The sequence below is a fragment of the Mesoplodon densirostris genome, chromosome 3, assembly GCF_025265405.1.
Source record: "Mesoplodon densirostris isolate mMesDen1 chromosome 3, mMesDen1 primary haplotype, whole genome shotgun sequence".
NCBI lineage: Eukaryota > Metazoa > Chordata > Mammalia > Artiodactyla > Ziphiidae > Mesoplodon > Mesoplodon densirostris.
In genome coordinates this window covers 115,905,396-116,193,753 of record NC_082663.1, presented here as the reverse complement: position 1 = coordinate 116,193,753, position 288,358 = coordinate 115,905,396, and the positions used below count along the sequence as shown (strand labels likewise).

Genomic DNA, 288,358 nt, shown 5'->3' with positions numbered 1-288,358 from the left:
TGATCCCTTGATCATTACGTAGTGTCCTTCCTTGTCTCTTGTAACATTCTTTATTTTAAAGTATTTTATCTGATATGAGTATTGCTACTCCAGGTTTCTTTTGATTTCCATTTGCATGGAGTAACTCTTTCCATCCCCTCACTTTCAGTCTGTATGTGTCCCGGGGTCTGAAGTGGATCTCTTGTAGACAGCATATATATGGGTCTTGTTTTTGTATCCATTCAGCAAGCCTGTGTCTTTTTATTGGAGCATTTAATCCATTCACGTTTAAGGTAATTATTGATATGTTTGTTCCTATTATCATTTTCTTAAGTGTTTTGGGTTTGTTTTTGTAGGTCCTTTTCATCTCTTGTGTTTCCCACTTAGAGAAGTTCCTTTAGCATTTGTTGTAGAGCTGGTCTGGTGGTGCTGAATTCTCTTAGCTTGTGCTTATCTGTAAAGCTTTTGATTTCTCCATCGAATCTGAATGAGATCCTTGCTGGGTAGAGTAATCTTGGTTGTAGGTTCTTCCTGTTCATCACTTTAAGTATATCATGACACTCCCTTCTGGCTTGTAGAGTTTCTGCTGAGAAATCAGCTGTTGACCTTATGGGAGTTCCCTTCTATGTTATTTGTCATTTTTCCCTTGCTGCTTTCAATAATTTTTCTTTGTCTTTAATTTTTGCCAATTTGATTACTATGTGTCTCGGCATGTTTCTCCTTGGGTTTATCTTGTATGGGACTCGCGGAGCTTCCTGTACATGGGAGGCTATTTCCTTTACCATGTTAGGGAAGTTTTCGCCTATAATCTCCTCAAATATTTTCTCGGGTCCTTTCTCTCTCTCTTCTCCTTCTGGGACCCCTATAATGCGAATGTTGTTGCGTTTAATGTTGTCCCAGAGGTCTCTTAGGCTGTCTTCATTTCTTTTCATTCTTTTTTCTTTATTCTGTTCAGCAGCAGTGAATTCCACCATTCTGTCATTCAAGTCACTTATCCGTTCTTCTGCCTCAGTTATTCTGCTATTGATTCCTTCTAGTGTAGTTTTCATTTCACTTATTGTTTGTTCATCTCTGTTTGTTTGTTCTTTAATTCTTCTAGGTCTTTGTTAAACATTTCTTGCATCTTCTCGATCTTTGCCTCCACTGTTTTTCCGAGGTCCTGGATCATCTTCACTATCATTATTCTGAATTCTTTTTCTGGGAGGTCCTGGATCATCTTCACTATCATTATTCTGAATTCTTTTCTGGAAGGTTGCCTATCTCCACTTCATTTAGTTGTTTTTCTGGGGTTTTATCTTTTTCCTTCATCTGGTACATAGCCCTCTGCCTTTTCATCTTGTCTATCTTTCTGTGCATGTGGTTCTTGTTCCACAGGCTGCAGGACTGTAGTTCTTCTTGCTTCTGCTCTCTGTCCTCTGGTGGATGAGGCTATCTAAGAGGCCTGTGCAGGTTTCCTGATGGGAGGGACTGGTGGTGGGTAGAGCTGGGTGTTGCTCTGGTGGGCAGAGCTCAGTAACACTTTAATCCACTTGACTGCTGATGGGTGGGGCTGGGTTCCCTCCCTGTTGGTTGTTTGGCCTGAGGCGACCCAACACTGGAGCCTACCTGGGCTCTTTGCTGGGGCTTATGGCAGAGTCTGGGAGGGCTCACACCAAGGAGTGCTTTCCAGAACTTCTGCTGCCAGTGTCCTTGTCCTCACGGTGAGCCACAGCTACCCCCCCCGCCTCTGCAGGAGACCCTCCAACACTAGCAGGTAGGTCTGGTTCAGTCTCATATGGGGTCACTGCTCCTTCCCCTGGGTCCTGATGCGCACACTACTTTGTGTGTGCTCTCCAAGAGTGGAGTCTCTGTTTCCCCCAATCCTGTCAAATTCCCGCAATCAAATCCTGCTAGCCTTCAAAGTCTGATTCTCTAGGAATTCCTCCTCCCGTTGCCGGACTCCCAGGTTGGGAAGCCTGACGTGGGGCTCAGAACCTTCACTCCAGTGGGTAGACTTCTGTGGTATAAGTGTTCTCCAGTCTGTTAATCACCCACCCAGCAGTATGGGATTTGATTTTGCTGTGATTGCTTCCCTCCTACCGTCTCATTGTGGTTTCTCCTTTGTCTTTGGATGTGGGGTATCTTTTTTGGTGAGTTCCAGTGTCTTCCTGTCGATGACTGTCCAGCATCTAGTTGTGATTCTGGTGTTCTCACAAGAGGGAGTGAGAGCACGTCCTTCTACTCCACCATCTTGGTTCAGGGAATTTCATAATTTTTGACATATCTATACATCTGCGAAACCATCACCACTATCAAGGTAATGAACACATATTCACCCTCAAATGTTGCCTTATACATCTCTGTAATCCCTCTCTCTTCCCCCTTCCCATTCTACCCCCACCTATGAATTCAGGCAACCAACCATTGGTTTTATTTCTATCATTCTACATTAGGTTGAATTTCCTAGAATTTTAGATAAATGCAATCATACAGTATGTACTCTATTTTTGTGTGACTTTTTTCACTTAGCATAACTATTTTGAGAGTCATAATAGTGTGAATCTGTAGTTCATTATTTTTATTACTGAGTAGTATTCCATTGGATGGATATAGCATAGTATGTTTATCCTTTTGTTTGTTGACAGATATGTGGGTTGTTTTCATTTTTAGACTATTCCAAATAAAGTTGTGTGGAACATTTGTATACAGGTCTTTGTATGGACATATGCTTTCATTCCTCTCAGGTAAATTCCACTCCTAAGAGCTGAATGGTTGGGTCATACATTATAGGTAATGTTTAACTTTTGAAGAAACTAAAAAACTGTTTTCCATTTTACATTCCTACAAGCAGTGTATGAGAATTCCAGTTCCTCCACATCCTCACCAACGTTTGATATGGTCAGTCTAATATTAGCCATTATAATCAGTGTGTAGAAGTACTTTATTGTGATCCTCACTTGCATTTCCCTAACGACTAGTTATGTTGTTCAGTTTTTCAAGTGCTTATTTGCCATCAATGCATCTTCTTCATTGGGGTGTATGATTAAATCTTCTGCCCATGTTTTTATTGGGTTGTTTTCTTATTTTTGCATTTTCAGAGTCCTTCACCTATTCTTCATAGAAAACTTTTATCTGATATCGGTTTTGCAAACAGTTTCTTAGACTCTAGCTTGTGCTCTCAGTCTCCTCCAGTGCTATTCAAAGAGCAGAAGTTTCAATTTTGATAAAGTCCAATTTCTCAATTTTTTTCTATTATGGATCATCTTTTTTTTTTTTTTTTTTTTTTTTGCGGTACGCGGGCTTCTCGCTGTTGTGGCCTCTCCCGTTGTGGAGCACAGGCTCCAGACGCGCAGGCTCAGCGGCCATGGCTCACAGGCCCAGCCGCTCCGCAGCATGTGGGATCTTCCCGGACCGGGGCATGAACCCGTGTCCCCTGCATTGGCAGGCGGACTCTCAACCACTGCGCCACCAGGGAAGCCCTGGATCATCTTTTTGGGGTCATATCTAAGACATCTTTGCTTACTTCAAGGTTACAAAGGTTTTCTTCTATATTTTCTCCTAGAAGTTTTATAGATTTAGGTTTTACATTTAGATCTATGATCTATTTTGAATTAATTTTTCATATGATGTGAGGCAGGATCAAAGTCCTTTTTTTGTTTGTTTAGTTTTATTTTGCATATGGATGCCCAATTGTTCCAGCACCATTTGTTGAAAAGACTACTGTTTCTCCACTGAATTGCCTTTGCACTTTTATTAAAAATCAGTTCCTCATATATGTGTGAGTATATTTTTGGATTCTCTACTCTGTTCCATTTTTCTCTTTGTCTATCTTTGCAGTGATACCATAATATATTAATTACAGTAGCTTTATAATAAGTCTGAGTTCACCACTTTTGTTCTTCTTTTCAAACTTGTTTTGCCTATTTAGGTCCTTTGAAATTCCTTTAACATTTTAGAATCAGTTTGTCAACATCTACGATATAAAACAAAACAAAAAAAAGCCTGCTAGGATTTTTATTGGGGATTAAGTCTATGAAATAATTTGGCAGAATAGTTATTTAACAACAGCTGATGACCAATGGTATTATATTAACAATGGTATTATATTTAGTTGCCTAACCCATAAATACAGTACACCTCTCAACATTCTTAAGATTCCTTTAGCTTTTCCTGATGTACCAATTTTTCACCTCTTTTGTCAGACTTCTCCCTAAGTATTTTCCATTTTCTGATGCTATTGCAAACAAAAATTTTTACTTCAATTGCCAATTGGTTTCTGCTAATATAGAAAAAGAATTGACTTTTGCATATTGATTTTGTATTTGTAACCTTGCTAAGCTTACTTGCTAGTTCTAGAAGCTTTTTGTATGTTCCACTGCATTTTCTACAAAGACAAAAATGTTATCTGTGAATAAAGACAGCTTTACATTTCAATACGGATGCCTTTTTTTTTCTTGCCTGTTTGCACTGGCTAGAACATCTTGTACAATGCTGAGAAGACACGATAAGAGCAAACATCCTTGTCTTGTTTCTGTTGTTAAGGGGAAAGCTTTCAGCCTTTCATCATTAAGTATTTGTCTTTTGTAGGTATTTTTGTATATATATTTTCAGTTGAAGAAGTTGTATTCCATTTCTACTTTGATAAAAGTTTTTATCAGGAATAGATTTGGGATTCTGTCAAATGCTTTTTCTCGTATATTGAGTTGATCATATGGCTTTTCAGTTTTAAGATATTAATACGATGAATTCAATTGATTTTTTTTTTTTTTTTTTTTTTTTTTTTTTTTTTTTTTGCGGTACGCGGGCCTCTCACTGTCATGGCCTCTCCCGTTGCGGAGCACAGGCTCCGGATGCGCAGGCCCAGCGGCCACGGCCCATGGGCCCAGCCGCTCCGCAGCATGTGGGATCCTCCTGGACTGGGGCATGAACCCGTGTCCCCTGCAATGGCAGGCGGACTCTCAACCACTGCGCCAATTTTTATACAGTGAACCAACTTTGAATTCCTAGGATAAAGCCAACTTGGTCTCTTTTTATATATTGTTGAATACAATTTGCTAAAATTTTGTTTAAAATGCTCTTATAAGGGATATTGGTCTGTAGTTTTCTTTTCTTGTAATGACTTTCTCTAACAAGAGAACTTGTTTTGCTAACAAGTTAAGGCTAGCCTCAAAGAAGTAGTTGGGAAGTGTTTCCTCCTCATCAATTTTCTGAAAGAGTTCATATAATATTAGTACAACTTTTTCCTTGAATGTTTAGTAGAATTCACCAGAAAGCCATCTGAACACTAATTTTTCTTTATGGGTAAGTTTTTAAGTAAAAATTCAGTATTTTAAGTAGGGTTATTCAAGTTTATTTGCTTCTTATTAAGTGAATGTTGGTATTTTGAGTCTTTCAAGAAATTTGTCCATTTCAACTATGTTGTCAGGTTTATAGGCATAAAGCTGTTAATAACATTTCCATATTATCCTTTTTTTAATTTATTTTATTTTATTTATTTTTGGCTGCACTGGGTCTTCGTTGCTATGCGTGGCTTTCTCTAGTTGCGGGGAGTGGGGGCTACTCTTCGTTGCAGGGCATGGGCTTCTCATCATGGTAGCTTCTCTTGTTGCAGAGCACGGGCTCTAGGTGCACAGGCTTCAGTAGTTTTGGCAAGCGGGCTCTACAGCACAGGCTCAGTAGTTGTGGTGCACGGGCTTAGTTGCTCCGCGGGATGCGGGATCTTCCCAGACCAGGGCTCAAACCAGTGTCCCCTGCATTGGCAGGCGGATTCTTAACCACTGCGCCACCAGGGAAGCCCCCATATTATCTTTTTAATAGCTGTAGAATCTATAGTGATGTAATTTCTCTCATTCTTGATAATGGTTAACACATGTCTTCTTTTCCTCTGATTAGTCTGGTTACAGGCTTAATTTTATTGATATTCTCAAATACATGTAGTATTATATTTTATTTTTCTTTTTCTTTTTTTTGTTTTCTTTCACTGATTTCTGCTTTAAACTTTATTATTTCCTTTCTTCTCCTGACTTTAGTTTAACTTGCTCTTCTTTTTCTGCTTTTGTTTTTAAGGTGGATATCACTGATTTGTGAGATCATTGATTTGTGTTTTTTTCCTAATATAGATGTTTAGTGTTATAAATAGCACTAAATAAAATACTGTTTAGCAGCATCCCACAAATTCTCACATAGCGTTTTTTTTTTCACTTTATTTCAAAATACTTTCAAATTTCTCTTTTAATTCCTTCCTTGATCCATACGTTATTTAGAAGTATGTTATTCAGTTTTCAAACATTTGGGGATTTTCCACAGATCTTTCTGTTACTGATTTATAATTTAATTCTATTATGATCAGATATCATATTGTAATGCTTCTAAATTTATTGAGACTTATTTTATGGCCCGGTAGTCTATCTTGGTAAATGTTCTGTGTGAATTTGAAAATAATGTGTATTCTATTGATATTGAGAGAGCCATATAAATACCAATCAAGTTAGGTTGGCTGATAATGCAGTTCAAGACTACTATGTCCTTGAGGAATTTTTGCCTGTGTGTTTGTGTGGGGGTATTAAAATCTCTGACAATAATTGTGCTTTTGTTTATTCTTCCTGAAGTTTTATCAGTTTTTGCCATGTGTTCTGAAGCTATGTTGTTAGGCATGTAAACATTTAGGACTGTTATATCCTCTTGATGTATTGACCTACTTATCATTATGAAATTACCTTCTTTGTCTTCTATCCCTGGTAATAGTCTTCACTCTGAAATATACTGTGTCTGATATTAATATTGCCATTCCAGCTTCCTTTTGACTACTGTTCCAAGATATACATTTTCCCATTCTTTTACTTTTAACCTATTTGTGCCTTTACATTTCTTGTAAAGAGCATATTACTGGGTCTTGCTTTTTTATCCAATATCATAACCTCTGCTTTACTGAAGTTACATTTAATATGAACTATTAGGTTTAAGTTTTTCATCTTGCTTTTTGATTTCTATTTGTCCCCTTTGTCCTTTGTTTGCTTTTCTTCTTTTTCTGCATCTTTTTGGATTGAGTTTTTTTTTTTTTTTTTTTTTGCGGTACACGGGCCTCTCACTGTTGTGGCCTCTCCCGTTGCAGAGCACAGACTCCGGACACGCAGGCTCAACGGCCATGGCTCATGGGCCCAGCTGCTCCGCGGCACATGGGATCCTCCCAGACTGGGGCACGAACCCATGTCCCCTGCATTGGCAGGTGGACTCTCAACCACTGCGCCACCAGGGAAGCCCCCTGGATTGAGTATTTTTTTTGTAATGTAGTTTTATCTCCTTTGTTGGCTGATTAGCTGTTACTCTTGCTTTGCTGTTTTAGTGGTTTCTTTGGAGTTTATAGTACGTATCTTTAACTTATCATATTTTATCTTCAAGTGATATTATACCCCTTCATACAGAGTATAAGAACTTAACAAAAGCACACTTTCATTTCTCACCGCTAGGTTTTTATGCTATTTTTGTCATATATTTGCATATGTGTGTATGTATTATAAACTCCCCAATTCATTATTGTTTTTGCTTATGTCATCAATTATCTTTTAAAGAGATTTAAATAATAAAAATCATATATATTTACCTATGTAATTACCATTTGTTGTGGGCTTTTTCCCTGTATATACATTCTATCTGGTATCATTGTCCTTCTGTCTGAAGGACTTCTTTTAATATCTCTTGTATTGGAGGTCTGCTCATGGTGAATTCTTTCAGCTTCTGTATGCCTGAAAACATCTTTATTTTGCCTTCATTTTTTTCCTTAAATATCAATATTCTCCATGGGATTTATTTATTTATTCATGTCTTTTTTTTTTTTTCTGGCCATGCCACACAGCATGTGGGATCTTAGTTCACCAACCAGGGATCGAACCTGCGCCCCTTGCAGTGGAAGCATGGTGTCCTAACCACTGCACCGCCAGGGAAGTCCCTATTTTGTCTTCATTTTTGAAAGATACTTTTACTGGGTATAGAATTCTAGGTTGACAGTATTTTTCTTTCAGTTCTTTAAAGATGCTTTTCCACTTTTTCCTCACTTTCATCGTTCCTGATGAGAAATTTTCCGGTGTCTTTATTTCTCTGTACACAAGGTCTCATTTTCCTCTGACTGCTTTTAACTTTTTATTAATGATTCTGAGAAAACTGATTATGTGTTGTGCGGTAATTTTATTTATATTTCTTGTGCTTGCAGCTCATTTATTTTCTTGGATTTGTGATATCAGATGAGGAACATCTAATCTGGAGTTTAAAATGAAGTAGTAGTTTGCATGACCCAAAAGGTCTTAAAGATAAGGCAACTTTTAATATACCAACAGCTAATCTGAAAATTTTTCTTTTTTATCTGTCCTGGATCAAAGGCTAGAATCAGGGATGGTATCTGACAAATAGACTTTGTGGAGAAAGTGTCTCAAACCTCTTTTTCTGGGGTCATTCAAGTATCATAAGGCTTTCTATTAATGGGAGATACTCCAGGCAGATTCTTGTGCTTTATGAAAAGGAAAGAGTGGAGAAAAAAATAGAGACTGGGTATAAGGAAATGAGGGAGTTTCAGCATTTGACACACCAAATTTGGAATGGAATTTCAAATGGAAACAAATATATCAAAGATGTCTCAAAAATGCTTCCCCACAATGACTAAATTTACATAATTCTCAGGTGGATGTGTTCTGTGGTCTATACTTTTCTAAGAGTTTTAGATTTTAGAGTGCACTAAAAAATCTTAATGCAAAAAGAAGAGGAGAAGGAGGTGAAAGAGGAGTATAAAGGGAAGGGGAGGGGAGGGCAAATGTTCAAACTTATAACTGCATTCTAAAATCTTGGTTTGCAGATGTAATTTAAGAATACCTCTGCTGTCATTCCTGGTCTCCTTTCACAACTCTACATTCAGCCCTCTAGAAGAGCTGAAAATAATTCTTCACATTCACCAAGATACCTGATATAAGAAAAGCCTTTTGAAAATGGCTTTATCGTCGTAAGTCATCATACAGGCTGGTGTGGAAGTAACAGAGCTAGGTCTAAAAGAGAGGGGAAACAATTATATTTCTAAACTGTAAACTTTGTACGTCTTTTTGAGTAAGAGGAACAAACTTATAAATAGAAGAGATCTCTAAAAGGATTTCATGAAGAACACATTCCTGTCTGCTGGCAGACTGAACAGCCCAACCTGGGCAAAGCAACATAATTTTATAGCAAAGCACTGAATCCTAGAATAGGCAAAGTCAATACAGATGGGTGGCAGTGGCTTCCTGTGACACTGTTGATGCAGAAAAGCCTCCTTCTTCTATAAAATCATAGAAATGCTTGATAAAACATTCTTCATAAAATGTAGAATTCAAAATGTAAAATTCTTTCACAAAGACCAATGTCAAAGACACAAAAGGGGCTCCCCTGGTGGCGCAGTGGTTGGGAGTCCACCTGCTGATGCGGGGGACGTGGGTTTGTGCCCCGGTCTGGGAGGATCCTGCATGCCGCGGAGCGGCTGGGCCCGTGGGCCGTGGCCACTGGGCCTGCGTGTCCGGAGCCTGTGCTCCGCGACAGGAGAGACTGCAGCGGTGAGAGGCCCGTGTACCGCAAAAAAAAAAAAGACACAAAAAGAAATCCCCAAGGGTCAGAAATGAATAAGCAAAGCAGTAAGGGGAAGGAACTGTCATGGTGGATTAAGGGAGTGTAGGACCATACATAGGTTTTAGGGACTGGGAGTTGCGGTTTTAAGATCCCCTCAGGAACCCAGGGTTCCTGAGGGGGACACAGCCCCATATTATAGGGATACAGTATTCCATGGAACAGAGCTGTCACAGGGATATAAAATCCCTGCTACCTAGTATTCCATTGTATAATTACACCAAAATTTATTTGTTCATTCTCAATTGATAGACATTTGGGTTATTTCTGGTCTTTATGAATACAGACATTGCTGCTCTGAAAAGACTTATACAAGTCTCGTGGTGCACAAAAACAAGCATTTTTTAGGGTATATATACATATGCCTAGGAGTGGAATTGCTGGGTCATAAGGTATTGTAAGTTGTTTACAAAATGTGATGTTTTCAGATGTTTTAATTTTTACTAACTGATGGATATAAAATGGTATTCACTGTGGTATTAATTTGCAGTTGTATGATTATTAATAAGGCTGATCATCATTTCATATGCTTATTGGCCACTTAAGGTTCCTCTGCTGTGATATATCAGTTTATCTTTTGTCCATTTTTCTACTGAGTTTATGAGCAGTTATTTATATATTCTAGACATTAATTCTTTGTCAAGTACTGTATTGCAAATATCCTAATTTTGTTTATAGCAGGTTTTGATGAACAAAAATTTGTAAGTTATTGTAGTCAAATGTAACAATCTTTCCTTTTTAGTTTGGAATTTTTGCCACCATTTTAAGAAGTCATTTCCTACCCCAAAGTCTTAATATATTCTCCAATATTGTCTCCTAAAGTTATACGGTTTGAACTTTCATCTTCACTTATTGTCATATTTTAGGAAGGAAATCAATATGTAAATGAGCCCAGTACCATTTATTGAAAAACGTATCCTTTCCCCCACTGATCTGCAATTCCAGTCTGTCTGAAAACAAAGTCTATTTCTGGATTTTCTATTCAGATTCATTGGCCTATTTTTCTATCCATATACTAATAACTCACTAAATTACTTTTTATTACTTTAAAATAAATCTTGATATCTGCTAGGCCAATCCCCTCCTTTGGGATGTTTTAGCTATTGTTGCCTTTTTGCTGCTCTGCATAAATTTCAGAATTAACTTAATTCCCAAAACCAAGCAAAGCACCCCACCACACACACACACACACACACACACACACACACACACACAGACCTGTTTTTATAATATTTTTTAAAGTTTGGTAAAGAAAGATAAAGCAAGAAAATATTAACAGAAACATGATATAATAATACTGCTATCAAATTATACTAAGGCAAAATGCATCTTTCGGGATAAAACAAGATCTTACTTAATGATGAAATTTAAAATTCATCAGGAAGATATGACAATCCTGATCCAGTATAAATGAACCACACAGTCACTTATTTTTTATAAGAAAAATAAGTAGACTCATGATGAGAAATTGATCAAAGAATCACCATGGGATATTTTACCTCATCTCTCTTGGAAACTGATAGATCAAGCAGGCAAAAATAAATAAATAAGGTGATAAAAGATTTGAACAGCAAAATAAATCATATTGATCCGGCAGACATACCTACAAATAAAGTAGATGCATTATTTTCAAGTACATATGGATAATTCATAAAAATTGACCATGTTCTGGACCACAAAAGAAGTTTCTACCAGGCTATCAATACAGAACAGTGAATTCTCTAATTACAAGGCAATAACATTAAAAATCAATAGCAAAAGGACAACTTTTCTAAGTCCATATGTACAGCTCTCACAGGTTTTTCACAGCTTGCCAAGCTCTTGGAAAGACAGCCAGTGAATGGCCTCTCCCATGACAGTAAAGAAAAGTCACCTAACAATGTAGACTATGGACTCAACCAGACCCTAACGGGGATTCTAACTCATTATACCAGCCTGTGACCTCGAGCAAGTCAAACAGTCTTTCTGTGCTCCTATTTCCTCATAGTTAGAAGGGAAAGTGCCTTTCTCATAGGGCTGTATGAGGATTAAATAAGATAATACACAGTACTATGCATAAAGACTACAAAGAAATATCTAATGTTTGGGGTGTTTTAAGGTTTTATTTAATTTTGTTTAGTTATTACCGTTGGTATTATTAATTTAGGAACATTTGCTTCTCAGCATCACAAAGTGAATTTCTCTTATGCTTTCTGTCCTGGCATAGGCACCCTTTTTCAAATCTGAGCCACTGATTAAAGTTCAAACACAGCATTACAGTAGAACAGGCCAACCAAAGTAATAGCTTCTAGTTTCTCCCACTTGGTTTCTCTGGCAATTCATGGCTCCCAAGGAAACTCTCTCTCCAATTTCCCTATTTAAAACAGCTAAAGAGGGCCTCCCTGGTGGCGCAGTGGTTGAGAGTCCGCCTGCCGATGCAGGGGATACGGGTTCGTGCCCCGGTCTGGGAGGATCCCATATGCCGCGGAGCGGCTGGGCCCGTGAGCCATGGCCGCTGGGCCTGCGCGTCCGGAGCCTGTGCTCCGCAACGGGAGAGGCTACAACAGTGAGAGGCCCGCATACCGCAAAAAGAAAAAACAAACAAACAAACAAAAAAAAACAGCTAAAGAGATCATTCAGATTTGACTACCTTTCACCAAACATATGGACAAATTATTTCTTTTATTGTATTTTACACTGCATATCTTATCTTGTAAAAGGTACTATTTTTACATGTTATGTTCAAAATGTGAAAATTGGCAGTTTGACACACAGATTGTATAAATCATTCGATGTCTGTATTAGAAATTACCAAAGTAACATCTGCAAAGTTTTGTGATATTTTGTCACCACATTAGGAAAGCCTATCATTATAGCTTGTAATCACTGATGGAGCGAAAACACCATCTTAGAATCAGTCTGATTCAAAGGATTTAGAATTGAAAATAGATATATTTCCACATACTACACAAGGAAGGAGATCTTAAAGGCCCAGGGACAAAGACTCATTTCTTACACCCCAGGAAATGGTCATTTTTTACTGAATTGTCCTAGTAACCGAGAGATATCAAGCCTGATCTATGCAGCTCTGATGAAACTCATTACCTGATATATCTGACAAGGTTCTATTAGAGAAGCAAAACCACTATGACAGATCAGATACATTAAAAGATGAATCAGGGATTTGACTTTACACAATTGGTGGAGCACGTTAAAGAGTCTATGTGAAACTATTCTACCTTCTTCTGGTAAATCTTCAGACAATACCATCAGAAAGAGAAGACAGATGGAAAATGGGGGAAGCAAGGAAAAGCTGGAGCCTATGAGGATGAGCAGAAAGGACTGGTACCCACTGCAGTCTCTCACTGCCTCCAAGCTCCTACTCTGATGATGGAGGTATCCTGCAGGGGAAGCTGGCACCCTTCATCAAAGAACTAATCACATGTCTGGGTCCAGGAGTTAGAGAAGCATGAAGGCAGAAATGCAGTAGGAGCTGGAGGTGAACCAGGAGAAAAGCTACAGCATGTGAGAAGATGCAGCGGGCTATACCAGTACCATGTCCTGCACTGACCTTCTAGGCATAAAGAACATGGCTGCTGCTTCACTTCCACCCACCACACCTCCTGTGAAATGCCTCACACGACCCAAATGATTTAGAATTATACAGGGAAAGGAATTCTGGAACTTTAGTTTTAGCTAAATTGACACAATACAAAACTACCACACTTACTTTTGAGGGCAGATCTAGCACAAGAAGGGAGTGATCAGATATTTCACCTGAGAAAATGTCACCTTCGATCTTCTCAACACAGTTATTAGCATTCTGTAGGGAAAGACTTATTTTTTCTTTTCAAAGAAACAGTGATAAGTTAGTAAATATCAATACTTGACACTGTGGATTTATATCCATTACCTTAGTTAACTCTTATGGTTAATATTATATATATTAGTCCTATTTTGGAAACAAATGCAATGAGGCTCAGAGAAATTATCAAGCTTACTCAAAGCTACACAGTATGTTGCAAATTCCATAACTCCTGCCCATCACCAATTCACTCTGCTACTCCTGTGGCATAAGCTGGAGAAGATCTTTTCAATCACTGCCTTTTATGAACATCTGAGAAGAGCTAGACTCTTTATTGCATTGGTATAGCCCTACTTCCTTTTTCCTGAGTGGACCCTGAGAGAGAGTCAGAGACCCATAGAGACTTAGAACTGGAAGGGAGCCAAGAGATGGCCTACCCACAGAAAGAATGAAGGGGAAGAGGAAAGAAGAGGATTAAAAGTTCAGGAAGAAAGTAAGAGAAGACAATCCTGGGCTTGTAAATGGAATATCCTCAGGCAGAACTAAGGTGGGAAGAAGATGTATGAGCAGAGGAAGAGAAGTACTTCTGCATTTTCAAAAGGAAAAGAAGGATTTGTGTGGAGTCATGAGCAGACCAAGGGAAAGTTGGGAATTTGAGTGAGGGCTGGGGTGAGAACACAAGTTGCACAGCTCTCAGTCAGACCCCTGTAAATCTGCATTGTCATGACCAAAATGGCCTTATAATTCCTCCAGCTTAACTAAACTTCAGACAGGCTTCTCTTTTCCTAGAGCATTTACTTTTGAAAACTTATAATTGCAAACCCTTTCTCTGCTTCTTTGAGATGTAAATCTTTTAAAAAGCTTCTTAACAAATTTTACAAGCCTGTACTATCTTTCTCAAGGACCTGGGAGCCATCCCTTTGAAATATAAACATCAGGGGAGACAGCTCCCTTATCTCCTAGTTTCTAGGATGGAGTCTAATTTCCCATGGACACCCTGTTCCAAGTTGTAGAACTACTTTCTGCCATGAAGATACAGAAAGTTTACCTTTCCTTTGGGTAAGGTCAATTAGCAAACATGGATGGCCTACGACCCTCCCCACCCACCATCCCAGCTCTTAAAAACTTTCCAGCCCTTTGTTTCAGTGGAGAAGAACTCATTGGGTTCTAGTCTCTATTTCTTACTGCAGTAACCTTGAATAAAGTCTCTCTTACCTGTTTAATTTTTGCTCTGACAGTCATAAGCCCGATATGGAATGGGCAGAAGTTTAACTTTAGTCTACCTAATGGGGAAAACATTTATTATGCAAAGGAAGATAACAGTATCAACCAAAAAAATGAGGAATTCAAGCACTTGGGATGTCAAAGTGAGAGAAAGATGGGGTAGAGGTTTAGAGCTCAGGCTTTGGAGTTCATCAGACTCAAATCTGAGCCCCTGATCCTCCTCTAACTGCTCTTACTACTCTTGCAATGCTGGAAACATTCTTTAACCTTATTTTTCTCTATGGCACAGCAAAACAGTGATGATAACAATAGTACTGGTCATGCTGAGAACTAAATCAATGTACCTGACGCTTTTATGAGTAGGGTCTAACTAGGAATAATGAAAATTACCCTAATTATTTACACAGAGGGAGGTTTTTTCCCCCAACTTTTCATTCTGAAATATTTCAAACCTAAGGAAAAGTTAAAGAATGGTACAATAAATAACCACATTCTCTTTACCTAGATTCACCAATGTTTATACTTGGCATCTCTCTCTCTCTCTCTCTCTCTCTCTTTGCCATTTGAAAATAAGCTGCAGACATCATGCCTAAATACTTCACCCCTAAATACTTCAGCATCCATCTCCAGAGAATAAGGATATTCTCTTATAACTATAACTGAAATGCATTATCATACCTAAAAAGATTCAATAACATCATCTGTTATTCACTCCATATTTAAGTTTCTTCAACTGTTCCCAAAATGTCTTTCATTGTTTTTTTACTTTCTGATCCAGGATCCACTCAAGGTTCATACGTTACTCTACACTTTCATTGTTTTTCTACTTTCTGATCCAGGATCCACTTAAAGTTCATATACTTTACTGTTTTGGCTCTTTAGTCTTTTTAAATCTAGACAAGTCTGAATGCTTTTGTGTATTAACTGTTTTTTTTTACACCATTAACTTTTGAAAAGACTCCAGACCAGTTAGTCTGTAGAATAAACCAGATTCTAAATATGCCTATTATTTTCCTCATTTTAGATTTAAGTTTCTCAACAGCTGCAGAATACACATTCTTTTCAAGTACACATGGAACATTTGCCAAGGTAAGTCATATGTGGGGGCCATAAAACAACTCTCGAGAATGTCAAAGGATTGAAATCTTACCCAGGATGTCCTCTGACCACACTGGTATTAAATTAGAAATTAATATCAAAAAGATATTTTAAAATTTCTCAAATATTTGACAATTAAGCAATACACCTAAACAATCCATAGGTCAAAGACAAAATTCTAAGATAAAATAGAAAATAAACTGAATAACATTGAAAACACATCTTAAAATTTGTGGGATACAGCTAAGCACTGCTTAAAGGGAAATTTATAACTTTGAATAGTTATGTTAGAAAATAAGAAAGGTCTTAGGTCAGTAACCTAAGGTAAAGTCAAACCCAAAGTAACCAGAAAGGATGAAATAATAAATATGCATAGAAACTGATAAAACTGAAAGAGAGAAAATTAATAGTTAAAAATTACTTGAAAAAAATTAAAATTGATAAACATTTACTAAGACTGATCAAGAAAAAAAGAGAACACAAATTACCAATATTATTAATAAGAAGTGTTATATATCACTGAAAAATCTACCGATGTTAAAAGGATGAGAATATTATAACTTTATGACAATAAATTTGACCACTTAGATGAAATGGACAAATCTCTCAAAAAATGCAACTTACCAAAACTGACCTAAGATTTAGATTAAATATTTTTAGCAAATATACTACCTAGATGCTGTTTTATACATCTCAGTTTATTACTTCAGGAGGCACATAATGTTAGCTTATTTCATTTTTAGAGATGCCAGGTTTGATTACTTGGTTAAGGTGTGAAACATCAGATATGTGTCCATTATAAAAGTATATTTTTCCTTTTACCCCAAATAACCTCTGGGATGTACTTTTAGACCACATAAATATCCTATCCTTCAACAATCTCTAACCCAATAGTTTCAGCATTCACTGATCATCCTAGTTTGAATAACTAATAATTAATTGATAACTAATAATTTATTACACTGGAGTGAAAACACTTATTTCCTAATAGTGTTATCCCACCTACATTTATTAGCTAGCATTCTTTTATAAAAAGAGCTTTTCTTCTCTCTCAGTCTCTCTTTATATCTCTCTCTTTCTCTCTTCTCAACATGAGGAACTCATGAATTCAGTTTACTCAACATGTTACAATCAATTATCATCATTCTTTTTGATGTGTTACTTGTCTCAAGCCAGCTTTTGTACTTTTCTTTGTAATGAACCTATTAGTCTTTGTGCACTTACTTGCTTTTTGAAATGAGACTTTTCAGTTTTACCTTGTAAATTCCCTGCTCTGGGCCTGGAAATACCCATTTCTCTAGGAAACACTTCAGTGGTGACTGGTATTTAGAAATCCAGATCTAGGTGCCAGCTGTACACACTGCTACTGAAGCAGATTCACTTAAATTCCTTTCAGCAAACAGAACTAGGAAGTGTACACATTTGTCCGTTATCTATCAAAATATATACTATATTATACTATACTATACTATACTATAATACAATACATTTTGTTGGCCAAAAAGTTCATTCATTTCTAAGATGTTACTGAAAAACCTGAATGAACTTTTTGGCCAACCCAAAAATGTAAATAATGAGCTCATATTGATATCTCTTATTGAAATCCAACACTATATTATTTGTCCTCACTTATGAAAGTAAAAACTCTGTTTCCCCAAAACATCAATACATTTACTCAATTGCTTTATCCTATTATACACACAAAATAATTTCAGAATTACACCACCAAATACTACCATCAAGAACAAAGCTGCTAAGCAAATGTCAACAGTTCTTTGTATCGATAGTTCTTTTTTTTTTTTTTTTTTTTTTTTTGTGGTACGCGGGCCTCTCACTGTTGTGGCCTCCCCCGTTGCAGAGCACAGGTTCCGGAAGCGCAGGCTCAGCGGCCATGGCTCACGGGCCCAGCTGCTCTGCGGCATGTGGGATCTTCCCAGACCGGGGCACGAACCCGTGTCCCCTGCATCGGCAGGCGGACTCTCAACCACTGCGCCACCAGGGAAGCCCCGATAGTTCTTTTTTACTTTACAATACATTCTGTTTAGGGTATACAGTCAAAGTCTTGTGTTCAGGTTACTTAATTCTTTTCTCTGTGTGACTGTTATCAATTTGACAAAGTAGGTTATTTCTCACTTATTCAAATCTAATGTCTGCCTTTTCATGTTTTGTTAGATTTTTTAATATTTACAATATTCACAAGTTCAAAATTAAAACCACATAAAAATGGTCTACCAGGAGAAATCTCACATTCAGCCCTATACTCTCTCCACACCATCCCAACATACCCTGTAAGTAAATATTTTCATTGATATCTGGTTGATATACCCTGTTTCATTTTGGAAGAATGAAAAATTTCCCCTTCTTTCTTACATGACAGGTAGCCTATGATATGCACTCCATTATATCCTGGATTCATAGACAGCTTCCTTATTCTTCCTCTTTGGCTATATCGTATACCATTGTCTGGAGCACTGTATTTAATTCGATTACTTTCCTTTGAGTGGTCATTTAGATTAACTGGAATGTTTTGCTATTACAACTCATTCCTGAATGCAAACCTTACACATATACTGTTTCATATTTGTGGAGGTGTTTCTTCAGGACAAATTTCCAGAGCTGGGATTTCTAGTTCAAAAGGTAAATGCATATATAATTTTGTTAAATATCATCAAACCCCCTCTAGAGGGGTTGTTTTCATTTTGCATTCCCACAAGAAATGTATCAAAGTATCTGAATTTCCACAGCCTTGACAAATGTGTTATCTAGATTTTGAAATGTTCTACCATTCTGATAGATGAGAAATGGTCCCTCAATAAAGTTCTAATTTGCATTTTATTATGAGTAATGTTGAATATCTTTTCTTGTATTTAAGGGCCATTTTATATTTTTTGTAAACTGTTTGGGGGTTTTTGTCCACTTTGTATCATATTTTGTGATTTTTTATTGATTTTTAAGAATTCTTTATTATTAGAGAAATCAGCCCTTTGACCATAAAACTTTTGATTTTTTATTTGTCTTTTGACTTTGCATGTGGTATTTTGCCATGTAAAAATTTATTATTTATTTATTATTTATTAATTAATGGATATTATCAATCTTTTCTTTTATTGTTTCTAGATTTGGGATTATAGTTTGAAAGTTTCTTCATGCCCAGTTCAAGAGATAAATCACCCTTGTTTTCTTCTATTATTATATGGATTCATATTTTACATTTAGATCTCTGATCCATTTGGAATTTGTTTTGGCAATTGGTATGAGATATAGGCTATTTTTTTTTCCAAATGACAATTCAGTTGTCCCCAAACCATTTATTTTAGAAGTCCATATTTTCCAAAACAGAGGGAATTTGAGAATTAGTTTTATGAGTGATGGATGAGCTGAGAAGTCAAACAGGGGGCAATGAAACAGCTCAGAGATTGGTAACCACAGGAAACCATCATCAGCTCTGGGTTAAAGTATCAAAGGGAAAAGAAAAGGTTCCTGAAACCCAGGGTTTAGGGCCACCAAGCAAACACAGAAACCATAGCAGTCTGTCCAATGAGACCTGAAGCCTTCCAAGAGCTGCACTTGCTGCCTAAGCATAGAGACAAGCATAGAAATGTCCCTTTACTCCTGCCCTCAAATCTCCCACCAATGATTCTGATTGGCCACACCCAGATGGAAGCCAGCTAATGGGAGCCTAAGAAATGCATCCTGCAGAGATTAAATCCCTTGCAAAATAAAACGGAGATGGAAAAGGGGGAAGAACTGCTCTGAGGACAAAGTGCCAGCATAATACTCAGTGAAAAATATAAGAATTCTTTATCTTTTCATTAAAATAAATTCCCAGAAGATATTATGTAATTTATTAACATTCCAGCAATATGTAAAGTAAATAAATGTAAAGGCATACGTGGGTTTGAAGACAGACTGTAATACAATCTTCTTAGTTCAAACCATCGCTCCTGAAATTAATCTGAATCAGTGAGATTTTTATTATGTATAATTGGCCCTCCATATCCTCGGGTACCACAATCGCAGATTCAACCAACCAAGGATAGAAAATACTCAACAGAAAAATTCCAGAAAGATCCAAAAAGCAAAACATGAATTTGTTGCATGCAGGTAACTATTTACAAGGATTTATATTGTACTTACAACTATTAACCTAGCATTTACATTGTATTAGGTATTATAAGTAATCTGGAGATGATGTAAAGTACATGGGAAGATTTACGTAAATTATATGCAAATACTATGCCATTTCATATGAGGGACTTGAGCATATGTGGATTTTGGTAACCCTGGGAGTTCTAGAACAAATCCCCTATGGATACCAAGGGACAACTGTATATGTTTTGGATAAAGAAGGATTGGGAAAATCAAGAGTGTAGGGATGGAACTAGAAAGATTTAAAAAATAGAATTAGCTCTGCAGAAATCAGAAGCATCCAAGAAACTGAAGATAAGATAAAAAAGTAATAACCGGAAACAACTGAATAAAAAAAGATTTACTTTTCATTTTAAAAGAATTAAAACTGAATTTAAAAAAGAAAAATTATAAGCCATATACAATGAATGCAGGAGTTTAGATACTCACGAGGCAAGAACTTCTTTTTAATCATTTAAAATTTCTCTAGGTGCTGCATTTTAATGTAATGTTTTTAGAAATATGAACTTTAATAAATCTAATGATCTATTTTATACCTCAAGAAACCCATTACACTATTTATACACCTAATCTAGCAAAATCCAAATATAACCCCAGTTTTGAAGGTTTGTTAGTTGCCATAAAAGAAATACTTTGGTTTTTTTGAAGGAATGATTTATTCTCAGAATTAGTCCAATGAGATAAGATCACTTTCTTGTAAGGAAACCAGCAATGTATCTCTGTTCAATAGAAAATCAAGGGCTCAAAATCAAACGCTTTGCTGACTTGTGATTCAGGTACTCAAGAAAGAATCCTCCAGCTGTAGGATTCTCTGGGCCTCTCAATGTTCCACTTGTTTCTTCTCCTTTTTCTCCTCTTCTTTCCTCCCTTCTCCTACTTGCCTGTGTCCTCCTCTGCACTGAGTAGCATCACCATTTGGGGGAAGGAGAATCAAAAGGGTAAATAAGTCATCTCAAGCAAAAACATTCTGGTGCATAGGAGGATGAAATAAATAATAGTACATGAGGCACCATTAGTCATCGTGGTTCTGCACACTCTATCTCCAATAAAACCATCTTAATCAAACACCCTTGGATAATTGGTCCCAATGACTAATACATGCCCACTGATCCAGAGCCTGAGGAGCGTGAGTGACAAACAATAAACCTGCTTAGGATAATGTGATTGATTGTAATTCCATTTAAGATAAATGTAACAAATGGTGATGCGCCACCTAGTTAACCATGCAGCACAACTGTAATTGTTAAGGTTGTTCATTTCATTACGCTGTGTCCTTTCTCAAGAAAACAAAAAACAAAAAAAACTTTCTACTCTTAGGATGAGGAATTGTTGCCCTTCATCTGATTGCATGGTTTCCCCTGGCTACTTGGCTTTTTATTTCACTCTGGCTTCTAGAAGACCTGGAGCCTGTCTATAGCCTGTGAATAGGACTTAGAGAGATATCTGCATGTTAGCTTAAATCAAGCAGTTTATGTCCTATCCTTATTATGCCCTATTGTTTCTCGACTATCTCTAATTTTGATTCGTGATTTATTTATCCCTGTAAATCATCTGTTGCAGGCTCTCTAGAAACAGATCAGAGATAGCGTTTGGGGTCCAAGATGTTTATTTGTAATAAGTACTTGTGATGAGATGAAGGAGGAAGTAGCACTGGGCAGAGGGAAAATGCAGGCCTGATCAAACCTTTGCCAGCCTAGCAGGGCTCTGTGAAGTGGTGAAGTGGGTACAGTCCTGTGCCAACCCATAATGGCTGGTATACTCCCCCCCAGTCAGTCACCAGAAATAGGTCCCCTCCGCCCCCCACAAGGACAGGAGCTCAGGCAAGGTGGGCCTCTAGAGCTGAGGGAGACTCTGATGGAGCTGAAATGTGGAGACTGCTGATTCTAACATCCTCAGCCGGCAGCAAGTCCTTCCTTGGGGAAGCTGCCATCCTCACCTTTTTCTACTCCAATCCCCTACTGCACACAGGATGGAAGAGAAGCTTCTCCAGGGGTCTGGGGTGCCTCTCCTCCTAAAAGAATCTTAGAAGAGAGATATTGATGCGATAACTACAGTGCCTGAAGTAGAAGTGGGTCTCAGAGTCCCAAGAGATACTCATTATTTTCTCCTTCCACTATCCTTTTTAGATTCTATTAACCATCAACCACCACCTCTGCTCACCTATTAATGTGCTTCAGACCTTCAGCCATAAAGACCTGAACCTACGGTCACCATGCCCTTTGGCTGGGGTCACTGTACCAGCTCACTTACAGCCACACTAGGCAAGGGAGTACTAATATAGGTTCAAGTGGACCAGTTCAGTTCCACCCATACTCCTCCCTTCCTCCTTTGTGTAATACCAGCCCTATCTCCTCCAAATTATCAGTCAATTACCCCACCAAGATCGGGACTCCTCTTCTTGCTTTTGGTCCCTAAACAGAAGGAAGTCAAAGTGTCCAGGTGAAAACTAAAGCTTATAATTCAATGGGGTTCTTTCTGTGTGCCCTTGAGAAAGTGTGCTCCCTTTGGGAAGCAGGAGCTCTAACCCAGCAGAACCCAGAATTGTGGGGAAAAGAAACACAATGACCCTCAGTAGCTCACTGAGAGTGATGGTAAATGGGGTCACTACTGTTTCCACCCCTTGATTCCTGTGTTCATGTATTCTTCCTACTGGACACAACACCATATAAAGGTCATTAATTCAAAGCATTCTAAAAGATGGCATCTCACTCCTGTAGAGCATTGCCTCTGAGCTTCCAATGATCTATCAGGCTAGCAGTTTATGAGTGGAGTAGAATGTGATATGGCCAGTGAATCTCACAGTCAGACCCATTCATGAACCTCCTTTGCTAAAAAGGGGGGTCCTTTGGTCTGAGGCTATGTTACACAGGATCCCATGCCAATGAATCAAACTCCCTATAAGCCCTTGGACAGTAGTGCTGGGTGAGACCATACGGACAGGAAAGGCAAACTCATACCCAAAATACATGTCCATTCCTGTGAGACGTGAAAATAAACAACGAATCCTTCCAGAATAAAATGAGTTCAACATAGTCTACCTGCCAGCTACAGGATCATTGGTCTTGTTGATTAATGGTGTCATTTTAATATTATTCCCTGTTGTTAGCATACTGGATATTAAGCAGTAGCCATAGATAGACAAGCCTTGGTAAATGGGAGTCCAGGCTGTTGAGGCCTTGCATATCCTTTGTTACCATCATTTATGTGTCCATTGTGTCAGCACTGAGATGGCTGATGACAGAGGCTGGCTGCTATCAGCTGGACAGGTCATTTTATTTACTTGGTTGTTTAGTATCACTGCCATGGTAAATACTATCTGGTGGACATCAACATGTGGTACGATGATCTTCACAATTCATACTCACTCTCATACATCCATTCATACCCCTCTAACCCAGACTTTCTTGTCATCAATCTTCCATTCTTTCTCCTTCCAGGCCCCTGATCAGCTGGCCAAGCCACTCCTTACTGTCCATGAGTTTGCATACATTTAACCTCAGGTTAGTTCTCTTTCTGCGCAAAAGGGGTAACCAGGTCCACCAATCCTCTGTGCACTGAGAGGACTTCCCTTATCTTTCAAGGCCATCTTTGAATGAGATTCTGGTGTAGCTACCATTTTTGACTTATACCCATATACGAAGCCAACTCATCTGTATACTGAATTCAGGTTTTCTCCTCTTCTTTCAACGGGTATATTAAATTATAGCCATTGGTATAAGCTGAGGAAGGATCACTTGTGCCACACTGGTGGATGCCATGGGGATCTACTGCTCATGCTCATGTATTTTGCTTGTGTCTTCTGGTCCTGATATTACTCAGTCCTAGATAGACCACTTTCATTTTTCAATGAATTGTTCCTGGGTCCATCTGACCTTATGATTTGTGGATCTGATAGGACACAGTTCATGATGGACAGTTCTGGACATAAAGTCAATTAGTTTGGCCATGATCCAAATGACACATCACTGCCAGGACCCAGTAGCATGCCAGAAGTTGTTTTTCAAATGGTATAAAATTTTCCACTGAATGGCAAGGCCATGCTCCAGAACCCGAAAGGTTTACATTATGATTCTCTCACTGGGGCTTAACACAAACTATATATGACATATTTTCCCATCAATGATAACACCTAATAATATTTGGTCTGCCAGAGTGTGTGGCCCAAGGGTGGGGCTACTTGCACTACAACCTGGTCCTACTGTAGACTTTTCCTGCTCTGGGATGCACACAAAGCTGGAAATGTTTCATGCATCCTGGAATATACTGGGTTAGCAAAAAAGTCCCTTCAGGTTTTAAGTAAAAATAAAAGACACATTTTTCATTTTCACCAAGAACTTTATTGAATGATGTATTCATCCTTTTGTTCCACTACCTTCTGACATTTTCCAGGCAACTTCATAATTCCATCTTCCTAAAACTTTTTATCTTTTAGAGCAGAGGACTATTCCAGGTGCCTTTTACAGTCTTCCAGGGAATTGAAATTTTTTCCATTAGTAGAATTTCGAAAAGACCTAAATATATGGAAATCTGAAGGTGCAATGTCTGGTGAATATGGTGGATGAATCACAACTTCCCAGCCAAGCTATAACAGTTTTTGCCTGGTCATCAAAGAAACATGCAGTCTTGCGTAATCCTGATGGAAGATTATGTGTTTTCTATTGACTAATTCTGGACACTGTTCATCGAGTGCTGCTTTCAGGTGATCGAATTGGAGGCAGTACTTGTTGGAATTAATTGTCAGGTTTTCTGGAAGGAGGACTCCCTTCCAATCCCACCACATACACAACATCATCCTACAAGCAACTCTATGCCAATAAAATGGACAAGCAGGAAGAAATGGACAAATTCTTAGAAATGCACAACCTGTGAGACTGAACCAGGAAGAAATAGAAAATATGAACAGACCAATCACAAGCACTGAAATTGAAACTGTGATTAAAAATCTTCCAACAAACAAAAGCCCAGGACCAGATGGCTTCACAGGGGAATTCTATCAAACATTTAGAGAAGAGCTAACACCTATCCTTCTCAAACTCTTCCAAAATATAGCAGAGGGAGGAACACTCCCAAACTCATTCTATGAGGCCACCATCACCCTGATACCAAAACCAGACAAAGATGTCACAAAGAAAGAAAACTACAGGCCAATATCACTGATGAACATAGATGCAAAAATGCTCAAGAAAATACTAGCAAACAGTATCCAACAGCACATTAAAAGGATCATACAACATGATCAAGTGGGGTTTATTCCAGGAATGCAAGGATTCTTCAATATATGCAAATCAATCAACGTGATACACCATATTAACAAATTGAAGGAGAAAAACCATATGATCATCTCAATAGATGCAGAGAAAGCTTTTGACAAAATTCAACACCCATTTATGATAAAAAAAAAAAAAACCTTCAGAAAGCAGGCATAGAGGGAACTTTCCTCAACATAATAAGGGCCATATATGACAAACTCACAGCCAACATTGTCCTCAATGGTGAAAAACTGAAACCATTTCCACTAAGATCAGGAACAAGACAAGGTTGCCCACTCTCACCACTCTTATTCAACATAGTTTTGGAAGTTTTAGCCACAGCGATCAGAGAAGAAAAAGAAATGAAAGGAATCCAAATCAGAAAAGAAGAAGTAAAGCTGTCACTGTTTGCAGATGACATGATACTATACATAGAGAATCCTAAAGATGCTACCAGAAAACTACTAGAGCTCATCAATGAATTTGGTAAAGTTGCAGGATACAAAATTAATGCACAGAAATCTCTGGCATTCCTATACACTAATGATGAAAAATCTGAAGATGAAATTAAGAAAACTCCCATTACCATTTACCATTTACACTCCCATTACTCCATTTACCACTGCAACAAAAAGAATAAAATATCTAGGAATAAACCTACCTAAGGAGACAAAAGACCTGTATGCAGAAAATTATAAGACACTGATGAAAGAAATTAAAGATGATACAAATAGATGGAGAGATATACCATGTTCTTGGATTGGAAGAATCAACATTGTGAAAATGACTATACTACCCAAAGCAATCAGCAGATTCAATGCAATCCCTATCAAACTACCAATGGCATTTTTCACAGAACTAGAACCAAAAATTTCACAATTTTTATGGAAACACAAAAGACTCCAAATAGCCAAAGCAATCTTGAGAATGAAAAATGGAGCTGGAGGAATCAGGCTCCCTGACTTCAGACTATACTACAAAGCTACAGTAACAAAGACAGTATGGTCCTGGCACAAAAGCAGAAATATAGATCAATGGACCAGGACAGAAAGCCCAGAGATAAACCCACACACATATGGTCACCTTATCTTTCATAAAGGAGGTAAGAATACACAGTGGATAAAAGACAGCCTCTTCAATAAGTGGTGCTGGGAAAACTGGACAGGTACATGTAAAAGTATGAAATTAGAACACTCCTTAACACCATACACAAAAATAAACTAAAAATGGATTAAAGACCTAAATGTAAGGCCAGACACTATCAAACTCTTAGAGGAAAACATAGGCAGAACACTCTATGACATAAATCACAGCAAGATCCTTTTTGACTCACCTCCTAGAGAAATGGAAATAAAAACAAAAATAAACAAATGGGACCTAATGAAACTTAAAAGCTTTTGAACAGCAAAGGAAACCATAAACAAGACCAAAAGACAACCCTCAGAATGGGAGAAAATATTTGCAAATGAAGCAACTGACAAAGGATTAATCTCCAAAATACACAAGCAGCTCATGCAGATCAATATCAAAAAAACAAACAACCCAATCCAAAAATGGGCAGAAGACCTAAACAGACATTTCTCCAAAGAAGATATACACATTGCCAACAAACACATGAAAGAATGCTCAACATCGTTAATCATTAGAGAAATGCAAATCAAAACTACAATGAGATATCATCTCACACTGGTCAGAATGGCCATCATCAAAAAATCTAGAAATGATAAATGCTGGAGAAGGTGTGAAGAAAAGGGAGCCCTCTTGCACTGTTGGTGGGAATGTAAATTGATACAGCCACTATGGAGAACAGTATGGAGGTTCCTTAAAAAGCTACAAATAGAACTACCATATGACCCAGCTATCCCACTACTGGGCATACACCCTGAGAAAACCATAATTCAAAGAGTCATGTACCAAAATGTTCATTGCAGCTCTATTTACAACACTCAGGAGATGGAAGCAACCTAACTGTCCATCATCGGATGAATGGATAAAGAAGATGTGGCATATATATACAATGGAATATTACTCAGCCATAAAAAGAAACGAAATTGAGTTATTTGTAATGAGGTGGATAGACCTAGAGTCTGTCATACAGAGTGAAGTAAGTCAGAAAGAGAAAAACAAATACCGTATGCTAACACATATATATGGAATCTAAGAAAAAAAATGTCATGAAGAACCTAGGGGCAAGATGGGAATAAAGACACAGACCTACTAGAGAATGGACTTGAGGAAATGGGGAGGGGGAGGGTAAGCTGGGACAAAGTGAGAGAGTGGCATGGATATATATACACTACCAAACGTAAAATAGATAGCTAGTGGGAAGCAGCCACATAGCACAGGGAGATCAGGTAGGTGGTTTGTGACCACCTAGAGGGGTGGGATAGGGAGGGTGGGAGGGCGTCGCAAGAGGGAAGAGATATGGGAACATATGTATATGTATAACTGATTCACCCTGTTATAAAGCAGAAACTAAAAACGTTATAGCAGAATCCTCAGATGTGGAATTGCTGCCTCCAGAACCCAAAGTGGCTTACCCATCAATGTGCTTCTTTCTTTGGATAGAAGATGGCAAGACACAGTAATTTGTTTTTACTTGAGAAGGAATGTACCAGCATGCTCCTGATTCTGGGACCCCTAAATATGTTATATACATGGAAACCCATAAATCTTCACAGTTTTCATCTTCTACCTTCTGGAGTACATGTGTCTTACCAGGACCTCCAGCATGCTGACCACCTGTGGCTCATCTGAACCAGTAAACATAATATCTCCAATCCAATAAATCAATATGATGTTATGCAGTATGCTTAGGGAGTCCAGATTATTTTGTTCTATGTTATGACAGAGAGCAGGAAAGTTAATATAAGTCCTCAAGCAAAACTATAAATATATACTGCTGTCTCTTCTATGTGAATATCTGATCCTCTTTCATGATTTGGGATAGAAAATAATGTATTTTCCAAAACAATGGCAACATATCTGAGGCCTATTAATCTACCCCAATAAAGATACCACATCTAGTTCAGAGGCTGTGATTGGGACTACTACTTGCTTGAACTCACAGTAGCCTACAGTTGTCACCCTGGGACCATGGGCTTCTTCAGGTGCTAGACTGACCAATTAAATGGAGGTACCTTGAGGGCTAACACCTCTGTTTTTTAAATCCTAAGGTGTGCTATTAATCCTCACTATTTTTCTTCTCCAGGATGCCCTATTGTTTTTTACTTTACTATCTGTGTAAGAGGTATGGGGGATAGCTTCAAGAGCCTTCCACTTGATTTTCTCTGCTGTGATAGTTCTTACCCCACATGACTACAGCCTAATGTGGAGGTTACATCTGCCAAGTATGCCAAACTCACTTAATATCCTGGGACCAGGGAAATGGCCATCAGGTGGGTTCATAGACCCAGTGGATCTCCTGCAAGCTCAGTGTTGGTCAGTATTCCATTTATCGCCTGGTCATTATATACCACCTCTCTAACAAGGGGGCCATGATGAGGCTTTGGGTCCCTGGGTGTCAATGTCAACTCAGACACTGCATCCAACAGATCTCAAAATGCCTGGGCATTCATTCCCATTTCTCTTTTCCCTAGTGCAAAGCTGTTCAGGTAAATGACCATAGGACCCTTTCAGGAAGGACTAGAGGAATCATTACCATGTAAAGATCCTAGGTGTTCTTTCTCATCTCTTTAATCAGTGGGTTCCAGGCCTGAAAACTGGATCAGATCCAGAAACTGGGTAAGGAATCTTGACCTTGTTCTTTTAAAAATTATATTTTCTAAAGCAGTTTTAGGTTCACAGCAAAACTGAGCAGAAAGTACCGTGTTCTTGTATATGCTCTGCCCCCCCACACATGTACTGCCTCCCCAACCATCACCATGCCCCACTAGAGTGGTATATTTGCTACCACTGATGAACCTACACTGGCACATCATTATCACCCAAAGTCTACAGCTTACGTTAGGGTTCACTCTTGGTGTCATATATTCTATGCGTTTTGACAAATGTATAAAGACAAGTATCCACCATTACAGTATCATGAAGAATAGTTTTACTGCCCTAAAAATCGTCTGTGCTTTGGCTATTCATCCCTCCCTCCCTGCTAACCCCTGGAAATCACCGATCCTTTTACTGTCTATATAGCTTCGTGTTTTAAAGAAGATCATATTGTTAGAATCATATAGTACGTAGCCTTCTCAGACTGGCTCCTTTCACTAAGTAATACACATTTAGGATCATGACTTTTTATTAAAGTAACACTCTCAGTCTACCAGTTATCCTTTCTTGATTGTTCTACAGGCACAAACTGAATAGTATCTTAGTCAGCTACCCATCTATTTTGTCCTTACAGGTACTGTTTTCTATTAACAATTTCTATAACTCTATAGGTTATACTCGACTGACCCTCCAGTCTTGCTGGTTATTACAATATTGCAACAGCCTGGCTTGGGATGTTTAAGTACACCTGACTCCATTGTTTCAGGGTTCTATTAAGCCCACTGCTATCAGCGAGCCAAGTTCTGTAACTATCCTACTACCAGCCTTGGTCTACAGAAAAGAACCACACTGAAAATTTTAGTGATACTGGTGCCTTTCTAACAAATGCATTTCTTATGCCCTTAGTAAAAGATGTGCCCTCTAGGTCCCATGAACATAATCATATCATGGGCTTTCTATCCAAACAATAGTTAAGGCATCCCCACATCTACAAGCTTCTTATTCCCTTCCTCCAACCTCTGACATGGAAATTCTGTCATTTCAACTTTGTGTATTGTGAGCCATTGCTTTTTTCATGTTTCCAGGGACCAGCCTAGTAGTAACTTCATGCCATCTCCTGGGATCCTTGCCAGAATGTTAAATCCTGTAATTCAAGAGTCAATAAACTCTTTACTATCCAATTTTTATTTCAGGCCCCCTTGATCAAGCACCCTCAGAATGCAGTCCCACACGTACTCCCCTGACCCCTTCCAGTATATGTTGGCTAGTTCTTGTACCTCCTTTGGAGCATCATCCCTTTCCTGCCTTATCTATCTCAGAACATCCTCTGCTAGATTATGGGTCTCTACAATTAATGTCAACTCAGATCCTGTGTATAACTTAACCCTAGTTATAGGCCTTGTGAGCAATAGGGAAGGTGGTGTGAGTCCTGAGGCAGGCATATGGTACCCTCAGGGGTGAGGCCTATATATGCCTTCCAGTGTGAGATGGTGGGTACTTGCTCTTAACAGGGATGAGTGGGCCATGTCTGTAGTCTCAGAGGGTTCAGAGGTGTATGAGAAGTCACAATCTTCAAAGAAATCTATGCAGACATCTTTATCCCATCAGAGTCCTGGATTTTCCCAACCAAGGTGCTAACCTCAGCATGACAGACCTAATTTGGTTGGGCATTTAATCATCTCTCAAACTCAGTCCTCTAAGTATTAACTGCTAGGCTCAGACCTTGACTTTCTCTACCCTCCCACTAGACTTGATAAGAGCTTCTTTGTATGCAACCAAGAGGTCCTCTGGCTTTTACACCTGGATTTCAATTGCCTATTATACACCCTCATCCACTCATTATCTTTTTGCTGGGCATCAGTGGCATTTATTAACAGCCATCCAATACCACTGCGCTTGTCATTATTATTTCTCCTGTAAGTTTCAAATACATTATACATCACACCTGTTAATGTATTCTCTTCTACCAGTACAACCTCCCAATTCAGCACAAGTGAAGTTTAGGACCATTACCTTGTTCCAGGAGTTGTATGTGCTTCACGTGTGACCCATGATGGGGTCCACAATGCCATCTGGATAGTGGTGATACAGCTTCAAAATCCATTTTATCACCTACTTTCTTAAACCACAGTTGGTACCAATTAGTGCAGGTTGTATTCTCTGGACACTGAGATAGAATTTGAGGTAAAAGATACTTATTAGAGATCAACACTTATGAAAGGAAGAGAGAGGAAGAATGACTGGGCAGAGGGAGAAATCAAACTATGATAATTTGGCCAATATACCAGTGAGCTATGGAATAAGTATTGCTCAGAAGAGTGTCCCTAAAATGGCCTGTATACTCCCACCTCACTCAGTCACCGGATAAAGGCTGCTGAAGAAAATGTGGCCTCAAATAAGATGGCTCTTTGCAGCTGAGGCAGACCCTGAAGGAACTGACAGCTGGACTCTATCAGCTGACTGCTATCTCCACGCAAGTCCTTCCTTAAAAGAGTATTCCCATGTGTTAATAATCATTTCATACTAGTTTCTGTTTGGTTTTTAAAGAAAACTTTCATAGGCTACTGGTCGATTATTGCTGATATAAATCCTGTAAAGGTACAACCACTGAAATCAAAAAGTTACAGCTCAATCTGGAAGGTCAGTAACTTTCCATAAAATGCATAAATGAATAGGGTTAGATCAGCATTATTCTTATCATCACTTTGAGATATTGTGTCATTTCTAGTCACTTCCCACCTGTTTGCAAATAAAGACACAATTTTCATGACTTGAGAACAGTCTAGAGCATAGGATTTTGACTAGATCTTGTGCTCACTCTACAGAAGTTTTGTAGTGATACTGCCATCAACCAAAACAAGAAAGAGATCCCCTGTTCTTTTTGAATATGAGCTTAACATAGTGACTTCTGGAATTTCAACCAGAATTTTTTTCTATGAGACTGATTTGCATCACTTTCTTAAATCAAAAGTATAAGAAGAAGTATGCTTATATTATATAACAGTATATTGCTGTTCCTATCAAGGATAAATAGCCAGGTCTGTCCAGCAACCAAACAAAGTAGCATGCACTATTAAGGAACATTCTGAAAGGGGGAAAAAAGAGACAATGTGTGTCTCAAAGAATTCAATCATTTGAAATAGACTTTCATATTCATGGCTGTGGTTTCTGAAACAGCTTAGTCTTCCAACAGACAAGAGCAGTGTTTCCTCAAAGTATGATTTATGAATCACCTGCATCAGAATCACCAGAGGATCTTGGGGAAAAATGCAAATTCTCTGGGGAAGGAGCACCAGACATTTGTATCTTTATATTTTTAACAGGCTGGAGCACACAAAGTCTGACAACCACAGATCAACAGTACATTCACTGCTCAGTTATAGACTGAGCTGTTAAGCAACAATGAAAGCTGACAGGAGGGGTCCAAGATGGAGCTGTAGGAAGACCCTGAGTTCACCTCCTCCCACAGACACACCAAATCTACACCTACATATAGAGCAATTCTTCCTGAAGAACTGAGGGCTGACTGAACAGCTACTGCACACAGAAGAACCACATAGAAATGGGTAGGAAAGATGGAGGCATGGTGTCCAAAGGAACCCCATCCCTAAAGGAGGCAACCTGCAGTAGGGAGGAATATTGCTGAGGGGCCTGAGCGCAGACTCACTCACCCTGGAACACAGGAAAAAAGAATAGCGGTTTAAAAGGCACCTAGACTTCCTGGAAGGTAATCCATTCACTAACCCCAGAGCTTCTGCCAAACAGGCAGGGAACTGCTAAAACCCTCTCCAGGGCCAGAGGCACCAGTAAGCACCATTGTTTGAGTGCCCCTGCGACTCCCCCCAGCCTGTGCCCACTCCAGCTCCATCCATCCCATCAAGGTGGTCTTAGGTGCAGCACTCCCCAGCAACTGCCCCTGGCCCTGGCCCCTAAAATACTCTATCCAGTAAGATTATCATTCAGAATTGAAGGAGAGATAAGGACTTTCCCAGACAAGCAAAACCTAAAGGAGTTTATCACCACTAAACCAGCATTACAAGAAATGTTAAAGGGTCTTCTTGGAGTGGAAAAGGCCATAGCTAGAAATTAGAATATATATAAGAAAAAAATCTCACTGGTAAAGGCAAATATATAGTAAAGGCAGTGGATCCACCACTTAAAAAGCTACATTGAAGGTAAAAAGGCAAAAATAGAACAATCAACTCTAACTACAATAAGTAAAGGATTGACAAAATAAAAAGGTATACAATATTACATCAAAAACAAAGGGAAGGGAGTAAAAATGTAGTGCTTTTAGAATGCCTTCAAACTTAAGTGACTACCAGCTTAAAATAGATAGCTACCTATACAGGTCTATACGTATGAAACAAACCAAAAACCTGTAATGGGTACAGAAAAAATAAAGAGAAAGGCATCCAAACACAACATTAAAGGAATCCATCAGACAACAAAGGAAGAAACCAAGAAGACAGGAACAAAGAAGAATGACAAAGACAACCAGAAAACAGTTAACAAAATGGCTATAAGTAGATACCTGTCGATAATAACTCTAAATGTAAATGAACTAACTCCTCCAATCGAAAGACAGAGAGTAGCTGAAGGAACAAAAAAAAAATAAGACCCATCTATATGCTACCTACAAGAGACACCTCAGCTCTAAAAACACAGACTAAAAGTGAAGGAATGAAAAAGATACTCTATACAAATGCAAAAGAAAAGAAAGCTAGCAATACTCATATCAGACAAAATAGACTCTAAAACAAAGACTGTAACAAAAGACAAAGAAGGGCATTATATTATGATAAAGAGGTCAATCCAACAAGAGGATATAACATTTGTAAACATTTACGAGCCCAGAGGAGAAACATCTAAAAATATAAAGCAGGGCCTCCCTGGTGGCGCAGTGGTTAAGAGTCCGCCTGCCAATGCAGGGGATACGGGTTCGTGCCCCGGTCTGGGAGGATCCCATATGCCGCGGAGCGGCTGGGCCCGTGAGCCATGGCCGCTGGGCCTGCGCATCCGGAGCCTGTGCTCCGCAACGGGAGAGGCCACAACAGTGAGAGGCCCGCATACCGCCAAAAAAATAAATAAATAAATAAAAATTTAAAAAAATAAAAAAATAAAAAAATAAAAATATAAAGCAAATATTAACAGAAATACAGGGAGAAAGAGAAAGCAATACAATAATTGTAGGGAACTTTAATACCCCTCTTACATCATTGAACAGATCATTCAGACAGAAAATCAACAAGGAAACATTGGCTTTAAATGACACATTAGATCAGATGGACTTAACAGATATATATATAGAACATTCCATCCTAAAGCAGCAGGGTATACATTTTTTTCAAGTGCACATGGAAGTTTCACCAGGATCTTTCACATGTTAAGCCAAAAAATGAGTCTTGATAAATTTAAGAAGACTGAGATCACATGAAGCATATTTTCTGACCATAGCAGTATGAAACTAGAAATCAAATATAAGAAGAAAACTGGAAAAAACACAAACATGTGAAGACTAAACAACATGCTATTAAACAATCAATGGATCAAGGAAGAAATCAAAGAGGAAATCAAAAAAAACCTTGAGACAAATAAAAATGAAAACACAACTTTCCAAAATCTATGGGATGCAGGAAAAGCAGTTCTAGGAGGGAAGTTCACAGTACTAAAGGCCTACCTCAAGAAATAAGAAAAAACTCAAATAAACAACCGAACTGTACGTTTAAAGAAACTAGAAAAAGAACAAGCAAACATTAAAACTAGTAGAAAGAAAGAAATAATAAAGATCAGAGCAGAAATAAATGACATAGAGACAAAAAACCAATAGCAAAGATCAATGAAAGTAAGAGTTGATTCTTTGAAAAGATAAACAAAATTGACAAACCATTAGCCAGGCTTATCAAGAATTAAGAGAGAACCTAAATAAATAATATCAGAAATGAAAGAGGAATTACAACTGACACTACAAAAATACAAAAAAAAATCACAAGAGAATACTATAAACAATTATATGCCAACAAATTATACAACCTAGAAGAAAAATATAAATTCCTAGAAATATATAATTTTCTAAGACTGAATCATGAAGAAATAGAAATTTGAATAGATGAATTACTAGCAACAAAATTGAATCAGTAATCAAAAACTCCCAAAAAATCCAGGTCCAGATGGCTTCACAGGTGAATATACCAAACATTTATAGAGGAGTTTATACCTCCCCTCAAATTATTCCCCAAAAAAAACTGAAGAGGGAGGAAGACCTCCAAGGCCAGCATTACCCTGATAACAAAACCAGACAAAGACACCACAAAAAAAGAAAATTACAGGCCAATATCCCTGATGAAAATAAATGCAAAAATTGTCAAAAAAGTATTAGCAAACCAAACTCAAGAGTACATTAAAATAATCATAAACCATGATCAAGTGGAATTCATTCCAGGGTTATAAGGATAGTTTAACACCCATAAATCAATCAGTGTAACATACCACATTAACAAAGGATAAAAATCATATGATCATCTCAATAGATGCAGAAAAAGCACCTGACAAAATTCAACACTTCTGTTTGATAAAAACTCTCAACAATGTGGGTATAGAGGGAAATACCTTAACATAATAAAGGCAATAAACGGCAAACCCATAGCTAACATCATACTCAATGGTGAAAAGCTGAAAGTTTTTTCCCCAAGATCAGGAACAAGACAAGGATGTCCACTCTCACTACTTTTATTCAACAAATTATTGGAAGTCCTAGCCACAGCAGTTAGGCAAAAAAAAAAAAAAAAAAAAAAAAAGAAAAGAAAAAGAAAGAAAGAAATAGGCATCAAATTGGAAAGGAAGAAGTAAAACTGTCATTTGCAGATAACACGATACTGTATATAGAAAACTCCAAAGACTCCACCAAAAAACTATTAGAACTAATAAATGAATTCAGTAAAGTTGCAGGATACAAAATTAATACACAGAAATCTGTTGCATTTCTATATACTAATAATGAAATATTACAAAGAGAAATGAAGAAAACAATCCCATTTATAACTGCATCAGAAAGAATAAAATACCTAGGAATAAATTCAACCAAGGAGGTGAAAGACCTTTACTCTGAAAACTATAAGACACTAAGGAAGGAAATTGATGATACAATTAAATTGAAAAATGTGCCATATTCATGGATTGGAAGAATCAATATCATTAAAATGCCCATACCACCCAAAGCAATCTACAGATACAATACAATCTCTATCAAAACACCAATGGCATTTTTCACAGAACTAGAACAAATAATCCTAAAATGTGTATGGAACCACAAGAGACCCCAAATAGCCAAAGCAATCTTGAGAAAGAAGAACAAGGGTGGAAGTATCATGCCCCCAGACTTGAAATTATACTACAAAGCTACAGTAACCAAAACAGTATGGTACTCACAAAAACAAAGATCAATGGAGTAAAATAAAGACCCCAGAAATAAACCCATGCTCATATGGTCAATTAATCTACAACAATGGAGGCAAGAATATACAATGGGGAAAAGACAGTATCTTCAATAAATGGTGCTGGAAAACTGGACAGCAACTTCCAAATGAATGAAACTAGACCACTTTCTTACATCATATACAAAAGTGAACTCAAAATGGATTAAAAGCTTAAAAATAAGGCCTGAAACCATAAAACTGCTAGAACAAAACATAGGCAGTAACCTCTCTGACATTAGTCCTAGCAATATTTTTTGGATATGTCTCCTCAGACAAGGGCAACAAAAGTAAAAATAAACAAATAGAAGTACATCAAACTAAAAAGTATTTACACAGTGAAAGAAACCACCAACAAAATGAAAAGGCAACCTACTGAACTGAAAAAGATATTTGCAAATTACATGTCTGCTAAGGGGCTGAATTCCAAAATATATAAAGAACTCATAAAACTCAACTATCATAAAAGTAAACAACCTGATTAAAAAATGGGCAGAAAACCTGAACAGACATTTTTCCAAAGGAGACATACAAATAGACAACAGGCACATGATAAGGTGCTCAACATCACTTATCACCAGAGAAATGCAAATCAAAACCACCTCATACCTGCTAGAATGGCTATTATCAAATTGACAAGAAACAGCAGGTTTTAGTGAGGATGTCATGCACTGTTGGTCAGAATGTAAACTGGTGCAGCCACTATGGAAAACAGTATAGAGTTTACTAAAAAAAACTAAAAATAAACTACCATATGGTGCAGTGAGTCCATTTCTGGGTATTTATCCAAAGAAAAGAAAAACACTACTTTGAAAAGATATATGTACCCCTATGTTCACTGCAGCACTGTATACAATATCCAAGATATGGAAGTAATCTAAGTGTCCATCGATAAATAAATGGATAAAGAAGATGTGGTGTGCATATACACACACACGCACACACACACAACTGAATATTACTCAGTCATAAAAAATGAAAACTTGACATTTGCAACAACATGGAGAAACCTACAGTGTATTATGTAGGTGAAATAAGTCAGAAAGAGAAAGAGAAATACCATATGATTTCACTTATGTGGAATCTAAAAAACAAAATAAACAAACAAAACAGAAACAGACTCATAGATGCAGAGAACTGGTGGTTGTCAGAGAGGATGGGATAGAGGAATGGGTGAAATAAGTGAAGAGAACTAAGAGTTATAAAAAAATAAGTCACAGGGATGTACAGCATAGGGAAAATAGTCAAGAACAGTGTATCAACTTTGTATGGCAATGAATGGTCACCAAACTTACCGTGGTGAGGATTTATATAAAAATATCGAATCACTATGTTGTACAATGAAACTACTCTAATATTGTATGTTAATTATAACTCAAAAAAATTTTGTTTTAAAAAAAGAATGAAAGCTGACACATGCTGAGCTCTGACTTTGTGCCAGGCACTGCTATAAGCACTTTATGTGAGTTCTCTCATTTTTATCTTCATTGTAACTCTACAAGTGAGGGACTGTTATTACCTTCATTTTATAGGTGATAAAACTAAGTGATACATTGGGGAATGGAATATTTGGAATTAAAACACAAGAAGTTTGACTAGAAGTGCTATGTACTCTGCTATGAGCCTAGGAAAAAAACAAAGCTCAAGACCTTACACAGGAACCTTAGACATCTATCATCTTCTGAACTTTCACTGTTGATAGTAAGAACCTAATTACTTCTGCATTTTACATATTGAAAATATTTTGATATGTACATAACTTTCTTCAGATTACAAGTTTTTATCCATTGAACCAAATGTTGTGTATAATATCCTCCAGAAGTGATAAAGCTCTCTAATAATGTGTACACTGCAGGTTGGATTCTTCATAAAACATCATCTTATCCCATCATTTTTGAAGAGATGATTCTGACCTATCTTCAATTATATATCTATAAAATAATTAGTTCATTTCCTCCATATATATGACTGTTGTACTGTCATTAGTGCACTTTTTAAAATATGGGGTTTTTTTTATGAGCTCATCATAAGTGGAAACAAGTACATAGTTCATGTCACAATTTATCTTGGTTATGTATTCAAAACAAATATAATAAGAATTCATCTCCATCATTATCAACTAAAAGCCACAACCTAGTAGTCTTCAGAAAGTATTTTATAATTAAGAGTATCTTATTCTGTATTGCTTCACTGATCATGATGATGAGCATCCCAATCAAAGGAGTATTATCAGTGTCATAGCTAATCTTCTAACTCTGGGATTGTGTAAGACACTTTTGTTGGCTTCACTTTTTTTCCTACAAAAAAATGTAATACTAAATAGCTCTTAATTTATTAACATTTTATTCAAAATGAGTTAAATGTATTTGTTGATGATTCTAATTAAAAATAACATTCCCTTGTCCTCAAGACTGCAAAATTTTTAAAGAAAAAGTCTTCATGTTAAGGAAATTTCTTTTTAAAATAGTATTTTGTCCAATAAACCACAATCATTAACATTGGAGAGCTTGTGTAGAGGCTTATAGGAACCAAATTAGTTTGTTGTCAAGCTTTTTAGAGTTTTCACTAGATAATTAACTTCTCTTGAACAAGGAGGGGAGGAAGAACAGTCAAACTTATTATGCATCTCTTAAATGCACGCATTTGGAAAAAAACGTTGTTACCCATTTTCACCCAGCATTTACATACAAGAAGACTGAGATTCAGTAAGGTTATTATGCTCAAGGTGACACAGTTAATAAGTGAATCAAAATTCCGGGGTCTTTCCCCACATACCATGTTATATGCAGAGAAAATGCTAGTAGCATGTTAATGAACCAATGTAATCTGATTTGCATATAAACCTAGAATGACATTGTGCAAGATATATTGAAGCCAACTCTTTAATCCTAAGTATACAGACTGTCAGTTGTTAACCATGAGTTGGTTTCAAAGAATAAGCCTTCTGATTTATTGTTCAGTGACCCAGATAGATCCTGGGAGTAATCCTGGTTTCTCTCACACAGGTAATATTTCAATTAAGGAGGTTTCTCTCCAATGAGGCCATCAAAATACCTTGGTTTTAAAAATCATAGATCATTTGTTAACAAAGCAACTGGTGAGAGGGGGGAATGTGGGGAAATGGGTTTTTGCATTAGGAATTTCCTTTCAAAAAGTGGAAAGTTACAAATGAAAGCTAACCCTTTTAAAGTCTTTTTACTAGTATCAGACTTGCTCTACATCACTAACCTCTTCCTGACCCTAGACAATGCTAAAAGATCATGAAACGAAAGGTTACATTTAGAAAATGCATCACTCACAGAAGACAAAGTGGGGTGTGGCCTTAAAGCTTATTAAAGTAAACTACTTCTGTTATTTTTAAGGTTCCTCTGGTTTTAGTTTTCTTCTCAACTCCTTCCCTCTGTAAACACACACAGATACAACAGGTAGAAAACCAGTTCATTCCTCAGTTTTCATTTAACAGATGAGTATTCTGCTTCGGGAGCCAGAACCTGCTACCTTATATAATTGAGGTGTGTGTGTGTGTGTGCGCGCGTGCGTGTGTGTGTGTGTGTGTGTGTGTGTTATGCGCCGTTCTGGGGCTTGAGTGGGGGCCGGCAGAAATCCTTAGGAGCTGTGGTAGGAAGGCAGAGTTGCTACCTCCCTTTCAAAGCTACTGGAGAGGGGGTGGGGACTATAAGAACCCATCACCACACCGCGTGCCAGTCTCACACACGGATCCCTCTCCGTCATGTTCCCTGGGAAATCTCCCCCAGATTAGGAAAAGAACAGTAAAGCGGGTCTGCCACAGAAGGCGAGTTTTTACTATTACAACACAAAGGACACTGGAGTGCGCTTTCACATCCTCGCAACTCCACTCACTCGACCGGCTTCATACTTCAGCACCACGGAGAGTGGCATCTATTCGGCTACCACCCATGGGGAGCCAGATTCCCACGACTCAACACCGGATTCCGGTCATCTAGAGAAGGACAAGCCTGCGTATCTCACCCTCAGTGTAAGCCGCTATGATGATTCTTTCATAATGATTTTTCCAGTACAGCTTGTTTTCTCGCTGAAACATGGAATTAAACTTTAATTAGCCCTCTCCCTCTTGTGCATTGCTTAGATTTTTAGATGTAAATCTGGATCTAAAGTCTCTTAGTTGCTGGGTTGGTAGAGAATTTTTTTGTTTACTTTTTCATTGAAAGTCTAAGTTTACGAAGCCTTTTAGAAATAGGCAACTCATCCTGGTAGCCCAGCTGTTTTGTGCTAGAGTGTAGTTTTATTCCTATAAGAGAGTATGCGTGTTGTCTCTTCTCCTACTTCACTACTGAGAGCTTTTTAAATTGATTTTTTTGTGGTTGTATTTATCTTAATATAAATACAGGGGTAGGAGGAGGAAAAAGCTATATCCTAATAAGTTGCCACCACTAAAGAACTACAGGTGGGAAGGAGACTATTACCTTTTGTTCCTTTTTGTTGTTGAAAGCATGTCCTTTAGACAACCATTTCAGCATAACAAATATGCTTTTAATAAAAGAGATGTAATCTGTCAGGGCTTTGACACAAGCTTTGAAACTCTGGAACACAGAACCTCCCTCTTTAACCTTGAAGTTGTAAACTCACTTAAGTATAATTGGGTAGACATAACCAAGATGCTACTGCCATTAATTGCAACTTAAAGCCTTAATGGATTTAGGGTAGATTTGAAAGAGGCAATAATGAATGACCCTGTCTGGTGGCACTCAGTGAATTTTTGCCTCAGAATGCCACCTGCTGGTGGGTCCTATTTCTGAAGCACTGGGCACACATCAGATTTATGAATGAATTCACATTAAATCCAGAATATTCATTATGGATATGATTCAAACTCACTCTCTAAGATCTTTTAAACAATGACATTGGCTCAATTATTTAACAATTTACTAAAGTTCTATGTCACAATTATAAGTTCAAAACAATTATTTCTAAAAACACTTGAGCTAACTCCTTTAGGCAGTAATTAACCCAGAAAAAAATCAAAACTATGTGAAGCCTCATTGAGGCTAATTACACATGCATGTGGTAGCCTGGATGAGAGGATCTCTTGCTTAGGAAAAGCAATCAACACTGCCCGCCACCCCCAGATAAATATTCAGCATGTTAGTTTTCTCGGTATTGCATTTCATGATTTAAGAGCCTCTCTTACTTTTTTGGTACTAGATGTTTATTTCAGACTCTTTTGTCACAGAGGTCAATAAACAATCAAAAGGTTATACATATCTACTGTATTCCAAGACAAATCTTTGGAGGAAAAAAAAATGTAGCTATCAGAACTTACTGTTTCAGCTCTACCTGGAGCTATACACAATGAGATATAGATATTCAGTTTCACAACTCCCTAGTTCGAAATAGACCACTGAGGATTTTAAAAGAAAAATGAAATAAAAGAAGCACACACAAAGCACTAGTTATACTTGCATGGCTAATACATAGGGTAGTTTGAAAATACTGAGAATAACCTCTTCTCTAAATGATGTTATTTGGTGAAAGATAAATGGATGATAAAATCATTTATTAACATTCAGGAACACTAGATAATGTTTTTCAATCCAAGATGCAATGGCAAAAAAAAAAAATCCCACATTAGCAGAAGTGTTTGGAAAGCATGTCTCAATATAATGCATTGTAATGAATAGCAGAAGGATACTTTGCTTCTTTCCTGTAGGACCTGACCGGCAAGGAATATGAACTCATGTATATTCATGGAGTAAATAAGTGAATATCTTTTTTACTCAAAGTATATGTGTTGCGCAAGCAAATTATTTTCACTAGCTTAGGTGGGAACTTGAATGTTTTGAATCCACAGTTATTATAAATGTATTAAACTAAAATAGCTAATATTATCTAATTATTACTAGAGCACTTACTAAACACTGTAATTTATATGTACTATCTCACCTCAGCTTTGACAAAATAAGGAAGACGATACTTTAGAAATAAGTTGGATGCCTTTAGAAATACATTAAAAAACATTTAGGAGTATTCTGAAGCAGTGGGAACGCCTGCTTCAGTCATCTGCCCAAGTCACCCACAAGACTTAATATACCCTCTGATATTAGCAGTCTCACCTAGCAACTTATGGGCCATTATTTATAGTGGAGCTAACTGGAAACTAATTTTCCTTTGCAACTCATACCTTATTTTAAAAGTTGTCACTTACAAGTAGGAAACAGTATTTACAGGATTACATGGCTCCTGTATTTGTAAGAAAGAGGACACTAGTAAACATGAATACCTCTGTTTTATTGGCCTTCTTTAATAACCAACCCAAATTCAAGTATTTAAGAATTAAGTTATTTGACCACGCACCGTATGCCAAGCATGGGGTGCCAGGTACATATACCATATAAACAAGTAATTCTCCTGCCCTCAAGGATCCTGCACTCTAGAGGGAAAATTTACAGTCTAAGGAAACTTAGAAAAGATGCATGAGGAAGATGGATGGCAGTGGCATACCAGCTAAAAGCACAGCCTTTGAAATCAGACAGATTAGACTCTTAACAGTAGGTCTACCACTCACAAATTATTCAGCCTCACAAGTTGTATAGGCAAAAGTGGTTAATTTACCTGAGCTTCACTTTATCACCTGTTAAATGGGAATGACAATAGCAAATATATCATATAGTTTTGAGGATTTAAAGTGATAATGCATGTAAAGTACTCAGCATGGTGCCTGCAATGCGGTTAATGTGTAATAAGTGTTAATCGTTATGATTAGTCATTAAGGACAATAGCCAAGCTTATCATACGATTTGTGTGAATTTAAAACAATTCATATAAAGCAGTTAGCACAGTATCTGGCACATGGCAAATGTGTAATATATGTTACCTCTAGCTATTATTTAGAAAAATAGCTAAGCTTTATATATCAGTGTAGAGTAAAATGTAAGCCAATTTATAATCATTTACTTAAATGTACTGATATGTAAGGTGTTCATCATTATTGTCACGGACATTTGTATAAGGCTTTACAGTATACAGGGCATTTGATACACATTATTTCATCTTGACTGTAGTCTTGAAGCCCACGAAGGGTGGATTTTAACACTTCCTTTCTACTGGCAAGGGAACTGAGGTTTAGGAGAAAACTCAAAATCACTTGACTATTTCATCACTGTTGCTCTGAACTAAAACTCACAATATGTACACTTGAAAGAGGATGTACAGACCAGAGCTAGGTTTTCCTGGATGACTGACCTGACTCCTGGATTTTAAATGGTTCTAAGTTTAGCTGTGGAATGTTACAGACTAAATTGGTTTCAGTCTTGGATAATTTCTACAAAGACCTATGGTGCATGTAGCAATTTTATAAAAACTACAACAAATATCACTAAAAAGACATTGTGATTAAGTGTGGCCTTTGCTTCATCAGTAATTAACTACAGTCCCTGTCTCCAAAAGGCGCTGTGGTCATGCGCTTTTGCAGCGGGACTTAGGGTGTAGAATTCATACTTTTTATGGATCACTGACATCTGGCTTCCTTCAGACTGGATGATGCATCTGTAAGAGCAGCTTGATAAAAATAGCAACCAAGGGATCAAGAGGGAGTTTAATAATCAGTCCTCCTCTCAAATATGGTTTTGTTTCCACTGAAACCCTTCTTCTCAATGACATCAAATGTCAATGTATGCATTTATGGAAAATGGAAAAGACACACAGTATCTTAATTGAGGTGTTTGATGAGTTTGATCACTTGTTATCTCAATAATGTATGCAAATAAAAAGGCATTTGCATTCAAAGTTCATTTTTAAGAAAAAAATTAAAGAAGGGGCAATTAAATGCTAACTGCATTTTAGGGAGAATCATTTTGCTCAGTATTGGCAGTAAAACTGACAGGATCCCCAGAGTCCAACAGAGAAACACATCTGATTCATGAGTGTGAGCTTTGTCCACCAGCTATTGTGGACCAAATGACTATCTTTCTGACATATCATCTTTTGTGGAGTCTTTCTAACCCATATGAAAAGTATGGCTAAAGCCTGATTATCTATTATGTCAAAATTAAATGGCAAGGATATGGTGGCTAATTTTCATAGGCAGATAAATGTTTAAATGGGGGAAATAGGGAGAGGTTGGTAAAAGGGTGCAAACTTTCAGCTATAAGATGAATAAGGTCTGAAGATCTAATGTAAAACATGGTAACTATAGTTGATAACACTGTATTATATAATTGAAATCTGCTAAGAGAGTAGAACTTAAATGTTCTAACCAAAACATATAAATATATATCAAGTCACCACAATGTGTACTTTAAATATTTTATAATTTTGTCAATTACACCTTAACAAAGCTGAAAAAATAAAACAAATGTTTTGAAAGTATCATTAGAATAGGAATCAGAGCTAATAAGACTCCCAGTGAGGTTAAAAGGCCTCCATCAATATCTGAATCAATTCACGTAGCTCCAGGGTTTGCTGTGAAACCCCTTATGTTAAGAGTAATCTCATGGATTAGAAATGTCCCAGTATACTCTTGTATGCATACATGATTTGAAGGCCCATAACGTTTCATCAACACCAGATTCTGTAAGGAAAGGAGCTGAACTGACAATTCTGTGAGCATCCAAATGTAAGTCAAAGCTGAGGTATTTAAGGATGGGAAAGAAAGGCTTGTTTATTTCTTACTATATCTGAGTGTCTGCTTTCAAGGTCATTCAGGAAAACGCATGGGAAGTAATAAAGACATTTTAACTTCTGACAAATACTAGCCACACACATTTTTTTCTTTGACAAAACATGATTATTACAGAAACATCAAGATTTATATGATGTGCAACTCTTGCACAGAAATTATCTGCCCTGAGGCTTAGTCATTTTGCTTCATCTACCTCAGTTTCTCCACCTGAAAATAAGAATGTTAATACCTTGTTTTTTATGTTTGTTTGTTTATTTAATGAAGGGAATTAACAAACGATGCTTTAACATCCTTTAAGTTTGTAGGCTAAAGCATCTATGACATCCATATGGACTCTGAATTTAGATTGGGTACTTATGTGTTCCTTGAGAAATTTTTCTCTGCTCTGACTTGGTTCAGTAGTTATTATATTTCCTTTGAATTAATCTCTCCATGGCTCACTGCTGTGTAATAGTTGTGTACTCTTGACCTTGGCACCTGACCTATTCTCCCTCCTGAGCAGACCTCCAGTGGAAAAGTGATGTGGAATCAAGCTCAAGCTCCGGCTCCTGCTAGGACAGTTACTGTTAAATCTCTGACACACTCACTGCTCAGGTGCTCTTGAGTCTTTTCTCAGGTTGAGTTGTGACAGCAAGTCCAGAGAGGTGCTCCTGAGAAGGGAGAAGCCTCATCATAGGACATGCTGAGAAATTCCATGAGAAAGAGTTTTAGTCTTTTGTGGGCTTAATTCCCACCTTGAGTGTGTGTCCCCAGATAACAGACCTTGAAACTGAGTTCACATCCTCTTCTGAAACAAGGCCCTTTGGGGACACAAATGAGGTGACTGCTTAGCTTTCAACTCAGTTACCTCCTCTCCTTCTAAAAGAACTTATAATAATAAACACTGTGCCCAATTTGTGAGTCTTTCCCTCTCCTGTAAAGATCTCTTTTGGAATCCCAATCTATGGTTTGCGTTGGCATCAATGAGCACCCTCCCTCCCTGGAATGATGGTATTGTTGAGAGAAATGGGCTCAGGAGGGGCTCATAAACTTGAATTCTGGGAATCTTCCCTAGCAATTTTTTATCAACATACACTTTAGAAAAGTGGATGGCGGTTCAGAAGCTCTTCCTAAAGAAGAAAGGAGCACTCTATCAGGATTTATCACCCACAGTTGCCTTTTGAAGGAGTTGCCCATCATTATTCCTTTTACTTTTTTACAGATGAAGAAGCTGTTCCACTGAATAGTTTAGCAGCTTCTCCCAAGAAGTGTGACTCAGGCCTAAGCAGGATCAGAGTACAAAGCCTGACCTCCAAATCTCTGCTTTTTACCAGATTGGAGCCCCAAAAGGAGCTAACACCAGAAGGGTTTGAGCACGTCAGAAGGTAAAGTGAGCAGAAAACTAAATAGAGCCCAAATTTTTAAAAATCACAAGACTGAACAACAATACTTTTTTTTTTAATCTCAAAATACTAGGTATAATTTAAAAGCCTTCCTCTGTGATTACTTTTGTTTATCTTTTACAAATGACTTCAGTGAAGTACTCAATGCATGGAGACATGACCAATAACAAAAAGGCAACTGGGAAGATGGAAAAATAGTTCAAAACCAACCCCCAAGTGCTTACTCTTTAGAACAGATACTTTCTTATTGAAATGTATGCCATTCTAATATTATCTGAATAATATGAGTGTGGGTAGACTAGAAAAAGAGGCTAGAAAATGTGGGTAGGGCCATTGGAGAATAAAGAAGTTTGAGAGGTTCAAGTTTGTAGAGACTTAGGGACCTGGTCCAGACTCTCTATTTTACAGTTAAAGCATCTTGAACTTGGAACCTGCTCAAGAGTCCAGATGAGCTAGACATGGGATATCCAGCTCAAGCTCAAATTACACGACAGCTATTATTATCTCCAGTCTGCCATTTTAAAACCCAGACAAACTAAAAGGTTCAGTAACTTTTCCAGAGTCACAAGGCTGGCAAAAGGTGGAGCCAGGATTCCAACTCTAGACCTTTTAACTTGAAAGCCTGTCTCTCAGCCCCACTTGTCTCAAGATCTTCATCTGAGATTGCTGTGAGCAGGAGCAGGCAACACGGAAGCTCAGAGCGCGGTCGGAGCCCAGACCTGCCGGAGCGGGGCGTGGGGTGGCAGCCTTGGGTCTCCCAGAACCTTGGTGAAGTTGGGAAACAATTTCGCGGAGAAGGGCACCAAGCAGCCACTGCTGGAGGATGGCTTCAACACCATCCCCCTGATGATGCCCCTTGATGTCAATCAGCTGCAGTTCCCGCCCCCGGATAAGGTGGTCATGAAAACTAAGACTGAAAATGAACCTGACCAAAAGAAAGGCAAAGCACGTCCTCCCAAGATAGCCGAGTTCACTGTCAGCATCACTGAGGGTGTTACCGAGAAGTTCAAGGTGTCTGTGCTGGTCTTGTTTGTCCTGGTCTTCCTCACCTGTGTCATCTTCCTGGTCGTCTACAAGGTGTACAACTATGACTGTGCCTGTCCCGATGGCTTCACCCTCAAGAACACCCAGTGCACCCCAGGAGGCTTGGAGAGCTACTATGCGGAGCAAGACTCCAACGCCCGGGAGAAATTTTACACCGTCATCAACCACTACAACCTGGCCAAGCAAAGCATCACCCACTCGGTGTCGCTGTGGATGTCAGTTCTGTCGGAAGAGAAGCTCTCAGAGCAGGAGACTGAGGCTGCTGAGAAATCTGCTTAGTGAGGTGGGCAGGTTCCTTACAGTGTCACTGGAAGGTAACAAAGGGACTCTGAGGGACATTTCATTAAATATAATTACTGATAATTTAGAGGTTACTCATGTATGGTGCAACTGCTTCTGTTTGCTAATGCTGCTTTGCAAATACAGCTTGCTGCAGACCACCATGGGCATAAAATCAAGTGCATATCAGCATTGCTTAAAGAGCTCTGACACCCCTTTCCATGTTAAAGAATCTTAATTTAGCGACTTAACTGGGATTTATTGGATGCTGTCAAAAAATAAATTTACACTGGATATGCAAGGGATTCGACTTCAGATAAATATGCATTTTGTGGGATTGATTTTTTTAAACCACCTTGCTGTTTGCAAACCTTACTCCATAGCCATATCTAGAGTGATCCCTTGCTTTGCTATTAGCAAGATGTACTGCACGTTTCTTCCCACCTCCAGCCAATGGCAATACTGCAAATGGTCAAGACGCAGCATAGTGAGCGGCAGAGGGAAGGAAGGAAAGATGCCATCAGGTCACAGTTGTGCCCTCGCCTACCCCGTGCTCACTGCTGAGTGCGCAGGCGCTGCAGCAGGTCGGCTCGGGCCGGGGTCACTGCTGCGGGCAGAAGGTTGCCTCTCAGTACACAGGGCGCCCACTGGGCAGGGGAGCCATGTTTCCCTCAATGCATGTGGACTGGGTCAGAGCATGTGAGGTGGGGACTCTGGGAAGAGGGGACCCGGGGCCACAGGCTGCAGAACCCATTTCCCTGTAGCTAGTCCATCTGCTCTGCGATGGGCTGAGTAGGAATGAAATCTACTGGCCCGTTTGTTCACATCTATTATGAATAAGTTTGCACCAACAGCTGTATTAGCTACTTAGTTTTAAAACAATTAGCTGGGTGAGGAAAGTGAAAGTGTAATTGCTGGTAAGCCAAGGCTACTTTAATTTTTATTTTGTGGGACAGATGTAACTCCTTTGATGTAAGAAACAGGCAGGAAGAGGGGGAAGATGGCGGAAGAGTAAGACGCGGAGATCACCTTCCTCCCCACAGATACATCAGAAATACATCTACACATGGAGCAACTCCTACAGAACACCCACTGAACACTGGCAGAAGACCTCAGACCTCCCAAAAGGCAAGAAGCTCCCCATGTACATGGATAGGGCAAAAGAAAAAAGAATAAACAGAGACAAAAGGATAGGGACAGGACCTGCACCAGTGGGAGGGAGCCGTGAAGGAGGAAAGGTTTCCACACACTAGGAAGGCCCTTCGCGGGCGGAGACTGCAGGTGGCAGAGGGGGAAGCTTCAGAGACACAGAGGAGAGCGCAGCAACAGGGGTGCGCAGGGCAAAGAGGAGAGATTCCCGCACAGAGGATCGGTGCCGACTGGCACTCACCAGCCCGAGAGTCCGCTCACACGCCGGGGTGGGCGGGGGCTGGGAGCTGAGGCTCGGGATTCGGAGGTTGGATCCCAGGGAGAGGACTGGGGTCCAGGAAAAAGTCTGGAGCTGCCAAAGAGACAGAGACTTTTTCTTCCCTCTTTGTTTACTGGTGCGCGAGGAGAGGGGATTAAGTGCACTGCTTAAAGTAGCTCCAGAGATGGGCGCGAGCCGCAGCTAACAGCGCGGACCCCAGAGACGGGCATGGGACGCTAAGGCTGCTGCTGCGCCACCAAGAAGCCTGTGTGTGAGCACAGGTCACTATCCACACCCCCCTTCCGGGGAGCCTGTGCAGCCCGCCACTGCCAGGGTCCCGGGATCCAGGGACAACTTCCCTGGGAGAACACACGGCGCAATTCAGGCTGGTGCAACGTCCCACCGGCCTCTGCCGCCGCAGGCTTGCCCTGTATCTGTACCCCTCCCTCACACAGGCCTGAGGGAGCCAGAGCCCCCGAATCAGCGGCTCCTTTAACCCCGTCCTGTCTGAGTGAAGAACAGACACCCTCAGGTGACCTACATGCAGCGGCAGGGCCAAATCCAAAGCGGAACCCCGGGAGCTGTGCAAACAAAGAAGAGAAAGGGAAATTTCGCCCAGCAGCCTCAGGAGCAGCGGATTAAATCTCCACAGACAAGTGGATGCACCCTGCGTCTGCGGAATACCTGAATAGACAACGAATCATCCCAAATTGAGGAGGTAGACTTTGGGAACAACAATGTATTATTTTTTCCCCTTTTCCTCTTTTTGTGAGTGTGTATGTGTATGCTTCTGTGTGAGATTCTGTCTGTATAGCTTTGCTTTCACCATTTGTCCTAGGGTTCTGTCACTCCGTTTTTTCTTAATAATTATTTTTTATTTTAATAACTTTATTCTATTTTATTTTATTTTATCCTCTTTCTTTCTTTCTACTTTTTCTCCCTTTTATTCTGAGCCGTGTGGATGAGAGGTTCTTGGTGCTACACCCAGGAGTCAGTGCTGTGCCTCTGAGGTGGGAAAGCCAACTTCAGGACACTGGTCCACAAGAGACCTCCCAGCTCCACGTAATTTCAAACGGCGAAACTCTCCCAGAGATGTCCATCTCAAAACCAACACCCAGCTTCACTCATCGACCAGCAAGCTACAGGGCTGGACACCCTATGCCAAGCAACTAGCAAGACAGGAACACAACACCACCCATTAGCAGAGAGGCTGCCTAAAATCATAATAAGGCCACAGACACCCCAAAACACACCACCAGATGTGGACCTGCCAACCAGAAAGACAAGATCCAGCCTCATCCACCAGAAAACAGGCACTAGTCCCCTCCACCAGGAATCCTACACATCCCACTGAACCAACCTTAGCCACTGGGGACAGACACCAAAAACAACGGGAACTACGAACCTGCAGCCTGCAAAAGGAGACCGCAAACACAGTAAGATAAGCAAAATGAGAAGACAAAAAAACACACAGCAGGTGAAGGAGCAAGATAAAAACCCACCAGACTTAACAAATGAAGAGGAAATAGGCAGTCTACCTGAAAAAGAATTCAGAACAATGATAGTAAAGATGATCCAAAATCTTGGAAATAGGATAGAGAAAATGCAAGAAACATTTAACAAGGACCTAGAAGAACTAAAGAGGAAACAAGCAACAATGAACAACACAATAAATGAAATTAAAAATACTCTACAAGGGATCAATAGCAGAATAACTGAGGCAGAGAACTGGATAAGTGACCTGGAAGATAAAATAGTGGAAATAATTACTGCAGAGCAGAATAAAGAAAAAAGAATGAAAAGAACTGAGGACAGTCTCAGAGATGTCTGGGACAAGAGTAAATGCACCAACATTCAAATTATAGGGGTCCCAGAACAAGAAGAGAAAAAGAAAGGGACTGAGAAAATAATTGAAGAGATTAGAGTTGAAAACTTCCCTAATACGGGAAAGGAAATAGTTAATCAAGTCCAGGAAGCACAGAGAGTCCCATACAGAATAAATCCAAGGAGAAACAAGCCAAGACACATATTAATCAACTGTCAAAAATTAAACACAAAGAAAACATATTAAAAGCAGCAAGGGAAAAACAACAAATAACACACAAGGGAATCCCCATAAGGTTAACAGCTGATCATTCAGCCGAAACTCTGCAAGCCAGAAGGCACTGGCAGGACATATTAAAAGTGATGAAGGAGAAAAACCTACAACCAAGATTACTCTACCCAGCAAGGATCTCATTCAGATTTGATGGAGAAATTAAAACCTTCACAGACAAGCAAACCTGAGAGAGTTCAGCACCACAAAACCAGCTTAACAACAAATGCTAAAGGAACTTCTCCAGGCAAGAAACACAAAAGAGGGAAAAGACCTACAATAACAAACCCAAAACAATTAAGAAAATGGGAATAGGAACATACATATCGATAATTACCTTAAATGTAAATGGATTAAATGCTTCCACCAAAAGACACAGACTGGCTGAATGGATGCAAAAACAAGACCCATATTTATGCTGTCTACAAGAGAACTACTTCAGACCTAGGGACACATACAGACAGAAAGTGAGGGGATGGAAAAAGATATTTCATGCAAATGGAAATCAAAAGAAAGCTGGAGTAGCAAATCCCATATCAGACAAAATAGACTTTAAAGACTATTAAAAGAGACAAAGAAGGACACTACATAATGATCAAGGGATTGATCCAAGAAGAAGATATAACAATTGTAAATATTTATGCACCCAACATAGGAGCACCTCAATACATAAGGCAAATACTAACAGCCATAAAAGGGGAAATCGACAGTAACACATTCATAGTAGGGAACTTTGACACCCCACTTTCACCAATGGAGAGATCATCCAAAATGAAAATAAATAAGGAAATACAAGCTTTAAATGATACATTAAACAAGATGGACTTAATTGATATTTATTGGACATTCCATCCAAAACCAACATAACACACATTTTTCTCAAGTGCTCATGGAACATTCTCCAGGACAGATCATATCTTGGGTCACAGATCAAGGCTTGGTAAATTTAAGAAAACTGAAATTGTATCAAGTATCTTTTCTGACCACAATGCTATGAGGCAGGATGGCAATTACAGGAAAAGATCTGTAAAAAATACAAACACATGGAGAGGGCTTCCCTGGTGGTGCAGTAGTTGAGAGTCCACCTGCCGATGCAGAGGACGCAGGTTCGTGCCTTGGTCCGGGAAGATCCCACATGTCATGGAGCGGCTGGTCCTGTGAGCCATGGCCGCTGAGCCTGTGCATCTGGAGCCTGTGCTCCGCAACAGGAGAGGCCACAGCTGTGAGACGCCCATGTACCGCAAAAAAAAAAAAAAAAAAAAAAAAAAAAAACACATGGAGGCTAAACAATACACTACGTAATAATGAAGTGATCACTATAGAAATCAAAGAGGAAATCAAAAAATAGCTAGAAACAAATGCCAATGGAGACACAACAACCCAAAACCTATGGGATGCAGCAAAGGCAGTTCTAAGAGTGAAGTTTATAGCAATACAATCCTACCTTAAGAAACAGGAAACATCTCAAATAAACAACCTAACCTTGCATCTAAAGCAATTAGAGAAAGCAGAAAAAAAAAACCCAAAGTTAGCAGAAGGAAAGAAATCATAAAGATCAGATCAGAAATAAATGAAAAAGAAATGAAGGAAATGATAGCCAAGATCAATAAAACTAAAAGCTGGTTCTTTGAGAAGATAAACAAAATTGATAAACCATAAGCCAGACTCATCAAGCAAAAAAGGGAAAAGACTCAAATCGATAGAATTAGAAATGAAAAAGGAGAAGTAACAACTGACACTGCAGAAATACAAAAGATCATGAGAGATTACTACAAGCAACTCTATGCCAATAAAATGGACAACCTGGAAGAAATGGACAAATTCTTAGAAATGCACAACCTGCCCAGACTGAAACAGGAAAAAAATAGAAAATACGAACAGACTAATCACAAGCACTGAAATTGAGACTGTGATTAAAAATCTTCCAACAAACAAAAGCCCAGGACCAGATGGCCTCACAGGCGAATTCTATCAAACATTTAGAGAAGAACTAACATCTATCCTTCTCAAACTCTTCCAAAATATAGCAGAGGAAGGAACACTCCCAAACTCATTCTACGAGGCCACCATCGCCCTGATACCAAAACCAGACAAAGATGTCACAAAGAAAGAAAACTACAGGCCAATATCACTGATGAACATAGATGCAAAAATGCTCAACAAAATACTAGCAAACAGAATCCAACAGCACATTAAAAGGATCACACACCATGATCAAGTGGGGTTTATTCCAGGAATTCAAGGATTCTTCAATATACGCAAATCAATCAACGTGATACACCATATTAACAAATTGAAGGAGGAAAACCATATGATCATCTCAATAGATGCAGAGAAAGCTTTCGACCAAATTCAACACCCATTTAATATAAAAACCCTGCAGAAAGTAGGCACAGAGGGAACTTTCCTCAACATAATAAAGGCCATATATGACAAACCCACAGCCAACATTGTCCTCAATGGTGAAAAACTGAAACCATTTCCACTAAGATCAGGAACAAGACAAGGTTGCCCACTCTCACCACTCTTATTCAACATAGTTTTGGAAGTTTTAGCCACAGCAATCAGAGAAGAAAAAGAAATAAAAGGAATCCAAATCAGAAAAGAAGAAGTAAAGCTGTCACTGTTTGCAGATGACATGATACTCTACATAGAGAATCCCAAAGATGCTACCAGAAAACTACTAGAGCTAATCAATGAATTTGGTAAAGTAGCAGGATACAAAATTAATGCATAGAAATCTCCTGCATTCCTATACACTAATGATGAAAGATCTGAAAATGAAATTAAGAAAACACTCCCATTTACCACTGCAACAAAAAGAATAAAATATCTAGGAATAAACCTACCTAAGGAGACCTAAGACCTGTATGCAGAAAATTATAAGACACTGATGAAAGAAATTAAAGATGATACAAATAGATGGAGAGATATACCATGTTCTTGGATTGGAAAAATCAACATTGTGAAAATGACTCTACTACCCAATGCAATCTACAGAATCAATGCAATCCCTATCAAACTACCACTGGCATTTTTCACAGAGCTAGAACAAAAAATTTCACAAGTTGTATGGAAACACAAAAGACCCCGAACAGCCAAAGCAATCTTGAGAACAAAAAATGCAACTGGAGGAATCAGACTCCCTGACTTCAGACTATACTACAAATCTACAGTAATCAAGACAGTATGGTCCTGGCACAAGAACAGAAATATAGATCAATGGAAAAGGATAGAAAGCCCAGAGATAAACCCTCGCACATATGGTCACCTTATCTTTCATAAAGGAGGCAAGAATATACAGTGGAGAGAAGACAGCCTCTTGAATAAGTGGTGCTGGGAAAACTGGACAGCTACATGTAAAAGTATGAGATTAGAACACTCCCTAACACCATACACAAAAATAAACTCAAAATGGATTAAAGATCTAAATGTAAGGCCAGAAACTATCAAACTCTTAGAGGAAAACATAGGCAGAACACTCTATGGCATAAATCACAGCAAGATCTTTTTTGACCCACCTCCTAGATAAATGGAAATAAAAACAAAAATAAACAAATGGGACCTAATGAAACTTAAAAGCTTTTGAACAGCAAAGGAAACCATAAACAAGACCAAAAGACAACCCTCAGAATGGGAGAAAATATTTGCAAATGAAGCAACTGACAAAGGATTAATCTCCAAAATACACAAGCAGCTCATGCAGCTCAATAACAAACAACCTAACCCAAAAATGGGCAGAAGACCTAAATAGACATTTCTCCAAAGAAGATATACACATTGCCAACAAACACATGAGAGAATGCTCAACATCATTAATCATTAGAATAATGCAAATCAAAACTACAATGAGATATCATCTCACACCAGTCAGAATGGCCATCATCAAAAAATCTAGAAACAATAAATGCTGGAGAGGGTGTGGAGAAAAGGGAACCCTCTTGCACTGCTGGTTGGAATGTAAATTGATATGGCCACTATGGAAAACAGTATGGAGTTTCCTTAAAAAACTACAAATATAACTACCATATGACCCAGCTATCCCACTACTGGGCATATACCCTGAGAAAACCATAATTCAAAAACAGTCATGTACCAAAATGTTCATTGCAGCTCTATATACAATAGCCAGGAGATGGAAGCAACCTAAGTGTCCATCATCGGATGAATGGATAAAGAAGTGTGGCATATATATACAATGGAATATTACTCAGCCATAAAAGGACAGATTTGAGTTATTTGTAGTGAGGTGGATGGACCTCGAGTCTGTCATGCAGAGTGAAGTAAGTCTGAAAGAGAAAGACAAATACCATATGCTAACACATATATATGGAATCCAAGGGAAAAAAAAAAAGCTCATAAAGAACCTAGGGGTAAGACAGGAATAAAGACACAGACCTACTAGTGAATGGCCTTGAGGATATAGGGAGGGGGAAGGGTAAGCTGTGACAAAGTGAGAGAGTGGCATCGACATATATACACTACCAAACGTAAAATAGATAGCTAGTGGGAAGCAGCCACATGGCACAGGGAGATCAGCTCGGTGCTTTGTGACCACCTAGAGGGGTGGGATAGGGAGGGTGGGAGGGAGGAAGACGCAATAGGGAAGAGATATGGGAACATATGTATATGTATAACCGATTCACTTTGTTATAAAGCAGAAACTAACACACCATTGTAAAGCAATTATACTCCAATAAAAATCTTAAAAAGAAAAAAAAACAAACAGGCAGGAATGCTGAAGAGGGTGTGGAGAAAAGGGAACACTCTTGCACTGCTGGTGGGAATGTGAATTGGTACAGCCACTATGGAGAACAGTATGGAGGTTCCTTAAAAAACTAAAAATAGAACTACCATATGACCCAGCAATCCCACTACTAGGCATATACCCTGAGAAAACCATAATTCAAAAAGAGACATGTACCAAAATGTTCATTGCAGCTCTATTCACAATAGCCCGGAGATGGAAACAACCTAAGTGTCCATCATCGGATGAATGGGTAAAGAAGATGTGGCACATATATACAATGGAATATTACTCAGCCATAAAAAGAAACGAAATTGAGCTATTTGTAATGAGGTGGATGGACCTAGAGTCTGTCATACAGAGTGAAGTAAGTCAGAAAGGGAAAGACAAATACTGTATGCTAACACATATATATGGAATTAAAAAAAAATGTCATGAAGAACCTAGGGGTAAAACGGGAATAAAGACACAGACCTACGTGAGAATGGACTTGAGGATATGGGGAGGGGGAAGGCTAAGCTGTGACAAAGCGAAAGAGAGGCATGGACATATATACAGTACCAAACGTAAGGTAGATAGATAGTGGGAAGCAGCCGCATAGCACAGGGAGATCAGCTCGGTGCTTTGTGACCGCCTGGAGGGGTGGGATAGGGAGGGTGGGAGGGAGGGAGACGCAAGAGAGAAGGGATGTGGGAACAGATGTATATGTATGACTGCTTCACTTTGTTATAAAGCAGAAACTAATAAAAAATTAAAAAAAATAATAAAAAAAATAAAAGAAACAGGCAGGAAAGGCTAGGAGGATGGCTGGCGTTGCACCCTTGCAAGTCCAATTATGACATTTTCATTCACAATCTTTTTAAGACAATTATGTTTCAACCTGAATCTTGACAGTAAAGTATATGTTTATGAAATTGCCAGTTAGATAAACTAAGTGTGTAAGATGATTAAACAGAAAAAAGACATTCATGGACATTTTTTCCATGTTATTTAAATGTGTTGTTTCTGGTGGACATGTCAAAAGTTTCACTGTTTTTTTAGATCAAAAATAAATGACAAATAGTGCGAGATCTGTTGCGAACAACCATGGTGGTCATGGCCAACTCCATTACTGTTTCCTGAAATGTGCTTCCAAAACATACAGTGTTTTATTATCAAGGGTGTTTGGAAACAACGACCATGACCTCGGAGCAGTGGGTGGGCGTAGAGTCATGGACGTTGTGAAGCTGTGGCGACGCATAAGAGCAATAACTACATGCTAAAACTTCTTCTGTGTAGAGATATCATCTATCAGCAAATTCCAGCCCATGTCAATGCAGTGCCAAGGCAACCCTATTTGTATTTTCTAGTAGACATGTATTTTATTGACTGTAAGTTCATTCACATGTAACTTTTGACATTTTCACTCTGTGCAAATAAAGAACACAGGACCCCCCCCCCCAAAAAAAAGATCTTCATCTGAGATAAGGATAATAATAGTATCTATGTCATAGGGTTTATGCAAGAATTCCACAGGCAATACATATGAAGTATATTAACCTCTTAGTATAGTTCCTGGCATATCAGAAGTGCTTAATATATGTTGACTACTACTAATAGTATTAGTATTAATGTCTACACTATGCCAAAATGGGAAAGAACAACGTGTTAGAAATGAACCATCTGTAGAGATGTGGATGGACCTAGAGACTGTCATACAGAGTGAATTAAGTCAGAAAGAGAAAAACAAATATCGTATATTAATGCATATATGTGGAATCTAGAAAAATGGTACAGATGAACCGGTTTGCAGGGCAGAAATAGAGACACAGATGTAGAGAACAAACGTATGGACACCAAGGCGGGGAAGTGGGGTGTTGCGGGGGGCGGAGGGATGGTGGTGGTGAGATGAACTGGGAGATTGGGATTGACATATACACACCAATATGTATAAAACTGATAACTAATAAGAACCTGCTGTATAAAAAAATTAAATTTAATTAAATTTAAAAAAAAGAAAGAAATGAACCCAGCATATAAATTAACCTGTTTTTCCATCCACATAAAAATCTAGGTTTGATCTTAAGAAACTGTGGCTGAATTTCCTCAGGAAGGCTGCTTCAGTGGCCACCAGTAAGCAGCAATGAGTCTAGGCCTGCTCCGTGCAACACCTTGCCCTTTAGTAGGTGCTCAGTCTGCATGGGGACGAGCACGAAAGCACAGTCCCGCTTTAGTAATAGCACTGAAACAGAGGTGTGTGGCCATGCCTGCATGTTGCTGCAGTTTTGTCATAGTGTGGGAGCTCAGTGGGGGTAATCCACCTGAAGCAAAGGCAGCAGTATCCATGGTGGCCATTTCTGTGGCAGAACCCCTGAAGAACTAGGCACATCAACAGGCAGGAGGGGACAATAAAACTAACGTGGACTGAGTACTTTCTACATGCACATTACCTCATTTAATCCTCCTACGGACTCCATGGCACACAAAAGTTATCCACATTGTAGTGGTAAAAGCACAGAAAAGCATTGTACTAAAGCACAGAGAAGTGACATTCTCAACTTTGCACAAATGGAAATAAAACAGACAGCCCTTGGCCTGTTTCCACCACATCATGACCTCACACTCTCCACCTCCACCATTAGCTTGGCCTAAACCCACATTTCAGCTTTTCGGACACTCCTCCACCCAAGGTGGATAGATTGCTGTGTAACTTAACCAATATTCTTCCATTAGTATAAGAATAGTTCAGGTTATGAAATTTGTCTTAATCTCAGTGATAGGACAATAATTTCTAACAAGATTTCATAACTTCTCAAAATATTCCAATCACAATATTCTTTTTCATCACAACAATTTATGTTTGCTCTGCCCCTGGGGAACCTGCAGGATGCTGGGAGAGTCACTAGTATCTTTGCCTTATCAGCCCACAGGTTGGGGAGCAGCACCTTCAGAAACATGCAGCGCCGGCACACGACACTGAGGGACAAGGGCCGCCGTCAGGCCATCCGGGGTCCCGCCTACATGTTCAACGAGAAGGGCACTAGCCTGACCCCCGAAGAGGAGCGCTTTCTGGACTCGGCTGAGTATGGCAACATCCCGGTCGTCAGGAAAATGCTGGAGGAGTCCAAGACCCTCAACTTCAACTGCGTGGACTACATGGGGCAGAACGCGCTGCAGCTGGCAGTGGGCAACGAGCACCTGGAGGTCACGGAGCTGCTGCTCAAGAAGGAGAACCTGGCACGGGTGGGGGACGCGCTGCTGCTGGCCATCAGCAAGGGCTACGTGCGCATCGTGGAGGCCATCCTCAGCCACCCGGCCTTCGCGCAGGGCCAGCGCCTGACACTCAGCCCGCTTGAGCAGGAGCTGCGCGACGACGATTTCTACGCCTACGACGAGGACGGCACGCGCTTCTCCCATGACATCACGCCCATCATCCTGGCGGCCCACTGCCAGGAGTATGAGATCGTGCACATCCTCCTGCTCAAGGGCGCCCGCATCGAGCGGCCCCACGACTACTTCTGCAAGTGCAATGAGTGCACCGAGAAGCAGCGGAAGGACTCCTTCAGCCACTCACGCTCCCGCATGAATGCCTACAAGGGACTGGCAAGTGCTGCCTACTTGTCCCTGTCCAGTGAAGACCCTGTCCTCACCGCGCTGGAGCTAAGCAATGAGCTAGCCAGACTAGCCAACATTGAGACTGAATTCAAGGTAACTCTCCCACTTACCACTCTGCAGGCTGATTGCTCTGTGGGCTCTTCCGGGTGTGTCCAGGAGCCAAATGGGTTGTCTTCTGGTCTAACACTGGGTCTTGCCTATTCAGGCTCACAGGGAGGAAGGGAACTTCCTCAAGATGTGGCAGATGTAGGCCTGAAGGAAAAGCAGCCCATTAGGTGAAATATTTGAAACCGCATAAATGTGGTAAAGAGGTGACTTAAATGCAAATCCATACAGTAAAAGACACGCAGCACACAGGCAAGATTATACTGTGGTTCTAGTATAAATGTCTCAGCTCTGCCCCAGGCAGCTCAGGAATGTCTAGGATACTTCTGGTTGTTTCCTAGTCCAGGTCTTGGACTTCTTGATTGTCTCACCTGTACAGTTTTCACATTTGTTTTGTTCATAGCTCTAACCCATCCTAGACTACTGTGTTGATCCTAGATTCAATAGCAATAGCTTGCTGAATTGAGAAAGGCTTGCAGTTATGTCAAAGAGCTGAGGAGGAGGTACACCAAAATAAAAATAAAACTCTCTCTGTAGAGTTGGGCTTGTCATCCCAGTAGATGGGCCCAAGGAGACACCCCCTGAGAATACTTGGAACTACCAAGTTAGTCCAGGAGATGGAGATCCATCTCCAAAGTCCATTATTCAATAGTGGTCCTGTGCTTTTACTGTCAACTGTCACTCCCCTGAAAGAGAAAACTGGGACCTAATTCTTTTGACAGTTTAATAATAAATTAAAAGCAAATATTTAGTGGGCACTTACTGTGTACCAAGCACTAAGTTCCTTACCTATATGATGTCGTTTAATCCCCTCAACAACCATTGGTATGGGTACCATTATTGTGCCCATTTTATATGAAGGCACAGAGGTGGAGAGGTATCATGTAGCCAGTAAGTAGTAAAACCATTGTTTTAATCTAGGCACTCAGACCCCAGAGCCAGCTCTTAGCCATTCTGGGAAGTTGTGAGTCAGAGGCCTTGTTCATACATTGGGCTTCTCAGAGTTTCACTTGCCTCTATCTGAAAGATACCTTCCACCACAGAAGGTGTGGCTGAAAGAGTAGAAAATACAACTGGGCTCATAATTTCTCATCCTGCCATTCAGTCAGAGCCTATGATGCCATGAAGCATGCAAAAAGGTTTCACATGTTGGGCTGACACAAGATGTCACTGGCAGGAAAGGAGTTCATTGTCCAAATAAGATGTCAGGGCAAGAGTTGCCCCTGCATGGGACACAATTAGGTGGCGAAGGATTGGTACCAACTCACAGCAAAGGAGGCCTCATGGACCATCCTGTTCAGGAAGATCTCAAAGGAGGAAACAGAATTGGGCTAGGCTTTAATGAGCAGAAGGAACTGAATCAGTGGGAAGAGAGACGTAGGCATTCAGAGGAGGCCAGTGAAGGTGAGGTCCAGAATGGCCCACAGCAGGCAGGGGACTGATGAGATACTACTCCATGTGACTACAATAAAGACTTCCTGTAGGGGCACCACAAGGAAAGCTGAAGAGATGAGTGGGCAGACCTCAGAGGGCCCTGCATGTCAAGCTAAGCAGTTTGGATATTATCCTCTTAGAAATGGAGAGCCTCTGAAAGTTTGTGATTAGGAGACTAAAAGGAAAGCTAGGGTTTTGGAAATTTACTTGACTGGTAGGTAACATGAATTAGAGGATTTGGAGTGTGAGACACTGAGACTGAAGAGGGGGACAATTTAGTTGTGCATGCATGAGGCCATTGAAGCCTCTCTGTAGGAATGGGATCACCCACAGCCAGGCATTGAAGAACCAGGCTTACAGGAAGCTGCAGGGCACTGCAAATTATGAATAGATGAAAAATCCTGTAATTAAACTAATTTTACTCCATCTGTCCCCTTATCTTGGATCCATCTACTGAACTGGAGCCACTTCCATAAACCCTGTAACATTCATAGCCTCATCTAGAAAAATTGGTGGGTGTAGATGTAGAGATTAACCAAAGAAGCTCCCAAGGAATGTGGCTATTGCTTCTCATTTCCTTGTTTCTGTACAATAAACTCCACCTACCAGCAATAAGTCCAGTGATGTCCCAAGGAAGCTTAGTGGAATTTTGCTTGTTCCCTAGGCTTCAGACTGAATATGCACAAGCATATAAAAGAAATGGCTAAGCCAATTAACTTAAGATATTTCTGCCCAAGAAAAAAACAATTCAAGCAAAAAAATGTTTTTGGGATCAGATTATCTGGATAATTGCCCAATTCTCTATTTATCTGGAATCTGGAAGCATGCCAGCCTTACTAAATAAAATGATGCTACACTAACATTTGGAAGTACATCTGAGCCATTTGTTTTCTTTACTAAAACCCGAAGTCTGGCATATTTTAGTATATATAATAATCTAAAACTGGAAGTCTGCTGAAAGCATCTACTATGATATTTTGATTTAAAAAGTAAATTATGAAAATTACGTACAATTAAGAACACGACTAACATAATGACAAATCTTTTCTACAATGCAATGAATAAGAGTAGCATAAATACATTTGCTGGCTATTAACATCCCCCTAGTTACCTTTGTTTGAAATACTGTCTTTCAGATTGTCGACAAATGGTGCATTATAAATTAACATAAGCCTTCCTTTAGAACTTTATTATTTATTAAACTGTCCTTGCATGTGCATTCCTGACATTATAAATCTTCTCAGAGAAGAGAGCAGCTATTAGCAAGAGGGAAGTCAAACTGCAATAAAAGAATAAAGAGCAAGTGATGTGTTCTGAAATGTACTCTTCAGGAGTCTATTCTGCTTTAGAGGGACTACACATTGATGAGTGCAGCCATGTGTTACGGAGATGACCCAATGCCATCAACTGTATAAAAAAGCTATCAGGTTCTCACTGGAGGTGTCATAAGTCATCCTCCAGATCCTCTAAAACACTCATTCTGGGAGTGACTCTTCCTGACTAGAAAATATCATGCAGGAAAACCTGGATTCAGTTGCCCAAGCTATTGGTTTTTGTTTGTTTGTTTGTTTGTTTGTTTTTAAAGATGATGTTGGGGGTAGGAGTTTATTAATTTATTTATTTATCTTTGCTCTGTTGGGTCTTCGTTTCTGTGTGAGGGCTTTCTCTAGTTGTGGCAAGCGGGGGCCACTCTTCATCGCGGTGCGCGGGCCTCTCACTGTCGCGGCCTCTCTTGTTGCAGAGCACAGGCTCCAGACGCGCAGGCTCAGTACTTGTGGCTCACGGGCCTAGTTGCTCCGCAGCATGTGGGATCCTCCCAGACCAGGGCTCGAACCCGTGTCCCCTGCATTAGCAGGCAGATTCTCAACCACTGTGACACCAGGGAAGCCCCAAGCTATTGTTTTTAGAGTCTTTTTAATTTATCACCAGAAGAAAGTTTAGTCATTAGCAATAAATAGAGCCAATGTCAAGGTCTCCAGTAAATTCTGGCTGGAGTCAGATGCCCGCTAGCAAGCCATTATTTGTAGTGTGGAAATTATGCACATATTTTCTTACGTCTCTCTAATCTTCTTGGGTCTAGAAAGACATTAAAACTTGATGTGGCAGTGAGGTCTCCCTAATGCCATGAATGGTGCCCAGTAATCTAGTAAGCACTCCATAAATCCTTGAATAAAGGAAATCCTGAAAGGATAATCATATCACTGATGAAGCAAGTGATTACTTTTATCTATGATTTAAACTCTTCCAACAACTATGGATTTAATAGAGGTATTTGATGGACCTGGTGAAATGAGGAAGCTCTAAAGATTACAAGGTGGTTGAAAACTAACACAGGTTAATAACTGAAGACCGATCATATGCTGCACCGTCTGGTGTCAATGACCACTCAACTCCTGGAGGGCAGAGTGTTTTCCTGGTCTTGCCCACACAGAACAGAACATGTGTCATCTTGGAGCACTGCCCACAACTGGCATTTTGGTTAACTGATTTATCTACACAGTAGGAGACAAAGAAAGGGAAAATCTATCGGATAGACTTTTCAGAGGTGTTTCATCCTGATGGAACGGGCTTTCTGTGTAGAGGTGCCTGGAGTAGCCTGGAAAAATAAGAAATCTGCCTATTTCAGTTGAGTTACAGCTCTGCCACCATGAACACAATAAGGTCTTTACATTTCTTTTGAATTAGCCTGCACGGTTTCCTTCACTGATCATCCTTCTGATAAAATTGCTCAAGGTCCCCTTTATTTTGCTGGTATCTTCTCAGTCAAATTCCTGGGCATCCTGTCTAGGTGTATTGTTTATCTGTGGAGTTATTATTTCAAAAGGATTACAGATTTGTTTCAAAAGGATTTCTCTTTCTTCCAACTTAGAGTTATGCCAACAGCAATGTCTGGTGGGGGTGGGGAGGGGATGGGGAAGGAAAGTATGACAAAGGAGTACTGTAGAGGGCGGTTTAGGGGTTTGGAAGGAAAGAGAAAGCAGGATCAGGATTGGAGGTATTCCTCTTGCTTTCTCACCTTTTGCTCAAATTGAAAACGTACCCAGTGTTCCCAAGTCAAGAAACTGTGGAAGCCCAACAAACACTTTACCTTAGTTATTTAAGATTTGGTCATTCTGAATAATAAGCTGCAACTAAGAAGGCTTTTCCTGTTGACAAAACATCAGCATGGCGGCTGCAGACTGTGCTTCAGATATAAGCAATTTATTCTTAGAGACCACAGAGGGGAAGAGTAGGGGGGAAAGAAAGCTAAAGCTATAACTTCATCTTGCTTGAAGTGCTGATGATTTTTCTGTTTGTCGATGGGTTGTTAACTACATGCATTACGAAAAATAGATAATGAATTATGTATCAATGTTTCTGTTGCCATTTTAAGACCCATAAAAAAACTCTCTGGGCCTAAAATACCACAAATTAAAAATGCAAATAATGATAAATCGGACCAATTTGCCACCTGCTACGATCTCTAGTGAGATCCCATTGTGAAGGTAAAGATGTTGAGATGACAGTTTGCAATTTGCTTGCAAACTTATCAAAATGGAAAAGGGAAGAGGAAGGGAGAAGGGGAAGGAGTGACTTCGTATTGTGGAATACATGTGAACCCTGGGGCCTGGAGCCACGAAGCTTGAGTAAAGCCCTCTCTGGGCCTGGGGCAGTACCAAAAGCTGAACAAGCCCATTGCCCCCAGCCTCCGGAGGAGTCTGTGTTTGCACCTGTTTCTCATATGCTTTGAATATTTTTAGTATTTTTAAATTTTATAGACCAACATCCTGGGAAAATACACTTCCTTGAAATCTGAAAGCTTGGCTAGTAGTGTAAACAAATGCCTGCTTAATATGCAGGAAATGACTTGAAAATTGTTTCCTTTTCCTTTGGGAAAACATTTTTAAGCTGTGACGGCTACAGGTCTTAAAAGCAAGTTGTTGTTGCTGTTGTTTAAGAGAATCAGGCAGAAACCTCCTCAAAGCACTCATGTATATACCATCCAAAAGACCCTCAGGGATCTGTGTCACCCAATCCCTCTGCTTGAGCATCTGAGGATGCAGAATGTAAGCACAGAAGAGATAGATCACAGATGTCAGGTGATGAGCTATAATGGGACAGCCCCCCCAACTAAGCACGCACAGGTAGAATGCGGCCAGAGCATGTGCGCTGGTCTCCATACCGGAGAGAAAGATTCAGGGACTGGCTTATCCCAGGAGAAGAGACAGAGGTGATTCTGCCCACGTTAGCTTTGTCTTTTTCTATTTTTCTACCTAAGTGTCTGGAGGAGCACTTTCACCAGAGCATTCATTAATGAGTCATCACAGGAAAATGAGCTAATTAATGTGTCCCTTAATGACAGTTTTTCATTGGGTCACAACTAATGCCTTAAATGATTTTTCCTCTTCTACTCTTTATGCCAAGAGTATTCGCCTCTAAAATACAGGGAGACAGTGTAAGTTGGGTGACAGGTATTCAGATGGGAAAAAGGAGGCCACTATGCTAGATGAGGACAAGGACAGGGGAGAGGCTTTGGGCGAGCACCCAGTGCAGCCATGCTTCATTTTCTCAAGGCTATGGAGTCGAAAGCACAGAGCTTGGCTCCGGAATCAGAATGATCTGGGTTCCAGTTCAGAGTCTTCTCCTAGCAACCATACAATCTTGGGCATCTATTGGAAGTTTGTTTTCTTATTTGAAAAATGGAGATGGGGGAGGGAACAGGTGTTAGGAAAGAATTGCAACAGAAATGGAATGTTTGTTTTCCCCACCCAAACACTTGCCCTTACCCTAATCTCTGTAAATGACATCTGGATGCACCCCATTGTTATGAGCTTTCAATGCCTCATCCCATTCAACCTCCAGAATGTCCTGGCACATATCAGATACACAGTAAATATTAGTTCAGTAAATAAATGAGTCAGTGAGTGAATTAATGAATAATGACCTCCAAGGGTGTTGGTGAGGATTAAATGAGATGAAGAATATAAAACTCTTTGAAGAGGACCTGACCCATAGTAAGTACATAATTTTCCCCAGAGATCGCAGTGGGGATCCCTTTTTGTTCCCCAAAGCCCACTGGATTTTCAGCACCACCACTTTTCTTCCCAATAAACACAACTTAAATTTCAACACCTCCTCTGTTCAGAGGGTCTTCCCGATTTCTGCTAAGCTTCCCTCCCCAATCCCAAAGATATTTCCAGAATAAGAAAAAGTACAGGCTGTACGTGTGAGCTCCATGATTAACAACAGGTCAAGGGAGTATTTTCCAATTGGAAAAATGCAGACCACTGAAACTGAAGAAGCCTGGCGTGCTGCTAAAATATTGCTGTGAAAAGAAGCAACATGGGCAGGAAAGACAGAGGCTGCAAAGAGGGGGAGGGAGAAAATGGGCAAGCAGAGCTCCTGCCAAGTACAGACAGAGATTATTTTTTGAAAAATATCTCTGTGTTAAAGATTCATCACTACACACAAAAAAACTGGGAAAAAATCATTTCCTATACAAGTGCAACTATCAGTCTGAAATATCAGAGATATGGAGAAAATGGAGGCAGTTCTTAGAGGCTATCAGTCAATGAGTAGTAGCACAAATTACATCAAAAGGAAATGATGAAAATGTAGAGTTTTTCTCTGAAAAAAAAGTTACAATTCTATATATAAATTAATCATAATATACCAACAACAGGGAGGCATGTGTTTTACTAGCAGCAAATTCACATGCAGATTAAATGTGGAAAATATATGTCAGGAGGGTGGATGGAAATATGGTCTGTATACCTGTAGAATATCAGAACTGGATGGACCCTAGTTACAGAGCTATCTGAAAATTCAGCATTCGTGCAAAAAATACTTAATTAAGCCTCTAGTATGAGCCAGGCTCTGGGTTGGGTGCTGGGATGAAATGATGAAAAGATAAGTTCCTGCCTTCTCAGGACCTTACAGTCTAGTGGAGGAGATAGGCGTTCTTCCTATAATCACACAAATAGCTTTACAAATCATGCTGAGTGCTAAGCAGTAAAAGAGCAATTTTAAAAGCATTGAGTTACTGGGACAGCTGACTCTGTGTGAGTGTGTGCATGTGTTTAAAGATTTCTCAGAGATGACAATATTTAAATGAAAATGGAGGGTATGAGCGAGATAGACAGCAGGGAATGGGAAAGATGGTTCCAGGCACAGCAAGTGCACATGAAAAAGCCTAGTGAAGAGAGGGAAAAGAGAGGCCTGTGCAGAGAATTGTGACTAGCTCCCTATCATAGGGAGTAAACAGAAGAGGTGACAGGTGACAGAGGTGCTAAAGAACCACTCAGCCACGGCCTTACCACTTGGCAGCCCCGGTAAGAAGTTGGAATTCACCGTAGGGTGAATGGGGAGCTATCTGAAGGTTTCAGCAGGTGAGTGAGTGACTCCGCTTGGAAAGATCCACTCTGCCTAGTGTACAAAGTGGCTTGGAGGGGACAAGACTGGCAGGAGTTGGACAACTGCTGTAGGAAGGGGCAGTCCTCCCAGGAAGGGAGGGGAGTGGCAGAAGGACCAGCATGTCTCAACCAGCAGGTGACTCACTGCAGCTGGAGTGACAGCACAGTCAGAGAAGGTGACGGCTCCTGGCTGTTTCCAGGACAGCTGTCTTATCTAGGAGTTCCCAGGAACTTCTTCTGTCCCTAGGGCCTCTCAGTGCTCTCCAGAGGGACACAGGGAGGGGAGGGAGAACAGAGCCAGCTCTTTATTTCTTCTCCAAGGTGGAAGCCCAGTGGAGTAGCAGGAGGGCAGGACAGTGATGAGGATTCTGATTTTCTACCTTGAACTTTGGAGGTACAGAAGGGCGTGCCCCAGGCTTGGCCAAACTATTCACGGCACAGCACTGCCAGCACAAAGGTATCGGAAAGTGGGTTCAGAAGTGATAACCCCAGTATAAAAAGTTTTCCACTAGATTTCAATCTTTCCACTGTGCTTTTCCAGATTCTCAAGACATCTTTCTCCCCGTGTTTGCTGCATGGCCCAAGTAAAGTTTACATTAAAGTAGAGGAAAATATCTAATCTCATCTCTGATTTGTGTTCAACTGGAGCTCATTTTAGCATAAATAAAGGCACAGAGGAGACCGCTCCCTCATCTTCCTCCAAGACTCTGGATGTTGAGAATACCAGACCAGGAGGATACTGCAGGCAGATGAGGCTCTTTTGGGTACCCAGAATCCTCCTGGGTGAAATCCCAGTTGAGTTTAGGTGGATATATTAATTTCCTAGGGCTGCTGAAACAAAGTACCACAAATGTGGTGACTTAAAACAACAGAAATTTATTTTTTCACAGTGCTGGAGGCCAGAAGTCCAAAATCAAGGTGTTACCAGGGCCATGCTGGCTCTGAAGGCTCCAGGGTAGGATACGTGCTTCCTTGGCAATCCTTTGCCTATAGATTCGTCACTCCAATCTCTGCCTTTGTTGTCACATAGTGATCTCCCTGTGTGTTTGTCTCTTGCTGTCTTCTTGTAAGGACATTCTTAGAAGGACCAGTCATTTTGGATTAAGGGCTCACCCTATCCCAGTAGGACTTTGTTTTAACTAATTATACCTGCGAAACCTATTTCCAAATAAGGTACCATTCTGGAGTTCTAGGAAGGATGTGAATTCGGCGGGGACACTACTCAACCCTATACAATAGGTAGCAGCAGGTTGAGAAACTGAGGAAGGCTGACACCAGGAATCTAGGCAGACCTACAGAGCAGGGCAGGATAAAAGCGCAAAGGTCAATTATTCTGGGAACCAAAGACAGTCCTAAAACTAGGAGGTCATTCTGGAAGAAAGGACAGAGACTATTGATTCTTTCTACTGACCAAGGCACAAGCTGAGACAGAGACAGGCTAATTCTGTGAAAGCCTCTGTGTATGTGTGTACGTGTGTGTGTGTCTGTGTACGTGTGCATGTACATGTGTGCATGTGCATGTGTATGCGCGTGTACGTTTGTGTGTGTGTGCGTGGTGTAGGTTGTGTGTGCGTGTGTGCATGTGTGTACGTGTGTGTGCATGTCCGTGTGTGTACGTGTGTGTGTGTGCATATGTGTGTCTAGGAGAGGCAGGGTGGCTAAGAAGTGGGAGGTAGCTGACAGAAGCAATGGGGGAGACAGTAATGGGCCACGACCCCTATCCAGTAGGAGAAAAACATTTTCAAGTGTTGGGTTTGGGGATAATGAAAATAAAACACACGGATTAGAAAACTTATAGAGAATATAGAAAAGTAGAGGGAACAAGAAGGCCAGCACTAGCTCTGCCATCTAAGAGTGATTTATGCTTTGCTGTGCTTTTGCTCCTGGTGCTCCCTCTAACCCCAGGTACAAAAATTGAATTAATACTATACTTGATGGATCATTACTACCATATTTTTGTTTCCCTTCATACTTTATCCCCTACTCTCCCTCAGCCCCCCAAAAAGCACCCACTTCAATATATTTAATGTATTTACACCGAATATTGTGGCATTCCCCCATGTGATATCAACACATTACAAATAACAGTTCCTAGAACATTTTAGTGTCATGTGTCCTGAGGAAAACTTTTCCACTACCATCTTAGGTTGCAATGGCTGGGGGCCTGTGAATTAACTAACAAAAGACAGATTAAGGGGAGAAAAGACAGAGTTTATTGACATGCACACAGAAGTGCATAAAAGACGCAGCTCCCTAAACAGCTAAGGACAGGGGTTTATATACCAACCTAGCAGAGTAAGGAAGAGGAGAAAAGGGTTTAAGGAAAAACAGGATGTTTAGGAAACACATGGGCTTTTAGGGAAACAAAGGGAAGGCTTGAGAATTCCTACAGTTTGTTCTCATCCAGGTGGTCAGTCTCCTTTCTGGCTGTAAACCATGCCCGCAGCCCCAGCACAGAGGTGATTTATGGCAACTGTATTTTTGGGAGGCTCTCCTCAAGTTAGCAAAAGAAGTTTAGTTACTGTTTGTTCAGATCTTTTTAACTTAAAATAATCTTCATATCATTTTGATGATTCTGAGAGTGCCTACACATACTCATGAAAACGAAACCTCTGAGCCCCATCACAGAACTCCTGTGGACCAGTATGAGGTGAAGCTGGGCCCCAGGGACTAAGCAAGGGCCATGTGAAGAAGGGTGTCTGAGTCGTGCCCAGGGAGAGACAGAATTGCCTGTGTAGGGGAGGAATTTTCCCTCCACCCTTCTGAGTGCATAGCTGAGACCCCTGTGATAAAGATTAACAAAAGAAAAACAAACACAAGTACAGAAGCACATATACCTTGTGTATACATGACAAATACCCAGGGAAAAATGAGTAACTCTCTGAAGCAGTTTAGAATTCAGGATTAAATACCATCTAATAGGGAAAGGTACGGAGGATGGGGGCAGGGGTGCAGGCCTTTTAGGGGAGAGTAAATGAATTTTAGGAAACACGAATGGGCGTGTAGAAGAATAGATGGGAGGTATGATAGTTTGTGACAAAGTCTGTCTGGGTATAGTACCTCCTCTCCTGTGATAAGAGCCCATCTTCCCTGGTTCAAGAAGCTCCCGGGGAAGGGATTTATGGCCATCAAGTTCCTTTTAGAGGATCTGTCTTGAGGCAGAAAAGGGGCATTCAGAGAAAGCCTCTCTCTGCATTCGCTGTTTTTTTAAGTGTATCGTGCAAACAGATGAGAGAACTGAGAGATGAGTAACTCAAAGGGGTGGTTAGAACTTGGGCTTATATAACATCGTAACAAAAGGATAAATTTTTAGATACATGACAAGACAACAGAAAAGAACTCTGAGCTTCTAGGGGCATCAAATTGTGGGAAGGTAAATATATGGGGAAACTAACAGTAGATGAGAGCTAGTCTTAACAAGGTTGTTGCGTAGATACCTGGTGCCTAGGTACCAGGTATCTACGTTGTGTAGATACCAGGTCTCTGGGCTGGTACGGGTCTAGAGTTGTCTCTGGTGATTAACATCTGCTTTCCTTGGTAGAGAGCGGAGGAGGGACACCCTTTACAAATTTATGTTCTGCTTTTAGCCAAATAGGAGAGGGCAGAGAACTTTTCTTGTATCTGCTTCTTCTTAACTGCCTTTAGCTCAAAAGAATCCTTAGGACAAAGTGGCACATTTTAGGGTGGCAGATTCTGCTACCCTTCAAGCCCATGAATTGTAAGAAGCTGGAAAATACCATAGCAGCTCTTGGATTCCAGGTAGAGTTCCATTTAGTACCAATTAGGAAAACTGAGAGAACTGCATTTGACTGCAAAGGGAAAAAAGTTTCCATCACTCAGAAATCTCGCTAGGCCTTGATGAACTAGTGTCCCTCTCTCTCTTTCTTTCTCATTTATAAACTATGTGATCAGTACCTACCGTAAGTGTTATACACTCAAACACAGTGTAGGGATAATAAACACTCTTTTAATATCCTGGCACAGGTTTCCTTTCAAAACATGTATCACCCTAGCACTAGGAGGCCATGGACATTTCCATCAGCTCTCAGTAAGACAGATCAGGTGGTATGGTACCGTCTGCACTCTTGCTGACCCCAGGAGCCTGGAGGAGTTGGAGTACAGGCTCTGGTCGCCGCAGGTGCAGAATGGTATAAGGCCCAGGAAAAATAAGGAAACTAATCTTGTGTACCTAGTCCTAAAATTACAGTGATGTAAGAATGACTGAGGCTAAAATTTTCTAAATACTATCAATTCTCAAACAGAAAAGCACTCCCCAAATGCTTGGTAGCATGATTATCTTTCATATTATTATGTTATTTCCATCTCCCATACCTACAGTGTGAAATTAATAATAATGACCTGTTTTTCTGGGCTGCAGAGCAGGTTTACTAATTACTGATGGATCAGTGCTTTGAACATTAAGAAGGGCCATGCTGAGATGCTAAGCTTCTCTCTCTCTTCCTCTCTTCACCCCCCCACACACATCCTGGAAATACAATACACTTCCATTTACCAGTAATACAGGTGCTTGGACCTGGGGCATCAGAACTCATGTTTGCACCTTGGGGAAGGACAGCACGCCTTTTACTGATACATGTTGAAGACCAGGGCTTTGCCTGTTGAGTTAATAGCTCTCTCCAGCTTCTCCTACATATACTTTGAAAGCAGTAGCTCAAGAATCTTTCTGATGACAAGTTCTCTTTTCTGATGATTATTAATTTTGCTTAAAGTTTATACTCCAAAGAATTCACCTAATACCTTCCTGCAGCACATCAGAAACTTGATTTTTTATGTGCTTAAACCTGATATTTTAATGTAAGCATGGAGATGAGAGCCAGGAAATGTGGAAAAAATGTTTTAATTTGGCTTAAAAAAAACTAGGAGCAAGAGTTTATTTCCCCAAATGGTATTCCCTCTAAGATTACAAAAGTAGAAAGCAGATTTTAAACACAAGGCTGGATCTTTTCTTTACCTAAAGCAAATATGTGAGGAGTGTGCTCACGGTAGTCAGATTTCAGAGATTACTTTTGAGGGAATCAAATAGCTTGGAGCCTTGTGGTCACACTCTGCCCAGGGCACACCATATGTCACACAGGTGATTTGCCACCATAAGAGACGATCCTCGGGGGCAATGCCAGCATGGGGGGCACTGAGTGAGGAGACCCGGGGCTCCACCAGGAACTGACTTGTGACCCTGGCTCAGTCACTTTACTTCTCTGCAGCTCATCTTCTTCATGCATAAAACCAGGGACTTTTACTAACAATCCCTTGTTGAGTCCCCACTTCTCTAGGCCTTTCTGCTTCTCATTTCTACAGGGCATTTTCATAAACAACATCTAAGTTGGGGTTTAAGAAGAGATGATTATTCCCATGTTACAGTTGAGGAAACGGCCTGAGAATGGTTAAATGGTTTTCAGCAAATGGTGGTCTTCTTTCTGTGTGCCAGATACTGTACTAGGTACTAGGTCTACAAGTGTGGAAGAGACCTGAACCCTGTCCTCAAAGCAATGGGGGAGACTGGAGTGTTGAGGGATAAATACAACATAGTAGAGTAGGAGCAATATGCTATGAGAACACAAAGAAGAGCGCAGCAAACTGCCTGGTGATGTGAGATAAGGATTCCTGAAAAAGATGATATTCTGAAGTGGTTCTTTTTTTTTTTTTTTTTTTTTTGGTTACGTGGGCCTCTCACTGTTGTGGCCTCTCCCCTTGCGGAGCACAGGCTCCGGACGCACAGGCTCAGCGGCCTTGGCTCACGGGCCCAGCCGCTCCGTGGCATGTGGGATCTTCCCGGACCGGGGCACGAACCCGTGTCCCCTGCATCGGCAGGCGGACTCTCAACCACTGCGCCACCAGGGAAGCCCTGAAGTGGTTCTTGAAGGATGAGTTTGGCAAATGGAGAAGGGAAAGAAAGACATAAAGGCAGACGAATACCATGTGCAAGGGCGTGAACGGCCCAGTGTTCTTGGTGGACAGGCGCAGCTGGATGGGTTTAAGGGAAGGGGGCTAATCTTAGGGAGGTATATTGAAATATGGTAATAAAGATGCATGGATTTTATCCTGTAGCTTTTTAACCAAGGGGATAGTGGTTTGGCATCCGGGTAGAAGGAACTATTGTCGGTAAACAGTCCAATCAGGAGGTTAATTCAAAAGTCCAGACACTAAATTATAAGGACTTGAATTAAGATCACGACTGTGAGTGTGGGCAGTAGGGCTCAGACAGTAGAGATTCTTTAGATCAGAATCCATAGATCTTGGTAACTAATTGGCAAAGACAAAGATGAACCCAGGACTTCTAGCTCAGGAGGCTCAGTGGATGGGGACTCTATTTCCTGAAGCAGAAAGCAGAACATCGGGTTTGGATGTTTGGAAGACCCATGTGTTCAGCTTGGGGCATGCAGAGTTTGAAGTGTCCGCAGGACTTACCAGTGTAGATGACCACTTGGCAGTTGGATATTGAAATCCGCTCCTTAGAATACAGGTTGGGGTTGGAGGTAAAAACCTGGGAGTCCTCAGCACATAGGTAACAATGGAAGCTGTAGAGAGAAATGAAAGCATATCAAAGCCTTGGTCTCTCTCTTTTTTTATTTTTACAAAACAGCTTTAAGTCCTACTTCCAAGTGTTATTAAGTCATTCTTTGGATAAATCAGTCAAAAAACTAGAATCTTATTTTCCTGATTAGATTTGAACTTATTTAAATGCAATCACTTACTCGTCTTTTACCCGTGTCTTCCGGGACTTTTAGAAAGTCAGTGCAGTTTGCTATGCACAAGAAAATGAGCCTTTAACAGGCAAGTTTGGCTCCAAGACCATCTCTGAGAGCCAAGAATAGACCCCCATTCACACCTCCTAGATCTGCTCCCTGGTAGCCACACACCAGCACTTACTTGTGCCTCAGCTTCCCATAAATAAAATTCTTGAATCACAGTATATGTATGGTCATTTTATGCAACATTTATCAAGTCCTATAATGTGGCATGCCCTGGGCTGAGATATACAAATGAATGAAGTTAATTAGTCAAGTATGAACGTATCAAAAATACAGAGAGCACTTTGACAGGTCTACTGGACCCTAAGAATAAAATGCAGTGGGTGCCCAAGCATGAAACAGTGGATTTCCCCAGGGATATCAGGAAAGCCATCCTGGAGTTACCTTCCGCCTGGTCTTAAGAAGAGTAGAGGTTCTTAGAGGAAGTAAAGACGAGCATCAGTCCAGACTTGGGAACACAATGGACAAAGGCACTGAGGTGAAAAGAACGGTGTATGCTCTTTTGATCAGAGAAATCATAAGTACTGATTTGCCTAATTTGGTTTTGGGGTTTTGTTTTATAATTAGCAGGGCTCTACATTTTTTTAATTCCTACCTTGCCATCTAGGTCATTAGCCCCTCTTAATCAATAGCATTTTTCAGCAATCACAAGTAAATTTTTTAAAATTACTTCTATACATATGCTGTGCTATAATTACTCTTTAAAAAAAGTTTCCTGAACATTTACTATCCTGAATCTATAATCAGGTGAATCATGACATAATCCTCTGGAAGGGTATGTTATCTGCTAATGCCAATTCTAAATTAGTGTTTCTCTGAAATGTTTTCACAATATACTGTAAGTACAAATAAGATGCATAGGTCATATGTGCTCTGAATCTCATTGTGGATCTCCTTTTAATTTGATGTTTAAAAACAACAAGGTTATTAGATATCAAGTAGACAAGACTGCAGTCCTGGCCAAGACAGCACCAAGGGTGAATACTCCTCTCCAACACCGAGATTTAAGGGTTTAGCAAATTCACCCAAAGGAAAACAGCCAGGTTTAAACATTATAACTCACTCGAATTTTTTTGCTTACGTTGGTAAATGTGCAATTAATGTAGAAAATGAAACTTTATAAGAAAAAGAAAATTCACCTATAATCCCATCAGATACTAATTTCCTTCCAGCGTTTGACGTCCAAAGCACACCACATACTGAGTTCTGGCTTTCCTTCTGTACCTTAAATCCTGCTGGTACTAAAACTTAAATGTATCCCCAAGCCATTTTCATCCCTGCATCCTTACCACCACTCTTCTTGATCAGATGATCACAAGAGCTTCCACCACATAGGTGAAGCTGTCCTCCACATAGGGCCAGAAGGATCCCACTGAAGTGCAAATCAGACCGGGCCTTTCTCCCACTTAAAAAGCTTTGGTGCCTCCCCACTGCCTGTGGAATGAAGTTCAAGCTTATTATCATGGAAGACAAAACCTTCTATGGCCCTCCATGGTCCTGTCTACTTCCCCAGACTCATCTTCTGCTGCCCTGTGCCTCTACTTGCATAGTTTCCTGTATATTCATATAGCATGTTTTTTGTGCTTTTGTTTATGCTATGTCCTCAACTTGGAATACGCTTCCTCCACTTCTTGAACTCGGTAACTCTGATTTATTCTTCAAGATCCAGTCACAACTTTTTTTCTCCAGGGCAACTTCCCTGAACACCCAGGCAGGGCTAAGAGCCCATCTTTGATGATGATGTCCCAAAGCACTCAGCCTACTTCTGTCCCTTTATCATTCAGTTATTGCCACAATGACGTTGTGTAACAAACCAACCCAAAACGCAGCAGTCTACGTGTCAACATTTATTGTCATGTTCACAAGTCTTTGGGTCAGAGGAGGAGGCTGCTCTACATGTCTTATTCTGGGATCCAGGCTGGATGGACAGTGGAAACCAAGGGCACTCCAAGGGCAGAGGTCAGAACTCCCACAGAGACAAGGGAAAATACATGATGCCTCTTAAGCCCTAAGTTTAAAGGTCACACACTGTAATTTCATGAACTAAAGCAAGTCCATGACCAAGTTTCCTACCAGTGGGGAAGGAGGTGTGCTCGTCTCAAGGAGATGGGGAAGGAGGGGTGAAACATCTGCTAAACAAGGAGCTCATCTAAGACAGTGCTCATGTCATAAATGGTAACGATCTTTCCAGTTGCTTGGTCCCAAAACCTCATTCATCCTTAACTCTTCTCTTCCTTTTTCTTGATGTCCAATCCATCAATAAATCCTCTTGGCTCTAGCCTTCGAAGACACCTAGAATTGCATACTTCTCTCCCCCTTGCGCACTTACTTTTCTGGTCCAGGCCACCTTCATCTCTCCCTTGGATAATTGCAACAACCTCTTACTGGGTCTTCAGGCTTCTGCTCTTGCCCCTTACAATTCATCCCATCCCAACAGCCAGGGTGATCCCCTTCAAGCACACACCAGATCCTGCTAACGCCGCTTCTTGAAACCCTCCGATGACTCCCTATCTCACCAGAGAAAAAGCCACAGTGCTACAAGTGCCTCTTAGGGCTTTGGCCATCTGTCCCCTGCAGTTCCTCTGGCCTCACCTCTTCCCTCGTTCTCCTCCTCACCCACTCTGCCCCAGTAGTTGGCCTCCTTGCTGGTCCTCAGAAACACCAGATGCTCTCCCTCTTCTGCTTTGCACTCTTCTCCCTCTTTGTACCAGTGACCCTCTGTCTGGAGCGCTCCTTCCTCATATATATCTACATAGATAGCTCCCTCCTTCACCAACTCTCCGTATAAAATCACCTCTCCGGGGAGTTCCTGCCTAACCACCAATGTAAAACAGAAACCTGAAGTCCCCAGGCCCCCAGTAAAACATAAGCTCCACGAGGGCAGGGAGTCTGTTTTGCTTATGGCTGTATTCAAAGATTGAGAACAGTGCCTGGAACAGGGTAGGAACTCAATGACTATTTGTTGAATGAGTGACCAGCACTGCCATATAATATTAGAACAACTGGGTTACGTCTAGTCTCACCATGGGTAGGCAGTGACCACATCTCACTCCTCCTTGCATCTCCAGTGATGGGCACAGCTTCTAGAACACAGAAAGCACAGGCTGAACTGGCTGGAACATTTTGTAAGGATGGATTACTGGAAAGCACTCAAGCTTTCCATCTAACAGACTCTTACTCTTTCTACTGATTGCCAAGTGGGTTTATTTGGAAGGTAATGTTTTCCCAGGAATTACTATGAGGCTGAATGTAAAGAAACGCAGGTCTATCTGCACAAAAAGGGGAGATCCTCATCCCACTTAGCTGCAGGATCTTCACTGTCTATCTTACCCTCTGCTCTGTCGGCTCCCTGAGGGCACAGACCATGCCTGCCTTACTCTTCATTTATCTCCAGGGTGCTAGCACAGTGCTCAGAATGGGGTAAATGCGCTGTTCATTTTTGTTGATTAGATGAATAAATAAATGAATACATGAGTTCTTCTATGAGCCAATCCATGGACCAAAGTGGCTTAGGTGTGCTTGTGGACGAAAGCTTTGGAAGGATCCAGGAACAGAGAGTTGTTAACTCAGCATCACTCTGCAGCTATACAGTATGCCTCAGCTCCAACACAGCAAACAGACCCCAAAATCATGCTTGCTAAAAGCCAGTGCACCATGAACAGCAGTCACCGTGCTGCCCCCTTTGGAATTCAGATGGCAAAAGCAATGCAGCCTCATCCCGCCACTCTCAGTTTCTCTGTGTATCTGAGGAGTGAGCTGCAAGGTGTCCCAGCCACCGCAGGGGGAAGTTCTGCAGACCCTCTGCCTCCCACCCATTCCCATAACTTCTCATCATGAAGACAGTGATCCTGCATGGGGAAGGGGGACCTGTTACAGAATAGAGGTGGATGGCCCCTTAGTGAAAGTCATAAGACTGAAAAGGATGTGGGGGGAGTGGACAGACTGGCACTTAAATAAGAGGCTTAGGGCCTTGGGAGCAATAGGAATGGCACATCCCATTAGGGATGACTTCCCCCAATATTCTGATGCCAGCACACCTGCTGGTAACTTAGAGCGCGGGGCAAACTCAGCTCTCTGGGCTCAGCCAGTATTACCCCTGGCCTGCCCCTGGGTGTGGATACACAGGGTACTTCCTCACACGGTTTAAGCACCTTTGACTCTTACTAACAGGCCCTCATCTCTCTCTTCCTCTTCACCAGGAAGGACCCCGAAACTGCCCCTTCAGGGTCACGCTCAGGGTTTTAGAGCACGTGCCAGAGCAGTTGGTATTTTTTATCAGATGAGCACTTCCCAGTGTTAGTATTATGGAATTTGGAGTCAGCCATACTCAAGTTCAAATCCCAGCTGCCACTGAAGTCTCTGGGCCTCAGTTCCCCTTTCTATAAAGAGGAATGGTAATTGTATCTACTTCCTAGGTTTGTCATGAGAATTCAGTGAGCTAAATATGTAAAGCATTCAGCCCAGGGTCTGGCACATAGTAAGCATTCAATAAATAATACCGCAGTAGCAAAAACTGTAAGAGTCATATGCTTTAATACTGTCTCCCATTCTAATGGGTACAGAGACCAACCAAACATGCTTAGGTCGACCCCATGCGGGGGCAGGACAGGAAGGCAGGGGAAAGGTGGGGCTGCTTCTATGTAAGCGAACCATGGGGCTTCCTGAGGGTCCCTCCTTCTCTTTCAACTCACACCTCCTGACTAATATCCTGAGTCACAGCTTTGAGCAATCCCTCTACCATGGAGCACTGACCTGTGGTTGACAGAGTGATGTGTGAGAAAGAGAGAGAAAGGGAAAGGAGAAGGAGATAGAGAGAGAGACAAAGACAGAGAGTGTGTAGAGCGAGGGAAGAGAGCCCTGGAGCCTCCAGGGAGGCCTGGAGCTGTGAAGTGCTGGGGTGGGGGCAAGGTTCACACAGGCAGACCTGCCTTCCTGTGTCTGTTCCCTGTGGTTCCAGCAGAAAAAGCAGAAAGCTGAGGAAGGGCTCTTCTGGGAGCTCAGCAAATGAGAACCAAGCAGCATCTTTAATCTGGATAAGGATGTGCAGAGAGTGTATGTGAATTCCTCTCTGGATACATGAGCGTGTTCGTGTTTATTTAATTATGAGAAGTTACATAAAGCACTGGATAATGTGCATAACCTATGCGTAACCATCTGTGGTTAAAGTAGCTGATACCCATCACAGTCCACCTGTTCGTGAATGTTCTCTGCCCTCTGGGCCTTTGCACTTGCCAGCCCCTCTTCCTGGAATGTCCATTCCCTGTTACTCTCCTCCCCATACCTGCCTCGCCCCTGTTAGCCTCTACCCATCCTCAGGGCTCACACTCTGCCTCCTCTTGGAAGTTCCCCATATTTGTAGCTGGGTGGTATATCCCAAGACACTTACGTCACCCTGTGGTCCTTACCTAGTCACTTGTCGTTCTCTCTAGCAAGACCCTGAGTTCCTCAGAGGCAAGGATTGTATTTTATTTAGGTCTCTATCCCCAGTGCCTGGCACACAGTGGGTGCTCAAATATACCTGCTGAATTAGAATAAAATACTCGAGTTGTTCATCTGTTTCCTTGAAAGACAGCCTCTATTCTCCTTAGGCAAGCCTCTGAATCCATCAGAGGGGACTTGTTATAAAACCAACAAGCAGAGCAATCCATTACTTCTGGGACTTCACAACGTCATGGTGATGGCTTAAGGAGCCCCTTAACGATGTCGGTAGCTGCCAATTAAGTAAACCAAAAGTCAGGATGGAAGCCAAAGTATCAACAGAGACACTGTCAACACTGCCTGGCTAAGAAAGGCGGTGCAGTCACCTGCAGATTCAGCTCAGCACCCAGGGGCCTGCACCTTCCAATGCCCTGCTCCAAGCTTCTGTCCTGCTACCTGCACCTTCCACCTGAGCCTGACACAGGTGAAGCTGCGAAATTAAATCCAACAATGGGTGTGTCTGCTTTGTTAGAAATGGCACTTGAAGACCAACACCCTGAAAGAGACAAATTTTCCAAGTTTACACTCTCTGCTAACCTACAAGCCACATGTATCTTAATATTGGCAGATACTTGTCACATATTGTGTTAAGCAACTTATATGGATTTTTCTTATTTAGTTTACAACGACTCCATGAGGCAGAAAACAGTATCATCCCCATTATACAGATTAAGCTAGAACACAGAGGAAGCTTAAGTTATACATGCAAACACAAAGACAGTACGCAGCAGAGCTGGGATTTGAACTCGGACACTCTGATTCTAGAGCCCAACCAAACACTAATCACCCAGTCATCTCTCTCATGCAAAGGCTGATCAGCCCCGTCCCAAGAAATTCTAAGGTCACCAATGGCTCATATACAATCATCCTTCCCAAATTCTGAAACACTTAGGACACAGAGAACCCATTAGGAAATGCAGGGAGTAAGTCTAGGATGAATAAGGGAAGGCCTCCTGCAGAGAACAGATAATAAAGTCAAGGAGGGAGTGAGTAACCAGTGTTACAGTTTGAGAGTCACGCCTTTGAGAGGGTCACTGGAGCAAGGAGCCAGCCCTACCCACCCCACCCTGGGGTCAGAACCCTGGATTCTGAACACCTAAGGGCTGTGTAAATCCCCCTGGGAAAGCCAAGGCAAGAAATGCTGGCTAGCTGATTCATGTGCTGGACTTGAACCACCTTTCTTGGATCTGAGTTCCTAAATGGAAATTAAATGCTGAAGGATATTTGCCTTTTATGATCCTCCGGAGCCCGGGCTTATTTATATGGTGAAGGTTAATGAAACAATCAAGTGTATGCATGAAAGCTAAAACATGGATTGAAACTCTTCAATTTTCATCTGCAATAATGAGCACTAGGCTCAGGTTCTTACCCCGCATTTCACATCCATTAATTATTTCAGTGACTCCAGTTACAATTAATAAGGATTCAGCCATGTGTGTTAAATCTTAACATTCAGTTTTCTCATCCATCAGCTGAGTGGGAGATGTGCAGAAGGGAGGGCTGGAGGGCGGGATGAGGCTCTCAAGTCCTTTCTTAGCTAAACGGTACTGATCCAGACCTATGTGCCCAACGCATGCTGTGTGCTTCACCTGCTTGACCTCACTAAATCCTCACAGTATAATTTCAGTAATTGTTTTAAACTCTCTTATGTCACCGCTGCCTCCCAGGTAACCCCTCAGAACGTGCACTTGATTCTCCACAAGGCTCCTCGTATGCCCCGCTCTGTCCTCACACCCTGCTTCTTCATCTCCAGATACGCTCCTACTTCACCCTCCAAAAGGCATAGTCTCCCCTCAGCAAAACCCCCCGTGTCATTGCCCCCTCCTCTTAGAGATGCGTCACCTTCTTGCTCTTTCTGCAGACAGGCTCCCCTAAGGACACACTTCCCCTGCAGTCCTCCCAGGCAGGGGGCTGGCTTTCCTCTCACAGTCCTCGTACCACTGGGCCTAGAGAAGTGGGGGGAGGGAGCACATATCTCTCTTGCTGTCCCTTATGACTTCCAGACCTCTCTCCTTCTCTCCTCCCTGAGAACACTGAGTTCTGAACCATATTTCATCCGACTCTGTCACCCATTATTCCATATCATTGGAATCTGCAACAATGGGTCAATCCCTGTCATTTCTCCATGGTTTTAGTTCCTGCTATTTAAATTCTTGATACTTTAATATATACATAGACCATCCTTTTAACGCCCTGACTCAGTTTTAGGAGCTCATCTCCTCCAGTGGTCTTACTTTAGTCACGATGAGCCTACCTGAGCCTATACCTGTCATGATCAATAAATGCAAACTCTCCATAATCTCTGACTATGAGCTCAAATATTTATATCTCCCTCTAATATCCCAACTCTGTCAATCTTTTGCCTGCCCCCAAGACTTCCAACTCACTAATCTAACCATCTTTTTATCCATAGACCTTATATTTTAGAGCAGTTTTAGGTTCACAGCAATATGGAGTAGAAGGTACAGAGTGTTTTACTATATACTCCCTGCCCTCACACACGCAGAGCCTCCCCCGTGATCAGCATCCCCCATCAGAGTGGAACACTTGTTACAACTGATGAACCTACACTGACACATCATTAGCAGCCAAAGTCCATACTTTATATTAAGGTTTACTCCAGGTTTTATACATTCTGTGAATGTGGGCAAATGTATAATGACATATATCTACCATTGTGGTATGCAGAGTAGTTTCACTGCCTTAAAAACCCTCTATGCTCCACCTATTCATCCTTCCCATTCCCCAACCCCTGGCCACTGTGATCTTTTTACTGTCTCCATAGTTTGGCCTTTTCCAGAATGTCATATAGTTGGAATCACACAGTATTTTTTAGCCTTTTAAATTGGCTTCTTTCACTTAGTTATATGCATTTAAGGCTCCCCCATGTCTTTTAATGGCTTGATAGTTCACTTCTTTTTAGCACTGAGTAATATTCCACTGTCTGGGTGTACCACAGTTTATTTATCCATTCACCTACTGAAGGACATCTTGCTTGCTTCTAAATTTTGGCAATTATAAATAAAGCTGCTATAAACATCCATATGCACAGTTTTGTGTAGACATAGTTTTCAACTCCTTTGGGTAAATACCAAGGAGCATGATTGTTGGATCATATGGTAAAAGTATATTTCATTTTGTAGGAAACCACCAACTTTATGTTTAAAGTGGGTTTCCTGTAGACAACATATAGTTGGGCCTTTCCACATTCCTTCTCCCCTGGAAGTCCTGTCTCCCTTCATACCAGCCTCAGTTCCATGGACTATCATTACAATCTCCCCCACATACATCTCAGTTCCTCTGCCTCTCTCTTGATTTCTTCTATCTTTTGGCAAAAAAATACAATCCTGGTAAAATCTAATTGTCTGCTGGCACCCAGGGAGGTGAATGTGGTTACAGAGAATCAGCCACATCAGCTGGTCTCATTTTAAATTTCTAACCATGAACTTCAAATGGGCTCTTACTGTTCTTCAGCAATAATATCCTGTCTCCTTAATCAATTTACTCTTAAATCTCCCTAAAATCTATTTCAGACCTCTTCTCCTCAAACTTCCATCACCTTCTCCCCAATTCTTACTCTCAGCTGATAATTTTTCTTCCTATTTCACTAGAAAAAAAATTGAAACAATAGAAAGAAAATGTCTACAGAGTCCTACCACCAATGCATCCATCTACTAGCAGTCTCACTCACATACTTGACCTTCCCTCCCACTACAGATAAACAGTATGTGATTCTATCCAAATTCATTCCTCTATTTATACACTATACATAATCTTCTGTCATATACACTGTTGAATTACTGGATGCATACAATGATATACTGATATCATATACAATGACCAGCATAATTATCTACTGGAAAATTCCCATCAACATAAAAAGTATTATGGTTTCTCCCCTAAGGAGAAGGAGGGAAAGAAGAAAGGCAGGCAGGCAGGGAGGGGGGAAGGGAGGAAGAGTGAGAGAGAAGAAAAGAGAAAGCTTCTCTTGACTCCACTTCTCACACCAGCTACTTACCCATTTCTCTGCCCTCCTGTTTAATAAAACTCCTCAAAAGGGCTGTCTGTATTACTGGCTTCAATTCTTCTCTCTCTTCCCATTCTTTAATCCTCACCAGTCACACCCTCCACTCAAAACTGCTCCCATCAAGGTGACCAATGACCTCCAAGTTGCTATATCCAATGATCAATTCTCTGTCCTCCTCTTATTTGGGAATAATATTATACTATCAGCTTTATAAGGTAACTGTGACCATTTAATGAAATACTACAATGTTTAGAAAACTTTTATTGTAATCATTTCTTAAAAACTCAGCCTAAATGTCAAAAACAGAAAACCTCCTAGGTTTACACATGCACATGTATGTTGATTTATCTCCGTTTGTATTTCAGTTGGAGTTTTCAATAAACACTCCTTCCCCCTAACTGGGTCTCTGAAGGGAAGAGAGGCGGGTGTGGATTTGAGGCCCACACTCTTTTTCAATCTAACTTCTAAGGTCTCCATGGAGGAATAAGTGTTAATTATCCTGTATTGTGTGGGTGTCTCCACAGCATCAGTCTGAGAAATTCATTTAACTTTTGACCAATCAGAATAACGAGCTTCTCTCTCTCTCTTTTGATTTAAGTTTGTCAGTAGCTTTGAAAGAGTTTGAGAATTGGGGTTTTTAACCAAAGTCAAACAAACTAATAATTTCCTAAAATTGGTGTTGTCAAAATAACAGCTTCAGCACCAAAAATTCAAGGTATCAAAATAACATGTTAGATCATTTTGGTTTGTCTTCTGTGTTAAAGCCAGAGATTCATCTCAATAATAAGTGAGTTTGTGAAATTTATGGACCAAAAGGAAAGGGAAGAAATTCTGGGCCAATCAAAAATCAAAGAATCTCTGTTAATATCTGTGTTGAGCAGAGCACAAGGAATAAATGGTGGATGAATATTCTAAAAACTGTTCAATACACTGACCAAATAAAACACTCTGAGCAAACAATTTTGGGTTGAAGGCCAGCAAAAATTTGTTAGCAACATTTTGTTCCTAGAAATAATACTTTGTAAATCTTCAAGCCAATGTAAAAGCATCTAACTGACCATCTTATTAGTCATATTAATAAATGCTTCTAAGCTTAAGTGTTCAAGAGTAAATAATCCATATGTGCAAACAAAATGCTTACCTCTGTAGAAAATTCCAAAGAATCTACAAAGCACAGGTAAGTGAGTTTAGCCAGGTCATAGGATATAAGGTTAACATACAAAAATGAATCATATTTCTATATACAGTAATGAATAATTAGACACCAAACATTTTAAAAATATTTCCAATAGTTAAAAAGTGAAATATTTATACAAGTCTTAGAAAACATATGTACACTCTAGACGCTGAAAGCTATAAAACACTAATGCAAGCAATCAAAGAAGACCTAAATAACGGAGAGATACACCATGTTCATGGTTTGGAAGATTCAACACAGTTAGGATGTCAGTTCTCCCCAAACTATCTATAGATTTAACATAATTCCAATAAAATTCAAAGCAGAATTTCTTGTAGATATGAACAAGCTTATTCAAAAATGAATATGAAAAAGAAAGGAATGAGGAAAGCCATAACTACTTTTTTAAAAATGGTAAAGTTGGAGGACTCAAAGTACCTCATTTTAAGACTTAACAAAGCTATAAAAATAAAGATAGTGGGTGTTAGTGAAAAAACAGATATACAGAACAAGGAAAAAGAATAGAAAGCACAAAATTAAACCCATACAAATATGGTCAACAATTTCTGACAACTGTGCAAAAACAACTTGATGGAGTAAGAATAATAATTCAACAAATGAGGCTGGAACAAATAAATATCCATGTGCTATAAAAGGAACCCTGACCTGTACCTTACACCTTATGTAAAAGTTAACATAAAATGGTTCATAGACCTAAATACAAAATGTAAACTATAAAACTTCTAGAGGACAACACAGGAGGACACATCTGAGACCCTGTGTTAAAAAAGATTTCTTAGCTTATGACACCAAAAGCATAATCATAAAAGAAAAAGTGATAAATTTGGACATCACCAAAATTTAAAACTTCTGTTTTTTGAATGATACTGTTAAGAGAATGAAAAGATAAGCCACAGACTGAGAGAAAATATTTACAAACCCTATCTCTTACAAAGGAATTATATCCAGAATATATATAAGAACTCTCAAAACTCAATAATAAGAAACTCAGTTTTTTAAAAAAACTAACAAAGGATTTGAACAGACACTTCATCAAAAAGATACAAAGATGGCAAATAAGCACATAAAAAGATGCTCAATATCATTAGCCATTAGGGGATGCAAATCAAAACCACAATGAGATACCACAACACAGAAAATAAATTGACCATGGAGAGAACATGGAGCAGTCAGAACTCTCATAATTTGTTGCTGGTAATTGGCAGCTCTTATAAAATTAAACATATACTTACTAAATACTCAGCAATCCCACACTTAGATATTTACCCTGGAGAACTAAAACCTTATCTTCACACAAGAACCTGTACATGAATGTTTACAGAAACTTTAGTCATAATTGTCAAAAACTGGGAATAACCAAATCCTTCAATGAGTGAACGTATAAACAAACTGATACGTGCATGCAGTAGATGTGAAATAAAAAGAAATGAACTATTAACACATTCAACAATATGGATGAATCTCAAAGGAATTATACTGAGTGAAAGAAGCCAGTCTCAAAAGATTATATACTATATGATTCCACTTATATGGCATTCTGGAAAAGGCAAAACTCTAGTGCCTCTTTGTTCCATGCCCAGCACAGCTACAGCTCACGGTCCCAAGAAGCACTGCAGCATGTAGCAGCTTCAAAGCCCTGAATCTGGACAAACTTGACTTGTCTGCTAACTCTGTGTCCATCCAGCAGTCCCCACAAGCTAAGAATGGTGGTCCCTTGTCACTTTCTTTAAGAAGAGACTTGAGTATGCCCTAGCAGGAGATTAAGTAAAGAAGATGTGCATACAGCAGTTCACTGAGATGGATGGCAAGGTCCACACTGATATAACCTACACTGCTGGTTTTCTGGATATCATCAGTATTGACAAGACTAGAGAAAATTTCCATCTGACTATCACACCAAGGGTCACTTTGTTGTTCACTGTGTTACTCCTAAAGAGGCCAAGTGTAAGTTGTGCAAAATGAGAAAGATCTTTGTGGGTACAAAAAAAGATATCTCATTTGGTAAGCCGTGATGCTGACACTATCCACTACTCTGATCTCATCAAGGTGAACAACATCATTCAGACTGATTTGGGGACGGGCAAGATTACAGATTTAATCAAGCTCAATACTGATAACCTGCGTGTGGTAACTGGAGGTGCTACCCTGGGAAGGGCTGATGTGATCACCAGAGATGAAGAGAAGTGAACAAATTCAGAGTATATTTTTAATATAGGGATTAGACATGAGCGAGAGAGAGAGAAGAATCAAGGGTTTCTCCAGCATTTTGTATTCTCCTCTCCAAGGGCCAGTCTTGCTCCCAGTCCAGTAACTAAAAACCACAAAAAGCCATAAGTCTAGAGTTTGAAATCAGTGGTCAAAATAAGGTGGTAACTAATTAAAATTACCATTTACAAGCTTTATTTTTATTGTCAATTTTTATTTATTTAGGTTTTTATTTATTTTGTTATTTGTGTTATTTCCTGTTAACTACACTAAGCATTTTACATTGTTTTGGTATTGATTCTCCCAAACATTATATGGTATGTATAGTATTACAGATTAAAAACTGAGATGCAGAAGAGTTACATGCCTTGTTCTATTTCCCACAACTGACAAGTAGTAAAAAAGAAGTTCAAACTCCAGGTCTTTCTGACTTCAAAACCTGTGCACTCATCTACTACACTATAGAATCTGCTGGGTATTCAAATATCCATATCCCAGCCCACCCTTTATTTCTCCAAGTTAGTTGAGGGTCAGCCCCAATTAAGTCTCTAGTTTTAAGTGTGTTAAGTAGAAGGGAACATGCTGCTCACCAAGAGGAAACATGGTGAGAGGGAAGAGCACAGGATTTGGGTCAGACCGACCTGTCTTGAATCTTGGCTCTACCACTTAGTCGCTATGTCATCTTAGACAAGTACACTGCTCTAATAGATTCAACAAGCATTTACCGAGTGCCTATCATGTTCCAGGAAATATTCTAGGCTCTAATGATACATTTGTGAACAAAACAGCAATGATTCCTGCCCTTGAGAAGCTTACATTCTAGTGAAAGATAGGGACAATAATTATAATAAATAACATGTATGGATGTCATATAGTCATAAGTACTATGAAAAAAAAAGCAGGAAAGGGTGATTGCAAATGGAGAAGGGTTACAATTTTTTAAAGACAGTCAAGGAAGGCTTCTGAGAAAGTGACATTTGAGCAAAGACTTGAAGGAGTTAAAAAAGTTGTTCATGTAGAGACCTGGGGAAAGAGCATTCCAAGTAAAGAGAATAACTAGTACAAAGGTCTAGTCCATGCCAAGTGTGTTTGAAGAATAGCAGGGGGGTCAGAGTGGCTGGAGTGGACTGAGGGAGGGAGAAAACCACAGGAAATGAAATCAGTGAGAGAATGGAGAGGCTAGATAATGTATGTCCTTATAGGACAGTATAATGACTCCACTTTTACTCTGAGTGGATGGGGAGCCACTGGAGGGTTTGAGCAGACCAGTGCCATGACCTGACTACTTTTCCTAAATGTCTGACTGATGTATGGAGAATAGACTATAGAAGACCAGGACAGAATCATAGAATAAGGGAGGCCAGTTAAGAGTCTCTTGGTTAGTCCAAGCAAGAGATGATGATGGCTTAGACCAAGGCAGAAATAGTAGAATTGGTGAAAAGAGGTCAGATCTTTTATATATATATATATATATAAATATATATATATATATATATATTTAAAGAAGGTAGAGCTGGTAGGATCTGCTACTAAATTATATGTCGGTTTTGAGAGGAAGAGAGGAATCAAGGATAAATCCAAGATTTTTTGTCCTGGACAACTGAAAAGTTGGGGAATACTAACAAGGTGGAGAAGATCAGGTCCAGAGTTAGTTTCATTAAGTTTGAAATGCCTATTTGGCATCCAAGTGGAAATACCAAGATGGCAACTGGATATATTTGACTCAAGTTCAGGAGAGAAGGCTGAGCTAAAGACATAAAATTCGAAGTCATCAGCATATGGATGGCATCTAATGACCTTAGATAGGATCACTAAGGCAACGAGTGTAAACAGACAGGAGAATTCAAAGGACTGGGCACATCTTTGGGGCATTCTAAAACTAAGACATCAGGGACACAAGAATTAATCAACAAAGATGCAAAAGTACTCATTCAGGAAGAAAAACCACAGAAAAGTATGTTATGCTAGAAGCCAAGTGAAGAATGTGTATCAAGGAGGAGGAAGTGATCAGCTATGTCAAAGCACCTAACAGGTCATGTAAGATGAGGACTGAGAACCAACCACTGGATTTAGCATATGAAAGTCACTTGTGACCTTGAAAGGACAGTCTCAGTGGAGGCAATGGGTAGAGTGTGAAAGCCTTACTGAATGGAATAAGAAAGAGTGTAAGGAGGACAACTGTCAACTATGAGTGCAAACAAGTCTAATGAGGAGTTTTTCTATAAAATGGAACAGAAAACTAGAGTAGTAATTGGAGAGGGAAGTGGAGTCAAGAGGAGTTCCTTCTTAAGACAAGACAATAGCAACATGTTTGTATACTAAGCCAACAGAGAAAGGGAGAAATTAACAGGGCAGGGGAGAGAAAGGAAGAGCGCAGGAGCCATGTCCTTGAGTGCCGTAAGGGACTGATATCCAACACACAAGTGGAGGAGCTGGCCTTAGACAGGAGCAGCAAGAGTGAGAAGAGGGAAGAGAGTCCATGAGCACAGATGGAAGTAGACTATGTGGATGGTGCGACCGTGTGAAGCTTCTCTTCCGATGAGCTCTATTTTCCAAGTAAAATAGGAAACTAGGAGGGGGATGAAGTGTTAGAAAACTGAGACTCAAGAGGTAGGAAATGCTTGTCTGGGACAGGGAGGAGGGTAAGTTGCCCAGGAGCGCCGCGGACTGCTTGAGGTTGGAGGTAGTGAGTTTACAGCACGCCTGCTCGGTGCAGGTGTGTGCTCTCCAGCCGTGCTAACTGTGCAGAGGCGGGAGCAGAGTAGTGGAGAGCTAGACGCAACCAAGGTCAGGCTTTCATCCAGTGAGGAGGACAAAATAAGAGGAGGGTAAGAGAGTTGATGTGTGCAAGGATGATGATAAAGACTACCCATGAGAGAGAAGCTCTGCAAGGAGGGAGACAGGGACCTGAGGGGGATGAAAACCAGTGAAAAGGTGGTGTGGTCAATGGCTTGTACGTTGGGTGGAATCAAAGGACTGCTAGAATTGGGGTCCCAGATGACAAAAGCTGGACATATAGGAGGTAGTGGTCAGAGAGAGGGAGAGCTAAAGTTAGGGTCATGGAGGAGCTGCAGTTACTGGGGATAACTAAGAGAATGAATAGTTGAGTTGGAGTTGAGGATAAGGTCACTGGAAAAGATGGTGTCAAGGAAATGAGAGGGCAGGGTAATGGAAGGGACATCTTCTTGGATACTGAAACCACCAAGAACAACAGCAGTTAATGTTGGGAGAGCGACAGTAAGACAGAAGCTAAAATCTTCAGTGAAGGTGAGAGAGTAACCAGAGATGAGTAAGTGACCAATGTAAGGAAAAGTGGATTCAGCCTGTTAGTTTATCTCTCTGAGTCTCAGTTTTCCTGCTTGTGAGCTGGAAATGCTGACAGCCCTTCTAACATGAGGCTTTCGTAAGGATTAAGTAAGATGATGGAGGTAGAACGGCTGTCACCCACTGGGCCTGGCAGACTTCAGTGTGCAGGAATGTGGAATTATTTGTAAAAGGGCACCTGTGAAGTCTTAGGTATATGTCTCATCTTTCCAACTAAAGTTGAGGAGTGTGGCTCAAAGGCTCGCTGAGCTCAGGGTTGACCCATTCCTCCTAATCATCACAGCTCCGCAGAGATGTGCGCCCATGGATCTCTCTGAGAGGCCTGGGCCTGGCATGACCCTCCCGTCTGTATCTATCCATACCCATGTCCATGTCATCTCTGTCTTCCTGGGAGGCCCAGGTCTGCCTCCTCCAGCCATCTGCAGACACCAGGCATGTTGCCTTCCAAACTGAGCGTCTAATACAGAAGGCAAAAAGCAAACCAGCCATTTTGGCTGCTCTGGTGTGTCTCCCTTTTTTATGGCCCGGCTAGCTGAAAGAGCCCAGCGAAGTGAAAGTCTCTAATGAAGTGATACCTTCTATTCTGAACTGCACTGAACCCAGAAATGCGCAGAGGCTCTGGGACGGCACAGTCTGACTTGCCCATGACAGTCTGCCTGAGCTGAGTGTCATTTTTCTACCCAGCATTTCCAAAACACCCTGCTTATCCCTAATTATATATAGAAATGAAGGGCAGCCACTCTTATCCGAAAACATTTTCTTGACCCTTTTCCTTTTCTTAGCAAACAAACACTTATCAACACTTACTTCTTTCTCTAACGTAAAGGGACATTTTGAAGCAGCAGTGCTGCAAGGAGAAATGAATCATTAATTTAGAAAAATTGTTGAGCTTCTGCAGTTTTTCAGCCTCCCATCTATCTGCTGAGGAATCCAGGTTCTGGAAAAGCAAAACTGCACTCCTATCTACCAACTACTATTTACCACTCTCAGGGCTTTCGACGTTGATTAACACTGAAAGTGACATTTGGTTCTTGTGTTGCTTCTGAATAGACTTGTTTCAACTAAGAAACCAATAAGGAAGCCTTTAGGGGAAAATATTTTTGGGGCGTAGTGGTTTGAAGGTGACATGAAACATCCTTTTGTCCAACATTTTGGATCATTATCTGGAATTGAAGCAGTGTGTTTTAGGGGAGAGAGAAGTTGGCATGTCACTAGGAAAGGCAGTCAGCCTCTGAAAGATAATTTAGAAACATATGCCTAGGGAGGAGATGAGAGAAACCCAGAGGCAACTCATTAAACAAAACAAAACAAAACAAAAAAGAGGTCAAGGTCTGAAAATGATTATTCAACAGGCAAGTAATTTAAGGTGTCATGATTTGCTGTACAAAAGGATCTGTGGTAGGAAAGGATTCTGTTAGATTTAAATTACATTTGATTTTTAAATTTATAATTTACAAGCAGATTTTCCAGCACGTTAAAAGAAAGCACACCTGTGTACATTTTTTCCCCAAATTTAGCATATCAGCCGTATCTTTCTAGTAAACTTCCTGTGTAGAGCACTTGCCATTACAGATTGGTAGTAAATGAGTTAAGTGATATTTCCATCAGCCTTAAAAGTGCATTTCCTTATCACTCCTCCCTCAGATCTGGCTCAAAATTAGGCAAGAAGAACTGCTGCTTTCAAAGAGCTCAGGGTGGGCTTTGGCAGGCATCAGAATTACTTAGATAACGAGGTTAAAAGATTCCTGGGCCTCATCCCCAGGAATTCTGAGTCAGTAAGTCTGCAACAGGGCCTGGGAATCATAGTTATAGCATGCACCCAAGGTAACTCTGATACAGGTGGCTGAGGAGCACACCTTGACAAATCTTGGCTTAGAGAAGATGCCCTCTAGATTGTTGTGTCAAGAGAAGTTGCCCTGCCTTCTGGATCCAGCATATCCTCTGGTTCCAACGCACTCTGTAAGCTCACGCTTGGTGGACAGTTTTGCTGATCAACACTGCTATGCTAGGCAAGCCCATCTGTGGGGTTCAGTGTGACACACCCCTGATTTCTCTTTATTCTGTTAGAACGATTACAGGAAGTTATCTATGCAATGCAAGGATTTTGTGGTGGGCGTGCTGGACCTATGCCGAGACACAGAAGAGGTGGAAGCGATTTTAAATGGTGATGTGAACTTGCAAGTCTGGTCCGACCACCACCGTCCAAGTCTGAGCCGGATCAAACTCGCCATTAAATATGAAGTCAAGAAGGTAAGCTTCCCCACTGCTCCCAGCCTTCCCAACTCCAGGGTTGCTGGCCTACCTTTCTGTTCATGCTTATTTTCTGTTCCCACAAGGGGATGGTAACAACACTGATTACCCGACTTGCCTCTAGACAGGGAACTTCCAGACTTGCAGGACTGCTCAGAGCTCCTTCCTTCACCCCCAGCCCACCAGGAGAGAGAGATGAATCATGACAGTTACTCCATGAACAGAACAGGCTTCAAGCCTGGAGAACAAAAGAGCAGATTTTCAACCTCCGAGCCACTAGCAAGGACAAGATTACAGTGAACGCTCCCATCAGCTAGCAGGCCAATTCCCAAGTTTTCATGAAAAACATATTACTCAGCTCTGTGAACAGCATTTATTGAGCTTTCCCTGTGTGCCTGGGGACTTGTGTAGAAAATGTCCTAGTGTAGAGGATTTGTGGAATCCATGGTTCTGGGAGGCTCAGAGGAATTTCACTCTCAAGGCTTATGAAAAGCTTTAATAGGAAGCATGATAGACTTTCAAAAGAGTAAGTACCCCCTCCTCAATCAAACTCAAGGTGTCTTTAATGGCCACCAGCACCCAGTAGCCCTCACACCCACAGTGTCTGGTCAGATTGAGTCCCTAAGGAGCAAAATTCAATTATGGTTCCACTTTGGATATACTCTGGATTCTTCAGAATCTGCTCTTATGTTAGATGACATCATTCATCCTGATGAAAACTGCAGAGCTCCAAAGATCCATATGCTTAAATACCAATGTGCTTTCCACATAAGCAAGATGGCTGATCAGTCTTTAAGGGTTTGTGGGTTTTTTTCCAGCTCTTTTACAGGGTGACTACTGGGGGGATTTCCAATGCCCCCAAATTGGCCTCTGGGCAGTTCCCCTCTTGTCTGATTATCTTAATTTGTGTCGGATGAACCATCTTTCAACAAACCACATATATCTGTGGTATTCATCTAGAGAGAGCTTCCAAGTTTGATAAAAATCTTCCTGTCCTTTTAATTTTAATAATAATCAAAAATTCTAGGAAAAATAGCTTTTTTCAAAGACTCTGAGTCCTGAAGATAAAATTGATAAATCATGGGAAAGGTGGCCTTAGATTAATATTCAAAAGCATAAAATTACAGGAGGGGAGGAGTCAGGCTGCAGTTTCAAGTATGTACAATCCTATTTACTTAGTGTAGGGAAACTCACTTTTTAGCTTATCTCAAGAGCTCACTGAGGCACTTCAGCAAAGCACAGCAATCCCTTCCTAAAGGTGCTGAGATATCCATGATCTTGGGGTTCAAAGAAACCCTGCAGAAGAGACTGCTTGGTAGTGAATGGTAACAAGCCTGAGTTTCTAGCATGTCCTTCCTTCCCCAAGCCACAGTATTCTCCTGCTTCCCAACACAGGGTGAAAGGTGAAGATGTATTTGACACCCCAAAGAAAAGATGATGTTTGGCATTTGCAGATGTACGTTCACAGTTTTGGCTATTCACAAGCAATTCCAACAGCCCATGAAAATGCAAGCATTCACCATTTTTCTGAAACATAAATCCAACTTAGCAACAGTCACTGAGGGTAAATCACTGAGCAAATCCAGAGTCTGGCTACCACTTCAGAGCCTATATGTTCCTTCTCATTGTCAACTACCAAGTACAAAACAGCCCTGGTAATGAATGAGAAGAAAAAGTGAAAACACTCTATGAACATGACAGTTTCGGTCAGAATAAAAAGGTTTTGTGAGGGAAATTATTTCCTCTAGTGGTATTTGCTAATTAGGAGAATCATAAAGGTCTCAAGAAATACTCATCATGAATGTCAAGTGTCTGCTGCAATCCATAGGTAGGAAGATGATAAATGACCTGCATAAAATGTCAGCCTTGCTCATTTCAAAAATCTCCAATAGGTAATTCTCTCAAACCACATATGCCATCATACAAGAGCAGACTCACAGTTTTCCTTGACATTTATTCTATCATGAATTACCAGCAAAAATACATAATATTTTAAAATCTTATTGATATTATAATGAGATTTCATTTTTAATTTATGAACTTTAGAATGCTTGCATGGGCACAATCTAACCCTGTGTCTTTTAATTATGAAACAACTAGCACCAAGGCTTATTTACACCTGACATATATATGTGTCATAAGGCTGGAATATAAAACCATAAAAAAATTCCTAAGGCTCTGCCACATATCAAATCAAACCATTAATTCAGTGATTAAAACAAACTAGCTGTTCTTGGCAGTTCCACGAGCTGCTAATAGGTGACCTTAAAAAAAGTTTTTGTGTTCAAATAAATTTAGAGACCTTGAGTTAATAAGCAGAGTCAAAAAGATTTCTTTGCTTAAAGACATTATAGAACCTTGATCATGCATTGCTACTCTAAAAGAAGAAGGGTACAATGTGTATTACTTGACCACAGAACTCCCCTTCTCATGGAGCATCTGGTGAAACTAGTTTTCCATGTAACAATATTTGGGAAACTCTAATACAGAATCAGCCTTTATATTTATGAAATGCATAGATCTGAGTGAAATGGGTGCCACTCTGTGGCTGGTACTGCACCCCAGATCATGCCCTTCATTTGAATGTTTGCCTCTCTTCGGGCATCACCCTCATGTCTGGTCCTCTGGCTGCCTCAGCCATAATGTCAGCCTCCGTTACATAAAGACAATTACCCCACCATGGCACAAGGGACCACCTGGTAAAGAGGAAGGAATGATGAAGAGGGTGTCAGGAGACTTCTAGCATGATTCTTACATTTAATGACCACATGGTCTTGGATAAGTCTTTGAAGCTCTCTGGGCCTCATTCCCCTTCTGAAAAATAGGCATATACACTTTTGCTTCACAGGGTTTCTGTGAACTTTCAAATGAACTGATATGAGGGTAAATGCTTTGGAAACTGAAAAGGTCTCTACAGCTCCACAGGGAAGCATCATCACTGTCATTCAGTGATGCTATGCTCCCCTTTCCTTGGGACTAGAGGGGTCCTTTTATCCCCAGAGACATTCCCTAGCTTGTCCTTTGTTATCTTCCCAGAGAATGCTAGAAATGTCCCCCTGGGTAAGGACATCATCCCTATAGCCAATAACTCCTCCCCCAAAGACCAAAAGGCCTTATGAGGATATGGCTGTTCTCCATGACTTCTGCCTTAATAGGGTGACTCAGCCTTCCCACTGTGTTTGGAAGGCAGTGTTGGAGAAGTGGCTAAGAAGGTACCCTTACAGGTTAATCACAGTCCAACCACTTATTAATGGGGTCACTTAAGCAAGTCACTTAGCCTCTCTGTGTCTCACTTCCCTCATCTATAAAGCTTGGTTAATAATACCTACTTTATTGAATTGTTTTAAGAATCAAATGGAATAAAGCATGTGTGCCTCAAATAGCCCCAGGCCTCACCAGTATTAATACACACATTGCACTTGGCTTAGAGTCAGTGTTCACATTACTTAAGACATTTCTGTTATCCATCTCAGTCCCCCCCAGCCTTTACAGGCCACAGTCCCTTCAGAAGCCAAGCATGCCTCATGAAGAAGCAAGGATGCTTCTTCCCCATACTGAGTCACAGCGAAGCCCAGAAGCAATTCTACCTTTGCTTCACAGATAAAGAAAACAATCCCTCCAGCTTTGGCCTACAGCCCCAGTATATATACAGGCCTTGGTCTTCTCCCCCAGGGCCAACCTGAATGACAGACATCTTGCTGACTCCTCCACTTCTAGATCTGTCTCCAGGGAACATGCAAAAATATCCTTCTTAAAGGCTCTCCCCTCCCCCTGCAATATCAACTCTAAATAAATGCTTAGGGACTCTGAGTCACACCAACCGCGAAGACCTAACCAGTCTGTGATTCATTCAGGTTCAGCTGGCCCAGTCTGCACCCATAAAGAAAGATCAGTGCAGTGTCTGGCACATTGTCATTGCTGACTGACTGGTACAGAGACAAGATGCTTAGTGCTCTTTTCAGCTTGTCTAACTGAAGACTCACATCGGGGCCCTTCACTCTCATCCCTTCCTCTGTCTCCTCTTTATCGCTTCTTCATTTCTAGGCTTACAGGGAGGCTATTTTCCTTTCTTTCCCCTATGTCATCTCTTCCTCCTTCCTGACTTCAGGTCTGCCTTAATGAGGATCAGGTGCACCTCCATTCACTGAAAGAACTTTGTGGGCATGTGTCCTCCAGGTTCAAAGCGCCAAAGGAGAGTGAGACAGGAGACCTGGGAGGTCCTATTTTCTACAATAAAAGCCTTAACTCCACCTGTAGAGGAGATGGAGGCCCCTCTGGACATAATTAAGCCAAGGTCTGCTACCAAAAAACATGGGAACACATGAATATTTTGCCCAAAATTATATCACTGTCATTGCAGAAAGCATGTCTATTATTAGGCAATATCACCAATAAGGGTGGTTAGTTTAATCTGACAAGTTGTTTTAGCCACGGCCTGTAAGCCCTACAGTCACTGATCAGCCTGCGGGGGATCCTGAGGAAAGTAAGACACAGTCTTGCCCTCAGAGAGCCATCAGTGTGGTGGGTAAGGTGCAGACAGACAGGCTCTGACCACAGCAGCAACAGCCTCTGCACTTTGCTAGCTGAGCAAACTAGAGTTCATAGCAGTTGCCTCTTTCAGACCCCAGGTGGCCCCCAGTTCTAGCATCTTGACGTGTGGCTTCATTTGGAGGATGCAATCATGGTACCAGCCATCTTTCCTTCCAGCTGATGAGACCCACCCACTCTCCTCAAGAAGCAGCACCACTCAGCAGAGCCTTCCAGATCCCAGAATTTCAGAGGTGCCCTTTCCTGACTCTGCCAAGCTCCTGGGTGATTTCCTGGACCAGAAAGCTAGTATCACATGAAATAAAGACCTGGGACAAGACCATGGGAGGGGGAAGGATGCAGGCAGAACCCTCACTAGCCCTACTTAGTAACACAGTTCCCTTTTTCTTCACACTGCTGTGCTCAGGAAATAATATCCTCTGTGATTTTCATTCACTGGCTGAGTCATCATTTAACTAACATTCACTGATGTCTACTACATCACCAGCTCTGTGTTCAGCACTGGAGAGACTGAGAAGACCCAGGCCTTGTCCTTGAGGGGGGTTCATGTAGCACTGGAGAGAGATGTGTGAACAAAGGGTCACAATCCTGTCTGAGCAAGGCAAACAGGAATGGGAAGGGGGCAGCATGGGGGTCAGAGGAAGCACTGACCCGCTCAGTCTAGACCTCAGGAAATGCTTCCCAGAAGTGGAAATACTTGAGGTGGGGCTTAAAGGATGAGAGGTTCTGGTAGGGATGGCAATTTAGGTAGAGAGAGGTTAAAGTTAAAAAGCCACAGATATCTTAGGAAGAGTGGCACGTTTAGGAAAGGAACATGTTTAGAGGGGGATGTGGCTGAGGCTGTACTATTGTGGGAAAGAAACAAACTGGAAAGTTTGTCAGCAGCAGATCCTTGAGGGTATCATATGCCATGCACGAGGAACTTGGACTTTATCCTGCCAGCACTATCCAATAGAATTTTCTATGATGATGGAAATGTTCTGTTTTCTACTGTCTAATATGGTAACCACTAGCCTCATATGGTTAATTCACACTTGAAATGCGGTTAATGTAATTATGAATCTGAATTCTTAATTTCTTAATTAATTAAAATTTCAATAGGCACATGTGGCCAGTGGTTACTAAACTGGACAGTATGACTGTATATCCTCATTCATGCATTTAACAAGCTTTCTCTGAGTGACTACAAAGTATGCTGTGCTAATCACTGGGGATGTGGTAGTGAATAAAAATGATGTGATATGAACCATGGTGGGGAAGATGGATATTAATCAGAACATCACACCAATAAACTGTAATGTTCCAACTGAAGTCAGTGTTATGAAGCAGAGAAACATGGTATTACAACTTCTAAAGGCAGATATGACCTAATTGGGGAGGTCAATAAAGGCTTCTCAGAAGAACTCACGCTTGCTCTGAGAAAAGTTAACCAGAGGTGGGGAGGACATTTCTGGCAGGAAAAAACATGTTCAAAGCTGTACAAAGGCCCTGTGGTGAGAAGAAATACAGCCTATAAGAGGGAATGAAAGAATGTGAATGTGGCAGAGTCAGAAGGCATGAGGAAGAGTGGGGTGTGGGATGAGTCTAAAGAGGCACACAGGAACCAGACCACGCAGGAACCAGAGGCTTGTGGACCATGCTAAAGGATTTTGTTTTTGCTCTTTTTTAAGGAACAATAGGAAGCCAGCAGATGAATTTAATCAGGGGTGGTTTTCTCAGGATAGAAAGCCTCTGAGAAGGGCTGAAAGGCAAAAAAGGTGGGTATGGATGCAGCGTAATTGTTGAGCAAAAGGGACAGACTATTAATCAAGGCAGGTAAAGTTACGCTGTGTTAACAAGCAAAACCAAAGCTGTATTGGCTTTTAACAAAAAAAAAAAAAACAACCACATTTATATATTGCTCATCCTCTTTCCATCTTGCAACAGAATTCAGAGGAATGCACTCAGGAACCCAGGCTGATAGAAATGCCACCATCTCAAATGTTTCCACCCTGCCAAAGGGAAATCCAGCCCTGGAGAGTCTCACACCAGCAATTAAATGCTTTCACCTGGAAGTGACACACATTGTTTCTGCTTACAACTCACTGTCAACAATTAGTCACATCACCCACCCCACCACAAAAGGGGCCAGGAAGTGCTGAATAATCCTGCCATGTGTTTGAAAGGAGAAAAAAAAATGGAGCTATTTGGTAGACAGCACTAATGACCACCAACAGGAAAAAAAAGTTGAGGAAATTCATATTAAAAGCGTCAACGTCTCTATAAATAGGAAGCAGAATCACCCTCTGAGGTAGAAGGCAGCCTGAAAAAAGATTTTTTTTAAAGTTTTGGGAAAAATTCTGTGGGAGATGGGAGAGAGAGCTGAACAGTAGACCCACTAGCCCAGCCAATACTAGAGTCTGTAAATTCTTTGCAACAGCCTGTGTTCTTAACAAAAATGGAAAATATCTACAAAAAATGGTAACATACCAAGTCAGTGTCCTCCGTGAACCTCAATTCCCTGCTGTGAACTTCATTTCAAGATTCCTTCATAGAGATGGAGCCCAGAAGTGCACAAAATGTGTCCACAGAGGAGAATACCAAGGAGGGAGGGGCAACCTTAGAGGGGAGGGGTGTGGGGGGAACATTCCACCGGCATCACCACCCTGTCTAATGCTGGGCCAGGGCCTCTAACAACAGCAGAAGTCTGTTTGTTCTTTCCTCCAAAAATCACCATCTTGTGCACATTTTACAGTCATGCCATAAGGTGGCCCATTTTTCTACCTGGAAAAACTCCCATAAGAAGAAAACAGAACGTGTTGTGTAGCAATTTATAGTGTCATGGCCAGGAGCGTGCCGGCTCACGCTCTCCGCTTACTAAATATGTGGCTTTAGTAACCTGTCTCAAGTTACTTAATCTGCTGGCCTGCAGGAGCCCCTTGGATAAGGCAGATGCTACTCCAACCCTCAAAAGCCTCCTGGCCTAAATCTGTGCTAAGAGAGACAATGAGGCTCAGCAGTAGATGCACAACTGGCTGAAACCCCTCACCCTAGTGTGGTGACCACAGGTGGGGACACTGGAGACAGCACCTGACCTCTACTGGGGTTCTGTTTCATTTCCTCCGTCTGCAGAGAGCACAGGGCCAGCGAGCAAAAGGAATGTGGGGACACTGGGGCTTTCTAGAGGACGCCTGAGAGGCCAATCAGACGCTCACATGCTCTAAGCAGACATTCTCCCACTGTGTTTTCCTGCTGAGGCATCATTTCAACAGATGCTCAGAGTTAAGAAGACCAGAGCTGTCACAAACACAGTCTGGCTGGTCAGGCACGACCCCAAACTGTGCTGCAGGATGCCCAGGAGCTGCCACACGCTGCTGGAATCCATCGGTATCGAAAGCATCCATCAGTGTCCTCTTTGGGGATTCCTCTCAGCACTCTCGTGGCCCTAGCTGGCACAAAAATGACCAATGCCCATTAATCTCTTGGCTCAGAGCGGCTATCTTTTTTTTTTTTTTTTTTTTTTTTTGGCCATACGCGGGCCTCTCACTGTTGTGGCCTCTCCCGTTGCGGAGCACAGGCTCCGGACACGCAGGCTCAGCGGCCATGGCTCACGGGTCCAGCCGCTCCGCGGCATGTGGGATCTTCCCAGACCGGGGCACGAACCCGTGTCCCCTGCATCGGCAGGTGGGCTCTCAACCACCGCGCTACCAGGGAAGCCCCAGAGCGGCTATCTTTTGCCTAGGAAAAGTAGTCTTGTTTTTCTCAAGCAACAATCCTAAGAAGAACTAACACAAGTATGTATGTACTCCTTTTCTGCCTGGAAAAACTCTCAGGAGAAGAAAAATAAACCCTGTTGGGCAGCAGCATATACTGTTATGGCTGGAAACCTGACTACACATGTGCAAATCCCAAGTCCTTCATTTACTAGATAGGTGGCTTTACATAAGTTATTTCATCTCTGGGGCTCAGTTTTCTTATCTGTACGGTGGGGACAAGCAATAGTACCTAATAAACGACAATTAATGTTTATTAACACATCATGTAGCTAGAACACAGTTAGTGCATAATGCTAGCTAATGGAAACTATATGCCATGTTGGTTTCACAAGCAGAAACTACCCTCAAGACAAAACCAGCCTTTTTCAACCTCAGCACTATTGACATTTGGGGCCAGGTAATTCTTTGCTGTGGGCACTGTCCTGTGCATTAGAGGATATTTAGCAACATCCCTGGCCTCTACCTACTAGGTGTCAGTAGCACCCTCCTCACAAGTTTTGTCAACCAAAAATGTCTCCAAGACATGGTCTCTAATGTCTCCACAGGAAGACGTGGAAACAAAATCATTCCCTGTTGAGAATCTCTGGGATAGTTTTCAGGATCTAGGCTATAAGCCCTTAACTGTAAACCACTGAGGACAGGGATTGTAGTTCCCCAAGGATGCATTCCATCTGTCTAGACCAAACCCAACGTTAGATCGAAATCAAACTCAATGTATTTCTCTGGAACAAATTAAGTTCTCATACTTAGCTGCATAAAGGAAACCACTTGGGAGCTTTGTTAAAAAAAAAAAAAGTACCCTACCCACAGAGCTTCTAATCCAATTCTCCTGGGTGGGAGCCCAGGGACTGTGTTTTTAAAAGGCTCTCTAATGATTCTAAATTTTGTAAAGACTGAGTTCCTGGCAGGTGGGACCTCTCCTCATTCATCTTGGTCTCTGAAGACTGAGAAATAGTACTCACCCTACACATCATGTGCAGTCTCCATGGTGAGCAAATGAATAGACAGATGGGTATAAAATGTGAAGCCATAGGCTTTAATGTACTTCAAACATCTGTAATTCCCCTCATGATCAAAAATCCATACAACAGAATTCAGATGATGTTCCAGGCTGGCCTGGGGTATGGGGCCATCATCTCCATGCCCTCCATTGCTGACCTGTGTCCTTTTTGTGTTTGTAACTCTGGAAAAGAGCTCTTACTATGCAGAGATGCCGTAACAGTGGTTCTGGCCTGGCAGTCTTAGGGATGGAGGAGAGCAGCAGGTGGCTCCCAGGGTGGCCCCGCACGGCAGGGAGAGGCAGTGGGGCCTCTGTCCTCCACAGGGGAGCTCAGCTCACTGAGTGTTCCACAGTGGGTCTCAGGAGTGCTCCTCCACTCACTGGCCTGAGTTGCTGACCTGCCCCCCCCCCACCCCCCGCCTGGCTCAGCTTTAAGAGGGAAAAGCAGAGCGCCTGATGCCCCCTCTCTGCCCTTCCTCAGGCCTGCTGTTGAATCATCTGACACAATTTTCTCTAAAGAGCAAATACTACTGTACATTTGCAAAAGAGATTTCATTTCCTCAAAGTCCGCACAACCAGACAAAACAACTACTGCCTTTTTGGTTATTCTGCTGCCTTCTGTTCAGCTCTTTGAATATATAAATATTTGCATGGAAGGATAATCTTTTAAAGCATTTTTCTTCTTCTTAGTTATCATGTTTCCTAAGTTGTGTAGCCTTAGCTTACCTATCCTTATATCCATCATGTGCTGCATTTGTTAAGGTATTCAGAGGCTGATTATTATTGTATTCTGAGTTAGGGACTAACAAGAAGAGAGGAATTTGAGGAGCATTCAAAGAAGGAAGATAAATCGCCACTGCCTCCAAGAAATAGATGCAAACCAAATGCATTTGCTAGCCCAAAGTGGAAAGAACAAGAGTCATTTTCAAATTGTCACTTTTATCCCAGTCAAACAGATCTTAGAAATTATAGTCCCCCCAGCCTAAGGACCTGTAACTAACTCCAGCAATCAAGCTAAAGACCAACTACACATTTCCATCTCATTATTTCTGTACTAAATGCTCATATATGGATTCAGAGTCTTAACGAGCATTTAATCTTTTATATATTCCTCCCATTATGTACCATAATGCACTATTCTTTTATTAACATTCATCTGCCTAAGGTCACCTACAAATTTCTTGATGGAAGGGGAGTCTTTTAAGTATAATTGTGGATGAAAATCTTTGCTTAATAGAGATGCTTTAATTTATATAATCCAAGCCATAGTCCTGTCTTGCCTGGATTACTACAGTAGCCTCCAACTGATCCACCTGCCTCTGACCTCACCCTCCCCTCCTCCTCACCAACACGCACAAGCAACAGTCAGACAACTTTTTGAAATAGTCAGATCACATCAGCCTCCCACTTAAATCTTCCATCTAAAAGTGAACAAGAAAGGCACAGTCCCTGACGCCAGGGAGTTCTGAGTCTAACGACCATCACTTCCAGAAGCAGAGCTGGAGGGTCCTTGTGCAAGTGAGGGAGAAGCCTGCAACGAAGGGGCAGAAGCAGGACGAGGCAGGAGAAGCTAAGCTAAGGCAGGGTTTCAGTGAAGCCCCACTGAGTAGCACTGCAGACGTGTTGCCCTGTGACTCCCTGACTCATCAGCCACTCTCTATCCCAGTGCCCTCTTCTGTAGCAAATATCATTTGTCATTTGTCTACTTGTTTATTGTCTACTTCCCTCAACACAGTAAGCTCTGTGGTGGCAGCTCACCACTGTATTCCTAGCCTAGAGCAGACCCAGGCAAGCAGAAGATACTCAAAAATATTTACTGAATAAATGAATGACTGAGTGAATGACTGTACCATACCTGAGTTTTCCTCCAGTTTTCATTTTTCTCAAATACAACAAAATCCCATGTTCAAGGTGAGATGTATTCCTAAAAGCTGTTGAGGAAATTCAGGGTTCTCTTGAAAAACAAAATGAGATAAATAGGAAATGAGTCCAGGATGAGCTACTAGACATTAGGCATTGTTTGTCTCGTTCTTAAAGTCCTACAACTACTGGTATAGAGTCCATGGGAACTCAGATCATGACTAATAGCCTTATTTTATTTAAAAATAAAAAGAAAGGTCATTTAAATACAAAATACCATTGTTTGATTAATAAAATCAGTAGCAATTTGGCCAGCAAGTTGCATCCTGAAGAAATTACAAATCAATTAATCTTTTTATATGTATTACTCCATAATAAAACCATTGGACATATCATCATCTGACTGCTTTGCTTGCTTCCCCTCTGATAGGTGTTAGCTCTTCCTGAACAGGCAGACTTGCAAGCTTGAAGGAGGGAATAATCATGTGACACCTATTATCAGCTAAATCTGTAGATATTAAAAGACCTAGCCCCTAGAAGATGTGGTACATATATACAATGCAATATTACTCAGCCATAAGAAGGAAGGAAATTGGGTCATTTGTAGAGATGTGGATGGATCTAGAGACTGTCATAGAGTGAAGTAAGTCATAAAAAGAGAAAAACAAATATCGTATATTAATGCATGTATGTGGAACCTAGAAAAATGGTACAGATGAACTGGTCTGCAGGGCAGAAATAGACACAGATGTAGAGAACAAACATATGGACACCAAGCGGCAAAAGTGGCGGGGGGGGCGGTGATGAATTGGGAGATTCAGACTGACATATATACACTAATACGTATAAAATGGATAACTAATAAGAACCTGCTATAAAAAAATTTTTTAATAAATAAATAAAATAAAAGACCTAGTCCCTGCCATCAGAAGCTTACATCCTAAAGGGCTACACACTTCTGACTCCAGCCCTCTGTCTAACAAGGAAAGGAAAGATTAATTTAGACAAAGGATGATGTTGGAAACCCTCAGGGAGACAGAATAGGTAGCTTCTGAATCAGACCTTGAAAGGTGGGTCAGAGCGCCAAAGAAAAGGGGATTCCAGATGGAGAGAACAGTGGGGCAAAGCACAAAGCTGTGATAATGTTTGGAGAATCAGAGGTGGTCAGGGTAAGGACACATGGGAAGAAAGGCTGGGGTGAAGGGGACAAAAATGAGCGGGGGGGCGGGGGGCGTTGTTTAGGAGACTGGGCTTGAAGGAAATACAACCTGCTGGGGAAGCAGGGCCAGCTCTGATGGGCTGTGAAGAAACCATGCTGAAGTGTTGCGCCTTCATTCCGTAACAGAAAGGGAATCCTTGAGTTGTCTTTGCAGTTTACCTTGATAATTTTACTTATTGTACAAATAGCATTTTAATAATAAGAAAAATATTTAAAAGGAAAGGAACAGACTACATTCATATGCCCCATATGTCAGTTGCTTTCATTTGTTTAACATTCTTCCCATTCTTTCCCATAGTAGGCATGTATTTATAATACATACTTATAGGGTAAATAATTTTGTGGTTGGATTTACCAAGCATTAGAAAGTAAACAGTTTCCTAAAATTATCATGTTTATGTCAGCATAACATTGATGTACCATTATTTATATCTTCTCTACTGGTAAACATTCACTTTTTTTTTAACATCTTTATTGGAGTATAATTGCTTTACAATGGTGTGTTAGTTTCTGCTTTATAACAAAGTGAATCAGCTATACATATACATATATCCCCGTATCTCCTCCCTCTTGCATCTCCCTCCCACCCTCCCTATCCCACCCCTCTAGGTGACGACAAAGCACCGAGCTGATCTCCCTGTGCTATGCGGCTACTTCCCACTAGCTATACATTCACTTTTTATTACTTATATTTTACTATCATCTCCATACATGTCACTTTCTTTCCTTCTTTTCTGTTATTTCCTAAAATTGGATTTCTGACAGTGAGGCTACCGGGTCAAAGGACATAAATATTTGTGAAACACACTGCAAAATTATGTTCCCAAAGGGCTACACTATTTCTCAACGTCAACAGCATTATACAACTAAACTGGTTTCATCAATACTTTGCAAGCATGAAGTATTATTAGGATTTTTTCTTCTAATTTAAGAGATGTAAAATACTATCCTATGCAAATTTTTAAATTCATTCCCCTGGTCACTAGGCAGATAAGCATTTCCTATGTGAATTCCCCCTGCCCACAGCCACTCACTATACCACACCACCAATATCCTTTAGCATTTCCATACCGGACCCTTCATCTTTTCCGTGTTGATGTGTATGGCTCTTGTGCAATACAGAAACTTTTACACATGCGTGGCCAAGTCAATGGTATGTCAGGACTAGGTAGCACGGTGTGATGGTGTATACGAGACAGGGACTACCTAAGATGCTTTTAGAGGATCCAGGGGGAGGTGATGAGGGCCTAAATAAAGTAAGGTGGTACCTATGACCAAGAAAGGAAGGAACCTGTGTAACTGCTCTTTTGGAGGTAAAAAACAGGACTTTGTAACCCAGGGCACAAGTTCAACTCAGAAGCTTCTGTGGGAGTCTGGCATACCATAGGATAAATTGCTTTACTCAGATTCTAAGTTGCCCTAACAGAGATTTCATTTAGGTGAGGGATGAAATTGGAGGCTATTTAGGAGCCTGGAGGACTTTGCAGTAGGATGGGGTACCTCAGAGCCCTGGGCCCACATGGATGGGGGGAAGGACTGGGCAGAGGACAGGGAAAAAAGAATCAGGACCCAGAAGACAAGGAGAGAAGATGCTCAGAAAGAAGGCACGCAGAGTAGCTCTCTCGCATTGACTGCCAGTCCTGTTCCCACTCGTCATTTGCATGCTGCATATTCATAGAAGCCTCAGTCATGTTTTCCCCATTTAAAGGATGAAGGAACCAAGGCCCAGGGAGGGAGAGTAAGTCACTGAAAATTAGGCAGCTGGTAAGAAGCAGGCAGGGACTTCAACTTACATGCCTGGTCCCAAAGCCTCTGTTCTTAACTACCACACTGTGCTGAGACCGACAGGGCTAAGACCGGCTCTCTCTGCCTAGGAGGTTACCAGTGGGATCCCCAAAGGGGAAGAGTGGGGAGCACTCTTAAACATTAAAAGAAATGTTTTAATGTTTGCTAATTTGGAAGCTGCTTTCAGTGACCATCAGGCTGGCATTTAGTAAAATTAAGACCCATTAGGGAGGATTTATAAAAACAACATTCCAACAACCAAATCCATTAGCACTAGTTACAGATCCTTAGCTGGTAACAGACCACTGCCCAGTGAAAACGGACAGGGTGGGAGGCGTACACATTACATATACATATACGTATATGCAGTGTTCTATTGTAATTGTATATTCATAAACAGCGTACACATATCCTAAAGGTTCTTTATGTGGTTGTTAAAGACTTCTTCCTGAAATAATTGACTCCCTTCCAGATAATCAAAGAATGAATGTTTCTACTGAAAAACAGATCTTTCCACATGATGTGGAAAAAAACATTCTGTGTGGCACAGTGGTTAGAATCATGAGCTGTGGAGTGAGACAGGCTGGGGTCACCCTGGCAAATCACTTAACCTTGCTTTTCCTTCATCTCTAAAGTAGGCGTAATAATACTTGCCTTATAAAGTTCCAGTACATAGTAAGTACTGTATAAATGTGGACTAGTAGCACATAACAAATGTTATCTTTCAGGAGTTATTCTGATCTGTAGCAGGTACTAGTAATTAGGGAGCTGGCTACGTATTACCTGGTTGGCAGACAAGGCACAGCTCACTCCAAGTTGTTATACTCTATTACTAGAAAACAAATGATCTATTTCTAACCATAATCTGTTGTCAGAATTATTTTATTATATTACTAAAATTTTACATATAGTATTATACATGTATATACAATATTAAGTTATGTAATTAGTGAAGAAACAAGTATAACCAGCATGAATTTGCTTCATGACTCTCAGCGGTAAGAAATCTCACATCTTAACTGCTACTTGGTATAGAAGAAACTCTGGAGTGAGAGTTCCTGGGTGGTTCACATCCTGACTGTGTGATCTTAGACAAGTCACTTAGCCTGTCTATGCCTCAGTTTCCTCATTTGAAAAAAAAAAAGAAAGTTAATCATCGTATCTATGTCATAGGATTATTGTGAGGATTAAATTAATCACTTAAAAAATGTCTGGTGCATCATAAATGCTCAATATATGTTGGCTCTTATCATTTTTAAATTTTTCTAAATCATGTCAGATATAACCCAGTGTCTCCTACACCCAGGCTGCCAGGAAATCCTGCCTCAGTCAGTCTAGGGCATCCTCCTCTGTGTCATATCACAGTCCTGAAGACTCACCTGTATACCCTATGAGGGCTCTTAGCCTGTGCCCTTCTCTTTGTGGACACCTGATACCCCTAAGACGCACTGATCACCTCCATCTATCCACAAGCTGTGGCTCCATCTTATTCATTCAACAGTTTGTTTTCTGAGCACTGTATCCCAGATACTATAGCAGGTGCTGGGAATATAATACTAAAAACAAAACAGACAACAATCCCTGCCCTCATGGAGCTGCCTGTGAAGCAAGATCTCTAGGTCGGACTGATGCCAGGACCCTCTCCTGAACTTCCATTAAAAAAGCCTCTTGGGGGCTTCCCTGGTGGCGCAGTGGTTGAGGGTCCATCTGCCGATGCAGGGGACACGGGTTCGTGCCCTGGTCCGGGAAGATCCCACATGCCGCGGAGTGGCTGGGCCCCGTGAGCCATGGCCGCTGAGCCTGCGCATCCAGAACCTGTGCTCCGCAACGGGAGAGGCCACAACAGTGAGAGGCCTGCGTACCGCAAAAAAAAAAAAAAAAAAAAAAAAAAAGAAGCCTCTTGGCCACTGTCAATACTAGCACTCTGAAATTACCCCTATTGGGGGTCCTTCTACCTCCAGGGCAGACAGTTCAAGTAGAATCTGATGCCTACACCCCACAGAGAACTCCCAAAGCCCACTCCCCTCTCCTAGTCTCAGGAAGTATCTCTCCACCACCAGGTACCCTCCTCCCCTCTAGCCCTTCCCCTTCACTGGGCCTTGATCCGAAAAAAAGGCCAGCATATGGTCTTCGAAGCCATCCCTAAAGCCCCCAGAAACTGTGAATTTCCTCCTGAGCTAGGACCACTTGGCTCACTAGAGCCCTCCTGGCCACCTCCTCTGGAGGTAGAGGGCAAAACGCCACTCATTCTCCCGTGATGAGCCTTCAGCCAAGAAAACAAGACAGGCTCGATTCTCCCAGGCAGGTTATATAGACACCCAGTGATACAGAGGGGGTCAAGCGAGAAGGCATTTATGATTCAGCAGGCGGTAGGCTATGCCTGGACTACAGAGCTGTCGGAGGGAAGGAAGACACAGAAAAGACTCGTAGATCTGACAATCAGAAGAAATTTTGAGAAATCCATTGCAGCAGGGTTCAGGAGCCAGGCTTCAGATAGTCAGGGAGCCACAGGGAAGGTCAGGAACACAGGTGAGAGCACAGCTGTGATTAGGAGAGAGGCTTCTTCCTCAGAGAAGGGAGAGGAGCAGAGAGGATGAGCATCAAGGCAGAGAAGAGGTGAGGACCGAGGAGAGACTGCTTGTCCAACGCTCAGGGACCTGAGGATGAGGGTGCAAGAATGAGGGTGGATTCTGTAACCTCCCCTCCCCCATCTCCCCAAGAACAAGGAAGAGACATTATCTGGCTAGGAAGGATGGATTTCTGCTAGGAACTGAGCCTCCTTCAGCTGGACAAGAGGCCAGACCAATAGTGCCCACTACGCTTAGACAAACATCCCATTTCTTCCCATGTCTATCAGACTTTTGATAATCTAGTTCTTGCCGACTTCACATCCTGCCGCTCTCCTCTTTGTTCATTTTGATCCAGCCCACTGGCAGCCTCATTCTTCCTGAAACACAGCAAAGCCTTCCTTGACCACCCTGACCAAACAGAGGTCTTCCCTCTGCTTACCACTCTGTCCCTTCCTGTCCTTTTACCCAGGTCACCCGGCTTCCATTCTAGATTCTCAGACCTTAGGGTAGTGTCTTTGCTATACATTTGACATTACAGTGACTAGAAGCTATCCAAATTTGGTATGGAAAAAAATATAAAAAGTATTCTGCATAGCTCCAGATGGCTTTGTAGATTAAATTAAACCCACAACTGGCCCAGGAACTTTCCCCATTATGGATCGTTAACATTTAGAGAGGTTGCAAAATGAATCCTGGACATTGCAATAAATTAGCATTGTCTACTAGGCAGGTTCCATGAATCAGGTGGCCCTGGAGCCTTTTGAGACTGTCTGATGATGTAATTTAAATGACGTTGTTTTGCTCTTTGGTAAATGAGAGGACGGCAGGGGCGTAAGTGGGGGCAAATGTGTGTGTACATACAATCTACACTATGGGCATCTGGCCCGTATATCTAAAAATGAAAGTCTATTGCAACTCTCTCTAGCTCCCCAGGTACCTGCTTTTCCAAGTCATATGTAGTTTCCATCTTAACATGAGGCAAGACCCCTTCAGGGGCTCCCATTTCCCATCACTCCCCGATGGTCCATTCACCCTGAGATACCTACACCTCTCCTGACACACCAGGCTCCAAGGCATCACTAATAATAACAACAACAATAATTCATTAAGTGCTTAATCTGTCCCCTTCACCATGTGAAGTGTTTTGAATGCATTCATTCCATGTAAACCATCAGTACTGCCATCCCCATTTACAGATGAAACAGATTCAGCTCAGAGGCAGAGGTGAGATTTAAATCAAGATCTATCTAACTCCCGAGCCCAAACTCTTTGCAACTGCTTCTCTTCAACATGCCCTTCCTGACTCTCTCAGTGGCCTGGTTATAGCCTTCATGGCTCAGCTCGAGAATCTTTCCTCCAGGAAGCCTTTTCTCACTATCCCTCCATATCCCCTCTTGGGCTGGGTGCCTCTTCTCTGCTATAGCATGGCATGCATGGCTAACCCCTGTTATGGCACTGATTGAGCTACACTGAATTTGCCTGCTTACCTGTTTCCCTAAGTAGACTTTGAGGGTCATAAGAGCAATACTGGGAGACATTATTTGCAAACTTTGTGTTCCTGCTATCTGGCTCAGTAGGTATTTTCTGGATGGATGGATGGATGGATGGATGGATGAACATAAATTTATGTATACATAGGTGTAACCTTAAATATATCATGATAACTTATGAGACTCAGTTTCCACTTCTAAAGAATATGAACATGCTTAAAGAGAAATTTTATTTGCCAGAGGCTGATAAAAACCCAGCATTCAAAGTATGACCAAAATTAACTCAACCTATCAAGAAATTTTCTATATATATTATATATATATATATATAATATATATATATATATATAATATATATATATATATATAATATATATATATATATAATATATATATCACTAGCCCCTGAATGACAAAGGAGATGACTGTCTCTTCAAATACCAAATACATTGTCAAGGGGACCTTTGCATTGGTTGCTGAATATTCATACCCCTCATCTGACATCTAAGAACACAGAGCCAGCGGTCACCTGCCTGACCAGAATGTGCCTTCACCAGAAATAAACACTGCATGTTGCCCAGTGTTTGGGGTGTGATGGATTTCCACATTTCCAAGAGAAGTGAAAGGACCAACTGAGGATGTTCAGGCTGGAAGCCTTGGGTGACAGCAGGCACCAAGAGAAAAGAAACCAACATTTACTAATTATCTAGCTAAGGTATGTGCCCGGCTTTTTGTCTACGTACCAATGTCCTTTAAAGTACCAGAGGACAGAAAGAAGCAGTATGACATATGGGATTAGGAGACACTCTTTAAAAGTTCTCTGTGTGCTCTAGATGGGAACAATTATGGTGGTTGTTGGGGAGGGGTGCTCATAACAGACACACCCTATTGTCTGCACAGGGCCCAGAGACACATGGAAGAGCACTTGAACACTGTCTACACGGGACTTAACTTTGTTGGTCAGGTCGGTGCCAGAAGGTGGAAGAGCAGGAAAGAAGGTTAATTTTTAAGGAAGGTCTGAGAGAAAAATTCCTAGAAGAGAGGAGAAGTCTGGCCAAGACCTGAGTGTGAGGGATAAGCAGGGGTTCTGGGCTCAGCAGACAGTGGTCCTCAGATCGTCCCTGGCCTCCCCACAAGCCAAGATGAGCTGTGTGTAGGGAGTTAAGGGTACTGGCTCAGGACTAACACCTCTCTCCATCCAGCTTTCGGGAGGCTAACTCATATAGCCAAATGGAAGTGAAATGAAATATGACAAGTGATCCTCTACTTAGGATCTCAGAAGCAGAATCAGGCAGGCCTGAACCCTGAGAAGGAGAAACTGCGGGACAATGGAAGGTATTACTTCACCCTAGGCATCACTTCCAGAGACTCTGTTGGGGTGCTGCCCTCTAGAAAAGATGAGCGTGAGAGGAGACAGCCATTTCTAGGGTAAACAGATGGAGATCTGGAGAAAGGCATGATGGAGAGCAAGTGGTCGTCTCTGCCAAGGAAGCAGATGTCCCATCTGCCAAGGAGACATTCAAAGTCCTGAGGAATTCAGCACCCACCACCAGGTGGGAGCCCACCAGCCCAGAGGCAGAACTACAGGAGAAAGTCAGCCCCTGAGAGCAGAGCAGAGAGCAGAAGGATAGACACACTCTTCAGAGGCGTGGACCAGCCAGGAGGCTTCAATGCAAACAGAACAGGAGATCAGAGAGCTGATGGTGGGGCAGCCAGAGCAGGGCTACAGAGGCCCAGGAACAGCTGTGCCTGTGCACTGGACCAGCCGCCGAGGAACAGTTCAGAGAACATTTAGTGATGGGTAAAGTGACTTGTGTAGGATACTGGAATCAAGCAGAAATATATAGGAAGAGGCAATCATAAAAAAAAATCCCTGCCATCTAGCTTGAAAGGGCTACGAACCATCAAGATCTGGGAATTAACAAGCTTCCCAAAGGTAGAGGCCTTGACCATCTTGCTCACTGCTGTGTCCTCTGTGTCTGAAAATGCTTGGTGCACAGTATCAACTGGCACTTACTATCTGTCTGGTGGATGGATGCAAGCATGCCTACCAATGGGGCTAGGTCTGTGCTCACCAGCTGCCAATATCTGGAACATCTGGGTCACAAACATGCTATTTCTAATTCTCGAACCAATGGTTATGCCATTATTTCAGCATTTCTCACTATCATCAAAATACTGGTAATACTAACATTCTTTAAGTGCTGAGAATTCAAAATTTTAAATTTAAAAAAGTGACACAAAATCCTAAGCATGTTTCAAATTTAAAACTATATAGAAATAAAAGCATCAAGTAAAACGAAAACATGGGCAAAATACATGTTACACATACATCAACAATATATTTGTAGGAGAGAAATTAATTTTAAGTGTTATTTTAAAATAATTACATAAGAGTAAAATGTAAAGTGTGATTTTAAAAAGTAAAGTGTATGAAATAAATCATTGCTGAGTTATATGCACATTACTCTGCAAGAGAAACCCGGAAATTTGGGAATCATCATAGAAAGTTATAGGTAAACTCAAGACAGTTCCCTCTGATTCTTTCATCTGCAACTGATCTAATATTTCATTCCATAATTGGAGAAAATCTTCTGGAAAAATGTATGACTATTTCACCCTACTACTTAGCACTAGCTCCATTAACCTAGGACTACAATTTTTTATTGGCTGGAAGCTGTGTTTTATAGTTCAAAAAAGCATTTCTGGTCTTTGTCTTCTTTTGTTTAATTAAGTATATAAATGTTGATTTCCTGTATCAATATCAATACCTTTGGATGTATGTTCTCCTAGTTGATGAAGTCTTTGAACTTGAGTTAGAATTATTCTTGCAAGAAAACTTTGCTGTTATTGATAATCAAATTTCTTTCTCTACTTAAGAATCACAAAAAATATATAGATGAATACTCTGTAAGTGACATACTTTTGAATGACTAAAAATTTTAATGCGTGACATAACTCTTTGGACAGGGCTTAAGATAAAAATGATTTACATTTCTGACTTTTATTACAGAAGTAAAATATTGTATTGACAACAACAACAAAACAGTATTGTGGCACTTGAAAACTGAACCATAAACCAAAAACTGGAAGTGCATTTTCTGAACCCTTGAAACCTCCTTTGAGTTAGTCATGCTTATGGTCATTTTATAAATGGAGAAATTAAGGCCTGAAAACTTAAGCTACCCTGTCCCTTAACAGTCAGTGGTAAAGCCAAGACTGGCAGCCAGGTGGGCTGACTCCAGACCCTGGGCATGTTCTACAACCTTGCACCTAAGGGACAAGAGTTTTGGATCCAATTGGGAATATTATCAAGTTCTCAGGCTCAAAGAATTATCTGAAACTACAGCTCTTCCTAGTAAAATGTCAGCATCAGGTGGGATTTGGCAAGAGGCTGGAGATCCTAAAAAGATCCTTCAGCAAAGCGGGTTTTTGGCCGGAGTCTGTATGTTTCAAGGCTGTAAATCAGGGCTTAGGTGACCTCCACATTAACCTGGTTCCTAGCAAAGTGCTGACCAGGCAGGTGAGCCACGGCTGAATCGGTTGTTGCAACTCTTGTCTGTATGCAGGAGAGAGAGCCCAGGATTTCATCTTTAGCATGATGACTCGCTCCTTTTAGGAAGATGAGGTTGTCGAGGAAACTGGCTTCAAGCCTTTCCCCTTGCGTATTCCTGATTTTTATCTCTACTGGGCCTTGGCTGGCCCACAGGCAGAAGCACAGAGAGATCAGAGTTCTAACAACAACTTGAATCAGGAGGTCCCCTGGCCTCTGTAAGCTTGGAGAAATCACTGTGGTTCCTCATGCTTTGGTGTGTCATCCTGATTTAAAATCTACCTTGTGGAAATACAGGATAATAGTTCAAAACATTGTCTTTGGCTTCAAGTCCATACTGTTATATCACCTTCGTGTTTATAGGCAAGTTACTTAATTTCTCTGTCTCATGCTCCCATATTTAAAATAGGGATATAACAATATCTATCTCAAGGAATTGATATGAGGGTTAAATAACAGTGATTGTTAAGCAAAGAGCCTGACACAGAATAGATAATCAATAAACATTAGCTACTCTTTATAATGATAATAGTTATTACTATTTTTATTATATAAATATTTTCCGGATTGATGTCAGTTTGGTAATGCCATACAAAGAAATTAAACAAACCTCATTCAATCCAAAAGAGAATCCTCAAACCCTATTTCGGCCTCCCATTTCAATCTTCTCCTGCACAAGAAAACAAGAGCCTGGTTTAGTTTTCATCATCTCTCCCTGTCTGCCCTCTACTAAAGACATGAAGACAGTTAAATGTTCATCAGATCCTGAGAGTAAGAGAGGATGTGTTATATTTAGAAATCATTCTGGGAATGTGAGTCACAGAGAAAATGATGGAGCAGATCTTAGAGGCTTCAGAAGAGTACAATTTATCACTCAAAATATGTTTACTGAGTACCTACTATGTGCAAAACATAAGGCTGCACACTCCTGGGGATACAAAGACAGCTGGTCCCCTCAAAGAGCTTAAAAATAGCAGAAGAGATCAGATGTAAACACAACAATACAGCTATTCACAGCTTGACCCATGACCATGACTGTCAAGTGAGTTGGCTGTACAACAAGACCCAGAAGAGTACAAGGTATCTCAGGGGGCTGAAGGACTTGGTAGGACTTGAAAGTGAAGAGAAACTTGGATGTTGAAGGTTGATTAGGAACTGAATCAGAGAGAAGCAAGATGGACCTTCCTTGAAACAGGCATGAGGGCTACTACACAGGCCATGTTTAGGAACAGTATGTAGAGCAGTTTGGGTGAAAGGGAGGGATCAGGAATGTGAGTAGTTAAAGATAATCCAAGAAGGTTTGCTAGAAGCTGCTTCCATTTCTCCTTTAGCTTCAGGCTAGGGCACAGCCCTGAGTGGGGTGGAAACAGGCACTGCCCAGGTATGGAGAGTGGCCTCTTTGTGACACTGTGAAAGAGCAGAGGCAGTCATCTGGAGCCAGCTGGAAGCTCACTCTGCGTCCACACAGTGTGACTCTGGCCATGACAACACAGCCAGACTGGAAACCAAGTCACTTCGCCAGCATCCTCAGGGCTCAGTGCTGTGGGAGGACTCCTGGGAGCACTGGAAAATCACACAGTCAGCATTCGCCTCCAGGAGGGCAAGACAAGGCCCGCTGCCACTGTGTCTGCACTCAGGAAATGGCTCGCTCATAGCTCTGGGAGAAGCCCAGAACCATTTGTTTGGGTCACTGCACCCCAAAGACTGAAGCACAGGCTGCTTCATGAGAAAATCATTCTGTCCCTGGCAAGAGAGATGCTGCTGAGTCACAGATACAGTCCTCAGAACCTACCAATTTGGGGCATTTGTGTAAGTAATCCCTATTGATCCAGAAAATTCAAGGTTTGATTAATTTGAGGTCGAGGAATTTTTCACGTCCTGCTGTCCCTGGGAAACAGGAACAGAGAGTTATCTTTGGGAACAACAAGCAAACTACTCAACTGAAAAGACGATATCAAATCTCTGTCTCTGTGGGCGCGAAGAGTCTTCAGAAGTGCCCATCTCCTCTTGCTGCCCTGTAGACTTCCAGAATGACTCAATCAGCAGCTACCTGGCAGGACCCTCTGCTACGTAAATAACCAAGAACACGCCTGGGTTGGCTGGGCTAGCAGATGCACAAGTGGAAGAGAAGGTAGGGGAAGCTGGAACTGAGCGAGAGCCATCTGTGCAGGCATCCAAATGGAATCTCCCAGCAAAGAGAGGAGTGTTTAAAACACACTCAGTTAGCAAATGGGGGATTCTGAAGACAGCGCTGCAGAACAGGTGAGGAGAGGGAGTCAGGTGTGGAGGCAAGGCACGTGAAACACAGCAGCAGAACTCCCCAAGAGCTGAGCTCCAATCCTTGCCTGCCTCCCTGGCTCCACTCTTGGGCACCTCCTGCAGATGATGGTGTGAATTTTTTCCTGGTAAGATCTTTGAACTCCTAGCTCAGTTACCTCTGGAAATGAAGAAGTTGTTGTTGTTGCTACTGTTGTCGTCGTTTTCCAATCTCCTGGCACTTCTGCAGTGAGAATAACTTCAGTGGAGACATGAATTCAGTCATCTATCTGCTCATCATGACTCCTGGAGAGCAAGCAAACTTTCAGCCTCTTGTACCCATGTGCGTCTTCCAGATGTGGTCACATGGCCACAAGTGCTGGACTCTGCCACACCACAGGGACCATGTTTGGAAGGCCAGTCTGGTCCTTTAGATGGCACCAGGTTTGCAGTCTGAACTCGGAGGACTTCTTGCTGCACCATTCACTAGTTCAGACGACACTGCCTGAGTACCCATGCATTGAGCACCACCCTAAGGACCACAAGAGCCCTCCAGAGGGGTTTTCTCTCCAGTAGAGGGTTATACAGGCATTATAACTATGATTAACGGGAGAGACTACAAATGACTTGAGAGGAGAGAAAGAAAGATTCTCACCTGAATGGGCAGGGTAAACTTTCACGGAAGAGACAGTTATTGAGCTGGACAAAACTTGGCTATGGGGGGATGAGAAGGAAAGCACTCCAGGTTGCAGCAAAACCTTGACCAGAGGCTCAGAGATGGTCAAGCTTGGGAAGGCTCTGAGAACAGCTTTGCTGGAGTTTGGCCAGAGACTAGGGATGGGGAGGAAATGAGCAGAAGCTGGAACAGCAGCTGGAAGTCAGGTTTTAAACTCTATCTCTTACTCTCCCTTCTTTTGCTCTGTTCTTCTGTTTCCTTCCTTTCCCTCCCTTTCACTTGCTTTCTTTCTCCCCAACCAAAATCCCCTCCATCTAACCCTAACCCTCCATCCTCCCATCCAACCCAAACAGTGCAAATGGAGTGGATGTGGGATTATCATAAAACATCTACTGCTCTGGAGAAGGAAGTCAGAGATCAACTGTCCTCTCCAAGAGGACACAGCCCACTGCCACAGGGTGAAAGGAGACAACTAAAACTCTGGCTGGGGGTATGAGCATCTCTGCAGCACATGTGAAATCTGTAGGCTCACAGAGAGGCCCTCCTGCTTGGCAGATAGAATATGCCAGAGACCTGATCCAGAAAAGACGCAGGAAACGTCAGTTGAGAGAGGCGGTATAAGGAAGTGGTTAAGAAATGTCCACTTTGGTTCTGACAGTCACAGTGCCATCAGGTCTATAATGGGCATAATGGATTAAATGAGACAATGTTTATAATGTGCTCAGCACAGGGCCTGATCCATATGAGTGCTCAGTAAGTGTTTGCTTTTACTGTTTTATTTATGGCAAAGAACTAAGACCGGGAAGGGCTAGAGTCCAAGCCAACCAAATCAAGAGAATTTCAGAGGGAGCTTACACATGAAAAGACCTCAGGCTTTGGAATCAGACAGACCTGAGCCAGAACCCTGACTACACCATTCTCTAGCTGTGGGACTTAAATTGACCCAGCCTCAGTTTCCTCAACTGCAAGACGGGGTTGATAATACATCCTCATTTGTATATGAGGATGTAGATAATACATCCATTTTGGGGAGGGTTATTGTGAAGATTACAGATAACATAACCAAAGTTCCTTCATATACTAGGTCCTAAATTATTAACAGTAAAAAAACACTCAAGCTGTGATTTTAAAACATTTTACTTTGTCTAGTGCCCATGCTTAGAGGCTACTTGAAAGAGGTATGAATTGTGGGGCTACCCACCCAAAACTCCAAGCCCCACACCTTTTCCTTCTCATTCTCCACCACCATTTACCCAGAACTATCATGGATTATACTCTTGTAGTGGCCGCTCAGAAGCTGCATGGCTAAATAAATAGGTTCAGTGAGCATGGTGGCAATGTTGGTTCCATACTAGAATGCTCCATTGATTTAAAACTCAATAAAACAATGGCACCTTCTGCTTTCTTTTTTTACTGTAATTAAGCATACTAAGTTCTTCAGGAATGTTTAACTCTAAAATCACATGGTCACTCAACACTCTGCTGATGGATAAACTCAGCAAAGGGAAGAGCAAAGAGAACTATTTAAGCCCTGGAGGGGGAGCAGAAGTGGTAGTAGGAACAGCAGCAGCAGTAACACCAATGCCCACCTTAAACTGTAAGTACCAGGCCATGTACTGAGCACCCAACACGTTTTCCTCTCTTGTAGATCACGAAGCTAGGAGCAGTGAAGTGGCTTGCCCAGGGTCACACAGCTAGAAAATGTCGTATCTGGGATTTGAACCAGGATGGTCCAGCCTCAGAGCCTGTGCATGTAACCACTCCGCTAACTGCTTGCACAGAGAAGAAGAGTCTGAAGGTTAAGTTAGCAGTGTAGACAAAGCAACTAGCTGTGCCAAGGATGTGGGGCTCTCAATAGTAGGTCTCACAAGAGGGAGAAAGCACACTGATGGGGTGAGCATTTGGTGTTCATTCATTCATGGAAGGCTTACTCCATAAACTGGTGGGTGTTATTGCTCAGCCCTATTCCATGCACAGACTCACAGAGCTGAGAGCTCCCTGTGGACAAGGATTGCAACTTCTCTGTATTTCCAGTGCTGAGCACAGTGCCTGGTAAGGGGCAGCAGTGAGGAAAAATATGTTGAATGAATGAATGAATGAATGAATGGACAAACCAACAAACTAGTCAACAACTGACATTTCCATTCCTCTTCTTCCCTCATTGACTTCCATGACTTGAGAGCTTTGCCAAGACAAAACGGGAGGGAAGAACATTAGCACCATTGAACCAAATCCTATGAGATGCACCAGACAGGAAGTGGCACCACAGAACTATACTAATTCAGTCTGACTGTCCACACTAAGAACAGCCACTTGACAACGGGTACAGTATCTGTCTCTTTTTGCCTATGTAGATAGTTTCCAGAGGGAGGAAAAAAAGATATCTACATGGAAAGGCTAGTGATGAGCTAAGTGGAAAATCTTGACCACAGTCACATTGGACATCAGCCTTTGATGGTTTATCTGTATAAAATAAGTCATTTTCTCTATAAGCATTGGATTTCATAAATTTTTCTCCAGCTAATTTATTCTTCAGCTTATCAAATCATGCATTGCCACATCTCATTATTCTGTAAATGAGGCCCAGTGTCAGAGAAAAAAATCTGTGTTTAAGGATTATGGAAATCATGCAGCCTCAAAGCCTCAGCTCAAATGTAGCCCTCTTCCCTTCCCCACTAAACGGGAAATGCAGGATTTAACAGCTTTTAAGGTGGAGGAGGGGAGGGGCATCGAGGACGGAGGAGAAGTACTTCTGCAGGTTCAGGAACCTGTACTGCGCCTCACTGATGGAGGGCTCCAGAGTGGAGGCGGAGCATCAACATGGAGCTGAACGGACTGGATGGTGACCCTGACTGCCCTAGCAGAGACCAGCCCATTTTTACCTAATTGCCTGGATAAAGCACTTTCATTGGAGGATAAGGAGGGAGGTATTGGGTAGAGAGGGAGTGGCCTCACGCACCTGTCAGGCTACATGAACCTTTCCAAAGGCAACAACACTTCAGGAAAATCTGCCAAAACAATGTGGAGGTCAGAATAAAGATAAGGAGGGTGGAGTAGAACCTCAGGGAAGTGGGGAGGAGGACAGAGAAACAAGAGGAAGAGGGAAAGGAAAAAATAGGAAAGGAAAGGAGAGTCACGGGCTTATTTTTATGTATCAAATACTAATACAGCGCTTACTATTTGCCAGGTACTGTCCTAAGCACTTTACAAATACTTACTCACTCAATCTTCGTCATTAGCCTCATTTTACAGAAAAAGGAAGTTAAGCATGGAAAGAGTCAATGACCGAAGAGCATATGGCCAGCGTGTGGCAGGGCCCGGACTTGAACCCAAGCAGCCATGTACCAGTCCACACGCTTAAACACCCCCCATCAGGATAGTCTTAGCCCTGTTGTAATATGAATATATGGCCCAAGGGTGTTAATATTCCATGAAACAGCCCTAAAAATACTCAGTAGTTAGTTAAGGAATGTTGATAGCTCTTCAACAACTATCTATTCTTAAAATATCAGATATTTCCTTATAAATGAATATAAAGCAGGGAAAAGAGTGAAGGGGATAATTTTCCTTCAGGCTATAAAAGAAAAATAGTAGCACATGGACCAACAGAAAGCAAAGTAAGAGCCAAGATTTGGCCAATATGCCCAAAAGTTCCCATATGCCAGCATTATATTCTCACTAAGTCACCAGGGTCTGGGAGGAATAGGAAGTTTAGGTGAGATATTAACAGAAAACCAACTTTGGGCACAAATGTTGTTATACTAAACATGAAGGCTGGTCAAACATGCCACCAGGATACCTGGCTTGAGAGGGACTCAAGAACCAGCAGCCACATGAATTCTAGGCGCTCCTGACCCTCAGGTCCTGTTTTCCAGTCTCCTTCTCCATATTATAGGGAAGCCTGTCTCAGAGCTCCCTCCTATCCCTCTTCGCAATTTAACTTCTTAGCTCCCCACCCCAACCCAGTCCTCTGGAACAGTCCATCCCAGCTGTGGGTATGGTCTGACGTGTGCTCTCCTGAGAGGCTGCTCTGCTCCATGCAAGCCTACCTTAACAGTCTCAGCTCCAGGCCATTACTCCCTACTAGGAAGAGAGAATCATGGGAAAGCTGAGGTGGTCAAACCAGTTCTTCCCTTGAAGAACTTTCATAAATGTGTACCATGCTCTCAGTCCAGAATGGCTTAGGGGCAGGAATGGCCTGGGCAATCCCCTTGTTAGGATCCAGATAATTCCATCTTGTGAGCCAGATGCCAAAGAAATCTGGCCCAAGACAACACTGATTTTCTGAGTTCCCATTCTGTTCTATCTGGCTGTGGGCTTTCCTTCCTCTGTTCCTCTCTGACCCTGCTTTTAAAAATCCTCCCCCTGCCCCTGCCCTGAGTGCCCTTCTGGTTAGGGTGTTCTTTGTGTCTTGATGGTGTGCCTCACATTACTCTCATCTTCCTTGGGTCAGGAATGATGTTTCTCTCTGCTTCAAAAGCACAGTGGAGAAAAATCCTCTGATACACATTGAACTGTGCGTCATGAAGTTATCTTCGAAGTCCTGCTACCAATACAGAAAAGTGCCCACATAAAGATAAATAACAATCTGGGCTTCAGCTATCAGTTGCCATCAGCTTACTGGGAGTATTATATTATAAAGTCTGTCTACAAATAAATAGCATGTTTGGAGCTAGGTTGCTTTATTACAGAGGAAGAAAGACCACTGTGGAAATTAACAAAGGTCTAATCAGAGGACAGAGTCTCAAGAGAGACCCCCCTGTTTTAGTCGGGACCACTGTCCTCTGAGGCAGGTAAGGGCGAGTGGGAATTGTTCCCACTGTGTTCTCTCTCAGAATTCTTCCCCTCCTGCTCTGCTGCCCAATTTGTTTTGCTGATTTGTCCACAGGAGGCAGCAGAAGAAGCATGGAGGGGCTCTCCCCAGATAAAGACAAAGAGGCCAAAGGCAGGGGTCAGGAGTCAGGGGTCAGGAGTCCTTCCAGAGCAGTCCTTCCAGAGCAGCTACAGCAGGGCCAAAGGCAGGGGTCAGGAGTCCTTCCAGAGCAGCTACAGTGCAGGGAGCCACAGGGCGAGCCAAGTGGTCTTCCGCTACTTCATGAGACTGTGTGTTTCTCCAGAGCAGGACCATTTCAGCACCGAGGGAAGGCTAACTGTTGAAAACCAAAACCGACTGCCCCCCCATGCCTGAAAGTTGACCTGCAACGGGACGACTTGCTGTGATCAGGCTCTGAGAATTACTGAAACATGTGCATGATGTTCTGTTGTTTGCTCCACTTTGTTGTGAGCCAGAAAGGGCACAGGAAAGCATATGATGGCCTGAGGGTTCCTACCTGGGTTGAGGAGAATCTGTTGCTCTTGTTCTTGAAGGGAAAAACCACAATGGTTGACATGAATCCAATAATGCTACCCCAAAAAAGCCTCATTTGCAGCTAATGATTGAGTAACAGTATCACCAGGGGCTGCTGCAGGGCCAAATAAAGTTTTGATAGCATCCTCGCAAATCATTTGGTGGCTACTGTGAGTTCCCAGAAACTGGAAACAAGAAGATGTTGCCATCTGCGTTGAGAATTTTTTAAATAGCTCTATTTATATTGTTCTTATAATGAAAAGGGAATGTTTTGCACTTCCCAGAAATTGCTGCATATATCCTCTTAATACCCAATGAGGCAAATGGGATGAAAATTGGGACATTATGATCCAGGGTAATCCACTGAAAATGCAGTCTCTTTGAAGAATCCCCAGTCTATCTGCTCTAGTCCAGGCGTCCCAGCTCCTACGGCATATGGCTATCCTGACAGGGCCAAAGAGCAGGCTGCCTAAAGCAAATAATGGCTTCCCTTTGTCACAGGGAGGAAATAAACTAATGAGCATAATTTTCTCAAGTGTAAACTTTATTCCCATAAATGTTACTTACATATTGCCTATTACCAGTTTCTACTGGCCAAGACTCAGAATCAACTAAAAACAAATGGCCAAGTAGCACCAAATATTTGCAGAAAAAGGATGTTTGGTTACAGCAACTCAAGTCAACCTGCTGAATCAATCAGAAAGAGGAAGATGCTGTATATGAATCTAGGGGTGTCTCGTGGACCATGTGTGCAGAGTGGCGCTGGACCTCAGAGAGGGTAGGACACTATAGAACCTCTTTCTATACAACTTCATTCTTCTTTCTCTCTTTTTAACTGGCTTGTTTTGCTACATAGTCTACACAGTGGAAGGTAGCTGCCCAGATTCCTGAAGGTTACATGTTAACTCCTCAGTAAATTAAAAGACTGCCTCTCTCAATCACAGTCTCAAGTAGCCTGGGAATATACCCTGAGAAAACCATAATTCAAAATTATGTGGAGACATGTACCACAATGTTCATTGCAGGACTATTTACAATAGCCAGGACATGGAAGCAACCTAAATGTCCATCGACAGATGAATGGCTAAAGAAGATGTGGCACGTATATACAATGGAATATTACTCAGCCATAAAAAGAAACAAAATTGAGTTATTTGTAGTGAGGTGGATGGACCTAGAGTCTGTCATACAGAGTGAAGTAAGAAAGAGAAAAAAACAAATACCATATGCTAATGCATATATATGGAATCTAAAAAAAAATGGTACTGATGAACCTAGTGGCAGGGCAGGAATAAAGATGCAGACATAGAGAATGGACTTAAGGACATGGCAGGGAGGGGGAAGCTGGGGTGAAGTGAGAGTAGCACTGACATATATACACTACCAAATGTAAAATAGCTAGCTAGTGGACAACAGCCGCATAGCACAGGGAGATCAGCTTGGTGCTTTGGGACAACCTAGAGGGGTGGGATAGGGAGGGTGGGAGGGAGGCTCAAGAGGGAGGGGATATGGGGATATATGTATGCACATGGCTGATTTACTTTGTTGTACAACAGAAACTAACACAACATTGTGAAGCAATTACACTCCAATAAAGATGTATAAAAATAAATAAATAAATAAAAAGAGGAATAAAAAAAAATAGCTAGCTGAGAAAACCTAATGGACCCAGTTTAAGTCTGGGTTTCAACCCTAGTCCAACATATATCAAGAAGGGTGAGGTCAACAATACAAAATGTCCACAAAAGGCCCACCTTGTAACCTGGCATGAGGGCAAGGCAGATCCAAGAGAGGGAGGTGGCAGTGAGAAGCTACTGCATGGGGATACAATGTGTCAGCTCTCCAGCATGCTAAAATAAGCAACAGGGATCCAAGCCAAATACCACTGAAATCCAGTGGGGAAATACTGAGGAGTTTTAACATGTCCTCTGGAAACTCCACCGCAAGAACTTTTTCTTAGACAACATAGGAAAAGAGAGAGGAACTTTTCTACAATATCTCATTTAACCCTACAAGACAATGTGACAGGCTCTGTTTTGCAGACGACAATATTGAGGCTCAGAGAGGTGAAGTAGCTGGCCCAAGGCCACCTGGCTAGTAAATGGTAGAGCAAAATTCAAACGCATGTCGACTCTAAAATCCCATTCATGCTCCATCCATTCCAATATGTTGACTCCCATATGAACTCTGCCCAGAGGTAAGTCTCCTTAGATTGGAGACAAGCATCTACCCAGAAGCTGTCATTTTCTGTGCCTGAGACTTCTCAAGGCCCTCAGTTTACCAAGCCCTGATGCAGCCAGTCCTATGAAGCCCAGTCCTATGAGGGCTCATAGCACAGAGGCCCCCAGCATGCCTAAGTCAGAAGGGCCCAGCAGGTACCTGACCTAGCTGCTCTGGCTCGAACACCCAGGCCACCCTCCCCAGGGGAACATGTCAGCACTGAGCTACTCATAGGTCATATACTGTTCAAGTGCTACTGATGCCATTTTCCTGTTTGCATTTTGTTTTTGTTTTTGTTTTGTTTTTACAGTTCGTTGCTCATCCTAACTGTCAACAGCAATTGCTTACCATGTGGTATGAAAATCTCTCAGGCTTACGTCAACAGTCTATCGCTGTGAAATTCCTGGCTGTCTTTGGAGTCTCCCTAGGCCTCCCTTTTCTCGCCATAGCCTATTGGATTGCTCCGTGCAGCAAGGTACAGACTGCTTAAGGTGCATGTCTTTGTGGTTATTTCTTCTCTCTACTTAGCATAACCTAAAGTCCATTTTGTCCAAATATGCAGCTGACCATTTCCCACATTTAAAGAAAATAGCCCTGAGAGACCCAACAAAAGTAGAAAACCACTTAAGAGGGAAAATGCTAAGATTTGCTTTTTTAAATCATTTTCTTAAAAGACAGAGGAGTAATAAAATGGAAACTTTTATATACACAAGGCATAATCTGATCAACAGAATAAAGGGGGAATAAAGGCACTTTTCCTTTTCTAACTATGCAATGTCCTAAACATGGCCTCCAAACCCATAGAAATAATAATTATAATAATGATAATAGGAATAGCCAACATTTACTGAGTACTTTCTTTCTGCTAAGCCCTTTTCATGCAACACCTCATTTCACTCTCAAGTACATTATGATGCACACACTTATAAGCAGGTTCAGAAAAGAGAAACAACTAGGAGCTGAGAGTCAAAGCCTTCTCATACTGGGGCACTGCAGACCCATCTCAACATCTTCCTGGTTTCCTGGCTTCCTCGTCTGGGTTCTGGCCCACGTGGGCAGCTAATTAAGTCACTAGAAGGAAAAAAGACAAAGGAAAAAGGAGGAGAGCCGGAAAGGCGCAAAGCTGGGTTCTTTTCTCGCAGGAAGGGGGAGTGTCTGGTGCCTGCCTGTAACGGAAGGAGTGGAACCTGCAAGAGCCAAGCTGCCGCACCTCCTGTTCCACCCTCCCTACAGCCCACTGGACCCAAAGCCACAACAGGCATCAGCAGTCACTCCAGCTTCAGGCAAGAGTTAGCGCCTATAAAAACAAATCATGTCGAAACTCTGAAATATGTTTCGTAAGTTAAGTGGTCATTAAAGTTTCCAAAGCTGCATTTACTTTGTGATATAGTAAAAAAAAAAAAAAAAAAAAAAAAGCAATTAAGCTTAGGTAATCAACATTCAGTAGAAGAAATATGACTACAGGGAGATTAGTTCCACAGGGAATCTAATCAGCTAAGGCAGTTAATAAAAGTGTCATCAATGAATGGATCCTCTTGTCAACTCCACCAAGACAGAACTCATGCCAGGACGATGGGCCCAAGACTTCAGATCTGCTAATGAGGCCACCTAACCAGGCAGGCAAGGAACTGACTGGCTTAGAGCAGGAGGGGTGTCAGAGAAAGAAATTAGGACTCAAACTCCTTCTTCTATAGGATAGTGTTAAAAATAAAAGTCCTCATACTGAATATTTGTGGTGTTCAACCTCCTATCTATTGAGGATTTTGTTTCTATGGCACTCTACCATGACACAGATTTCTAAATCAGTATTCCCCAAATGATACATATGTAGGGTAAGGCTATTTTTTTCTGTCCCTTATCATGAGCTGGAAAAAGCACAGTGAGTGAAAAAAGACTAACCAGATTGAAAACTGGATTAGTGCTGGTCATTGGTTTTAGGCACTTGTTTCCATAGTCGTGTTATCTAGTCTGTACTGCAAGTTAGATCATTGCCTTCATCCAGAGATGGACAGGGATGCTGCCTCCACACTCTCTAAGCCACAAACTAATTCTAGGACATCAATCGTTAAAATAACAGCCAAACACTGCCAATCCTCACTTTTGCTGTAAAACTAAATGTGACAGCTTCCAGGGAACTGGAACTAAGCAACGCCGGCAAATTGGTTTGCCTCTACCTGCCTGGGGAAACGTTCAGAAAGAGATGATATGCCAGTTGCTGACTAAATTTTTTAGACTTTCAGTAGGTCTGAGAACAATCTTGGCCAATATCATGCAGATGTGATGCAAAAAAAAGGACGTGTGGACGGGGTAGGAATCCCGGACTTTCTGGGGACCCAGGTAAATTCAAGAGACTGATGCCACCATGGAATGTAGGGGTGAGACCTATGGTGTCTTCTGGAATATTCTAGAAGTAATGATTGCAGGGAAGTTTGGCCCCATGGCTGCAGCTTCCTCTCCTCTGTTCAGAGACTTGTCTGACTGACATTTTGTGTCCCTGGAATGTCCAGTAAGACAAAGAAACAACTTGTACACTAAGCTCTTGCTTGTGGCCACTGGCAGCTGGCGGCAAGAGAGGGTGGCATTTGATGAAGAAGACTGGAAGTTCAGACTGGGGAGAGATGCTGGAAACTCTCTGGGTGCTCTACTGCAGTCATAGCCTACCTTGTGGGCAACTGGCTACCACGTCCCAGTTAGGTGCTTACACTTGTGGGCTAAGAGCCCAGTGCCATAGAACACAGAGGTGTGTGAACAAGTAAAAGCAGGTGTCCACCCTGAGGGCTTGAGAATGCAGTTCATTTGGAGCTAATTCAGGAGCACTACTCAGTTATTCTCACATTCACCTATTTCCCAGAGTAAAAGAATAGTACCCAGGAAGTCTGGGCTTGAGCCAGAGACTGAGTACAGCAAGCCTGGATTTCCCGATATGTTCTCAGCTCATAAGGGCCAAGTAATGACAGAGTTGCTTTAGCCCATGTTTCAGACTCACCAGTTTTGCTCTTCAGGCAGAAGAGGACAAGAACTATGTCTCCCAAAGCTCTACCATCTCTTTTTATACCTAACGCTGCTACCTGACTCAGCGTTAATGATTCCCCCGCTAAGAGCTGCTGGTATATATTGGTTGACTTTTTCCTTTCTTTTGGTTCACCTGGTGGCCTTGTGAAAGGAGGAAGTTTACCTCAAGCATAATTTGCTTCAAAACATTGAGATAAATATGGAATGTCACAAAAAAAAAGAAAAAGAAAAAGGAAATCCCTGAAATGATTTGATCTCATCTGACTTTTATCAAAGTTTTACCAGTTAAAAAGATGCTTTCAAGCCCAGAAGAAAAATAGGAAACGTGCATCAATTCCTAACCTCGTTTTTCCTCCCTATGGCTTAAATCAAGTGGGACTGAGCCCAGGGTAACCTTCTATACCACTGCAGGGCCTTATCAGGGTTTTTTTCTTATCGTCTGCAATAAATACAATAATTTTTACATATGCATCTTCTGCCGGAAGATAACAACTTGAAGGAGGGAACAAAGAGAACACTAAATTCCTCAAAGCAGCTCTTATGGGGAAACCCAGGGCCAGCATGGGTGCACCTGCGTGCAGATTCCTGACATCAGGTGCCTTGCCTAGATGAGAAGATGGAGAAGTGTCCCCAGGTCCTCATCCAGGTAGTCAATGGAAGATGTTACATAGAGCCCACTGATAAAGGATTGGGGAAACTTGGCCATCAATCCCTTAAGAGCTGTGTCTACCTCCGTGTTCTCCACCTTTTTCTGACATTTCTGGGACCCTGCTGGGACACAAAGATCTGGTATCCCTTGCCCTCTCCTCAACCTTTCCTCTCCCCACTCTGCAGTCATTCTCCAATCTACCTCGCCTCTCACCACTACCTCAGCTAGGACACAGTGACAGGAAACAATGCAATGACTATCTAAGAATGTCGCCTGTATACACCAAAGTATCCCAGCATCTTGGTTGGGAACTGGGGCTCCAAGATGCCAACACAATCAGATAAAATGTGGAAAAATTCAAAGTATGTATTTGACATCACATAGGTCAATATGAAACGTCATTTGATTCTGTTTTTGTTTTTGTTTTTTTTTACTGAATTTATGTAAGGTATTTTATTTGTCCTTATATTTAATCTCTACATTCTGAATTTGGTACATCTACCTCTGGCTAAAAATAATCTACAGTCCCTATTTTGTAAATAGTAACGTTAAACATTACTAAGAAATGTCATTTGTAAGATGTTTGTGGGCCCCCTAGTTTTCAGGTAAACATCTTTTCAAACACTTCTGAAGTTATTCTAGTGCCATACGACAATTTGACAATGCAGGTGAATCCGAACAAGTTCTTTCCAGCACAAATAGGGATTTCCAATGTTCAGACTTGAAACGCAGTCTTTTTTTAAAAATGATTAAAATTATCTTTTTAAATTTCAACAGATGGGTTCTATGACATTAGAACGTTACAGTAATTACTGGCACCATTAACATGGATGATTAGCATACTGAAGCCTACTGAAAGAACATTATCAAGCCATCTGATTTATAAATGTTATGTTGAACATAATGATAGTTAGGGAAATTTTACCAGGAGAAACTCCTATAGCTGATCTTTGGCTGAACCAATACTCTACATGCTGGGTGACATTTCACTCTAGGACTCCTGAATGAGGCAGAACATGAACATCAATTAACTAGTCACTGGCTATAACTGAACACTTGCCCTGGAGAAGGAACTGAGATCCAGAAAAGACTCCCCTCTTTGCTCTTGTCTTATCACTATACCTGGTGAGGGGTTAGAGTTGGTGTTTAGGTGAGGGTGACAGCAGTGACCTGGAAGAGACCAAAGTTAATTCATTTACAGGGGTCAGCAAAGACTGACTGTGCAGCCCCCAATTTAGTCCTCAAAGATCCAAGTGGCCTTTGGATGGCAAGACAGGGATAAGAAGATATGACCAATACCTACTCCGTAAAAGGGCATCTTTTGGATCACTTCAGGCTCACATGGAACAATTGCACAAGTTAATCATGTACTAGGCCACAAAGAAAATCTCAATAGTTTTAGGGTAGTATCACAGAGGCTATGATCTGAACACATGCTGCAATAAAAACAGGATTTTTTAGAGCAAGGGGGGGAAAGTCCTGTATATCTGGAAACTAAATAACCTCTGAGTTAAAAATGAAATCAAATGGGAAATTATAAAAATATTTATAACTGAGTATCAAGGAAAATGCTACATGTCAAAATTTATAGGAACATAGCTAAAGCAGTACCTAGTGGGAAATGCATAGCTTTCAGTAAATTTACCAAGATATAAGAAATGTGGAAAATAAGTCATCTAAGCTAAAACTCAAGAAAATAGACAAAAGAGCAACAGAGCATATCCAAAGTGTTTTTTAAAAAAATTCTGAACTCTATTGAAACAGATTTTTTTTCTAGATTTATAAAGCATAAAATTCACATCCACATGGTTGGGGGTAGCTGTGCAGTCAGATTATAAATTGATGTTGTAAAATGATGTTATATTAGTGTGTTCTACTCCTTTCTCTTACCACTCCCATTAAGTCTTCTAAACAGAAAAAAATTAAAGTGAGTAGAAAAATGGATTTGGTCAAGCAGCTTCTCACATAAAAGCTCTAGAGAAAATGTCTGGGTTCAATTAGCAGCTTCTGTCCAAAATTGAGGATTCTCTAGTTCAACTTTCAGCAAAAGCCTTTTAAAGAGAGCCCTGAACTTGCCTGGAGCTGCCACATTAACAGGTCTTGTATATATTTTGTTTCCAGCTAGGACGAACCCTGAGGAGCCCTTTCATGAAATTTGTAGCACATGCAGTTTCTTTTACAATCTTCTTGGGATTGTTAGTTGTGAATGCATCAGACCGCTTCGAAGGTGTTAAAACCCTGCCCAATGAAACCTTCACAGACTACCCAAAACAGATCTTCAGAGTGAAAACTACACAATTCTCCTGGACAGAAATGCTCATCATGAAGTGGGTCTTGGGTAAGCAAGTCACTCTTTTAATGTCTCCTCCCCTAATTATAACAGGACATTATTAAACCCTGATTTCAGAAGCTCTTCCTCTCCTCTTGAATGCACTCTTGGCAGACAAAATGGTGAGGAGATGACCAGCAAGGAAGCCAAAGTCAACTTCTGTATGTGCTGGTGTAAAAGATGCACAGACCTGTAATATAAATCCCAATTTTGAAAGGAGGTGTTTGGGGGAGATTCATTCTGTACCTTTCCTTATGTACGTATTGAAAGTGACTGTAAAGTGTATGTGTGGTGGGGGGACATATGGTTTTGCTCATTTAAATATAGTCTACTAGAAGCCTTAGGAAATCAGGTTCTGCCTCTGAAAAAAAGTATAAGATTGCATAGCTTCAAAGATATTTTTTGTTACCACTGAATACTGATACATAGTAGAATAGTAATAATACAAATCTAAAAAGTTAGGGGAGTAACATGTTCTCATTATTTGTGTTGGTGAACGTAATGAAGCTGTGGAGTTCCTCTTTGCAGTGCTATTTTGTGCTGCCAAGGTCTGCCACTGGAATTGCCAAGGAAATCCTTCCAAATTGCCTCACTGACTAGTCAAGAAAGACTATCTCTCTTTTGCCTAACTCACAAGAACTATTACTAGTAGAAATAAGCAAGATAAGATAAAACTGGCAATGGCTATAATTGTACATGGCCAACGGTGTTACAGATTTTTCTAACACTGAAAACTGCAAAATTTATTGGTAAAAAAATCAGATTTGGTAGGAAACAATAAAAAAACTGAAAAAACTATAATCAGTGATACTGTAAATAACCAAAACTTGACCAATAAATTATAAGATTTACATCAAAAAGATCTGAATTTGACGGGAATGTTTTGAGTAAAACAAAACCGAAAATAAAAAAGGCAAAAAATGTATGCAGTATCAAGATTTTATCAATTAATTAAATTGTCCTAATGGTATTTGCCCCCAATTGCTTTTCTTAACAAAAATTCAATATTGGCGTAACATTCATTATGTTTATGTTCACAAACATTGAGTCAAAACGTATTCAGGGTCAAAGTGTCTGTACTTTCAATCAACAAATTCACAAAAGAAAAAATATCTGAAAAGACAGCCCAGTACATGCCCTGTGCTAATTAAAGGATATTGCCTAAGAGAGCCACAAGAGTTGAACCACTGGAGAATATCCCATAGATGCCCAAACTGAGAACAACTGGGAGTATGGTCTCTAAGCTGGATCTCTCAATAGGCAGAAGGTAATGAGGAGAAGAATGGTTTGACCCAAACGGCAAAGACAGAAAAGCACACCATGCTTCCCAGGTGCTTTTAATCAACCGGCAAGTCTGTAGCCAAAGGTTCATTTTGTAGAGTCACTGGTACTCAAGTTGGAAAGGAACATTAAAGCCTGTTGCAGAGTAAGTTCTGTGGCTTCACTTTCACAGTTGAGTCTATCCCAATTCTCCCTAGTATACCAGCCCCACCTCCAATTTAACTAAATTAAGCACTTTAACACTAGGCACTTTACAATGGACTGAATGTTTATATCCCCCAAAATTCATATGTTAAGACCCTAGTTCCAATGTCATGGTATTAGAAGTGGGGCCTCTGGGAGGTGCTCAGGTCATGAGGGTGGAGCCCTCATGAATAGGATTAGTGCCCTTAAAAGATATCCCAGAGAGCTCTCTCACCCTCTCTGTGCCATGTGAGAACACAACAAGCAGTCTGCAACCTGAAAGAGGGCTCACACCAGAACCCAAACATGCTGGCACCCTGATCTTAGACTTATACCCTCCAGAACTGTGAGAAACAAATTTCTGTTGTGTATAAACCACTCAATCTGTGTAACTTTGCTATAGCAACTCAAACTAAGACATGGTTTAAAAAAAAAAAAAAAACTCACATGTTGGGTTTATGGATAAAACAAAGTATTTATGGCACCAATCACTCACCCATCACATTTCCCCACCTGGGCTGCAAATAGAAGACAGGTGAGTCCAAGCATACTCCCTATTCAGTGGGTGCTACCATATGTTAACCATGGTACTCCTACTGAGCCACGACTTCTTCCTGCATCCTCATATTTCTCTTTCTGGGTGTCAGAGCATTATCCCAATAAGAGGGAAGCATCTCTAGCTACAGAGGTCCCAGCTTTTGTAGTCTGGTACCAGCTTCTACCCATCAAAGCAAAGCTGAGTTTTCAAGACCATTACATAAGAAGTATTGTAAAGGGGAAGACTTATTTTTCATTGACCTACTTCCTGCTACATTTTAGACAGAAGGAAGATTCTAACTACTTTTTCTTACTAGATTATATTTTTCAAACTTTTATCATAAATAATTTTAAGAACTGCAAATTTCGAAAGAAGATTATACTGAACCCTTTGGACCCATCGCTCATCTTCAACAATTAGCAAATCAAAGCTAATTTTTGTTTCATCCTACTTCCCTTCTCTCAACCCTGTAGAATTTTGAATCCAATCCCAGATATCATAAAATTTCATCTACAAACATTTTTGTGTGTATCCTAAAAGATAATTTTCCTTTTACTTTTCTCTAATCTTTCTGTGCTGCAAGTTCACTGACATTTTTTCTCCATTATCTGTGACTTTAATCCCCCATCACTGAATTTTTCATTTCAAATATTATATTGTTCAACCCTTTAAGTTCCACTTGGTTCTCTTTTATATCTTTCATTTCCTTCCTCGTGATGTTTGTATTTTCCTTTAAATCCTTGAACATAATGTACATATTTATAGTAAGAACTGTTATAAAGTCCTTAACTCCTAATTTCATCATCTCTATCATTTCTGGGTTACTGACTAAACTTTCTCCTGACATGGATCATATTCTCCTATATCTTGGTGTGTTAGTAATTTTTGATCGAATGATGGGCACATTACATGTCATATTGGTGAGCATCTAGATTTTGTTGTCTTCCTTTAAAGAGTTTTTTTTGCTTTATTCTGACAGGCTGTTAAATTCTTACAGATGAGTTTGGTCCTTTTCAAACTTTCTTAGAGTGGACCTGGAAAAGCTTTACCATAAGGATTGATTATCCTTGTACTATAGAGACACACATCTGGGTCTCTACTAAATGCCCAGGGTAATCAACAAGGATTTTCAACTGTGGATGGTCAGAGCTCAAACATCTTTCCACTCTGGGTGAGCTCTAGAAACTGTTCAGCTTGCAGCTCTCTTGCTGTTGTCTGTAGAGTTTTACTCTATGTATTCATGACTTAGCATTCAGGGAACATTCAAAAGGACACCTATGTAAACTTCTGGACTATTTTTGTTTGTGTTTGGTTTGGGGTTTTGGTTCTGTATACTACCTTTCTCTCTGGAACTCTGCCATGTAACATCTAATCACTGCAGCCTTCCTGAACTCTAATCTCTGTGTCTTCAACTCATTGGGACTGCCTTCTGTGCTTCTGGAGTCCTTCTCCACACCCTGAAGACTGAAACGTCCTTCCAGGAAAATCTAAAAGCCAGGGCTGTCATGTGGCTTACCTGCTTGCTTCTCTTAAGGATCAGAGTGCTCTGCTATTTCCAACGTCTGAAAATAGTTTCTTTTTTTTTTTCCAGTTTACTGCTCCATCATGACTGGTAATAGAAATCAGGATTCTTTTTCTAAAACAGAATTACAAACATAAAAGAAGATTAATAATTTCTTTTCAAATACCCAGTCAGTATTCAAGTTTCTTTTTTTTTTTTCTTTTTTTTTTTTTTTGCGGTATGCGGGCCTCTCACTGTCGTGGCCTCCCCCGTTGCGGAGCACAGGCTCCGGACGCGCAGGTTCCGGACGCGCAGGCTCAGCAGCCATGGCTCACGGGCCCAGCCGCTCCGCGGCATATGGGATCCTCCCAGACCGGGGCACGAACCCGTATCCCCTGCATCGGCAGGCGGACTCTCAACCACTTGCGCCACCAGGGAGGCCCCTCAAGTTTCTTTAACTGAGAAGACAAGTTGAATAAATATCTGCCTAGCTTGCTTTCTCTCTTCCGTAAGGTCTCTGTCCACATTTTACCTTATCAGAGTAGTTGAGCAGGTAAGAGCAAGCTCTCTTACCTCCCTCCTGGTAAGGTGAAATGTAAACAGAGACCTAAAGGAAAAGAGAAAGCAAGCTTTGCAGACATCCTGGTGAAAAGCATTCCAGAAAGACAGATCAGTATGTGTTAAAGGCCTGTATTCAGGAGCAAGCTGGACAAGTTTGAGGAACAGCAAAGAAATGTGTGGCTGCAGCAGAATAAATAAGGGGGAGATGGCAGAGATGAGGTCACAGGATAGGCAGAGTCAATCATGCAAGGCATTGGAGGCCATGGTACAGAGTTTAGGTTTTACTCTGAGTATGACTGGAAACCACTGGACAGTTCTGAGCACAGAAGTGACATCGTACAACCTCATTTTCTAATGGATCATTGGCTGCTGTGTAGGGAACAGACGATTCTAGGACAAGAGCAGAAGCAGGGAGACCAGTTAGGAGGCCACTGCAGTAATTCAGACAGGAAATAGCTGGTTTTGAGGAGGTAGTAAACGGTTATTATATTTTGGAGGTAAAATCAATAATATTTACTACTGGATTGCCTGTGGGGTGTGAAAGAAAGAGAGCAGTCAAGGAAGATTCCAAGTAATGGTATAATAGAGAGTTCCTCTAAGGCAGGAAAGACCAGGGGAGGAGCAGTTTGGAGAGAGAGTAGATATGGAAATCAAGAGTTCGGTTTGAGATTATCTATTAGGTCTCCAAGCAGAAACGTCAAGTAGCAACTGGATACAGATGCTGGAGGTCAGAGAGGCTGGGGCTGGAAACATAAATTTGGACATGTCAGTCTACTTAAAGTAAACTATATGCAATACCTCAACTGTGAATGTGGACAGATGAACCGAGGACCAAGCCCTCGGGCACAGCAATATTTCAAGGATGGGAAAATGAGAAGTATCTTACCCAGCAGAGGAGACTGAGATAAGAGAGTGGTGTCCCAGAAGCCAACCAAAGTCACTGTGTCAAGATCCAGGCAGTGATCACTTATGTCGAGTGTTGCTGACAGATCAAGTAACATGCTGCCTGAGACTTGACCACTGACTTTGGATGCAAAGTTCCTGAGCAGCAAGAGGGGATGGGATCCAGCAGGCAAGCAGAGGACTTGCCCTTAGGAGGAGTGTGGACACTTCATCTACTCTAACAGGAGGAAGGTGGAGTTGAGGGCACAGAGCAGGTAGATTGGTAAATGCAGTGCTGAGTACAACGTGCAAGTTTTCTGATAGTGCTGTTTCTATTTTCTCAATTTTTTCTCCATATTTTGTAGTTATTAAGCATTGTGTTATGTACCAGGCACTGTGCCAGATACTGGGGAAGCAGCTATAAAATAAGACTAATATTATCCTGTCTCTATTTTCTGGAGCTCTTTAATTATAAAATACTGCTAATAATAACAACTTTTAAGAGGAAGACATTGAGCACTGTGTTCACTGTGTTCTTTGTGCTGGCACACCCTAAGGTCCACAACCTGATATACTCTGCTCAGACACAGAGAGGCTTGAAATAGTATCAGGCCCTTACTGAAGGAGTCCTCACATGCTACTCCCAGGCACTGCCAGGAAGGCCTTGGAGCAGCTAGAAACACAACACACAGTTCTCTTCCCCATGACTCATAAATGCAGTCCTTTGGACAGACTGGCTACACAAACCATGACTCCCTTGTCACCAGGAGCAGCCCTAGAGCTGAGCAGGACTTTAGGACTCTAACAAGTTCAAACTGGTCGTGATGGACAGAGAGGTTGACCACTAAGAGACGAATGGCCTTGTCCAGGTGTCCTTGCTTCTGCCCTTCCCACCCTGTGCCTCAGTAGATGCTCAGCATAGGAGCTAGAGATCCACTAAAAATGTAATCAGGTTTTGTCACTCTTTGCCTCAAAACTCTTCAGTGATATCACATTCTCCCTCAGCATGACAGTCAATGTCACTATAAAGGCTTACAAAGCCCTCCACCTCTCTACCCCACCTCTATGCCCTCATCTCCCATCACCTCCCACCTCATTCACTCTCTTTCAGCCCCACTGGCTTCCTTGCTTCAAATGGTTTCTGCCTCAGAAACTTAGCTTAGGCTGTCCCCTCTGCCTAAGATTTCTTCCCATGGGAAGCACTCCCTCACTTGCTCAGGTCTATGTTCAAAAGTCTCCTTCTACCAATCACAAGCACTGAAATTGAAACTGTGATTTAAAATCTTCCAACAAACAAAAGCCCAGGACCAGATGGCTTCACAGGCGAATTCTATCAAACATTTAGAGAAGAGCTAACACCTAACCTTCTCAAACTCTTCCAAAATACAGCAGAGGGAGGAACACTCCCAAACTCATTCTACGAGGCCACCATCACCCTGATACCAAAACCAGACAAAGATGTCACAAAGAAAGAAAACTACAGGCCAATATCACTGATGAACATAGATGCAAAAAACCTCAACAAAATACTAGCAAACAAATCCAACAGCACATTAAAAGGATCCCAAACCACGATCAAGTGGGGTTTATCCCAGGAATGCAAGGATTCTTCAAAATATGCAAACCAATCAACGTGATACACCATATTAACAAATTGAAGGATAAAAACATATGATCATCTCAATAGATGCAGAAAAAGCTTTCGACAAAATTCAACACACATTTATGATAAAAATCCTCCAGAAAGTAGGCACAGAGGGAACTTACCTCAAAATAATAAAGGCCATATAGGACAAACCCACAGCCAACATCGTTCTCGATGGTGAAAAACTGAAACCATTTCCACTAAGATCAGGAACAAGACAAGGTTGCCCACTCTCACCACTATTATTCAACACAGCTCTGGAAGTTTTAGCCATAGCAATCAGAGAAGAAAAAGAAATAAAAGGAATCCAAATTGGAAAAGAAGCAAAACTGTCACTGTTTGCAGATGACATGATACTATACATAGAGAATCCTATAGATGCTCCCAGAAAACTACTAGAGCTAATCAATGAATTTGGTAAAGTAGCAGGTTACAAAATTAATGCACAGAAATCTCTTGCATTCCTATATACTAATGACAATATATCTGAAAGAGAAATCAAGGAAAAACTCCCATTTACCATTGCAACAAAAAGAATAAAATACCTAGGAAGAAACCTACCTAAGGAGACAAAAGACGTGTATGCAGAAAACTATAAGACACTGATGAAAGAAATTAAAGATGATACAAATAGATGGAGAGATATACCATGTTCTTGGATTGGAAGAATTAACATTGGGAAAATGACTCTACCACCCAAAGCACTCTACAGAGTCAATGCAATCCCTATCAAAATACCAATGGCATTTTTCACAGAACTAGAGCAAAAAATTTCACAATTTGTTTGGAAGCAAAAAAGACTCCAAATAGCCAAAGCAATCTTGAGAAAGAAAAATGGAGCTGGAGGAATCAGGCTCCCTGACTTCAGACTGTACTACAAAGCCACAGTAATCAAGACAGTATGCTACTGGCACAAAAACAGATACATATATCAATGGAACAGGATAGAAAGCCCAGAGATAAAACCACGCACATATGGTCACCTTATTTCTGATAAAGGATGCAAGAATATACAATGGAAAAAAGACAGCCTCTTCAATAAGTGGTGCTGGGAAAACTGGACAGCTACATGTAAAAGAATGAAAGTAGAACACTCCCTAACACCATACACAAAAATAAACTCAAAATGGATTAAAGACCTAAATGTAAGGCCAGACACTATCAAACTCTTAGAGGAAAACATAGGCAGAACACTCTATGACATAAATCACAGCAAGATCCTTTTGGGCCCACCTCCTAGAGAAATGGAAATAAAAACAAAAATAAACAAATGGGACCTAATGAAACTTCAAAGCTTTTGCCCAGCAAAGGAAACCATAAACAAGACCAAAAGACAACCCTCAGAATGGGAGAAAATATTTGCAAATGAAGCAACTGACAAAGGATTAATTTCCAAATTATACAAGCAGCTCATGCAGCTCAATATCCAAAAAACAAATAACCCAATCCAAAAATGGGCAGAAGACCTAAATAGACATTTCTCCAAAGAAGATACACAGATTGCCAACAAACACATAAAAGAATGCTCAACATCATTAATCATTAGAGAAATGCAAATCAAAACTACAATGAGGTATCACCTCATTGGCAGAATGGCCATCATCAAAAAATCTAGAAATAATAAATGCTGGCGAGGGTGTGGAGAAAAGGGAACCCTCTTGCACTGTTGGTGGGAAAGTAAATTGATACAGCCACTATGGAGAACAGTATGGAAGTTCCTTAAAAAACTAAAAATAGAACTACCATATGACCCAGCAATCCCACTACTGGGTATATACCCTGAGAAAACCATAATTCAAAAAGAGTCATGTACCACAGGCTTCCCTGGTGGAGCAGTGGTTAAAAATCCACCTGCCAATGCAGGGGACATGGGTTTGAGCCCTGGTCTGGGAAGATCACACATGCCACGGAGCAACTAAGCCCATGCGCCACAACTACTGAGCCCGTGTGCCATAACTATTGAAGCCCATGCACCTAGAGCCCGTGCTCCTCAACAAGAGAAGCCACCATAACGAGAAGCCCACATACTGCAACAAAGAGAGGCCCCCATTCACCGCAACTAGAGAAAGCCCATGTGCAGCAACGAAGACCCAACACAGTCAATAATAAATAAATATATTTTTTTTTAATGCAAAAAAAAAGAGTCATGTACCACAATGTTCACTGCAGCACTATTTACAATAGCCAGGACATGGAAGCAACCTAAGCGTCCATCAACAGATGAGTGGCTAAAGAAGATGTGGCACATATATACAATGGAATATTACTCAGCCATAAAAGGAAACAAAATTTAGTTATTTGTAGTGAGGTGGATGGACCTAGGGTCTGTCATACAGAGTGAAGTAAGTCAGAAAGAGAAAAACAAATACCGTATGCTAACACATATATATGAAATCTAAAAAAAAATGGTTCTGAAGAACCTAGGTACAGGACAAGAATAAAGATGCAGTCATAGAGAATGGACCTGAGGACATGGGGAGGGGGAAGGGTAAGCTGGGTGAGAGAGTGGCATGGACATATATACACTACCAAATGTAAAATAGATAGCTAGTAGGAAGCAGCCGCATAGCACAGGGAGATCAGCTCGGTGCTTTGCGACCACCTAGAGGGGTGGGATAGGGAAGGTGGGAGGCAGACACAAGAGGGAGTAGATATGGGGATATATGTATATGTATAGCTGATTCACTTTGTTATACAGCAGAAACTAACACAACATTATAAAGCAATTATACTCCAATAAAGATGTTAAATAAATAAATAAATAAATTTTAAAAAAAGAAGAAACTGAGAATGAAAAAAAAAGAAAAAAGTCTCCTTCTCAAAGTGAAGACTTTTTTAACCAACCTGTTTAAAATTGCAAGTTTGTCCACCCTCACTGCCCTCCTATTCTCCCTTCTCTTTTTCTTCCTAACAGTTAACATCTCTGACAATAAATACTACACACTTTCCTTTGTTTCCAGCCTGTCTCAATTAATATTAATATTTCTCTAATCATGCAAATTGTAGTTGATTCTTTTCATCTTCTGGTAGCTCTTGCTCCATGTAGGTATCTGGTTTTCCCAAGGCCCTCTCTCAATGGCCACATAGTGTGACAATACTCTATTACTTCCCCAAACCCCTACTGGATATGTAGGTTGTTCCTCTTCTGCTGTACAATTCTGTGGAAGGGTCAAACCCAATCAGAAATATATTCTTCCTGAACTCCAGATGCTTTACTTGATTACTAGCAGAATTTTTAGAAACTTCTAGATTGTAAATGCAGGAGATTTAAAGCAGGGACAGAGGAGGTGGAAGCCACAAGGAGCCTAAGACCACATGCAAAGGTAGAAGAAAAACCAGGACACAGTATGAAGGAAGCCAAGAGGCACTTCCTCAGTGGCACAGTGGTTAAGACTCCATGCTCCCAATGCAGGGGGCCCGGGTTGGATCCCTGGTCAGGGAACTGGATCCCACATGCATGCCGCAACTAAGTTTGCGTGCCAGAACCAAGGAGCCAATGAACCACAACTAAGGAGCCTGCCTGCCACAACTAAGGAGTCCACGTGCCACAACTAAGGAGCAGATGAGCCACAACTAAGACCTGGTGCAAACAAATAAATTTTTTTAAATTAATTAATTAATTAATTTTTAAAAAACTTAAAAAAAAAAAAAAAAAGGAAGCCAAGAGAAGAGCCTGACTGAGGAAGGAGGGGTGAATTTGCTAGCAGACGTGTGTGTCCTCCAGAGCTGTAAGACAACTTGCTTTGGGGAGGACCAAATGAACCAGAGATCACAGATCCTTTTGCCTGGAGAATCTCCAACATCAGTTCATACCATAGGAATATATCTTTCTTGCCTGTATCATGAGCAGCCACTCTGGGGTAGAGGAAAGAGCTTATAATACAGCTTGTGACTTGGAGAGTGTGTCTATACAGACGCTCACCAGAGGACTAAGACAACATTAGTGGTTCGCACAAAGCCATGGAGCTTGGAGGGCAGGAAGCCTCTTCACCAAGCATGTCATTTCTCCATCTAGGAAGAGAATTATGTCATGAAAACTCTCTCAACCCAATTCTTACAGAGAACCTGGCAGTGTTTTCTTAAACAGATGCCCCAGTTGAAAGCTCAATTGATGGAGTAAGATGTAAATGCCTAGCACAGTAGAAAAATACACTTAAAGAGAGGGAGAGAAGGAAAGAGATTGGGACTGGTTATCAAGAAGCCCAGTCCTGACTGTGTCCCTTCTTCCTCGGTGGCTCTGCCTCTCTGAATTTCAGCTTTCACATGTGTAAACTGTGAGGATCAAGCTGGTCACTCACGTGACCCACCAAGGATTACAAACTCTTCGAGGGCAGTGCTAAGTCTTAGCTCCAGAATCACACATCTAGGTTTGACCAAGAATAAAACTGCAAAATCAAATGGGCTGTGTTCCTCACCTAAATCATTCTTTTGATGGTCTCCTCATTTATCTAGGTAAGATTTCCAAGTAGACTACTGCAGGCGACCTGCCAAAATTTCTCCCAGCAAGTCAGACCACGTTGCTGCTCCACTTATCACCTCTAGGAGCTAACTAGCTTAGGGGGACACCCAGCCTCCTCCTCATGGCCTGAAGGAGGGCCTTTCAGGATCTACGGGGCCTTCACTAAGCCTCCCTGCTGCCGACCTCCAGCCCCAACCCGAACCCCCACAAACCCGAAGCCATACTAAGCCTCTTGCAGTCCCCTACAATGGCATGGCCTGTTCGCCCTCACATGCACAGCCACCATGTGGAACACCTCTCAGCCCCTGCTACCTCCTGGTTCCTCATGCCAGGTGTCTCCTCCTTCATTCAGTCAACAGATATATGTTATGCCAGGCACTCTGCTGGGTCTCATGATTATAATACTGACTGCTCTTATCACTGTGTATCCACAAACAGTCCCCTGGACGTTTTTATTACAGCATCTGTCACCCTATAGCACTACTGTTTGTGGACACATCTGTCTCCAGCACTAGACCGAGCTTGCTGGGGAAGGGATAGCATCTTCTTGGTTGTGTTATCCCCAGAATGGTGCCTGGCACAAAGTCAGAGCTCAACACTGTCCGTTAAGTGGTAAATGAGGTCCTGACCAGTGAGAGTAAGTCTGTGCCTAGTAGAGGGCATGGTGAGCAACAGCACAGTGGAAAGAAGGTCCTGAACTGCCTGTGTGACTTTGGATAATTTACTTGCCATCTTCATACACGAGTCTGTTCATCTGTAAAGTAGAGATAATTATAGTCAGTACCTATCAAGCTGTAAGGAAGCTTTAGTGTTGGAAAAGTGTTTAGCACAGGGCCTGGCACCTAGCAGGTACTCAACAATGGTTAGCTACTAAAATTAGAGATGGAGATGAGCTTTCTTAGAAAATTTTTGCATCTATTAATACCATCTCCTTGCCTGGAAAACAAATGAACCCTGAATGTGTGTGAGGTCCAGATGTGTTGCAAAGGACCTGCCACTGACATGGTGTTTGGATGTTAGGGCCTGAGGATTGAGGGCTTCTAGGGATAGTCTCCCACCTGTGAGTTAACAGAACACCTATATCCTGACCCAATGATCAGAAGTTGACCCAAAACAACAGACAAGCCTCCCAAGATGTGGTTAGGGGGCGTTGGGACAGTGTAGAGAAGCCCTATGTAGAGGAAGGGGCTATGACCATTTAAGGAATGCACACAGTTAAGTCTCACAGGACTTTGAAGGGGGATCCCTTCAGAAAAGCATCTGAGGCAGGGATGGGAATGAACCACCTTTTGAACTGTCAAGCCCCATCTCAGCAGCCTGCATACCGCTACTTAGAAGCTGCCTAAATAAAGCTACTCATTTCCCTTAAGGCCTCCCAGCATTTCCCAACCTGCTCCTCTGCTAGTCATCCTCATTAATTACCAGTGACCATGCTCTCTGCGCTCCAGGCATCCCGCAGTGAAGGGGAGTTTGCCTGAAGGAGGCTCCACTGCCCAACATCCTTACTCTCTAAGCCCCTGGGCTCTATATACTCGTCTGAGTAACATGCTAGAGGCAAAAGTCCAGAGGGCTCAGGTTGGATATAAAATGCTGAACTACCCTCAGCACCCTGGAAGCAGGGGACCAAATTTCACTCACTGAAGTACTTAATTTCACACATTTCTTTTTTAATTAAGCATTCCTGCTGCTCAAACCCTTGGGCCCATGCTACTTTTACTCATGGACTTGGAATAATTTAAATTAGTCTGGGTAAGTTAATATGTAAATCTAGGAAGACTGATGTGGGCATTGGACCACGGAGGAAGTGATTTGCAATGCCCAATGAGGAGCCTCTGTATTGGTCAGAAAAGTCAGTTTACTGTAAATAATTTGCATTTCAGATTCACAGAGCTTTTAGTGCTGGAAATTACCCCAAAGCCTCAAGAAAATCAAGGGACTTATCGAAGGTCACATACCCAGTAAGAGTGACAAGGTAAAACTGAACCCAGGGCTTCCTGAATTAAAATAATTGATAGCCTGTAATTCTCCTAGTGCTCAGCAAAAAGCAGTTCCACTAAGACATTAGGAATTTTAATTGGGGGGCAGGGGCATAGAGGAAAGCAATAAACATTTTTTCCAGCCTGTAATGGTTTTTCCAATAACATATTTTAAATATCTATTTGAACAGGCACAGATGAAAGTACATTTCATTGTTAAGGAAATTTTACTTCACTGAATTACCACAAAAATTTTCAAAGTGTAAGCTTGGGAAGTATGGCTTTGTTAAAGAAAAAAAGGGGGGAGCAAGGTGTGTGTGGTGGGGGGAGTCTTATAAACAAACCTGCAATGTTTGGGGACACTTCCTGCTGTCCCCCTCCAATTTGATAGACATGCAGACCTTAGAATCTTTTTCATCACACAAAACCACAACTTCTCTAAACAGCTGTGGAAGAGGCAGGAGGAACCTGGGAAGGCAGGCCATCATGTCTGATGCACGAGAGCCAGGGGAGGGCCGAGGGGCTGGCAGTGTTAACCTTTAGGGGATATGTGGTCAATGAGCTGGAATTGTTTCACTAACCAATCAGTTACTGATTCTTTTACCATATTAACCTTCTAAGTATGCAGGTGAAGTGTAGCACGGTGTAACACAGAATGGGCTAGTTCTGCATCAAATCTTTCCTACATCTGAGTAGCTGTAAACTCTCTGATGTTAATTAGAAAACATTCAAGAGTGTTTTTTCTTCATTATCTGCTTTCAGCTCAATCCTATTTCCTGGAGAAGCAAAGAGCATAGTGGTCAAGAGCATGGGACTCTAGGGGGAGACCTTCTGGACTCAAATTTCAGATCTCCTGCCTCCTATCTGGGCACGTTACAATTCACTATGTCTAAGGAAATATTAGCTGTAAAACTGGGATAATAAGAGAATGTACTTAATAGGGTTACTGCAAAGATTTGAGGGAGTTAATATGTACACATACATGTACATAATGTGTAGTATATATTATAACAGATATAATATGTACACATAGTAGGTGCTCAAAATGTTACCAAATAATTTTTAATAATCTAAACTAATTTAATAATCAATGAAGATAAAGGTAGAGAATAGCAATATTCAATAGAAATATAAGGCAAGCCACACATTTAACTTAAAATTTTCTAATAGCCATACTATAAAAAGAAAGAGATGAAATTAGTAATAAGAGATTTCATTTAACTCAGTATATCTAAAATATCATTTCAGATTTTAAATTGTTGGGATATTTTACATTTTTTGTAAAAGGTCTTTGAAATCTGGTGTGTATTCTACTTATATGGCATCCCTCAATTTAACTGGCCACATTTCAATTGCTCAGTATCCACATGTGACTAGTGGCTACGATACTGGATAGTACAGGTATATAAGGATACACACCCAGTTGTTAGTCTCAGCTACCTCAGGAGGCTGGCTTAGAGGTGGGATGGGGGAAGTAGCAACATCTCGTTGACTTCTACATCAACATGTAACAGTGAAGACATACATACGTCTTTAAAATCCAATACGTTATAAAAGAGTAAGGAAAAGAAAAACTAATAACCCAAAACTAATGTTCACTGAAACATTTGTAGAAATATAAAGGAAAGCATTCTAATCAGGGAGTTAAGAGAACTGGGTTCTAGGACATATGTGGGACCTTCAGAAAACCCTTTCCCATTCCTGGACCTCAGTTTCGTTATACTTAGTTTAGAACTGGATGATTCCTTATAACCTCCCAGTTCTTAAAATATATAAATGTCAGCCATTACATTTATCCTGTATTTCCTCTAAGAATCTATCAATGGATGAGAACTCTCTCCTCACACCTGGAGACGGTTTATCTGCAAGCAGAGAGACAGGTGACACGAATTCTGGCCGGCTGTGGATTTCCTGATTATAAATCTGCCTTTGAAGGCATGTTTTCGGTTGCTGCTGGCTCTCAACGTTCCCAGCTCCAAAGAACCTACCTTTACATCTGTACCCTGGTTCCCTCCGTGCCCCCTACGGTCCCACACGCCCGGAAATGCAAAATAAGCCTGACCTTCTCAATCTCCCGCAGGAATGATTTGGTCCGAATGCAAGGAAATCTGGGAGGAGGGGCCGCGGGAGTACGTGCTGCAGCTGTGGAACCTGCTGGATTTCGGAATGCTGTCCATCTTCGTGGCCTCCTTCACCGCAAGATTCATGGCCTTCCTGAAGGCCAGCGAGGCCCAGGTGTACGTGGACCAGCACGTGCAGGACGACACGCTCCACAACGTCTCACTTCCACCAGAAGTGGCCTACTTCACCTACGGTGAGTCGAGTCGGCGGGTGTTCGGCTACGCCTTCCGCTCCGCGCACTTCCGGGGCGTGGCCAGGGGCGATGAGCGCGGCTTGTCCCGCAGCTGGTGGTTTGTAACATGGCTGTGCCTAACTTTGGTGGTTTCTGCTGTTAAAGCAGACACCGCCCCGCCACCCTCCAAGAAAGCCCAAGTCCCTGCAATACAACCAGCTGAATAGAACGTGTAATTAGTGACTACGAGAAATGAATCGTTTTGTGTTGGAAAGGATGGATTTGTTTTGAGAAGGTTCTTGGAGCGTTTCCGGGGGATCCTTTTATTTATTTATTTATTTTTTAAAGAAATCTCATTTCTGATGTGGATCCAGGAACTTTTCCTTACATATTGGATCCCTGTATTTTCTGCAAAAATAAGTCTTGCTTTCCCAGTTCAAAAATTGTTTTCTCATGGCAAGATAGGTTCTTAGAATATGCCTTAATTCTTTAAAACCACAGGCCATACAGTGTGAGATGCTAGATTGAATTTTTAGTAATAAGAGTTAAAGCATCCATTTATCAAGGACCCTCTAGGTGTCAGGAACTGTATAGACATCTTACACCATAAACCCCAATCATTGCAACAGCCCCACAGAAAGGATTTTGTTGTTGTTGTTCCTATTTTATAGAGGAAGAAACAGGTTTTCATGGCATGGCTTACAATGTTCCCAGAAATACGGTATTGCCTTGGATAGCAAGGGATCCTGGTCCAACATGAAATGAAAACGATGCAGAATGGCATAGTGTTTATGTTCGCAGGCTTTGAAGTTAAAGAGACCTGGATTCAAATCCTATTTCTGTAGCTTACTGTAAGGACTTGTTTACTAAATTTTTCTGACCCTCTATTTTCCCATATGTAAAACTGGGATAATACATGTCAGAAAGTTTGTTTCGAGGGTTAAATAAGATAGTGCACATGAAGAATTTTGCACTGTGTTCTGAAATATTAAATGCTCACTAATAGTAACAAGTTATTATCACTACTACCTCTGGGGTCATTTTCTGGCTCAATCACTGTAGCTTCTGTACTAAAAGAAAGATGAGTGGGGAGAAGAAACAATAGATATTTGTTGTTACTGGTAAATTACCTGGACATTTAATAGGCACTCACTAGTGGCATGAAAGGTTTGAATGTCAAATGTCCCTGTTAGATGGAAGCCACGTGGTGTGTATGACCACAGAATCTTCATGATCAGGTACAGCAATGATCTCCAGAAGGTTGGCCACTTAACACAAAACTTGAGTTGCTGCCCATATTCAATGTAGATTGTGTTACACAGATTATGTTACATGTAAATGTGGTAGGGAACCCCCCCACACACACTAAGAAATGGAGAGTATTGTAGTATTACAAATCATCCACTCTTCATTTGTTGGTTTAGCAAATCCAGACATTTTAAAAGCATGGGTTTGCATATTTTCCCCTCTATGCTGCTCAGGGTTCATTAAGGAAAGATGAGAGAATCTTGATACTGCATTGAATACTTTTCTTAGGGCTGTGATTCAAGCCACAGTATTGTTCACTTGTGACTTCTATTCCTTTTCTGGATTGTATTAAAGTCTCACCCATTAAAGTCTCACCCAACCCAAAGCTTTGCACTTTATTGCCCTTGCATTGTGGTTCACCCTTGAAATCGTTTGCATCTCAAAGGGTTGGCTTGTGCCCCAGTTATGGAGGCAGAGCGCCCTCTAGTGGTCAGCTAGGCAATGGTCCCTTCCAACCTCTACAGCACCAAGTAGGCAGGTGTTTTTCGGGTTACAATAGGGCAATTTTTCTCCTAGAAACAGCTCCAAGGGGAAGAAAATCCCTTTGTCTGAATCATCAAGGTGCTGTTTGCTTTTACACCCATCAAAATTCTTACAAGCCGGTCAAAGTAGAGTACTTTTCACTAAAAGTCCTGACCGGGTCACCAGGGTCTGACAACAGCTAAATCTATCTTAATAGATTATATGAATGGCTTTTATTATTACGACTGACTGAGGTTTAAGATGATAAATTATAGGGGAGAGAAAAAAGGAATTCCTTTTGGCGTCTTTTTGAAGAATCTGAGTCCTATTTCATGTTATCCAAATGTGTTATTTATCCATGGAGGGCAACAGATATATTGGAAAAATACATTTGTTCCCCTTACTTGTCTTTCTGAGTTTTATGACCTTGATGAGAACATAAAGTCTATAACTTTATATATTTCCGCATATAATTTAGAATTCACTACATGAAAGTCTGTGTCAAATGGAGGCCTGGCTCCCCTTACTAAAGATCTCTTACTGCTCTTTATGATTATAATTGTTTAACAGAGTCTAGCTTTGCAAATAAAGAACAAAATTCTTCTCTTCCATCTCCCTTGGGGTGCCAAGAATCACTATGTAATATCCTTGCTATCTGCATTTACCTGGCTCTGAAAAGGACCCCATACCCCAAATCCAGTCTTTAGAATGGCAGTAATAATACCTCCTCTACAGGGCTGTTGTGAAAATTACAGCTAATATAAGTGTAAGGGCTAATTTAGGTTTCTCTATGTTTCTCAATTTAAGTTTCACTTAGTATTTCTCAACAGGGGCACAATTGACTTGTTCAGCAGGGCAGTTCTCATGGAACAGGTGTGTCTGGAGCATTGCAGGATATTAGCATCCCAATAAGACTCCTACCCAGTCATTGTGACAACCACAGATGCCCACACACACTCTGCCCCAGGAGGAAGGTTCTACCCTCACTTGAAAATCACTGTATGTCTTGACACATAGAAGGCAGCTTATTAAAGAAAGCTGCTGCTCCTTGCACCATTAGAACTACAACAGAAACACTTTACAGGTTTGCTCTGCTGAAGGAATATACCCAGATCAGCTCAGACCCTCACCAGTGACCACAAGCAGAATCTCCCCAGCACGAGACAGGTCCCAGGACTCTTGCCACTTGGAACAGGGATGTCGTAGCAAACCTGGATGACTCGTCACCAGTTTTGGGGCCTTAGCTCAGTCAGGGAGCAACTCGCAGACACACACTGCCTGAGGAACCAAACCCAAGAGCATTTTCTCAGGCAAGAACCTTCAGATTCCTGGCCCCCGTGTGAGCTCATTTGTTCTGATTTATGGCTAAACTTGTGGTTAGGATTTCATTCAGCCATTTAACAAACATTTATCAGCACCTGCTGTGTGCCAGACCCTTGTCCCCAGGAACCCCTGAGTGGCCTGCAATTTGTTTTCCAACTGAGCACTTTACATAAGTGATTTCATTTCATCCTCACCACATTGATGATATTATCCCCAATTTACAGATGGGGAAAATGAGGCTTAAAAAGTTAATTGGACAGCCTCTTCAATAAGTGGTGCTGGGAAAACTGGACAGCTATATGTAAAAGGATGAAATTAGAACATTCTCTAACACCATACACAAAAATAAACTCAAAATGGATTAAAGACCAAAATGTAAAGCCAGACACTATAAAACTCTCAGAGGAAAACATAGGCAGAACACTCTTTGACATAAATCGCAGTAATCTTTTTTGATACACCTCCTAGAGCAATGAAAATAAAAACAAAAATAAACAAATTGGACCTAATGAAACTTAAAAGCTTCTGCACAGCAAAGGAAACCATCAACAAAACAAAAAGACAACCCACAGAATGGGAGAAAATATTTGCAAATGATGCAACCAACGAGGGATTAATCTCCAAAATATATAATACAAACAGCTCATGCAGCTCAATATCAAAAAAACAAACAACCCAATCAAAAAATGGGCAGAAGATCTAAATAGACAGTTCTCCAAAAAAGACACACAGATGGCCAAAAAGTACATGAAAAGATGCTCAACATCACTAATTATAAGAGAAATGCAAGTCAAAACTACAATGAGGTATCACCTCACACAGGTCAGAATGGCTATTATCAAAAAGTCTACAAATAATAAATGCTGGAGAGAGTATGGAGAAAAAGGAACCCTCCTGTTGGTGGGAATGTAAACTGATACAGCCACTATGGAGAACAGTATGGAGTTTCCTTAAAAAACTTAAAATAGAACTACTATATGATCCAGCAATCCCAATCCAAAATATGTCCAGAGAAAACCATAATTTGAAATGATATATGCACCCAAATGTTCATTGCAGCACTATTTACAATAGCCAAGACATGGAAGCAACCTAAAAGTCCAACAACAGAGGAATGGATAAAGAAATTGTGGTATATATATATATATATATATATATATATATATATATATACACACACACACACACACACAATGGAATATTACACAGCAATAAAAAAGAATGTAATAATGCCATTTGTAGCAACATGGATGGACCTAGAGATTATCATACTAAGTGAAGTAAGTCAGACAGAGAAAGACAAATATCATATAACACTTATATGTGGAATCTAATTTTTAAAAATGATACAAATGAACTTATGTACAAAACAGAAGCAGACTTATAGATATCAAAAACAAACTTATAGTTTCCAAAGGGGAAATGTGGAGGGGAGGGATAAATCAGGAGCTTGGGATGAACATACACATACTACTATTTATAAAATAGATGACTGACGGGGACCTACAGTATAGCACAGGGTACTCTACCCCGTGATAACCTATATGAGAAAAGAACCTAAAACAGAATGAATATCTGTATATGTATAACTACATGAATCACTTGGCTATATACCTGAAACTAACACAACACTGTAAATCAACGATACTCCAATAAAATTAAAATATTTTTTAAAATTTAAATGACAATAAAAGATTTTAAAAGCAAAACAAAAAAGTTAATTGACTTGCCGAGAGTCATATTTTACATACAGCCACTGCATAGAAAGGCCACTTTCGACCTCAGGTCTGTCTGACTCTAAGTCTGTGCGCCTCCCCACCACCTCCTTGTGAATGGGACAGCCCCTGCTTGTGAAGCTCAAACACTGGGAAGGAAGATAGGATAGCAAGCAGCATGGCGAGTGCATGACAGGAGGGCACACGGGATACTGTGGGAGCAGCAACGGGTACAGGGAGGCCGCCACAGCCTGTGGGGGACACAGAAGGCTTCCTGAAAGAGATGACACCTGAGCAGAGTCTTGAAGGGTGACTGGGATTGAAGTGAGGGGAGTGTTCCAGGCAGATGGGCCAGCATGTTCCAAGAGGGAGGGTGGCACCTTCAATGTATTAGGATTAATTTAAAGACAAGGGCAGGAATGGCAAGGGATGAGGTTAGAGGCCTCTAAAGATGCCTAACTGGTTTCTCTTCCAGAGCAGATCCTGTTGCCCAGTGAGTAACCCAGATTGTTTTCTTTTAGCCAGGGACAAGTGGTGGCCTTCAGACCCTCAGATCATATCGGAAGGGCTGTATGCGATAGCTGTCGTGCTGAGCTTCTCTCGAATCGCGTACATCCTGCCAGCCAACGAGAGTTTTGGGCCCCTGCAGATCTCCCTGGGGAGAACTGTGAAAGATATCTTCAAGTTCATGGTCATTTTCATCATGGTATTTGTGGCCTTCATGATTGGGATGTTCAATCTGTACTCCTACTACCGAGGTGCAAAGTACAACCCAGCGTTTACAACGTGAGTACCCCTTTGCTCTCTCCTGAGGGGCTCTCTGGGCTTCCCAGGGATCCTTAGCAGCCTCTTGCAAGTGTCTCCTCACAGAGACTCAGGTTTCCTTGGCATTTCTAAAGCTTAAAGGCAACTTTATTCAAGGGTGGTTTCGAGTTCAGGTTCTAGAGTTGGAAAAGCAGAAGAGCTGGGTTTAATCCTCACTTTGCCACTTACATGCTGTGTGGCCATGAGCATGTTCCTTAACTTCTCTGAGTCTTAGTTTCCTCATCTTTAAAATGAGGCAACTAATAATACCTGCTTAATAGGGACAGTGTGAGGATTCAATGAGCTGATTTAGCTGCCACACAGTAAATTAAATAAATGGAAGGAATTATTACTATTATGATTGGCTTAGCTATGTTACCTAGAAAACAAAGCCCTGGGCAGGTCTTGCATGCCAATATTTCACTGGAGAGAGGGAGTTGTAATCCAAATGAAATAAGATCAAAGGAAAAAAGAAAATGGCGTGTGGGGGAGGGAAAGCACATACATGTTGCTGACCTGGCCACTGTCTACCAAGGCATACAACTTGGTCATCACAGACCTCTACAGTGAGACATATAATACTACATCTCAGAATAGCCCATCAGGATAGAATTAGATAATTTATCAGCCAGACCTTTTCCATCTGCTGTCTTTTGTCTTTCATTAATCAAATTCACTCCACAGGACATTAGTGTACCTACACTTCTAGGTCGGCCCCTGGGGAAGCCATATCTGCACAGTATGGGAGGTAGGTCTGCCCATGGGCACAGGTCAGCAGCACTCCGTGCCTGGCTGGGCAAACCCGTGCTGTGCACGGGCACGGAGCAAGTCCTGCAGCACCACGTGCCTCAGAAGCAACAGGGAAGGCCCAGGCGAGGGAGGCAAGAGGCACGCGGTGTGACCGAGAGACAAGGCGCTGTCAGGCCGACTGACTCCGGGGTCCAGAAGGAGCTGCTGCAGGCAGAGCAAGCAAGGCCAAGGCCTCCCCCACGGGGTGGTGTCAGAGCTCACTGAGCCTATGTCCACAAAGACCCAGAGCTCCTCCCCTCTGGGGGATGCCAGGGGGTCTCCTGGAGGGCCATCAGTAGCACTGAGCAGTCGTCTAGTAGGCGAATCTGGCAAATCTGAGTTTACACTGGCATAGGCATTTCGTAGCTAATGACCTTAAGCCAAGTCACTTGATTGATCTGAGCCTCCGTGTCCTCACCGGCAAGATGGAAATAAGACTTCCCACCCTTGTTCACAAATACCTTCACAAATAAACGAAGCGATTCTGTAAAGTGCCTGAAGCTCAGAAGCGTTTCCAGTCCAGGTCCTGCCCCAGGCTCACCTGGTCCCAGAACTGCTCCCTGCCTTCATCAGGCTCCCGCCCCGAGTCTTGAGGGAAGGACAGTCAGGTCTCCAGCCACAAGCATGGCAGCTGGAACCCACAGGGCTAAGCACTTGTGGACACTGGTCCCCAAGAACCCGTGAGTGGCCTGGAATTTATTTTCCAGCCAGTGACAGTGGCCGTGCAGGCTCCTTGAGCAGGTCCCACCTTGCAAGGGGCCTCCCCTTGACCCTTCTTCCAGAGAAATCACCCTTCAAGGGACGGTCCATGACTCGAAGAACCCAGACCAAGTGCGATGGACGCTGTGCCCCTCAGCTCAAAATCGTGGACAGCACTGCCCTGCCCGAGTAGAATTGCCCAGAAGGGTGGGCCTCTGGTGCTGCTAAAGCACAAAAGCTGTTACTCTCTGAGGCAAAGAAGTAGTTTGTGTTCACAGAGAACAGGTGCCTGGCCAGCGCTGAGAAATGCACCCGAGGGGTGCCTGGCTCTGTGTCGCAGCACACCACACACCCCTGGCTCAGACAGACTAGGTTTCAGTCTGAGCTCTCCTCTTACTGGCTGTGTGACCTTGGGCAAGTGCTTAACCCCCCTGGGCATTCATGTCCCCAGCTCTGAAGTGAGAATACCAAGATGGCCAGCTTCACAGGATTGTTGTAAGGATCCAAAAAGAAGAAATCAGATTGAATATAGTGCTTGGCATATAATGAGCCTTCAATGAATAATAGTGATCATAATGGAAATGATGAGTAATAAGGAGGAGGGGGCAGGATGAGCTGTAAGAAAGGACACCTGGGGACCAACTGGCTCTACAGAACCTTTCTGGACAGGGGCCTAGCCTACCAACTGTCCACCAGATCAGGCCAAGTGCATTAGTGGATCAGTTGGACTACTTTATAGCACTCCAACACTCAGTGATTAACTGTTGAAGGAATGAAATAAGCTTGAATCACCCAAAAGCAAATTTGCTCTGGATCTGCTAGAGGCAAAGCTAACTGTACACACTCAGTGTGGGATGCATTGTTTATTGATGTCAAGTCGTCAGTCAATACACAAAGACTCTCACCCTCTGTGGTAAGCTCTGATGTCCCTCCTGTGTTTCCAGTCTAGCACGATGTCTTGTACGTAGCATTGCTCACTAAATGCTTTGTAAACAAGAATGAGGGAATCAACAGGAGAAAGGAAGCCAGATTCGAGACAGTAGGATAAGCAGTTGACTAGGAAGCTGACCATGAGGACCTCTGTCCCACTTCTCCTGCCCTGTTCTGTGCAATCCCCCTTCGCTCCCCCTACAAGGAGGCTGTACTGTCAGCCCACAGTCCCTCTGAAAGTTGGCAGCACGACACATGAAAAATGAAAAAGGTCATGACTTAAGAGCAGGGCTGTCCAGGCCACAGTTCTCAGCTGGACACAGCACAGCCAATCTATAAAGGGAGTCTCTGGGATCAGGAAAAGTCATGGGGAAAGGTAACAGCAGGAGGAAGGGCCAAAGCAACTGGCTTGTCCCATTGCTGGGAACTGAATGGAGCTTTCTAGACGTGAGAAACCCAACCAAAGAGGATTCAGGCTCTCCAGGATGGGCAAGGGAGAGAAAAAGGCGGAAGCAAGCACAGTAAAGAAAGGACAGGGTATTTATCGCCTTGGCAACCCCTAAAATGGGATGTGAAGCTGTGAATAGGATTTGATTGAACAGGAAAACAGTCAACAGAGCGCTGAAGTGGAGAGGAAAGAATGGATGTTTGTAAATGTCATCTCTTACCTTTTGACTGCTCTCTGCAGTGTATCGCCCCCCCCCCCAAGAGATCTTCTTTGATAAGCAAAAAGCCACATGAGGATAAAGGATTCTCGTGCTTGAGGGGGACTCAGAGCTATTCTGAGTGCCAGCAATGCTGATGATGAAGTCCAATGACTCGCTTGGTGAATGCTTCATAACAGCCCACACCCGGGCCACCCTGCCCAGCTCAGGATCAGCCCTTTGGCCCACCCCCAGGGCGCCCTCTGTCTGTGTGTGGAATTTAGAGCTTTAGGGTAAGATGGTCCTCTCATCTGCTTCTACAGAGTCAGAAGACTCAATGCTACAGAAAGGAAATTTGGGCTGGAGCACACTGCGGGTACTCTTCCCCTATCTTTGCCCCCTCAACCCCACCTCAGCCATGTTCAAGGACAGCTTGGGTCCCTAAGGAAGTCCACTTTGAAAGTCAGCTGTTAGGAACCAACAGACAGCTGTCTCACAAGAGCCCTGTTCACCTAGGGGTGTGGGCCAAGGCCAGCTCACAAAAGCCAGTCCCACCCGAATCCGACTGAGTTATAGTCCTGTCCCAAATGGAAGGGGGAGAGACAACCTGGGACAAAAGGAAAGAGAAGAAGAAAGGTTTCTCCACCAGCAACAGACCCACAACCCTCAGCCAAGCCCTGCCCTAACCTCTAGTGTGTTCCAGTTCCAGAATCACCGTACCTCCCTCCCCACCCCCAAATTCCCATCCCGTCCATCTGGCAGACCTCAGTGAGGGGAGGTAGAGGTAAACAGACAGATTGAGCTAATTCTGCCCAAGGTATGAATAAACACACAGTATGAACAGTCTTCATTGAGACCAGTGTTTCTCAGACCACACCAGGATCATCCGGGGAGATGGCTAAACCTGAGTCTTCCCGGACCCCACCCCTTAGAGAGCCTAGTTACCATCTTTCCAGGTAGGCCTAGAAGTCAGCACAAACAATCCACTGGGGGATTCTGATATAGGTGGTCTTAGGACCACACAGTGAGAAATGCTGATCTGATTCTACCTCATCATTACTCAGATGGGGAGACAGACCACGCTCAGCTCTGCACATTGAAAAACAAAAAGAGCTTGTTAACCTAAGTGAGTGCATTATTGATAGGATTTCAAGCTCTGTGCAGTTAGAATACGTAGCCAGATTCCAGCGGAGAGCATGGTCTGCAGTCAAATCCTAGGAGCAGTTAGGAGGCAACTTTCCAGCCTCCTCTGCCTTCAGAACCAAAGGTCTGGTTATGTTTCACAGCTGCTTCAGTGTCGGGGGCTGGTGTGAAGGGAGGAGCAGGGAAAGGGGCACGTGTGCACACGGGTTATTGGGTGGTGAGCTGGGCCTGCCTGCGCATGACAGATGGGCACCAGCTGGCAGCTCATTGTCTCTAAGTCACTTCTATTAGAAACTGCAAATGACCAGAGGTGAGGAGGAGAAGGTGTGCAGACCAGTTTTATGCTCCCAGAGTATAAAATCTAAGTGTCCTGAGATGGGGGTAAGGAAGTGGAGGTGAAATTGCCTGAAAATGCGTTTTCTTTCAAAGAGTCTTAAAGTTCTCAGTTCCAACTGTTAGAAATTTTGGTCTTATTGGGAACATACCTTTGATTTTTATCATGGAAGTCAGTACACAAATAGGATTTGCTTTTTGCAGTTTTGTTTTGCAGCCACCTTTCCTGGAATGCACATATTCCATAGGCAAAGGCTTTCTGCTTAGAGATCATATGGAAACCTTGGGGTCCAGCACTCTAGTTTCAGTGTTGGAAAAACAGAGACAAAAATCCTTGGCTCACTAATGAAATACAGCTGGGTGAGAATGTGTAGGAAAAGGGTGGCCTTCCCTATACTCAGACTGGTGACCATAACAGGACAGGTACACAAAGAAGAAACGGAGGGGCTGGGGACGATGAGGGGACCCAGAGCAGGGAAGTGAAGGGCTCTCTAACATAACCCAGGATGGGCTCCTGCTCTTCTCTTTGGTGAACTTGGCCTCCCCCACTTAATTTTGAATGGAGATTAAATGTAGGCCCTGGGCTTCCCTGGTGGCTCAGTGGTTAAGAATCCGCCTGCCAATGCAGGGGACACGGGTTCAAGCCCTGGTCCAGGAAGATCCCACAGGCTGCGGAGCAACTAAGCCCATGCGCCACAACTACTCAGCCTGTGCTCTAGAGCCTGCAAGCCACAACTACTGAGCCCGCATGCTACAGCTACTGAAGCCTGTGCACCTAGAGCCCGTGCTCTGCGACGAGAAGCCACCGCAACGAGAAGCCTGTGCACTGCAACACTCGTCGCAATTAGAGAAAGCCGGCGTGCAGCAACGAAGACCCTACCCAGCCAAAAATAAACTAAAAAAAAAAAAAAAATGTAGGCCCTGACCCTCAAAAGATGATCCCAGCCAATCTTTTCTACAGGCTGTTGTGGAATCAGCTTCATAGCATAGCCAGGTTGAGATATTGCTAATCAAAAAATACCTCTCTTAAGGTTATTCCGTTCCCCAGGGATCATTTTAATGGAAGGAACTTCAGCAGTGCTAGGCAAAATTAGAAGCTTCTATTTTCCATGACAGTCATGGAAAATTTCCATACCTTACAGAGAGACTCATATGCACACCAGGGGCAGAAGGCACTGACTCAGCTCCACCCACCTCAGTGGGGCTGCAGGAAAGCCAGTTCCTCCTTCCAGTGAACCTGGAGATGGGCACTGGGGCTGAGGCAGAGGCTCCTTGAGACTCTGCCCACACATATACCACCCCAGGACCACCGCACCACCCTGCTGTTGAACAACTCATGACAGACACGTGATCTGCCCTCTTGTTTAATCCACACAACAACGGAATGACATAGATACTACTACCAAGAACCTGAAGCTCCGTGAGCTATTGGACTTGCCCAAGACCACAGAGCCAAAAGAGGATTTGAACCCAGATCTGCATGGCTCCAAGCCTGTCCTCCACCTTTTTACCTGAAATTCCCCCACTCCCATACCAGGGCCTCTGCTCTAAGGTAGAAGCTGAGTGCCTTTAAAAGTTGGGTCACTTTCCTGTGACACTAAATTCTAAAGAATAGCATACTAAATTCAGATTTTGATTATCGTTGAGAACCTGATGATTCTACATCTCAACTCTCAATCATCAGCCTGTGATTGTCCCCTGGGTAAAGCAGGCTTCTTTTCCAAAGTGCGCTCATTCATTTGACAAACGTTATGAAGCAGCTACTCCATGCCAAGTTCTGTTTTGGCCCTAGGGTCACAGAGATTAATAAAACAATCTTCCCATCCCTGAGGAATGCAGAGACAAGTAGGGAATTCCAGAAAAAGGGGGGGGGGGGCGGTGCATCAGTTATTTTACACCATGTGATCATCATCAAAGGGTACTTGGGCAGCACGGTGAGGAGGAAGCACTGAACTCTGCCTGGCAGGGTCAGGGAAGGCTTCATGGAGGGGGTGACCCTAAACGGAGGGTCTTGGAGGAGGATGAGGAGGGCATTCCAGCCTGTTTAAGGTAAAGGAGCAGGGCATTTTTAAGTGAAGGAGAAAGCAGCTCCCTCACTGCCCAGATATGGATTTGTTCAGATGTTTCAATGCCTCATAATATGTGAAAATTTTCTTAACAACAACAAAAGCCGCTTCCAGTGGCAGGGTCTGGGGAAGGGCCAACCAACACCATGTCTGGCCACAAAGGTGGCAAGAAGAAGCCCCTAAAGCAGCCCAAGAAACAGACCAAGAAGATGGATGGGATAAGATATTCATACAGAAACAGAAAGAGGAGCAGAAGAAACTCTAGGAGCTAAAAGCAAAGGCTGATGGGAAAGCCCCACGGTCAAGGTGCGAGTAAGAAATCTGCCCAGAAGTAAGCTCTTCCGTGTGCCTGAGGCAATGGTGATCCTTATTCCTTTCCTGTTTAAACATCTGGATTCCCTGCCATAACATCTGTTGCCACCCACAGCTGGAATGAAGTGTTGTCTTAGAGCTTATGGTACATTTAAGAATAAACTTTTGGGGACTTCCCTGGTGGCACAGAGGTTGAGAGTCCGCCTGCCGATGCAGGGGACACAGGTTCGAGCCCCGGTCCGGGAAGATCCCACATGCCGCGGAGCAACTTAAGCCCATGCGCCACAACTACTGAGCCTGCGTGCCTAGAGCCTGTGCTCCGCAGCAAGAGAAGCCACCGCAATGAGAAGCCCGTGCACCACAACAAGGAGTAGCCCCCACTCACTGCAACTAGAGAAAGCCCGTGTGCAGCAACGAAGACCCAACACAGCCAAAGATAAATTAATTAATTAATTAATTTTAAAAAAGAATAAACTTTTGTAAAAAGAAGAAAAAAAAAGGCAACTAGGTGAGAGTTTAGGGAAATGGCAGAAAATTCAATCAGATAATCCAGCAGGAGCCAAATTGTGAAGGTCTTTTAAGTAAGTCCCAATAGGGTGCTAGAGTCTCCAATGAGGCCTTTTTAAAAAGAGGAAGCATGGTCGGATCTGCCCTCAGCAAGAACACTGTGGCAACAGTGCAAAGGATGGGTTGGAAGGGATGGGAGAGGATGGGAGGGGATGCCCAAGCTTGGTGCTGGGGGTTTTATGATGAGCAGAAGCAGTCGGGATTCCTCCCCTCATGGAACTTGCAGACTGGTTGGGAAGACAGATATTAATCAAAGAGTCACAGGAATGAGGGCTCATTTACAACTGAGCAAATGTTGTGAAGGAAATGCAGTTCCAAAGGGAGCTGATAGATCCATGAAGAGGCTGTGGACAGGGGATGGAGAAGGAGGCTGAGGTTAGAGTGGATGAACCACGGTGACTGTCTGCACGTGGTTGGGGCGGGTGGAGAGGTGGGGAGAAGGAGGATGGTCTCCAGGCTTTGACATCGGTAAGGCCCTAAAAGGCTGTGGGGAGGGAATCAAGGAGAGCATGATGGGGAAGAGGGCAATGTCCCAGTGATTCAGGAAAGATATAGGGGCTTTGACCTTCCCCAGGACCCATACCCAGCAGAGCTGAAGTCAAACACTCAGATCTACCTCCCAGAAGCATGGGTGAAGTGGTCCATATCCTAAAGGACTGCAGGAGCAGTGGGGCCCTAAAGAGGGCCCATCCTCAGCACCAAGGGACAAGCAGAGACTTGCTGAAGGGGTGAATGGGGCCCTTAAGCTAAAAATGCCATGTTGTGTTTTACAAACAGAAGAGCCTGAGACTTCCCTGGCCCAAGGAAGGGAGAAAAGGGAGATGGTCAGGTGAGCCATACAGGCCCAGAAACATCCAGAAGGGAGTGATGAGCCAGAGGGGCCTTCTGACAGCAAAGGGCCACAGCCCCAACAAGGATTCACCTGCAGAGGAGGTCCCACTAGGGCAGCCAAGGCTGGATTATACTGTCTGCCCTCATAAAACTCACTATAACCAATGGCCAGTTAAGAGAAATCAGCACAGCATCATGGGACCGTGGCCTCTGCCATGTGCTCTGTGCTGAGCATGCTGACTGTGTTTGCAGGTGCGAATGTGGAATGGAGTCAGCCTCCTGGGCTTTAATGAGGAGAGATTTTCCCAGGATCCTGGGTCCGTGTTGAAATATGGGCATCCTTGACACAGAAGCATTATCATCATACTTTAGCATATTTGAAAGTTATAATCTCACCTTTCATCTTATGAATTCAAGTTAGGCATAAGGGTTTGGGGGGAATGAGAGAACTCTTCATGCACATTTTCCTGTGGAGAAACTAGCACAGAGAGGTCTAAGACTTGATGTGGAGGAGATGGCAGTGGTCAATGCTGTGGCCCAGGTCAGGCTCATACAGGCTGGGCATCTGGAAATGACCTTTATGTGTCAAAAAGATAGTTTGGGTCTAATGTAAATTCTTATCTTCACATAATTCTCCAATAAGTGATAAAAATATAGATCTTTCCCTGAGCTACTTTAGAATGATTATACCTATTATAGCAGACATTCTACTATCATATAATGTTTATTTATACCCTCTCCTCTTGTTTATTCATGACATGAATTTTAAAAGCCTGGTACCTTTGCGCTTCTGGAACAGGCTGAAAGCCCACAAAGTTTTGAGGAAAAAGACCTGATGGTACATAGAAAATGTGCTCTTTTGGATGAGGCCTTCACAGCGTATTTGCAGGCACTCCCCTCTATCTTATCCTTAAGGGACTCAAGTCCTCTATCTTATTCTCAGACTGAGTGTAGCATCTTAAACGGGGAAATTCTGACCTTTTATTCACTAAAATTCAATTCTAGGATGGGAATAAGGTTTAAACTGTCATTCTTCAAAGTGACAGTGACAGGAAACTGGACTGTCCAGGGTTCGCTCTAGAATATTAACAGAAAAACAGCTGTTAAGTGGGTCTGAGGCAAGCTAAGACCACATCACCCCGTGCCTCAGTTTCCCAGTTTCAACCATTCATTGACAAAAGATGTTTCCTGAGCCCCCACTGTGGGCCACACATTGTTCTGGGCACTGATGGCGGAGCCATGAGCAAGTCATGACCTTGTGGAGGTCACAATGCTCTGTGAATGGGAAAAGAGGGAAAAGGGACAAAATAATAATAATGATGATGATGATGATAAACAAATAGACAAATAAGAACATCTTCGTTTAAGTGCTGACAGCTAGGAAGGAAATAAAAGTGTCATGCAAAAGAATAATTAGAAACGGACCTCCTTCAGACATGGTCAGAGAAGGTTGACCTGACCACGTGACAATTCAGTTTAAAGTCAGGGGCACAGCACCCCGAGTGAGGGGCGAGCCAGAGTGAGGTCAGGGGAGCCTTGGCTGGGTGACTAGGTTTGACTGTTAGCCTATGGAAAGCTGCTAAAGGAGAGAGGCAGGATCTGATTCATATTTTTAAAGGATTATTCTGAGAATCGATTGTAGGGTATAAGAGTCTTTCAGACACTGTGCCAGGCAGTGTTTTATGCACCCCTCACAAACATTCTATTAACTTATTTACAACAACCCTGTGAAGTAGAGATTATTGTTTTCCCATTCTGCAGCTAGAAAAAAAGAGGCACAGTGAGACAAAGTTATTTAGCAAAAAGCTCACAGTTAAACCCAGAAACTGTACTCTGCTTTACAACAGCCTCACCTCAACACTGGGATCAGGAACAGGGAGTCAAAATATGCGATGGGGACTCATTCATTCAAAGGACAGTGAATTTATTTAGCAACTTCAGTGTGCCAGGCTCTGCACTAGGTTTGGGGTTTCAAGGGGGAAGAAAATATAGCTCTCCCCTAAAGGAGCAACTGGGCTATCAGTGGGAGAGTTGGACCCTCAGTACGAATAAATCCGGGCTTTGTGCATCCCAGTTCCTTGGCCCTGATTCTGGGGCCAGACTCTTCTACTTCTGGACCGTCTAAATCACGCCTCATTTAGGGCCCAGGATAAACCAAGAGGTGATTCAGAGGACCATGGCGGGGGTGAGGTCCAGACTTCCTCAGGCATTGGTCGCTCTTGCCCTGACTGCCCTCAAGGCTGGCCCAACTGCTCTCAGTCTCCACGTCTGGGCATTAGAGAAGCACAGCCCTGGTGCAGGGGTCTTTCTAGATTCCAAGCACCTTCTAGCAGTCCCCACTGGGATGGCAAGTGAGCATTGTTTCTGCTTCAGCAGAACTCTAGCTCAAGGCCAGCTACTGTCTTCGAACTTGAGAAAACAGCCTTTCAGGAGCTGATTCCTCCTGCTTAATTTGAGGCTGCTACTTGCAGATTTGGGTAGGTAACCCTGAACTGAACTGTTTGGGGTGGGGGGCAGAGTTCCATAACGCTGAGGGGAGGGCCTCATGGCATCCTGAAGCAGCAGCAATTTCCATAACAATTTCCCCAAACCCTCGCCCTGTTAATCCGTTTGTTCTCTGAGGCCTATACACAACTGCCTCTTCAGACAACCTGTTATTAAAGTCCTGTTATCCAGGCGAGACAGACCTGGTAGAGAACGGAACGGATTACCTCGTTCCTGCCTTCTGCGTGATATGTCAGCCCCAACCTTCCCACACACACACACCCCCGCCCGGTAAGAGGAGGGTGAATCACGGTCTATTCAACATCACTCTCAGGCACTTTTCCCCTTTGACTTCATTAGGAGCAGTTCTTATGCTAGGGTGGCCTATTGATGCAACCGTAGCCCCTTCCACTGCAAGCCAGAAGTCAAACAATCAAAGACAGCACAGGCTGGAGAAATCAGAAAGAGGATTTGCATGAAATCAAGGGTTGGTGATGATCCTTGCAGATAGGAAGGAAAACGGGCCTTGTTCAGAAAAGTCAGTATGCAGCTGAATTGTTAACTCCATTCAGCCCTGTGTGGAGGCACCTGAAGGTTGATGGGGTTGTATGTGTTCCTGGGTAGGGCAAGGCGACCAGGGCATCCTTGCCCACAGCCTTATAGCACTGGCTCACACCAGTGGGCTTGCTTTAGACTGGGACCTCCACAGAGACAAACAAGTTCTATGCCCCCTGCGTCCTGCTCTGTATGGTGCCTGGCACATAGTTGGAGTTCCGTGAATGTTTGGCAAATAAACACATGAATAAAAATAATAGGTACCATTTATTGGACTCTTACTATACACTTTAAATGGGTTGCTCCATTTAATCTTCACAGCAACTTAATAATAAGGTACTATTATACCTTTCATAGATAAGCAAACTGAGGCTCAAGCAAGTTTTGTAACATGCCCAAGCTCACACAGCCGGTACATGATGGGGCTGGGATTTGAACCAGGTATGCACCTTTGCTTTCTTACTCCTCCGGCTATCTCTGTGAAGGTTCCTGTGACTGACACAATTGGAGGAATCTGTGGCAAACTTGGTAGAGAGCCAGAGTGGGTGGGAGGAGGATATGGAACCAGCAGCCACCATCCCTATCAGTAAAGAATCTCAAATTTAGCCTAAAGACCAGCTATCTGACAATGGGGACTTTTTGTGAGACAAGTGGCTTCATGGTGAATATCATCTACGTCAACTGCAAGATACTTTCTTCTTGAAAGACAGTCCCAGACCCCTGCAGTGACTGGTCTTCTGCACCATGCCCTGTATCCCATAGCTCCTGAAAATTATGGGTGATGACTGGTACATGACTCAGAGAGCATCATTACCTCACAAGACATTGGGGCTTGCTCCAGTGCCCAAGCTCTTGGGAGGAGGAATGTACTACTCACTCCTCTCCAAGGCCAGCGTTCTCTCTAAGCATATATTATTATAGGTTTCCAAGGTCAATGTAACACAACGCAGTGAGGACACGTTTCACTTATTTCCCACTACATATTAAACCAGAAGACACCACTAACCTGACCTATCAAGTTACTTGTGGAGCTCTTGTCACCACAAAAAGCATCATTTTCCTGAAAGATTTTGTCCTCCTTTTATTTTTCAACAAGGATGTCTGTCATTTCATATTGATTTATAAGAGCTCTTTATATAAGAAAGACATCATCCATTGTCATATGTGTTGCAAATACAAATCCTTTCCTCAGTTTTTTGCCTTATATTTTTACTTAATATGTTTTCAATATCTACAAGTAAAGTTTTACGTGAGCATATCTTTCAAACTTTCCCTCTGTAGTTTTGAAACATCTCCCAGGCCAAGATTATATAACTACTAATATTTTATTCTGGCTTTGACTATATAATTTTTAAGCATTAAATGCTTCAATTCCATTTAGAATTTATTTAGTTAGATGGTTTGAGCTATGGATAAAATAGTGTGTTGCTTACCACTTAGCCCAGCTAACTGGACATAAACTCAGCCCATAATGTCCCCTCTGAGAAACAACAACAGCAAAAGTAGTCTATTCAGTTAGTCCACTGAAAGTTCATGTCACAGGGCATGAGTACAAATGAAAGTCCCCAGAGACCCCAATAGTGAATCTAGCCATTATGGATGATCCAAGACAATGAACCCAGCTTTTCCTTAAAGGAAGTCTTTGTTACTGCAACTCATTTCACCCCATGATAAGAGGAAGCAAGGGCTATAGACACTCCCTAAAGAACTTAGAAGAGTTTGTTAAAAAGGCATAGTTTGGCTAAGATCCCTTCCTGCCCAGCCTGATGCAGAGGATTATTGCTTTGGAGGGGGGTTACTTCCACTCAGGCAATCCCAGTGAGTCTGGGCCACTTGTAATTAGATTCTCCCGGAGGTCATGACCAAATTCAAGTCCAGAGGTGAATCCTGAAGCTATAGAATAGAAATGAAACAGGTGTGAAGATTGTCTGACACCCAGACAACAAACTGAACAGATCAGCATTCCAAGCCTTGGGGGTGGAGGTGGGGTGTTAGAGGAGGGGCAAAGGCATAGGTTTAGGGATCTGTAAATATTCTTCTTTTACTGGAACACATACTGCTTAGTGGGCTGGCTCTGTCCCCTACAGATTATTAACACAGAATGCCTAAGGGAAGGCACCAGGGATAAATCACAGCTTAGTAACAAAATTCATAGCAAGAATCAAATGAGAACAAAACGTATGCTGAATCTAGGCCATTTTCCCTCATCAAAATGCAGAAGGTTTTCCCTAGATGTGTTCTAGAATTGCTTAGAACTGCTTGCTTCATTTATGTCAGCCAAAGGTTTGTGGGGTTTTCCAAGTTAAGAAAGGGAAAATGAATTTCTGTTAAATGTCCCTCAGTTGGATGTATTATCCACTTCTTAAGTTGTTCCTGGTAGGTACATTATCCTGGACCAGTACCTGTCTGCCCAGCCCCTCCCTTGGACAGTGTGTCCTCTGGTTTTCACCTGACCCTGCTAGGAAGGGATCAAGTGTCAGAGAAATCATGTCCTGCCATCTCCTTTCAGTTTTGATTTGGGGCTCATTCAGTGGTTTTAGATCCTCTCTGCCACTGTTCCCTTCCACTAGGGTGATAAACGAAAGATTGCTTCTTAATGGAAGGTAATACCTGCAGTGAATCATGCCCACACATTGAGCGGCATCTTTTTCACACAAAATGGATGCTGCTTCTCAAGTGAGGAAACAGGTTTCCCCCTTTCTCAGAACAGCATCAGGAGCTAGAGCTCTAAAATAATAGCTTGATACCCAGTCTTTATTTCTAAACCCCTAACTAAATTCCTTCTTACTAAAACTAAGATAAATTAAATATTCCCAACTCACAGATTTAAAAGAAAACAAAAACAAATAATGACAACAAAAACTCAGTTCAGTGTTCAGTTTTCAGACTCTGAGATGCACAGGGAATGAGCAAACAGCTGGCTAGACACACACACACACACACACACACACACACACACACACACACACGTACTCTCTCACACAGGAGAGCTGAAAATTCATGCAAGTCAGTGTTGGACTTTTAGCCAAAGTGACAAGTACTAGTATTTTTGTACATCTTGTCAAATAAATGCCAATCCTTAAAAAACGCTGATTTTTTTTTCCCCGAGATCTAGCTAATCCTGGCCATTTGTGGTAAGTGCTAAAAATCTGAAATGTTAAAGAGAAAAAAGAAAGTGCTTTCTCATAATAGGACCCAAACTCTGGATGCAAACTAAAAGACCTGCACTTAACCATTCAGATATTATCACACACAGGCATGTTCTAAACCACCCAACCAAAATCCAGCTTTCTAATTGAATTCTGTGTCACAAACCTGATATAGGGTCAGAGCCACAAAGTATAGACTGTGAAACGTGCTTGGACCTTACTCTTAAAACCAGTGTATTTGGTAACTTGATAATCTCAAGTGTCAAAAAGCAGTGTCCTAAAAGCCAGCTCTTCCCTGGGCAGCCCTTACAATACATGCAGTGTCTACCTTGAGTGAGCTGCAGGGTGAGGTTTGGGCAGTTACCTGGTGAATTTGATCAACATGGACACATCAGACTCATCACTCTCATTCCTGAAAATTCATCCCCAGTTTAGAGCACCCAATATATGTGGCTGGCCTCACTACCCAGAGCCAGGATGGTGGTAAAGCATAGTGGTTAGAAGGACCTACTTTTGAAAACCTCTGACATGCCTGGATTTGCACCCACTTGCCAGCTGAGTGCTCCTGGGAAAGGCACGGAAGGCTCTGAGCATCAGTACTTCCATCTGTCAAATGGAGGGAATAAGCCAGCCTACCACAGAGGTGGTCACGGGGCTTAAGTGCGCTGCCCCGTGTCAAATGCCCAGCAAGCCCCAGTCGCCAATGATGCTGGCTCCATTAGCGAACACCATCCTCTTCCCTCTCCTGTGGGGCTGGGTAGTCTGAGAAGAGGCACTCAACAGACTATTGAAGGAAGAGTGTGCTTTCTGAAGCTAATAACCTACAAGGGCAAACATTTGCCCTGGTGGTTAATTTTAAATGTTTAAGTAATTGCAACAAGATAAAAACTGATGCTGCAGCCAAGAGTCCCAATAAAAGGGTTGAATGGAAAAGAAAGAGTCTACCCTTTACCATGTTCTTTCAAAGTCTTCTTAGAAACCTGAATATCTCATGACTTCAGAGTACAGATACCAGCTAGCAGCCCCAGCCCTACTCCAGGGTAACCACTGATGTCTGGGTAGTGGCATCTCTCCTGTGAGAAGTGTCAGCAGATGCAAACCACCTGAGAAGACTGTCCGTTTCCTTGTAGGGTTGAAGAAAGCTTCAAAACCTTATTTTGGTCCATCTTTGGCTTGTCTGAAGTGATCTCGGTGGTGCTGAAATATGACCACAAATTCATCGAGAACATTGGCTATGTTCTCTACGGTGTTTATAATGTCACCATGGTGGTCGTGCTGCTCAACATGCTAATAGCCATGATCAACAACTCGTATCAGGAAATTGAGGTAAGACCAGTTAATTGAAAATGCTCTCTCTCCCTGGGTTTAATTTGCGTTGCTGTTTTCAGCAATGAGGGTAATGACGTCAGAAGCTCATGTGTTATTAAATGTGAAGGCAGAACAGCAAACAACAGACATTTTCCTTGGATCGCTCCAAGAAGCACTTCCAGTCAACCCGCCATGACACACGGCAGGCACCATGCATGCAATGGCCCAATGAGGGCAGAAAGAAACAGGGTCACGAATCTTTCCTCTTTTACATGAGTCCCCTCAGGACAGCATGCAGGTGACCCATGGCAAACGGGAATGACTGTTTCTTCCACCCTACATTCACTTCTGCCTCTCCCGAGTTATTTATTAAGTACCTACTGTATGCCAAGCCCGTGCTAGGCACTGGCGAAACAGAGATGACCAAGACACGATCTCTGCCCTTGAAGAGATTCTCACTCAGTTCAGTGAGAGAAAACAGATACATCAATCAACAAATTACGGTGCAATGGGGCCAGCGCACCCAGAGAAGTCCTAGAAGGTGTAGGAGGTGCAGAATAGAGAGAGTGCATGACGATGGGGGCGCCGAGGCTTGCAGAGGTGATACTTGAAGGCCGTTCAAAGACTGATTTTGCTAGACAGACAAAGGAGTCAAGACAGTATATCAGGAGGCAATTTATCAAAATCTAAAATGCACAAACCGTGAACTATTGATTGCAGCCTTGTTTGGAACAGCAAGAAATGAAAAACAAACTAAATGAGCATTACTAGGAATCTAGTTAAATAGATTATGATGGATCTGAACAGTGGGAAACTGCAGCTTTTAAAAAGGATAATGACTTTCTCTATATTCTGATGTGGAAAGACCTCCAATTATAATGGTAAGTAGAAAAAAGGCAAGTTGCAGAACAATGTATATACTGTACTCTATGTAGAGAGGAAGAAAAAGGAACACATATTCCTTTTTGATCATATAATCATTTGAAAAAGAAAAATAACCTGAAAGGGTGCACAAGAAGAGCACAGCAAGGGGCGCCTGTTGAGAGGTAGGGGTTAGAGGTCATGGTGGGTGTACAGGCTTTCTCTTTATATGCTCTTATGCTTAGAAATCATGTCATTGTTCTACCTATTAAAAGTCAAATAAATAAATGCAACATTAAAACAAAATAAAATGCACTGGCCCTTTGACTCAGCAAATCCGTGCAGAAATATGATTTTACATAGATGTTCATTAAAAGAAAAACTTGGAAATAGCCCATCAATATAGGAATATTTAAATAAACTGATATAGCACAGACTTTAAAATACTGTTTATAAACAATGAGAAAGACCTTTTTGTGCTGACAGAGCAAATCTCTATGATATTGTTAAGTGAAAAAATGCAAGCTGTAGAAAAATATCCATAGGCAAATCTCATGTACATAATAATACAAATGTGCAGATACAGAAAGCAAAGGTAGAAAAAGGGTATCCTCTGGGGAAGGGAGTGAAACAAGAAAGGAGATTTGAAAGGACTTTCGCGTTTGCTTGGTATACCTCTGTACTTAAGTCTTTTATAAGAAACAATTACCTGTGTATAGGAAAAAATTAAGACTTCCATGTATTTGTTTGCTAGGGCTCCCACAACAAAATATCACAGACTGGGTGGCTTAAATAACAAAAAGTTATTTTCTCACAGTTCTGGAGGGTAGGAGTCCAAGATCAAGGTACTGGCAGGACTAGTTTCTTCTGAGGCCTCTCTCCTTGGCTTGCCTATGACTGCCTTCTTGCTGTGTCCTCACAGGGCCTTTCCTCTGTGTATCTCTTCCTGTCCTTATGATGACACCAGTCATATTGGATTAGGGCCCCACCTTTACAGCCTCGTTTAACCTTAATTACCTCTTTAAAGGCCCTCTCTCCAAATATAATCACACTCTAAGATACTTGTGGTCAGGGCTTCAACATATGAATTTTAGGGGAAAGCTTTGGTCCATAAAATCCCTCCAAAAAAGAATATTCTAAACTGTAGGAACAGCATGTGCCAAGGCAGGGAGGGATACAACAATGTGGTATACTCAGCACTGCACTGCAAGAGTGTAGACTGAGCAAGAAAAAGAGGTAAGAGGAGAGAGGAAGAGGTGAGCCAGTGTGAAGCCTTAGTCTTAGCCCCCAGCCTCAACACCCTGCCACCCCGCCACCTACAGGAAAACACAGCACTGTGTCAGCAGACAAACAACATATATATATATATACATATATATATATATATTTAAGTGTTTTACAGACTTGGTCACCTATGTGGATAATGAGCTGTTGCTAACTCACCCTCCCTGCCCTCCTGGGCCTCAGCTTCCCCACATGTAAGAGAAAGCAGATGGTCCCTGGAATACATGGGTCTCTGGAGCACTCGCCCCAGGTGTTCTGCCCCATCCTATCGAGCACATTGTGCGTTGGTCCAAATGAACGTAACGTGGGAAGTCACGTGATTAGCATGAGTGATGCCCACTAGTTTGGGGCAGGAGTGAGCAAGCCCACGGCTTATGACGTCAAGTTATCCACCACAGGGCGGTGCCAGGAGACAGAGAGAGCCCACTGCAGCCCACTGGGCGCTGGGCTTCTCCTTGTCTGGTGAGAGCAAATGTCCCCACTGTCTTACTGGTGATTCGTGTACAAGGACCCTGAGATCGGCTGCCGGGACGTGCCTAGTGTTCACGGCCACAATGAACCTTAATGAAGTACGTATTTGTAAGTTCTTACAGGAAAACACTTATTTATTCAACAGATCTTGAGCACCTACATCCGAATCCATGGACCTGCCTGCCTCTGTGCCTGCCACGCCCTGCCCCCCCACCCCGCCCTGCCATTGCCCTCCTGTAGGCAGACAGGCCTTCTCCCCCTGAGCAGCCCCAGCCATGCGCCCTGGCCCCCTTGCCCTCTCCCCTCCTCGGGATCAGCCACTGCACGTTAGCCCTCCCCACCTACATCCTCACCCTCTCCCCCTCTCTAGCTAATCCTGCCTCTCAGCATTTAAATGCATCTCTTAATCTTTTTTTTAAAATAAATTTATTTATTTATTTTTGGCTGCATTGGGTCTTCGTTGCTGTGCATGGGCTTTCTCTAGTTGAGGCGAGCAGGGACTACTCTGTTGTAGTGCTCAGGCTTCTCATTGCAGTGGCTTCTCTTGTTGCGGAGCACGGGCTCTAGGTGCGGGGGCTTCAGTAGTTATGGCATGGGGGCTCAGTAGTTGTGGCTCACGGGCCCTAGAGCACAGGCTCAGTAGTTGTGGCACACGGGCTCAGTTGCTCCGCGGCATGTGGGATCTTCCCGGGCCAGGGCTCAAACCAGAGTCCCCTGCGTTGGCAGGTGGATTCTTGACCATTGTGCCACCAGGGAAGTTCCATCTCTTGATCTTTAAAAAAAAAAAAAAAGGGCTTCCTTGGTGACGCAGTGGTTGAGAGTCCGCCTGCCAATGCAGGGGACACGGGTTCATGCCTCGGACCAGGAAGATCCCACATGCCGCGGAGCAGCTGGGCCCGTGAGCCATGGCTGCTGAGCTTGCACGTCCGGAGCCTGTGCTCCTCAATGGGAGAGGCCACAACAGTGAGAGGCCCGCGTACCACAAAAAAAAGAAAAAAAAAAAAGTAACTACAAACAATCCTCCCTCCATTTCACTTTCCAGCTCTGAACCTCTTTGTCTCCTGCTCTTTACTGCCTAAGAAGAGTTGTTCACACTTCTCACTGCCTCTCCACTAATTAACTGCTACTCTTCTCCACCCCAGCCCACCCACACTTGACCTGGTTGAGAACTACTCACCCCTTGCATCTCAGCTCAAATGCTAGCCCTCGGGGCAGCCTTCCCTGACCCCCAGGGGCAGGACCCCCAGCACCCAGTGCCTCCCCCAGCTCTTAGCCCAGCTCTAGATACAAAGGGCTGATGAGTTAACATACTCATGTCATTGGCCAGGCTGCGTGTCCCAGGAGAGCAGGATTGCCATCCCCAGTACCTACCTAGCACAGGCCAGGCACACAGTAGGTGAGCGCTAGGTGGGCACATAGTAGGAGGTTTGCTGAGTGACTGAAGGTTGAACATCAGGCAATGTATTAAGCTATGGAGATACAGATAATACCTACTGAGGGTTTACTAAGTATCTGACATTGTTTTTCCTGCATTAACTTCTTTAACTCCCACAAGAGCCTATGAGGTAGGTATTATTAACCTCATTTTACAGATGAGGAAACTGAGGCCCAGAGCAGCTAAGTCACCTGCCATGGTTACACAGCTAGTAAGGAACAGAGGCAGGGTTTGAACCCAGCCAGGCTTCGGAGCCTGTGCTCTCTCCAGTGCATCACCCTTCCTCTCAGGTTGGCAGTCCCTCCCACACCTCTCTGCTGTACAGCTGAGACCAGGAACGACCCCTGCCCTCACAAAGCTTCCAGTCTAAACGACCTGTATAGCATGTCCGCATAGAGCAGGCCAGGTGCTGATGGGGTCTCAGTAAAAGCAAGCCTGCTGGTAATGACTTTATACTCTCCTGGCACATCCCAGCAGCCTCATGTGGGCCCCTGCTGGGCCCACAGCCCCTTGCAGTGTAGCTCGGGCCTCTGGGGAGAAAAGCCCACTGCTCACAGAGCACATATTCAGTGCCGACCTCAGGGCTACGGGAAGCAAGCTATCACCATGAGCAGAGGAGCAAGTCCAAGGCCACTGCCTACATCACACAGCTAGTAAGGGTCTAGCTGATTCCAAACCCCACGCCTCTCTCCTGGCCTCAGACTGCCCTCCTAGGACAGGGGCCCAAGGAGCCTCCCTACAGAAAACACACACCTGCTACCTCTCAGGGGGGCCCACTCAGTGTTTCTGGCATTGCCACCAACCCAGAGGTAACAGATCTGGGCTTTAAATCTACCACCACCACCACTAGGGAAGAGGGCATGGCCAGACTACCTCCTGCCAGCTCATCAGGTTTGCTCCCCTTGAATTACATACACTAGACCTCTTAACATCATTTGACAGCATTCTGACCAATGAGAAATGCACTTTCTAATAGGAAACACATGATGGTGTCTGATATAGTAGCCATGAACCACATGTACTGAGCACTCAAAATGTGGCCAGTCCAAATTGAGATGTGCTGAGTATAGAATACATGCCAATTTCGAGGACTCGCCATGCCAAGAAAATCTGAGCTATCTCATAAATAATTTTTATAATGATTACATGTTGAAATGATAACATTTTGGATCTATCAGATTAAATAAAAAACATCACTGATATTAATTTCACTTGTTTCGTTTTACTTTGTATAATGTGGCTCTTAGAAAATGTAAATGCCCTTGGTGTGGTTCTCCTTTGTGGCTGACGTTATGTGTCTGTTGGATAGCACTGCCTCTGATGGTGTGCTGTTATTTTCCTTGCCTCACAGGAGGATGCAGATGTGGAGTGGAAGTTTGCCCGAGCAAAGCTCTGGCTGTCTTATTTTGATGAAGGAAGAACTCTACCTGCTCCTTTTAATCTAGTGCCAAGTCCTAAATCATTTTATTATCTCATAATGAGAATCAAGATGTGCCTCATAAAACTCTGCAAATCTAAGGCCAAAAGCTGTGAAAATGACCTTGAAATGGGCATGCTGAATTCTAAATTCAGGGTAGGTAGCGTGGGACTTATGGGGCTAGAGAGGCAGCAGGAGGGGGAGGGGGAGCTGTGTGTTCGATTCAGATGGTGCCCCTGATACAAGGGAAGTCAGGAGCCCGGAGGGACCCCGTGCTTTCCAGAATCAGCCAGCACATCAGCAAAGCTGCAGCACCAGCATGGGCAGCCGGCCGGCCATAGTGCCCCTCCTCCTGTGGGCTGAGCCGGGACCCCACTGAGGGACTCCTTAGTGGACTCGGAAGCAGATTAGCTCTTCCCAGAAAGTATCTGGATTATGATTCTGGGAAGAAAGGTTCCCTGCCCATTATCTCCCCCTCCTGGAGATTCTCAATTATTAGCATATTAAAATCTCTGGGGAGTCTTGGAGGAAGGACACCCACATCACTTTAACTGAGTGCTTTCCAAACAAAGCTGACCAAACAGTCATTTGTAACCCACTGACATCCTACAGAACTAGAGGCCCCAGGAACATGTTCTAGAAAGCCAAGCAGCAGTGGGTATAGTGACCTCCTGAGGGTCCTCATTTTAGAGACAGCCCCGTATGCAGGTCCTGTTCGAGTCCTAGCATGTATGTATGTACAATCATGTATCATGTATTATATATTATATATTATGCATTTTCTATTTTTTTCCCAGAAGACTCGCTACCAGGCTGGCATGAGGAATTCTGAAAACCTGACAGCAAATAACACTTACAGCAAGCCCACCAGATATCAGGTAACCACCCCTTTCCCAGGTATGGGCAGAAGTGGACTCCGTTAAGACACCGATTTAGTCACATGGCTCTGTCACTCCCCCCAGAACACAGCTTCATTCCTTCCTTCATTCGACAAATATTTATTGAGTGCCTACTGTATGCCAGGCACCATGCTGCTTCCTGGGGATACAGACGTGGTTCCTATCTTACTGGTACTTCCAGTCCATAGAGGGGAAGACACAATGAGCAAGTAAACACACAAATAAATATGTAACTTCAAATTGATAAAAGTGCCAAGAAGAAAAGAATCAGATGTTAAAATGGAGAAAAATAGGGAGCCCCTGCTTAGATATGGCTGTCAGTGGATGTATCTTCAAGGAGAGGACAGTTAGCTAAAACCTCAGAGATGAGAAGGAGGCAGCCACGTGGGGCCTTTCAGGCAGAGGAAGAGCATCAGCAAAAGCCAGAGGGGAGAGGCTTGGTGGGTCCAGAGCAGCTAGAGCTCTGAGAAGGGGAGAGGGGAGGGCGATGAGGTCAGAGTCGAAATCAGGGGACTGGAGCAAGGTCAGGAGGTGGATTTTACTCTGATGTACCTAGAAAGGCAGTGGGAGGAGTTTAACTTGGGGGAGGGAGAAGATGATAAAATTTTATTTATGCTTTAAGAAGACTACCTAACTGCTATAATGAGAAGAGACCGGTGAGGACAAGAGTGGAAGCAGGGAGACCAGTGAGGAGGATGTGACAGTCATCCAGGTACAAGGAATGGCGACTTGGAGTGTGAGAAGGGTGAGGGAGGAAAACTGACTGACTCAATATACGTTTGGGATGCATTGCCAAAGGGACGTGATGCAAACCAGCGGGCGCAGGGTAGGGAGAAGCAGGCACGCAGGATGGCTCCCAGGGATCTGTCTTAAGCAACCAGGTGGATATTGATGTCTTCGGTAAGCACCTGAACTTAGACTGCCAGCAGGCAAAGTCTGTTGTTATAAAAATTAGGAGAACTTATATGCTTACAGATCTTGCTTTGCTTTTGGAAATTAATACAAAAATCTCTGTATCCGTTTGCATCAGCCAGTGATAAATGGTTATTACAGGTTACTGATTATAAAAGTGCAGGCCATACTTTTCTTGCTTTCCCACTGCCAATGACCATCAGCTTTACCCATGCTGACCATGTCCTATCAGATGTAAATCTGAAGCTGTCCTGAGTGTTCCTTCAGGCCAAGGTGATATGACCCTGGTGCCACCATCCCCAAGAGAGCCATTACAGACTTAGCATCTTCCAGACACAGGTCTCTAATAGAATCTCCATCCACATTTCAGAAGCTAGCTGTGCAGTTAGGAGGAGTTAAGTGTACAATTAAGAAACAGCTCACCCCTTGTAGTACTTATAGTTTTATCAGATGACATGGGCTAAAAATTGGCAAAGGGCAAGTCTTGTCTTTAATTGTGCACAAAATTGGACCTGACCAGTTTGATCTGCTTTGATTTATTTTACAGGACAAATCCTTTGGTCAGGGGAAGGATTTTTATTTCTTAGCTTCTCGGAGAGAGGTAGAGATTATCTGTGCCACAGAAAAGATAGAAAACCCTAACAGGGGCTTCCCTTGTGGTGCAGTGGTTAAGAATCTGCCTGCCAATGCAGGGGACACAGGTTTGAGCCCTGGCCCGGGAAGATCCCACATGCCGCGGAGCAACTAAGCCCTTGTGCCACAACTACTGAACCTGTGCTCTAGAGCCCATGAGCCACAACTACTGAGCCCATGTGCCACAACTATGGAAGCCCACACACCTAGAGCCTGTGCTCCCCAACAAGAGAAGCCACCGCAATGAGAAGACTGCACGCTGCAACTAGAGAAAGCCCACGTGCAGCAATGAAGACCCAATGTAGCCAAAAATAAAATAAAATAAATTATTAAAAAAGAAAAGAAAACCCTAATAGATTAGGGCCAGATCCCTCCTGGGTTTTGAGCAGAATCAGCAGCTGACATCAAGGAAGGCAGCTGATGTGGTGAATGTCTATACCCAGGATGAATCCTTTATGAACAAGGGCATGTTCCAGAGCAGTCTTGAGCAATCCCATTTCTGTCTTTCATCATTACTGGCTGAGTCCCTGCAGCCCTCAGTCTCCCAGAGAGCTTCCTGCTATGATTACACAGATTAGCCGGTTTGCAGCTTCAGGCTACTGATGGCCTGGGAAAGCAGTCTCACCCTGTATTTTGTGAATTCAGCGAGAAAAGCCTGGGGCAACTTATTCAAATCGTTGTCACAAGAAGACAGAAAAACTGGGCCAGTGGGCGTCAGAGGGAGGGGGCTGAGAGGACAGTGGATGGAGCAGAAAGCATCTTGCATTTGTACATTCGCACCTTGCTCAGTCCTTCAAGGTCAAGTCTGGGTATCTTCCTGAGCTATCATCTGGTCAAATAGGAGTAAACGTTGAGTTGACACAGACAGGCAGCTGGAGCAGACTAGACACTAGGGCATGTGAGAGAGGCAGGATCTGTAATCCCCACTGAACAGCTGAGGGAATTCAGGCTTCGTGGCAAAGGTCACACGGATGGTTGAAGTGAGATCTGTCTGACTCAGAAGGGCACCCCTCTTGCACCCCATCCTGCTGCCAGGGCACTGGCCCCTTACTCCTTTTCACAGCGTCGGAACCTGCCCTGTCTGTGTCTGACAGCTACTGGGAAGAGCTCTATCTGAGCCTGTGGGGAAGCTAGGAACGGAAGGTGCTTTTGCTATCACGGGGCAGCAACCAGTACAGAACGAAGGATTTGGGCAGGGATCTAAAAATGGCTCAGCCGATTTCTTGGGCCCACTGGTGGCCTTCCACGCTGTATTGCTTTCCTCTCAAAGCAACTTCCCAAAGTGCCAAGAATGTGAGGAACCCAGTTCACGCCCTCTTTCTTACCATCCAGGCTGCACCCACAGCCTTAATCTCTCGGAGCATGTATGCTGTCAGCCTCTCACTGTCGAGGTTCTGAGACATTCTGGAGTGATCCCGATAAGATAAAAGCCCCGTCACTGATACGTGTGTAGTTGTTAAGCTTGTTTCCTTTGTGTCTCTAGTGGATCTGCTTGATTGCTCAAACTTAGCACGTTGGATGTTTATTTTAAGCTTGTCATTCCTTCAACTTTTTAGGGCTCTCTGTTATAAGGGAAGGCAGTTCCTCCAAACTTCAGAGGCTCTCTGTGCTTTGCTTTTCTTAGGCTTCCAGGGGTCTGAATTGTCATTTTTCACAAAATTTCTTCCTTGCTTTTGTAAATTTTTTTTTCCCAATCTGGGCTCTGTGGACATGAGACCAAACAATGGAACAAAACCATGATACCAGCAAAATGGCCAAAGTGTGCTTCCTATTAAAGCTACCCTTGACCTGTTCCAAGATCTGGCATGTCCACCTGTTGGGATGTGTACAGACTTCATATACTCAGTCTCTAAGGATACATTTCATTCATGGGCAAAGCAGACAAGCTGCATCACAAATGAATCGTAGAATGTAGGCACAGTCCATCACTGAAAAAAGCCCCAACTTTTATGATGCAACCCCTTCCCCAAAGCCCAGTGGGGAGTCCTCTTTTTTGCCTTTTCTGTAGAAATTAAAGCCAACAGGATAGACAGCTTGCCAACAATGATTTCTTCCATTCTGGAGTCTGATAAACCCCAGTTTAACAAATGACTTGTCCTGTGATCCATTTTGTCCATTCTTTTCCAAATGTTCCTCAATTTCTCTGCTCCTAGGTGGCAGCATTGCTTTCCTCTGGATGCTACTTGGTTTGCCATGTTCAACAGGTGTATTCTCTTCCTTGTCTCAGCTGCCCTGGCTGCACAGAGCGGTCCCTTCCATTCCCTCCTCACCAGCAGCAGCCAGAGGCCACCTGGCTCTTGGAGTCTGGGCAGGGGAACTGTGTGCCTCCCTTCCTGGATGTGGGTCTCGGTGTCACAACCATTCTTACCCATCGGGCACCTCAGTATTAGTTATTTTTCCTGAGTAAGATCACTGAATATACTCATCTCCAGTACTCGCTAAATGCCTCAGGGCAAAGTGGGCCAAGTTGGCACTGACAAGGGCATGTTAATTTGGGGAAAGTTTAGTATCTCCATGAAGTGAAAACTCTATGGAAGATGGCCAGGAAGGGTCGCAAACTCATCACAAAGGACCATGCTTTTCCTCCACATAGTGAAGTAGGGGAGGCTTTTGATGTCCATCTTTTCTGCAAACAGAGATCCTCTGTAGCATCCACGTTAAGAGAACTCTGGTCATTTTCTAACCATTTCAGAATTGCTGGGGGCGAGACTGGCATCTTGCTCCCCCAGATCCCAAGTGGTCTAACATGCATAGGCCAGAGGGGAGGCTAGGTCCTCATCAGAGCATCAAGTCTCTAAGCAACCAACAGGTGGTCACACTGTTCTCGCTTAAGGTACATGTCACTCCTGGGGTACGGAGGAAGGTTAGAGGGTCCCTGCATGTCTGCCGTGCTCACGCGATTCTGCTTCCCTCTTAAACCTCTAAAATCCTAATCTGTGGTGAGAGGCTTAAAAGCAAACCCTTGCTGCTCCCCCCTTGGAGCTGCAGGTCTGCAGAAACCACAGCTCAGATCAAGCATGCCAGGGTTCAAGAGCAAGCCTCGGGCATTTAGGACAATGACGTACCAGTGACCCTCTTCTGCAGGCTAACAATCCATCCTCTGAAATCTAGCTGAGGCTTCTTCTTGCATAAAAGACTTTGTGCTTTGTAAAGGACAGATTGGTACCCAGAAGCGGTCCAAGGCCCCTGTGACCAACAGGAGCCAGTTTCTTGCACGTCATCTCCAAAACCATCGTGCACTTAACCTTTTTCTGAAGCTTGGACGAAGCGCCAGCTTTGGTTTCCATTTTGGTTAAATCCCAGATCTGCCACTTTCTGGCTGTGTGATCCTGGAGAAGTCACCTCGCTCTCTGATCCTCAGTGACCTCATCTGTAAATGGAGACGACAACCCCCATCTCACCTGGTTTCTGGGAGGATTCCATGAGGTCATTTTGTCAAGGAGGATAACACAACTCCTGGGCTGCAGGAAGTACTCAACAAATGTGTCTTAATAATAACCACATACTATGAAATCTTTTAAAGTCATCAGTTTAATCATGTTGCACTAAAACACAATGTGCACATGAAGCCAGGAGGATGACAGCTTCTGCCGTAGCTATGAAAGGATTCTGCTCAGCTCCATCGCAGAAAAGGGAGCGTTCCACTTCCATTCTCTGGCTTATAATTTTACGTCGTAAATATACAGTCTGTTTAAATGATGGATCCAGAAATGGAAGGACCTCTAATTCTTGACATTTTCCTTTAAAAAGGCAACAAACTTTTAACTAGATCCCTTTGTCTTATGTTGGCCTGAAAGTTTGCAGTAGAATACTTCCAAATTTCTTATTCAGTAAGAATGTCAGATACTTGGGTATCTGGTTTGTTGGGGGTTTTCCCCCATGAGAACTGGTTCAGGACAAAGTTTATTTTGTTTTGTTTTTCCAATTCAAAGTGAAAAGAACATCATTGAGTCCCACAAAAGGCACTGATTCTTAAAACTTAGGTAACCTGCCTTATTGACTACGAGAACATTGGTGAGAAATCTAGCATTGCAGTTTAACCACCAACAGGACAAGACCCAAGCCTCTCAGAGAAGGAGCAGCATGAAGGCAACTCGTTAATGAACCGTTCAGCCTGAAATTAGAGCATGACACAAACCACAGAGCCAAGCGGACCACCAGCAGGGGCTGAGGAGGGGCAGAAGTGGCCCACATGAGCCGGCTCAGAGCTCAGTGTCCCGGGACACTGAGTCATGGAATCACAGGGCTGGAGACGCCTCCTTGGCAAGGCTGTCACCATTAAAGGCCCTGAGGGGACCACCAGTTGGTGGTAATAATGAGATCAATCCTCCAGCTCTCTGCATCCCGGCAGCTCACTTCTCTTCTACTTGCCAGAAGCTTTTCCTGAGCCCAGGGAGTCAGAGAGAACTTAGCCACCTACTTGACCTCACACAGCAAAGCTGGGGACAGAATTCGGGGCCCTTCAACCCAGCAAATGCCACCTCTGTCCCCTCGGTCCTCAGAGTGAGCAGGCAAGTCGGTCACCAGAAGGGATGCCGAGGAGCAGGGAAGCCCCCCCTTCACGGTGCTGCTTGGCTCCTACAGATTCAGAAGGCTCGGCCACCAGAACATTTTTAAATCCTGCGATATCACAGTAACCCTGGAATGACTAGCCGGCAAAATCCAAAGTTCACCGCCTGCGGTCTTTCTTACACTTGGCTCTATTCTTGGTGGCTCTTAACTGTTTGTTCCTGCCTCCTTGGCTTATAGAATCTGCATAATAAGTGGGACCTCCAGCATGACTGACAGTGTGACACTGTGGGGCGTGTGGTGAGACGTCAGGGAAGCGGTATCTTGGCCAACCCTCCCAAGGCTGTATCTGTCTCTACCTCTGGTAGGAATTTTCCAAAGTACAGTGGACTGGTCCTCTGTGCCTGGTCCTGACTGTGGGCTAAGCGAACCTTCTCTCCTGCCCAGCAGCTTGACGGAGGCAGCTCCAACAGGGCTGGCCTGCTAAGATTTCCTTACTGCCCCGTGATCGCATCAGTTGTTGAAATACAAGAAAGTGTTTCAGAGCTCAGGCCCCGAGAAGAGGGCATGATGGGCTAAGGTCACAAAGGCCAGGGCAGAGGCAGGCCTAGGACCCTCAAGCAGTGCCCGTGGATCTCAGGTGATTCTGTCTCTCTCCGTGGCTGGGCCTTCTGCCACTGAGAGCACCCTGTTTTCACATCCCGGGCTCAGGTGGTATTGAATCCAGAGATACTGGAACCTTCCCCACTAGGCAGGGCACCCCTCGAAAGTGAGGCTTCAGACAAGGGAGGATGCCCAGTGCTGACAGGCGCTCTGCAGGAGGGAAGGCACTCGCACCTACAGCACACGAGCTGGGCTGGTTTGATCCCTTCCTTATGTTCACATTTCAGAAAATCATGAAACGGCTCATAAAAAGATATGTCCTGAAGGCCCAGGTGGATAGAGAAAATGACGAAGTCAATGAAGGTAAGCGATTGGATCCATTTGCTGTAGGGCGGAAGCCAGAGGTGGTCTCACCAGGCTAAAGTCAAGGTGTTGGCGGTGGGGCTACGTCCCTGTCTGGAGGCCCTGGGGAGGCTCATTGGGCTGTTGGCAGAATTCAGGCCCACGGAGTTGTAGGACTGGGGTCTCTGTCCCCTGGCTGACCATCAGCTGGGGCTGCCCTTAGCTCTGACTTAAAGCCGCCCCCCAGTCTTTGTCAGCACCAGCAACAGGGCGTGGAGCCCCGCTCACACAGTTGTTCTGCCTTGTGCAGTCACGGCTGCCGTGAGTCGGCCTCATGTCCCTGGAGCTCAGGATGGCCCCGAATTCTTCATCCCCTGAGCACACTGTACACCTCTTTCAGATTCTGCGGCGGTCCTGGTTCTAGCTAGCTCTGTTCTGTCTAACTTACTGGCTCTCAGAAGCTACCAGCCAGCAGTTTCTCCAAGAATCCCCCACCTCAGAAGCACTTGATAAAAATGCGGATCTAGAGCCCACCGAGACCTAATGAATCAGCATGGCCTGGGGGTCTGCATCGTGATAAGGGTGCCAGGTCATCCTGATGCACACTGAAGTTTGCAAACTACATTATTTTCCCTGCGTGGGTTATTTTCCAGTCTATTTTAAGCAGTTACTCTTAAATGAAAAGCAAATTACCATACACCAGGTAATTAATCTTCACGAGACACCTGGGGCCAGTATTTGCTACCTAGAAAGAGCCTCCTCCAAGAGTGAAGGTATGAAGTCTCTCCCTTGCCAGGGCCCCAGGGGCCTCCCAAAGGAGCCTAGTCATTTAGTGACCCTCTGCTTCATCCTGGGACATCCACAGTGTGGCCTCCAGGTCAGCAATGACCGAATGGTCCCGGGGCTGACACTGTCTAGGAGCCGAGCGGCAGCCCACCTACCCACCCCGACCGTTGAGTCTCAAATACAAAACTGCCAGGTGTCATGGAAGCCAGCTCCCCACAGCGTGTAACGTGATGGACAGGAACGTACCTGATTATAGAAGGAGGGGCTGCCCAGGTTCACGCCACTAGAATCACACCATGAGACTGGGGCCCGGCGCAGCCCCCATGGAAAGAAAATAGGGGATGTATGCCTTTGTCAAAACTGGCCAAACTGTACCTTTAAGACCTCTGCATCTTCTGTGTATAAGGCATACTTAAAAAACAGGTATGGCTAATGTGACCCCAGGCAGTGGACTCCCACTTGAGCCAAGTCCAGTATCTCTCAAACCAGGAGAGAACCTTTCGATTCCCCTTTGTGGTTAATAAGAAGATTCCCACAGCCCAGGCCCATGTGGATTTCTAACCACATGGTTTGCTGTGGAAAGAAGTGGAAGACCCTACCTGTGGTCCCTTGCTAAAGAAAGAGGAGAAGGCAGGCCTGCCGTAGTGCACCGGTGAGGGATGCTGCCTGCCTGCCTGTGCGGACAGACCCTGCCCCTGCCCCGGCCCCTGCGAGGAGGCCTGGCTCCACAGCCGCAGCCACTGTGCTGAGCTGATCCCCTCAGACACTTGGGAGTTTCTCCTCCCTGAGACGACGGAACAAAACATGGAGCATAATGAGAAAAAAATGTTTCCGTTAACAAGGGTGTTGCTTAGAGTCTTGAAATCTGCTTCTAATGGCTCCAAAACCAGCATTCTAACAACCACGATAAAATAGGTGTTAGCAGTTCACAACCCTGATCTTGATTCTTCCATCTACCTCAAACCCCTAATGGAGAGCATGACCAGGAATGGGAGAGGGGTCTTAAGCAGATGAATGGTCCTTCGTCGGTAGAAGCTGAGTGGGATTTAGGTCAAAACGGAGCTCCCGTCCCCTCACCTCCACCCTTGGTGGGCTGGACCAGTAGTAGCCTGACATTCTGTGGGAAGGATGCACGCCCCAGATGCCTATGGGATGAGCCCCTTGGGATGAGCCCCTTCAGCGGGCTCATCTCACCAAAATCTCATCTGTCCTTGCAGGCGAACTGAAGGAAATCAAGCAAGATATCTCCAGCCTGCGCTATGAGCTTCTTGAAGAGAAATCTCAAGCTACCGGCGAGCTGGCGGACCTCATCCAACAGCTCAGTGAGAAGTTTGGAAAGAACTTAAACAAAGACCACCTGAGGGTGAACAAGGGCAAAGACATTTAACAGCCTGCATCAGCACCTGTGACTTCTACCAGCACTCCAAGGCCAGGTGGGATGCCCTGGCCACCAGCCCTGGTCGGGAGGGGCCTGGGCCACTCCTCTAGGACTCTAAGGGGACCAACTGGCTCTGTCCTGACCAGCTTTGCTGACATCTGCAGCCCAGTGGCCTGCCTGGACCCAGAACTGTTGTGAATCTAGGCTGTTGGGTGAGAAACTAGACCACAGGAGGAGGGGAGGAAGTGCCCCCCCGATGCATGTAACACCTTCAGTCCAGTCACAGTGACATATGTCCCTGTGACCAGCGCAGGAAAAGGCCATCTCGGATGCACACTCGTGCCCTCCCACTGCACACGGACTGCAGCGCTGTCTGCATCCAGGAAGCCATCCTGGATGGCTCATGGCCCATGAGGCCATCATGCCTCATCCCATGCAGCCCTGCTCACTCCCTCCCCACCACCCACATACATCCAAAGGAACTGGGAGGTGACCTGTTATCTATTCTTAAGTGCCAGATGAGAACACAGATAGCCTAATAGCAAAATCGCTCTACTTGTTTATATTAAAAAAAGGTTTAAAAATCCTAAATCAAAAATTGTACTGTAGGTAGCACTGTTCAGAGAACAACGACAAAATCCAAATGATGTATTTTTACCTTTATTAAAATTATCTTGTATTTACTATTTTTACCTGAAATGGAAAGAAATAAAATTACCTCATAATAGCCTGGGGAGCCTCTGTGGATGCGCTGCCCTCCTGTTGTCCTGCGTCCTCTCTGGAGGTGGCCTTGGGCATCTGCTGCTCTGGGAGGAGAATGAGCAAGTGGGAGGGGGCAGGTACCACCCATGGGAGTCACGCAGCCAGGACCCCCACCTCCAAGCGTCTCCTCCTGTCCCCAGACCTAGTGACCCCAACCTCCCCAAGGTCAGGAAGGAGGCAAAGGAAATGGTGAGGGAAGCGGAACATTTTCTCCCATCCCACCTCTCCCGCTCTCCCCCTGAGTGGCGGAGGAAGGGGAGCCTGGTGAAAGGAGCCTAAAATCTTTCCGGTGGGGCCTAGGTGTGACTAGGAAGAGTAGCCACCAGAGGGCGCCCCAGTCCCGAGCAACGCCCATCCTGAGCGGACTAGAGGAGATGGCCACTGGGCCCCAAGGATCACTTACTAGTAACACCAGCTGGATGTGCTGAGTGAGCACTTGGCTGTGTACCAGGCACTGTGCTGAGGGCTCTGCATGCATCAGTCCACTGAACCTTCACAGCAACCCTATGAGGAGGAAGAGGATCAGGTCACAAATTCAGATGCCTTGCAGACAACCTGGATGGGCCAAACAGGTATGTGCATGTACATGTGCGTATATGAGTGTTTTCTATATGCGTATGTATGAGGAGGCTTGTGTTTTGTGATATGCAGTATATCTTCAGAGATAAAACTGTTTACTTAACTCTGCTCTAAGAAAAGTGCAGACCAACTGGGGTGACAAACAGAACTGAATTGGTCCCAGCACTGAGGTGGCGGGAAGAGGTCACGACAGCCCAGACAGCCAGGCCCTCCCTAAAGCGGGCATAGACACCAAGCCCAGCTAATTGTTGCCATAAGGAATGCAGGCCCAGTTTTGCCAAATCTCCCCCATTCCTAGGGGGAGAAAAGCCCACCTTTGTTGGGCCTTGGCAGCCAAGTTGGGTGACAGGAGAAGTTGCCCTGAAGTGTGACTCCAACCCAGGCCTTCCTGGCACCAGCACCCAGTGCTCAGCAAGAAGGAAGCAGAGGCGTCCGGCAGGAATCGGGGGCACATGTATGCGCAGGGGGCCTTACAGATGTAAACTCTGGGGTCTATGTGAGGGTCCATGGATGGATTTCAAAGAAGCTGCAAATCCTGAAGCGCCCATCAAATTGCGAGCTTGTCTTTGTGAGGTTGCGTTGTTATGGAGAGAATACCTGCAGCTTTTCTCAAATGCTCATCCATGCTCCACCCCCACCCCCCTCAAAAGCCTGCAGATGATGACTGAATCCCTTCAGCAGAATTTCCCGAGTCCCTTGCTAAGTATCAGGGATGAGACACATGTGTGTCCAGTGGGGGATAAATCAACTACTCTTCCCACAAAGCACATCAGCCTCCCTAACCAGGGGACAAATGACCAACACTTGTGGAAGATTTCCTTTCAGACCCCTCACTTACCATCATCAGAATGCTAATAAACATTTCTAAGATGCATTATTCAATTTCCCTATCTGCCTTCTACCAGAGGCAGCTGGCAGCCCTATTTTTCAAATCCTGGGGTGCCCTTTTCCTATCAAACCCAAGTCTCCAATTTGCCCCTTAAGGAGATAAAGGAAAACAAGTCTCACTAAGTAACTAAAAACTGGGAATGAAAACTAGCAGCACCCATTAGGCTCTGGCTGCCACATCTAGGGGGGTGACGGTAGTCCAGGAATGGATTCATGGCTGCCAGAGGGATGTGGAGGCGGGGAGGTACGTCTCTTTCATGGGAAGCTGTTGGAGAGGCCTTGGGACTGAGGGCTGGCAGAGCTGTCAGCCTGGAGCCGGGGGCAGGCGCTTAGTGGTTTTCCAGGCACTGACAACCTCCCTCACTTTCCCCCATTTCCTTGGCTCCTGTGGAATTAGCCAGGCAGGAGAAGCAGTTCTTGGAGAGACGAAACAGGAGACAGAGGAATGGAGTCTGGGAAAGGCACAAGTACAGAGAGGGGGAGGAGAAAGGGCCCAGGCTCCCCCAGACTCACACTTCCCAAAGCACCCGATCCGTCCCCTCACAGCCCTCTACACAACAGTCATTATTTAGTCTGTAACTTTAGTGTATGCTTGTAACCTGTCTCCCAGTGCTGTGGAGCTCCAGAGAGGCGGCCCTGTCCAGGTTTCTGGGTAACCAGTGGTTAAGCATCAAGGTCTCCAGCGACTTGTCACCTTCCAATGGCTCCTAGTAGGACCTGACAGATCCTAGTAACACTTCCTGGGCAAAAACCTCCAATTAGTACCCAGAGCTATCTCTGAAGGAGGAGAGCTCACACACTTGAGAAGCACAGCCGGCCTCCTCTGCCCATCACAGAGCACCTCCCTCCATCCCAAGGAGGCCCAGGAGACAAAACACTGGCCAAAGCAGATTCCCTAACCTGGGTGCAACTCTGCAAATGTTCCTCCCAGCGGCCGCAGGCCTGGGAAGCCCAGACAGGCACCTCCAGGTCTGCTTGCTTCAGGGAGGCTGAGACACCTTGTCCCACTCAGGAGCTCAGCCTCCGTTGTCTGGTTAAAAATAAGCGGCCTCACGGCCTGTCACTCCTGAAAGCACTCATTAATGCTTCTGTAAAGGGTAGAGCCTGAGGCTCTGGGGGGCTGACAGGAATTAGGAGTTTTGATCCTGCTGTGGCAGGCAGGCCACGCCCCATTCTATGTTTATCCCATCCCTTCCTCTTATCCCTTGAAGGATGATCTACTAGTGAGCACGCGGACGTCAAGCAACCCAGGCTGGTTAACCAGGCAGCAACCCCCCTTCCGCCCTCTCTGCAGACATAGCAAGCTTCCGAGGTTCCCCAGCCTCGGAGCAGAGGCCGCCTGGCTGGCTCTTCCTAGGTAAATCAGCTGGGTTTCTCCCTCTGCTTTCCCACCACGGTCAAGCCACAGGGATGTCCCAAGCCCTTTACTTCAGGGAAAAAATGACAGAGACGCAGGGAAAAAAGAAAGGTGTCTAGGTCTTGGGTTCTCAAAGGCCTGAGTCTTTAAAGAAGAGAGAGGATTGAGGAAAGAATCAAAACGTTTGAGACAAGCGGTGTTTGAGGAGCTACGGCTCTTCCCTACCCAGCCCTGCTTCCCTCAGAGGGGGCGGGAGAGGGATGGAGCGGAGGGCCTGAGAGCTGAGAGGCCAAGGCAGCTTGGCCCTGCCTGTGGAGGAAAAGTGCTCAGGGCCATAGAGATAAGACCACAGCTGGAAGGCCAGGTCCTCACCCAGCCGCCCTCTGTAGGCATCCAGGGAGGCAGGAGGAGGAGGGGGAAGGATGGGGCTCCCTGGAGCAAGCGGGACAGGCGTGGAGGGCACTGTCATTACAGTACGATTAAAAAGTGTGGATTCCACGTCCCCGGAGTGTCTGCATCAGGAATAACTGGGTCCAACGAGCCCATCAGCTGTGCCCACTGACAGCACTGACCCCACACGCTCCCAGCGGCCTGCCGTCCCAGCAGTGCGCTGGGGAAGCAGAAGGCCAGAGGAAGCCTCGTGTATGCAAATAAAAGCATGCCAGGACCCGTTCAGGTGTCTGAGTGCAGACTCAACACTCACAGGGTAGATAGCACTGCTAACTGTACCGCTTCCACCCAACCACCTCCAGGGCCCTGTGTGCTTGTGGATAAAGCAGAGGAAGGCAGGGCAGGCAGGAGTGGGGCGGGGGAGGGCATGGGCGTGCAGGCTTTGTACTGGCTGTGACCCCTCTTTGGCTGGAAACTGATCTCACCCCAACCGCAACACAACCTACCAGAGTACCCCGTGCCCCTGAAACCAACACAGCCCCAAGCCGGGCGATCACATGCCTGCCCTGAGATTGATATCTATGTGCACACTGAGAAAGAGAGATCTTTTTTTCCAGTAGGGTTGCTGCACAGGGGAATGTGAATCTGGGACACCAGTAGACCCCTCCCTGCCATACAGACAGGCTGGCTGCAAATGAGGTCACAGATGAGAAATTAAGGAGAGGGAAGAAGTAAAGGTCGGAGGGGAGTGGGGAGAGGAGAAAAAAGAGGGAGAGGGAAGAGAGGAAAGGTGGAGAGGGGAGCTGTGCCACATTCTCACCCCTGATGCCCTTCTTCCTGAAGCTCTTCCTACACCTGAGGAACTGTTCCAGAAGCCTTCTCAGCTTTGCTGCCAAATAAAGTCTCATGTTTGTTGATGCTAGTTTCCACTGGGTTTCTGGATGTCATTTACATCCTCAGAATCCTGATGAACACAGAAATGACTCCAGGACTTATTTGCCCCATCCTCCCCCTGGGGCTGTTTTACATTTCTGTAGTTAGAGGAGCAAGGGCCAGAAACTGTTAGGGTTATTCTTCTTGAGACTCTAAAGAAGACACGGTGGGTGATGGTTTCAAGCTGGTTAAACTGTTCAAGAGTGAATCCACAAGACGCTGGACATACTGGCTGCTCTGGGGCCCAGGTGATGGGTGCAGCTCAGGACCAGGAGAGGACTCTTCTCCCTGATCCGCCCAGGCTCCAGTTCTGAAAGGACCCAGAATTGGCACCCTGGGCACTTCTGTGATGGACAGTGGCTCCAGTGAGGCACCTCTCAACAGCCCTGCCGGCAGTTAGTAGTGGGGAGACCAAAGGGGGCCAAAGCAGAAAGCGGAACAAGGCAGTGGGCATAGTGACTACAGTTATCCCCCTTGTTTGGGGGGCTAACCACTCAGAAACCCCCCCAAAATAACCAGCAAAGAGTTTGAGGATAACCAATTTCTGGCTGATGAGGTTCCTGCTCTAAATAGGAAATGTAGCCTTACTTGTAGGTGCAGGCTGGTGAAGTGGACTATTCAAGTTACATAAATAACAATACAACTCAATATTGGATTTGGGGGACTTGTGCTGCTTTCGGTGAGCTCAGGTTGTTGAGAGTAGCATGAATCCCGGCAGCTGTACCAGTGACTCATAGGGTTTTCAGACTGGTGGTGCTGGGGGAGCAGTGACCACCCCAGACCGGAGCTGGGTCAGTCTCCTCGAGGGAGGAAGTAACCCCTGATCACTTCAAGGATACAACAGAACAGAGCCCCAGGGTTTCACTCTCAGCTCTAATCAATCACAAGACAGACACCCCAGCAAACCACAGCCTCTGGTGGCTCCCCAGCCTGCAGAACTAAGTTAGAAGCCTCCAAGGCCTGCGGAGCCCGGCTGAAGGTGAATGTTCTGAGAGCCTAGCTGCTTTTTCAGACACGTCTTCACGTAAAGATGCTCACAGCATCATCACTGTCTGTCACAAGCAGCATGAACAGAATGTGTATTCTGAGCCTCAGCAAAGGCCACGGGGCTGGGGGGGCCAGAGTGTCTCATGATGTCCCCCTCCAAAGACACACGGACGTGTTCCTGTGCCCTGGGACTTCCGAGCCTGCAGGTGAACGGCAGCGACTCAGAGGTGAGCGATTCCCATTGTGCTGAGGCTGTAGCGAGAGGCTGGTACACATCTGTATTCTAGTCACTCTGGACACATCCTCAATTTTTCTCCCAAAGGGTAGAAATACCATTTTGCTGATTCTTAAAGACCCTCCAGTCTGTCCTCTCCCTGCATACATACATATGACATGAAAGATTCAGCCTGAGGTGAAACAGAAGGGACCTCTTCCAGAAAACGGAGCTGAAGGTTTGAGACAAAAGCCCAGATGTGTGAGGAAACCAAGGGAACTGTCACTCCCCACATAGCCCAGGTGCACATCTACCCACAGGGTCCTGGGCCAGGTGCCCGCAACTCTGAAGAGACCCGAGGCACGCCAAGACCCCGCTGGTCACCCCTGGTGCCCACCACTTGGTCAGAGACATGAGGAGAGGGGTTTGGAGGTGAGAATGGGATCTGGCTCCCAGCACTCTCCAGCCAGAGGAGGCAGGGCCCCCCACACACTGTCACAAGGGTCCCCTGGCAGCAGAGACCTGAGGCAACCCAGGCAAATGTGAAGAGTGACAGGGTCTGTGGCGCCATCTTCATGCAGCCTGGGAGCCTGTGCAGGGGCTCCCACAGGCCTCTCCGGAGGCCACCCCCAGAAAGAGAAGGCCAGAACTGACGTGCAAGAGGCAGCATGCATGTGCAGCTGTGCTACTGCAGAAAGTAATAGAGAAACTGCTTACCTGCCAGGCCTCTGAGTCTCCTCCATACAGGCTGTGGTCACCCAGGGACAGAAGCCACCGTTGGCACAGAGCATAGGAGCGGGGGTCTCTGGAACTTCCCCAAATCACACCCCAGGCCTCCAAGCCCAGCAACACTGGTGCCAGTGGAAAGAGAGCAGGTAAACACAAGCCTGGCTGCTGCCCTCTTCTATGATGTACGGGCGTGACTTCCCAAGAAAGAAAGCGAGGTTGTGGGGAATTAGCACGTCAAGGGCCCCCAGGACGCATGCCTCTGGGGTCGCCTGTCTTTGCTTCTTCCCCTCCCACGTGGACGCTAGGCTTGGTCCCGTGACTCGGTGGGTCCAGCTGAGCACCAGCAGTGGCTCCGTAAGCATGGGCTCGTCCTCGTGGTAGGCGGCTGCTACGTCGTGGAGAAGCTCGGCTGCACAACTCACTGTGCACACGCCGTGTGGAGAGAAACCTGGGAGGGTGAGAAGCCTCTGGTCCTTTCCAGTGGAGCCAAGCTCCCAACTGAGAGCAGGCTCGTAAGAGGATCAGCCACGGGGAGCAAAACCGCCCAGCTGAAGCCTGTCAACCACAGAATCACAGGAAACAATAGAGTGTTGTTTTAAGACTTTAAGTTTGGAGGTGGCGTCTCACCCAAGCGGTAGGTAACTCAAACAAAGGAACCGAAGCATGGTCCCCCCACCAGAGGAGAGGAATCTTACCCATTCACCCCAAGAGAATGACTTACTCCTGAGGCCTCAATCAACAGCCCAAGAACGCAAGTCAGCAAGTGTTAATGAAGCCACAGTGTGGGTTCCCATCTACCCAGGTCAGTTTTGCTCCACCTGGGAAGAAATCCTGTTTCTGTCCACCAACAGAAACCAACAAAACCGCTCTGACCATCTTGTGGAAGGAGGCAGGCTTTGCTGAACAAGCTGAGTGCAGCCAGTCAACGAAGCCAAGCCCTCAGCTGGGAGTGGTTAAGTAGATTTGTGAGATGTTTTAATAAGCCTGGTGGACAGTACAGAGGTGATGTCACAAGACAGTCAGTGAATCATTGCCTAGCAGGCACAGATAACCCTCCCTTCGATTCCCAGCCTTACAGCTCTCAGAACACTTTCACATCCCTTATCTCACTTAATTGAAACAACAACCCAGCCAGGTGGGCAGGGCAGGATTTGTTATCCTCTTTGCATAGAAAGAGCTTATGCAATGCAAGGGTCCCATTGAGTGGAAGTTCAACCCCCAGGGGCCCCTGAGCCTGGTGAATGGGACTGGGTGCAGGGTGGGTGCCCATGAACACAGGTTAATGGAAGGGGTGCCCTCCGGCTGGACAACATGTGTAGAAGCCCTGTCCTGGGAGGCAGCCTGGGGAAGGAGGGACAAGCCTTTCAGGGCATTTCTCAGTGCAGTCCTAGGACTCCCTGCCTCAGAATCCCTGGAGACACTTGCTGATACTGTAGATTGCCAGACAGGGAGTGAGCCTAGGAATCTATATTTTAAGATGCTCCTGAGGGTCGACTGTATCTGGACGCCATTGCTACAGAAGCCCCCTTGCCAAGCAGTATAGTTATCAGGTTGCTTGACTGATGGGCACTCGTGGTCTAGTGCTCTTGCTAGCTCTCGTCTTCACCAAGTTGAAGTTTGGGAAGGATGTGTAACATTTGGACACGTAGAAAAGATGGGGCATAAAGAATTGGAGGCACTAAGAAAAAGTGGGGCAGTTCAACCCCACTCTATCCTGTGTTGCATAACCATTATCAAACAGCATCATTATGAAGTGAAAACACAGTAAAGGGACTGGAAACACTAACAGGGGCTGGGGTAATAACATTCTCCAGGGATGGCCTTGTTTGGATTTGGTGTCCTGTTTCTTGGAGGTGAGGAAATGTCATGCCTGCACGGGGGCACAGGCAGAGAGATCCCTCTGTCCTGGGATCTTAGGGCTCACCTGGAGTCAGAGAGCAGAGCCCTGAGCAGATAACCTGCCCCAGTGAGGACAGCAAGCTTTCTGGGTGTCCTGGCGTTGGATCACCTGGGAGGGGCTCCTCATCCCTCCATCTCCTCCATCGCCATGCAGGCGGGTTCTGCCAACAGAAATGGCAGGGAGAATGCTCCAAGCTCCCACCAGGCTGACCAAGTTGATTGGGGGTCGGGGGGAGGTCCACTTCTCTTCCCACCACAACTAATTGGCAGGGGGAGAGGGGAAAGATACATGGCTGAGATCCATCTTTTATTTTTATCACCCTTTCCGACTCTTTGTGATAGAATCTGAGCCACTTCCGTTGTGCATCAGGAAGAAATGTGCTGCTTAAGTGTGTTTGTAATTAGACTCAGGTAATTCGCTCTTTAATAATCAGCATGTTTCTCCCTCCAGCTCACTAAGCCCCGCTCCTGCCATCCTCTATTTTCATCCCTGCCCCACTCCCAGGCGGGGATGCCTTAAAGGGGCCCACTGGCTTGTCATCTTCTCCCTTTCTCTCCAAATGGCCTGACTGGCCCACATGGGCCTTTTCGAGCAAGGGCTCTGAGGGGCCCGAGGAGCAGATTCTGGGAAAGGGTGTCATTTGGCAGTTTGGACAGTGGAAAGGCCCAGCCCACTCACCCTCTGGCTCAGCAGAGCCCAGCCTAGACCATCCTACCTGGGGGGAGGAGAGATAATCTCCCCAACGCCAAAAATGATGAGAGTATCCCTTTCACCCTGGCTGTCCTCTCAAGTGGGTGCAGAGAGGATGGGAAGGTGTCCTTGGTGATGGTGTTGTCGGTGTCATCGTGACTCCAGGACTCCTGACTAGAGCCGCTACCTTCCTGGGCTCCAGCCCCACCTTCAGCCAGTGCCTGCCAGGTCGGGGCAGGGAGGGGGCTCTGAGGGGCTGAAGGAAGCGTGGTGGATGAGGCACTTAAGGAACGAGGACCCCAGAGAGGGGAGAGAGATAAAAAAGCAAATTACAGTTTTTAAAACATTATTATTCTCATTTAAATAAGCAAACATGGTCACTGGAAAAATTTTCAAAAACCTCAGCACTCAAAAAGAAGAAAAAGAAAATTGCCCTTAATCCTACCATGCAGAGATCATTATTAGGAGGTATTTACTTCTGGGTTTCTTTGCATATTATATCAGTCTTAATCCACAACCTCAAGTGGGTAAGAAATGTCCCGTTGCTTTTCCATGAGTCGATTTCTGCGAGGATCCTGCCTCTGAAGTGGTAGAAATCTCAGTTCCGAGTCCCCACACCTACTCTCCTGGCCCTGAGCTAAATTCTGAGGACTGAAGGTGGGTGGTCCTCCCTGCGCCGGCGTCCACCACCGCTGTTCTCTCTGCTTCTGAAAGGTCAGCCATGCAGGTCCCTGCTACACAGACCCTCATTCCCATCCAACAGACGTCCTCAGGCACGTCCTGCCACTCTCATGGCCTCCTTGGAGCACTGGCACAGAAGCCCTCCTCTGTCTCCCAACCACTGTAGAGCCGGAGGAAGCTAGCTGTGCCCCCTCCCCCGGCACTTCCACATATGCTAAGGTGAGCTTGCAGGAGTTATTCTACCGCCTCGCACCTGGTGGGGCTGGGGGAGCCATCCACACTCTGGGGGCTTCTGCCTCCCTAGGGCTCTACCCAAGAAAGCTATTTATTATCTCCCTCTGCACCCTGTTCCCCCAAACCCTCTGTGTTTCTATTCTCTGTTCCAAGGCAGAGAGCCCCTGGGCTCCCTCTCAGGGACCCACCAGCATCTAAGGTCACCTCGTCTTCTCACCAGCTCTCCTCTCCTCACCTCCCTCCTGACCCTGCCCCCAAATCAGGGAGATCTCCTCTAAGGGCTACCACATAAGGTTGAGCAGTGTGTGCACTGCACAAATGTGGCCTGCTGTCGGGTAGGGCACAACCAGAGGCTAAAATCTGCCCTTGCCCTGGCAAGCAGAAAGGCACCTTCTCACAATTCACCCACAGGTGCCGTATGTGCCAGCCACGTCCCTGCCCTTACTCATCATGTCTTGTTTCAAACACGCACGTGCACTCCCAGCTCCAAATGCTAGATTCAAATCTTCGGGGTTGAGACATAACCTGCATTTTAAAAGCTCCCAGGTGATTGTGAAGGGGTTTGGGGAGAACGGGTACCATAAGGGGAAACAGACCCAGCCCCTGGAGAACACTACCCCACGGCTCAGCAACCCTTGTGGGGCAGTGCAGGACACTCCCTTACTTGCCCGGGCCGGTGAACTCAGGACCCCACCGGGCTGGATGGGGGACTGTCATTTCTCAAATGCCCTTAACACCCCCATGCATCTTCCTGTTTTCCCTCTTTGGTTGTAGCTGAGATGTTGAGAAAATCCACTCAACGCTGTATCTGGGGGAGTGTCATTTTAAAGGCTTTCTCAAAGGGACAGATGATTCCCAGTCATCCAGCCCACTTCTCCCATCCAGCAGAGAGAGCCTGCAGGCAGCTGCCTTAGGGAGTGGTGGGAAAAGCCCCTTCCCCAGCAGTACTGAGGTGCAGGGACCACGCATGACTCTCCAGAAGAAACCTTCTCAGATGGAGACCCCTTAACTTCTGACCTGGGAGCCTGAGCCCCAGGGGAGGAACAGGTCAAATTTCTTGTGCCTCAGCATCAAATGGCAATGCTAATGTAGTTTCTAATTTAGGTTTTAAAATGCCACTTAAAGGACAGATTCAGTTCTCTCACTTAAAACTTTTTTTTAAATAATCACATTTCCTCATGAATCAGGCCATGGGCATATTTGTCCCTCCCTCCCTGTGAAGAACTGACAGGGCAAAAAGGACATTCTCTCAGGTTTCTTCATGTGAATCAGAACGTTCTTTAGCACCAATGTGCTGCTTCTTCAGTCAGGGGGCCTTTCTCTGGCCTGTCCCCACATCCATGGTCCCTTCTGCTTGTAGCCTCTGACCAGAATCCGGACCCTGTCACTCCTCATGGAAGAAGATGACACCACCCAGAGGCAGAGGCACAGGAAGAACAGGGAAGAAATGAGAGCTGTCCCCCGTGACACCCAGATCCTGCCCGAGGAGGTGTGGAACAGGGCTGATTGGCTGCAGGGAGGGACTTATCCAAAATTAGGATAATTGGGATCCCTAGGAGTTTTATGAGAGAGAAATCAAGTAGTTTTTTGTTTTGTTCTGTTTAAACTTTGGAAGAAAAAGAAAACATAATTTTCCTTTATGGAAATTAGGAATAATCTTTTAGGAATAATTTTCTAATTATTCCTGAAAGAATATGCTCCAAAATTATGTAAACTTGGATTTTCCTCCTCTTTCAAGGATGGAAATCCTCCCCTACATGGTAAGTGTACGTGGGCAGGGGGGTGGGATAGGAAGGGTGTTGTCAGAGGATGTCTCTCCTCTCCCACCTCCTGTTAACTTGGGAAGTGACTTTGGGACTTGTGCCCATGAAGACAGGGTCTGCAGAAAGCCCAGACCAGCTGCCAGGGGGCCCATCACAAAGGAAGAGTCTTCTCCAGAGGACCAGGTTTGCAGGCTTGGCCTGGTCCTTGGGATGGGAGGCGAGTAGGGAGGCATGCCGCCTGTCCATGCAGAGCCTGGACTCAACCCCTGAGAGGGGAGTCAGGCCTCTAAATGCCCACCCAGGACCCCAGCTCTGGAGCAGAATCTGGAAGCAGAGCTGCAGCTCCCCATCCTGGTCCAGCCTCCCCACAGGCTGCCCAGGGGCACCCTCTGGGGGTGGCCAGGAGAAGGATGTATTGACGACAAGAGCTGGTGACACGCCTCCATGCAGGTCCCCAATCCTAGAGTTTCCTGCTGATTCAGACCAAGTCTTTCTAGCTGGTGCTGTCCTCCGGCCATAGGGGTAGGTTACAGGTTGCCTGAGCCATCCATTATGCCTCCCAGGTAAAGGTTCAGCCATACCTGAACCCTAAGAAGGCTGAGCCCAGTCCTTCCTTTGTGGCAGGTCCCCTGCCCTTACTGTTCCCCACCCCCCATATCAAGCATCCCAGACAGAGTTGGGAGCAGGACCAGCCCTCGGCTTGTCTGTCCTTGGGAACCCTCAGCTCCCAGATCGGGGTCAGCAGACAAGGAAAGACCTTTTCCCACCATCTCAAACAGGCTGGAGCCAAAACAGGTATCTCGCTTATCAAGACCACAGTTGTGTCACATCTTCTGGTCAGGCCCTCATTTGAGCCTTAAAGGGCTTTGGGTGGGAACAATAATGGAGGCTGGCAATCAGGAATGTTCTAGAATAACCAGCCAGACTGAAAGGGGGAGCACAATGCGAGCCCACGTGCTGACGTCTGGACATTCCAACCTGTCTGTCTCAACGTCCTGTCAAACCCTTAGCAGAGGATGGAAGAAGACTGAAACTAAATTGTCACTGCTTGCCTGCAGGGTTTGCTCCAGGATGACGTTCATTGTCTCCTTTACCCTTGTTTATATTTTCTCAGTAATGACCAAGTGCTACTTTTACAACCAGAATAAAAATCAAGGGGAATGAGCTTCATTTTAGAAAGGTCAGTGGGAGCCACTGTAGGTCACTGACTCGGACAGTGACCTAAGGATAACAGGTTCCCTCTGGCAGAGGAACGTGTTCAGGATGGATCCAGCTGGGTTTACGGTGAGGCAATGAAGCTTAAGCTTCAGGCCCCCCCAGCTCACATTGACCTGTCATGTGTTTATAAAATTTGCAAAAGCAACAGCTAAGACTATTTTTTTCCACTACATATTCCCCCATCACACTTTTCCTCAGGTTGGGTGGTGCTGAAGGGACTGTGGAAACTCGGGCAATCCAGCTGAGAGGAGGCCAAGTTGGAGATACATTTTCTCCAAGTGTTAGTGCATGTAACTAAGTGGTTTCCAGTTACTTTAGAGGTAAGGTACCGCCAGCCCTCCACTGGGGATCCCAGGAGAACTCCCACCACTTCAGCTCATAGGTGTCAGGAAACGAAGGTGCAGGGTCAGAGTGGGGACCAGATATGGAGTTGTCACCAAACACCGGGTACCAAGGAATGTGATGATGGAAGGGAACTATGGTTTGAATCGTATGGCCCCAGAAGCCAGTCTGGATTGTTTTCCTGTACTTTGGATCTTGGTCAGCTTTTTAAAATTTGTCATTTATTTTGATTCTTTCTCATTCTAAATAATTATTTACTTTAAAACCTAATTTTGTGCTGTTGTTCTCAGAGAGGGCCCCTGAGATGCAGGAGCTGCAGGCTCCACAAAACCTGCAGGCTCCACAAAACCTGCATCTGCCCCTAAGGATGGACCACAGAGCACAGGGCAGGTCAAGGGGCTCAGCACCTGGGCCGTAGCAGCCCCCGCGGCAATGCCGACGGCGATGAGAGGACACACGTGAACTTTATACCACTGACCACAAAAACAAAGCACTGGCTTTGAGGGGGTCTGGCTGAGACCCAGGGCTCTGACCTTAGCCCATACTCAGAACCCAAGGGTGTAACTCTCACCCTTGGAAGACTCTGAATCTGAGGCACCCAGTCAAAGCCATCAGTAAATAGCTGGAGACTGTGGGGGGCGGGGGGGCGAGGCCAGAGAGGAAAGGTTACCAGGGGCTGGGGGCGAGGAGGGGGGCTTCTGAGGAGAGGTGAGTCTGGCTAGGATTTCAACCCCTGGCAGCTGTCCCTTCCTTCAGGCCTCAAGAGCCCCTTGTGAAAGGTCACCAGCCCCAGCAGGGGACAGATGATGCTACTCTTGACCACCCTCTGAACCCAACTCCGCACAGCTGCATACATCCTGCCTGACAGGGCTCTTCTGACAGGCCACCCACTGGTCTGCACGAGACATTTTTAGCTTGTGGTGCTTCCTACCAAGTCCTTCCTACCCCTCTCCTCTTAGAGGTGTCAGACCCGCACTGTTACCTGGAGGCTCTCCCAGCGTACTCCAGCTCCCACACCTTTTACCCTCAACAGGCATTTCTACCAGTAAATCTCTTGCATGTGCTTCTCAGAGGATCCACACTGACACAGGACCAAACTGGATTTTTCCTCTTGCCATCATCAGAATAATTAAAGCTGATTAGAAGACATTAACTTTCTCATTGTGTAATTCGATGATGTTTAACACCGTACCCACATGCCATCTAAAATAATCTTGCATCCCACTTGATGTATGCGTACCAAACCTTAGGCAATTCAATCCAAAAAGAGCCAGCTCTTCCTGAGTGAGTTCCTTTGCCTTGGCCTCACCACCAAGTCCCAGACCTTTGCATGAAGTAGTTCTCCAACATGCCACAGATGGGGTGGGTTAGGGGGCCTCTTAATTGACTGAACATACCCCCACCCTGCCTTGCTGCCGGTCACCACTTCTGGGCCCCAGGCATCCCCTCTGGCTCTCAGTGTCCCTCCAAGTGTAACCTCACAGGCCAGGTACCCCCTGCCTTGATACAGGGACCAGAGGGCACCAGCCAGAAGGCCAGGTACCCCTGAGCCTGGCTACTAATCTCAAACAACAGTCCTGTTCCTTTTGGCATATGCTGGCTCCATCCCAGCTTCAGCCTACTTCCCACTCTTGGCCAGAGCAGTGGCCTGTTGCTTAGTGTGCAATGACCCTACTCGTGACTCCACCCAACACCCGGTCAGGCCCAGGCAGCAGCAGGAGTGTAGGTTCACCTTCATGCAAACCCCTGTCCTTCCCACAGGAGGCTAGGTGATGGCGCCCGGGGGTGGCAATATGTCTCAGCAGCCTGCAAGCCTTGTGTCACTGGAACCCACTTGGCTGGAGGCCACACAGCTAGAGGGACTCAGAAAGGCAGGTGAGGTCACATGTCACTGAAACCAAAGAGAAGGATGTTGAGGCACTAACCAGTGAGACTTTGTCCAAAAAATGTCCAGAGTCACCCCATCACCAGAGTCAGAGCCAGCAGCCACAGCCTGCACATCCAGGTCCCAGGCAGCCCGTGAATCATGTCACTGACTCTCCATCTCACCCCCTGACCTTAAGAGACCCACAGGCCCGTGGGATCAGAGGACAGAGGTGGAGACGCCCTTTCTGGGATTGGAGACCTTTTGTGAGCTCTTTCCTTCCAGAACCATCTCTCCCTCATACCCGATCCTTTCTCCAGTTTTCCTGCTTCACAAACCAGACTGCAACCTCTCAAAAGCCCTGGCATGACCATTCTCCAAACCCACTGCTGTCTGCTTCCATTTGGAAAATCACTTCATTTCAGAGCCTGGGCTTGGCCTACTTGCTATTCAGTTCTTAAAATGGACATTCTAAAATGCAAACTTCAGTCAGAAATCACTATGGTTGCCAAAGCCATCTGTACCAAACAAAAACAAAAACAAACAACACAAAACAAAACACACACACAGACCCAAACAAAACAAAACAAAAACATTGCCAAGGGTGATGGTTAAAATAAAAGTCTGCAAGCAAGGGCATCACCAGCAGTCACAGAGGATGCGGAGACCACTCCACAGTGGTCGAATACTCACAGTACACAGGGAAACCCACACCAGCAGCAGTGAACTCCAACCTCAGACAGCAACACTTCACCCTTGATTTCCACCCCAGCCTCTTGGTGATGCTGAGTGCTTTAATAATTCCCCTAGTGAGCAGAAGAAAAATAGCTTTACCAGGCACCAAAGGCCGGTGCAGCAGTTTATGAAATCCTGGGGCTGTAATGCCTGCAGTCTCCCAAGTTTCCATTTAACAGCTAACAACAAATGGCCCCATCGCAGCAGTAAAGGCACCCTTGTCTCGCCTCTCTTGGTCTCTCCGCAGACAGGCCAGCAGGGAGGGAGCGTGTGTCACTCAGCAACCACGTAATGGGGAAGAGGTCCCGCAGGGATCCCAGCCCTGTGACCTCTGTCTGTCAAAGCCAACCTCCAAGCCCCTTTATAATCTTTCCCGAGACTTAAATGTATGGGTACACAAAGCTTCCTAATGGAAGGTCGCTCTGGCTTGTGTAAAAAGCTGTGTAAACCTCATCTCTGCACTTACTCAGCACCAACCTTGTTTAATTTCCTGCCTGGGGATGTTCAGGGAAGGTGACCATCCTCTCTGAACATCTTTTGGAAAAGAAACAGTGCCCTCCCACTTTGGGACCAAAGGACCCCCTAAAAAGGGCAACATACCTCCTCCAACTTTACCAAAAGGAAAGGCAGTTTGACCACACTCTCCGTTAAGTTTCTCACTAGAAAAAGCAGCTTAAGACTGAGTAGATGAGAACAGACTGCCAAGTCTGAGGCTCCCTGGCACCCTGACCCAGCCATGTGACCTAAGCAGGTGACACCACTTCTCGGGATTGCAGCTTCCTCCTTGGGAAGATGGAGGTGCTAGCGTGTCTGTCTCACAGGTTTTTGTGAGCAGCAAGTGCTTGGCCCATGGAAAGAGGTGTGAACCGTGGCTACTAGAGCTGCTCTAAATTGGAGGTGGCCCACGGTAGTGGTTCAGTGTGGACTCTGGAACCCAATGCCCAGGTTCAAGTCCCAGTTCCTCCATTCACAGGCTGCAAGGCCCGCAAAATGCAAAATGCTGATGAAAAGCAGCAGCTCTGAGGAAGGAATGCGCATTGCCAGGGACCCCAGGTGCAGAGATTTCCCTGCCCCATCAGGAGCAATGGAGCTGCAGCGACCCTCCATCCACACCAAGCCCTCTGCAGACACTCCCTACTCTTTGCCCACTTCCTGGATGATCACAGCACAATTTTGGAACCCAAAATCACTTACCATAAACCCTTACTTTATAGCCCAAAAGGCTGAGGCCTGGCCCAGATTCCACTTAGGACCTCTCAACTGAGGCACCTAGCCTTCCTGCCACTGCCTGGTGTCTTACCTGACCTCATGAGCAGGGTGGAGAGGAAGCAGGGGTCGGCAGGGCCACCATGACTCCCCACACAAACATATGGAGGAAGTTCCAGGCCAAACCACAAACTAAGCTACAAACCAAAAACATTTTGATGTTTTTCTTCATTGTATATATTTCAGATGGGCACAATCTAATGAAAAAGAAAATTTTAATTTTGTTGTACCTTAAAAAACAAACAAAAAACCCAAGACCCAGAGAGTTACTGACAGCAGGGGCTTCACCTGGATAAAATCCCCTCCATCCAATCCACATGCTGCCTCTCCCCTTGGCTGACAGTGTCCCTGAGGAAGCTTCTTCCTGTTTCACATAATGTCCCTGGGATCCTGCTGGCTGAGTAAAATGCTATCCCAAATAGCTCAGGCCTTCAGAGGAAGGGACTCTGCTCCTTGCCTGAGCAGCCCACATCCACGGCTGCTGCATCACTGTTACGTGGAGGCTGTCCTGTGCTAACATGGATAAGCCTTGCCCCTCTCGGAGCCAGCTTTCCCATCTGGAAAATGAGGAGTTGGCCTAAGCAGCAGCCAGGCACAGGGGCTCAGGGCCCTATGCCCTTGGAGCACACTGGGCAGTGCCCCAGGACCAAGGTGGGCAGATGGGGTCATGCTAAGTCCTGCCAGGTCCCGCTCTCCACCTCACAGCCACATCTACCCCCATGCTCAGGGGGGCTCCCCACAGGCCTGTCCATGGAACTGCAGGAAAACACTGAGGAGGGTCTCTGGAGCATTTCTACACCTCACTTAGCAAGCTGTCAAACTCTCTGTAGGGTCAGGACAGGCCCACAATTCAGTGTTATACAAAGAGCTTGCAGAGGTGTTTCTCCTGGGCTGAGCTGGGCTTTGTAGGAACGCGCTCTGGCCAAGGATGGCCTTGCACACCTTGCTTGCTCTTGTTAAGCCTGTGGGCAGGTGCGAGGTGCGGTGGGGAAGAGGTGAATAACGAACTCATCTTCCCACAGGCTCCTGCAGCTGGTGCTCACCAAGCTCTCCCACATCCTGTACCCCTTGATGGGGGAAGGAGGTGTGGGGGAGGGAGACAAGGCTATGACCTTGGCTGACCCTGTAGGTGTCTCAGAGCTGGGACTAGGGTGAGGACTGAGGTGCCCAGGGTGCAAAATGGAAGGAGGCACACTCCCTCCTGACCCTACACTTGCAGAACCTTGAGGGCAATTGCCTCCTTTAGCTTCGTGCCAGACCATGACAGTCCAGGGCAGTCAGTGCTTCTTGAAGAGTGCAGGGGCTGTGGTGGCCAGGCCACTGGTTCCCATTCTAATCTGGGGGGCTTGGAAAACTTTGCAAAGGAAGTGAAGAGTGTGGACTCCTGGAAAGGAGACACCCCTTGGTTCTGCTGACTGCTCACCCCTGTCCTGGCCACCAAGCCTTTGCCAGGGCTGCCAAGGGCAGGTGGGCCATTGCCAGCATCACGTCTTCCTCTTGCCCTCTGTGCCTGAGCAGAACAGGCCAAGGGTGCTGAGAAAGTGAGCTCATGGTGGGGAAGCACATGTGCCCTCAGCTAGAGAGGAGCCTGGGCCCACGGAACCAGCCCCAGCTTGTCTGGGAGCCCTTTGCCCTTGCCCAGGGCCTCCCTGCCCTCTCCGAACTACCCAGTCTTGGGACTCGGAGTCAACCAGGCTGTGCCTAGAGGGAGAATGTCCACGAGAACAAAAACAGGTATCCATGCCTGTCTGAGCCTGGTCTCTGAACCGGTTGGCTGTCCATATTGTCTCTATTTTGCGTGTGTCTCTGTTCACAGGTCTGTAATCGTCTCTTTGTCCGTCTGTCTTTCCATGACCCTGTGTTTTTCCTCCCTCCCTCTCTGTGTGTCCTTCTGTCCGAGAGTGATGTGAGGCCGGGGTGAGGGGTGGGGCATACCTGTCCTCTCTCGCTCTCATTGGTTCGCAGCCCCCGGGGACAGCCGCCTCCAGTCCCGCCCCCCTCCAACCCCCACACCCCCACCCCCACCCCGCCCTGGACCTGAGCGCGCGGGGCGCCTCAGAGCTCCGTCTCCAGCTCGAGACAGGAGCGCAGCAGCCGAAGCCAGCGGGGACAGGTTCTCCGCACACCCGGCATCTCAACAGGGACTCAAGACTGCAGAATTGCTCCGAGACTCAGCGGCGGCAGCGCGGGAGGACGCGGAGGACTCTGCCTGCGCCCTCTGTGCACTCGGCTTCTGGCGGCGCCCAGCAGGGATCCCGAGCTGCGGCCACACTCACCACTCAGATTTCGCCGCCGCCGTAGCCCAGGGGCGGCCCGGAGCCCGGAGCTCACCGGAGCTGGGGTCCGAGCTGAGAGGGCGGCCGTAAACCCGGGTCGCTGATTCGGGACCGCGGGTAGCGACGGCGAGAAACCCGAAAAGTCCGGGGGTCGCGGGCGCCGAGCCGTCCAGCTCCGAGCCGTGGGGTTCACCACCCCACGGGGAGGGCAGCTGAGCGCGGCTGGCTACGGAGCGGCGGCGGCCCGGGGGCTCCGCGGTTCCGGCGACCCCGCAGGCATCTGGCTCGCGGTCAGTCACCCGTAGCGGGAAGAGCAGGGCACGCCATGGAAGAGCGGGGCGGCGCCGGGCGGCGCAAAGCGAAGTGAGGCGGCCGGGCCGGGGTCGGCGGCCCCGCGGGCCATGTACGGCGACGTGTTCAACGCCACGGGCGGCCCCGAAGCGGCGGTAGGCGGCGCGCTGGCCCTGGCAACCACGGTCAAGGCGGAGGGCGCTTTGCCGCTGGAGCTAGCTACCGCGCGCGGGATGCGGGACGGCGCGGCCGCCAAGCCTGACCTGCCTACCTACCTGCTGCTCTTCTTCCTGCTGCTGCTCTCCGTGGCGCTCGTCGTCCTCTTCATCGGCTGCCAGCTGCGCCACTCGGCCTTCGCCGCGCTGCCGCACGACCGCTCGCTGCGGGACGCCCGCGCGCCCTGGAAGATGCGGCCGGTGTAGCGGCGGAGCCAGCCACGCCGGCAGGCGCCCGGTGCCGGTCTCGCCACCAGCAGTCGGTGTGAGCCAGGCAGGGTGCATCTGACGCCCCTGGGAACACTGCGCCCTGACTCCAACACCCTTCCCGCCCTCGAGCAGCACCCTGGGCGTCAAGGGAGTAGGAGGAGGCGTTAGGAGGCTGTAGAAGGTCCCGATCCTCGTGGCCGCAGGGAACTAAGCTTCTGCTTCCCTGGAGGACTCTCTTCCCTGGACAGCGGGCCCAGCTGGGGGGACGGGGCGGGGGAGGCCTTCCTGCAAGACGGCGCTCCCACCCGGACAAGGGAGCCTTTCTCGCCGCCCGCTGACTTCCCTACTTTGCACACCCAAGGGGCAGGCGCTGTGAGCGTGCAACTACCCGAGCGCGCAGCCAGCCGGGAGCTGCCTGTCCGGAGTCCCCGGCCCTGCAGCCGTCTTCCTGCGGCTGTTACCACCTCTCCCACTCTTTGGCACCGAGGGTCCCACTAGGATCTGAGTGTGAACTCAGCCGGACTTGGGAATGATGGCTCTCGGAAGCTTCATCCCCTGGGGAAGGAGGGGACTCGAGTTTCAATGGGTGCCGCCCGGGTCTGAGGACCCAGTTTCTCTGCCCACACGCGCAAAGGAGAAGCCGGTCTAGAGGCGCAGGGTCCCACCTGCAGCACCCTGTGGTCAGGAAATAGTGTCCTCCATCTCCAGGGGCCGCATTTCTACAATAAAACCTCACCGAATTAGACCCAGTGCTGACGACGCTCTGGTCATTGGTTGCGCCACTTGGGAAAGGGGGATAAAGGGCAGGGCGATCCTGAGCAGGCTGAGACCCAAGTACACCGCGCCTCCCACCTCGCTGTGGCCCAGGTCAGTTTTAATGATGCTTGCTCCTCTCCAGCTCCACCTTTCCCCAGGGTCAGTCAGTTACTTGCTCTGGCAAGTGTCTTCCGAGTGGGTCTCAAAGAGGAATTGCTGCCTCATCTGCTGGAAAAAAAAAAAAAAAAAAAAAAAAATCCCTCTAATAGGGCTCCATGGAGACCTTCCCTGTTGGGTGGTTCCTCCCACCTGGCATCCACTCCGTCGCTCTCAGAGCCTCTCTGGGCCTGAGCCCTTCCAGAAGCCTTTTCTGGACCAGAACCACCTGGTGAAGGAAGGGCCTGAGGGTCAGGCGATGGGGGCAGCTGCTCTGCACTTCTGCCCAAGGTAAACAGGGAGGCCAGCTCTGGAAAACACAGCGGGAAAGCAATGGATGAATAAGCCCAGCTTGGAGGAGCAGATTTCAAAGAACCTGAGAGGGAATAGAATTGTGATAACCTTGACCATTTTCAAAGTTAATCTAATTCTAGGGAGAATTCTTTATGGTGGTTTAAAAGTTTCAGGAGTCACCCGGCTCATTAGGACACCGGAGCTTAGAGAATGTTTGACTAAAAGGAGATTTGGTAGATTATCTAATCGAGTAGTTTTAAACCATTGAGGGGTCACTCAGATTTTGAGAATCTGAACAATACTAAGGATGCCTGTCTGGCAAAATGCATACAGGCACACAATTCTACAAACTTTTTGTGAGGGTTGACACTGAAACCCATCTAAGGACCCCAGCTGAGGCTGGGAAAAGACATGCTACGGCTCCAGTCTCAGGCTAGGGCTCCTCACCACCACTTCTCCTCAGCCAGTGCCCAAGACCCCCTCCTGCTCCTATCCCATGAAGCAGCAGAGATGAGCAGCTGACAGTTCATCTTGGGCTTGATTACCCATGTCTTGGAGAGCTAACACCAACCAAGCCCTAATGGAGCTAATTCTATGATAACCTCACAGAACAGTTTGGTTTTTGGAAATGTAGCCAAACCTTTCTAGCCTATAGTAATGGTAACTCAGCTAATCCATGTGACCCTTGGTTGCAGAGAAGACTAAATGGAATAAATTTTAAGGAGGTATGAGAGCCCTGGCTGGCATAATGAAATCACACACTGCTGATATGCGGGACCCTCCAGCTTTAGTCTGGGGTCTGTGAGGGGTAAGAGACTAATGTAGAGACAGCGTATTCCTCCTCCACATCTCCCCATGGATAGATCTCAAGGCGGTATGCAGAGTGGTCAGAAGCACAAGCTCTGGAGTCTGTCTAGCTTTAAACCCCAGCTCCACTGCTCACTGGTTGTGTGACCCTGTGCAAATTACTTAATCCCAGGCTGTTTCCTTATCTGTGAAATGAGTATTGTATCACCTAGCTCTACAGGGTTGAATGTCAAATGACATAATCAGTGTAACATGCTAGCGCTCAAATATTAGCTGTTACTGTAACTGAGCCTTAGGCTTGAGGCAGCACTGCCGCAGGGAGAAGCTGACCCACAAACAGGATGTGCTCTCACCACAGCTCTACTGTGACCACAAAAAAACGCGAGGGGGGGATTATCAGTGGACTTCTGGCTTAGAGGTCACCTGAAGTTCCTGGACCAGAACCAGTTGAAGCCAGAGTGATCCAGGAGGCTCTTGGGATCCCTTAATACAATACTGTCCCAAGGCATCAAGAGGTTAAAGCTAAAAAATGCTAAGATGGAGATAACTTGGAAACCATCTTTCTGATATCTCTACAGGGTTTCAGTGGTCTTAGCCACCTAAGCCAAAGGTTTGGCCACTTCAAATGAACAGATACTTCTGGAAGAAATTCCTAAGTAATTCCGCCGTGTAGATCTGGAATCTAGAAACCAAGCAGGGTCACTATGAGGAACTGGACCAGATTCCTGCTTTTTGCCAGGACTGTGACCCTAAATAATTTCATTCTCATCTCTCGGCTAGTGTTAGACTCGTTGAGCAGTAATGGGTCCTTTGTCATTTGGGACCTAGACCCAGATCCTCCCCTGGAAAGGATGTGGCTGAGTTCATGTCTGTCTTCTGCTGATATGCAGGGTAAGTGGACTATAACGTGCTAACTGGACATTTAGATGGATATCAGGAAGGTCGATCTATGCACACACATCCTCCTGCCCTTTGTTCTTTCATCAAGCCCATGATGTCTTGGAATTACCTTGGAAGGGCTGGGCCTGCAAGCTAAATTGAGGAATAGGACCCATGACATAGGTGTTTGGGCTGCTCTTCCATAACGGGTCACTGGGGCAAGCAAGAGGGTTGAGAACACGTTTCTGATGGAGGGTAAGAGGGTGGGTAGGGTAGAAATTAGGGAAGTGGTTAAAGATGCCAGGAACCAGGAGAAGCAGCATAATGTAGAGACCAAGAGCCAGAGTCCTGGAGCCCAGTAACCTGACCTTGGCCATCCACTCCATGCCATGCTCATGCTTCTGGATTTCCAAAAACCTGCTTCCTCATCTGTAAAATGGAGACAATGACAGTACCTGGTTCATGGGATTTTCAACATTGTGGGAGACATTGGAGGTAAAGCATTCAGCTCATGTTTGACATGTGGTAAGTGCTGGAATGTGAGCTATCATTATTATTCGCCATCAGGATGACCATTTCAGAAGTGTTTGCAGCAGCAAAAATAGCAACTGCTTTCCCTCAGTGACTAAAATTCATCACCTTTCCATATAAATTAGACCTTCCTCCAGTCTTCTCCATCTCAGTAAACTGAGCCATCATCTGGTTGCCCAAAGTAAAAAGCACATGGTGGTCATCCTGACCCCGAACTCTTCTTCATCTTCCCATGTGCAGTCCATCCTAGACACCACTCTGCTCCATCTACTCCCCTCCATCTCCACCAACGTGACCTGAATTCAAAGCCCAGCGTTCACTTCTGCCTCTCTCCAAAGCACGCGTCCGATCCCAGTATCTGCCTCCAGCCCCAGCTTACACTCCAGTGGCTTCTCCTTGTTCTCAGGATTTAAAACAAAACTCTAACCTTGGCCTACAAGATGCAGCATCCTCTGGCCCCCACCAACCTCTCCAGCCTCATCCCCTCACACTCCTCTTGCACTCCAGGCTCGAGACACAGTAGCCTGTTGATCCCTAAAGCCTCTCTGCCTAAGCTGCTTGCCCCCCCTCCTTCATCCAGCTAATGCCTCCTCATCCCTCAGGTCTCAATATCTCTTCCTCAAAATGGATCTGCCTGAGTTCTCAGAGGAGGTCAGTTACATTCATTCACAGCCCCCGATCAGGTCCCTTACCGCAGCCATCAAGTAACTGTGTCGTAGTTCGTGGCTTAATGTCTCCCCTCTACTACCGTGTAAGCCGTATGAGGTCAGGGACAGCATGTGCCTGCTCTGCTCACTGCTACTTTCCTAAGGCCCAGCATAGCGTTAAGCACAAAACAGACACTGAATAAGTATTTGTTGACTAGAATATAATGGAAAGACAGCTAGAGGTTAAGGTAAACTCTTGCCTGTGGGTTCTTCATCCGAACACTTCACCTTTGATTTGCTGCCTTAAACTAAACTTGCATCAGATGAAATACTGAGTTGAATGCTCCTCATTGATCAGGCCTCCAACTGGCCTGTTTCCAGGAGGTGGTAATCCACAAAGTTGTTAGCAACTGACATTTCTTGTCTCCATCTATGTAACACTTCAGTTATTATTGTATCCTGCAGAGACTAAAGAACGTGCAATTTAAAAGTCTGTACCTTTAGCTATTTCTGCTTGAATTACTCCTTTTCCTGCACGGAAGCTGAGTTCTTTACCATGTCATTCATATGCTTTCTGAATTGCCTTGACTAAGAATCAACTAAATCACTACTTCACATACTGACTCCCTCACCTCTTCTTGGACTTGGATCAGAGACTTCCTTCTCAATGAGACCATCTCTGGTTTCTGGATCTAAACCTTCAGCCACCTTCCTCCTCCCATCCCTGACATCTCAAATCTTCCTTTCCTACTTTATCTCCTTAGAACTTACCACTACCCTATATATTTTTTGTCTTATTTTGTGCCTCCATCAACCAGAATGAAGATGCTTGAGAGAAAGTATTTTTGTTTTATTAAGTTTATCCTCAGTCTGACATCTAATAGGCCCTCAAATATTAGTTAAACAAATGAACAAACAACCTGATACTGCTCACGTAGGACCAGAAAAAAATCCAGATATTCGGAAAAACAGGAGTAGAGCCTATTTTTTAAAGTCTCCTTGATTCTCCATTTCTGCCCCTTCTCCACCCTCCAAAACTGATCAACTAACCCTAACTAGATAGAGACTGAAACCACTAAACTATGTTATAGCTTCGCTTTTCATGAGGACAGGAATGATTCCCTGCGACAGCTCTGCTGCCGAGCCTGAAGCCTGACTTGCAGTAAGCACGCAAGTGCTTACTCTCTGGTGAGAGTAAGTGAAGAAGCAAGGACTCACCAGGTTACAGCCTGACTGTTACAACAAAGAGCACTCCCCACCTCCAAGTTTCTTTTCCACATAACCTTCCAAGAGTAGCACAACTCTGTCACCCTCGTTCCTTGGCTCCCGTGTCCACTTTGAGGTGGCTACTCTAGTTCCTGCCATCCTATCTGCATTCTAGCCATAGGGAAGGGGAAAAAAGCAAGAGGGTTCCTCTGTGGAGCATTATGCCAAAATGACAGGTATCATTTCTGCTATTATGCCAATGGTCAAAGCTTAGTCGCATGACCGGCCACAGCTGAAAGGGAGGCTGGGAAACGTGGTATGCAGCTGGACAGAGGTGTTCAACGGACAGAGGTGTTCAACGATTAAGGAGAGAAAATGGGTATGGTAAATGTCTAGCAGTTTATTAAACAGACAGTAAAAGGACAGCACCCTTCTTTTCATATGAAGATCTTTGCAGGCTCCCTGTTCATACGTAACGAGTTTGTGCTTGCATTCATCATCTTCACCTTCACTGCCATCACTAACTTGGCCTGAACAAATTCTGTAAAATTCACAGAATTTTATGTAAAGAAAAGACAATCAAGGGATGTTTACCATTAATCTTAACTAATGTCTGCATAGCCCTTCAAACCCTCTTCTGCTTCTTCTCCCCCCACAATCACACACGCACTCTCTTCAGCAAAATTAAGCTTTTATTCTGAAGTACAAACACAGGTCACTGTTCTGTTTCTCAAAGGCACTGCGTAGGGTGCCCCACCTGAATGCAATTAAAGGCCTGACCCTCAGGCACAACAGTTGCGGGTGATATTATGGAATCTAAACCAGGGCATTAAAATCAAACTACAGGGTTCTTAACACAGCCGCCCCTGCCCCTGTAAGCTATGAACTAAAAAAGCACACTTTTTTTGTTGTTGTTGTTATTTTCTCTTGTCAAATACATCAAGGAAACTGTGCCCTTTCGATTCTCTGGGAAAATATTAAATGTCAACAGGTTAAAGCTCCAAGTTGCCTGTTAATTTTGTAGGTTCTCTAAGCAACAATCCAGGAGCCTGATAACTTTGGGGCAAAGGTCCAAAAGCTCAAAGAGAAAGAATAAATATGGGGCTTCCCTGGTGGCGCAGTGGTTGGGAGTCCGCCTGCCGATGCAGGGGACATGGGCTCGTGCCCCGGTCCGGGAAGATCCCACATGCCGCGGAGCGGCTGGGCCCGTGAGCCATGGCCACTGAGCCTGCGCGTCCGGAGCCTGTGCTCCGCAACGGGAGAGGCCACAGCAGTGAGAGGCCCGGGTACCGCAAAAAAAAAAAAAAAAAAAAAAAAAGAATAAATATGAATGTTCTTAGTTGAGTTTCCCCCTTTCTTCTCCTATGAGGTGGGTAATAAAGAGATCTAATAAAGTACTGAGCTCCAATCCATTCAATTAAGTATTGTCTTATTACATAATTTAAAGCTAAATTCTAGTATAAAAAATCATATCTGGTTTTAGTACTCTCATTCATTCAACAAATATTCGACTGCTTACAATATATCAAAAACTGTTCTGGCAGTGGGAACACATATCTGGCCACAGCTTACATTCCCATGAGATGACACAGTCTATAAACAGGGTAAAGAAATAAGACAGGCAGGATGTTGGATGGTGATAAATGCTATGGAGAATGAAAAACTTTTTTTTCTTTCTCCTTCTTTTCCAAAGTCTTATTTTCCTTCTTTCTGAAAGCCTTCCCAGATTAATCCCAATTGGCTTCTCCTGTCACTTCAGCAGTCTCATTAAAATATCTGAAGAGCTAAGCTTGATGTAATATGTTTGGGAAAGGTCTGCCATTCAACAAAATAAGAGACAGCTCACGGGACAATGTTCTCTTGGGGATACAGAATTCAAGAAACACTTTGGAACCAAACCAATTTCTCTTAGAACCCTTTCAAAAAAGGAGCTATAGTTTCACCCATAATCAGCTAAATTCTTGTCAAAGAAAGGAAAGGACTGATGTAGAATGACTACATGAATAGTTTAGAAGGATACATGCACAGATGTTTAGTGGTTCACTATTGGTTTGGGATTTTTAGTTCATACTTTTCTGTACTATTAAAATTCTCAGCATTTATCTCAGATAAAACTATTATTTAAAATGAAATAAAAGGTGACAGGAAAGGGGTAAGAGATTAAGAAAAAGTATAAGGCTTTCAAAATCCATCCCAAACATCAAAAAACTGCCTCACGAAACACCCCTCACAGCAACTATACACACATCCACTTGAAACAATATTGATAATAATCTTAACCACCAACCTAAATCCTCCTTCCACCCCCATGCAACATACTTTAAGATGGAGATAGTTAAGCAAGGTGCCAAAAACTCTTCTTTATATTTTCCCTATAGCCCCTTTAAAATACAACCACAAAAAGTGATTTAGACCATAAGAACACAGGACTTTTTTTTTTTTTTTTTTTACAAAAGTCAGTTTATTAAAATAGGCTTACAAATTCAACAACAAAAAACACAGTAATATTTAAAATGTTAAATGGGGGGGAAATACTTTCTTATAGCCCACTGATAGCCTTCTTATAAATATTTATAAAATATGAATTGCATCAAAACTGCTGTAATATGGAATAGCATTAGCCATTGAGTTCTCGTGTCTAAAAGAAAATTGAAGCAGATGTCACAATTGATCCCTGTCACCTGAACTGTTTTGGTTATGGCAATTTGAAAACTAATTATCTTAAATCTGAGAGAAGCCAACACCACCTCTCACTGTTCACTGATATCTTTTGCCAGAACAAATGTTTTTAAAGTATGCTTCTAAAACAGTGAAGTTGCTACTAAACGCCTTACACTTGAAATAAAAAAAAAAAGCATAAGAAGAAACTGATTTGCAGATACGGATTCTTTTGATGATGCCTTTTTTCTAAAGAGAATAATAAGAGCTTTTATATTTATTCTTTCAGGTTAAAATATTTAGTTTGGGTTTTTCTAGTGGGGACACATGGATTTTCACCATCCCCTTCTAATTAGAATAAGTTTGTATTTCTTGTATATACAACACAGAAGGTGGTAAAAGTAGGCAGGCACTTGGTGGGGATGACAAAACTAATCTGTGATTTTGAACTTCTTTTAAAAGGAGAAAATTAAGAAAAACAAGGCTAATTCGCAAAGTGGGTAATCAAGGATTAATCTACTAAGGTCAAGTAGCATCAGAAATAATTCCTCTGATTCAAAGAAGTAGCAGAAATGTAAGAGATGATGGTTATGATAATAATAATAACAAAAGAGTTCTGATGTGGCAGGCACTAAGTACTATATTTGTATTACTTTATTTAATCTTCCCCCAAATCCTACAAGTAGACTTTTACTTTACAGATCAGGAAACTGAGGCACAGAGTGGTTAAGCCTAAGGGCACAGAGTTAAGGAAGCTCTGAGGTCCAGGACTCAAATGCAGGCAAGCAGATTCCAAAGCCAGCTCTGCCAGCAACTATTCTATCTCTCAATCATCTGGTCAAGGCCTCTAATTTTAGAAAGAGCTAGGGAAGGGAAATTAGTGGTTAAACTAAAAAACCCCAGACTCTAGATTCAAATCCTTTTTCAAAACAAAACTAAACTAACAAAGAAAAACACATCAACTCTCTTATAAACAGAATAGAAACATACTGATCCTTCTGAGCAAACCTCATGCTAGTGGAAAGGCCTAGTATATTCAATTTCTATTGCTAGTGCACAAACAGATAACACAGCCGGTCACAGCAACTGATAATCTCATCCTTTTTTATAAATTCACTCAACGGAACATGTTAAATCAAAAAAGAATAGCCCCCAAAACAAACAAAAACACACATTAACCAGATTTTGAGATTTATTAAAATAAAGTATTAGCAAACAATATCCAAAAACAAAGTTCTTAAGAGTTATGGCTTTGAGAAGCACAATATAGTAAAACCTAATACATTTTTATAAGTATCAAAAAGATAACAGAATTGAAGCATGTTGCTAGAATTTCATTTTCTACAACATAAACAGAAGGAGAACAAGTACAAGTAAGAAGCAGACCTAGAGTGCAGCCAGTGATTTGGTCTTTATCATCTGCATATGAAATATCTTTTTAAGAGAACATGGGCAGGATTACATACAAATACCCAGTTTTCATGATTACAGTCCTACCCAATTTTAACATAGGTGATTTTCAAAATGCAACTTTAACCAACCACGTTGAAAAAAAAGCACTTGCCCAACTATTATCTCCAAGAGTCCCTACAGTTAAAATACTTTATGAATAAATCAAAGCAACATCATCTCCAATGGTATTAGAAGGGAAAATCTGACTCTAAAAGATTTCTTCTTTACTTGGGATTGTTTGGCCTCACTGGAGTTTTGTTATAGCTAACACCAGCTAGTATTAAGAAGGCACTACCTATCAATGCGGTAAAAAAAAAAAAAAATCTACCTCTACACAAAATTTCAAACTTTTAAAAAACAGTTATCTTCAAATAAATCCTTAAAGGACAATGGTTTATGACAAATTTAGGAATTTTAAGAACTGAATTATTTGGACGAGAACCACACAAACCTTTTTCACTCTGTCATAAATAACAGAAGAATCCTGCTCTGAGACTAGATCTTTTCAACAAAACAACTCACGACGTGTTTTACAGCAACTGCTACCAGCAAATATTACAGCATAAGCTCTTATTTTTTAAAAAATTTGCTATGTAAAATCCTTCTCATTGGTTTTTGTAAATCATCCAATTTTAGGGTAACACCTCAATCATAGTAACTGCGTTTTAGAAAAGAAGTTTCTATTATGAAAAATCCAATATAACAAAGGCTTGACAAATACTCTTACCTCTTGTAATTAGGACATGCTAAACTTCAATCCAGTGAATTACAAAGAACTAGCTAAATTTCTGTTTGGCAGGTATTGAACAGAATTGTTTACATAGCAGAAATGCCTCAAATTCTCTCTCTATACATGCATCTTCTGTGAGAAGTAAACCTCCCCAGTCCCACCTCTTTTAATGAGGAAAATGCTACTCTCCAGGGGTTGAAACAGGCATCAAACCTGAGATTACCACCCAGAAAGCTGCGCTACTGAATATCTGAGGAGATGCCCATAAACCAATACTTAGGAAAACTCCTGCCAATAAAAATCACCAAACACTTCTAAAACCAGCAGGCTATCTACTACCTTAAAAGATTCTTGCTTATCTAGCTGATGGGTATAATGAGGACACACATTCATAATTCCTACCAGAGAGATTAAGTAAGGATTTAACCAATAAGACAAGGAAGAGCTCTGAGCCTCTTAAAAGTTAATAGGTCCAAAATTTAAATCATCATTGGAAGCTGAATTTAATAATTATCAAAAGATTTTTCCTTCTTCAGAAAGTATAAAAGATATTAATATATTTTAAGTAGGAGAATGATAATGATCCAAAGTAATATTAAGCAAGCAACTAGAAAAAGTATAAAGAAATGGAACTAAAATGGTATATTAGATGCTCTCTGTAATAGAAATACAACACTTAAACAGGTACTATCAAACTTGAATTTAGAGTTTCTCTGCTACTGGCATGATTTCATTTTTGTATAAACTTTCTCCTTTAAAAGAACACTATTACAGGGGAACTGTTTCCCACAGGTACTCTAAGATAATACTGAAGGTTATATAATGTGAGCCCCAGTCCTTATCTTAACAATAGATTTCAGATCTGAATACTTACTGATCATTTTACATCCTAAAAGAATGTCTTACTCTCAAATGTTATGAAAAGTATAAAATAGCTACACCCTCTTTCCATACTATTAAGTATAACTTATTGAACTACCTATTGACAGTAATCTTACTGTGGATTTCACCTCAGAAACCCAGACAATTCTATTATCATATTGATAGTTTACTTATATAACAAGAAAATGTAAAAAGTGATTTATAGTCTGATATTTATATTTGACATTTAGATTGATGTCTTCCTTAAATTTTCTCTAAAGAAAAAACGTTCATTTCAGTAGATCAGTAACATGCCTACTAGTTTATATTCCATAACATAAGCCAGGTAATTATGTAGAGATATTAGTCAAATGCACCTCTTAAATTATTTTTTTCCAGTCAGTATCTTTTTGTTGCTTTAATACATTACTGAGATTAATTTTGATTCTATTCCTCTTTTTGCATTTACCGAACTGGTTGTAATTTTATTATTCCCAGACTCTGTCTTTTCAGCTGGCATATATTTATTTAAATGTTGTACATGCTATAAAATGTGATTATTCTGGTTTTGATAATGTTTTCATAAATTTGACTATAAACCATTCTGGAGATTAAATAAAAGCTTAAAACTGTAATTTTATGAAATGGTTTCTTTCAGAGGTGCTTTTTTCATTGGTAGAATTTTACTTAGTTTTTTTAATCTCACTGGCTAATTTTTATTTCCCATCCATTCCTGTACTGAGCATCCTCAGGAATTATAGGACCAGCTGGATTGAATGAAGTTTTCATATAAAACCCAGGGATGTGGAGTTAACAACTTTTAGGAAATACAACAGGCTTAATTATACTTCTACATGAAACTCTTACCAGTTAATAGCTTCAGTACTGTCATTCGAGACACAGCTCCTTAGAGAAAACACAGAAAAAGCCAATCACATAAAATCTTGCTAACTCTAAAGGCTGTTACATGAATAAAAACAATTTTTAATTAACTCAGTTGTAAGCATCAATAAAACAATTCAATAGTTTCCACCAGTTCAAGCTCACTGAAGTTGATTACATGTATCTGCCAGTCAACCTAGGTAGTTATTCTACAAATTTGTTCCAAAGATTGTGCCATGAGCCTGCTAAGAAGAATGATGTAAATAGCTAAGTCCTATCACTAAGCAAATAAACCTCTTTCGTGTGGCTGACACAATTCTGGAAGATTGAGAATGCATGTCATGTAAAACTTACGTTTAAGGCTCAGGTGACTGTCAGAAAGTTTCCTTTTACTTAGCAAAGGACTGTGAGCTGAAACACATATGGCACTTCATCTGAGAGAACTAAAACCATCCATTGGCTGCACTTTATAAAAGCAATAAATAATGTTATGGAAAACAAAAGGAACTGCATTCTCCTTTCCTCAAAAAATGCATTTTTTTTCCTCATAAGAGCATAAAGGGCAAAGTAGAAAGTCAAATGAAACTAACATTTTAAACAGAAGACTGACATGGCTCCACATATTTTTAAAAGGCACTGGAAAATAAGCTTCTTCTAATAGGTAAGTTAGGTGATTTTTTTTTTCCAAAATAATGTATTTGTTCTTCATGCCATAACTAAGTGTCCATCTGACTGCTCCCTAGAAAAAGAGGTTAAGAGTCCTTTACTCAAAGGCCTTAAGCATGACTGATTAAATGAATATTTTAGAGTTTTCATGTCTTTCCTTTCTGAGGATTGTGGAGTCTGGTATCCACATAGGTGCTAAAAAAAAATGGAAAAAGAACACCCATGGTAACTGAGAGAATAGTCTGTGTTCTTTGATATGTGAATGTTTTCAAATCAGCTAGCTCAATTCATTTAAGCATCAGACAGGTGGCCTCATCCTTGGGGCCAGACTGAAGAGGCTCCTATGGCTACAGGACACAGGTCCTTGCATGGGGAAACAGACGCAAGTAAGAGCAATGGGATGAAGTACATGATTTTCCAACATTAATATCATCCTGCAGGGAATTAAAAAGGCACCTTCAATTGGAGCTGCAGAATAACAGTCTTATAATCTAGGTTGAAAATACAACAAAAGCTAGAAAAAGCATAACTTCCTATAACTGTAATCTATAAATTGCAGTGTTTAATACAAAAGGGGTACCAAGGAAGCAAGGATGAACATGTAAGTCCAAGTCACTTGAGTGTGTTTCACAAAAGGTTACTCTAAAAACTGTCACCCATCAAAGTGCAAAATAAAAGATTAATGCATGTCAAAAGTAGAGTTCTTGCAACATTGGCCAAAAGCAGCAAACATAACTGAACAAGGCCGTGCATGCACTGTCACTATCTATAAAGTAGTACTTATGACAGATTTGACTAAATGACATATACTGGAGATCCATTGTTTGCAGTAAGTTTTTTTAAAAAAGGAAATATTTTACAAAAGATAATATTGAGTGAAGTCACAATACACTGACAAACATTTAGCTGTATTGAATGTAAATTTTATGTCACTTAGAAAACTATCACTTGGCTTTTACTGAACACTACCTGTTACAGCAGTGCATAGTGTTCCTTCAAATAAAAGACTTTTTTTTTTATAGTTTCTTTTAAGCCCCTACCATATGCTTTTATAAAACAATGAATTACACTTTTTTAAAGTTGGTAGGACTAAGAAACTGGTAAAAATACAGCTTCTGGAGAATCAAGAATAGAACGGAAGACTCTCATTGAACACCTTCTTATACCGTTATAATTTTCATCATGTGATGTATTACTTTTCCAAAAAAATTTAACAAATAAAAAAATTGCTGGGACAATAAGGCAAAAGTATGTTCCAGTTTAAGATCAATGCCAAACTTCTGAACTGGGGCACAATACTCACTCTGCATCTTTCACAACACTTTTGAGAGTTAATCACATGAACATGAATACAAACATATGTTGATTCATCACAAAAACAAATGTATTGGTCACAATTATGTAGAAAAAAAATAAGCTGTAATATGTGTTTTCCATGTAAGCTCACAGTATCTGTACTGAAATTTTCCCTAAAATTAAAACAAGTCCACTAATAATATAACTGAAAAAGAATACTTCTACACTATGAAACAGAAGAAATGGGGTTTAGAGGGGAGCCCATCTGAGTGAGGACTTTATCCAGCCACTGAAGAGGCCCATGAAGATGAATCTCAATCCAACATGGGGTGCTGGTAACATCTTGCCGGTGATATTCTGCTCCCCAGCCCTATGAAAATGAACAGATAACATGGCAAGCCACTTTTTAAATTGTCAACCAGTCGAAACCGATTTCAACACACTAACAAAAATAAACTTTAACAGTAGAGATATACAGACATACCTAAAGGAAAAACTCTCACAAAACCAATCTCAGCATTCACCATGAAATTAAAAGCAACACAATAGCTGCATCATTATAATAACTTATAACCCCTTAATAGAAACCCTTGGAGCAAGATATGAAGATATGTTTCAGAATTCTTTTTTTTTTTTTTTTTTTACTTTTAGGAAGTTAATAATGGTACAATACCTCATAATTAAAATATTAATATTTCTGTAGTGAGCTATATTCTCTCTTAATGGGATAAATAAAACTCAAATATAGCCTCATGTAAGTTCACATCAGATTTTGTAAACAAAAAGTTTCTGATTTTCGGGTTTTTTTTTTAAACATCAGATAAGGCGTTGTAAATCTGATCAATGCATACAAATGTAATTAAAGTGGCAGTCACATATCATTATCCTTTAAGATGAGAAATTACTGGGTTGAATTGAGCTGGATCACTTCAGCCTAAAACTCCAAAGAGTAAAACAGAATTTTTCACTTCTATTTGCCAGAATTTAACTAGCTCTCTGCTTTACTGCTTACAGTAGTCCTGGCCCAGGAAAAGTAAGCAGCTGTGATGAGGGTGGATTGGGAGACTAAATTGAATATGCAAAAGCCATGTTTCTATATAAGGCAAGGGAAATGCCTTCAGGGCTATTGATAAACTGCTGCATAAACAGGCCTATAACAAAGCCTATAGCAAGAAAATACTGGGCTGTGTGGCTGTGGGCCAAAAAGAAAAAAAACCTACACAGCATTTGACAATTGCTCTTCTTTGGCTAAATCCTTAAGGAACAAGCAGGTACAGGACAGGCTGATGAAATATAACACAAAAATTCTTTCTAAATTTTGCTTATGCACCATCATTTGGAATACCAATAAAATTAGGCCAAGAGCAAATGATAAATTTGAAAAGTTCTTTGAACTTTTCAAATCCTTAATAACAAAGCTTAAAACAAGGAAAATAATTAGTATGGTAAAGAATTCTTTACGTCAACCTAATGGGATCTAATAATAATTGAAACTGCTGAAGCTAAGGAACTTAAAAAGCAATTTTAATATTAAATGCTTTCTAGCAATTTAGCCTTTAACTGAAATTCTTTTATAAACTCAGCCCCTATTCAATATCAATATCAATATTGAGCACTTTATAAGGTCTGGATTATAAAATAAAATCTTAGACCAATCATGTGGTTTAAGTTATAAATTCAAGAATTTTATTTAAAAACCTATTAAATCAGGTAAAAATAGTTACTACCTTTCAGTTAACAAAGACTTTTTAAAATTATAACCTACAGACATATAATATACATATTTACAGTGACTCAAATTAAGCTACAGGTCACAACCCACTCACCTTGACAAAACTCATTCGAATGGTACACATTTTGGTGAGCTCATATACTGCCTCAAATCCATGGTTGACAGACTGAGCCAGAAGCTGGGCAAACTCCTGATTGTTAAAAATTTTGAGGCTGCAGCTGCTGGGAATCTTACAGACAGTGGTAGGATGAAAGCCATGATGAAAGTTGCAGTTCCTACTCTGTACAAATATGCTGCTGTCACTGAGGCACTCTGCATACACCTCTCCACCAACATAGTACAGATGAACACCTTAGAAAGACAGGCATTACAAGAGTAAACTTAACAAAGCAGTATAATGAAATCGAGGAAGTTGTATGAGGTGCAACCAAGAATAACTACTACACTATAGCAAGTCTTCAGACAGAAGCTACCACTAGATGGCCTTATGCTGCCAAAGATAATCAAGAGGTTAATGTGCCTAAATCTAAAATGATCCTCAAATAACTAAGACTTAAGCCTCAAGTTGGCAGCATATTAGGTTATCAGTTCTCAGGGGTTTTTTTCCCTTTTCCAACAATCATTTATCATCTCTATGAAAGAAAGCAATGGCAAAAAAAAAAAATCCCCAAAAAGCACCTTATGATGAGTCCTTTCAAAGGAATTCTTAGTGTTATCAACTATCATGAATAGTTGTTTGGCAAAAAGTTTTGCACTCTTTTTGCTAATGGAAAGGTCTGCAGCATTTAAAAAAAAAAAAGCTAAGTCACCTATGTAATTTCAGGTCATAGGAAGAGCCTTTAAATGGCAGATGTATTTTACTTTCCTTTAAAAAAAATGTTTTGGGTATTTAAAAAATATATAAATAATATATGAATGTTCAATATTTAAAAATTCAAATTATATAGCTAGAGCTGAAGTTGTTCCCAACTTTTCTCTACTGCAAGTAGTACTAAAAAGACCATTGTAGTACACACATGTGAGTAACAGACTGGTTTCAGGCTATGACATTAAAAACTATGTTTTGCTTCTGGGCAAATAAAAATGAGCTGTGGAAGAAAGGATCCTAGAACTGTATACTGGGAAAAAAGAGGAAAACGATTCTAGAATTTAAGAATTCACCAAGTAGATTTCTCTTAAATTATTCTACTGCAGAATGAAAAATCAATGCATAGAAGTGAGGCATTTTACCTAAAAAAATCATGGCAAATTGACAGTTCAGTCAAAAAAGAATGGAAACTTTCTTTCCAACTTATTTTTGGACATAGTATTTTTCTGAATCTCTTCTATAAGAAATCATATTACAATTAAAGTTATTTACCTTACCTTTCCTAATTTGGACCAAGACTTTCTCAAGTCAAAGAAGCAAAAAGTAGCAAGTGGTAAAAACAAAACTTCTTAAAAGAGAGGCAAACAGCTCTACCTGGGAGAGGTTTCCTTTCTGACCACTTGATGCATGAGACATTTCACTGCAATGTAAAAAGTTCCTTGTTTGCTGTGGCAACTATCTTGTAGGATGAATTATAAATAAAACTCTGTTACCTGAATTTAAAAGGTGGGAGAAGTGGCAGTGAAGCCACTGAAGACTTACGTCATTCAAACTGGATTTCCTACCAGTAACCCTGCTCGCTCCTCCAACATAATGGAAATTCTTTCAAGTCATCAACCCAAAATATTCCACAAATATCATAATTTAAAAATTTTAATCCTTCACTAGCATTCATATATTCTACAAATATTTCTTGTGTATGTACTATGAGCCAGGCAGCGTTCTAGTTGCTGAAGATATTGTTGTGAACAATGCAAATTTCTGTATAGCTTGTATTTCAGTCAAAAAGACTGAAAATTAAAAAAATAAACACAGAATAGTATGATTTCAGACCCTAAGTACTATGAAGAAAAAATAGGTAGGATAAAGAAAAGAAGTCTGTCTTTACTTGATACATTCTTCAACATCTCCAACTTGAGGGCAGGACCATGCCTTAAGCTTCTTTGTATGCCCCAGAACCTTACACAATGCAGACTACATAGCAAGCACAACAAATGACTGAATTCAACTGAATGTAGGAAAATGACAAAATTACCTTTTCCAATATGTCTCCTAGTGTTTTCAATTGTTGAATTACGATTAACATTTGACAACAATCCCAAGCAGAATCTACTTTTGTTATTTGAAGGATCTGTGAATCCATCTACTAACACACTAGTAGAAGATGCATGAAAAGCTTCCCCAACACGATTGTTTAATTCATAGTAGACAATTGAACACCAATGTTTGGGCTCTTCATAGGCAACAGGCTGAACATCTGTGAACAAACCAGACAGAAAAAATGTTTAATGATTATCAGAAACTCCAGACTCTGTGTTTCCTTTAACCCAACCCAAGCACTATATGAAAAAGAAAATTTTCAGATATTTCACTTAAGTCTCACTGTCCTTCCTGACTTTCAGTCTGTTTGTATGTTTGTTTCCAAAAAACAAACATCAGAAATGCCTTGATCATAACAATTTACAAAATTATACATATACACCGATAGGCAATATCACATTTTAAGTTATTTTTCTAGCAGAATCTAATCCAGGTTTAAATTTGAGATGACAAACCTCTGTTTCAGCAAACTGAAAGACTTAACTATACCAGTATCTGTAAAATTATTTTAAATAAAAATTTGAACTAAAAAACTAAGTAAGGCTCTTAGCAAACTAGGAATAGAGGGAAACTTCTTCAACTTGAGATAAAGAACATTTACAAAAAACTTACAGCTGACGTCATACTTAATGGTGAAAAACTAGAAGCTTTTCTGCTAAGATCAGTAACAAGGCAAGGATGTGCTCACCACTCCTTTACAACAACACACTGGAAATCCTAGCTAAGGCACTAAGACAAGAAAAGGAAATAAAAGGTATACAGATTGAGAAGGAAGACATAAAACTGTCTGTTCACAAACGACAAGATTGTCTATGCAGAAAATCTGAAATGACTGACAGAAACACTCCCAGAACTGATAAGCACTTATAGCAAGGCTGCAAGATGTAAGGTTAATATACTAAAGTCAATCACTTTCCTATACCAGCAATGAACAAGTAGAATTTGAAATTAAAAATTCATTACCATTTATATCAGCACTCAAAAAATGGAATATTTAGGTAAAAACCAAACAAAATAGATATAAAATCTATATGACAAAACTATGAAACTCTAAAGAAAGAATTCAAAGAAAAACTATATAGAGATACAGTCCATGTTCATGTATAGGAAGCCTCTATATTCTCAAGATGTCAGTTCTTCCCAACATGATCTACAGAGTCAATGAAATCCCAATAAAAATCCCAACACATCATCTTGTGGATATTGATAAACTGATACTAAAGTTTACATGAGGAGGGAAAAGACCCAGAACAGCCAACACAATATTGAAAAACAAAACTGGAAGACTTAACACTATCCAACTTAAAGACTCACTATAAAGCTATAGGAATCAAGAGAGTGTGGTATTGGCAAAAGGACAGAGATCAAAGGAACAGAACAGAGAGCCCAGAAATAGATCCACATAAATATAGTTAACTGATCTTTGATGAAGGATCTTGGTTACTTCTCCAATAATAGATAAAAGATAGTATTTCCAACAAATGGTATAAGAACAACTGACATTCACAGGCAAAAAAGTGAATCTAGACACAGTATCTTACACTATTCATGAAAATTACCTCAAAAATGGATTGCAGAACTATGATACAAAACTATAAAACTCTAGAAGATAGCAGAGGAGAATATCTAGATGACCTTGAATATGGTGATGGCTTTTTAGATACAACACCAAGGCACCATCAAAAGAATGAGAAGATAAGCCACAGAATGGGAGAATATATTTGCAAAAGACACATTTGGTAAAGGACTGTTAACACAAAATATACAAAGAACTCTTAAAACTCAACAAGAAAATGAACAAGGTAATGAGAAAAACTGGTCAAAGACATGAACAGACACCTCACTGAAGAAGATATACACATGGCAAATAAACATATAAAAAGATGCTCCACATTACATGTCATCAGGAAAATGCAAATTAAAATTGCAAATTGACACTACTACACAACCATTACAATGACCAAAATCCAAAGCACTGACAACACCAAATGCTGGTGAAGATGAGGAGCAACAGAAACTCTCATTCACTGCTGGTGAGAATGTAAAATGGTACAGCCACTTTGGAAGACAGTCTGTTGACCTCTTACAAAACTAAACAAACTTTTACCATACAATCCAGCAAATGTGTTCCTTGGTATTTACCTAAAGGAGTCAAAAACTTATGTCCACACAAAAACTGCAGAGAGATGTTTATAGAAGCTTTATTCATAACTGCTAAAACTTGAAAGCAACCAAGATATCCTTCAATAGGTGAATGGATAAATAAACTGTGATACACCAGACAATGGAATATTATTCAACACTAAAAAGAAATGAGCTATCAAGCCATGAAAAGACATGGTTGGTGGGGGACTTAAATGTATATTACTAAGTGAAGAAGCCAATCTGAAAAGGCTACATACTGTAAGATTCCAATTACAAGACATCTGGAAAAGGCAAAACTATGGAGACAATAAAAAGATCAGTGGTTGCCAGGGGTTAGGAGAGAGGGAGGGATGAACAGTCAGAGCACAGAGGATTTTTAGGGCAGTGAAACTATTCTATATGATACTATAATTATGGCTACATGTCATTATTCATTTGTTATAACCCAAAGAATGTTAATACAAAAAATGAATCCTAATGTAAATTATAGAATGGTAGTTACCAAGGGGGTAAGGTGAGGGAGAATGGGGAGTCATTATTTAATAGGTACAGAGTTCTATTTGAAATGACGAAAAAGTTCTGAAAATGGATAGGAGTGATGGTTTGCTGAATAATGTGGATGTACTCAATGCTACTGAATTGTACACAACAGAGCCCCCAAAGTACAAGAAGCAAAAACGAACAGAACTAGAAGTGGAAATACATAATTCAACAGTAGTAGTTGGGAACTTCAATCTCCCACTCTCAATAATTGATAGAACAATTAGAAAGAAAATAAGCAAGGATACAGAAGATCTGAACACTACTGACCAGCTTCATCTAACTGAAATCCAGAGATCCTATGACACCCTACAACATCAGAATATACAATTTTTTCAAAGGCACATGGAGTATTGTCTAAAAGAGACTATATGTTTTGCCAAGGGTTGGCAAACCTTTTCTGCCCACCCAAATGGGCAAATCCAGCAACATATAAAAAGGATTATACACCATGACCAAGTGGGATACAAATACCTTAGGTTTTGCAGGCCACATACTATCTGTCATGTATTCTTCTTCTTCTTAACAATTCTTTAATAATCTAGAAACTATTCTTAGGTCACAGGCTATACAAAAACAAGCATAAAACAAGTCTCAACAAATTTAAAGAACTGAAATCATACCAAATATGTTCAAAGCACACAACAGAATTAAATTAGGAATCAACAACAAAAAGAAATTTGGGAAATCTTGAAATATTTGGAAATTGGGTAACATGCTACTAAATAATCCATGGGTCAAAGAAGAAACCACAACGGAAATTTTAAAATATTTTCAACTGAATAAAAATAAAGACAAACAAAAATAAAAATTTATGGGATGCAATTAAAGGTGTGATTAGAGGGAAAGAAATAGTTTTTAACACACATATTAGAAAAGAAACAACTCAAATTAATAATGTAAGATTCAGAAACTATAAAAAGAAAAGTAAACTGAAAGTAAACTTGCATTCTTCAAAGCAAGAAAAATGAAGGAAATAAAGATTAGAGTGGAATTCAATGGAAGAGGGAAAAGTTGTCATTCAAAAGATAAACAAAATTGACAATCCCTTAACTAAACCAACAAGAAAAAAAGAACATGACACAAACTACCAAAATCAGGAATTAATACATCACTACCAACTCCTACAGAAATTAGAGATTATAAAGGATACTACAAAAAACTTGATGCCAAATTAGATAATTTAGATGAAATGGACAAATTCCCAGAAAGACACAAATTACCAAAATTGACTCAAGAAAAAACAAACTCTGAATAGACCAATATAATAACTAAAGAAACTGAATCGATTATTTAAAATCTTCCCACAAATAGAAGTCCAAGCCGAAATGGCTTCACTGGTAAATTCTACCACATATTTAAAGAAGAAATAATACTAATATTTCAAAAACTCTTCCAAAAATAGGAGGGAACACTTCCCAACTCATTCCATGAGGCCATTATTACCTGACAGCAATACCAAACAAAGACATCACAAGAAAATTACAGACCAATATCCCTCATGAATATACAAGCAAATATACTCAACAAAATATTAGTAAACCTAACCAAGCAATATATAAAAAAGGATTATACACCATGACCACATGGGTTTTATCCTAGGAATACAAGGTTGTTTAACATCAGAAAGTCAATTCATGTAATACATCTTATTACTAGAAAAAAAGAACAAAAAACTCACATGATCATCTCAGTAGATGCAGAAAAAGCTTTTGACAAAATCCAACATTCATTCATGATAAAAATTCTCAATCTAGGAATAGAAGAGAACTAACAGTTTGCTGGCTAGACTCTCTAGAACAATACTGAACAGAAGTAATAAATGCCGACATCATTGTCTTACTCCCAATTATAGGTGGAAAGTAATTCAGTTTTTTGTCATTAATTATGATAGCTATAGGTTTTTCATATATGCCCTTTAATAATAAGAGAGAAGGAGAAGTTAAACGCATTCAGATTGGATAGGAAAAAAAAATACTATTCTTTATTCATGGATGACATGCTCCTATATTTAAAAGACCTTAAGGAATCCACATATGCACACACAAAAAGCCTACCACTAGAACTAATAAATGAATTCAGCAAGGTTTCAGGTTACAAGATTAATATACAAAAATCAACTGTATGTTTTTAATTAAAAAATAATTTTTTTATAGTGACCAATAGAAATTTATTTCATTAGTTAGACCTGAAACCACTGCATTAATGCCATTTTGAAACTAACCTTTCAGGGATTTAATACAGTTGTTCTTTAACAACAGAACTTGGTTCATTCACTACTTAAGACATGATTATTTAAATTAAAGTTAATTGGTTTCCTTAACTCTCCTTTAGGGCTTTAGGCTCAGAACATTTCTATTAGAAAAATCTAATTTGTCTCAAGTTCCTATTTCTAAATTTTAGAGTGGTTAAAATGCTCTTATATTTTAAATCTTTGTAGCAAAAATTATGTCTAAAATTACAGCTCAAACTGGCAAAGCAATTAAAGATGCAGGCGACGCAAGTCTTTTTTTAAGTCTTTTTCATACAGTTTTACTGAGATACAATTGATATATGGCACTATATAAGTTTAAGGTATACAGCATAATGATTTGTCTTACATACATCATGAAACGATTATCACAGTAAATTTAGTGAACACCCATCATCTCATATAGACACAAAATTAAAAAAACAGAAAAAAACTTTTTCCTTGTGATGAGAACTCTTAGGATTTACTCTCTTAACAGCTTCGTATATAACATACAGCAGTGTTAACTACATTTATCATGTTGTACGTTATATCCCTAGTACTTATTTATCTTATAACTGGAAGTATGTGCCTTTTGACTGCCTTCATCCAATCAATTTTATTTCTATCTACCAATGAAGAAGCCAAACTCGAAATTAAAAAACTCTTCCACTCACTTAGCAATAAATTTAAAAAGAAAAGAAAAGGGAGACATTCCATGTCTGTGTACTAGAAGAGGACAGCAAATCTCCCCAAGTTGATTTAAAGATTCAATGTGAACTCTATCAAAGTCCAAGGAAGAGTTTTGGTGGGGGACAGAAATTGACAAACTGATACTGAAATGATATGAAAATATGCAAAGAATGCAGAATTGCCAAACAATTTTTAAAAAGAAGAACAAAGTTGGAGGACTAACACTTCTTGTTTTCAACACTTACTATAAAACTTTAGTAATCAAGACGGTCAGTTTAGACATACAGATCAATGAACAAAATTGAGAGTCCTGAAATAAACTCTTAAATTTATAGTCAACTGATTTCTGAAAAAGATGCCAAGACAATTCAGTGGAGAAATGATACTCTTTTCAACAAACAGTGCTAGAACCAACTGGATATCTACTTACACAAAGATGAATTTAGACCATTAACATACAAAAACCTTAACTCAAAATGAATCATAGATCTAAATATAAGAGCTAAAGAACTTCTAGGAGAAAACACAGGAGAATAATTTTTATGACCTTGGGATAGACATAGATTTTTTAGATGTAACACCAAAAGCATAATCCACAAAAAAATTGATAACTTCATCAAAATTAAAAACTTTTGTGCTTCAAAAGACACCATTAAGAAAATGAAAAGATAATCCACAGATTGAGAGAAAATATTTGCAAATCACATATCTGATAAAGGACTTCTATTCAAAATATATACAGAGCACTTAAAACTCAATAATAAGACAAACAGGGGCCTCCCTGGTGGCGCAGTGGTTAAGAGTCCGCCTGCCGATGCAGGGGATACGGGTTCGTGCCCCGGTCTGGGAGGATCCCATATGCCGCGGAGCGGCTGGGCCCGTGAGCCATGGCCGCTGGGCCTGCGCATCCGGAGCCTGTGCTCCGCAACGGGAGAGGCCACAACAGTGAGAGGCCCACATACCGCAAAAAGAAAAAAAAAAAAAAAAAAGACAAAGGACTCTATCCAAAATATATACAGCACTCTTATAACTCAACAATAAGACAAACAACTCACTTAAAAAAACAAGGCAAAAGATCTAAATAAGCCAAAGGAGATACATGAATGTCTAGGTACATTAAAAATGTTCAAAATCATTACTCATTAGGGAAATACAAATTAAAACAAATGAGACACCATTTCACACCCATCAGAATAACTATAATCAAAAAGATAAATGGGGCTTCTCTGGTGGCGCAGTGGTTGGGAGTCTGCCTGCCGATGCAGGGGACATGGGTTCGTGGCCCGGTCCAGGAAGATCCCACATGCCGCGGAGCGGCTAGGCCCGTGAGCCAAGGCCGCTGGGCCTGCGCGTCCGGAGCCTGTGCTCCACAACGGGAGAGGCCACAACGGTGAGAGGCCCGCATACCACAGTGTTAGGAGGATATGGAGAAACTAGAACCCTCATATGGTACTGGTAAAAATGTAAAATGGTGCTCTCACTTTACAGTAATTTGGCAGTTTCTCTTAAATACTTAAATTTACCCTGTGACGCAGAAAAATAAAAACAAAGACCTATCTGCAAGTGTTGATTACAGCATTGTTCATGCTAGCCAAAAACCAGAAACAATTCAAATGTCCATCAACAGATAAATGGGTAAACAAGATGTGGTATATCCATACAATAAAATACTGTTCAGCCATAAAAAAGAACATTATTGATACATGGTGCAACATGGATGAATCCTGAAAACAACGCATTTTGTGATTCTATTTATATGAAAAGTTCGGAAAAGGCAAATCTTCAGGTACAGAAAACAGATTAGAAGGTTCCTGGAGCTGGGGACAGGAGGGGATATATTGCAAATAGGCACAAGAGATATTTTTAAAGGGTTATGAAAATGTTCCAAAACTAGATTGTGGTGATGGTGTAAAACTTTACACATTTACTAAAAATCATCAAATCATACACTTAAAATGGATAAATTTTATGGTATATAAATTATTACTGGTTCAAGATGGCGGAGTAGAAGGACATGCGCTCACTCCCTCTTGCGAGAGCACCGGAATCACAACTAACTGCTGATCAATCATTGACAGGAAGACACTGGAACTCACCAAAAAAGATACCTCACATCCAAAGACAAAGGAGAAGCCACAATGAGATGGTAGGAGGGGTGCAATCACAATAAAATCAAATCCCATAACTGCTAGGTGGGTGACTCACAAACTGGAGAACACTCATACCACAGAAGTCCACCCACTGCAGTGAAGGTTCTGAGCCCCACGCCAGGCTTCCCAACCTGGGGGTCAGGCAACGGGAGGAGGAATTCGTAGAGAATCAGACTTTGATGGCTAGTGGGATTTGATTGCAGGACTTCGACCGGACTGGGGGAAACAGAGATTCCACTCTTGGAGGGCACACACAAAGTAGTGTGCACATCGGGACCCAGGGGAAAGAGCAGCAACCCCATTGGAGACTGAACCAGACCTACCTGCTAATGTTGGAGGGTCTCCTGCAGAGGCAGGGGGGTGGCTGTGGTTCAACGTGGGGACAAGGACACTGGCAGCAGAAGTTCTGGGAAGTACTCGTTGGCGTGAGCCCTCCCAGAGTCCGCCATTAGCCCCACCAAAGACCCAGGTAGGCTCCAGTGCTGGGTCACCTCAGGCCAAACAACCAACAGGGAGGGAACCCAGCCCCACCCATCGGTAGACAAGCAGATTAAAGTGTTACTGAGCTCTGCCCACCAGAGCAACACCCAGCTCTACCCACCACCAGTCCCTCCCATCAGGAAACTTCCACAAGCCTCTTAGATAGCCTCATCCACCAGAAGGCAGACAGCAGAAGCAAGAAGAACTACAATTCTGCAGCCTGTGGAAGGAAAACCACATTCACAGAAAGACAGACAAAATGAAAAGGCAAAGACTTTGTACCAGATGAAGGAACAAGATAAAACCCCAGTAAAACAACTAAATGAAGTGCAGATAGGCAACCTTCCAGAGAAAGAATTCAGAATAATGATAATGAAGATGATCCAGGACCTGGGAAAAAGAATGGAGGCAAAGATCGAGAAGATGCAAGAAATGTTTAACAAAGACCTAGAAGAATTAAAGAACAAACAAACACAGATGAACAATACAATAACTGAAATGAAAAATATACTAGAAGGAATCAATAAGACACTGATGAAAGATATTAAAGATGATATAAACAGATGGAAAGATATACCATGTTCTTGGATTGGAAGAATCAACATTGTGAAAATGACTCTACCACCCAAAGCAATCCACAGAGTCAATGCAATCCCTATCAAAATACCAATGGCATTTTTCACGGAACTAGAACAAAAAATTTCACAATTTGTATGGAAACATAAAAGACCCCAAATTGCCAAAGCAATCTTGAGAAAGAAAAAAGGAGCCAGAGGAATCAGGCTCCCTGACTTCCACCTATACTACAAAGCCACAGTAATCAAGAGAGTATGGTACTGGCACAAAAACAGAAATATAGATCAATGGAACAGGATAGAAAGCCCAGAGATAAACCCACATACATATGGTCACCTTATTTCTGATAAAGGAGGCAAGAATATACAATGGAGAAAAGACAGCCTCTTTAATAAGTGGTGCTGGGAAAACTGGACAGCTACATGTAAAAGAATGAAGTTAGAATATTCCCTAACACCATACACAAAAATAAACTCAAAATGGATTAAAGACCTAAATGTAAGGCCAAGACACTAAAACTCTTAGAGGAAAACATTGGCAGAACACTCTATGACATAAATCACAGCAAGATCCTTTTTGACTCCCCTCCTGGAGAAATGGAAATAAAAACAAAAATAAACAACGGGACCTAATGAAACTTAAAAGGTTTTGCACAGGGCTTCCCTGGTGGCGCAGTGGTTGAGAGTCCGCCTGCCGATGCAGGGGACACGGGTTCCTGCCCCGGTCCGGGAAGATCCCACATGCCGCGGAGTGGCTGGGCCCGTGACCCATGGCCGCTGGGCCTGCGCGTCCGGAGCCTGTGCTCCACAACGGGAGAGGCCACAACAGTGAGAGGCTCGCATACCGCAAAAAAAAAAAAAAAAAGGTTTTGCACAGCAAAGGAAACCATAAACAAGATGAAAAGACAACCCTCAGAATGGGAGAAAATATTTGCAAATGAAGCAACTGACAAAGGATTAATCTCCAAAATTTACAAGAAGCTCATGCAGCTCAGTATCAAAAAAACAAACAACCCAATCCAAAAATGGGCAGAAGACCTAAATAGACATTTCTCCAAAGAAGATATACAGATCGACAACAAACACATGAAAGAATGTTCAACATCACTAATCATTAGAGAAATGCAAATCAAAACTACAATGAGGTATCACCTCACACCTGTCAGAATGGCCATCATCAGAAAATCTACAAACAGTAAATGCTGGGGAGGGTGTGGAGAAAAGGGAACCCTCCTGCACTGTTGGTGGGAATGTAAATTGATACAGCCACTATGGAGAACAGTATGGAGTTTCCTTAAGAAACTAAAAATACAACTACCATACGACCCAGCAATCCCACTACTGGGCATATACACTGAGGAAACCATAATTCAAAGAGTCATGTACCACAATGTTCACTGCAGCTCTATTTACAACAGCCAGGACATGGAAGTGTCTATCGACAGATAAATGGATAAAGAAGATGTGGCACATATATACAATGCAATATTACTCAGCCATAAAAAGAAACGAAATTGAATTATTTGTAGTGAGGTGATTGGACCTAGAGTCTGTCATACAGAGTGAAGTAAGTCAGAAAGAGAAAAACAAATATAGTATGCTAACACATATATATGGAATATAAAAAAAAATCATTCTGAAGAACCTAGGGACAGGACAGGAATTAAGACACAGACGTAAAGAATGGACTTGAGGACACGGGGAGGGGGAAGGGTAAGCTGGGACAGAGTGAGAGAGTGGCATGGACTTATATACACTACCAAATGTAAAATAGACAGCTAGTGGGAAGCAGCCACATAGCACAGAGAGATCAGCTCGGTGCTTTGTGACCACCTAGAGGGGTGGGATAGGGAGGGAGGGAGGCAGGGAGACACAAGAGGAGGGGATATGGGGATATATGTATATGTATAGCTGACACACTTTGTTATAAAGCAGAAACTAACACACCATTGTAAAGCAATTATACTACAATAAAGATGTTAAAAATTTTTTAAATGAAAGAAAAAAAAAAAGAAGACATACAGATGGCCAAGAAGCGAATGAAAAGCTGCTCAACATCACTAATTATTAGAGAAATGCAAATCAAAACTACAGTGAGGTATCACCTCACACCAGTTAGAACGGGCATCATCAGAAAATCTACATACAACAAATGCTGGAGAGGGTGTGGAGAAAATGGAACCCTTCTGCACTGTTGGTGGGAATGTAAATTGGTAGAGTCACTATGGAGAACAGTATGGAGATTCCTTAAAAAACTAAAAATAGAATTACCATATGACCCAGCAATCCCATTACTGGGCACATACCCAGAGCAAACCATAATTCAAAAAGACACATGAACCCCAATGTTCAGTGCAGCACTATTTACAATAGCCAGGTCATGGAAGCAACCTAAATCCCCATCAACAGACGAATGGATAAAGAAGATGTGGTACATATATACCATGGAATATTACTCAGCCATAAAATGGAATGAAATTGGGTAATTTGTAGAGACGTGGATGGATCTAGAGACTGTCATACAGAGTGAAGTAAGTCAGAAAGAGAAAAACAAATATCGTATATTATCGTATGTATGTGGAACCTAGAAAAATGGTACAGATGAACCTGTTTGCAGGGTAGAAATTGAGACGCAGATGTAGAGAACAAATGTATGGACACCAAGCGGAGAAAGCAGCAGGGGGGTGGGGGTGGTGGGATGAACTGGGAGATTGGGATTGACATGTATACACTAATATGTATAAAATAGATAACTTATAAGAACCTGCTGTATAAAAAATAAAATTAAATTAAAAAAATAAATTACTGTACCTCAATAAAGCTGGTTGTTAAAAGTGGCTAAGAAGTTAAAAAAAAAAAAGAGCAACAACAAAGTAAGTATTATATTTCTCTTACCTCTGCTGGATATACTGGGCATAATCTGAGGAATCAAATTATTGCTTGTATCCATGGGCTGGGAATTATCTTGACCCATCTGATCATCTGGTGGCATATATGCAGGAGGAGGAGTATCAGCTAAGAGGAGGAAAATGAGACAAGTTAAGTCCCAAAAGAACAGTTAAAATCTTCATCCTGCTCAAAGTTAATCTAAACGCATCTGAAAATTCTTAAGGTTACCAGCAGGATTCATTACTGAACATCAGAGACACACAAAAATGTAGGATGCTACCTTAGGGCAAGGGAAAAGGAGAAAACACAGCACACCCATTAGCTACCAGAAACCTACTGCAGGTCCACATGAATTTGTTCCAATCCAGGATAGTAAGATCAGTGCTAAAATTCACTAAAATAGAATTCAAGGTCAAGAATTTTGCCTCCATTTGCTTAGAATCATATGCTCAGAGAAACTGCAACTACTGCAGGTCAATCTGAAGGCCACAGATTATCCTTGTTTAGATAGATATCTACAGAGACATTTTTGAATTATCAAGATCATCACATACTGTATGGTTATTTAAAACTGGAAAATAAAACCATGCTCTTTCAAAATTTGCCAACACTAACAGCAGCTGTCTAATTCTTCTGCAATGTCTTAAAATGGTTGCTCTGTCCTATTTAATGGCTAAATCCTATTAAGTGGCTCTTAGGAAACTGAAAGTTAACTAGAATATCGTTTGAGTTCCAACATTTGTGGTTGAAAACCTTTATAAAAGCTACAGCTATACTTATTTGTCTCATAACTGTAAATACTGAATATAACTTGTCTTTCACCTCAAAGTTTGTATAAGATGTATTTTGAGACAGAGCTACAATCAGCACTGAATCAAGGACAAAGGATGAAAAATAGTTTTTGAACAAACACCTAAGAGCAAGTTAAACAGTTGGAACTGAAATCCTCTTCAAAGAAACACAACACAACAAAATACAACTTCATCAATTGCTACTTCACTGCAGTAAAGAAACTACAAAGTATGTATTTACATATGACCCTACTTACAACAGTAGGCATCCCAATATTTCTAGACACAGTGACCTCACGATTTACTCACATAAAACAGGTATGCCATTAACAAAATTTAGCAACTTTAAAAATCCACTTATGATCCTTCTTCAGGCAAATCAGTGCATCAGTTACCTAATTAAAGATAACTGGGGCTCATTTTAACCCACCGAAGTACAAAATGATTTGACAAGCAATGTAGCAAAGTTAAAAAAGCACACACTTTAGAGTCAGAGAAACCTGGGCCTGAACCCCCACTTAACTAGCTGTACGACCTTACGCAAGGTATTTAAGCTCTTGGGGTTAATACCAGTTTCGTTTTCCATCCATAAAACAAGAAAAACATCTATCTCACTTGGTTCTTCTGAAGATTAAATTTAATGTGGTATCTTTCATCACAGCATTAGTTACATAAAAGGCACTTGATAAATGGTACTTGGTATTATAAATTATACGAAAATATTTAACTTTACCTCAAATATAGCTACTTCCTTTGTTGCTGCTGTTGTTTTGGTAGAACTTAATTTTAATGCCTGATGGTATATATGGATTTAGTAATTTGGTCCAATAAATGGTCAATTGATATCTAACATTGTTTCCAGATTAGCTACTTTACTTCACATTCATCAAACAGTCATTTTGCCTTTATGTTTTTGATAAGCTTTTACTACACGCTGCCTTTACTGTATATAGGACTCCTCTCTATGAAACCTTTCAAATTAACACCATTTGGCTTCAATCTCTCAAGCTGCACTGGCAACCACTTGACATATGGGTATATCTATAGTTAGCAGTAAATGTATTTATGTGTTGCTATAATTTTGTCTGTTCATTTAACAAATATTTATTGAGGATCTACTGCATACTAGATTCTGATATAGGTACTGGGTATGTAGCAATAAACAAAAGATGCTATAAAATCCCTGTATTCATGGAGTTTATAGTCAAGACGGGGGAGGCTGGGGAAAGGCAGACTGTAAATAAAGACAATATATACTATACTGGATTGTAATACATGCTATAGAGAAAGATCAAGCAATGAGAGAGGGAAGGTGGGTTGGGAGGAGGGATTGCAATTTTTCAATTCTATCTTATTTTACTGTCATTATTCTTAAAGGGTAATCTCTGATCTCCCCCAAATTGTGTTTGCTTTTCTAAAAAATTCAATTTATTTAAACTAAAAAAAATAAAACAGTTCATCCACTTCCCCCACCACCTCTGGCAACCACCAATCTGTCCTCTGTATCTGTGAGCTTAGTTTCTTATTTATTTTTTAAGATTCCACATATCTTATTTGAGAGAGAGACCATATTGTATTTGTCTTTCTCAGTCTTATTTCATCTAGCATAATGCTGTCAAGGTTCATCCATGTCGTCACAAATGGCAAGATTTCATTCTTTTTTATGGCTGGATAATATTCCACTGCGTGTGTATGTGTGTGTGTGTGTTATCATATCTTCTTTATCCATTCATCTATCAGTGAACACTTAGGCTGCTTCCAAATCATGTCTACTGTAAATAATGCTGCAATGAACATGGTGGGGGGGTAGATATCTTTCTGACTTAGTGTTTTTGTTTTCTTTGGATAAATATCCAGAAGTAGAACTGCAGAATCACATGGTAGTTCTATTTTTTATTTTTTGAGGAAACTCCATAGTGTTTTCAAAAGTGGCTGTACTAATTTACATTCCCACCAACAGTGCACAAGAGTTCCCATATCTCCAGATCCTCACCAACACTTGTTACTTCTAACCCGTTGCAGTTGCATTTCTACGTGTCTCGAAATAATAAAGCATAATATGCTGAAAATGTTGCTTTTTTCCATCCATCTTCAATATTAAGATGACTGCACAAAAATTGACCAATTTTGATAAGTCTTTTTTTAAATGCATGCTGATATGACGGCTGTCAAATACAATCTAACAAAACTGTTCCAACTGAAGTTAAAGACAACTAAGTGCTACTAGAGCCATCTTACGGAAAAAACTGAACGAACCTTTTGGCCCACCCAATAACTGACCATTTTTGCATGAGTTTATTTCTGGACTCTCTATTCTGTTCCAATGATCTATGTGTCTGTCTTTATGCCAATATTATATTATTTTGCTTATTACAGCTTTGTAATACAGTTTGAAATCAGGGAGTGTGATGACTTCTGCTTTGTTCTTCTTTCTGAAAACCGCTTTGGCTATTCGGGGTCTTTTATGGTTCTATACAAATTTCAGGATTGTTTCTATATTTTGTGAAAAATATGTCTACTTACATTTTTTAAACTTATGGTACTTGGCAAAATAAAATCCCAAACTCTTCTGGAAATCAAACAATTACCAAAGAATAGTCAAAAATAGTTGGCTCTTGTCATATTAACAGTTCACCCAGAGGATCAGCAGTATTAGAACAACTGCTAACTCTTAGAAGTTATTTTTTTGTATCAATAAAATAAATTCTTACCTGGGAGCTGAAATGGACTTCCTGGTCCAGAACTTGCTGGGGAGTTGGGATATGTGCTGCTAGCAGGGGAAGGAGGGTAGGGACTATTTGGAGATAAGGGAAAAGGAGTGTTGTTGGGCTGATGGAAAGAATCTGGAAACGTTGCATTTTGTGGCATGTGAGGTTCGTTGTGGCTTAAGTTTCTAAACTGAACCAGAAGGCTGTGTTGTGGGTTGAATTCATTATGACGAGGCACTAATACTGGAGGTAAGACTGAAAGACAAAAATCAAAAGTCATCTGTCAGCAACGACTAAAACAAATATCTCATACACATGAAGGGAAAGACAGAAAGGATTCAGGGAAGACTGTCAACCTATTAAAACAATTTATTTTTAGGAAGGGCTGCTTTGTAGAACCTTGAACCTATATTTACAAAATAACTAAACCAAAAATTCTCTAAGCACTCAGTCTATATAATATACTCTAGAAGACAGAACATCCAAAGCAGAGAAGATATCACTCCTGTTCTATAAGAGATCAAGCACATTTAAGAACAACCATAATTACAACACAGGGAATATAGCCAATATTTTATAAAAACTATAAATAGAGTATAACCTTTAAAAATTGTGAATCACCATGTTGTACACCTGAAACTTATATAATACTGTACATCAACTATACCTAAAAAAAAAAAAAAGGTAAATATGTCATCATCTCCTTAGATGTTACTGCTGTTGGTCTTGCTTTATGTACATGCAACAGGGAACACATCCTAAACCATGTGCACAAAAGTATCATCCCTTAGTTTTGCAACCAAGGTAGCTATTTCCATGACATTACTGCTTTGCATGTTTGCTCTTTACCATTCAAGACTGTGTATGCTTTTAATGAAATAAGAAGCTAATATTAATTTGAAATAAAATAATGGATTAATATAACTTTAAAAATTTTTTAAATTAAAAAACAGATAAAAACAACCATAAGACAGAGAATTTAATGCACTGAGAGTTGAACAGAGGTGAGTATTCCCAGCTAGCAAGGAATCAAACAAAATACCATGGAAAAGACAACATCTGATTGGACCTTAAAGACCTGGAAGCATTATTTCACATGTAAGTGCTAGGGGTGGAGAGTGTAAAGAATGTAAAGGAGGAGATGGATAAAGATAAGAAAGAACAGTCAGGTGGCCTAAGCACTGAACTGGGAGGTAAGACTAGAGAATAAAGTTGAGATCAGCTATGCACATGCCCTGAAAGCCTCCATGTTTCCAATTTTGGACATTTTATCTCTCTTTCTTTGAGAGATCTTGCATTTTTTATTCTTCAGTAAAGTTTTCCCAACTGAAAACAGTAACAATTCCTAGGTAGAGGTCTTCCATTCAAAATAATTTTTCTAAACACAACCACAATGAAAATATATACAAGAAAGCCTAAACATTTTAAGAGATACACTTTTTCTTAGCACACTTTATTTATTTATTTATTTTTTTGCTGTACGTGGGCCTCTCACTGCTGTGGCCTCTCCCGTTGCGGAGCACAGGCTCCGGACACACAGGCTCCGCGGCCATGGCTCGTGGGCCCAGCCGCTCCGCGGCATGTGGGATCCTCCGGGATCGGGGCACGAACCTGTGTCCCCTGCATCGGCAGGCGGACTCTCAACCACTGCGCCACCAGGGAGGCCCAGCACACTTTATTCAAATATTCAATTTCTCTAAAGACCCAAGTGTCAACCACATACAAATATCCAATCACCTTTCCCTACAGGAAATTGAAACAAACCTGATTTCTCTAAACTCTTACGGTACTAATTCATCTCTTTTATAACTTTCCTGTATTTGTCAGTGTAATTTCACTTCTGAAAATCTCACTTTGACTCTGACATCAGTCAGCAGCAACAAAATCAATCTGTTTTTAAGTTAACTGGGTCACACTTCCCCTCCCTGAAGTAAGAATGAACCTGAGGAATCAGAAGCTCTGTAATTTGTACTGTTTTTTTATCTCTTTTCATTTTACTGAATTAGTGTTGTGATTATGTAGTTAACATCTGATTACAATCGCTTTGTTCTACAGTGTATTACTAACTGCTGTTCCCCTTACAAAATGATGGGACAGATGCCACTGGACAGTAGGACATGAGACAGTAAGAATGTCTATGTGTAGCTGGCTAGTAATCTGAAAGACTTAGTGAAATAACTACTTAGGAGTTCAATCCAGTAAGGATTTCTTTACTTTTTTTTTTTTGAGGCAGAACTAAAATCACTGATTTCTCTCTTACTTGTATATTATCTATACACATCATTTTTTTTAGAAATTATTTTATTTTCATTCAAAAATAATACATGGATAGTTTTAAAAAATAGATGCTACAAGAGATTATAAACAAAAAGAACAATTTCTAAGCCTCCTCCCATACTGCTTCCAGAGACAACAAATTTAAACTCTTAGCCATTTCTTCTAACATTCACTTTGTGCACTACTAAGTAATATGCTTATACTGTTGTTATTGGTTGGTCAAGACATTATTTGTAGACTTGCTTTTATGGCAAATGAAGTAGCTTTCTTAAACCATTCTATCCCACTCCCCTTCCCCTTCCCCACAATAGTCACATAAAAGTTTTAGGTTAAATCAATATCCAGGGTTTATATTTTTTATATGTTGTACAAATTATATAAATACAATTCACTGCTGAGCCAAGTATACATTATGATTATATTTTTCCTTGAACAATGTTTTTATTAAAGTTAATTATTGCCTTGGTCCTTCATTTGCTTAATCTCAAGTCTGTACCACTAATTTCCAGAAGTCCAACAGATCTATCAAATTCCCATCAGTATTATTTTCCAGATCCCACAAATAAACAAATAATCTATTGATTCCATTTTCTCCCCTGATCCTCCATCCTTTGCTATAATCTAGACTGGCTGCTACTTAAGTCTCCTACAAATCTGAGGTCCTTGGACTTCCCTTTCTCTTCTCTCCTGTTAGATCCCATTTCCTGGACCTCATTCTCTATTAGCTTCCTACGGAAGGATGTAAGGAAGAGAAATTTTGAGCACTCGCCTATATGAAAATGTCTTGTCTTATGTTTATCTGCAGACAGATTCCAGAATAGATAACTTTTTCTCTCTGAATTTGGGGGGCACTGCTTCATTTTCTTCTAGAATCTAAAACTGCATTGAGAAATCCAGTATTCTCATTCCCAGTCTTTTCTATGTGCCCTGACTTTTCTGAGAACTTTCAAAATCTTCTTTTTATCCATGATATGCTAAAATTTCATGTGTGAATCTTTTTTCTGCCCCTTGTTCTGGTTACTCAGTCACTGGGCCCTTTTGATTTTCAGTTCTGGGAACTGTTCTAGTATGATTTCTTTGATAATTTTCTCCTTCCCATTTTCTCCAATGCTTGATTTCTAGAATGTATTATTTTATTGGAATATTTAATTTGAAACTTATTCTGAGCCAGTTAATGTTTTATCTAAGCACTTTTCATGCATTAACTCATCTAATTCTCGTAACTAACCTGAAGTACGTATTCTTATTCCCATTTTACAGATGAGGAAACAAAGTCATAGAAAGGTTAATTAATTTGCCTGTGGTCACACTGATAGCATTGGTAAAGTCAGGATTCAAATCCAGAAAGTCTGGTTCCAGAACATAGTCTTAACCAGTAGACAATACTGCCTATTAAACACTGGATCACCTGGGTTGGCCCTCTATTTTTATCACTTTCCAACTATTTTCCATCCTTTTTTTTTTACCATTCTGCAATACTTTCTGGCTCCACTATATGTGATCTTATGTAAGTTACTTCCCTATAAGTAACTATGTGATCTTATATAAGGTACTTCCCTATTAAGTTTTGGTTTCCTTATCTGTAAACTTACTGGTAAACTTAGAGGGCTGTAAAATGTTAGTACCATTTTCTAACCCTATGAAGGAATAACCTCATAGAATTAGGAAAGTGTCTAGTCCTTAAGTGCTCAATAAATGTTCATTACTATTACTATTATTATGACTTTATTAATACTGGTACTATAAAGTTATCCATCCTGTGCCACAGCTGCTAAACTTGCTTAAGCATACCAGGCCTAAGCCCCAGTCTTTTCTACAGAATGAATCACAGCTGAGAAAAACAGATTACAAAAATAAGACATTTCTATCGACTGATTATTGGACACACCCTAGCTATGGGGGAATACACTAAATTCCTTGACTTTCTTTCCAACAACTTCTAACAAATATCAAGCCTGGGAATTTTTCAAACTACACTTCTCTATTAAATCCTCACATCTTCCTTTCCTCATCAATTCCTCAGGCTACAGCTCTCCTTGGATTCAACAAGAAATTGAGAATCACCTCAAATACCACCTGGCAGCTCTAAAGCCCTTAAAATGAACTTTCCCTGATAGTACCATTACTACTATTTTTTTTTTTTGCTAGTCTCCACAATCAATGTTATTTTTATAGCTTTTTTTACCATACTGGGCTCTTATATTATCTTCAGTGAAATCCATCAAGGCCCGCAGACTAAGGTGGCTACCATGATTCCTGCCTCTGGGTATTTACCCCTGGAGTAATCCCCCTCCCTCTGAGTATATTATCTGTGACTTGCTTCTAACCAATAGCATACGGCAAAAGTGACAGGATGTAGGCGATAACATTCCACAAGAATACAATGTTCCTTCTAGCAAGAAGACCCTTTCTTACTGGCTTTGAAGAAGTAAGTGGCCATGAATGTGAGCTACCTATAAAGAAGGTCCCATGGCAAGCAAATGAAGGCAGCCTCCAGTCAACAACCAGACAGAATCCAACAGCCTGCAAGGAACTGAATCCTGATAATAATCACATGAGCTGGGAAGGAGATCCTTTCTCAGTTGAGCCTCCGGTAAGACCCAAGCCCTGACCAATACCTAGAGTACAGCCTTGCAAAGGACCCAGTTAAGCCATGCCTGGACTCCTGACTGACAGAAACTGTGAGCTAACTAACGTGTATTAAGCCACTTACCTTGTGGTACTTTGTTATGCAGCAATAGATAACTAATGTACCCAGCTAGTATCTCAGCTTATATAATTCATTCAATACAAAAAAATATTTACTGAGCACTCCCTACTAAGTTCAAGTTAATAATACTATTCTAGGCACTGGGAATGCAGTACAGAATGAGCCAGAGGAAGGTCCTTCTCACATCAGTCAATAAAAAAAAATAAATACCTAATAGAGTCAAGTAGTGATGGGGGCATTTGAGCAAGGACTAAATGAAATGAGAAAATGTGACATGAAAAGATCCTGGGGTAAGAGTACTCTAAGTAGAGGAAACAGCATTGGAAAAAAGCCTGGATGCAGGAATATGGCAAGTCCAAGGAACAGAGGAAGTTTGAGGATAGGTCATGTAGGCCTTTGTAGAAATCTGTTCTAAGTGTGACAGAAAGCCTTTAAAGTGTTTTGGGCAGGGACTGACATGATTTGATATATATTTTCTAAAGATCACTCTGGATGCTATAATAGAAAACAGAATGGGTTGGGGGAAAGAAAAAAGACAGAGAGACCAATTAGGAGACTACTTAAGGTGAAAGATGATGATGGTCTGTACTAGAGTAGTGGTGTTAGAGATGGTGAGGTGATATGATCAAGATATATTTTGAAGGTACAGCAAACAGCATTTGCTCATAGCTCAAACACAGAACCTAAGATAGAAATAAAAGATGACTTCTAGGAAGCAATTACATGAATGCTAGTGCCATGTACTTCAACTGGGAAAACTGGAGGAAATAAAAGACTTGGTGGGAAAAACAAATCCAAAGTCCTACCTAGACATATTAAATCTGATGTTTATTAGACATTCGGGTGGAGATGTTAAGTAGGCAGCTGGATACAGAGTCAAAACTGGAGTTTAAAATGTGCACATGAGCTTATAGATAGTTTTAGGACATGGGATAATGTAAGAGTACACAGAGGAAAAATACAGATGGAGAAAAAGTCCAGGGACTGACTCCTATGAAAACAGGAAAACAGCCAACAAAGAGACTAAGCAAAAACAGCCAGTGAGGTAGGAGAACTAGGAGAGCAGTAGTGTTTCAGAAGCCAACATAAAAAAGTTTTGAGTGGGAGGGAAAAAGAGCAACTGTATCAAATGATGTTGAGAGGGCAAGTAAGATGAGGACTGAGAATGAATGACCCCTCTATCTGTAAGAAGGCAGTCATTAGTGAATCTGACAAGTCAAATGGTAGGGAAGAAAGACTAACTAGAGGGGTATCAAGAAAGAACAGGAAGAAAGTAATGTGGAGATAATAAACATGGAGACTACTATAAAAGGTAGACTGAAGGTGGGGGCATATTCTTCAGGTCAAGACAGAAATTCTTTCTTAACTTTTATTTGAAGTTGGGCTGTATCATGGCATGCTTGTATGCTTTCAGAAAAAGTCTAGCAGAGAGGGAAAATATAATGCTGGAATAAATAAAAAATAAACAAAAAGGAGTGGAATGTAGTACACACATGGAACTTAGACTTTAGATAAAATAGAGGAATGGCAGAGTGCATATACGACTGGCTGCTTACAGAGAACAATGAATTAGAACAAGACACTTGGGACCTGTATCATCCATATATTAAGCTAATTCAAAATCCAGTATTCCTCCCAAGATTAAAATCTTTAAGAAGGAAACATAAAGCTAAAATAACCTTTTTAATTACTAAATTCAGTCAAATGCAAATCAGAAAGAGAAAAGTTTTTATAATTTTTCCCAGAGGAGTTAAAACCTACCTGGACTCTCCACTCTCTTATAGTGGTATGGGTTGATACAAACTTCCTTTTGCTTAGATCCAAAAGGAAATTCACAAATATCCAATGGCTTTAGCTCATGATGACTCTGCAAATCAGGCCAGCGCCAAACACGACAATATATAACATGGGGCAAGCCTTTTCTGTGAGAAACCTGCAGGCGTCCATCTAAAGATCTGGGAATAGTGACACATTTGCTTGGCTGTCCTGGACTGCTCAAGGCTTTCTCCAGTTCCTCCATGGCACCCTTTTTCTTTTTTAGCTTTTTCACCAAAGCATCGACTGCCTTTTCTGCCCATTTCTCCTCTTCATCACCTTGCTTCCAGCCCAACAAGCGCTTTACTGCTGGACTAGTAAAAGAAAACAAGCTGGCCATTGACGTCATTTGATTTAAATCTTCAGAAACCTTCCTGCAACTCAAAGTCAGATCACAAGTGAAAAGTCATATACAAGTCCTAAACAAAAGTTCCAATTAACAAGGGAGGAGTGACATTTATCTTCATAAGTGCCATAAGCTTCTTTCATTGGTTCAAGTCCTGAAAGAGAAAGGGGGAAAAGTTAAATGAATGCAATTAACATACATTTAAATCAATATAATTTGAAAAGCATATTACTTTTAAATAACAGCAGAAAAAGATTACAAAGTAAAACAAAAACCTACGTCTAGAAAGAGGAATTTTCTTAGTCCTGTGACGACTCACTTCCTTCTTCATCATATGAACAAATAATTCACTGGCGATGCCAAATGATAACCAAAAGCAAAGTGGGGTGCTCTACTTTCTACGTATTATCCCCCCACCAAAAAAAAAAAACAGCCCCTAAACCTTTATTTCTTTCGGTCAGAAGCCCCCAAATCTAAGGTTCAATTCTAATGTACTTTTCTTCATTGAAATCCAGGTTATGTGCTGTGTCAGTTTTGAACATGATATTATCCTGATTTGAACAAAAGTCTTAAGAGAAATCTAGCTCTTCCCTAGGGTCATTATTCTCTTTAAAATGTTTCACAGACTTGTAAGATTTGGGCAAAAGTCATAGTAGTACCCAAGTCACATTATTATTATAGATGCAAATTTTATTAGAAGTTGTCATAAGATGTACCAAACCCTCAAATAAATTACAACATACTTAACTGCCAGAAAAATGGGAGGTATCTACTTTTTAAATGAAGAACGCTAGATTTAAAGAGAATAAATTCAAAGTTTAATCCCAAAAAAGATAGTTTATTATTTCATAATTCCTATTGCCTTCTCTGATATTTTAAGCATGTTAAGTTAATGAACCTGCTCCAGACAGACCACCATTCTACACCCTGAAGAAGCCCTTGGTGATGGTGACAAGAGGAAGCAATATGCAGTGGTACTCCACTGATAAGAGTGGTACAATCCCCTGTGGTCACTACACAGCCAACCACAGACAATGAGTAGCTAGTGAAATAGCAGGAGTAATGTTTGGAAAAAGGATGTCAGTAACAAAAGATGCTTCCTTTCTTATGCCTAAAATTGCCAAATAATGCTGAAGCTCTTCTGTCTTTGACAAATACTAGCAAATTCTAGCATCAAGCCTATTCTGGATTGGGGTGCATCTTCCCAGAAAAGAATACATGTGCTCAGTTAAAACTCAGGTAAACATAAAGTAAAATAAAATAGAGTTAAATTCAACAAATAAGTATTGATTGCTTGTTGCCATGTACTGTGAACAGCCATGATGGTACTTTAAAAAAAAAAAAGAAGAAGAAGAAGTCATATACCAAATAATTTCATCTTAAGAGCCAACTGATTCATTCTTTCAACATGTGCTTAGTAAGAGCCTACTAAGTGCCAGGCACTGTTCTAGGTGCTGATTCAGAAAAGGAAAAATACAGGAGCACTGACTGACTCCTCTTTAGGAGAAAAGGGTTACATGTAGAGCTATGGAACATTATGGTTCCTCCTTTAAAAAGTGCTTAATTGATCAAAAAAGGGCTAAGAGCTGCAAGCATTTATTCACACTGTACATCACACCCAAGAAACCTGTATCATAACCTCTTGGCACCTGTCACTAGGAACTGCACAATCTTCAATTAGACTGACTTCTCCCTATTTGCAAGGCCAGACTATACAGAGTGTAGAGAACAACTTACACCTCAATATAACTCAAATTCCACTCAACCTGCTGCCACTGGGAAGTCACAGATGTGCTCAGATGCTCAGTAGTGGCTATCCAGACTGCCATGCTGGAACCATGGGAGGAAGGGTGCAGGGAAGTGAAGGTATACTCCTTATGTATGGATGGATATGCCTAACCCTATGCAGGACATCTTTCCCAATGCTACACAGGATAATTTTCATCAGGTAAGCAAAACTGCCTACATTAAACCAAAGAAATACAACAAAAAGATGAAAGCACGTTTTTCAGTAACAGGTCACAGAGTATAAAGTGTTATGAGTTAAACAAACTGTAAGAAAGGCTTACTTCAGTTGTAGCAACATTAAGGATATAGGTTAAGCCATCTGGGTCCGAAAGTAAAGGCATGATTTGGTTGTCTGAGATGAGAAGGAAAATTTCAAAGTAAAAGGGCCACAAACAAAAAAATCCATAGGCAGATATGAAGAGAGCATTTCCTAGGATAGAGAGCAGATAGGCCTGGCTGACTGAGACCTTATTCTGTAATACTAGAATATAACAGAGGCTAAACAGAGTACTGCATGTGTATGAGAGAGAGCATGTATGAGCAATGAGATGTTGAAGAATGGAGAGACAAAAGCAGAGGAGCTTGAAGACCAGATATTAGATTAGTAGTTAACCACCAGAAAGTGCTTAATAAATGTTAACTACTAATCTAGTATCACTCTTACTATTAAATACTAACCATATTATGTACTAACAAGAAAAAAGGGGAAAGTTATTTGTGTATATAAACCCAAAACAAGGACTAAAAGGCTACATGCTAAATTATTCATTTCAGTTACCTCTGGTGAGAGGCATGGAATGGAAGACAAAACAGAAAGGGGTCCTGCATGATTTGTTCTATATGCTTCTGTATTTTTTTAACCTTTTAACAAAGGCATAATGCTAAGATAAAAATAGTAGAAGGACTTCCCTGGTGGTCCAGTGGTTAAGAATCCGCCGTCCAATGCAGGGGATGCGGGTTTGATCCCTGGTCAGGGAACTAAGATCCCACATGCTGCAGGGCAACTAAGCCCACACGCTCTAGAACCCGTGAGCCACAACTACTGAGCCTGCGTGCTCTGGAGCCCACGTGCCACAACTAGAGAGCCTGTGCCCCGCAGGGAAAGATCCCACGTGCCGCAACAAATATCCCAAGTGCCACAGCTAAGACCCGATGCAGCCAAATAAATTAAATAAATAAATAAATAAAATAGGAGATAATCTATTATCTACTATAGAACAGAATGGAGTTAAGAGTGCTAGTACAAAAAAACAGGTGAAACTCATGCATGCTACTAGAACTCAGGATGGTGGTTACCCTTTAAAGGGAAGGGTGGGGGTATTGACTGGAAGGGAGCTTGAGGATTTCTGCCATCCTGGTAAAGTTCATCTTGCTCTGGGTGATTTTATGTCATCTTGCTCTGGGTGATTTTATGAGAGAGTCACTTTGTGAAAATTTGGCTGGCTGAATACTGAAGATGTATACACTTTCTGTTAACAATTTTAAAATATTATCCTGCTATGTAAAGTGCAGAGTGGTCAGCTTCCTTCCAATTTTTTGCCCATCTTCAGGTCCCCTTCTCACAGGCAATCCCTCTTGTATTGTCTTTTATGTCTTTCCAGAGAAATTTTACACAAATACAGATATATAAATAATCATAACCTTTTTTACACAAATAGTGGTATATTGAAAAGAAAAAAAGCAAGGTACAGAAAAATGTATAAACAATGTATCTTCAAGATCTTTCCATACCTATATAGGAAGAGCTTCCATACTCTTTTCTAATACACAGAATTCCAGTGTAAAAGTAATCTTAAAAGTATATCAAACTATGTCATTTCTCTGCTCAAAAATCATCCAGCAGTTTCCCATTACACTCAATATCCAAATTCTTTAACAAAATTCTTTAACATTACTTTATAGGACCTACATGATCCAGCCTTTGGCTTCTCCTCCAAACTCATTTTTAGCATTCTCCTAGCTAACTGCTCGTAACTACACTTGAAGGCTTTCCATTTCTCAAATGCTCCAAAGTCATTTCTACCTCAAGGCCTTTGCACTTGATGCTCCCTCCCATGGAATTCTCCTCTCCCAGATCTTAACATGGCTTTCTCTCTCAATTAATTCAGCTGCTCAAAACTCACCTTCTGAAAAAGGACTTCCCTGACCACTTTATCTAAAATAGCATACATCCCACTCCTGCATCATTCTCTATCCCCTGGTCCTGCTCAATTTTCTTTCATGACATTTATAATAATCTGATATCATATCAATTTTATTTATTAACTACATGCCTTCCCCACAGAAATGTTAGAAGGCAGGTAGCCCTGTCTTCTTTATCCATCATCATATTCCCGTGGACCTAGAATAGCGCTTATTTATTAAATAAGTGAGTAGAGAGTTGAAAAAAAGCAATTTGTAAAAACATACATACCTTTATAAGAGCAACTGTATAAAATTTAAAACAAGAAAAAGGAGTTCTTTATGGACATGCACAGATATAGTAAGAGAACAAAAGTATGCATGGGAATGATACATACCAACCTCAGGATACTGAATACTGACTACCTCTGGTGAAAGAAGAAAGAAGGTGGAAGATCAAATGGAAAAGCTTTAGCTGTGTTTCTTTTAAAACTAGATTTGAAGAAAATCTGACAAATCATCACATATATTATTTTCTCTACTTTTCTACATTTAAATATTTTATAACTCAAAAATGCACTATTTTTAATTTTTTAAAGTATTATCAATGTAATGAAAACAGAAGAGGATCAGATCCTGTCCTTTACTAGGTATATGACCATGACCAGGTATCACTCTTTCTAAGCCTATTAATTTTTCTATAAAATAGGGATGATGGTTCCTAAGTCATTAAAATGATGAAGTAATAAAATAATGTGTGCCTGAAGTACTGAAACCACACATATACATACATGTAATAGATGTTTTATAAACTCAAACATGCTATTCACACATGAATTTCTAGCACTGGGAAAGGGGAAGGGACAAACTTTGCACTCACCTCTTTAAATATGGAATGATTAAAAATTTTAAACATGTTAATTGAATTCTTTCTAAAAATGTTTTATAACTTTCCAAACTGCATAACTGGTATGTGCAAGTAATCCAAGTACTTGTTATCTAAAGTTAAAAAAGGGAGCAAAATTGATTATAAAAATTCACTAGTGAATAAGTAAAAGACCTGGTCAGGCACTTCACAAAAGATATCAAAATTGCCATTAGATGGTAAAATGGACTCAACAGCATTAGTTATCAAAGAAATTTAAAAAACAAACAAAGACAGTGAAATATCACACCACATCTACCAGAATAGCTAGACTTAAAAAAAAAAAAGAGAGAGAGAGAAGGTGTTCATGACAATCAGAACAATTCTTACATATTGCTAGCAAAAATATAAACTAGCTCAACCACTTTGGAAAATTGTTTGACAACATCTACTAATGCTAAACATAGGTCCCTATGACCCAGCAATTCCATTCCTAGGTATATATCCAACAGAAACAAGTGCTATGTCAACCCAAAGGCAAGTACATGTTCATAACAACTTTATTTGTAATAGTCCCAAATTGGAAATAACCCAAATATTCATCAACAGTAGAGTGGGTAGATAAATCATAGTAATAAATTCATACAACAGAATACTTTACAGCAATGAAAAAGAACACACACATGTAAAACATGCATGAATCTCACTGATATACTGAAGAAGTCAGATACAAAAGATTACACATTTTATCATTCCAACTACATGACATTCAAAAACAGGCAAAACTAACCTATGGCATCAGAGGCAAGAATATTACTAAGAGGGGACCAGACAGCCTTCTGGGGAGCTAGAAAATTTCTATATCTTGATCTGGGTGATGGTGGTATAGATGTACACATACATAAAAGTTCACTGAGCTATACACATAAGATTTGTGCACTTTAAGATATACTTCAATTTTAAAAATCTTTTAAAAATTTACTAGTGTACTGTTCACTTATAATTAGTTCTTGTTCACTAGCATCTCCCTTACTACAACAGCTTCTAAACCACAAGTGAAACTGCAAATTCTGCAAAAATTGTAATATTTCATAAAGTTTATTAAAACGAGAGCAAAAGATGCAAGGTCTAGGATTTAATTTTACCTTACTATCCTATAAACAAACAAGTCTATTGTTCTTTCATGCATACTGTCAAAGAACATGAGACTCCTGAGTCAGAGACAAAGGACTTTATTAATCATGGCCCATCAAGCAACGTAAGCATCAGATGTGCGGTTCTCTTTGCCTCTGAGACCCACAGGAATAATGCAATATGACCCAGATAGATGGTACTCCTGCAGTGGTTTGCACTTATGATGAACAGTGAGTTTGGGAAATTCACCACTTTTATAGTTATCATTAAGCAATAATAACTTCACTGTCAACAGATTAACAGAAGTCCATGGGAAAATCCATACATATTTTTATGAATATTCTCACAAAAATAAAAATGCTCTTAATATTAGTACCACAAATGCCAAACATGAAGGATGTCATATCATGCTAAATTGTTTTGTGAGAAAAATTAAGCCTATCCATACTCAATTCAGTCTTTGTTCATTATAAAACTTAATGCATGTTTACAATTATAACCTAATGATTTTCCAAAATTTTAAGTTTTTAAGATAAAGTCCCAATCAGACTTTTTATTCACAATTCAGTATGAAATACTGGTCTGCATTTTAAGTGGTTTCATTTTGAATGGGTATTTTCCTGAACCAATTATCATTGGCTCACGAAGACCTAAATATAGCATAAGCTTTTCTTTTTTTTTAAATTTTATTTATTTATTTGTTTGTTTATTTATGGCTGCATTGGGTCTTCGTTGCTACGCATGGGCTTTCTCTAGTGGCAAGCGGGGGCTGCTCTTCGCTGCAATGCGTGGGCTTCTCACTGTGGTGGCTTCTCTTGTTGTGGAGCACGGGCTCTAGGTGCATGGGCTTCAGCAGTTGTGGCACACAGGCTCAGTAGTTGTGGCTCACAGGCTCTAGAGCGCAGGCTCAGTAGTTGTGGCGCACAGGCTTACTTGCTCCACGGCATGTGGGATCTTCCCAGACCAGGGCTCGAACCCGTGTACCCTGCATTGGCAGGCGGATTTTTAACCATTGTGCCACCAGGGAAGTCCCGGTAAAACTGTTTTATGGTACCCATGTGATAGATCAATTTTCTCCTGTCATCTTTTCTGTAAAATATGTATTTAAAATCAGACATTGGTCCACAAATTGAAATAAAAGTATCAGAGTGCTTGGGATAGCGCAATAGATTTATTTTACTACCCTCACAAAAGTCCTCCATTACGATAGAATTTTTTCATTATGTATACAAAAAATAGAGTAAAATAATAATTTTTTTGATTTGCAAATACTAGCATATGCAATGAGTCCCAAGTGAACCTGCAATACCTTTGAAAAATAAGAGTATGATTAGGTTTTCTAGTACCCAAAAGGTTTAATTTAAAATCTCTTATTGAAAAGTTGGTTCAATTTTTCACACCCCCTTCGCCTTTCACTAAATAAAATAAATTTAGAAACACTGAGAACACCCATCCTCAATTCAAACAGCTGATTGTGTTCACAACCAACAACAATACTCTTCTATATTATCTCTAAACTTATCCCAGTAATAGAGAAAAGTCCAAAAAGGCTATATTCATTAACTTCAGCCTTTAGAGGTTACAGATTGCTGGGTAGTTAAATTTGGTCCTCTGTACTCCCTTTCTACAATGCTTTCAGGGTCTACTGAGGCACAAATATATACCACCCATGCTAAACTCAATAGGAGACTTATACGCTTATTTATACAACACATACTTCCTGAGTGTACCTAAAAAGGGCAAGCCACTAAACTAGATGCTAAAGGGTTAAAAGATAAATCAGGTCCAGACCTTAACCGTAAGAATTACAAATTAATAATCAACTAAGATGTGCCCATTCCTATCTGCAATACACCATGGAGAATGGCAGATCCCCTAGGGTGTATAGGATGCTAAAAGAAATTCAGGGGATAGCCCTTGTGGGAAGGGAGTGGAGGGAGACAAAAAGCATGAAGTAGCTATATCTTAGGCATAAATGCTATTCTGATAAAGACATAAAATCAGAGTTTTTATCTACCAGTATGGGGAAATACTACAGTTCAGTTTGCTGGAACATAGGTGGTAGAACAAGAAAACTGACTAGATATGTACAATAAGGCTAATATACACAGGGATATTAATATACGTATTGTAACACACAAAAACACCAGATTTGAAGTCTAATGAACTAGGGTTCAAATTCTGAATCTAACACACCTAAATATCCACTTTTCCTATTTTGTATAATGAGTATCAGTTCTGAGAATTAAATGAGATACACACTTAATGCCTGGCATAGTACATATTGAGCAAAGGGAAACTGCAGTCATTATTATTGCAATAATCATGAAATTTTTTTTTTTTTTTTTTTTTTTTTTTGCGCTATGCGGGCCTCTCACTGCTGTGGCCTCTTCCGTTGTGGAGCACAGGCTCCGGACGCGCAGGCTCAGCGGCCATGGCTCACAGGCCCAGCTGCTCCGCGGCATGTGGGATCTTCCCGGACCGGGGCACGAACCCGTGCCCCCTGCATCGGCAGGCAGACTCTCAACCACTGCGCCACCAGGGAAGCCCAGTCATGAAATTTTTTGACATCAGGCTCAGGATTTTAAATACACAGCTGGGCTACTTTATTTCATCAAATATACAAAGCCATCTACTTAAGAGGTTCCATTATTTTATGAACCTTGAAGGAAGAAAAGGCTGCAAATTAAACTATCACACCATGCTTTCTCATCACTTAGATTTTTTTCTTCATAATATCATCCTTCTGCCATCAAGACTGTAGGTCTGAAGAGTGTTCCAATATTACTCTAGGATTGTTGTTCAAGCCACTGACACCCATCCTGCAAGTTTTGATACTGCTGCTTCCTTGATCTTCCCAGAGGGTGTAAATGAAAGAAATGACAGCAATGAAAACAGCAAAGGCAGAGATCATGCACGTGCAATGACAACATCAAAACTGCCACCTAGCCAAAACTAATATTCAGATGCCATCGGCTATAAGACACATACCAATTTCAGAGATGTTATGAGGTAGAAAAAATGCGTATCTTAGAAGAAATAAGGCAGCTTTTTCTTTCCTCCTGTCCCAAAGTCTTTTCTGATGTTCCCCATCACTTCCCACCAGTATCTACTGCTCTCCCTTCTTTCTTGTTCTCATTCTCCTTTCTTGCCTCCCCTTTCTCCATTCCTCACAGCTTCTCCCACATTCCTGAGTGTTGATTTTGGAGAAGCTTGGCTACTACCTAATGATGTATAAACTACCTAAGGAAAATGAACTTTTCTTCTAGCTCCAAAAGGACCTACTTAGCACAGAGTAAGTATTTTGTACCTCTGGTACTTTCAAGTGCTCCAGGGCTTGCTTACCTCTGAGTTTTCTTCTAAGTAGAAGAGAAGATGCATTTGACAGCCCAGATATGTAAGACAATACCCTACATGAAAACCTGGCTTCTGAGCAAATTCTATTTGTGCCTCTGTCATCCTCATCCTAGGTCACCTAATACATTGAAGCTTTCCTAAAGTACACCATTGGGAATAAAATATTTGTTATTACTCTTTAAAGGTGACTTATTTAGTTCCTACAAAAACCAAAATATCAGTAGGCTTCAAGGAACTTAAATCATGGAATTATTTTCTTTTGCAATAAACCTCCATGAGAAGCTCTTTCAAAATAGTTATTATTTATAAATGTTAAAGCCATATTTCAATAGCATAATTGGGGACAGAAGACAAATTCTGTTTTCTTTTTGCTCTTCTGGAGTCATACTAACCCAACCTTTCTGAATGCTAAATATTAACTGAGCCTTCTTAAAAGCCAAGTCTTCTTAAAACAATGCATAGGAGGTTAATAAAGAAGTCAATAAAACAAACAAACAAATCTCACAAATGAAATGAACAATGCCCAAGATATCTTTCAGGGAATTTCTATTTCTAGCTTAAAACCCAGAGAATCCCCCAAAATCTAATATCCCATTAGGAAATACACAGGATAATCTGTGTAAAGTAAGTCAATTCTCATCATTATTGCAGTTTGAGTGAATATAATGATATCTAGTGATCAAACACTTTCAAACTTCTATCTATTTAGGGGAACCACAAAAAGAACAGAAAGGAAGAGGAATTATGCCAATATAACTGGAAAACAGGGGAGGAAAAGGTGAAAAGATTACACACTTATGAATACGATTGCTTAAGAAGGAATTAACTGTGCTTCAAATGGCTGGTGACAGCAAAAAGTGGAGGGCTCAGCAACTGTACAATAACCTAGCTCTGACAGGCTCCCTGTTCCCCCCACCCAAACACACACACACACACACACACACACATACACACAGCACTTAAGTGAATAAAAGCCTTAATGATTAGGTGTGGATAACTGCTCATGATATTAGCACAGATTTTAGGAATGACTATCACAAGATCCAAAAAGGAATATGACAATCTATAATTCATAATCCAGTTGGTAATAAAGGACAAGAATAAGGAAAACCAAATATCATTAAGCCAAATGAGGCAAGAAAGACTAGGAGGAGACAATCAGCTAGATCGTGAAGCTAAAGGGAAAGATACCACCACAGAATGAGAGCCAAACAAAGAAAGACTGAATATAAGGCAAAGGAGTCAGGCTGCCAGAAGTAATCTTATATGCAGTACAGAGTTCTATTTAAGCAGAAAGACATGTTCAAAGAGCCATTTTGAGAAGACAAAAATGGCAATAGCACGTAGCCAAGTAAAGACTTACCCAAAAGGGGCAGAGAGGGTAAATGGAAAACATGTAATCCAACTATGAGAGGAAGCCACACCAGGGTGGTGGTACGCAGACGAGGTAGTGACAGTAGTAGAGACAGAAAAGGAAGAGTTATGAGGGACAGTACAGATAAACAATCCATAGGACTTGCTGACCACCAAGAAGAGAAACGAGGCAGTCAAGAAAGGTAAAGGTTGAGGACTTTCCTGGCAGTCCAGCGGTAAGACTTTGCGCTTCCAATGTAGGGGGTGCGGATTCAATCCCTGGTGGGGGAACTAAGACTCCACATACACAACCAAAAAAAAAAGCAAGTAAAGGTTTAAAAGTTGAAAGAATTAGACACCGCTCACCCAAAAAGGGGAATTCTAGTTATTGCCAAGATGAAGCAAAAAGGTGATGGTGGAGGGGTATAAGGAAGCAAGTACTGATCCAAGTCCAAGCAGATATGACATTTAAAGCTCAAGACAGGAGGAATGAATATAAAAATTTGGAGAATGATACAAAGAGAAGAGTTGAATTTGATTTATTCAAATTTATTGGGTGCCTAGTAAGCCAGGAATACTTTGTGCTAGGAACTGAGGTTTAAAAGATACTATCTGTAATCTCAATGATCATAAAGAATAATGGGAAAAAGAGAAGATGTTATGAAGAGCTTCATATGCTGTTTAGCACATCACTTAGTTTCTAAAGATTTCCATATGATACTCAACAGAGATGGGGTATTAAAACAGAGTAAAAAATATATACAGCAAGCACAGAAGGCCAGTAACTGAGTAGATAGGAATGTGTGCTACTTCGTACATCAGAACTTGGAGGGACTTAAGAAAACTGTGAACACAAGGTAATTATCTGCTATTACCTTGTTTTTTGTTTTTTTTTTTTGCGGTACGTGGGCCTCTCACTGCCGTGGCCTCTCCCGTTGTGGAGCACAGGCTCTGGACGCACAGGCTCAGCGGCCATGGCTCACGGGCCCAGCCACTCCACGGCATGTGGGATCCTCCCGGACCGGGGCACAAACCCATGTTCCCTGCATCGGCAGGCGGACTCTCAACCACTGCGCCACCAGGGAAGTATACCTTGGCTTTTTATAGTTCACCTCTGGTTTACGAAGACCTAACTAGATGACTCTTTCACTAATGGGTTTTGTCATTTCAGACAGCTAGAAAGAAAACTGGGATTTAATTATGAGCTTCAGAAATCCCTGTGTGTATTAGGTTCCCTGAAATTCTTCTGAAAAACTGCAACTATCAACTGGACAATAACAATACAGAGCAGTACCTTGGAAATCCAAAGAAAAAGAGTGGCACCTCAACCATAAATGAAAATCTTATAAAATTAAGAGATATCATGCTTTACAAAAGAATCTATCACATTACAAAACATACACACTCACACTCACACTCACACACACACACACTTTACTTCTATTTCAGCTCAAGCATCCCTTCTTCAGGGAAGCCTTCCCAGACTACCTTGCCTAGGTGAAATTCCCCTATTATACACACTTACTCCTTCACCTACCTCTATTTCGTAGCACTTAACATATCTGTTTTTACATTTACCTATACAACCTGGCAAAAATGTAAATGAGAAGAGCCATATCTGTTTCACTCATCACTGTAAGTCTAGTGATACATATGCTCAGTAAATATTTGTCTAATGAATGAAAGAGAATGTGAATACAAAGCATTTGAAAAGATATTAGCCATGGGGGTAGGGTGGGGTTCAGGGTACTTTTTACTTTCTGCTTCATGCAATTCTGTACATCTTAAAATAAACATGAATTTCTTGTATAGTTAGGGGGAAAAAACCTACTTTAAAACCAAAGTGCAGATGTACCTCAACTATACTAAAATTCTTACTAAAGAGAGGATTTATAAGAGTCATTCTTATTTCAAAAGAATTCTCTCCAGTATATTTAGGGTTATACAAATTTGGAGACTGAAATTTAAGAAGAGTCAATCAAAAACTAGGGGCAAATACTTTCTGCTTCCAATAAATAATAGTAAGAATTCATTTTTCAAAAGCATTTATCTTCCTGTACTGGAATCTGTATGGCATTTGTACCATACAGATTCCTCACAGATTTTACAAATGCCATTCTCTGCCTGGACCACTTTCCTCAAGCTCCAACCACTGATTTCTAGCTCTCTCATCACTGAGGCTTCAGCTTTAGCTATCATCCCAGAGACCTTCCCTGATCATCTAACTCTATATAAAGTAGGTTTTCCCTAATCTCTAATCCAATACTATATTCATTTCCTTCACTGTACTACCAATTTGTAATTATTCGTTGGTTTACTTGATTTTTGTCTCTCCCACTAGAATGTAATTTCTAAAAAACAGTACTAAGCATATTCAGAGAACTTGTTAAATTGATTCAAGTTATCCATTCAAAAGTCTATTTATTGAAGTAGAATTCTAGGAGCTGGGAATATACAAGTGAATAAAGGGGGCCAAAATCCTTGTTCTCATGTAGCTTACATTCCAGTGGAGGGAGACAGACAAAAGACAATAAATAAGTGATACAGTATAGTTTGTTAGGTGAAAAATGGTATGGAGAAAAATAAAGCAGAGGAAGGTGGATGGGGAGCACTGTGGGAGAGGTGTAATTTTAAGGTGGCTGGGCTGAGCCTCTCTGAGAAGGCACCAACTGAGTCAATACTTTAAGGAAATAAGTAAGCCAGGCAGATATCTAGGGGAAAACTAGTACAGGCAAAGGCAAGAGGCAATGTGAAAATCCCAAGGAGGGAGCATGCGTGGCACACTCAAGTTAACTGCAAGACCATGAAGCCTGAGAATAAGTAAACAAGAAGGGGAAAACAAGGAATGGGGTCAAATAGGTAAGAGAGCCATGCTGGATGTGATAAGAGCTTTGGCTTTTATGGTAAGTGAAATGTGGACCCATTTGTGAACTCTGAGTGAAGACATGATATTTTCAGACTTTTTTTATTTTAAAGAATCACTCTGGCCCACATGTTAAGAATAATGGAGGCGGGGGTGGGCAGCAGGGATAAAAAGCAGGGAGATCAGTTCAGAGTTGAAGCAATTTAGGTAAGAGATGATCATGGCTCAGAACAGGGTGACAGCAGTGGGGTGGTAAGAAATGGACAATTTCACATGTTTTGGGAGACAAAAGGTTTCCTGATGGAAGAGAACGGGGAATGTGAGAACAGAGGAGTCAATAATGATGCCAAGCCATCAGCCTGGGCTACCCAAAGAATAGGATTTGTCATCAAATGATTTGGGAAAGGCTGATAGGGAAGCTAAAGGATGATCTGGAGTTACATGTTACATACATTAAGTGTATGAATAAAATGTTGTTAAACTTTACCAGGCTTCCATTCAAATGAATTTTTATTAATGTCAAGAAACCAAAAGTCTTGTTCTTACTTCAAACTACCTGAGTAGAACCTCCGACCTGCCATAAACACACACACAAACTTCCCTCAACAGTCTCCCCCAAACAGACAGGCAGACACATAGACACACACTGCTCATGCCCAGACTTCAGAGGTAAATTCATAGAAACAGCTCCTTCACTTTCTGCTCCGACATCTCTCTAATTGCTTCAATCCAAAATAAAAGGCAAGCAAACCAATCCAAAAATTTCACCCAACACTGTTAGCCAAAAGGCAAATCTCCTGAGCACATCAATCCATGCAAATAAATGTGCGTATGGGTCACAAGCCACCATCGTCTCAGGCAAACCTACACAGAAGAATTACAGGTGGGGGTTTTAAAGAAACAAATTCCTCATAACCATTCCACAAAATTCAGATTCATTAGGTTTGAGAGTAGGGCCCTACCTCCCATATTTTTAATAAGCATCCCAAGTTCTGCAGTAGGTTTGAGAACCAAGGCCCTTAGGACCATCTGCAATGGGAGAAAGTCACTTGCCTATATACATTCAAAGATAACATTTTGTGGTTGGTGGGGGTAAAGCTTTAAAACTGTCTTACCCCTGTGGTTCTAACATCCTTAGTCACCAAGTATCAGCAAAAGTAGACACCCCACCACCACTGTCAAACCAATCCTAGATCTAGGTATACAATTACTATAAAGCACGTAAGCCACATCGATGACTACACTCAAGTAACAGAAAGAAACCAAGGGCACGTTGGCTCCAAAACTCTCCTAGATTCAGAAATCCTGTTCTTTATTGGAACATCTACAAAGAGGAGGAAATACAATCACAATCGTAAAATCAAAATCATTTTCCTAGAGAAACACTTAAATCAGCACTTTTCCCAATTGTGGCTCCCAATTTCCAAAGACATCCAAAGTTCTCACAGTGGATTTCAAAGCCATTCAGGAGCTGAACTCATGATCCCTGACACTTCTCACACCATAATACTCTCGCCTAGTCAGTCTCTCTCTGTGACCACACAAGTCTCTACTTTTTTATCTCCTACATCCAGACTTTTGTTTCGCAGTTTTTAATCACTCTTTAAACCTCGCCTGCTCCTCTAAGTCCTCTAATTAAGCAGAGCCTGATCTAGATGTATCACTCACTGCCAGAGCCTGCACGATTTCTGACATTGCTGCCAGATGTGTCTGAGTATACCTGTAGAGGCTTGTAGGCACAGGAATAGACACAGAGCTGGTCAATCTTTATAGTGCTTTCCTTTAAATTATAAAATCATCAAGGGCAGATACCAAATCATTACGTTATAAAATGTGTCTCTGGAGTACAAAGAGCTAACATGTACACAACATATATTCCAATGCTTTATGAAGATGTTTTCCAGATACCTCATGTGTACCCCAGAGGTCAAGTCACCTACTCACCTAAGTGGGCAGAATGATGTGAAGAAGGGGAAAGAAAACAAAAGACTAGCTTTGAAAAAGTTCGGCAGCAACCCCCTTTTTCCTGGAAATACACAAACCAGAATAACTAGATCTCAAGTTATACAGCCTACCAGATAGGATGCTAGGCAAATCCTAACACATCATGAAAACAGAAGTGAACAGAACAAAACTTGCCTTGAAAGTACCAGCCATATTCTGAGATCACAGTTAAATTTGAAAAGTGTAAGACTGTTCACAGGACTCCAGCTGCTATGCTCAAAGAAAGGTGGGAAGGTGACACTAGTTTTTTTCTTACTATTATTTTCAGTAATAACAAAACAACATACACAGAAACCAAAAAGAAAAATCCAGTTAAATCTCACAACAGATAAGGCCATTTTCAAATTTCCAAAGTATATCAGTCTGTAAATTTTATATATATATATATATATATATATATATATATATATATATATAAAATAAGCAGAGACTGGTGTACCAAAGAATTCAAGAGCAAACCCTATTTACAAAATGTACTTTAACAACCGTCTTCTAATAGTGAATTACAATTATAGTATTGCACATACAGAACCATCTAATAAAGAATTTTTTCTTCTAAAATACTATCATAACCAAGTTAGGGATACAATAAGAAAAGTTACTAAAACCACCTCTCTACTAGAAAAGGAACAAAAATCTCCCCACCTAGGTGCCCAAGGCAAAAAAAGTATCAAAACTACAAAGCCTAGAACTAGCTGATTATTTATGAAAAACCTAGTAACTCTGTAATTACGCCATCTTTTCAAAGTTGTGAAACAATAAAAGCTGTTAGAATATGAGACTGAAAAACTAGCTGGTCCTAACAACAATCTAGTTTTTAACAATTCTTCAAAGAGAATTTTATATCTTAACCTTCCAAGTAGTAAATGCACCTCTCAGATTCAGAGGTCTAGGTAATGGCAATGAACTGGATAATCCAGCACTAAGAATTTCAATTACTTTTATTCTATTAACTTTGGAAGTAGAAAAACAAGGTGTAAAAAAAACATGGAGAGACTTTGTGAGGTCATTCATCATCATCTTTGGTGGAGAATGCGTACTATCTCTGTGCAGTCTTCTTGGGTCCTATCCTCCCAGATATTCTTTTCTCCAAAATATCCAGACCGGTAGAAATAAGAATCATCCCCCAGGCTGTTTATAAAATTTCCTTTTATAAGACTGTCCCTAACAAAAGGAAATCTTCTCCAATGTCTTTGACCTTATCAATACACTGGCAAACCCATAGGGTATACGGCACCTGTAACATTTGAAGAAAAGAAACTATTTCAGTCTCTTTTTTGTGCTTAGTATGAAGCACAAAAAAAGAGAGACAAAGAACATAGACCCTCTAGAAGTAAAGCGAACAGGGAATACTGATAAACCAGGGGAATAAAGGCAGCTATATCCTAAAGAGTACTCAAGTCAGCTATGAAATCCACCCAAATGTGTGGCTCACTGCCTGAATCAACATATACATCTGGTTAATAATAAACACTGGTAAGTCATAAACAAAAAGGGCTTTCTTACTCAAAGACTCTACAAACTACTGGTAACATTAAAATTTACAATTAAACAATATGTGTGAAATAGATTTTTTAAGATAGTATTTCAAGTTATAAAGAAATTAAAAACTGTTTGACATTTTACTGCCTAGTCTTCAAAACACTAAGAAGCCAGTATCTTTGATTTGACCAAGTTACAAATCTGTTTTCAGAAGCAAGCGAAAACATACTGCCTCTGCTTAATGCAAGGGACAAAAAGGATCATCACTGCAAATCATAATGTTTGGGTTCATGATGAAAACAGGAAACAGACAGGCTGCCCAGGTATAATTATGGTTATAGTCTAATGTGCCTTCAGGTTCAGCCAAGAATGAAAACCCAGTGAAGAGGGTAAGCAGAATTTACTTGCCTCTACCTTGCTACAAAGGCAACTTTTAATAATACTCCCAGCAACATGTTACATAACCAGTCAATCTGATTCAAACCTCATTAGTAACAACATTCTGCCACTGTCTCTGTCTGAAATTAATAACTGACTTTGCCAGAGGGGAAGGAAATGCAACACACATCAATATACCCATTTTTGTGGCGCCTACCGCAGTGAACCAGACAAGTAGATAATTCCACCAAATCTGCACAGAACCTACAAAAATATTTTATTCTTTTCTCTTCCCGTCTCTGTTCTCTTCTTTTAACTAGACCATATCATATGGATGCATTTAAAATCGAAGAGGAAAGTTAGTTGGGAAGTTTCATCAAACTTTTATTGCCTGTTTCAGCTGTGATCGGAAAGGAATGGAAGCATAAATGACAACTCGATTTTATTAACAAAAATAAATGGGTAAAGTGTATGCGATAACAGCAGCTATGTGAAAAGGAAAGGCACACTGACTGAGGGATCAGCAAGGTAGAGAGGCAAGAACGGAGGATGCTATAGAGACAATTATGCAAAGGTTAAATTTTAAAAATCTAAACATAATAAATACAACCTTTACGAAGGTTACACTTTGTTAACTTGTTTCTTAAGAATTGTTTCATATTCTTGTAACCTCTGATTCATCTTAGAGGAAAAAAGTTACCAAAGTAGCGTAAAAGTAAGAATATAAAATAATTTGTTCAGATCTATAAATAATTCCTATTTACTCAATCTGGAACACACTAATTGCATAAAAATATTCAGATCAATAAATGTTCACATCGTGTCTAGGTACTGTCTTCCCCACAACACTGGCATCTAGCAGCAACTTTAAACTGCTTGGAAAGTAACTAATCTATTGGGATTAAGGTTTTCAACCTTTCAGCTTTCAAATTAAAGTTAAAAACTAATTCATTCTGGGCAATCCGGGTACTCTAAGGAAATTTACTCCCGTTTAAAAACAGAATTTAAAAAAGAATTTAAAAAAGAATTTATAACAACTCACCTGCCGAATCAATAAAAAAGAATTTAAAAAACATCAACTCAAGTACCCCTTCCTCTCAACTTGTGTGAGGCCAACCCACAATCTTCCACCTATCCAGTCTTCGTTGTTATAGATAAGAACACTTTTGGTGGTGCTAAGCAACAGGCATGATGTGACAAACCCAACCAGACTTCAAAACTTTTTCCACAGAAAGATAAGGTAAACAAGATACACTGAGTGCCACACCCATATAAACGCACAGGCAGCCAGGAATGCTTCCCCCGGCCCCCCAGTCTCTCTCTAGACCTCCAGCTGGTCAGGAAACAATGTCTCTACAATCAAGATAGAGATCTGGCCCAGGGTGTTCAGGCATTCCTCACCTCTAGGCTGGCCTACAGCTCCACTCTCCAATGCCATCCAAACCAGAATTGGAACATTTTGTTAGGAAGCGGGCAAACGTCCAAATAACCGACTATCCTCGCCCCAGTTCTTTTTGCAACCAAAATCTGTTTTGGCTACTGAGCATGCTCCGACTTAAGACAGGCGCCACATGGGAGTTTTCAAAGCTTAGGCTCCAAACTCCACGTAATAACAGCAGCTGAAAGGGGAAGGCAGGAAAGAGGGAGGGGGAGGGGGACAGACCGGAATATGAGTACAGACACTGAAGTGAAGGACCCCGGTAGGGGGTGAATATGGTGAAGGCGAACAGACCTCGCTAGTCGTTTTCCTTGCAGCTAAAGTTTACATAAAGTAGAAGAAATCTTTGCAATAATGAAAACTGGCATGGCAAGTGGCAGAAACCGGGTCTAACTACCAGCTGACCGCAGCAGCAGGTCACAACTGCCCAGAGTGTAATTTCCACCGATAAGCGTAGATCCTTATCTTTGAAACACAAAGCGACGGCGGCACGGATTCATCAAGCCACTGGACGGCTTTGCAATGTAGCCGACCAGGCTGCTCGGTCGAGCTCGGCAATCCTACCAGGGGTGTGTACTGAGGGTGGCGCTTGGATGAGGGAGAACAAACCGCTCCTCCGGACAGAAGGGGGGCCGGGGATCCCCGCGAGGGCGTCCCGAACGCCTCCCGCCACAGTCCGGGGACGCCCCGGGGCAGGCGAGGCCTCCGCAGGCAGACGGGCCGCACCACCGCCGCCCGCCTGGACCCCGGCAGGCCGGGACTCGGCCTACCTCCCGCCCCTCAGGCCCGGGTGGTTTCCGCTCCGCCCGCGGCCGCACGCCCCCGCCTCGGCCCAAGTCCGCCCGCTAGGGCAGAGCCGCGTCCGGGCAGAGCCTGCAACCCTGGTCCCGCTCGCCCGCCCCTCCCGGGACCCCACGTTCACTCACGGGCCGGCGGCGCGCGCTCTCCCGGCGCCGTAGTTGCGCTTGCCCACAGCGCAACTTTATTAGCAGCTCGGCCGCGGGACACGCGCACGGCGCCCGCTCGCCCAGGACCCGGATGAAGGAGGGAAGGAGCCGGGGAGGACGCCGCGGGGTCGGCGCATGCGCGCAAGCCGCCGAGTGACCGCTGTGGGACCCACCGAGGGAAGGGCCTCCTCGCTACAGCGGCTGAAGGAAGCCACCGCTCTTGGCTCGGTGCCCGCAAACTCTGGCTTCCGATCTGCCGGAGGCTTCTCTCGTCCATGGCCAGGCCCAGGAATGGCAGTAGGCTAGTTCCCACCGTCCCGATAGCCACTAGTAGTCTCCACTAACCAAATCAACCCACGTTATAATAAAATAATTGTCCTCGACATGGACAGTTGGAGATTTCCCCAGTCACGTTAAAGTGTAAATGAAAACATCTTCGGATACAACTTTGCTACTCTTAATGATTTGTAATATAAATCTGAGAGAAGAGAGTCCTCTTTTTGTGAAAAAGTAGCTTCAAAACAAGCTTCTGAACATCTTGCAGCTTCTTACTGGTTGCCCTAAGCCCCCCTCACACGTGGAAACCTTGGAGCCTTTACCATCCCCCACTGCTCTTGCAGTGCCAGACCTTGTAGCTCCCTGAAGTAGGCCTGCCCATGTACTGACACCCCAGTGGTTCAAGATACACCGTCCTGGACAGGTGGGGACACTGAGGTGCACAGAGGCCATCCATAGGCTGATGTCCCTCTACTCCGTCTCAGGGGGCAAGAGCCGAATTCTCTTTTTGTAGTTACTGGGGCTCTTCTCAATGCTCTCCCCTTCCCCAATTCCCCAAAGTGTCAGCATTTCCCAGAAAAGGGTAATAGTACCATCTAGGGCACCCAATTCGGAGAGTACTAGTGAAGAAAAACTTTTAAATAATTTTGTTTTCATTTTAAAAGTTCAATCCTGGTTTTCCAATATTCCACTATAGGTTTACTTTTGAAATAAATTAATCTAAATAAAAATCAAAATTGGAGTCATTTTCAAATCCTCTCTCTCATTCCCTAAACCAAACTATCACGAAATCTTACCAACGCCATGTTCAAAATATATCCCAAATCTGACCGCTGCTCACTGCCTCTAGTGCCACCAAGGTGGTCTGAGCCAGGGTCATCTCACCTGAAACAAATGGGAATCTGCTATTTTGCTCCAGGCTTTGGCCGTTTGTTTCCACAGTGAAGAGGCGTGGTGAATGTTGTCCAAGTCTCTGCATTAAGGGTAGTCATCTCAGAGAGGGACAGAGGCCTGGTGAGGGAGTGTAGTGGGCCAGGGTGGGGAACCAGAGAGGGCAGCTGCTATTTCACTCCAGCCAAATGTCACCATGGGGAAATGTGGGAATAAGGACCCAGTGTTGGCAGATCTTCTGATTTTTCAAAAACAGCTGGAAATCCAGATTTTAAAACCAAAATCTCAGTTTAGCAACTTCTTTCATTCTTTCACTCTTTTTTTCTTTCTTAGACATTCAAGAGGCCAACCCTGTACAAGCCAAGTAAAACAAATCCATGGTCCCAATTTAGCCTGCTGGCCATCAGTTTGCAATCTCAGGTCTACGTCTTAAAACTCTTTACTACATCATAAACTTTGTGAAAGTAAAGTCTGTGTACTTTAACTCTTTGTCACACTCACTGATTACTTGTTGTTAATTCAGAAGTTTCCAGCCCTTGGAAGGCACATATTTCTGGAGACTGCATGGCTTTACAACTCCCAGAAGTGCCCATAACCCTGCTTTGGAGGATGCCTTTTTAATTTTTTTCCCAGAACTGATGTTTGCAGAGAGCTTTGTTGAACATTATAAGACATAAAAATTTGGTTTAAATATTTTGTATGCTTCAGCCACTCCTCCCTTCAAACAGCCAGTAAAATCCTTCCCAAAACAAACTGTTTGCTGTCTTGCAGTCACTGCACCCACATATGGAGAGAACAATTTGTGATAATGGGATTCCTTCTGACAATCACATGTTGATCTCAAAGCCAACAGTTTTGCTTCCTGAACTATGTGTCCAAATACTGATCAAATCAACCAGAGACACCAACTTCTCCAAGTTGCTGTGTAGGCTCAGCTTAGGTCTTAAATCGTTAAGAGATGATAACATAGAAGACAGGAAGGCAAACTCCTTCCAAAGGACTGAGACATTACCCAGAACTCAAAGGGCATAAAAAAAATCAGACAGCTCATTAAAGATCTGTAGAGTGAAAAAGATTATCAAACAGCAAACAGGCCTGTCAGAGCCATAGGAAAGGAGTAAGGAAGTCCTGGTTTTGGGCAATCAAATGGGATCTAAAAACAAATGTAGAACAGGATGACCTGAACAGATTCATATAGTTAGTGGGGCATCAAAATAGACAATCTGCCTTTTCAGTTTAGCATTCACCTGATCAGAAAGATCAAACAGAAGCAGCTTCAGTACTCGATTTTATATTACTTACAGAGAAACCTAATTCTGGATAATTTAGGCCAGGGCCTCCCTGGTGGCGCAAGTGGTTGAGAGTCCGCCTGCTGATGCAGGGGATACGGGTTCGTGCCCCGGTCTGGGAGGATCCCATATGCCGCGGAGCGGCTGGGCCCGTGGGCCATGGCCGCTGAGCCTGCGCGTCCGGAGCCTGTGCTCCGCAACGGGGGAGGTCACAGCAGTGAGAGGCCCGCATACCGCAAAAAAAAAAAAAAAAAAAAAAAAAAATTTAGGCCAATGCTTCTCAAGCAGGGGTGACTGTGGCCCCCAGGGAACATATGACAATATTTGAAAACAATCTTGGTTGTCACATCTAGGAGGGTGGTGCTAGTGACATCTACTGGGTAGAGGCCAGGGATGCTGCTAAACATTCTACGATACACAGGATAGCCTCCTTCTACCAAGAATTATCCAGCCCAGAATATCAATCGTGCTGAGGTTCACAAACCCTGATTTAAGCCCGAAACAGTTTCCCTCTAGTTGAGTTGATGTTTAGGGAGAAAATGAGCCCTTTCTTTGAATTTTTCCAATAACTGTGTTATTTATTCATTTGATGTAAAGAACCAGCCTAAATGTTTGGTCAATGACCTACTCCCACCCTGAATTTTGCAGATCCAATATGGAGATAATTTTCTGGAAATGTGGGAGTATATATGGAAAAAGAAGAACTGGAATAATTAACTCGGTCTTTCCATATTTTTAAACTTCTATTTTTAAATGTAGGGTAATTGAGGCGAATTGGGTTTGGTTTCCATATATTTAATATAGATCTCAATCCAACCCTTTGCTATAGCTCAGAAGATTCTCCCTAAATGACCAGTACACACCCAGTAGAAGTGGAAGAATGTGGTGATGTTCAGAGGGGTCACCCAGTGTTGAAGTATCAGTGAATGACATCATGGAGATCCATAAAGGGTCCTAGTGGCCACCTAAGAGACCTCTCACTTCCTCACACAGTCATGGCAAGTAGACATCAAAGGAAGAAATGTCTAAGTTTGTGTGACTCCTCTGGACATTGTCCAGGAAACAATAAAGCCACCTTTCCAAGTTCTGAAAATTCTATGCTCTTCAACTGACAAACTAGCCCTACCCCACATCCTTAATATTGGAAACGGTGCAGAAGGCAGAGCTAAACTGAGAAAAGTTCTGAGAAGAGTGAAGTCCCAAAGAAATGATCTGCAAAGACATACCCCATGATCCCAGAGAGAAAAAAAATCATGTTACAATTTTCAAAAGAAACTTCACGTTAGTTTTTAACAGAATGAGCCAAGGTTTTGTGCCAACCAGAGAATACACTAAAATGACTTTATCCAACATTTGACAGGTTTTTTTTCCAGTAAAATTTGAGTGTCCTGTTGTGAAATGATCCCTTAATAGTCCACAGGTCCTTTATTTTCACAACACAGAACTTGAGAATCTTAATGTATCGAAAAAAGGAAAAGTAAAGTAAAAGAGTAACAGCTGTCTCCCCTGGAAGCACAGGAATCTTGGGGCCAGAGACTCCTTGAAGCTTCAGGGATAGACATCAGAGACTCCAGGAGCCCCCCTGGAATGAACGTGCACGTTTCTGTATATATACCTATGTACAAATTTTCTGCAGAAAAGGTCTGTAGCTTTCATCAGATTTTCAAAAGTTTTCCTGACCTCCAAATGTCTACAGATGCCTAAAGGAGTGGTTACTTTACGTGTGGTGTAAATTTAATGTGTCCTTTTTAAGTTATCTTTTCTTCTCCTCTCTTTTTCAGAGCAACATAATTGGGAGATTCCTCTCTAGGGAAGGCTGCTTCATGTAGAGCGTAGGAACCCGCTTTCCCGTCTCCAGGCATCTGCTACATTAAAGAAGGCCTGCTATGGCTGGAATCCAAAACACAAAATTAAAAGGGTTGCATGCACCCAGAGTCATAAAACAAAGAGGCTTTCTAAAGCAAGGCTTGGAGTGAACGCTCATTTCTTCCTGACTTAAACAGCATCTGTTCCTTCTGATGGCAAACACCCTCTGAGTTAACTCAACTGACCTCCCTGGTTCTACATTCTCAGTTTTCATCCTCAGACACATAGTCTCTGATGAGCCAAACCACATGTGCACTCCGCTGCAAATCCAGAGCAGCAGGTGAAAATCTGGAAGTGTTGTGGAACTGGGGAGAGGGGAAGGAGACAGAAACTTCTCGTTCTCCAGGATGCCCTTTAACTAGATAAAATCGTAGTGGTGAGCATTCCAAAGTTAGACCTCCTGGTTTGAACATAGACTCTCTTGCTTACTACGTGTGTGACCTTGAACAAGTTTCTTACCCAATCTGTGCCTTGGTCTTGGCATCTGTAAAATGCGGTAACAGTAAAATTAACTTCATAGAATTATTATTTGGATTAAATGAATAGAGACTTGTTAGGGACTTAGAACAGTGCCTGGCACATAGTAAGCGATATTTAAGCGCTTGTTTTAAAAACATATATTTTCATACAGATGGCCAAAAACACAGGAAAAGAGGCTCAACATCACTGTTATTAGAGAAATGCAAATCAAAACTGCAATGAGGTATCACCTCACACCATTCAGAATAGCCATCATCAAAAAGTCTACAAACAATAAATGCTGGAGAGGGTTTGGAGAAAAGGGAACCCTCTTGCACTGTTCATGGGAATGTAAAATGATACAGCCACTATGGAGAACAGTATGGAGGTTCCTAAAAAAACTAAAAATAGAACCACCATACGACCCAGCAATCCCACTACTGGGTATATACCCAGAGAAAACCGTAATTCAAAAAGACACATGCACCCCAATGTTCACTGCAGCACTATTTAAAATAGCCAGGGGCTTCCCTGGTGGTGCAGTGGTTGAGAGTCTGCCTGCTGATGCAGGGGACACGGGTTCGTGCCCTGGTCCGGGAAGGTCCCACATGCCGTGGAGCAGCTGGGCCTGTGAGCCATGGCCGCTGAGCCTGCTCGTCCGGAGCCTGTGCTCCGCAACGGGAGAGGCCACAACAGTGAGAGGCCCGCATACCGCAAAAAAAAAAAAAAAAAAAAAAACAAATAGCCAGGTCACGGAAGCAACCTAAATGCCCTTAAACCTAAATGCTCTTAACGTCCCCGCTGAGCTACAGTAGTTGTGGATTTTGTCCATACTCTCCAATCCACTTTCTCCTGCTTCCTTTATGGTACCATTTCCTTTCTATTTTAACCACAGGACCAGACACCCTACCCCAGAGGTGGATACATGGCCCAGGAGGGTTACCATAGTTCCCCGCTAACCAGGCCACTGTGATTGGTTCATAGAAGAGCATATGACTCAAGCAAAGGAACAAGTGTCATCTCTTAGACTGATGTATGGATATTGAGAGAGAGGAGCTTTCCTTCTTACTGTCACCCTTGCTAAGCTAAGGGTGACCCTGAGGCTACCAGGGGCCATCTTGCCACCATGTAGAGGGAGTTTGCTTGAAAATGAGGCCAAAAGAGAGAATCAGAGCCAAGATAGAGAGGAGAAGACAAAGCCCTGACAAAGTCCCTTCATCTGGCTGTTTCTGAAGCTCTACAGATCTCCCTTACACTTCCCAATGACATTACCCTATACATTCTGCTTTAGTTTAAGCTAGTTATGTGTCTGCCACTTGTAACGTCTGCCCTTGGCAGTATAACTGGATTTATCAGGTCCAAATGTAACTCCTGATGTTTTTCATTCTTCCTCCCCAACCTGGTCCTTCTCCAATCTTTGCCATATCAATGAATAGCTCTATCCACATAGTTGCTCATACCTGGCAGTTGTCTGCGATAGACTGGATTATTGTTCTAAAACGTCACTCCCTCCTTGTTGTGGAAGGAGTATACACTATACATCCATACCATTTGCCATGTGACTTTGCCATAACTTCCTCTAGAAAAGGTGGCGTATACTTCTTTGCCTCTTTGATGTTGACTTTGGCCATGTTGACTTTGGACAGTAGACATGACATGAACATAAATCTTTAGATGTGCTTGGTAATCTGGCTTGGTCTTTTGTGTTTTTGCCATCTACCATTAGAAGAATAGACCTGAGGTAGGCATTGGTCCAAGGAGGATGAAAATACACAAAGAGCAGAGCTGATCCCAACCCACAGCCTGGAGCCTGGCTCGACAGACCTGCAGCCTGAAGCTCAGCTACCTAAGCTGATTCACAGACCCGTAAGTGGGAAAAAAAAATGTTTGTTATGGTATACAACTGATATTCTGGGGTTGTTTGGTATGCTGTAATAACCAACTAAAACATTCTTTGCTTATCCCTATCTCTCACCCTCATTTATTTATTCATTTGTTAACTCCCTCTTTTAATAATGTGACAGATGTTTATTGAATGCCCATTAGCCATCAAGCATAGTTTTGGTCACCAGGAAAAAAAATTTGGGCACATTAAATGAAACAGACAAAAATCCCGGCTCTCATATAGTAAACAGATAATTTTTAAAAACATGAAAACAAGTAAAATTTGGCATATCACATGTTAATGAGCACTCGGTAGAAAAATAAAACCACGAATGGGAGTTGGGGGCCAGAGTACTGGGATAAGGAAAAACAACGGCTGCTGTTTGGATGGAGTAGTCAGGGTTCAATCAGGTTGTCCTTCTACTTCCAATCCAGCATCAGGCCTCGTCAGTTCTACCTTCAAGCCATACCTTAAATCTGTCCACTTCTTTCCACATCTACCAGCCACCAATAGTCAGGTCCACGTCCTAGTCCAGGTCACTCTCATTTCTCACCTGGACTGTCATCTGCTTCTACTCAGCCTTGCTCCAATCCCTTGATCACCCAACAGATACCACATGCTGAAAATGTAAATGAGGTTATGATAATTCTCAAAGTAAAGCTCTTCAAGGTCTTCCCACTGCATTTAGGATAAACCCTCTACCACGGCCCCACCCCGAGTGATGTAGTCCCTGCCATTGCCAACACTCTCACATGTACCTTGCCCACACTGGCCTTCTTTCTGTTCTTCACACACCACGAGCTACTCCCCAACTTAAGGCTTTATACCTGTGCTTCCCTCTGCTTGTTCTCGCCCTCTACCTTGGTAACTTCTGAAATGCCCTGCCCACCACTCCTCACCTGTCTCACTCCTTCTCACCAACCCAAGTCTCAGGTTAAAGGTCCCTTCCTTACAAAAGCTTTCTCTGCCACTCCACTCCACCTGCCCCTCCACCCCTGTGTACACTTCCAGAGCATCCAGCTCTTTCCCTCATGGGACTCTCTTCTCACATGTCATGACTTGATCAAAGTTCATGTTCCCCACTGGAGTTAAGCTCCGCTTCACAACTGAATCCTCAACACTTAGGTCGGGGCCTGGAGTGCCATAGGCCCTCAATAAACAGTCATTGGATTTTCTCCTTCAATTTTGGTTTTACATTTACTCCTAGTAAAATCACTTTGTTTGCATTTAACTTTTTAAAATTTCCTAATCAAATTTTAATATGTAATAGGGTATCATTCCCCCCACCTCCCAAGCAAAATCTCAGCCCTTAGATTTAGGTTTCATTCATGTATTTATTCATTCAACTTAAATACTTATGTAGTACCTACTATGTCTCTGGCACTGGGCCAAGTACTGGGACTACAAAGGTCTGCCCTGATGAAGTGAAGTTCATAGTCTCCAGGGGGAATGTTTGGTTGTCTTCTATCTTCAAGATCCTTGAACATTTGATGGAAAAATCAGAAACTAGAAAATCAAAATCTGTCATTTCAAAGCCGTAAGCCCAAGTATTTACAATGGAGGAGATTTTTCATACTTTGAGGATCTCTTCTTTTGTAAAAAGCTCCCCACATATCACAGACCATTCAATCAGGAAAATGAAAAACAAAGACCCTTTTCTGAAATGGAATTTTTAGTGCTAAAGGGTTAAACTATTCAGTTTGATCATTTGAAAGGCTGTTACAGAGTTGCATCCCTCTAGACTACATCCCCTGAAATGTTTCATTGCTAAGTATGGATTTTTTAAAAAATACTTTAAAGTTTTAAAAAAATATTGCATGTTTTTTAGAAAAATTCAAATTATAGAGAAAAGACAAAAAAAGTAAAAGTTACTTGAAATCACACAAACAGAAATAATCATGATTAATCAGTTGACAGAAAATCTTGCCAGACATCTCTTCATGTGTACAATAAGTTAGTATTGATCAAACACATACTTTATGCTAAGTACAGAACAGTGTGCTTTATATATTTTATTAAATACCACAGAAAATTTACAATGTAGTTACTATTGCTAACACCGTCATCCTCCTTTTTCTCAATGAAGTAACTAAGGCACAAGCCATTAAGTAACTAGCTGTTGTGAATGCACATCTTTCTACAGCCTGCTTGGGGTTATAACTCCCAGAAATGTTTCTGACTCCACCTCGGCAGAGGGTGTCTTTTTTAAGCACTGATGTTTGCAAAAATGCTTTGTTGATCATTGAAAGATATAACAGAATCTGGCTGAAATATTCTGTACCTAGGCCCCTATCCTCACTCTGTGCATTTTATAAAATCTTGCACTCTCTGCTTTCCACGACCCTGTGTCTTCTGACTCCTCCCACTATGCCCCTGTACCACCCGCCTTTCCCGTCACTAAGCTGGTCTCTGCTGTCCCCACTCCCTCCAACATGCCATCACATTCCCATCAACACACTCCTGCTTTCACAGTAACCTCTGTAGGGAATGGCCCCTCCAACACCCTGTCCTACCTTTCCTTCCCAGGCCAACTTAATTGCTTCCTTCAGGAGGCCTGCTTGGTCCTCCTGATCTCTCACCGATCTTCATGTGATTCTTTTTTTTTTTTTTAACATCTTTATTGGAGTATAATTGCTTTGCAATGTTGTGTTAGTTTCTGCTGTATAACAAAGCGAATCAGCTATATATATACATATATCCCCATATCTCCTCCCTCTGGCATCTCCCTCCCACCCTCCCTATCCCAAAGACGCAGACATAGAGAATGGACTTCATGTGATTCTTGACCCTATGAGAGGTGCATAAGAAGGAAGAGATATACAATGTAGAGATGGTGGGAGGTGAGAGGTTTCACAGCCACTTTACAATAAGGAAATGGAGACTCAGAGAAGTGAAGTCAATGTCTGAGTTCAGACAGATTGTTCGTAATGATACTAGAATTCAAATCCAGGCGTGTCTGACACCCAAACTCCTGCTCTAACTACTACGCACGCTGCCTGCTCTCTTGACTCACCAGCATTGAAGTATTCTTAACTTTTGCACTGCAACAAAATGGTTCCTGTGACTCATGATAATAGTCAGGGAACCACAATATACTCTCTGAACTGAGCTGGAAAACAATCTCAGTTACTAAATAAAAGAATGAATGGGGCCTCCCTGGTGGCGCAGTGGTTGAGAGTCCGCCTGCCGATGCAGGGGATACGGGTTCGTGCCCCGGTCTGGGAGGATCCCATATGCCGCGGAGCGGCTGGGCCCGTGAGCCATGGCCGCTGGGCCTGCGCATCCGGAGCCTGTGCTCCGCAACGGGAGAGGCCACAACAGTGAGAGGCCCGCATACCGCAAAAAGAAAAAAAAAAAAAAAAAAAAAAAAGAATGAATGAACAAATAAATAAACGTGTGGATGAACACAAATGCAATTTCTAAACTGAATGTGTGTCATTTGGTGATGGTGAAGTCACACAGAGCAAGTGGGCCGTAAAACTCTGTGTTTATTCTAACAGTCAGGTAAGGGCCCTGAAGGAACAAGCTCAAAAGGCCCTGACTGAATGGAGTTACTGTTCCAACATGTTTATCTTGAAGTGTAGTGAAACCTATTAATTCTATTTGTATAGTGACTAATGCCTCTGTGGATGTATCGTTTACAATATGGTGGCATTACTAATGTGCCACATTAAAGGTGATTTGAACTGATGAATCAAATCAGTTAAGCTCCTCTAAGCCAACTCTGGCTACCCGAAGTCATGCGGTGTAATGTTTCCATTGCACAGAGGCACTGTGCTAAGCGGTGCAGGGGGGTTGATCTCATCTGTGTTGCTTCCACAAACCTGTTTTGGTAAGAGTGTTATCGCACTGTGTGCTAAAAACCAGAGTTCAAACGATTTAAAAATGAGGTAAGAAGTCAACAAAGTCGCCTGCCTTGAATGTGTCATGGATGGAGTAGTGGGAGCCCCCTGCCAGGTCATTCTGCCAAAAATGCAATGTCTGAGCTCCAATGTGGTCCTGCCTATGATGCCTCTGGGGTCTGAGCAAAAACCATCTGGGAATGCTTCCGGTTTTCAGGACCACAGGAAAGGAGTCCACTTGTCATACAGGTTAAAATATTTATCTCCTTTGCTTATGATTTCTGGATGAGTTTCTATTGTATGCTAGGCACTATAATGGTAAGGAAAAGGTCCCAAACATTCCTCTATTTTTTTCATGAAAAATAAGGCTATTTGGAGATAAAGATATCAGTGGAAAAGAATACTCGCCTCTCTCCTTGACCCTCCTTCCCTATCTCTTCCTTCGGTCAGTTGTCTCTTCTGATCTCTGGCTTCAGGATTGAAACCTACTTTCTGGTCCATTTATTCACTCAACAAACAGTTGTGGAGGGCTCGCTATGTACCAGGCCTTGGGCCAGACGCTGGGAATTCCTTAGAGAGCAAAACCAGGCAGGGCCCCTGCTCACATGGACCGCAAACAAGCCAGGACAACAGGCGTACATGGCTTCCTTTCCAGTCTGCCTAAGATGGACCCAAAACACTCTTTTATTCTTCTGATCAGCACTGCCTGAGCTAAACTTTTTTATTTTTTATTTTTTTTTATTTTTGGCTGCATTGGGTCTTTGTTGATGCATGCAGGCTTTCTCTAGCTGGAGCAAGTGGGGGCTTCTCTTCGTTGCGGTGCACGGGCTTCTCATTGCAGTGGCTTCTCTTGCTGCGGAGCATGGACCCCAGGCACGTGGGCTTCAGTAGTTGAAGCACGCGGGCTCAGTAGTTGTGGCTTGTGGACTCTAGAGCACAGGCTCAGTAGTTGTGGCTTGTGGGCTCAGTTGCTCTGCAGCATGTGGGATCTTCCTGGACCAGGGATCGAACCCATGTCCCCCTGCACTGGCAGGCGGATTCTTAACCACTGTGCCACCAGGGAAGTCCCGCCTGAGCTAAACTTTTAAACTGCAACTTTTTTTCCTCCCTCTACACATCTCATCATCACACATCTGGAGTTCATTTTTTAGGTCTACAAGCAACCTCATGGACATAGATACACTCACATCTTGCTTGCTTTTTTGGTTTTTGTAACATTGACATAACCGCAAACAAATTGGAGTAACTAAGGCACCCAGATACCCAGGCACCCACACCTGCATTGACTCCTGAAAGCTTCAGCACCTGGGGAGCTGGCGATTACCACTGACTCACAAACAGGCCATGTCTTCACTGGGCTGTGATATGTCATGTTAAGGACCCCGACAGTTCTGGAACTACTAGGATGCCATGAACAATTGGAGCAGCAGGCTAACGTGCCACAGCTATGTGAGCATATCAGGAAGAAAAGAGACTAGACACAGGTCTTTGTACTGCGTGGTCCCTAGCTGCTTGCTGTAGAGACTCCTAACAGCCTTAAGAATTAACTAAAGAAGTCCTTTTTTTTTTCTACTCAGCACACTATGAGGACAAACACACAGAGAAACCCATTCCTCATCCTCATACTAGGATTGTTCTTACTCCTTAAAATGGAAAGGAAGGGATGGACATGAATCACCAGTGGTAAAGGAGGCATATTGCAAGGCTATGGGGCAGCACAGTGTGGCAGGGGATGTGGTTTCCTCAGCCACAGAGTCACTCTGTTCCCAGGGCTACCAAGGCTGGGTTATCCAGCAGTCTTCTAGATCAATAGCTCAGGGCATGGCTGGGGATTGAGCCAGCCCTAGAGTGACCCTCCTTTACTTTTTTCACTTTTCCAGAATTCCTGGTAGTTAGACTTCTCAAGAGAAACTCCAAAGTCTGCCATCACCCAAAATGAATTCTACTGGGTAGAATTTCATGCCAATCCTCTTCAAAAAGTATTGGCTTCTCCGCATCCAGAGCATTTGCCATTTGGCAGGGGCATCAGACCTCATCTGGGCAACCGTAGCCAGAGCTATAAGGCTGCTTCCACTCAAACCACAGGGCACAAGTCACAACGACCTCTCCAGGAATGAAGTGGCTCAGGCCACTTTCCTGACAAGGTTGCTGTGGGCATGGCAGACACCCTGGGCTCCCTGGACTCTACCACTGCCAACCCAGCACACAAAGTGAGCGCCAGGGGATCTGCTTGGTACAGACAGCTTCCTCCATAAAAGACATTCATTGATCCATTTATCCATCCAAGCATTCATCAGACTTTTACTGATAGCCTACTATGCAACAGGCTTTGTGACAGATGCCACAGACAGTGACCAAAAACAGACCAGTCCCTGCCCACACAGATTGTATGAACTAGTAGGAGAGACAGGTATCGATCAAATAACCATGCTTTATAAAAAGGAACAAGGACCAAGGAGCACACAGAACCAGGGGGCAGGGAAGACTGCTCTCACAAAATGGTGCTTGAGCTGAGATCTGAAGGATGAACAAGAGGCAGTTAAGGGAGGGTGAAGGTCGGGTGGGGATGAGTCAGGGGAAAGCCTTCTAGGCAGAGGAGGGAACAGTGTGTGTGTGAAGACCCCACGGACAGAAGGAGCGTGGTGGTAACAGTGAGAAACTGAGAGAAGACCAACGTTGGACACAGAAAGCCAGTGGGGCTAGGCCTGGAGAGGTGGGCAGGACAACCCAGGGCTTTGTAGGCCGTGGCTGGCATGCGGCATTATCCTAACGTGCTCCACATGTCAGAGCTGCGCCTTAGGTGGTTGCCTTCCCCGAGAAGAGACAGGGCTACTGGGGGGAAGGAGAAGGGAAGATGGGGTTACTCGAAGGACAAGCTCTCTACCAACATTTCAGGACTGTGACTTCTGTCCCACCTGTGGCTTCTATCCAAGGCCAGCCCAGACCCACCCCAGCTGGCACTCCTGGGGCTTTGTACCACCTTCCTGTTGTGGCTCCATAACTGTATGGACTGTGTCTTACCCCCCTGCACACCTACTGATGGGAAGGGCAGGAGTGAGATGGAACATTGGAGAGCTGGGAAAGTATGTCTGGGGCAAACGGGCCCCATGGACGACTGAGCCCCACGTGCTGCTTTCACCCTTCCAGGAGGCGTTAAATGTCACTTCCTCCCAAGGTGCGGGGGGAACTCCTCCATGACTCCTAGATGACAAGACATCCAGGAGCGCCTGTGGGAAGACTTACTGCACCTGGACTTATTTCTGTGGTGTAGGGAAGGGGTAGGGACACATCTGTCCAATTCTTTGCTGTGATGCCTGGTATATAGTGGTACATTGCAAACCCACAGTAAATGTTTGTTAATTGAATCCTAATGCAAAACATACAAAAGGCAATTTTTTCTCTTATTACCTTGAGGGAAAAATGTGGGAGGAACGCCCCAAATTGACAGGGAAAACAATTTCATTTCTTATCCTCTGGGTTGGGGCAGGGTAAGTTCATTATAAATTGAAATGGGTTTGCAGCAACGTGGATGGACCTAGAGATTATCATACAAAGTCAGTCAGAAAGAGAAAGACAAATACCATATAATTGCACTTATATGTGGAATCTAAAATACGACACAAATGAACATATCAACGAAACAGAAACAAACAGACATAGAGAACAGACTTGTGGTTGCCAAGGGGGAGGGGGGCGGGAGAGGGAAGCATTGGCAGTTTGGGATGAGCAGATGCAAACTATTATATATAGGATGGATAAACAACAAGGTCCTACTGTGTAGCATGGGGAACTATGTTCAATACCCTGTGAAAAAGCATAATGGAAAATGATATGAAAAAGAATATTATATACATATAACTGAATCACTTTGCTGTACGGCAGAAATTAACACAACATTGTAAATCAACTATACTTCAATAAAATTGTTTAAAAAATTTTAATGGATAGACAAGTCTTAGACTAAGCCAGGGCTCTTGTAGACTTTGCTCTCATTCCCTTATGAGACATCATTTTTTTGTTTGTTTGCTTGTTTATTTGAATTGCAGAGACCTCATTTATTTTGCCCTGGTCAGCATACCAGCAAAGGTTGGAGCCCAGACAAGTTTCTACTGTAGAGGCTGGTCTCTTGACCCCTGTGTGTGTGTAGGAGTGTACTTTCCTCTCAGAGTGACCTAGGAAGGCCCTAGGTCTGGCTGGCTGGTCAGGAGTCAGCAGACTGGTTCAAGGCCATAGGGTGAATTCTGTAGACTTTTCCCTTATGAAAACATTGGAAATAGCACTTCACTCACCTCTCAACCTGGAGGAAAATTCTTGCCGCAGTGAAATGATGGTAGAGAGGAAGGGCCCCTATGTGATGGCACTGTCCCCAAAGAGAAAAGAAAGGTGCTCATTCACTCACTCTTTCCCTGCAGCCAGGACTTGGGCACTGGACCCAGGATGAGACTAGGTCACCCTTGCCCACTCTGGCCTGGGGAAAGGGACTCGGGTGCCTGCCTGCCCACTGGCACACAGCTTATCTGGAGGCCCGGGCTCTCCCTGGCCCTCTGCAGGGTGGACCCCATGCTATGTGCAGAACTTTGGGTCCTTTTGCCCATGGACATCTTTCTGGTGAGAGGACCCTTCATCCATTCTAAGGGTTTGTGATCGCCAAGAGGCTAAGAATCTCTTATCTTTATAAAAGGGATTCTTTATATTTTATTTCATCTTCCAGAAACCCAGATGACCGTGGCTTCATTCTGGTCTGACTGTCTCAGACCATCTCCTCATAAGGAGAGCCGGCCCATGGTGGCCCACCGAATCCATGAATGAAGCTTCCTATGGGGCTGGAAGGCGGTCTGCCTGGGAGATACCTGCTCCTTCGAAGCAGAACTCACAGAGAGGTGCTTTCTAGCCCCAGGCCAGGCCTTCTACCTGTGCCACTCCTCAGGCCAAACAGCTCCAAGATTCCAGTTCTAGGAAGGCATCTTCAGATACTCACAGCACCTTTGCTTTCCCAGGTGGCACTCTGGATCTGATGGACGGCTGGCTACCGAGGAAGAGGCAGAGAGAAAGGGGCAGGATGTGGGTGGGTAGTGGAGGCCCAGGGGCCCTGAGAGAGTCCTTCCCATTCCCCTCTCATTACTCATAGCCTGGGGGGGATCAGGTCAGAGGAGCCTTGGAGTTTGGTCTGGGACAAAGGAAATAACATGGTGGAGTGAAGCACTGGGCCAGGAAGAAGCATGTGAGGGGAGTGGTGGTGGGGGGCTTGGGGCTCATGAGGTGACCATGAGGGCTCTGTGCAGCTCAGAGGAGGCTGGAGGTTGGGCGCAGGTGGTATCAGGAAGGGGCTGTGGAGCGTCAACCAGAGGGAAAGGAGCCAGGGTCTGCGAGGGCGAGAGGAAAGTTGGCAGAGAGAACCCCTGAGGCTTGGAGCGGGGAGCTTTTTGGGTTCAAGAGGAAAAGGGACTGGGCATCTGAGTCCAAGGGCAACAGCCTACGTTTCCTGAGGAAGGAAGAAGGCCCAGGGGTCCGGACAAGGAGTGCGTGGCCTTGAACCGGACCGTCTGGCATTTCAGCTTCCTGTCCAGTAAAAAGGATGAAAATTAAAACTAGACAGTCAAGTGTATATTTTTACCGTATTTACTATATATAGATCCTCTCATGGAGATTTCTCATTGTTTCTTAATTAGCAGGCACCTGAGTCAATTCAACTCTTAGTTTCTCTCTCAGTAAAGGATTGAATAGTAAAAGGAGGGATCCAGCCCTGCGAGGAATCCTTTGGTCTTGACCAGTTCACCCTCCATCTGCTTCCAAGAAAGATATTCAAGGGCTGTGTGTGTCTGTGTGTGTAGAGGGGCTCGTGGTGCTGGTAGTCAAGTGTATCTCCATAAAAATAACTTCTTTTCTCTCTCACTGGCCCCCTTCTCACCCCTGTCCACCCCTCTCCATCTTCCCTGCTGCCCCCCTGGCTTATGACGCCCCTCCACCCTTGTCCACTTCTACTCACCTCTCAGAGCCCAGCATCACTTCATTAAGAGAGCCCTTCCCGATCCCCGGACTAGAGGGGTTCCTTCGTTTTAGGTTCCCATAGAACCTGTTTCATCTTTCAGAGCACATATGTCCCTTTGCTATTATATACTCAGGATGCTGACTGAAGGTCAGTTCCCAGAACTGATGATCCCCAGTGTACGGTCAGAGTTTTCTAGACCAGCTCATCTGGAACCCAAATTTTAAGAATTAGAGGGTCATGAGGGGAAACACAAAAGTTTTTCTGGGGCCTCTGGGAGGAAGGGAAGAAGGAAAGAGCCGCTGTGCTGAGTTCCCAGCCTGCGGGATGGATCAGGTCCTAAGGAAGCCTCTCCTTCCCATCTGGCTCAGACCCAGATCTGCTCCTGAGAGGGAGCAGGCTCTGACCATAGCCTCCCTACATGCCAGCTCCGTGGGAGGAAAAAGGAGGGGGTTGTCCCTGCATCTGCGCCGGACCTCTGATCTGAAGCTGGTTGGCGTTTGCTGCCCTCAATGGGGGAACAGATCCTTGAGCTGCCTGTGCTCCAGGTCCAGCAAAACTTGACCTTTCCTACCAAAGATCCCACAGAAGAGCCTGAATCAAACCACCTCTCTGGATCCTTGACACTGCACTCCAACCTAGCCGAATACCCAAAGGCTGGACATGTAGCCTCAGCCCCTTAGATTTATTTACCCTCAGGTTTGTTGATGTGCATTTCCTTAATCATCTTTACTGGGGTTTTTAAAATTCAAAAGTAATATATCTTCATCTTGAAGAAGTTAAGCATTATAGAAGTAAATAATAAAGTGCAAAGCTCCTGTATGTTCCTGCCCTCCCCCATCAAGGTAACAACTGTTAATAGTTCCACAGCTATTCATCCAGACCTTGTCTCCAAGCATATACCAACAAAGGGGATTTCACTACATTTAACATTTTGCAATCTACCTTTTCTACTTAATACATATTTGGAACCTTTCCGTGCCTTTCTAGTCTGTATACTAAATTACCTCAATATTTTATTTTATTTTATTTATTTAGTATTTTTTTTGCGGTACTCAGGCCTCTCACTGTTGTGGCCCCTCCCATTGCGGAGCACAGGCCCTGGACGCGCAGGCTCAGCGGCCATGGTTCACGGGCCCAGCCGCTCCGTGGCATGTGGGATCCTCCCGGACCGGGGCACAAACCCGTGTCCCCTGCATCGGCAGGTGGACTCTCAACCACTGCGCCACCAGGGAAGCCCTCACCTCAATATTTTAAACAGCCCGTATAAATGGATTTTGCATGATCTCTCTCTTTTCTGTGATTCCAAACATGGCATTGGGATGGGCACTTGGGCTGTTTCTGATTCCTTTCCTTTACTGGCCTGCTGCAGTCAACAGGTTTGTGCCTCTTCCTCTGTGCATGCATGTGCTTGTTTCTCAACAAGACAGATTTCTCAAAATAAAAGCTGGGTTAAAGGGTAGGTGCATCTTTAGTTTTGAAATACTGCCAAATTGTGCTCTCAGAAGGCTGTGGCAGTTTTCACTCCTACTAGCAGTGTGTGAATTACTCAGCTGTGCTTTAATGTTATCCTTGGCTTTACTGGGGGATGTGCTAAAACACAACTATATGGACCCCATTCCTACCCTTGCCATGGGATTTCTGCTCAGCACAATATGGGCGACATCACTCAGCACCTGCCAGGAAGTCCCACTTGAGGCTGCACACGAGTAATGAGAAGGTCCTAGGAAACTTCTGAGAAACGCTCAGAGATAGATACAGGCAGAATGGAGGTGGACAGATAGATAGCTGGGGAGACCCCTGTGTCCTCTCTCTTATCCAAGGAGCTTAACCACTTTTTCTTGTTGGATGTTCTGCATTCCCCCTCCAGGGCACACATACATATACACATACAGACACACACTCACACACACACACACTCACACACACACAGAGTCACTTTTCCCAGTTTCCTATGCCCTGGACTCCATCAATTATCCAGATAAACAGTCCAAGACTCAATGTAGATTCCGTTATATCCCTGCTTGGCCCTGCATGTAGACAAGTGTGTAGTGAGCCTGCAATGCAGTGTGATTGTCAGGTTCTGGAAAGAAATGGCATCTTGACTGGTTAGATCTCAGCTGCATTGTGAACCATGGTGTCTTTAAAATCCTCCACTGCCCTGTCTGTTCGGCCTACCCCTCTTTGTAGGATACAGGACTGCTGCGGGAAGACCGGGCATTTGAGCCACATGACCAGAAATGATTAAAAAAAGAAGCAAAGTACAAGCCCAAACTGGGCCTCTGGCCATAAGCTTGGCTTAGTCACTATAAGACAAGGCAGGGCTTCCCTGATGGTGCAGTGGTTGAGAGTCCACCTGCTGATGCAGGGGACACAGGTTCGTGACCTGGTCTGGGAAGATCCCACGTGCCGCAGAGCAGCTGGGCCCCTGAGCCATGGCCGCTGAGCCTGTGCGTCTGGAGCCTGTGCTCCGCAACGGGAGAGGCCACAACAGTGAGAGGCCCACATACCGCAAAAAAAAAAAAAAAAAAAAAAAAGACAAGGGAGCTCTGAAAATAATAACTCACATACAATATTAACATTGATTCAGTACCATTCCAAATACATTTAATATATGTTTTATATTTATATTATATATATATACAACTAAATTTAATCCTTTCATCAATCTTAGGTGTTATGAATTATTTTTTGAGTCTAACCTGAGTGAAACAGTCAGTCTGATCCCTCAGCTCACCCTGCTAAGCTCTCCTGTTTGCACATCATGTCTCTCATTTTATAGAGCATTCCAAGTTTCAAATATATCATCTCATTTGATGTCCAAACAAAGCAATGCTGGGAGTCTGGGAGGACACGTATTAACGGGCTTATTTGGTAGCTGGGGAAGCTGAGGCCCGGAGATGCACCCAAAGAAATCCATAAAGTAAGTCCCTTGACTTTGGGGTTTCTCACATGACACCCCAGTTGACTGTCTGTCTTTAGTTCTCACATATTTCCTCAAAGCACAGGGTATTCTCAGGACTTGAATCCCTGGGCACTCAGCCATCACAGGTAGCTCCCAGCCAGGTGACAAGATCTGTAGATAAGCCTGGTCCCTGCTGGCAGCCTGGTATTCCTAGGGCAATTATTTTCAGAAGCCGTTGACATCTTGGTTGACTAGAAAGCCCAGCTGTCACCCGCTGCCCAGGAACTGAACTGCTCATTGGCGCATGGTTTTATGAGTGCCAGCTGTTTTTTCTCATTACCACTTTCAATTAACTCATTGTTGTGGGCCCAAAGCTAACAGGAACCCCTTGGGATTCGTTTACATTAATGTTGGGGCCCTGGTTTCTTTCTTTCACTTTTTTTAGAAGAAAATTTCAGGTTTTGTGAACAATTAGAAACACTAGGATAGAGTCCCTGGTCGTGGGCCCAGGACAGAAGGGATACACGTTTCCCACAGTGATGCTGTCAGGTGGCCCTGGCCACCTAGACAAGGTAAACACATCCTTCAGGGCCCAGATCAGTCCTTGTTGGAGGCAGCTGAGGCTGCAGGACAAAGACGCAGGTGAGTGAGGAGACAGAGTACTATGGGGCTTTTGCTGAGGAAACACCTGGCTGTCCTGGGGGGACCCAAGACCTCAGGGCCACATGCACCATCTCCCTTATGGAAGGAAGAGGTCTGGAAGAGAACTAAAATGTATTGAACGTCTACTACATATTAAGTGTGATTGCCCACATTTCACATAATCCCTGGGCAACTATATCAAATAAGAACTATCATTTCACTTTTATAGGTGAGGAAACTAAGGCACAGAGAGGGCAGACCTGACCGGAGTTGCACACCCAGGGCTGGAGGAAAGAAGATGTACACCAGGGAACACAGCTGTCTGTGGGAAAGGGGAGTCGGGGCACAGGACTGTGTACAACTGAGTGAAATTCCTTAAAATCCCATTTGAAAGGCTTCCTGTGATCACCACTTGCTTTTCATGGATTTCTTTGGGAAACACTTGATCCTTGTGGCCTGTAGATAGTCCAAGCATGCTAACTTGAAAACCAGAGTCTTTTCTGGGTATATTTCCTTTTATGTTTAAACAAAGGCTTCTGCGTCTCCTCCCCCTCAAGGTGTTTATTGAGTGGCTGGAAGCCCCATCACAGCTGCTGCTGCTGCGTGGCGGAGGTTGTCTAGGTCAGGGTGACCCCTGAGAAGGAGACCCAGACCACCAAGAGCAGGAGGACAGGGGGCAGAGGCAGTAGGCAGGCCAAGCCCAGACCTTTGACTGTCAGTCTGCTTTACCAGAAACATCTCAGGGGAGGTATAAGTAGAGCCTAGAGTGAGCCTTTGAGTTGCCATCAACCCAGGGACCTGGGGCAAGTCCTTCCTAACCAGGCAGAGCCTCAGGTTCTCCACCTGCAAGGGGAAGGAACTGGCTGGGCTGCTCCCTAAGGCCTCTCTCAGTTCCAAAATCCTCTGCTTTGTGTCAAAGAAGATCTGGGGCTCTCGTTATTCCAGAAGTTGACAAAGTTGCCTTACCTATTATTTTTTCACACCTGAACACTTCGATGATAACAGAATTTGCATTGATCTTCACTTGTGTGTTATTTTAAGTTGCGACTTCACTTAATTACCTCTGTCTTTGATCAAGGCCACCTATTGTTCATGGGATCTGAATTTAATGATGGACCAGATGAATCCAAGAGCTGACGCTACCCACCCCCACCTCCTCCGACATGACATCCAGCAACACTCACTTCCTGAACTGGGTATATAAATACTCAGCACATTTGCAGGACTTTGCAAGCTACCTTTTGTTTCTCCTCCGGAGGGTGTTCATGTGTATGAGCCAAAGGAGATGGGGCGTGAAGAAGCTGAAAGATCTAAAGGGGAGAAAAGGCCGGAAGTTTACAGGGAAGACGGCTAATCCTTGCCAATGGGGTGAAAAAGTCAGACATCTGGTTGCTGGTTGTGTTTCCTGCTAAAATTCAGGGCAAAAGTTCCCCTACGAGGTTGAGCCTGGGAGAGAGGAGAAGAAAGAGAGTAGGAGGGGAGATGTGAGACAGAAATCCTGCAGCCGGGGGAGGGGGGAAGGGACGGGCAAAAACAACTGTTCTGGTATTCTTTGAGCTCAAATCTTCTTCCAAGAGTGGGATGGAAATTTGGCAAAACATTCAAAGCACTCCGGCTTCCGGGGAGTGAGCGGTATCTAAGAGGCCCTCACAGGTCTGCCCTTGGCTCATTGCCATGTTTGCAGGAGGAGCCCTACGGCTCTGATCCAAAGTCCTGCCGGATAACAGATGCTGGGAGTTAACCTGGGATTCTTCGTTAACAGTGCAAATTAGCAAGAAGGAAAATAAACAGATACTCGGATGCTCTATGTGTGCTCCCGACTGCAATAATCCCTTACATCACAACAGCACTTTGTCCGTTTTCAAAGGATAATGTCCTACACGTGACTCCCATCATCCCATCTCGGTGAGGGATGAGGGTCAGGCCTGGGATATGAATCTCCATTTCACGGAAGAAGAAACAGGCTCAGAAAAGAGAAGGAATTCGGCCTTGATTAGGCTTCCAGGCCCAGACTTGTCCTTGTCCCTACAATGCCCAACCTCATAAGTCACCAGGAACTGTGAAGAGGCCTGAGCCCCATGTGTGGGCACATGGGGAACTTTCTGTCCAAGGTGCCGTTTCTGGGCCACAAGGTGTAGAACCAATTCTTTGAGAGCTTTCCGAAGCATTTGCTAGTGATGCTGGTCCAGTGCCTATTTGTGTCACAACCAACCAACCCGACTTGAAATTCCATTTTCCCTGAAATGAACTGTAGTCGATAGCCCTTCATTTATGTTAACAATGGATGAATTGCTACTACACAATTTTTTCAACTTTCTATGCATCTGAACATTTTCATAATATGATATCAGGGGAAATAATTTTTATTCTATGTTTGAACCTTCAAATAAAAGTGATGAGTTGGGGCTTCCCTGGTAGCGCAGTGGTTAAGAATCCGCCTGCCAATGCAAGGGACACGGGTTCAAGCCCTGGCCCGGGAAGATCCCACATGCCACGGAGCAACTAAGCCCATGCGCCACAACTACTGAGCCTGAGCTCTAGAGCCTGCAAGCCACAACTACTGAGCCCACGTGCCACAACTACTGAAGCCTGCGCGCCTAGAGCCCGTGCACCGCAACAAGAGAAGGCAGGACAGTGAGAAGCCCGTGCACCACAACGAAGACCCAACACAGCCATAAATAAATAAATAAATACATACATACATAAATAAAAGTGATGAGTTCGCCTGCCTTCCTTCCCTTCTTCCATTCATCATTCGACACATATTTACTGAACACTGTGCCCAGTGCTGGGGATACAGCAGTGAACCCAACAGTCATGAACTTTGACTTCATGATGAAGACTGACAATACATGAATTAACACATTTGAAAATATAATGCTACTTCTTCATAAGTGCCTAGAAGGAAAGTGTTAGGGTAGAGAAAAGTTAATAGGAGGACCGGTATTCAGATGGGGAAGTAGGCCAGGAGAGAAAGCATGAGGAGCGAAGTTCTGAGGACAGGCAAGCTTGTCAGGGGGCCTAGGGGCTCGAGAGGAAAACCAGTGTGGCCTGAGCTCCTGGGAGACTCTGAAAGAGGCTGCTAAGCCAAGAAGCACATTCAGCAACACAGCTTGGAGGATGCTTCTACCGTGAACCTCAGTTTTATCCCCTATAAAGTTGGAGAGTGATACCAAAATCACTGGATATTTGAGAGAACGATCAGGTTCTAGCCCAATAAAATGGAAATCCTAACCTGAGGTATGCAAACCTCCCTCTATCATGTTACCAGATTCGCTTCATCGTAATGTCTCACTGGTCTTCATTAGCAGTGACTGGAGCATTTTGCTTTGAATTTCTCCTATCATTAAAGTGTTAAACGATCCGTAAACACGTGAGAGGTGGCACTGCCGAAGGACACTGCAGAGCTTCAGTCCAGGGTCACCTTCCAATTTACTGTTGGTGAGCTTTCCAGTGCTAATGGTAGGGGTCCAGCTCACATAATAGACAAGGCTGGCTTTTGTATGTAGGAAGAAATTTCTTCCTTTTCTCATCTCACTCTCTGCCACCGTATTTCGGAGACATTTTGAAAACTTAAGGGATGAAGTATGGACAAAGCATTTTATCAACTGTAAAGCGGCGTTTCTCAGCTGTGTGTCTCCTGGATCCCCCTTTCCCCTTTCTCACTCCTTTCAGAATCACAAAACCTTGGGTGCTTGGTATTACAAATATATGAGTACTTTTTTGTTTTCCAAGAATTAAATTATACTTTATAGCATGTGCTAGAGTTTGTAAAACCCTTTGATGAAACTTATTGGAAGGCCTGATAACCCTGGCTGTCTTGTTCACTGCTGTGTGTGCAACACCTAGAAATGTGCCTGGCCCATAGGAAGCAATCAGTAACTATGAGTTTGGTGAGTTAATTAATGAATCACATTTTATAGGTGGGGCAACAGAGGCTTAGTAAGATTCACTGACTTTTCCAAGTTCATGCAATTGCTAAATAGTAGGGCCAGGACTAGAAATCAGTTCCTCAGAAGTCTCATTTAGGCTTTTTCCTGGGATACTACCCCTATTTTTATGGTATAATCATAAACTCAGAAATAATATGAAATATATTATGTATTTGAAATAGCTGAAATGGCTATCCTAGTAGCTTACTCTTACAATAATTTTGAATTTTTGTTTTCTAAACAATGGGGATTATAAATTATACCTAGTGTGGGAAGGAGCAGTAGGCGGAAAGCCATAGGCTCCCATCAAGAGGCAGAAAGACTGCGAATCAGGCTGGAGCCTGGAGGGCTTGGCTGGCTGGCACCAGTTAGTATACGGGCAACCTGTGCCACGCACGGTCACAGCTGTAGATGAGAGCAGTCCTGCCTCACAGCATTTGATGAAGCCTCCAAGAAAATTCAGAATCAGAAAGGACATGCCACAAACTCTAAGAGTGTTTATCTAGAGAATAGGAGCAGACCCAGCAGACTTCCAATTTCGACTTTACACACTCCTGCATTGCTTATATTTGTACAGTGAAGTATATTAAGCACAAGAGCCCAACAAAATCAAAAGCCTTCACTATATTTCGTATGTTCCATTGAAAAAGCCTGGAAAACAATGTACTTCAGTTTAGCATGTTTCCATAAAATATAACTAAGTTATGAAGAAAAATAATGAAAATAGAAAGGAAAGGCTCATTTTCAGTGCTGCTATGAAATAATAATGCCTAACGTGTACTGAAAGCCTATGACAAACCAGGCTCGATGCTAAGCA

General features: G+C 42.6%; 4 protein-coding genes and 1 pseudogene across 9 annotated transcripts; 4 read left to right on the top strand and 1 right to left on the bottom strand.

The window, feature by feature from the left end:
* The first annotated feature begins 47,165 nt into the window (after positions 1–47,165).
* Positions 47,166–47,657, top strand: LOC132485436 (neuronal vesicle trafficking-associated protein 1-like). Its single transcript, XM_060091963.1, has one exon. The coding sequence runs from the start codon at positions 47,181–47,183 to the stop codon at positions 47,655–47,657; it is 477 nt and encodes a 158-aa protein (XP_059947946.1). The 5' UTR covers positions 47,166–47,180.
* An 11,166-nt stretch (positions 47,658–58,823) lies between these two features.
* Positions 58,824–183,233, top strand: TRPC7 (transient receptor potential cation channel subfamily C member 7). Of its 5 annotated transcripts, none has more exons than XM_060093392.1 (11): positions 58,824–59,594; positions 92,502–92,684; positions 125,274–125,438; positions 130,746–130,962; positions 146,060–146,293; positions 151,602–151,866; positions 167,517–167,712; positions 173,097–173,318; positions 173,960–174,040; positions 181,006–181,081; positions 183,064–183,233. In XM_060093392.1, exons 1-11 carry the CDS (start codon positions 58,842–58,844, stop codon positions 183,231–183,233), a joined length of 2,562 nt encoding a protein of 853 aa, XP_059949375.1. In that variant the 5' UTR covers positions 58,824–58,841. The 5 variants fall into 5 exon arrangements, with proteins under 5 accessions (XP_059949375.1, XP_059949377.1, XP_059949379.1 ...); XM_060093394.1 differs by having other exon boundaries at positions 58,830–59,594; positions 173,963–174,040; XM_060093396.1 differs by lacking the exon at positions 92,502–92,684 and having other exon boundaries at positions 58,830–59,594.
* LOC132485827 (small ribosomal subunit protein eS4-like) lies at positions 86,585–87,092 on the top strand (annotated as a pseudogene).
* Positions 183,234–203,433: 20,200 nt separating the features above from the next.
* SMIM32 (small integral membrane protein 32) lies at positions 203,434–203,745 on the top strand. Its single transcript, XM_060091962.1, has one exon. The coding sequence runs from the start codon at positions 203,434–203,436 to the stop codon at positions 203,743–203,745; it is 312 nt and encodes a 103-aa protein (XP_059947945.1).
* A 7,778-nt stretch (positions 203,746–211,523) lies between these two features.
* Positions 211,524–279,102, bottom strand: SMAD5 (SMAD family member 5). 2 transcript variants are annotated; one of them, XM_060093390.1, is made up of 10 exons: positions 279,055–279,102; positions 278,366–278,436; positions 271,605–271,712; positions 270,704–270,853; positions 243,439–243,992; positions 236,694–236,945; positions 233,198–233,317; positions 221,425–221,646; positions 219,396–219,652; positions 211,524–217,939 (listed from the first exon to the last, which is right to left on the bottom strand). In XM_060093390.1, the coding sequence occupies exons 5-10, from the start codon at positions 243,839–243,841 to the stop codon at positions 217,796–217,798; spliced, it is 1,398 nt and encodes a 465-aa protein (XP_059949373.1). In that variant the 5' UTR covers positions 243,842–243,992; positions 270,704–270,853; positions 271,605–271,712; positions 278,366–278,436; positions 279,055–279,102; the 3' UTR covers positions 211,524–217,795. The 2 variants fall into 2 exon arrangements, with proteins under 2 accessions (XP_059949373.1, XP_059949372.1); XM_060093389.1 differs by lacking the exons at positions 270,704–270,853; positions 271,605–271,712; positions 278,366–278,436; positions 279,055–279,102 and adding an exon at positions 263,548–263,667.
* Positions 279,103–288,358: the final 9,256 nt, after the last annotated feature.

What these genes read in the sequence shown, in the direction of transcription:
- LOC132485436 (XM_060091963.1), top strand. Translation starts at nt 47,181, where the DNA reads ATGATGCCCCTTGATGTCAATCAGCTGCAGTTCCCGCCCCCGGATAAG.
- TRPC7 (XM_060093392.1), top strand. Translation starts at nt 58,842, where the DNA reads ATGCAGCGCCGGCACACGACACTGAGGGACAAGGGCCGCCGTCAGGCC. An exon ending in ACATTGAGACTGAATTCAAG is followed by an intron (nt 59,595 to 92,501) that starts GTAACTCTCCCA and finishes TTATTCTGTTAG; the next exon opens with AACGATTACAGGAAGTTATC. An exon ending in AGTGGCCTACTTCACCTACG is followed by an intron (nt 146,294 to 151,601) that starts GTGAGTCGAGTC and finishes GTTTTCTTTTAG; the next exon opens with CCAGGGACAAGTGGTGGCCT.
- SMIM32 (XM_060091962.1), top strand. Translation starts at nt 203,434, where the DNA reads ATGTACGGCGACGTGTTCAACGCCACGGGCGGCCCCGAAGCGGCGGTA.
- SMAD5 (XM_060093390.1), bottom strand. Translation starts at nt 243,841, where the DNA reads ATGACGTCAATGGCCAGCTTGTTTTCTTTTACTAGTCCAGCAGTAAAG. An exon ending in TAAGAGAGTGGAGAGTCCAG is followed by an intron (nt 236,946 to 243,438) that starts GTAGGTTTTAAC and finishes TTTGTCTTTCAG; the next exon opens with TCTTACCTCCAGTATTAGTG. An exon ending in GCCCAGTATATCCAGCAGAG is followed by an intron (nt 221,647 to 233,197) that starts GTAAGAGAAATA and finishes GTTTGTTCACAG; the next exon opens with ATGTTCAGCCTGTTGCCTAT.